The sequence below is a fragment of the Xiphophorus hellerii genome, chromosome 4 (genome assembly GCF_003331165.1).
Source record: "Xiphophorus hellerii strain 12219 chromosome 4, Xiphophorus_hellerii-4.1, whole genome shotgun sequence".
NCBI lineage: Eukaryota > Metazoa > Chordata > Actinopteri > Cyprinodontiformes > Poeciliidae > Xiphophorus > Xiphophorus hellerii.
In genome coordinates, this window is record NC_045675.1 from 33,097,311 (window position 1) to 33,342,880 (window position 245,570).

Below are 245,570 nucleotides of genomic sequence, written 5' to 3' on the forward strand. Positions count from 1 at the left end.
TGTTTTAGATGGACCTCTGCTCCAGCACACCTGGTCCAAATGACGCTGTTACCTTCTCAGCATCAAGTCCTGCTGAAAATGGTTAGTGACACTTTAAAGTCAGGCAGCAAAACTATGTAGGACTTTGTGCCATGAGGCCCAGGCTTCAGAAACCCTCATCCAACTGATGTGACATCCAGAAATATTTTCAATACAAATAAATAAAAACTAAAATATTATAGGCAAATAGGTACAGAAAGATTTTGAGAAAACCCCACTGGATTCTAAACTATGACAAACTGACATTTTTGTCAACAAAAACATTATTCACAAAAAACCTTGAGCTGATTAAAGTTGTGCAATAGTTGTGCTGAACAAACAGCAAATTTTCTTCAGTGGCTTTGATTTGAGTTTCTTAATTTAAAACTAAACTTCTAAATTAAAAAAGAAGTTTGAAAAAAATTAGGGGAATTGAAAACAAATGGATGCCACACTTTCCAGATTTCTATTTGTAGACACTTGATAACCCATGCATCCTCACACTAAACTTCAATAAAAATACATTAAAGTTTGTGTTGACAGACAAAATGTAGAGATGTTCAACAGGAATGAAGGACTATGAAAGGCGAGGTCATAACCACTTCATTAACCAAGACTGAACATTTCTGCATATTTATCATAATTGAAGGAGATTTATCACATCAAAGGAGTTATCTAGATTTTTATTATCAGAGTCAAAAAAAACATTTTTTTTGCAGAAATTCAAACCTTGTCCTGTCTTTGCCACTGAGGTCAGTTTCAGTTTACAAGGCAAACCAATAATAAAGGCATTTGAGATTCACACAAGTTTTTCATATTTGTGTTGCCATTTCTGAGAAAAAGCCAACATTTTTACTTACAGAAAACCTATAGGCCATTTTCATGATTCACTAAGCAAGAAATTTAAGATATATTGGAAAACTACTATAATGTTAAAAAATTTCATTAAAAATAAATATCTGGCCATATTTTGTTGGCCAAAATGAACTTAATGTACATTCATGTACTTTAAGAGTACATTAAGTTACTATGAATGGAATATGAATTCTAAAAGCATGACACTGACACCTAGTGGAATCAAGCCGTCTTGTGATTCTAGAACAAACAGGCAGACATCTTTCATATTTAAACAGAATTTCAAAACTTTATAACCTTTTGAAAAAAGTGCCTTTAGAAAAGGCTAATCCATGGATATCACAAAAATCTTAAGAACTTTTAATGTAAAACATGTAGCAGCATTTTAGATATACATATATATGGATATATATGTATATGCATATACATATATATCCATATATATATATATATGCATATATAAAACAAAAGAAAAATAGAAATCTGACATTTTGATAGGGAGAAAAAAAACTGCAAAGTGTGAGGAAAAAAAAAATTAAATACAATCAATGTTGTAGCTTTTAAAGCCTGGTTGGTTCACTTGTCCTTTGAGGTAGCCAAGCTACTGGTCCCAAAGACACGGCCGCTGGTCACATTTCAGCCGACAACACCAGAGAAGGATACTAAAGAAGAACATGCCATTTCTTGCACACAAACATTTCCCATCATGCAAAGCCCACTTCATAGCAGCACATAGGACCAAATATGACCCTAGAAATAGTTATTGGGCAAATGAGACGAAAAATGGCAAAAATATATATAGTAGAAAAAAACAATTATGCACACACCAATCACTGTTAAAACACATGCACACAATCAAGTAAAGAATCTGTAAAATGTCACTTCTATATTGTCCCTGCATAGGAAATGAGCATAGGAACCTAACAGATTGCCTCACATCGTCCTACTCCCATTTCTGCTTGCAGACTGAAGGAAGGGTTGAGTCAGTGACTTTGCTGCAGGTCAGGGAGCTTCTATCTCATCTTTAACTGAAGCCAGCCTCTCTACAGAAGCACTGAGTACCTCCTGTGTCCTTCTAAACAGCATAGCTTGGCAATCTGTCTGTCGTTCAGTTTCAGGTTGAAGTGTTTTCTACTCTGGAAGGTGTGTCTGGAGGGGAGGCGTGTACATCCATGGTCTGACTGTGGGTCCCGAAGCCTCGGCTCCGTTCAGCTCGTCGGTTTTTTCACTGCTCAGAGGCGGAGTCAGGACGCCAGAGGGAACGGGACAGCTGCTGGGATCCTTCAGGTCCACACTGTGGTAGGACTGGGCCTTGGCCTGCACACAACCACAACACACTGGAATAAAACACTAATAATAAGATCTCAATCTGTACCCAGCACAGTTTGTGTGTGGAGAAGCTACAGCTGTCAATTGATTAAACAAATGTAATCTGATAAGTCACACTATTGCTGCGATTAATCACTATGTCTAACTTTGTAACCTTGAAATGTAAATATGTATAAAGTTGTTATTCTTATAGAAATGGTGACCTGGCCAAGCCCCTCCTCCTGCTGCACTCCAATTAAAATTAAAGCAAATATTAAAGCTATTTTTTTGTAGCAGAAAACAGGCAATTTATTCTCCCATTTCTCATCAGCATTACTCCACCACACATGTATACAAGTAGCAGCAGACTTGTTCAGGGGACAACTGACAGATAAAAAATGTCCAATTCATTTTTTGACAAAAAAAATCTCTCTTTCCAAATTATGTTTTAGGCAAAAAGAAAATCATTTTTTGACAAAATATGACTAAGGACATTAATGTAGGAAGGTGATATACTTTATTTTCTAGTTCTTGGGTGCCTCAGCCCCTTCTGATGTCACCCAGGGCAACTGCCCAAACAGCCCATATCAAACACCACCACTGCATGTTTTCAGAAACTGTAATCTGAATTATGTAATATTGATGTGTGAAAATTTTCTGATTATTTGCTTATGTTGACAGACCTAGCAGAAACATAAAATTGTGTAAAGATATACATCTTCTCTCCCTGGATGCAAATGCAAATAGACATCTGGTTTGTACCAGAATTGAAAATAATAATTACCAGCAATGAAAGAAATGACGAGTGGCTCTGGATGTTGTGCATGTCGTCTGCAGTGATCCCAGTGAAGGTTTTCATTGGTGAGCCACCAGCCTCTCGCAGCACCATGGCAAACGGGACCATCCACCTCACACACTCCTCTAACTCCACCCTCTTGAGAGCTGCATAAAAGGTGAGGAACGAAACTCATTATTATAGCAAAATGAAAATAAGCAAAAATACAATATCTGGAAAACCACATGTCTAGTTGCTCATGTAGATTGGCTTAATTATGTACTTTATACGTAAAGGTACAACTAGAGTCTTAACACAAAATATACAAATAAATATCAATATTTTTGTACTTCTGTTAAATCCCATTTAAGCCAGTTGATCTAAAAACACTCTGATGCTGCTGACATTTAGAGTTGACCCAAAACATAAATAAACTTAGCAGCTGCTTAAGAAACCCAGACCTTATATTCGAATGCCAACATTTGAATTTAAACCATAGATCCAGAATTAGAACGTTTGTTTATCGAGAATGACAATGTTGTTAAATTTGATTTAATGGTTTCAGATATAAGTTAAAATATTTTAAATTGTTCAATATTTAAATTTAAGATTTTAAGGAGCTGGAAAGTACAAAGAACAATCTTGATACTTAGATTGTTTTGTTACCATAGATACAATCTAAAGCTATGAGTTTCATCTCTGAGTTTGAGCTCTGTTTGTTCACAAATACATCTTAGTAAATTATAATTATCACTGGTTGCTTTTAAGCTCGGATAATTTAACCCCTCTCTCCCACATTCCACTAAATCTGTATTGAAACGCCCTTAGCGTGGCTGATGTGCTTAGCAGGAAGAGGGGCCCCTAAATCAAATTCTGCTCAAGGCCCCATGCAACCTTGGGCCGGCCCTGCATGACGAGCTAGAGTCGCTACACTTCACATTGAGACAAACAGGGAGATTTAATTTATGTGGCACTACTAGGGAGCAGCTCCATAGAGAGATATGGGGCTCCAGTAAGGAGCAAGTTTTCCATTTAGTAACCTGAGTTTTTAATAAGCTCCACAGCTGATTGTTTTGTTTGTCTGGGCTCATCATGACAAGGTTTTCTGATCTCCGCTCTTGTCTGCCGGCTGGCCCTATAGCGTTTTTTGTGATTGTTGCGGCCTAAAATTACTGATGTTGTGACAACTTTTTCAAAAAGTTGTTTGTAAACCTTGAAATTTCTTTAGCTTTATTTTGGGCAAAATATGGTCTTACAAAAAAGTTTAAATTGGTGCACATAACCTTCCTAAAAATGAAAAGATTTTAACAATTTAATATTTAAAGTGCAAATAACATTTTGAAGGACCTTCTTGAAATAGAACCCTTAATGCAAATAAAATGATTTTTATATAACAGAACAGTATTTGTGTCACTGCCAAAACATTTGGCCCAAGATAAAGACGCCTTGAAATCCCAACTGAGGCTCCACATATTCAGCTAATCAATGACAAACCTCAACATGTTTTTAATTAAACTTCACCTCTCAACATGTTAGAAAGTCATGTTCTCCTCACCTGAGACATTTTCCACTAGCTCCAGTGAGGAAAAGTGAAACAGTGCAGACGCAGCAAGGATGCCATTGGAAAACTCGAGGCACTTTACATCAAGCATACACAGATCCAGCAACTGAAAGGAAATGAGAGGACATGACGAAGCAGAACTATTACATTTTCAGGCCAAGTAACATAAACAGTTATTGTAAACACTTATTAAATATATTTTACAATGGCTTCTACATTTTTGACCCTCCAAGTGTCAGCTTGTAGTTGATAGGTTTTGGAGAAAATCTGGTTTCTTTTGTTTCCAGACACTGATAAAGCCTCAACCTACAGACATCAAAGTCACATAGAAACACACCTGAGCGATCTGTGTGAAGGTCTCCTGAGGATATCTGGGGATCAGCAGCTCCTCAGTGTCCTTCAGGTAGGCCACCTGCATGTAGACGTTGAGCCAGGAGATGGGCGTCTGTGGACTGAGACTCCAGTTCAACTCCTGTGGGTGAAGAGAAGCAACACATTTGAAACATCACTTCCTGCTAGAAAGCTACCTAATATCAAAAGCTGGATGACGTGGCTGCAATATGAATCATGATATAAAGGTTTCATATCAGTCTATAGACAATTTATAGATTAGTTTTTTTGTTTTAAATATCTGAAATGCTGCCAAACTGGTGGTGAGACATTTCCTGTTTTATCCAGTTTTTATTCCAGGCTGTAGTTTATTTTTAAGCAGTTCTGAGGCCTGGTGGCAAAACCTGAAACTGCTGCTGCGCAAGTTACTCAACAGGTTGTTGCTAGAAAACAAAAGAGTGAGTGAGTTAGTTGATGCCACCAACTTAGCTTAGCTAGCTGTGGGAGGTTAAGCAGCTAAGGCCTTTTCTCTGCCTACGTCACCCAGAATGCTGTGCGGTTTTGGATCAGAGTTCAATGAAAATTTTAGAACTCGTCAGATGTATTGTCTATTGATGTTGATTACGTGTCTATTCTCAATATATATTGTTATTGATTTATTAGCCAGTCCTACTTATATCTGGGATACACAATAGCACAAATGTAATGTTACTGAAATATCAATGCATGTAAAAATCACAAAGAACTGCTAGCTAACATTAGCCAATTATTAAAGTACCATGTATTCAAAATCTGTACTACAAATATATTTGGTGACTCTTGTTTTTTATGCACCATTACATTTTTAAAGAAGGTAGTAAAGCCATTATCCACATGATTTACATGTGGATAATGTCGGTCATGTCTGAAAAAATCCCATTGCAGAAAGATAACACTATTAAGTATCTGATTGTTATTGTACTTTAATGCTTCAGTTTTGATTAATTACAGGGAGAAAAAATCCTACAAATATTAATCATTTAAATCATACTGTGGAATGTAAACCCATATGCTATTTGAACAATAGTGTTAAAATTAGTAAATTATCAGATCCAGGTGAATAGAGCCGAATGATCTGTGACTTGCACAATGCTCCTCCCTCCTTGTTGTGAATCGCCCAAAGTTTGATATATTATTACTCATTTCACAAAGTGAAAATATTGTTCTTCAGATTTGCTACACCAAATGTTGTTTTGATGATTGTGGCTTACACATTATGAAAACCACAAGTTCAAGCAAAGAGATCATCAACCTGTGGTTCTGCTGGGTGTAACGGAAACCAAGGGTGCTTTGACAGCAGCCTTCAGTTCATCTGCATTGTTGGGTCTGGTGTCTCGTCTTCCTCTTGACTCTATAGTGTCTCTGAGTGGGATCGGATCAGGTCAGGTCAGTTTGTCGGTCTCATCAAGAACAGCAACACCATGGTGAGTGAAGCAGCTTTTGGTGCTTTTTGCTAGTGTGAGCAGGTGCCAAATCTTGGTGAAAAATTAAATCAACATGATCAGCATAAGGAAGCATGAAGGGCTTTAAAACTTCCTGGTGGTGTCTGACTGGCCCAGACTGAGACCTGCTGCAGGCTCAGGAAAACTTTGCAGGTGTTTTGAGTCAACTAGCAGAGTAAGGCGTGACACCATGAAGTTCCAATATTTAACTTTTCACCATTTCCAAATCTTCTGAAACATTGATATTTTTATTCATTATCTGTAAGCCATAAATGGCAAAATTATGAGACATTGAGCCTTGAAATTTCACTGTGTATTAATTTAATATATAAATTTCACTTTTTGAAATGGGTGACAAGAAGTACAACTTTTTCCACTTTGTTATTTAGTGGAGAAAAGAAATACCATGTCAACCATTTTTTAGATTTTTATGGCTCTGGTGGTCTTTGAGAGTGGTCAGACAGGAAGGTGGGTCATGAGAGAGGGAGAAGATGTGTGGCAAAGGTCATCAGGCTGGGATTTGAACCTGTGACGGCTGCATCAAGGACTAAGGCCTCCATACATGGGTTGTGCTTTTCCCCTGCGCCATCACCTCACCCCCATGTTAAGCATTTTTAAACATAGCTGGTACGATTGTTTGTACCAACAGCAATCTGCTCAATAAATGCTGTGTTCCAGTTAGCTGGTTTGATCTCATAGCCGAGGTAACAGCGTTCCAGTTAACATAGTCGGAGTCGAACAAGTCAGGATTTCAACATGGTGACGCCCAATTAGCCACTGGTTGCACTATCACTTATGAACATTGTTTTAAGACTAAGCTTTACTTTCAATAAGCAAACAACACTTTTAACACGTACAACATAACATTTATCACATGTTAAACCAGCATAAATTAATAGCTACACCTTAAAAGTTCTAACTACAAAAACTTGAAAGGGATTTAACTGATGCAAACTTCTGTGATCTGTTGCTTTTGGAGCAACAGTAGAAGAGAAGAGAACAGCAACAACTTTGGATAGAAAAACATTTTTAAATGGCTGTGTAAATTATAAATCAGTGATCATTTCAGAATGTATCGTAATGAACTGTATTATAATAACTTCATAGTCAGAGGAAGTTTGTAACATTTGCAGATATTTCACAAAACCAGAGAGAGGCGTTGCAAAGGAGCAGAAACCACACAGACACACAGTAGTACCTCGTCTGCTAACAACCTGTTGGCCCCAAAACTGTGGCTGTGTTTTCATTTCTTTTTGTTTCCAGACATAAATGAGTTCAAACTAAAATATTTCTTTCAATGACAGATTTAAGTCCTCTTAACATAAAGAGGACAACATAAAGCCCCCAGAGAAACATCCTGGATCCTGGGAAAGATTCCTGCATGGAAATGTCCACAAATTTATTTTAGGGCTAATTACACACATTCACAAGGGTTGCCAATAGATTCATCCACATGTGTATTTTCTAAAGTTTCAGAACTAACCAATGGTGGATCTTTTTCATCCATTTATCTCTGCATCTATTTATCTACAGTTACTTTATGGACCTTCATGTGTGCCCTATGAAGCTAATTTCTAAGATGGTCTTTCCTTTTCCAAGACCTAGAATACAAAGCTATAGAATACAAGCAACTATGTCAATAAATACCAACTGTAAATTTTCACAGTTTAAGAAAAATTGTGAATGCTATTGAATTGTATTCAATTTTTTATCTATGGGAAAGACGTGCTGCTAACTTTACCTGTTGACATGCAGAACATTTTACGGGAGATCTTGGAGTTAAGTGTTGCTTACCTTCATGATAATTATTTCCATATTGAGAATCTCATCTTCTGTGCAGGCTTCGTCTGTAACGTAGGCAAACTGGTGGACTTTTGGTGGATACATCTCCTGGAAAAACAAAAACCATGAGATGAGAACTGCATCAGCAAAAGCCACCATAATGATGGAAAACCCATCAGAGATTAACAGAGTAACAGATCTAACCTCCATTTTGGCAGCAATGAAAAGACACGTAATGCCAATGAGTTGCAGTGTGGATTTGAAGAGGTTCCTCTGTGTGGCCATGAAGCGATCAAAGTAATCCTGAGCGAGGTGATACGTCTCTCTGTGCAGTTTGTACACCTCGCTTACCTAAAATCCATTCAAAAAGAGGAAATAGAAGTTGAAGGGTTTTCTGCAAAGCACTTAGTGAACATACACATTTAAAACTGAAAGAACTTTACAATTTGTTTGCATTAATAAGGACCACTACATAAATCTTAATTAAGCTTCTATCTGAATTTTGTAAACATCTGAGCCAGCTGCCTTAGACATTTGTCACACAATGCTCTCAGCTGCTATATCTAGGGCTGGGTGATAAAACAACCACCATGTCTATGCAACAGACATTTGATCAATATCAATAGAAAATACATCTGACAGAACACTGATCAGCAGGTTGCACAGTTGGTAGCACTGTTGCCCAGGGTCTTTCTGCATGTTCTCCCTGTGCATGCGTGAGTTCTCTCTGGGTACTTCAGAGGAATTGCTTAACCAAAATACAGGTATACTTAACAGGAAATAATAGTTATTGATATCAACTGATATGAAATGCTTATGTCACAATGCGATTTTCAGTCATCTTGCCCAGCACTAGGTAGACCTCCAGGGTCTTGCCACCTTACTGACCTCCATAAGCCAGTCCAAGAGGATGGCCCTCATCATGGGCTCCAGATGCGGATGCTTCTCCAGCATGTGGGTGTCTTTGGAGTAGGTCCTGTCCTTCTTCAGCATGTTGCTCCACACCACATCCTTACTGGCCCAGCTGAGAAATACAGAAGAATTAACTCAAAAGCCACCCACCGGAAAAACTGGAGGAAACAACTGGAAAATAAATGCTGTGAAAGAAAACATGACCTAGACCTGATTCCTTCAGACGCTAAAAACAAAGTAAAACTGTTAACATATTTTTCTAGGTCAACCATAATCAGCCAGATGTGCTGCCTTTTAACGAAGCATTAAAAACAGACTTTGCTTTGTGTACTGAAGCCAGCAGCTGTTAGAAACTCCAAGTTTTAAGTTCCCATTTTAAAATGCCCCAGCCACCCTGACTTTATTAGGTAGATATAGAAAATAGATGGATGGCTTTTAGAAGCTCTCCCCTGGATGTGCCCAGATGGGGCTCCCAAAGCTCAGAACAATCAACCACTTAACAGAACTCACCACAGCATGGGGAGCGGAGTGCAGTGAACTGGTGTTACGAAGATGTTGTGAAAGTTGTAGTGAAAGAGGCCCGCACTGGTCAGGGAGCCCTGCTGCTCCTGCTCCTGAGGGGGAGTGGAGGTCCAGCTGTGAGGACTTCTGCAATCCACCTCAAGACTGCAGCTCACCTGCTAGGAAGACAAGATACAAGCAAAACAACACAATGTGTTCTACAGTTAGGATTGACTTTCCTGAGGGACGATCACAGACAAAAGGAGCTCAGATCAACTGTAGCTGGGCGTTTATCATATCATTTATGATTTATTGCAAACAATTTATGATTTTGTTTCTTATGAGTCTTAAATTATTTTCTATTTTTTCTGTTTGTTCCATGAAAGCATCAATAAATATTAGTAAATTTTTTAAAAATGGGTCGAGCGCTGTTTTTGTGTGGAAATCAATCAAACATCTTGAAGTCGCTTCCTGCAGAAGCTCATTTCAAATGAAAATGTTTTTCAGGACCATTATAGCCACACTGTTACCTAAACATGAAGTATTAAATAGTTTCATTTGTATCATTATAGCAATATTACCAAAAAAATATTGTGATAAGATATAAATAAGATAATATTAAAACCACAAATGCAATATTTGTTTGTTCTTGCAATACCATATAGGCTTACTGCAGCAAATGATCACCTCTGATAGAAATATGGTACAGAAGATGCACAATTATTTATTCATTTGAATTGCCTAGTCAAAGTTCAGATCCACATCAAACTGAAGAAATTCTAAACTTCCAGCTGCATCATTTCTAAAAGATGTTCTCACAGAAGCTGATTAGAAATGCACACCACACTTTTCATATTTTCATTTGTGAGACGAATTTGAAATTCATAAATTGTTTTCTTTCCACTTCACAATTATGTATCACTTATGTTGGTCTGACAATTCCTGAGCGCACACAAAGAATCATGTGGCAAAATGTAAAACATATTACGTTTGATTAACTTCCTAAAATGATCGTTTGTGTGGAATTTTTTTTTTCCATATTATTCCCAGCTTTTCATTTAAAGACAAACAAACCTTCTCATCTCCAAGTACTGAGCCTGAACTCTGGGCTAACAGTCCTTCCTATCAGGCCAGTTGATGGAAAGAAAAGCTGCCAGTTTAAACTTCCTCTCAGAGCATTTTGAAGGCGGCCAGAAAAATAAACTTACCTCAGACTCAGTGTGCTTTTTCTTTGTCATCACGTCTACCTCTTCATCCGGGTCTGGCAAAAACTACAAATCCAAGACAAAAAGAATGTATGAACAGAATTCAACCGAGGCTCAGATTACACAGCAAATACAGACAACTGTACAAACACTCATGAGCATCAATGACCAATTAGGAGTGGCTTAATAATTTATTTCAACTACAACTTTCAACAACTTTCCAGGGAGAAATAACTATATCTCTGTCTTTAATTTCTTAAACCAAGTTAGGTGGATCACCTCACATAAGCTTTTCTCTGATCCCTACAAGGTGAGAACTGCATATCCCACCACAAATATAGACATACACACCAAGGAAGACTTGGTTAAATGTCTCTTGAGCATACTGGAAATCACATGGTTCTTTTCAGTCATCAAGAAGCTTCTTGCTGAATTCTGGAAATATGTGAGCACTCCTGTCTTAAACCTCCCTGCTTGCCTGGAACAGATCCAACGTTCATAAACAGGGTTAAGGTCCAGGCCAGTACAGAAGTTTAATGTTGCCCTACTTTATCCATTACCAACCCATCAAAAACCAGTTCTGAGATCTGTTTGAAATCATTGATCTGGTGAGGCATTTAAATGTGTCCCAGTTTGCAGCAACACAAGCAGGGAAAACAAAAGAGTAACACATCATGATGCTTCTACCACCATGACTGTTCCAGTGCTGTTACGCCTCAATTTAACTCCTTCAAATATCAGTCTTCCCTCCGGGAAGTTGAGGTGTGATCACAGTTATTAATGCAAATTCCCTCATTCGTAAATTTTCACCAGTCATCTGAACTTTTTCACAAATCTGACCGATCACCTAAATGTTTTCTTCATTTCCTTTTCAGACTAATCACTGCAACGCAGCTACATTTCTGCAAATCTCCTGAACCTCCTAATTTAACTTCCTGTTTCACAATGTCACTGAAAGCCGAACCAGCAAGATGGAGGCATGTGTGATGCTAAACCTTTTTTTTATTTTTGCAAAAACCATCTTGAAACTTTTTGTAGTATTTGCTTATGCTGTGTAAACCGTTTATGTCAACTTGACTGACCAATACGGATTTCTTCTTTTGCACTTTGACATCTCAGGACATGATTTGATTTGAATTAAGTGGAAATCAATACCTTCCATTTAGTGAAAATACTTTAAAACATTATTTTCACTTGAATAACTGTTCAAATCCTCTTTCTTGTAAAGGTTGTGTGCAGCAATTTAAATTTTTTAAATTTAAATTTTAAATAAGTTTTATTTAAGTTTTAAATAAAACCATGCTATGGCAAAAATAAAGCTTACACAAAACTTGCTACTTTTTGAAAATGGTGCTGCAACATCAGTAATGTTAGGCAGCGACAATCACAAAAAAAAAAATTAACAGCTTCATGCTGGAGGTACTGAAACATATTTGTCATTGCGGTCAATAGCTCTATATTCATCTTCTCCTGAAGTCATTTGATTTATCCTTGTGGTAAGTTGCACATTTCAGCTGAGCATGAAGGTATCAATTTCACATAAAAAATACTTTCCTGCCACTCTCTTAGTTCATGTTGATGTTAAACTGGCCTTAGAGTTCATGGCAGGTTTGAGCTTTTGTGATTTTCATAAATTTCCTGGCCATCCCTGATCTGAAATGGGAACACATCCATCCTAGTAGAGTTGTACCAGTCTACAGTTGATCCTGGAATGGCACCCAAAGACTTGCTGAGTCTCCTAAATTTAAATTTCCTCCCTCTTACATCTTGATAGAACTCCCACAGACTCATTGTAGTTCCATCCAGCTAGTGACAGTAAACAGAATCCATCACCCAAGAGGAGAGCTGAAGTTAATCGATCAATTATAATAACTTAAACCAAAATTCAAAAGACATTCTTCTAGAATCAGCAACTTAGCATTTCATGTTAACCAATACATTTTAATCTGTATATATGGTCTTTGTATTGATTAGGAATAATCCAAAACTGTTTTCAAATGTGTGAATCCAATTCTTTAAAAAATTAAATATTTTTTATGTTGGATCAATATACACAAATCTCCCAGTTAATGAGGTTCATATGCCTGGTGTTGAAGAAAACTTCTGAATGAACTGTAGATCTTAAGAATAAACTGAATAGTGATCAAGAACAAGCAGTATCAAAAGCAATAAAACAGAGTAACATCTACTGCTAACTGCCTAAAGGAAGCAGAACCAATGGACATTTGTGAGATCAGTGTGAAAACAAAACTTCATTAAAAAAAGAGTTGGAACTAAAGGTAGACTCCGCAGTAAAGACAGACAGGCTCTGAATGCTCCTTACAATAGCAACATCTGCCTTCCTCTTTCTCGTTCGTACTGTATTCTCTTTGGGAGCTCCGACTGCGGCAGACTTCGGTTCCTTCTCTTCCCTGTAAAATAAACACACAAGGAAACGGGACCTTAACTCTCATGTGTCAATGTAACATCGTGGAGCAAGCCTGCATTAACAGGCTGTTGTGGTCCAAATAAAGTCCTGTGACAACAGGCCACAGATTAGCCGGATGGCTAAGGCTCTGTAACTTTCTGTCGTCACACTCTGACACAGGTTCCGAACTCATTCATAAACTCAATGTCAGACTTACTGTTGTCCCCGCATTATCCTTTAAAGGGCCGCTCAAACGTTCAGAGCAAACCTAAGGCAGAAAACAAGTCAGGTTAGGAGATTTTTTAAAAAGAAAACTACACATTCATAAATCCCCAACCCCCACGCTGAGCTCCCTCCTTCCGACAAAGCCAAACCGAGCCAGGCGCGGGTAAACTGGTACAGTACGCAGAGCTAAGGCTCTGCTAAAACAGGCCCAACAAGCAAATCTGAGCATGAAGTCATTTTGTGACAAACTCCAGATGATACAGTGTTTGTAAAGCTTCACGTCGTCGCCTATTTTAAGGTAAACTCCACTTCTTGCACCCCGCTAACTTTGGACAGCTGCTTTTCACATAATGGCCGAACAACCAGTACATGAACAGACACGCTTGAGAGCTTGTTTAACAAATCGAATAAACAAACAAACAAACAAACAATATTAAGCCTGAAGTTAACAACAGCAACACCCCGACTTTCTAATGGTTATTAGAAACAGCGTGTGTTCCAACTTGTTGCAGTTTGGGCAAGTCAGCTGAGTTTTCAGAAGTGTGAGCTAAAGCTGTTTTAACTCGCTGGAGTGATGGTTGCTTTTGAAGCAGCTCACCTCAGGTCTCTGGCCTTGAAGTTCACTCTCCTCAGTGTCAGTTACTAAATATGAGCGCGTGGCTGCTGCTCGGACTTCTGGCCGCTTTGTTCGGTAGTCTGAGCTGAGCTCGCGCCTTGCACAGAACAGATGAGTCGACGCCGTGACGTCAGTCAGGAGTTCATTTAAATTGGCGCTAAACCTCCACCCCAAGCCGCTCTTTACGTGACTATTTTCACTCTTCTCATCTCCGTGTGGTGCATTTGAAATGCCTGGCCTTTACATCATCCCGATGGTATTTTTAAACTTTGTTAAAAGAAGCAAAAATGTAAGCTTGCAGCGAAGTCAGTTAACAGAAGGCGTGACTGCTGCGGTGACAGCTGCAGGGGCGGTGTTTTCGCAGCAGGAAGTATCCAGATACCGCGTGGCTTGCTTGTCAGATGTAAACAAACCCCCGGTCTTTTAGATTAATCCAATAAATGTGGACAAAATCGTAAAATATTTGTAACACTTAAGCGTATTTTCTTTCTGTGAATGTCTTACATTGTTGTCACACACGGTCATGCAGATGGCAGCGGCAATTTAACCATAAACTGCCAGAAATACCGACCGAGAGATGTTCGCCGCTCTATTTGTTTTGTCATACGTCACTGACGCCGCCATATTAGAGAGGGTGAATTGTAATAAACAGAACAGTTACTGCACTAGGCTCATTTATATTTGATTTCATGACCCTTAGCAGTTGGACTTTGGCAATACATTTTATGCAGTCCTCACCAAGTCTCTTGCTAAATTTTACCTGAATATAAACTGCGACAGTTCTGGTTTCTGGAACAGATTGGGCTTTTGAGCATAGTCCACCACATTTTAGAAGGTTTAAGGTTAAGGCCTTTACAAAAGCTTAGTGTTTTTGCCAGTTTTATATGTCCTTGGTATCAATGTCCTATTGGTGGATCACTTGTGTTCAAATTTCAATCATTTAGTTGTTGATCTGTGTTGCAGGTACCACTGGAAGTGAAGCAGTGCCACAGCTTATTGAAGAATTTTGCAGCAGCAAAACCAATTTTATTATATTTTACTGATAAAGCAAACATTTAGATGTTAATCCAAACAGTAAAATCTAGACTTACTTCATCATTTTGACTACATTGATAGTTACTAGTAGTACATTTAAGTCTTTTCAATGGGCTACTGACATTTTATCAGTAGACAGTATTGAAGACAATATAATTATTTGTTTAAGCTTTTATCTCCCTTATGGCTTGGACTATCAAAACTGTATATAAACCGTTCAATAATTATTCATTAATTTCATAATGAGAAATAAATTGGAAACAAATATGGAATAGATTTATTAATTTAAAAATAAATTAATTAATTAATAAATCTATTCCATAAAGTGTGTCAAAAATGTATGAAAGATACATTTAAATACAGTATTACACACATAAATGTAAAATCTTTGATTACAACTTTAAGTAAATATATAATTAAATAATAAAGTACAGTATTCTGGATTTATTTTCTTTTTTCATGGTTTCCATTCTGCAGAGCTTGTGGAAGTGTTAATGCATTATATCACACCATCAGATAACCAGTTGTAGGCTCTTTGAACAAATTTATTTCATAACTTTTTTTCAGCCTGTCATTGATTTTTGTCTTTGAACCTTGCTCAGTCACATGCGCCTCATTCCAGTGAAAGGGAAAACTAACTTTGTTTAGTCTCTGCAGCCTTGTGGCTCCACACAAACTACAAAATGAAGTTTCAGAGCCTTTTTGGATCCTTAAAATCTGTTGTCATTGGTATGATTCATGTTAAAGCCTTGCCAGGTAGCTTAACATTTTTATAATCTTTGTTCTCTAATGTTTTACTGCTCACTTTTTTATTGTTCATGGACCTCCTGCTGCTGAATGACTCTGGAAAGATTTTACGTATTTACTCTTAAACTCCCAACAAATTGGCATTGCATATTATGAAGTGTTTTGCAATTATCACATTTTATATTGTGTTGAAGGGATTAGCAAACAATAGTAATTCATTTTAAACTGGTCCTTGTTCCTTATTCCAGGTACTCCTCTGGGTTGTTTAAATATGTTGCAGATTGTCAAAGAAGCATGCGGTGAGGCAGAGGTCTACCTTGAAGCAGGCATTGTAAGTTTCTACACATCACATTTGCATAGCTGAAATCTTCCCTTCTAAATGAGAGAGGAACTCATAAATATCTCATCCAGGACGGTTTGATCATTGAAAACATGCACGATGTCCCCTACTCGTTCAACTTGGGCCCTGAAGTGTGCGCCTGTATGACTGCGGTCTGCTCTGCTGTCAGACATGTCTGCCCCACTCTGCCCCTTGGAGTCCAGATCCTATCTTCTGCCAACCAGCAAGCGTTAGCTGTAGCTTTGGCTTCAGGTTCAGCTTTTCATCAGCTAATCAGAAAATTTCCCAGTTCATGCTGGGTGTTTTTACTCTTGAGTTCAGAACGGCATGATTTTTTTTTTTGTTCAAATCAACTCTTCAACCGCTTTGATGTGTGTATGTTTTTCAGGTCTGGATTTCATCAGAGCAGAGGGTTTTGTCTTTTCTCATGTGGCAGACGAGGGTCTTCTGAATGCCTGTGCCGGGGACCTTTTGAGATATCGCAAGCAGATTGGAGCTGATGGGGTTCAGATCTTCACCGACATCAAGAAGAAACACAGGTGAAGTGACCATCTGTTCAGTTAAATCCCTGAACTGTCGCCCCCAAAACGCTCACATGTTAGTCAGCGGGCCCATAAGGACACCGGTAAAGCTGCAGTATGTAAGTTTTATAAACAATATGTTTTTTATATATTTGTTGTAATATCAGTACATCATGACAGTATAAGATAAGACAGATAATCTGTGAAAAAAATCAAGGTCCTCTGCTTTCTTCCTGTGCACATATTGCTAGCTTTCTAAAATGCACCGCTCTGGGTCAGAAACAACGAATGAGACCCAGGAGGAGGGTCATAACATTGTTAATCACTCTCCTGTATATGCTGCTCACACCCTTCCCCATTTTCTCTGCTATGCTACACCTGCTTCAGCACAGGTGTTCAGGCTAGTTAGCATGGCCAGCGATGACAGTAGATAAACAGTTTTCCTGGAATGATAAGTCATTTCTCCATTATTAGTACATCGAGCAACACATACATGAGGATGATTGACAGCACAACGCCCTCCTCCTGTCTCTGATTGGTTGTTTTTGACCCAAAGCGGTGCATTTTTACAGATGACAGTAGGAGCATAGGGAACACATAAGATCAAAACATAGTGACCGTTTTAACAAATATGTAAAAAAAAAATTTAAAAAGAACAAATAAAACCTCATTACTTATAAAAGTTACAAATACATAAGGAAACTGGTTAAATTGTAAGTAGGGTTATAAAAGACATACACCCCTTGCAAATGCTTCTAAATGTGAAACAATTGTATTCACCCCTTTCCCCACCTCTTAATTAGATACCCTCCAGTTAAATCTAATGCAATCTACTGCCTTAAGAAGTCACCCAATTAGTTAATAGTGTTGACTTTTTGCTTTAAAATAAATGTTTGCTTTAATAACACACAAGAGGCAGGCCAATGTAACACACTTCCATCTCACTCTTTGTGAAAGACAACAACAACATGCCACTAAGCATCCTGGGAAGTAGTTCCCACTCCTACCTTTTTCTTCTTTCAGTTTTTTTAAAGTGTTCACTCAAAAACTCGCATTTACTCAACTCTTGGAGACATGACAAAATGAATAAAAACTTCACACAACTGAAGTTAATCAGTTAGTCAGAAGTAAAAACTCACATTTAAGTTCAAAATGTAAACATTGTAAGATTTCTTTGCCTTAGATAGTAAAAGCAGTGGATATAAACAACTAAATGTGTCTCAAATGTTTGAGACAGGCTTACTTTAATTGAGTGTGTTAGAATAAGCATGACCAGTCAAGTTATATCCACTGATCATTTAATCAAATACAATTTACAGTGTATACTTTACCTACATTAAAACAGCTTGAGTAGGTGTCAGTACAATAATTACTAATCCTAATATCTCATGAGTTGTCTAGTTCTGTGGGTCAGAAGTGAGTTATTGCTGTTTGTTGCTCAGCTTGCTGCCTGTGTGTCTGCAGCTCTCATGCTCTGACAGCTGATGTGACTATAAAGGAGACGGCCCGAGCTGCCGAGTTCTTCCTCTCAGACGGAGTCATCATCACTGGGGCAGCGACCGGCGATCAGGCTGACCCATGTGAGCTCACAGGTACTGGTGCACTTTGGTCAGCTGGAAGCTTCTGCAATGTGAAGTCAGTATGGAGCAGCATTGTTTCACACTCAGTCACTGCCTTGAAAAGAAACGCAGAACAAAACAAATAAGTATGTTTCTACACTGACTGGTCATTTCACTGATTATTTAGATTGAACAAAAAGAAGGCGCATCGCCTTCTGAATTCTTTTCACAAATAAAGAAGAAGATGTTGCGTTTTTTATGGAACAACAGGAAGTCCAGACTCCGTTTATCTTTACTGTACCTCCCTTATGACCGAGGAGGCTTGAAGTGCCCAAATTTTCACTGGTATTACTATGCTGTGCAGTTGAGGTCTATGATGTTTTATTACAGTAATCATTCTCCACATTGGACTGACATGGAGACTCAGGATTTGAAATTGACTCTGCCTTCATATTTATATTCAAATTCAATATCAAAGCTTCTGAAACATACTAAAAATCCATTTCTTAAGAATATGATAAGAGTATGGAGAGATGTAAGAAAAATTTTAAATGAACCAAACTGTTTATCGCTGTTCAGTCCAGTGTGGGGTAACCAATTTTTTGTACCTGGTAGAGCTGATTTAATATTTAAAGTATGGAAAGACAAAGGACTCCAAATGATTCAGAATCTTTATGTACCAGACTCAGACATACTAATGAGCTTCCAGGATCTGCAACATAAATTTTACCTAGATAGGAAACATTTCTTTAAATATCTCCAACTCAGAAACTTCATAAGAACGAGTCAAAATAATGAGTTGACAAAACCTGCCAAGTCAACTTTAGAAAAAATGTTAACAAAGGACAGTTTGAAGAAAGGTATCATATCAGATTTTTATCACTCAATAATGTTACATATATCAGAAGGATCTCATGATAGACTTAAGGCTTGGAGAGAAGACTTACTGCTAGAGATATCTGAGGAAGATTGGCAAACAGCATGTAAACTGGCCCACACCAGTTCTATCAACACATCTCTTAAAATGATTCAATTCAAATGGTTAATGCGGGTTTATATAACACCAGTGGACCTTAATAGGTATAACAGGGAGATTCCTGATGTATGTCCAAAATGCACAGAGGACAGAGGAACTCTGGTTCACTGCATGTGGTATTGTAGGATAATTACACTGTTTTGGAAAGAGGTAAAAGATGTAATTGAGAAAATAATTTCCAAACAAATAATTCTTGAGCCAAAGCTGTTTGTGTTTGGACTGTACCCTGAAAAACATAATTATACTAAAAATGAACGGACATTTATAAACTTAAGTTTGCTTAATGCGAAAAGATGTATATCAATGTGTTGGAAAAAGACTCATGGACCGACCATAAACCAATGGCTGCAGCAGATGTTATCTGCCCTCCCTCTGGAAAAAATTACGTATATATTAAAGGGAAAACAAGATTTGTTTGAGTTCATCTGGAATCCCTTCATTAGGCATGTCAAGGAGCGGAACATCTCGGAAGACGGTACAAGTGACTGAGGAACATGGTAACTGCAGTTCCCAAAGACAATTCTTTTTGAGGACATATACTGTTAAAATCTCAATTTAAAGACGATATGTAAAATATGTGATGGGTTGAATTGGAACCAGGATTGTGAGAGACATTTTGTTGTACTTTTTTGTTTGTATTTTATTTTGACTTGAACAGTAATACTACTATTGTTGTTGCCACAATTTGCATACTGATCAAGTTGTTTGTTTAAACCACTAAAATTCTAATAAAGATATTTTGGAAAAAAAAGAAAAAAAAAGAAGGCGCATCAGACTGTAACTCGTTTCAGATGCCGTTAGATGATGTGAGCAGCAGAGGGCACTGTTGCAGTGAAGAGTTGACATTTTACCAAGATGGGGAACAATAGTTGACGTTGAAAGTAACAATGCATATTCTTTTACTTTGCTTTAATTTATGGCACACACCATGTAAAAGTATTTTTCTAATCTAATAGTTCAGTCTTATCTCAAACACACTCTCTGTTTATATGTTTTTTTTAATCATAATCAGGTAAAATAAAAAAATATTGATCTAGTTATAGTAATCTGTGTTATGGTGGCATGTTGGAAAAATTTCCGCTTAACATCTAGTCAAGTCTCCCTCATCATGTGTCCAGTGCCTGTGGGAGCAGAGAATTCAGCTTAGAGCAATTTAAACATCAGTACTGAGTACCTGTGTATCGTTTTTGTTTGTTTTTTTGCCCAAAGAAAGGAATGTTTTTTGTCCCACTTTTCTATTTTAAAGATTCCCATGAGAGTGTAATGTGAGAGTCTTCACCCAGAAACACCACCGGGTCTAATTTTATCACAGTGTCCAACTAATACTGTCAAAACTCAGCCAGACGCTGACCAGTCACATAGCTGAGGGTCTCATGAGTCCTGAAATACAGAACAGGACACACACTTGCTGCTCTTTTCCTCACACCCACACACACACACGATTTGTCTGTGAACTGAGCAGGCTCAGACAGAAAGATGCCGGTCGTGTCGGCGTGGAGTTCAGCCTTCACCCTGTCCAAAGTTCACTTGGGCTGATCTGCCCTCACTTATCTCACGTTTCATGAAGGCAACTCTCCTTCTGCTTCATCACTTTGGAAAACAGGAGCAACTTCAACCCGAGGCAACATCAGTTTCTTTCCCCTGTACTTCAAATAATGTTATTTTTAGCTATCCAGTAAGTTTTTTTTTTTTAGCTTTTTTGTTGTATTTTTCTATTTTTTCTATAAAAAGTTGGAACTTAATGGTAAATACAATATTTTAGACAATAAGAACTCTTTCATGTAACCTTTTATTCTTCTAGATGAGTATTTAAGTCACCACATTTCAAAATGTGAGAACCTTAAATATACCAGGAAGAGTTCCTGGTGTCATTTTGGTCACTCTTTTTCACTCCCAAACATTTTCCGCATGTCCACTCTGCAGGACAGGATGTTTTTTGATCTGTGGAAGCTGATAAGACAAAGGCTGGAAAGTTCTCTAAAACCGTGTGAAACTAGACAGAGGTCACAGTTAATTTATGAATGAATCTAAGCAGAATTCTCCTGCTGTGTTTTGCCTTTGCAGAGGTCTCCCAGTCTGTGAAAATCCCAGTGCTCATCGGTTCTGGAGTGACATACGACAACGTTGAAAACTTCCTGGATGCCCGTGGAATGATCATTGGATCTCATTTTAAACTTGGTGGCCACTGGGCCAATGCAATTGATCCAGATAGAGTCAAGAGGTTCATGGCAAAAATGCATCACCTGCGAAAGCCACAGAGGTAGTTCTCACCATCACTAAGCTGCTGATAAAATAAAGATAACTGTGTTTATTTTAAAGTCTAAAAACAAAAGTGAAAGTGCTTTTCTATCATTTGAAAATGAAATGATTTTAATAACCTAAGCTAAATAAACTAATTTGTTTCATGTAGCTTTTGTGACTCTAAACAAAATTTGTTATTCTGGACCAAAGGGAAAACCGGCTGTTTGGGCTGTGGAGGTCGTTGACCCCTCTTCTAGATGTTTATGTGCTTCCTAAGTGACTGTTGGAAAACTACAAACGGGTTTTCATGTTTTTTCAAAGCATAGACAATCAGATTGGTAAGACAACAATTGTACTGTCGTTAATAGACCATCAGATAAAAAGTATAAAAATATTTATTTATTTTTATGTTGTTTTTCTTTACATGAATACTGTACAGGTCAATACACTTAGAAAATGAACACACTATCAAAGAACAAGCCACTGCAATGCATAATAAATCTTAAATGTTTCATTTCTGAACAAACTTTCTACAGATTTCACCTTTTCATGTTTGGAACATTGTCACAAGCTCCAATCGTTAATTATACAAATAACTTCTCAAACACACACATAACACACTTGTCCATAATCAAGACAGTTGACATTTTTACAGCTTTATGAAAAAGTAACTTTCTAAAGATCCATTCCAACTACATGTGCTGAGGCTGAGGTCACTAGTTAATAGACCTGATGGCAGCAGTTCACAGCTCCTTACAGCAAACTCTCATGGCTTCATCTTTGAGGCAGAGGACCTTAAATGTCTTCCTATGCAGTTATGAGGTGAATGCAGAGTGGATTCATGACAGAGAACCTGAGTAATTCAGAGCCATACTGAGCTGATGATTGGAGGTCAGGGCATCTCATGCATCCTGTCTAGGTAGATCCCTGCATGTCAGTAGTTGTAGAGGCGAGGGGAAGGACGCCTTATGTTGCCATATCCTTTGTCCTTTGGTGAGAACTGTGTCTTAGTCATGTTGTGCCTGTGGAGGGCGCTGCGACTCAGCTTCTTTCTCTGGGCCTGGCTCCTGGCTCTCTGCATGGCCTGCAGCTGGAGGCCACATGGCAGGGGATTCCCCCAGGCGGCCAGATGCCAGGAGATGTGCCGCCTCACAGCCAGGGGCCTGAATAAGCACAAGATGTTAGAGGATCATGAGTGAAGGTTGGACTGTTATGATGTTTTCCCTGCATTTTCTTAAAACCTGCTGACTTTGAAAGTATGAGACTTCGACATGAACATGTGTAGGAACCCTCGGGTTTGGTTTAAAGATCTCTGATTGATTCATCCATTACCCATCAACAGCCATTGGTGGAAGACTTGGTTCGCACACACTGATTGGCTGAGAGATAAAGCATCCTATCTAAGTGACATAAAGTTACCTAGAGGTTTCCTCTTCATCATCATCTGAGGCTAGCTCCTCCTCCTCCTCCTCCTCTACTCCCTGCATCCTTATCTGGTAGACAGACATGCTGGGATGCTCTATCAGAAGGTTCTCCAGAGGGTCCGCATCAGGGGCCGGCAGGGGTCCGCTTCCTGTTTCCAGATAAAACAACCTCCCATTATCACTAGGAACCATGACAACCTGAAGCGTAAACTTGTTGTTATTGTTATGAATCATGGTTTTGTCTCTCACCTGGGATGTTAACAATGACCCATTCCTCCTCTTCAAACTCCAGGAGCTCCTCGTTGGCGCCACCTACTGCTTCAGACTCCTCTCCAGCATTCCCAAGCAGATGAGAAAGAATCTTCCCGATCATTCTCTAAGTCTCGTTTACAGCCTGGAACGTAAAAACGGAAAGAGCAGTCATGAGAACAAACACCTTACAGGTTCAGGTCTCCGTACAGGAAGTTTGTTTGTTAGGAATAAAAACCGCTTATCACCTCATCTATGGAATCTGGGTCTCTGTTGGTGAGAAACAGCGCCCTCCACAGGCTGTTCCTACACACCAGCAGCTCACTCTTTACAGCAGCTGCTCCTATTACACTTTATCAGCTGACTGGGTGGTTACATCAGTGTAATGTTGGGGAACAGATTCCTTTTAGAAGCTCATCAGCTGAGTGCCGACCAAGACGGAATTACCAACTAGAGCGACTAGAGCAAAAATAATCCGCACACTCTTCTATTTCTAAGGATGAAAGAATCAGTTCATCATTAGGTTATCTGGGCCAGATGAACTCCTAAAATATGTTTTTAAATAAGCATCTGTGCTTGATCCAAATATGAATCAAGCACAGATGCACTTTTTACACACTAATCAACTAAAATGAGCTGAATAAATGAGGGCATCGTGTTAAAGTTTAGGTAACATTTATGTTTGTCAGTCTTAAGTTGAAAATGCAACACTGTGTGTCCAGATTTTGGCACTACTTTAAAGAAAACGTTAAAGCATTAATCACAACACTGACTGGAATAGCATAAAATCAACATTATTCATAGTGGCCCACAGCAGCATGGATTATTAAACAACTAACTAAAAATAACAGCATGTGCTCCAAGGAAACAAAACAGAAACACTCTTGCCTTGTACACCAAACTTAACCTTGTCCAAAGTCATTTGGACAACCTTCATTTTACATGTTCTTGTTAATTTATGGTTGTTTTGCAGCAGACAGGATGGGATGTCTGCAAAAGTTCACACAATCAGAGTATGACTTCAAAGTTTAGGTAACTCAGTGTCTGGCCGGAACCAATCAGTTCAGAACATGAAAACTTCTCTTTATCCCTGAAAACATAACAAGAACGTTTACACAGAACAGGTTCATTTTCCCCTTCACACATTCATGCACCACTTCATCTCTTCCCACCTCCAGTCCTCACCTGTACACAAAATGTTTACAAGTGTAGCGCTGTCAATCACGCACTTGTATACGCTTCTCCTGTGAGCAGCGCGTACAGGAGGGTGACTAACAGTACAGAGACCCTCCTCCTGGCTCTGGTTGGTTGTTTCTGACTGAGCTCTGCAGATGGCAGTAGGACCACAGAGGAAAGGCAGACATTTCTTTTGGCAGTTCTAAATAATCATGCTCTTTGTAAAAGCTACATACCGCAGCTTTAAAGCTCAAATCTCTCGTAAATTAATATAATTTACAAGAAAATTATCAGAAAATTTACATTACATTTTATTTGTTTGATTTTATTCTCATTTTTGTACAGACTATTTGATTCTAATAAAATCTGACAGATTTTCAAATTCTGAACCTCAAATCCAACCTGAAGGACATTCTATTATTTATTAGAATATGGAAAAACACATTAAATTGTCTCTTATTACATCTGGTATGAAACGTTCCCCTTAGAGGTCAAGAACTGAAGCAAAGCGGGTACAAGACGTCCAACACCCGAACTTATTGCACAATGCGCACATATTTATATGACGCGCTCCACGTCATCCAGGCAATGATAGTCAAGGCAAGTTTATTTATAAAACACCATTCATACACAGGACAGTACAAAGAGATTCAGATCAACTGAAGCTTTAGTTTATGAAAATAAATGAATAAATGTGCAAATATGAACCAATGCAATACATCAGTTCTTGTACTTTCTTACTGCCAAAACACTCTGATCAATACTGTACACTGCCTGACAGCATCAGTTAGTATGACGGGAAAAAAGAACCACACAAAGAAGAAAGAACGACGAGAAACCTCAGTTATCAGCCGGAAACAGATGTTAAGGTAAAACATCTACTTTCTAGTTCAGAGTAATCAGCCCCTCACCCACCCTCATCTCTGACTCTGAGCTGTAATACAAAGTGTGAGCGATTAGAGTCAGTCCGTCGGTAAAGCAAATAAACTTACATCAAAGTTCAAATGTTCACTCACAAACTCTGAGTCATATCTCCCACTTACTTGTTTAGAAAGTTGACGTTTCTCCAGTACGGTGAAGATGTCGTTGCCTTGTTTTCTTCTGAGTCTGTTGTGATAAAAAAAAAAAAAATTGTTTATCTGCGAGGAGTGAGAGAAGAGGGGCAGCGGGGAGGGGGCGGGGGGAGGGCGGTCGTATTGTGCTGCCTCGTCACCGCGTCTGAGCCAATGAGGAGCGACTGTGCTGTTTCAAATTTGTTCGTCATATAGGAACCTAACATGAACTCATGAAGGGTTTCCAAAAAATATGGTGAAACACAGAAGAATGTTCATCGTAAAAATGTAAGATTATCTAAAAATTAAAAAAAGCAATAAAAGCTTTTAATAAGGCAGATGCTGGTTATTACAGGGTTCGCATCATTTGCCCCGATACACTCAGGAAAATGGCGGGGGCATTGTTGGCGGTGGTTGGACACTTCAGGCGACGGCGTGCTGATATGGGGCCGACCCATGTTTTCTTTGGCGAACGAAGAAAATATTTAGCTTAACAATTACTGCATCTATAACGAATAGTTGTTGTTATTGCTGCTGTATGGCTATTTTATCTACGTTTGGTGGAAATATTTGTAAAGTAAATATTTCATCTTGAATATAGAACGCAGGTAGAAACAAAAACAATCTCCCTTAAAGTGGAACACACTTTGTGAGTACTTAGTTGAATTTTTGGCAATTTCGCACCGATCGTTTTCGTGCAGTTGTTCCAATTGACAATTTATAAGTTTGATTTGAGAGTTTCCATTGTTAAACCAATAATTCATAAAAACTCATTTTGACAGCCAACAACTGAAAATAATCTGTCAGAAATTGTTTATGTTTATTCAGTTGTTTGTTTACAGACACGAAGAAAATAAAGGAATTTATGAAATGAGATTTCAAATTCCTAACAGACAAACTGACCTGTTGCTTTTTGTTTCAGTCACATTTCAGCAGGGCCTCCAGGATACGCCTCAAGTTAAACGGTGGACATAAAGTCACTTGTCGGGTTACAAATGGTGCGCACCCACTGTGACGTACAGGAAGTGACAGACCAATCAGGACATCGAAAGATCAACCACACGTTCTGAGTCGGAGAGGGGGAGCGGGCCGCACCTTGTGTGTTTGTCTCTCTGGAGACAGAAGCGCTCGCTGTTGGGCTAAGCTAAAGGTAAGAAACCAGCTGAAGAGGAGGAGCAGAGGAGCAGCAGAGGAACAACAGAGGAACAGCAGAGGAACAACAGAGGAGCAGCAGAGGAACAACAGAGGAGCAGCAGAGGAACAGCAGAGGAACAACAGAGGAACAGCAGAGGAACAGCAGAGGAACAGCAGAGGAACAGCAAAGGAACAGCAGAGGAGCAGCAGAGGAACAGCAAAGGAACAGCAGAGGAACAACAGAGGAACAGCAGAGGAACAGCAGAGGAACAACAGAGGAACAACAGAGGAGCAGCAGAGGAACAGCAGAGGAACAACAGAGGAACAGCAGAGGAACAGCAGAGGAACAACAGAGGAACAACAGAGGAGCAGCAGAGGAACAGCAGAGGAACAACAGAGGAACAGCAGAGGAACAGCCTCTTCAGCCGGTTGGTCCCTTTGTTTTAGAGCCGCTCGGGCTCAGTTTCAGTCTGGAACACAATGAAACTCTAATGTCGGTGTAAACAGAAAAAACCCTAATATTAGTTCATACATACCGGCATAAAATAAAAATGTTAAAAGATGAAGTGTCATTCTATGCGTTTTTTATGCTTTTTAATTTTAAATACGCGTTAATGTGTCTGTGTTTTTATTATTTTTATATTTAAAGTCAGTGTCATGTTAAAATGAAACCAAAAGTTTTTGCAGATTGTTGCTCGGGAAACTGATACCCACCTCTATGTTCCTCTTTTTCGCCTGCTCTTGCTGTGTTTGTTGTTATGACTGAAGTAAAGTAAATGATATTCAGTTTTCATATTTTTTTTCTGCCTAGTTTCAGACCACTGTTCTACCACCGCTGTGCTTCAACGCAGGGATGGCGCCTCGTATGGATGACGTCATGCGCCTGTGCTGTGAAATCTCGGCTCATGACCAGATCAAAGTGGCGGTGAAAAGCTCCGCCAAAGGAGCGGCGGTGGCGGGGGGCACGGCGTTCGTCGGCGGGCTGCTCGGTGGACCCGCGGGGATTGCTGTCGGTAAGGACCAAAACAGGAGTCATCTTTTAAAAAAAAAAATTAAAAATTAAAATTCACCCCTTTTGAATAGTATAAAAATAGTATAGGAGTGATTTTCCTGCCTTGAAGAGTCTGGCAGATTTGCTGTAGAAAAATTGTAAAATGGAACATTTTACCTATAAGGCATGATGGGCCTTATCTGGTTCAGACAGCCAACTGGACAGGCCACAAAGGGACAGCGATGATAACATTGCTGCCTGGACAACACACTGCATCAATTTGCCATTAAAACACAATAGTGATAACAAACAAATGAAATCTTTAGAATATGTAAACTTAAACCATTCAAAATTCGTGGGCTTCTTAGAAGTGTGATAAAATTACTTGGCTGCTGCTAGTGATCCCTTAGCAAGAAGTCGTTCATTCAAGTGTACAGAGTATGCTTATTATATGCTAAAAATGTGACTGTGTACTTAAAGTTAATATTTTTCTAAACTATATTTTACATACTTAAAAATAGAATAGAAGCATAAAAGCAATTTTGTTTCTATGGAGATTTCTATATTTGCTTCTGAGCTTGTGCACTTACCTTTGACCTTTTCCTGATGTGGAAGGACCTCAGTTCTCTGCTGGAGACACAATTTGTTTATATTTCATAAGCAAATACAAACTGTTCCCTCTATCATTTTTGACAAAGAAGGACTTCATCCTGGAGAGACTGTTGTTCACATTTCACTTTCATTTTCATTCAGTTAAAAGAGATTGAACTCAAGTATTTACACTAAATAACCAAACAACAGTTGGCCTGGCCAAAAGTGTGCTACTTTTGGCAGAGGTGTTTCTTGCAATTTTAATAGTTTTAATTGTTATAATACTATAAGTATACCTGGAAGTTCACTTAGCATATTACTTGTAGCTTATTATTTACGTGCTAAGATGTACCTGTTAATGTACTGAAGTTAACCCACACTGTGTGTACAGTACACTGTGATGTATTAATAAAATTACAAGACAGGATCTTGAGAAACTTTAAAATACTGTACAGTGTATTGCACATACATATTGAAATGATTAAATATGTGCATTTCAAAACAAAGAACCTCTAGAAATCAAGCTTTTGTAGATGGAAAGAAAATGAGAGGAAAATGTACCTGGAAAAATGTAAACAAAGAATCCTTCTTTGTCAAAAATGAGAGAGGAAACAGTTTGCATGTGTGGAATGAAATAATTATTCACACTGTTATTACTTTTATTAATCAGTTTATTCATTCATTTATTATATTTTATCATATGTGTTTTACTTACTTAAAGTTGACGTGTTCTTCTGCTCAGAGCTTCACCTGCAGCTTCCGTTTTCCCGTCAGCCAACCACATTTCTTCTAAGCCGACTTGAGGTGTTAACTCTGCATTTGTGTGTGTTTCTCCTCAACTCATTTCTTATAAAAAAAAGTATAAAAAGTAACATTCTGTGTGATGTAATCAGAGTTTTGTCAGAACTTTGTCAGAGTCTTGTCTGGGTTTTGTCTGAATTCTCTCCACCTGCAGTGTGCTCAAACTAAAGCTGTGTTTTTGTTCTGTCCTTGAAGTCTGGTTCCAGGTTAGTTTTTTCCGCACTTGAAAATGTAAACAAATTGTTTCTCCAACTTCTCAAAAACAGGTCAAAGGAACGCGAACATCTTCAGAACCAAAACTGCATATCTCAGTAGCAACAAAAACACGTTTTATGGCTTCTGTTCCACATGAGATATGATTAAGTTTAACAGGAGTAATACCTCAAATTAAACGTGTAATGGAAAACATCTTTATTGTGCCATATTAAATGTAAACATGGGTCAATTAATCTCTTATTCTGTACTTGCATAAATATACTAAGTGCTAGAATTCTGTAGCAGAAAAAAGTCAAAAGTATACATACAGCTTTCAAGTCTCAACTTAATGGTCTTCATCCATAAAGACTGAAAATAAAAATGATTTAAAACGGTACAAAATATTTCAGTGTTCATCCAAACCCAATCAGAGATGCAGACAGGAAATGTGTGACTCAGCGCTGTTATGTCAAAACTTTGTTTTATTTCAATCAAACAAGCAATCAATGAATTTTCTCTATAAAGCATCCTTCATGTTGGAGGCAGCTTCCTGGAAACATAATAAATGGTATTTCTGACCTGGGTTTCAAGCATCCAGTCTGCAGGTGCAAATACCAGAGTTGTGAAGTAAACTGAACCTGGTGGGATGCTTCCTTTTTCTCCCCTCTTTGTAAGAGGGCTGGTGGACATTAAAAGTCTTCTCTTCCCTGGACTAGTCAGGGGAGTCATTGCTCATATTCTTTGCCTAATTTCTTAATAAAATAATAATCAAAATGCATTTTGATTTGTTCTTGATTGACTCAGTATTTCACCTTAGGTAAGACTTATTTATTTCCTTTACACCGTAAAGAAGGAAGTCACATGACTAGACAAACGGTTAGCTGTCCATGGTTCCAAAGCCAAAATGGATTTTTTATATACCTATTTTGAAGAACTAAAAACATTAGTGTTTGTTTGCATATTAGTGTTACTAACAGTGTAACCAACCCTCTGTGTGTCTGTGAGGTGCGGCGGTGGGGGGTCTGCTGGGCAGCTGGCTAACCAGCGGTCAGTTCAGGCCTCTGCCTCAGATCCTGATGGAGCTGCCGCCCAATCAGAGGGAGCATCTCTGCCAGGACATCAACAGCATTCTGGGCAGCTTGGACTGGACGGACGCGGCCCAGCTCATCGCCCTGGTGATGGGCAACGAAACCCTGCAGCAGCAGGTCACTGCTGCCTTGATCAACTACGTCTCAAAGGAGCTCAGAGCCGAGGTGCAGTACGGGGACTGAGCTGTGGCTCAACACGGACCTCAGGGATTCCCGGTTCAGATGCTTGTGTTGTCAGGGAGACACTGGGAACAATCATGTTTTCTGTGCAAACTTCATTCCTAATGTTTTACATCTTGTTGATTTAATCCCACACTTTCCCTATTTCAAACTATGCTGTCTTTTGTTTATTTGAAGGGTCAATACGTTTTTATTATTTCAGTTAAAGGTCACCTTCATTTTTAAAAAGAAAAAGTTAAAATGAATGAACAAATCAGCGAAGTGATCATCGATCTCAGGCTGATAACTGAAGAACTAAACAAGAATTCACAGCATTCACTCCAAAGTTGGAAAGTAAAGACTGTCATGATCAAGCTTCTTTTATCTAAATAATAAAATGTATAAGCAGTTTAGGCTCAAATTATTCAAACCACAAGTGAATCTAAGCTTACAGTGATGTCATGTGCCTTCTGGCTGGAAGTCATGTGAATGTTATGGATCGGCCCAGTCAGTCCTGAGCAGGAAGGTTAGGGTGATGGTAAAGAGGCCTTCCAACCTCAAAGACCTGGAAGGCATCAGAAATAAATAATGAAATAGAAAAAACATCATGCTTGATTTTTTTATTGATTATTGAGAAGGGTAGAAATTATTTTTGATGTGCCATTTTTGCTGAAACTAAATAAAACTTGTTTTTTAAAACTGATGCACATTTTTAAGTTTGATGTTGTTTCATTTCTTCTTGGACATAAACTTGTTGGCATAAATCATTTCTTTCCTTTGGACAGATCAGTCTTCATTCACTAGAGGGCAGTAGAATACGGGATATGCGTTGAATTTGTTTTCAAAACTTTATTTGGTAAAAACTTCAGATTCACACAATGCAATGAAATTTTAAACATAAGAGCAAATCCTGACTTTTTTTTCTAGAAACAGCCCTTTTTTGTCAGGCACAAAAGATGGTGACAGAATTCTATTGATAAGGCACAAAATAAAGCTCAAAGTAAAACAGCACTCTTATGAAATTTAATAATCACATAGTTTGGCATTGTTCTGTAGGCCTCAGGTGAACGTATGCAACTGTTAGCCAACCTGAAAGTTAAAAAAGAAGTTGCCTCCATGGACTCAGCTGGACTCCTGCTGACATCAATATGGAAATGATTAGTTCTTGATTTTTACTTTAAATTGAAAATTATTCAGTTGTCAGACAGACTGGTAGGTTTTATTCAACCACACTGATTTGATTGGATTGATTTTAACCCAGTCATCAGGCGTTATCAGAGAAACTCATTTCTCTGATATTTAATCAACATCAGAGACATTCTGACCTCAGAGCTCTGAAAGACACACTCATGGCCAAAAACAAAAGAGGTGTTCAGTCAGATGATATTAATGAAAAAGCTAATGTCCTGGAATCCATGACACAAGTTCACATTTGTAGTATTTGTATTAAAGCTCATCAAGCAGAAGAAACATCCATACATTCAGTCTGGAAAACAAACGCTCTGTAGATGTGCAAAACTGGTAGAGGCTTGGAATTGCAGCAAAACACAAGTATTGACTCAAGGAAACTGAATACAAATGTACATCACACTTCAGATATTGTTGCATGAAATCCTAACATTAAAGTATTGTGTTTTTGGGGGCACATGTAGAACAATCAAGTAGCTATGTTACCTTCAGTTGTTAAAAAAATACATATCAAATATGACTTAAAGGAAAATTGGCTTCATAATTTAATGCTTTGAAATTGGGCCTCTGTCTCTTTGAAACCTCTGCCTTCAGGAAGTCATCACAACATGGCTGCTCTATTAACTCTTTAACAACATTATTACCTCAGTGTTTAACTAAGAAGAAGGTCATATAATGAGCTCAGGCTGAGCTCCTTATATCAGCTTCTCAGCAGATGCACAGTTGAACCAGGTGTTTGCTAATTTTTGCTGGCTAGTTTGAAGGAGCTGAGTAGAGCAGTAGTGGCAGAGGGCTGCTCAGTGAGGAAGCTTGTAAATGTCAGCTCTGAGGAGGAGCTGGACCGCTAGGTCCACCCACACGTTTTGAACAGCTGAATGGTTGCCATGGAGATGAAAGGATTTCTCAAACATGCATGAAAGAATCAAGACAACACTCCAGGTGTGTTTATGGTGAGGGAATAACATTACAACATGATGTGAAGCTTAAGAAAAGTAAATTTACATAATACTGCCCCTTTAAATAAGGTCTGTGTGGGAATGACAAAATGTAGTGGCAATACACTAAAAGGCCCTCCAGTAACAGACTGGCACTGTGTGTGTGTGTTTACATGTGTGGGCGTGTGTGTGTGTGGAGGATGTGATCTGGCTCTATCAGAATCAGGTCAGCCTGATCTGCAGTATTAAAATGGACCTAATGTTCCACTTGGTGTTCTGTAGAACGAAGAAGAAACGGAAAAACGGGATCAGTGTCAAACTGGATCACAGTGCTTCTGGAAACCTTTAACATAACCAAACAAACATCACTGTAGAAAGTATTTTCTCTCAGTTTACTGACTACAATGCAACTCTACACATGAAACCTACCCAGAGTTCAAAGCTTCAGCTAATCTCCAAACCAGTGGAGTGAATCACTGAAACCAAAGCCTGAAACATACAACTTGTGGATTTGTAACTCAAGACAGCCGGACACCCGCTGCAACATGTCTGAATCTAATTCAGGGTGCAGCAGGGGCTTATGGGTAACGGCAACACTTTCCTTCCATCACCAACACTTAAACGACGACACGCTGATTAAATTCACAATACACGTGGAGCTGAAATGCTGCAAATAAACAGCAAAACTGATCAGACATTATTTGCTTAATAAATCACCAATTTATGAATAATATGGCATTAAAACTCCAATTCACAGCATAAAACAAACAATGTTCACGTTGGAAACAACAGAATCAGAGAGTATGTGAAAACGTTTAAGGCTGCAGGTGGACAAGCAGCAGTGCTTCACATTACTCAGAGGTCAGAGGTCACTGGTCTCCCTGGTTCTCTAACGTCCAGCTGTTTTCAGCACATTTCTTACAGCATCAAGTCAAAACGTGACAGTGAGCCCATCACGTCTGGCTTCAGGCTTTGGGTTCGTGGATCAGAACCACCACACAACGTCTGGAGGCTGATGTCAAGAGACGTCAGTAAGTCTGACTGCTCTTCTCTAAGGTTAACGTCACTTTCTAATCCAGCCATGAGCAAAAGGCAGCAGCGACATGTAAACAGTGCAGCTCTGGGATTCCAGTTTAGCTGAGTGGTGGAAAAAAGTGGAGCTAAAAATGAGATATGGCATAAAATTACTAGGGGGAATTTTCCAGCAGAGCTGCAGTTAAGAGTTATTTTAATTAAAAAAGGTGTAAAAATAGGCATTCTTTAAGCAAATATAAAAACACACAAGCAAACAGTGACTAATAGAGAAATATTTCTAGATGGACATTAAAAAGAAATGCTTTAGGACAAAATAAAAAGAATGTGGCAGTGCTTTAAAGGCTGTTCACACCAACAACCAGCTCCAGTGATTCCACTGAAAACTGTTATTTCAACATCAGAAAAGGCATAAAGACATCCAACAATGTTGATTGATTTAAAACACAGCTAGAAAAGTCTAATATACGGCAGTGACATAACTGTTACAGTGTGCTGTTGACGGTCCACCTTTCTAATCGACCTTTCATGACCAGCAGAGTTCCTGTTCTTGGTGTGAGCAAACATTTATAGAATAAAAATAGAGCTGAGGTTTTTTTAAAAGCTGGCTCCATTGAACGTTTAAAGGCAGTCAGGAGAAAACTCTGATAAAACCCGTCAGAACGGACCAACAACCTGAAGCTACTTTGAGTTAGCAGCAGCTTAAACGCCATATCTCTGGTACGCGTGTTGCTACATACGGTGTGTAGAGGTGCAAAGCTCAGACCACAGACATTAAAATAATCTAGCTGCAGTGTTGCTTGTCTATGTTGTTAAAAAAAACACGTCAGTATATGTGCAAAACACAAACACTAACAATTATCTACATCAGGTAAAACACTGACTGCTCAAAACTTCTCAATAGAACCCATCTTCAAAAAAATCAGAATTATCCCTTTAGAAACAGACCATTGTATCGTCTGTGAAGTATTTCTCAAAAGTGACCTGGGAGTTCTCTATTTAGACATAAACATGTTATTTCAATCACAGTCCCTGTAAGATGATTCTAGAAAACAGCAGTGGGCGTTAGGAAACAAAACCCACACATACAAAAAATGTTTTTTTTATAAATAAGAAGGATTGTTCCTCCTGAGATGACATGTAACAAACAGCTGAAGTGTTGGCATTCTCTGTGAGCGACTTGTGTAATAAATGTTTTTAAGCCAACAAGTGCAGAATGATTGTGTGAAACACTCCCAGACCAACGACCCGGACTCTCGGTACCGGCGGCTCAGGCTGCCAGTCCAACCCATGAGCCTCATCACAGTGTGAGGACAGACACGACGCAGCTTTAAAGCAATGAGGCATTACTAGAGTTATGTGCAAAAAAGACTTTTCCCTCTCACTAGGATATAAAGCATGTAAATAAAACAAAAAAAATGTACACTGTACAATACATCTTTTTTTGATTTGAAGTGAGAGTAAGAAAGTGTAAAAATGCAGGCCCTGTGTGGAGGCTAAAACTGTTCAGACAGCAGCTCAACCAGCCGCTGAGATACAGACTCCTTACTGGTCCGCAAGGTGAGGCGGTACATCTGGAAGAAACAGAAACGAATCAGCCAGTTAGCATCTGTATGATGGTCCCAATGGGAATGTTCATTCAGTTCAAATCTGCTGATTTCTGTAGCATCTATTTGCTACAAATGTCATGAGAAGGCACTTTATGAGATAATCAGATCCAATTCAATGGACATGATGACACCTGTCAGTCAATCCAACCGCGTCTTGATCCCAGCTTCACCCAGAGCATTTAGAGTGCAGGGTCAAGTTTATTTAAAAAATCCAAACAGAGTTTGGAAAAATTGAAAAGATGGAGAAATGGCAGCAGCTGAACACTACGACATGTAACCACAAGTAAATCTACAGATTTTTGTCATCATTACATTTTATACTTAAATCAAAACCTAATGCATCATGCTGGGTCCAGAACAATAAATGTGAGCTGTGGCAAATAGGAACAGTTTCTTTTCAAAGCAGTAACTTTTCAGACAGGTGGTACAAATATCCACACACAGCCTGTTACACTGTTATGTGTGGAAGCCGGTCACAGCAGGTCCCACACTGTACTGACAACACATGTGAGTTCAGAGTCATCTTGTCATCCCTTGTACTATTCACATTTTGACATGTTACAACCCCAAACATCAAAGCAATTTAAAGGGATTGTGTGTGACTGACCAACAAGGTAGTGCACAATTATAAAACATGGAATTTTGTTCATTTGTAAACCATGTGTCATTTTCTTTCCAATTCAATTCTGTCACCTTCTGGAAAACAATAAAACACATTGTGCAAAGCACAGCCTTTATTTCAGTGCATGTGTGTGTTTACCTGTGCTTGTGTGTTGGGCTCCAGCCTGAGCAGGCAGCCCACCTGAGTGGTCTTAGTGTGGATGATTCCAGCTCCAACGAAGTTCGCCGGATTAGGATCCACACCGTCCAACAGAGCTACACCGAAACCCAACAGCTGGAGGAGTGAAAGCAACAGAACACAGAGAAGTAAGTTAACAAGATTCATAAAAACACCAAAGGAACAACAGCAACATAAAGCTAAAGTCAGATTACATGTTTATTGAGTCGTGGCTAACACTGAGCTCAGTCACAGATGGTCCTAAATGTTCACACTGACACAAGTGTTCACTGATTACCTTGGCTTTGGAAACATCTGTGTCCATCTGGTTTTTGGCTTTGAAGATTTTCTGTACCTCTTGTTGAGGACTGATGACACCAAACACAAAAAAATATCAACTTCGAAATAAAGACAGAGACAGATAGAAAGAACCATCAAGTACAAGAGCTGTTATATGAACCTTTTCCGACATACAACTTTTCACATTAATCTGATGTCAACTGATACTTCTGACTTTAAAACTAACTAGTTGAAACTACTTTAATTAAAGTAAAGTCAGGCTTACGCTCCAAGCTGCTTCCAGCGCTGGAAGAAGTCTTGGGACGTCATCTCCGTGGGCTGGAAGAACTTATTCAGCATCACAGGGAGTTTGACTGCGATGTTCTGCAGTGTTCCACCATATCTGCACATACAGCATGAAGTTTGCATGTAAGTAGCTCAATAACAGAGTCAAGACATAAAACAACAGATCTGTACCGTCTTACCAACCTGAACTGAATGTTGAGGACAGGAGCATCTGAGAAATCAGACACACACTCGATGTTGAGGATCTGCTGGACCTGAGCTCCAGCCTCAATAAGCGGGTCTACTGGCTTTTCCTGGACATTCAGCTGTAAAGCTGCTAGTCAAGGATTCCACAGATATTCAAGGAACGAACAGCAGGAACGAACAGCTCAAAGATTCACTAAAAACAAAGAAAAACATCCACCCAGCTGGATTTAACAAAGCAAACCGCTACGTTCCTCCCATTAGATAATCACTGAATCTAACTGAAATAGAGTCACTGTTGTTAAAAACAACAAGACAAACAGCAGGTCCTGTTTCAGACAAGCATCCAGCACAGAAACCATCTCAGGAGATTACTGGTCCCTTGGCTGGGCAGCTGTGGAGCAGAGCAGAGGATATGAGGGCCGAGGACGTCGTTACTGCTCACTGATGTGGAGAAGCTCAGGAACTGTGTGGAGGTCTTGTTGCCATAGAACACATACATGCGACCTGCAGGGAGACAGAAAGTAAAACATTTCATTCACTCTCCTCCAAACACATTTCAATCTTTCACATAAACTTGTAATCTTAAACGAGAGTTTAACAGAGACATGAACAGTGCAGAGGCTCACCCAGGTTCTGCCGGTACTCAGACTTCAGCCCAATCTGGAGAAGCTGGTTCTCGTAGATAATACCATTGTTTTTGCACACAAACCTAAAATATTAACAATTAGCAAATTGTTAATATTTGTAACAGTGCTCAGTTATTTATATGGTAAGTTGTCTTCTGTCAAAGATAAATCTAATGGTCCATATGGAAGAGCTGGGCATTTATTGTATTGCTTCTCATTTATCCTGGTAGATGACTTTGATTTATCGTTGTCACAATAAATTCCAACTAAATAATGATTTAAGAAAACCAAACTGTCCTAATTGTTAGGATTGTCAATTTAACTATTTTCTTCACTGTATCAATAAATATTAATAAGTTTGAAAATATGATTGAAGAGGCAGTATTATGTTTTTCAGTCACATAATACTGCCGACAATCAGGTAACTATGTAACCTTCAGTCGTTATGATGTACATATCAAATATGACTTAAAAGAAATTTGGCTTTTTAAATTAACATCTTGAAATTGGGCCTCTGTTTCTTTAAAAACTCCTGCTCTTTCTGAAACTCCACTACAGGAAGTCATCACAACATGGCTCCATTAACACACTGACAATGTTTTCACCAGCAATGCACTGAGAAGTAGCTCTTACAATGAGCCCAGCAGATGTGCAGTTCCACCTGGTGTTTGCTAATTGCTGCTGGCTAGTCTGAAGGAGCTGAGTGAGGGAGTCATGCGGGAGGACTACTCTATGAGGCTGAAGCTTGGAAACTGCAGCTCTGAGGAGAAGCAGCACCTTGGAGGCGGGGCTAGGTCCACCCAGGCGTTTTGCCCAGCTGAATGGTTGCCATGGAGATTAAAGGATTTCTCAAACATGCATGAAAGAATCAAGACAACACTGTGGATATGTTTATGCTGAGGGAATTTACATCATGATGTGAAGCTACTAAAGTCCAGTTGACATAATACTGCCCCTTTAAATAAGCCTCCTGTGTGCAGCGTAATGATACAAGTCACTTCTTCATGTGACTGAAGAGGTGTATTACAATTTGGAATGTTTGTCAAAAGAAGTCATTGTATTAGTAGGGCTCTGATTGTTGTGCCATGTATTCACAGTCAATGAGTTACCTAAAAAAAAAACGTAATAAATAGTTCTTATTGTCATGTTTAGCCCAGCGATACAGTAAGATAACTCTTCTGCTTTGATCATTAACTAAAACAAGAACACTGACGGTTCACATTGTGTTTTCATTAGATGAGCTGTGGTTAGTGTCACCTGGGAAAGTGTTCGTCTGAGCCCTCTGTGGGTGCAGCGCTGCTGAAGTCAGAGAAGACGTCCACCAGCAGGCTGGCTCCTGAGGACGGGGCTGAGTTCACACTCAGGTCGTCAGTGAAGGTGTGGCTGGGAACCTGCAGGACAAACACCGTCTGATCACTGATCACACACTCTGATAAACACCCAGTAGATTCAGATTTTCTTTTTAATGTTTGTGCTCCCATCAGTTCAGAGGCTGTAGTGATTTGAACATGACTCTGGATCAGTTTGACACAGCTGTAGTTAGGAGCTCACATTTACTGTGCAAATGTCTCTCATAGTGTCCTTCAGCAGACGTTAGAGAGGCTTTTGTAAAACTATTTCAAACCGTTTCCAAATCAGTTTCTGGGGCATCTTTAAAAGTGTTTTTTTTTTCCAAGATGTATTAGCTGCATGCAGTCACATTCAGTAAATTACAACAGGTGTTCCACTGAGGCTCGTTAGTCAGACCTTTAGGAAAAAAACAACCTTCGGTCAGGACTGGACAACAGATCAAAAACAATGCATATCGCAACAGACACATCATTAATATCAATAGATAATACATCTGATAGAATTTTCAATAATTTCACTGAACTCCGATTCAGAACCACACAGCATTCTGGGAGATGTAGGCAGAGGAAAGACTTTAGCTGCTCAGTCTCTCACGGCCAGATAAGAAAGTCCCTCTGTCTCTCTGACTGTGTCTTCCTCTTTCCCCTTTCCAAGACACGTCTCCCTGAATCAATAAAGTATTGTCTATTGTTCTGTTCTATTCTAGTTTTCCACCATACATTTTTTCTTTGTACATGTGACCTTACTGTATTTCCAGTTATCAGATTTTTCCATTTTGAAGAACCCACACATGCACAGAGAGAACATGCAACTTCATGCATAAAGAGCCCAGGCTGGAATTCAAACCCAGGACCTTCTTGTTGCTAGGCAACAAAGGACAACTGCTCCTCCGTGCAGATGGCAGCACTGGGACAAAATGCAAACTGCACTGAAAATGTAAACATGTCATGTACCATGGTTCTGGTGGGGAGCATGGTGGCGCTAGAGGAGGGGTGGGGTCTGTCTGTGGAAATGAGCTCTTCCAACAGAAACTGAGGAGGCTGAGGCACAGAAAAGAAGAGGAGAGGAGCAGAATAACGGGAAGGTAGAGACTGAGAAAACAGAGGAGAACGGTGGAAACCCAGGAGGAGGACAGGACAAAAACCCCGTGGATTCAGATGAAGCGTCTACATTCTTCTGATTTAGTCATGATGCTACCTTGCTGGCCACTTCGGCGTCCTCGGCGTGTTCGGTGCTGCCGTTGACATTCTTTCGGGAATCGTCCATGTCGGGCAATTTGCTGGAGCCCTTCTTCTTCTTCAGCTTGGCCAGGATGGAAGACTCTCTCTCTGGGAACGGAGGCATTTCTTCTAACACGGTGGCCTGGGGGCAGAGAGAAAACCACGCTAAAGCTACAGGAACTGGAAAACAAGTGCTCTGCCTGCAACCTGAGGAAACTTTGGAAACTTCATGTTTCTTTGGAAACTTAAAAGCTTTTCAGCAAAACTGAGTTCCATTAAACCAAGAATTAAAACCCACCTTTTACAAATGACTTTTGATTAGTAGTAAATGGAACATTGATCTTATGTGTATTTGCTTGATGATTTTGATGATGGCATTTGACAACATGTCATTTTTGTTGCTTGTTTCAGAACTGATGACTGTATGATGTTTTTATGATGTAAAGCACTCTGAACGGCTTTGTTGCTGAGATGCTCTACACACTTAAAGCTGACCTGACTTCATTTTCCTGAAGAGGACTGTGAGCAACAGATGTCCTCACGATGTGCTCAGGTTGTGGCATGCTGACAAACTTCTACCAAAGATTGGAGTTTGAAACTGAATCAAAAAATATGCATCAATAAAGTCTCAGTATAAGAGTGTTCACATGAATTAAACTAGTTTATTTCAGCTATATTTTTAAAAATATGTATTTTTGTCTCTTTTTTATTACTGAATTCAACATGTGAGCCTAATTGTACCAGATAAATGTCACAAGTGGGAAAAGTTATAAAATGATTCATTGTCTAATTTTTTCAGACATCCGTGATATTTTAACAGGGTTTTGTTCACATTGCAGAGAAACTGAATTAAATTCACACTATGCTGCTGAAGCCCTAATAAAACAGAGAAACATCCACCCTCACTGTACAATCCTGAGTGTCTGCATTGGACCCAGGCTCTGCTTAAAGCTTCAGGCCCATTCAAAGTCCGGTTAGCTGAATGATGTGCTGACCAGTATGTCGGTGCTGGCGATGCAGCTGAGCCTCAGGTACTCCACTGCCCTCTGCTGGAGCTCCACGTCGGCGTTGCGAAGCTGGCTGTCTGAGCGGAGGACATCTTGGATTGTGCCTTTCACCTCCGGGAACAAGTTGATGAACTTGATGTAAGCGGAGAGCAGCAGGGCCCGGGTCGGCACCGAGCACAGGTGGAACTTGGAGTGAAGCAGGTTGAACTGGACCAGAGGGCTGCAGAGGAACAGGTCATAAGGAGCTGAACCTTCAAAGATTACAAACGTCTGGTCAGAAGCATTGTCAGTTTTCAGCACCTGGAGCGAGGGTCACCAGCAATCAGGTTTCCGAACTCTCCCAGAATGTAACCACCCACTTTCACCAGATTCTCATGGCAGGCTGGAGCCTGAAGGGCCTGCACACATTCACATGGAGAGGAACAACAGCTTCTGTCAGGTAAGAAAAACCACACACTAACCCAAACTGCGTATTCAACTGAAGATCCAACGTTGGTCTAATCAGATCTAGGCCTGTCACGATAGCAAATTTTGCTCAACGATTAATTGTCTCAAAAATTATTGCGATAAACGATAATATTGTTTGAAGACCTTTTTACACTGATTTAATGGAAATGACATAATAATGCATGTGATTTCTTGCCAAAGATAGATACACTTTATTTTCAAAAGAACACTTAACACTGGAACTGATAAACAAAATAAACAAAACAACCAAAAACAAAAATAAAATGGATTCTCAGTCTCCATTAACAAAAAACTCACTTGAAAAAAAAACTAAACAACATAAAGCCAAAGTGGAAATAAATACTGCATTCAAGCAAAAGACTGCAGATTATGAAATCTGTATATTATGTTGCCCTTCAGTAATCATTAGATTTAAATAGAGAAAATGGGCACATCGACTACCTGATGCAATAGTTCACACTACATGATTTTTTGCTGCTATTTTTCCCCTTACAACAATCTTAGAACGTTGGTCTTTCTAAGATTGTGTGGTGTGTTACGGTAGATCGTCGTTGCCGCTCTGATCTAAATCAGGGGTTTTCACCGACTGGGAGCTTAACGCAACCTGTTGAATGTGACAGGCAGCCAATCAGAAAGCGTGGATTCTCCTCTGCGCTTTCTGAGGGGAATCCCAAACAGCTGACACAGCGCAACCCGAAGTCCAGCGGACATTGGAGATGATATGTGGAAACAACATTAATGTTTATTCAACATGCAAAGAATATAGAAATGACAAGAGGAGGAGTTGGAGCGAAATTGCTACCGCAGTTGATAAACCCGGTAACTTTTCAGCTGTTCTTCGTTAACGTGACGTAAATAGATTCTAATGATTTTCATTCAGTCAGGACTAACATTAGCCACATGCATTGCAGGTAGATTGTAGTAAAACATTGATTAATGCCTGGTTTTAAAATTAGTTCACTGGACTTGTAGCCATTATTTTGTGCCCATTGTTGGACACCACACGGCAGGAACGAACCTGATCGAACCGTTATATCTGGGATTTCTGTAGGCTAATGTGTGGTCTGTCAGGTTTTGAAAATGGGCCGACAATCGGCCGACAGCTCGTGTGCGCTGGGCATTATACTAAGTAAAATGAGGAAGGAGGGTCAGTGGAGAGCACCGGAGTTGAGCCTTTTTTCATTCGGTGTCATTAACAGAAAGAGAAAAAGGCTGGAAGAGACGATAATGCCGATAATTAAAATGACGTCGATAGTTTTAATTTATCGTACGATTAATTGATTTACCGTTTATCGCGACATGCCTAATCAGATCTAATAAAACCTGAATTCAGCAAGCACTCTGTTCTGTTGGACAGCGATTTTTACCTTTATGCAGTTTGTTCACTTCTTAAGTGTTTGGTGCCAATCTACCTTTAAAATGGTGGATTCAATTCATTTTAAGAAGAAATGCACAAATCAGCCAGATGTTGCTGACATAGCTATATGATTGGTGATGAACAGGTAAAATAATAAAAAATCTGATTTTATTTTAATTAATTTGGTTAGTCAGCCCTCAGATGTTTGACTATTTTGTTGCTTTACAAATCAATCGTGGTCAGCAAAAATTTGCTTTTTTGTCAAAAAAAAAATCAAAAACTTCTTTAATGTCACAGTGAAAACTATTGTCATCAAAATAATGACAAAAATATTTTACATCCCTATGCTATTAAGTATTAAAACAGTATCAAATAACCTAATGGCATAATCTTTCTTTTATTATAACATTAGAAGTCTTGGTCTGATTTAACTTCAGACCAAGACTTACTTCAGTTTGCAAACTTCTGGTTTCAACTGTACTTATGATAATACATATGACTATTCTAACAATGATGATATTGATTATTATTAATCCACACTTTACTGACGTTTTCTTTTGGCTTCTGGCTGAATCCAGAAAGTATTCAAAGCGCTTCACTTTTTCCAGGTTTAGTTATGATACAGTCTTGTTCCAAATTATACTTAATTAATCTCTTTCCTCAAGCTTTTAGTGGAAATATTGAATCAATAATTCAGATTATATTATTAGACACCTACTATTAAGTAAAACAGGATTTGATAATACAATTTTTAAATAATGTTTATATGTAGATTTTTTCCCCCCTTCATATCTGGGAGCGCCCCCTATGGACCACCCTCCTCTGGAGGACGCATAGAAAAACACAAGTGAAGTGAATGTTATTAGTGACGACATGAATCAGTTCCCACCTCAAACACGGTCTTGGCAGCGTAGCCTTGGACGTCGTCCCGGTTGATGACGATCTGGATGACGCGGTACCACACCTCCTCGCTCACGTAGTCGCCGGCGATGCGGATCAGGTTGAGGATGGTGTCCACGTACCAGGTGTAGTCCACCGCATACTTCTCGGCCAGGATGGCCACCTTCAGCACCTGTGGGTGACAGCGCAGTGGCTGAGGAGAACATCTTACGCCGAGACTCAAAGCTGAGCATGTGTGTGTTGACGACCTACAATCTCCTCTCTGATTGAGTAGTCTGCCGTCTCCAAGTAGCTCAGCATCTCCGCTACAATCTGCTTGGAGTTGCTGCGGTCACACATGGCGTAGAGAAGGTCGACGGCCCGCTGGCGCACGCTCACATCTCTCTCAGTCTGCACAGACACACCAAGCAGAGACTTCAACCGGACGGTATGACTATCATATGACTTTAAGAAAGAAACAGGATTGGCCAGTAAATTAAAAGGAGCAGTATTGTGTGTTTTCCAGGCACATAGTGCTGTTTTATAGAACAATTAAGTAACCATTTTACCTTCAGTTGTCAAATACGCCTTAAAAAAATTTACTTCATAATTTAAAGCCTGGAAATTGGGCCTCTGTCTCTTTAAGAAACTCCTCCTCTTTCTGAAACTCCGCAGGATGTCATAACAACATGGCTCCTCTATTAACCCTTTAACAACACTTTTACCAGTGTTGAACTGAGATGTAGTTCCTGCAATGAGCTCAGCAAATCCACAGATCCACCAGCTGTTTGCTAATTGCTGCTGGCTAGTCTGAAGGAGCTGAGTGGGGGAAAGTCGCTCTGTGAGGCGGAAGCTCAGAAAGTTGGAAACTGCTGCTCTGAAGAGGAGCTGCGCCTTGAAGGTGGCGCTGGTTCACCTGGGTGTATTTCACAGCAGAATGGTTGCCATGGAGATTAAAGGATTTTCAAACATGGATGAAAGAATAAAGGCAACACTCCATGTATGTTTTTGATGAGGGAACAACAATATAACATAATGTAAAGCTCAAAAAAGTTGAAACACCACCATCTCCAAAACCAACTGCAATAAACAGAACTTTGAAAACTGTTGTGTTCTCTCTTTACTGTCTTTGCAGACAAATCGAAGGTTCTTCCAGTCATTACTGCAGCTGAAGGTCTGAGAATTCAAAAAGTCTACCAGTATAAATATTTAGGCCTTTTAATTAATGATTCTTTGTCTTCTACTTTTCATATTCAACAGCTGGTGAAGAAACTGAGATTAAAATTGGGACTTTAAATCAGGATCAGATCTTATCTATCTGGTTGATGCTACTTTTATGTCTGTGTTGGACTATGGAGACATTTTATCCATGCATACTTCTCTTATGTCTTTCTTCATTGGATACAGTTCGTCATGGAGCCTTAAGATTTCTGACATGTTTTCAAGGTTTTATCCATCATTGCACATTATATAACTGGGTTGGATGAACAGACCTGACCACTCGACTCCTCCATTATAAGACCACACTAGGACTTCTACATTCATACTTGTTGAGAAACAGAGAAAGTCCACCAGAGAATACTCTCTTCATTGTGAGAACTTTTTTTTACTTTCGGTGCCTAAAGTCAGAACTGAACTTACATCCATGTTCTTGGAACCAGTTGCAGTACTACATGAACTTAAAGGTGATGTTGTCACTAAATGTTTTTAAGGTTGTTCTTACTGATTTTGAGAATAACTCATCTATCTATAAATGTGTTTTTGTTGTTTTTCTAAGGTTTTATCAGCTCTAGTAGTCTTTATTTGAGAGTAGTCAGACAGGAAAGCAGGTTGTGAGAGAAAAGGAAGACGTACGGCAAAGGTCATCAGGTCAGGACTGGAACCTGAGGACTCCATATGTAGGTCACATGCTCTACCCCTTCATTGTTCATAACTCTCTAGACTTGAGTAAATACTGTACATTAGAGTTCATTTTCATTCCAAACATGTTTAAAGACCACAGTATTGATCCACATTGATATAATGGCACTTTATCATTTCAACCACTTCTTATTACTGTCCATATTAATTATTTATAATGCCCAATAGTCCATGATCTCCAATCATTCAGTAATTGGAATCTTAGTCTCATGTTTCATCCAGATTATTGCAGAGCTTCTAAGTAGAGTTCATTTGGCTTGTTAAATGATTTACTTATTCTGTTAGCTTGATGGATTCATATTGATTCTGTCTCACTGTACAGTAAACAAGGAGTAAATACAGGTATATAAGAAAAAATGTAAATATTGTGAAAATGTTCAGTATTTCAGAAAGTAAATCTCATACATCATGTAGATTCACTGCACATGGAGCCTTTCTTTCTTGTAATTCTGATGATTATGACTTTCAAATAATAGAAAACCAAAATGGAGTGGTACAGAAAATTAGAATATTAGATAAATTTAAAAAACTGAGCTTCTGAAAAGTATATTCATTTCTATGGACTCAATACTCGGTCGTTCTTTTTGTTGCATGAATTACTGCATGAATGCAGCGTGGAACATTCCTGCTTTCCATCCCTAACAGGCATGGAGATGTCCACAGTGATGGGGTGGTCACATTTCCTACCAGAGGTCCAGAAACTCACCTTTAGGGCATTGATGACAGTTTCGATGTGCGTCTTCACGGCTTCGTGGGAGAACTCGGAGCTGGCCAGCGTGCACATGCTCTCCAAGGCCAGATAACGGAGGTTAGTTTCTCTGTGCTGCAGGAACTGGCCCAGCTGGTTGCAGGCTCGTACCAACAGATTGGGTTCACTGAGGGAAAACGCACAACAACAACAGGAAGTACTCAGATCCCCATTCACTGAGTTCACAATCCGACACTAATATACAACATGCTAATATACACTTTGCTCTTATTGCAGCAAAGTGCAATACAAGCACCGGGTGAGTCTGATACATTGTAGGGCTTAGGATAGAGCATAACGGAGTGGCATGGGGTTCTATCTGTCCAGGTGTAATACTCTCACTCATCTATAGTTAGACCAGCAACATTTGTACTATATTGTGGCGTCACTGACTTGCAGGATTCAGTAATCAACATGTAGAGACAGCACTGTTAAACATCTCAGTTCTTCCTAGGTAACTGAGCTGGTTAAGAAGCAGAAAGTGACCAACCTGTCATGGTGGATGATGAGGGCAATGGCTTCAAACAGAACAGCGTTTTTTGCATTGGAATGCTGCACCTTCTTGGACTTGGGCGGCTCCTGGGCTTTATTAAGGATGGTCTCCAGACACTCGGTCAGACGACTTCGCAGTGATGTGTCCTCTGCAACAGCCAGTCGCATTGCTTTCCTCTTAAAGATACACTTAATAGCACACACAAGTGATTTCCAATTCCAACATGTCTGACTGCTTTATGTGGGGCTGATTACCACAAGAACTCCAATGGAAATGTAATGTTCTTAGGCAAGTTACCACGCATGCATAGTGACTGTTAGGTTATTTTTAACAAAACGTAAGTTTTATCCCAATAATTCATTGATTTATGGTAGCCTACCAGGAGGAGGGTAGCACTGCAGCAAGCGCAGCAGTTTGACAGACAACCAAGGCGCAGCAACAAAGTAGTATGTATAGTCCTGCAGGTCGATGGATGCAGAGGTCACAATCTGTGAGACAGGAAGTTGGAGATGGTGAAGTTAGGCCTAAGATGGAGCAGAGCGCCATGACGGCCATCAGAGCCGTACCCACCCTACTGAGCCTGGCCACAGCCAGGGACACGGACGTCTTAAAGTCGTCTGGACTCTTCTGGGCCAGGGTGGTGATGAGGCTGGTGGCTGCTGTGACTACTCCCTGAGAACAGGAACACACACACACCAACACACTACTTTGTGATACAGATGGAGACTGTTTCTTTACACTTTTACTTTTTCTTACAACGGAAAAAAACTGGACACCTCAAAAAGTATATGTCTTTTAATAACACATTCTGCTTTCACAGTAAATATGAATACATCAGTGAATGATGGAGGCAGGGCCACTGTAGAAAAGAAACAAAAATATAGTGGCCACAAAGAAGTACATTTATGCCAAAAAAAGTCTCTCCAGATGAATTTTACATATTGTCACATTCTTACTATAATGGTATAAGTCATTTCATCCAAAAGGGATTTTTATGCCTGATACATTTATGGGAAAGAAAGAGATGGTGATTTTTTTTTTAACCAAAATCTCTTTGGCACTTAGGTCATTATATTAGAAAGGTGACAATGTTTATGAGAAAAAAGTGGATATTTTCTGATGCTAAAAGGCATAACTTTTTAAAAACAAACAGATAATTTTCCATAATTAAAGGCATAAATTTGCAATACTAAATCTAAGATGTGGTCAGACACTTGCGACAAAACAACCAAAAGTTCCTTAAAGTTTAATTGGTAAATACTGTAAAGCGTTTTTAGGTGCAACGGCGATAGTTAGGTTTATGTTTATCTTTATCTAATATATAATTTAAGTTCAGAGTGCAATGTAAAGTAATGCTCTTATTGTGAAGGAGCTAAAGGAAGTAATGTCCCAGTTCATCAGCTGCATTGACAAACTGAAACACTCAGACTGACTCTAGCCAAAGGCTTTGTAATGTCGCTACATGCAGACCCTCGACTACACAGCTGCTGGTCCAAGACCTCTGACCGGCTTGTAACCAAGGTAACCAGGTAATCAGGATATTCCACAGCCTGCTTACGTTTGGCTGAATGTTAATCAACTTTAGTCATCAGAGAGCAAGTGGCTGACGTAAGGAGAAGTTTTGTTCCAGCATGTCGTGCAGACAGATACACATCTTCATAAAACCTTGTGTCTGGGACAATGTGTGTGTTTCACTTTCAAACCTGTCCAGACTTTTAAATAGCATAGGCCCTAAACACAGCTGTAGTGATGTTCTGATTCTGAAGCAGTAAACTAGCACAGGTCTTACCAGGTGCTGATCATTGAGCAGGTGGACGACCCGTGCTGTCCACTCCCCCATAGGCACCAGGTCAGGAGAAGTCCTGTTGAGCCGCAGCAGACACAGCGCAGCGCTCTGCTTCACGCTGTCCATGGTGTCCCTGGAAACACAAATCATCTCTTCAACATGCCTTCATACTAACATGGAGACAAGCACTGGAAAAGCTTATTTAGTCTGATACATGATCTCCTCCAACAACTACTAACACCAACGTGGCAACCAACAACCTTCCAGGAAGAAAACCAGGGAGAAGAAGTGTGTCTATGTGTCCTGCTGATTTGTAATCTTAATTTAACATTAAACATATTTAGGTGGGATTAAGGTCAAGCGCTCAACACATAGGAAGCAATGTCGCTCACTCTCCATTAATTTCCTATGGAACTTGTGTAGGACTAAAACAATTAATTAGTTTAATCCTGATGAACTGGTCACTGAAATAATCATCAACTAACTTAGTAATCGATTAATCGCTGACTGGCTTATACAGAAACAGATGCAACTCTGATAAAAACCCTCTTTGTAAATATTATGTTTTATCCAAAACTCCTCAAGTTGCAGTTTAAGCTGCACCTGGCTCAAGTTCTCTAAATCATCAGAATAATTTTTTACTAAAATAATCGTTAGTAGCAGCCCACTGTGATGAAGTAAAAGTCGCTTACCCCTCCAGCCAAGTGACTGGTGAAACTCCTGGACATGAAATTTCAATCTTGTACATGCAAACGTGAACTAAGGCTAAGAACGCAACACAAAAGTTCAAAAATGTCCAACTTGTGTCGCTGTGTCGGGCTCACCGGGTGTCCAGTCCATCTCTCTGTGTGATACACACTGCTACTGTTCTATAACACATGGTATTTTGCATCTAGGTCAAAATGTTTGATTTTGGTTTTTGTCTGATTAGAGCATCTGCTTCCAAATATTTACCTTATCTAACACATGACTTGAGGCAAACTGCAAACAGGATTTCTACAGGCCTGTGGAGAGCAGGAGAACCGGTGCCTTCACCAGGTTATCACGCCACTGGAGCGGCAGACAGACTGAACAGAGTTAACTGACAAACTACAAGTCTTAGACATCTCCTAAACTTTCTGCCAGAGCTGTCTGCTGTGAGATTTGTCTTTTAGAATGTTGTAACGTGAATCAGCCAGAAAACTCTTTCTAGCATCAAACCAGAAAAAGCAAGTGTGAAAGACTAGAATATTAATATCAGTTTTTGTGTATGAATGAATCATTTTGTACGAACCCTGCCACCAAGATTCTGGGAATCTCCGAAGCAAAAGCCTCGGCCATCTCTCTGCTCCCCACGTTAGCGATGCAGTGCAGGGCTAGGTTCATGAAGGTCGAGTTGCGGCTGGCGAGGTCGTTCTTGATGGCGTTGTTGATCAGACGGATGAGGTCACTGTTGGAGTTCACCAGCACGGAGATGAACAAGTAACCCTGAAAAAGCAGAAAGTAGCACCAGATGACAGATACCCGAATGAGTCAAAACATTCTGAAAATCCTCTTCGTCTTCATTTGTCCTGATTGTGGTTCCTAAACCAACCGGACCCGCCACGGCAGATGGTGGGTTGATGCTGCTTAGTAGTTCAATCAGAGCTGAAACAGCAACAAGCATTCTACTGATGTAGGAAGAAAACATCTTAGGTTCATCTTGAAGGACTTTTGCACTGCTGGACCTCTGAAGATGTTCTATGATGTTCTTTAACATTATTAGTGAATTATCTCACTATCACAGCTCTTTTCTAACCATTACAAATCAAGTGTTCAATACATGTGAGGATGTGCTGCAGAATCAAATAGATATTTTTTTAAATCAGCACCATGGACTGGGTCCTGGTCCAATAGCACCGCCAGAGGATGTGCTTCGATTTTGACATGTTATAATGTTTGCTCCAGTCAGACTGAGCTGTGAGGTGAAAACAAACAATTAAAAGAAAGAAATACTTACAATTTGCTTTTCGGTGTATTTGTTGGAGCTAAGCAGGTTGACAGCCTCCATGTGTCCAAAGTCGATATCATGGCCCAGAAGGAAGATGAAGAGCAGTTTGCACACATATTTCTTTTTACTGTAGCCGTCCAAAGCCTTGTCTCCTACCATAGCAACACAGAAAACATAAACTGATGTAAAGTGCCTTTGAAAAGTTAAATATTTCATTTTTGGATTGATCAATTATTAATTAACAATGTATGAGAACATCATTATATTTCAAAAACAGCGATAAACCCTGGTGGCTCAGGATATCAAAGCTTCAGCCTAAACCTAAGCTAACACAATCTTTTAACAGCAGAGTGAATCCCTTCAGCTTGGAGCAGACTGTTGTACGACTTCCTGTTCCTCAGGGTTAGAGTGCTCCAACTGCTCACTTACCTTTAAATTTGGAACGGATGTTGGCTAGCTCTTTGTTTATCCTCTTCACTTCTGCCTCCTTACTTTTACCTGCAAACAAAGAGCTTCCGTCAACCATAAACGTTTTTTAACGTTTTTAAAAAATGAGACAGACTTCTTGTCTGCTCAGAATCTAATCTGAGTAAAATCTCTAGTTATAGATGAACCATATGTCTGAGGTGGATTATTGCTCATATTGGTTTTAAAAAACAAATTGCTTACAAATACTGTTAAAAATCAACCTTAATTTAATTCTTTAACTGTTTAATAATAAAAGTAATGAAAATAACAATAATGAATGTAATAAAAGGTGCAGGGTAGAGCCGCTGTTTGCACTGAGCCTTCTAGTTTTGATCCCCAGACTGCGGTCTTTCTGCGGTGTAGAATCTGGATGTGTGTGCTCTCTGGGTACTAATGTTTCCTCCCACTCTTCAAAAACAGGACTGTTAGGTCACTCTAAATTTCTCAGTTTTATGCTTTTGATGAGTCGGTCCAGCTCTGTCTGTCATGGAACGTGATCTAGGAAATCTTAGTTAAGGGCAGCCATAGTAGACACTGGCTAATCTAACCTGCAAGGACAACTTAAAATATCAGGTTTGAAATCATTTTGTTATTGCTTGGAAACAACAGTGAAATCTTGTTGAACTGCAGAAGTGTGTGACACCAATGTGTCTCTCTCATGCAAAGAGAGACAATGCCTCTTAAATAATTAACAACAGATCATGACAGGAAGGCTTCTTAATATTGTTTTCGCACTTAGTAAGGATAATACTGCCATGCCATATTTTCCTAACTCTGAGCAGCCTGAGCAGCAAATCTATTTTACATTTTTTTTATCAAATATTTATTTTTCAATGGATACACTTGATAAAAAGTAATTATCTGATTTGGGGCACTTTTATAGTTTGAAGTTTGTAAAAACTAAATACTGAAAGATAAGCAAGACATTTTTATAGTTCTTTTCAGTTGGGTTTTATTTATACCTGTGTGTAAACTCAAGAATTTAACAGCATTGGTGGATTTTTAGTAAAGCAGTGACTCAACTCTGCAACATTTAAATATGTTTACCATATCATTCATAATAATAATAATAAAGTTTTACTTTGCTAAACACTTTATTGTTAGACCAGTTCAAAAATTGGTCTATTGGACAGGCCAGACTTGAAGCAAATCACCATGGTAACTAATGCGTTTTTGCTGTTGTGAAACCAAATTCAGGAGCAGCTTGGCTTAATTAACTGTTTATGTTTTAGGAAACAGCTCATGATCTGGAGGTCTTTTTTATTCAATCTACCACCAGAAAGAATTTAGAATTTTGTATTTATTTTGTTACTAGATGTGGATGCAACTTTTAACTACAATTTTTGAATGACAACATCTTTCCAAAAAAGAAAAAAAAAAATCAACTATGTTTGTGTTAGACACTACCTGTAAAAGCTCTGACCCGACCCCAGTCGGAGTGTATAATCTCCGTCTTTAAATTGTCCAGTTTTATTTGCTTGTTAAGAATCAGCTCCAGGCAGCGGGTTGGTCCACGCCCTATTAGCCACTTGGAGCTAACAGCTAACACTGCTGAGTAACGTACAAATACACAGCCTTCTATCTCAACGCGTAGTTTGCGTGTACAAACACTTGTTGAAATGACCTCGAAAAGAAGACACCGAGCTGGCAGTGTCCACCTCAGTTACACTGGCTACTTTACATTAGCTTAATTCCGCAAAGGTTCAAAACAAACTTACAGTTCCTGATGTCTGAAATGAACACAGCCAAACCACGCATTCCATCCCCTTTAGAGACCGCGGGCATTTTGTTCACTCCGTTTTAATGCGAACTATTTCTGCGACTAAGAAGGATACCGCAGTTATGAGGAGCAACTTTGTTAAAGTTGTTGTGCTACACAGTTAGCACTACAAGCCCTGAATAACAGGAACCAGACTGACTGCGGCTGCGTTCCATTTAGCGCAGGCTACACCCCGCAGGGCTTCATTCCATACAAGTAGTTTGTGACACTGTAGCTGCTACTATGCTACAAAGAGGTAAGTTTGACTGTGAGAATTTCCGGAAGAGCACAGGATACTTGTTTTTAAAATCTTCCTAATAATTTATCATTAAGGTTTAAGCTAGACAAACTTTCTTGTTATAACAATACATAAAACTTGTAACAAGAGTTTCTTGCTTTAGCGAGATGAGATCTAAATCTTGTTAAAACACCAGCGGGTCTTTGCTTAAATGACAAAAAATGCATCAGTAAAAAAGCAACACCTCACGAGATGCTAGAGTATCACCTAGAAAAAGGGTGTGAAGTTAGAGTCATAGGGAATCCCTTCATGTCTCTTTAAGAAATAATAAACTGTCAAAGAAATGTCATATCATCAGCTAAATAGAGCCCATCTATGAGTGTTTCAAACTCATTCTAAATCTGTTCTCAGAAGGTCTTGGAGGTTTAGAGAACATGAGTAAACATCGAGCATCGTAAAGACAAAGGCGACAGGTCAGGAAGTTGTGAAGAACTTTGGATCAGAGTTGCATCATAATACAATTCTCCAAGTCCTTGGCATCTCATAGAACAGTGTGGAATCCATCATCCAACATGCAAACTATATTCACAACTGACAACCTACCGACATGTTCATCATTCCAAACTAGCAGGCCAGACTCAGAGAGCAGTAAGCAAACAAACAAACAACTTGTTTAGTGCAACAGCTGTTCTCAGGGTTATGCTAGAGACAAGCAAGATTGATCTAATTTAGAAAGTGAGAATTTCCAAAATTCTCACATTGAAAACCTTCATAATAATTTACGGAGGTAAACTGAGTAGAGATCTCATTCAGCTCTCCATCCATTGTGCAATTTGTTTGTTTTTATTTCAAAAATATGATAAAATCCATCTATAATGTTTCCCTGATCTTCACTACTCAAACCTTTCAGAAGAAGAAGAATTTCAAAACCAAGAGAGAAATGCATTTAGTTTCCAGAACACTTGAAAGGATCAACTGTCGGTAGATCTCTATTGAGCAAGATTCTCTCTGTGGTCGCTAAATCTTATACATGGAAAATATTTTATAGTAAAATATTGTTGTGTAGTAAAATCTTGACTACACAACAATAGCAAATATTTGGACGTACCATTTTGATCTTCCAAATTGTGTCAATTAGATATGCCATGAAACACAATAGGGTACTTTTTTTCCATAAGGCTAATTAACTGCAGCATCTGTTATCCACATGAATGATTTCAACATGACTGAGTGAGGTAGAAAGAGCAAAGCTTAATACAATAAACATATAAAACCAACATGTGGTTACAGAATGACCTGAAGAATTACAGAGACAATACAGGAAAAGAAAGCACAACCACACAAAGGCATGAGCTTTCTAATTGTATCAGCAGAGACTAGATGGAGCACACAGCTTTTAATTAAGCTTCTTTAAATATGTTGCACCGGTCTGATTCCCCACCCAGAGAAACCTGGCAGTTAACTAGCCAGCAGTCCTGCGTCAGTCATTTTCATCCTGGGTTGTTAGTGAGGATCAGATCCGGCTGGAATTGTATTTAGATGTACAAGGTCTCATGGAGAATCTTTTAAACACAGCCAGCTGTCTCAGGCAAATTTTAAAAAATGAGACAGACTTCTTGTCTGCTCAGAATCTAATCTGAGTAAAATCTCTGATTATGTGGCGTGCTGTGGTGGCGCAGGGGGTTAGCGTGCCCCATGTTTGGAGGCCTTGGTCCTCGACGCGGACGTCGCGGGTTCGACTCCCGGTCCCGACGACCTTTGCCGCATGTCTTCCCCTCTCCTCACCCTCCTTCCTGTCTGCCTACTGTCTAAAAAAAAAATACGAGCCACTAGCGCCGCAAAAACTCTTCGGAGAAAAAAATTAAAAAAAAAAAAAAAAAATCTCTGATTATAGATGAACCATAGTGAGGTGGATATGTGCTCATATTGGAATATGTTAGGGAGAAAGGACTTTTTTGTTTACTCATGTATTAATAAAAAGGACCTTATAAAAGTCATTAGTGACATTAGAAATTTATTCCTTTCACTTGTGAAATATTGCAAAAATTAGAAATATCTTGTCAATGAGTGATGCTGAAAAACTTCCATGTATTTGTTACTTCAGGGCTTCACTGCTTTCATTCTTTACTATCAGGAAATCCTCAAAATGTATAAATAAATGCCTTCAACTGATCTAAAAACTTGCAGCAAGAGTTCGGTTGAAAATAAAAAGTAAAATCCATTGAGTTGCTGTTCTAGTGAACAGCAGCGGCCCAGCGCCTGGGAAAGCTTTCTGCTTGGACTGGAGCAAGCGGTATGGGTTCAGGGTGGCAGCTCTTCTCTGCTCATTCTTTAGTGCGGTGGAAGGAAAACCGCTTTGTCAGCATCATCAGATACTGTCTCTTCTTGGGGAATGTACAATTCTTTAAAATTCTCTTTCTGCAGGAGCTCAGTGGAGCTAAGCAGGTCCAGGCTTATCGATGGAATGACCAGTTACACAAATAGTAGACTTTTTATGATGGTCAATTTGTGAAATTCTGTCCTGGGAACTGCAGGAAAGAATTTAATGCTATGCATTCTGGAGTTGAGAGTTTTTACTAGTCTCTTTTGTTTTGTATGTCATTCAGTCATTGTTTTCCTGTGATGGATGGGCTCCACACAATCCAGCCAAATCAATATATACATATATTTTACATTAAAGCTCATAAAATACAAACTACCCATCAGGGTTTGAGATGAACTTATCTGTATGTATGCAAAATGCAGACACCAATCTGATAGTGCCACATAATGAAGGAGGGGGAGGGGGTGGGGGGGACTGCCAACTTCAGAAAGGGTTCTAACAATGAGAAGTAACAATAGTGTTTCCTGACAGCAGACAGTGTGGTGTCCAGCTGGCCGTGTTAATCATGACTTGTTCTAATTTTCTTCCTGTTCAAACTGAACCTCTCTCTCTTTTTCCTGACCCTCCCCACCCTGCAGCTTCATAAATACAGCCCACATTCTGTTTGTTCTGACTGAGCAGCCACTCACCCAGACTGCAGGTGATCCAGAAGGTCTCTGGTTTGCCTCTCTGCCTAGTTAAAAGAACTTCACACAATTTTTCTAAGACGTTATAAAATGTCTACTGATACAGCGGAAGCAACAAAAGCCAAGATGCCAGATAAACTGGAGCCAACTAAAGGAAAGTCACATGATTCTGACAAGAAGGTCGACAATAAGGCGAGTATCTCAAAAATATGAATGTACAGTCTATGTGTTTTGCTTCTTGGAAAAAATTCACACTGAATAAGAAAGTAGAAGTTTATTGTCACTTTGAGTTTATTTTGACCAGGTTTTCTAAATAATTCAGAAATTATAATGTTTTAAGAAAAGCTTTCAATTTAACTTGAGTGAAACCTAAAATGATCTGTTTTGCCAATATTTCCTGTATCATTTTTATCTTAATAAGTCATCTTTGAATTTATTATTCAAAGATCATTTTCGTTTAGTTTAGCATCTGATTAAGTGATTTATAGAAACTTAACATATTTTCCACAAAAGCAGAAACCAGATCCCAGAAAATGAGCTAGTAATATTAAAGTTTTTTTGGATCTAGTGGCCTTTATTTGAAAGTACTAGGACAGGAAAGTAGGTAATGAGAGACTGAAGACATGCAGCAAAGGTCATCAGGCTGGGATTCGAACCTGTGATGAGGACTAAGGCCTCCTTATGTGGGTGGTGCTTTTCCCCTGCGCCTCCGAAGCAGCCTGAATATTAGGGTATTTTTTAATGATCACTAAAAGTTTAAAATACTGTTGCTTGTTAATCAATCAATAAATCAATCAATCAAGTTTGTTTGTATAGCCTATCTCAGCAACAAGGCAGTTCAAAGAGCTTTACATCATAAAAACACAAAAATCAACAGTTGAAACATTACAAGTGCCGTCATTACACATCAAGATGTTGGTCAATGTTTCACTTATTATGGTTCTAAAGCAGCTCGCAACAGAAGGGTTTTTAGTCTAGATTTAAATGGACTCAGGGTTTTGGCTCTCTTGCAGTTTTCTAGAAGTTTACTCCAGATTTGTGGTGCATAGAAGCTGAATGCTGATCTCCATGTTTGGTTCTGGTTCTGGATGCAGAGCAGAACCGGAACCAGAAGACCTGGCAGGTTCTGGAAGGTTGCTCTGGCAGCAGCAGATCTTTAATGTTTTTTGGTTCTTTATAAACTACCAGCAGTATTTTAAAGTCTATTCCCTGGAGGACTGTAGAACTGGTGATGTGCCTAAGAATTTAATTTAATAATATAATAATTATTATTTATTATTTTTTGGCAATTTGTTTCATAATATTAAGGTTCAATTATAGATATGTTAACTGTAAAATCTTCTCCCTAATGTGTTGCTTTTCTGTTAATCATAAAAGTTTGGTATTTTATTTGTGATCAGCTGTCGACAGCAAAGTTATTATTGTCATGACAGTTTGACTGTCAACAATTCAAACCTTTGCATAAGAAAATTGTCTACACTGAATATGACAAACTATCTTGATATATTATATTGTTATTACTATAGCATAATTAGCATCAATAGTACCATTATTATTGTTGTTAATACTATTAGCGTTACAATTGGGAATATTGTAAGCATATTATATTACTAAAATTCTTATAAATATTAAGAGATCATAACAGTGACGTAGCTGGAGAAGGAATGGATTTTATTAGTTTTTCCTTCAGCCAACTTCTTTTATCATTTATCATTTATTGCATAACTGTTATAAAACACAACAATGCTAGCTCTGGTCATAAAACTAGCATAAAGCTCTTGATTAACATATCTAATGAAACAAGACTAGTTTATATTGAAACATTGTTGAACTAGAATTAAATCTGTAAAGCTGACGACAATCTAAAATGTATTCCCACATCCAAAAACCAAGGTAACACTGAATGGAAGTGATGGACAGCAGGACAACCTCATGACTGGACAGCCAAGCAACTCCAGAAACAAAGCAGCAACTATTATATTCACACTGAAGAATGAAGTGGGGGGGCTGATCAGAGCTCTGAAACTTTTCCAGGTATTATTTAATATGCATGCTTTAAAAGATAAAACTTTTTCTGTCATCTAACAAAATTTGTATTTCAATTCATAGTGTAAAATTATGGAACAAGTTAAATGAGGAGTTAAAACAAAGTTAAAATTTAATACAATTTAAAAGAAAATATAAGGAGGTTATTTTCAAAAGATATAAATATGGGTGATCGTTATCACTAATGTGTATATGTAAATTGAGGCTAAAGCATATGAGCGTGTGTGGTTATGGATGTATATATTTAGACATATGTGTGTTTGGTGAGTACATGGCAAAAAGAAAAAAGAAAAAACCCAGATAAAACGGAAAATTAATTAACCTATGTTTTATTTATTATTTAATAATGAGGGTCCATATGAAAACATGGTATGAGTTTATGGAGTAGGAGTTCATAAGTTTCTTCCTTCTTCCTACTCCTTTTTGAACATGTTAAGATTATTGTGGTTCAAAAAACGTGTCTTTTGCATTCTTTGTTCATGTCTGTTATTTTATACTGCTATCATGTTCGAAATAAATAAATAAGCTAAAATAAAAATGGCTTGATTATCGAGGACAACTTTCCAAGCGCTCTGACCGTGTTGTTGCAGGAAAAACACGTCCATCTGGTTCATATTGAGTCTCGCAAGTCCAAACGGAGAGATTCAGACTTTGAGATCTTCATAAACTGTGATTCAGAGCATGAACAACTGAAGGAGCTGACCGAGCTGCTGAGGACACACACCGACATAGTGGAAATGACTCCGTCTAGAAGCTCTTCTTTACTACATGATGGTAAGACATGCTCAGAATTAATCATGAGCATGTAAGTAACATGCAGTAAATTCCCGATTTTCCATCAGGTTTGGAAAGTGTTCCCTGGTTTCCTACAAGGATTTCGGATTTGGACCTGTGCGCCAACAGGGTTTTAATGTACGGCTCTGAATTAGATGCAGATCACCCGGTATGTTTACCCTCTGTGTTGTTTTTTCCTCATTTTCTGTCTGTTGTCTAAACCATGAAAACAGATAAATGGCTGTTTTTAAAAAAAAACCAAAACAAAACAAATTCAGACACAACATTGTTATTATAGGGATTTAAAGACCAAATTTACCGTAAAAGGAGGAAGTATTTTGCTGATTTGGCTATGAACTTCAAACAGTAAGTGACGTTTTCTTTTGGTTTCCTGCATCATTGATAGTGAGTAGTTGAATAAAAGAAATAAGAAGCCATATTGCGAAATTTCTGTATATTAAAATGTGTGTTTTTAATCTGTCATGCCTGATTATATGCGACAGTGGTGATCAGATTCCTCGTATCAACTACACGGCAGAGGAGGTGCGGACCTGGGGCGTGGTGTTTCAGGAGCTTAACAAGCTGTATCCCAGCCATGCCTGCAAGGAGTATCTGAAGAATCTTCCTCTGCTGACCAGATACTGTAAATACAGTGAGAACAACATCCCTCAGTTGGAGGATGTGTCACGCTTCCTCATGGGTGAGTGTTAAAGCTGTGCCAGGGCTGCAAAAACAAGGTACCAACATAAATAAAGTGATTTCTTTTACTTTCTTTTTCTCAAAGTGTAAGAGTTAGAGATATACTGTATATACACCTCACAGGGACTGACTGCATATATGTTTCTTAATTTGAATAGTATTGAAGAATTCATCTTTCTGGCACCCATATATATATACATATATACAGTATATATATATATACTGTATATATATGTATATATTGTATATATTTATTAAAAGGTGACTTTTAAAATCAGCTGCATTGACACAACTATTTTTTTAACAATGTTTTCCTGATAATCTTTTGTTATGTATATAATGAAAATATGTTTACATAAAGTGAAGAGATAAATAATAAAATAAAATAAAACATATAGACAAAAAAAGTGGTGGTAGGGAGTCATCACTCAATCAGGGAGCAGAGACCGAAGAGAGAATTTATCTGAGTTGCCTTTCACTGAATATCTAATCTTCAGTTTTAGAAGAGACATGGTCTCACTGAGCCACTGACTGCTAGAGGGCGCTTTAGTAGATTCCCAGTGAAAAAGCTGCTGCCAGTAAGGAAGTAAATGCTGAAATGTCTAAGTGATTAAGCAGTGAACCGCTTATAGGCAAATGGGAAGTCAAATATAGTGACATGGGGGGGGGTGTATCATGGTATCAAAATAGTTCTGCCAAAACGAGTAATGAACAAGAGTAAAATGTGTGTTAAATTACAGGAGGGTGCATGTATGATGACATTAGTCATGATTCAGTGACAGAGTTGTGACAGGAGAGTTTTGGGGAAATTAACTCTGAAGAAAACTGAAAGCTCATTCAGTTTAAATGATTTTGTCTGTGATTCAGACAAAATCACACTGAATTTGTCTGAATATTTTTTAAGTACATTATACCACTAAAAGTAACTACCAAACGTAGTTATCAAATTCCTTGTAAAAATCATTAAAACACTTCAGCCCTTTATTATCCCATGCCAAAAAGGTTGGATCTGTGAACCCAGCTTGAAACAGATGATTCTTCCATAAAGGAGCTAATGTAGATGCTAAGTTAAATTTAAAGTGCCTCCTAAATTGATACCAAATTTTTAATACAGAGCAAAATACTTGGTTATTTGTAAAGTCAGAGGGGTTGGATGGAAGTGAGAAGAGCATTTAGAGAGGAAGAGGAACATGACTGCGTCTCTAGCTTGTCATAGTGACATTTTAACAAATATATAAAAAATATATTTTTATTATTGGTGTCAACTGACTCCAATAATAGTCAGTTGACACCAACTGACTATTATTGCAATTAATTGCATTTTTAATTGGCAATTAAAAATGCCAATTGATTAATGTTAATCAAATTAATCACACTATTGGTGATATTAATCACCATTTATTGTGTGATTAATATCACACATTAAATGGCCAAAAGATGGGTGTCCCATACTGCATTGTGAAGGGCAAGGCCAGACTGGGAAGACTGGTGCACAGGAAAACGTGTACTTCAATGACTCCAGGATGGAATCAATGACTCAATCCTGGAGTCATTGATTCCAGGATTAAGAATTTCATTGTGAATTCTCACATTCCAGGAAGTAGCATAATTTTTTTTCTTAATTTTTTCATTGTCTGTATTTTGAGATCATTGCTATTTTTTTGCAATATGGAATAAAATTTTTTAGTTTGATTTCGTTTCCTTCCAATAATATTTCTCCATGCTAACATATTCATTAACTAACAGTATGCTATATGAACTTGCTTGTATAAACAAGTTCTCTTCTGTTTTTCATGTCCTCCTGTATTTAGTAAGTCTGTTTGTGTTTCTGTCTTTTTCTGTGTGTTTCTGTATATTTCTGTATTTGTGTGTACGGTGTAAACAGAGCGCTCAGGTTTCAGCATCCGGCCGGTAGCAGGCTACCTCTCTCCAAGAGATTTCCTAGCAGGGCTCGCTTTCAGGGTGTTCCACTGCACTCAGTATGTCCGTCATGGCTCAGAGCCTTTGTACACACCTGAACCGTGAGTAGACACACACACACACACACACACACACACTGAGTTTTTAACTCCTATCTCATCTGTTGTGGTTCAAAATGTTTGTTGGTCCATGTTTCATACAGGGACACATGCCATGAGGTGTTGGGCCACGTTCCTCTCCTGGCAGAGCCCAGCTTCGCTCAGTTCTCCCAAGAGCTTGGTTTAGCATCGCTTGGCGCTTCAGATGAAGACGTGCAGAAACTTGCCACAGTGAGAATACAAACTGTGTTTCCAGCCCATTTCTTGTGACTTTAAGGACTTGTACAGATGTTCTACCCATTTTAGTGCGATGTTACATTTGCATGTTCTGTTCTCTGGTGTTGTAGTGTTATTTCTTCACGGTGGAGTTCGGCCTGTGTAAGCAGGATGGAGGCCTGAGAGCCTATGGAGCTGGACTCCTCTCCTCAGCTAGTGAACTCAAGGTGACTTTTAAAATCAGCTGCATTGACACAACAATTTTTTTAACAATGTTTTCCTGATTAAATGTTCCTAGCAAATATTTCTGTAGAGTTAGTACATGAATCTGTCTGGTCTCAGCATGCTCTGTCTGGGGAGGCCAACATCCGCCCGTTCGATCCCGTGGTAACCTGCAACCAGGAGTGCATGATAACCACATTCCAAGATGTTTACTTTGTGGCTGAAAGTTTCGAAGAAGCCAAGAACAAAATGAGGCAAGTAAAGAAAAACTAACATACCTGTAAGGTAGAAGGAAAACACTTTTTTAAAACAAATAAATATATCAGGACCTGTCCAGGGTGACCCTGCCTCTCTCCCGGAACATTAGCGAACATGATGGGCATCAGCATCCCTCCAGACCCCACTAGGGACAAGGGTGTTAGAGAATGAATGGATGGATGGATAAATATATCAGAGTGTGCCTTGTGTTTTATATTTAGCAGTAATTACAACTGGAAGTTCTTTTGGGCTTTTTTTATCCACCTGCTTTGAACTGACATGATGTTAGTGGTGTTGATTTAGGACCCAAATCAAGAAAGGCAGAGGCATGGAGTAAATGAATAATATTTAATTTAATTTAATATTACTGATTACTATTTCTGAAGGCAGTTGGTTGCTCTGACTTTAACTTTGATTTATCAGAGATATTTGTATATGTATGTGTGTGTGTGGTCTGCGTGCGTGGGCGTGTAGGCGTGTGTGTGTGTGTGGGTGTGTGTGTGTGTGTGTGGAATCACACACACACACAAGGAATCGGGTAAAATATGTCTGTCATTCAGTCATAACTCTCCTTAGAAAACTGTCTCATCTATAAACTCTTTCTGCAGTTTGGCTCAAGGCACCTTATATCTCCATAAACAAAGGTTATCATAGTCATATGATATATTCCAAGCTTAACAAAAAAATAACCAGTTAACAAACACAAAGACCCCTGTGGTTTACATTCATGTTGTTTTAACTGCAGCTGCAACTTCTTGAGAAATTCCTGGTTCACTTGGTTACAGCTGTCAGAAAATATTTCCTCTTTTCGAAACTAAAGTTTTATTTTCAGTTCCCTCCAGATGATTTGTGTACAAACATACATGAATCACCTGCTTTACCTTCCAAGGTCGCTCCAGAAAAACTCATTCTTACAGTCCTTACCGCCCAAACTGATCCCTACAGAAAAATATACATGTATTCATATTTTTTCACTTAAAAACCCTAAATATTTCAGTCCTGTTTGTTATATTTTGCTAAATGTTTGGAATAATAGTGCTCTCCACTTAAAAAAGTGTAATTTGTCAATGTGTATCTGTTTGGCTTTTATGTAACGTTTAAACTGTGAAGTTGTAATTAGAAGTAATGTGAACGTTTTTGATCTTTATCTAAGCAATTTGTTGTTTTTTGCAAAATCTCCTGGGTGTCAGAAAGATGAATTCTTCAATAATATTCAAATCAAGAAACATATATGCAGTCAGTCCCTGTGAGATGTGAGGCAAAAGCCTGAATAAAATTATTACATAAGTAAACATATCATCTGAAGTACTGTGCTGATAAAGAGAATCTTATAAACCAGTAATTCAGTCACATATCTTAATTTTTCACTGCTGGGCCGCACAGACCTAACGCGGCATGCATAGTGTGAGAGCTGGCGCAGGATTTCTTCTCATCAAATCAACATGAAAAATCACCAATGTTTCATGTGAAATGAGTCCTGATCCAAGACTGACACAGAGGGTCACTATTTGATTACAATTAGGGCTGCACCGCTTGTAGTTTTCTTAGTGACTGCCAATTACCAATCTTTAAAAAGCCTGACCTGCCCGTTACAATTCCGGCCAAAATGTATTGTAATGATTTATTTTTTATCTGAAATGATGTTAAATATAGCAGGGAAGCTGCTGAGTTAGCATCAATGAGGTCATTATTGTTAACTGCAGATGTGCAGACATGACCTGGTTGGTAGGTCTGTCAGTCAAACCTCTCACAGCAGAGTAATAGAGGATAGTGGCTGATTTTTAGACCTTTGCTGAGGAAGATAAGCTCAGTGGATAAGATTGATTTCACATGAAAGATCACTGATCTACCAAACTTAAGAAAATCAGGGCTGAATTATCAGCTGGCCGGATAATAGGCGCACCGCTAATAACAACATATCTGTTCTTCACACATTACACTGTATGAATAATCAGAAGTTTCATTTCGGCACTGAAGAACACATTGGGTGATAAATGTTGACGTTCTAAGAATTGGAAATGGTTGAACTCAGTGCTGCTGAGTGGAGCCATGAGGCAGGGAGAGACCTGGAGCTCAGCCTGGGACTACCTCCAAGCTGCTGCTGCTGCAAACAGCTTAAACCACCAGATCAATTAAGAGAGATGCTATAAAGCTCAATTGACCTCTTTACATCAGAGAGAGTTCTATTGCCTTCTACTGTTGTTCACTAGAAAGTTATCAGCTCTGGATTTGGCACAATGAAATGTGCTGCCCGTTTTTTCTCTTTCGTCAAAAGAATAAATGCTTATCTGTAAACACATGTGACTTCAGTGAATAAACTTGGCCAACATGGGAGTTCCTGGTGGGAACATGGGTGTGGATATGCACGCTGGGCCTAGAGCAGGGACTGTTCAAAGTGTGCTCACCAGGGAGCGCTTGTTGAGCTGTACTTAAAAACAGCCACCAGAAAATACAGACAACCTGAAACTGGAAAACCTGACAGCATTATTGAAAGGTGCTTGACTGTGATAAAATTGATGCTTGCAAATTGTAGCTTGTGAACTATAGCTTTGGATGATTAATAAATATTTTATGGCTATCTTTGTCTCTTTAATAGCCAGAAAGGTTTGTTGTGTACTAAACCTCAGTGGATGATCTGTTGAGCTGGTTTCTTTAGGCTACCAGCAGTTCAGAAGTTTGTCTGTTGGTTAAGAGAAACACATACAAACTTTTGGATGAAAACTTGTGTGATCAGTTCTTTGGCCTGCACACTTCTGATCAGGTTTACCCATAAAGTCAGCTCTGGCTGTGCTGCTGCCTTGACTGTTGTCTAACCAGCAAAAACCAAACAGACTCCCATTATAAGAACTTCTGATCCAGGCATAACATTTCTGAAGTGGCATTTTTATTAGATGCTAGGAATATTTCTGAGATGAGTTTTACAATGATCAAAAGGCAACCAGGTCTGATTAACTTATTAAAAAATGATACTTTTCAAATCTTTCATGTTTTCCTTTCTGTTTCAGATGATATCACGTCTTAATCTCTGATCATAAACCGCTGTGCTTTGCTTGCAGGGAGTTTGCCAAAACCCTTAAGCGTCCATTCACAGTGAACTACAACCCCTACACTCAGAGTGTGGACCTTCTGAGGGATACCTCCAACATCAACAATATGGTGAAAGATATCCGGCATGAGCTGGACATTGTTGAAGATGCCTTGCGTCGTCTCGGCAAACTCCAGAGAGACTGAAGAGTCAAAATTGCAAATTAGCAGTCTCCAAACTATTTAAATGTGGTTGTTGGTTGTGCTCTGTCTCTTTTTTTTTGCTTGTGGACATGATGCTGCATATGCTAAAATAATCAATTGATGTTTTATTAAGTTATGATATGAGATGTAAAAGGTGAAAATGTCTGTAGTTTCACATTGAAGAAATTTGACTGTTGAGCTTGTAAGCCTTCTGTTCAGCAGAAGGCGTACAAGTACCACCCTAAGGACAAACAGTTTGAAACAGTGAAGCAGGACTTAAAATCAGTTTGTTGTTATAAAATGTGCTACATTAGAAGTTCATGTAACAATTTCAAAGTTCAAGTTAAAAATGAATGGGAAAAAGTTGGAAAACTTTTCAAAACAGACCCGTGGCATAAAAAATCCAGTGGGAAAGTTGTAAACAGGAGGTTTCTAATCCTGAAATCCAAAATGACTGCACTGAAAATATCTGTTTCGCACAAAATACAAACAACCCTACTTTAGTGAACATGTTGCTGCAGTGTTTAAAATAACAAAATAGAAGAAAATTCATTGCTCACCACCTGCATTGCTACTAGTAGAGGATTCCTTGGAATTGGAATTGCAATTAAGTTGGACTTGGTGTCATTCTCAGATTAAAGCGCTGACTTGAAGACCGCATAACTTGCACTTGTTCCTAATTTACCTAGAAACAGTTTTATGTAGTCGGTCACTAATTTCTCTCATTTTTGTTGCAGTTTGGAATATGATTAAATAGAGATCACATCCTTCCATTATGGCTTAAGAAGCTGTTATCTTAGCTAAGTTAGCTTAGCTAAGTTTATTTGGTAGCATTAAATATTAAACAGGGACACAAAAGGTCATAACTTTCCTAGAAAGTATCGGGAAGCTGGGGTTTGGGTTCTGTGTGGATGTTTCGTTCAGATCCTACAGGCGTCCACCAGAGGGAGCCAGGAGGTTTCTGCTCCTTGGATGGTGGACCTGAGGAGCTAATTACTCACACCTGCAAGGCATCTGCTTCATCAGCCAGAGCATAAGAGGAGCCAGTTGCCGGTTCTCTGGTGCCTGAGTGTTAGCGCTACATGGTACTCTATACTGCCCAGTGCTTGTTCTCTCTGTGTTCCCTGAGCTTTTTGGATTTTTGTAACAAACCCTATGATCTCATTTAAAGGTGTTCTCAGCAGTGTTCTGGATTCTGCTCCCTGTGCTGTGTTGGTTTCTCCTTGGGTTCTCAAGACTCTCAGAACATCTCTGGCTCAAATCCCATGACTGGCAACGTCCCGCTCCTCTTCCTCCAAGTCTGTGCTGCATGACCTGTCCGCCCTCCAATGGTATTACCATCCAGTAACCTCCACCAGACCGCTCCATGGATCCCCGGCTCCCACTATTGCACAACTCCAGGTCAACACCCATACAAGCACTCGAACCCTGGAACCCAATCACTTAACCCCCCTCTTGGCAGACTCCTCTCCACCAGTAAGAGCACCAGTCAATAACACGTTTATCATCAGTGACTGTTACTCACCATTCATCTACTGTTTCCAGTGTTCCCATTCACCAGGCTCCCAGACAAATATGCACATTCATTGTTCATTGATTGTTCAATAAATTTGACCTTTTTCAACTGCCTCCTGGGAGTGTTCTGCATGTGGGCCAAAAGCATAACGAAACCATGACAGAACACTCAGGCTCTCAATTGGACCTAGCAGACACTCTGTCGGGAGGACTCTTTCTGAACGGCACTCCCTCATCCAATCACGTGATGCCGCTCTAAGATATCTCTGTGATCAACAGGATATCACCAATAACATCTGGATCATTTAGCTCAACTATTGCAGGAAAAATCTCCAACCGGCTCCCGCTTGTGCTCCTCCGGTTCTCTCCAACCCCCATTACGTCAGCTCACCAGCTCCAGATAAATAAACTGTCTAGGTTGGATGAACTGAAAATTCTTAACTCACCTCTGTGGCTATTCATCTAGACAACCGGTTAAGAGAACACAGTTGAGACAAATCTAAAAGAAATCCCACTTCCAGGACTAACTATTCACCTGTCCCTCCAGCTCCTGGTCAGTCTCTCTCTTTCTGATCTTCTGACTATCCTGAACCCATGCAGATCGTCAGGACCAGACTAAACCCTTAGGAATGTCAAAAATATTAACTCTAATCAGTGTCTCTATTATGGTTCTGCAGATATTGCCATCTGCCCTCTTCGGCCTAATCGGTCCACCAGTCGATTCAGGGAGGCTGGCAGACCAATCTCGAAGATTTGTGTCCTTGTCTAAAGATTAATGAACAATCAATGAATAATGAATGCATATCTTTTTGTCATGGCAAAAGCCATGACAAAAAGTTCCACCAGACCTCCTTTTGGGCTCTGTGGTTTTTAGCAGATGGGCTTTTAGCGTTCTCCTTGTTTCAGTAGGAGTTTGTGATTGGTTTACAAGCAGCACAAAATAACTGCTACAGTTTAATTCAGAATCCAAGAAATCCCTTTAATACTGGAACTAATCGCATCACAAAGCTGTTGCACTCTGCATCCTTTTGCTCTTAATTGGACTTCAGTGTTGGTCACAATAATTAAAACATTGCTACTTTAGCTTAGCATGTGCTCTGCCAGTAAACACAACACAGCGTTATTACTTCAGAAAACCTTTATTAGAAAATACAGCTACATGGACTGAATTAATTTATATTGACGTATATAACGGGTAAAAAGAGGAAATGAAATCTGAATGTCATGCAGTTATATTTATTTTGTGTAAAGGAATTAAATGTACAGATTATAATGCAGTTTATTGTCAAATTATGCTGATTTCTCCATCCGTCCGTCCGTCATGCCCAGGTTATTGATTATTGTTCATAAAAAACACTGCGCTTAACTCCATACTTTATTGGTGCATTGCAGCCCCTGGGCAGGGCACTTAACCTCGAGTTGCTTACCTGTCTGCACTTTGGTGTATAAATGTGAGTGGTCAATATAACTGGAGAGGTGCTATATAAATTTGATCCATTTACCATTTTATATATATGGCCATATATATAGATATATATTGTGTACATACTTTCACTGCAGCAACGATTTCTCAACAGCCTTTGGGTTTTTCCCTTAGGAAACAAAGGCTCCCTGTGTTCCTAATGGAAAACAACAGGTTTTCCTTTTAAAACAATTAAATACGCATCAGTTCTGCTGCATGTTTTTCTAAATAATAATCCATGAAGACAGAAGTCTCTGTCACTTAGAAGCTAATCGATCATATTCCCATGTTAAGTCATAGACTCTCACTCATCTCCTTACTGAAGATAACATGCGTATATGTTCCTTTATCTATTTATATTTCGTATGACTAAAACCTGGCAAAGATCAGACATTACTGAAGCTTTAATGTTAGTACATTTATTTTTATCTGGGTCAGCATGAACAATCTTTTTCTGGCGTCTTAGACAAAACAGATTCATCCAATCCCACTTGTCCAGTTGTGGCTACCCACTGTCCCACTCACCACTGCCTGCCTTTCTGACATGAGGGATCATGTTAAAACTTGTGGTTCACTTTAGGGATTGAGAATGATGAATTGTTGTAATTTATTGTTCTATAATTATTACTATAATATATATTATTACTATAATTATTTCTACAGTTTGTCTGCAAACTTTTAAACATTTGTATCTTGACTTTAATCACTAGCTCAGTTGATGTTAGTGGGTCAGTTTTGTTGGGTTATGTTCTTTTTAATACTGAAGAACAGAAGGTCTAAATTAATGGTTTGTGTGGTTCTGCTATCATTTAAATAAGAATGGTAATATTAAACAATGACACATATAATTATCACTCTTAGGTATATACAGTATATATACAGTACAGACCAAAAGTTTGGACACACTTTCCCATTGAATTCAATGAGAAGGTGTGTCCAAACTTTTGGTCTGAACTGAGTACAGACCAAAAGTTTGGACACACCTTTTAATTGAATGAGTTTCCTTTATTTTCATGACTATTGACATTATAGATTCACACTGAAGGCATCAAAACTATGAATAACATGTGGAAATATGCACTAAACAAAAAAGTGTAAAACAACTGAAAATACCCCTTATATTCTAGTTTCTTCAAAGTAGCAACCTTTTGCTGTAATTACTGCTTTGCACACACTCTGCATTTTCTTGATGAGCTTCAAGAGGTCGTCACCTGAAATGGTTTTCACTTCATAGCTGTGCCCTGTCAGGTTAATAAGTGGGATTTCTTGCCTTATAAATAGTCATGAAAATAAAGAAAACCCATTGAATTAGAAGGTGTGTCCAAACTTTTGGTCTGTACTGTATATATATACAAAGTTTGTAATATCTATCTATCTATCTATCTATCTATCTATCTATCTATCTATCTATCTATCTATCTATCTATCTATCTATCTATCTATCTATCTATCTATCTATCTAGATATTACAAACTTTGTGTATATTACCTAATATGAAATAGCTTTCAATAAATATGCAATTTCACCTTGGAGATCAATAAAGTATATTCTATTCTATATAACGTAGGCGGCTAAAGGTGAACTTACCTCTTTTAGCAATTTATTGTCACACATGCCACTTTTTTGCATGCTTTTTAAAAATATATATTATATATTAAATATATATTATTGCCCCAACGTAGTATCCAGTTATTTGCATACAAAAAAAGGACACATAACTGTGGTGTTCCAGACAAAGAAATGATGGAACCTCCATGATTAAGATTGTTAGACACTTTTGGTCTGATTATGCTCCTATGTGTTGGAGGCGGTTTGGTTGTATAATCTGAAGGTAAACGAAATATAACAATTCGCCATTGGTGGCGCTCTTGCTGTGCACAAGAGAGGTGAGTGGAACCTGTGAAGAAGAAGAGATGTCCTGGTTCGAAAATAAACGTTGCCATGTGCTACTTCCAGTTATCTGCTTGAACAGTATTTTATTTGACCTAGTGTATCATACACAACAATAACCATTTTCTTTTCTCACATTCTGAAGTTAAATCAGTTTAAACCTTTCCTGGTTTAGGTCAGTTAGGATTGCTGCAATTATTTCTGTTTACTACATGCAACATGAGACAGGTAATAAGAGACAGAAATAATGAGAGAGATCATTTTTTTAAATTCAGAAGTTTACATACATTCCCTCTCTTTGCAAGAATGAAGCTTGAGGTTTTCTGGGAAGGCTGCCTACGAGATTTAGAAGTGTTTATTATGGGAATATCTGACCATACTTCCAGAAGCATTGTGAGGTCAGACACTGGTGTTGAACTGGAAGGCCAGCCTCACAATCTCTGCTCTAATTCATCCCAGAGTGGTGATAAAATGCTTGGAATCTCTCCATAATGGAATCTCATTCCATGTAGACCTTTTCACTCTGCCCTCAAGTTCATCTTAATGCTATACATTTTGAAGTTCAGGGGCTTTTTACTCGGCAGACATGTGGATGACCTCTGTACCAAATATGCTTCAGCATCAGCTGATCCTGTTTTGTGATTTCACAAGACCACTTTGTGCCTGAATTGCTGTCACTTCAGTCTCTTCCACTTTATTTAGCATCCCAGTCAGTTTTTGCATATAGATTTCGAGATCCCTCTCAGTCTGACTCCTTCTGTGACTCAATTTGTTGCACATAGAACATAGAGCTCTCTGCACAGAGAGAGGATATCACAAATTGAACAAAACATTTAAACTAGAACTCAAAATGTTAAATGATTTCTCAGATTGGTAAAAGATAGTTTTTCCACCTGAAGCCCCTTTGAAAGTTAAGCAGGCGCAAGTAGTACTATCTCTCACACGTTTAGTAGATATCTGCAACCTAAGTGCAGTACACATCTAGCCATGTGCAAACACTTTTGGCACCTTTGGAACGCCATAGATAATGTAATCAAAGAGATTAGGATTGATACAAAACAAATATTGCTCTCTTTAAATGGGCTTCTCTCCGCAGCGTCTCAGCGTCCTTTGCTATGATTGGGGTGGACTTTTCCAGCCACAGTAAACGGATTACAGGGAGGCGAGGCCGAGCCTGTGAAGGAGGGAGGAGGAGCTGGGTGTTGCCTCTCCTCCCTCCACAAGCTCTGGAAGTCAAGTCTGGGGTTCCCAGTTGAGCTCGAGCCCGTTATTTGCCCGCACTTCCACGTTTCTGCTACTCGGCTGCCAGTTACCTGCATTATCGGACCACCATGGGAGTCGAAGGCTGCACCAAATTCATGAAATACCTGCTGTTTTTCTTAAATTTCATCTTCTGGGTAGGTAAAACCTGCTTAACAGACACGTTGTTGCGCAGGGCCGTCGCGTCTGCTTTGCCAGGTTTGTTTAGGCTGCGAGTCCGTTAGAGATAAAAATCGACGCTGGTCCATATTTCAATGTGCCTCTACGGCTCGCCATTTTTTTTTATTCAAAGCTACGCGTTTTTATTTTGCACGTTTATTGATTTATCTGTGTTTCAATTCTAGGCCAGCGTTGTTTATTTAGTCTAAGCGCATTCCATTGGTTGGTTTGATGAACCTAACGGGGCATTTTCATCAGGACTGCGGGACAGCGTTTATCAGGCAGGACTGGGATGGGGGAGAATAAGGGGCGTGGGGGGCTTCACCCCTGATTTTCTATCAGTTCTAAGTAGTCTCCAGTAAATGTCGTCTGCAGATCCGCAGTACGAGCACAAACCCCCATATTTTGTTTCATTTGCTCCCTTGTGAAAGTTTAAAACCTTTTCCGGCCCACTATGTAAGATTTGCAGGTTTTCTGGGGTTTAGATCCTGTTGGTTCTGGAGAAAAGCTTTGTTTGGATTCCATCCTCCACCCAACTTGTGTGTGTGTGTGTGTGTGTGTGTAGGCGTGTGTGCGCGCGAAGGGGAATGACATGGTGGTTTCCATTTGGTGAGTCAAAACTCTGTGCTGGGTAAATGAATCATGGAAACATCTGAGGGTAGTTCTTTTTTTCACCCGTGTCTTAACTCCCTATGAGTTTGTACTTAAACATCGCCATTTTGAGCTTAGTTTTGAACTTTGCTTTCCCTTTTATTCTCTTAATTGTATTCAGTGGCTCAGTCTAAAATTTGGACACCTGATTGTGAAAATAGCTATTGTTAAGAAAATAACCTATTGCACATGAAGTCAATTTCTGGCATTAGGTCAAGACACTTTTTAAGAACACAAAAAATACAAGCAGTTTAGACTTGTTAGTTTTTCAGTTCAGTCAAGCATCTCTCTGTAAACAGTGCAGATAGTGGTGCGGAAGAATTACTGCATTCATATTTAACCAGGACAAAGTCTTGATATGGAAGGCAACTCAGTTTACAGTAAACACAAATAATAGGATGAGGTTTATTTTTTATGAATAATTTTTACATTACCAACCTATTACATATTTTAGGTGCTATAGTTATAGCCTGGTAAATGGTAAACAAATCAAACAGATATATGACAGGCGGATGAGGGGTTTACCATTTTTCACCTGACATACAGAATTGGGAGCATTACCATCACTTTATGGAGCTTGCCAACTTGGATCAAACAACATTGAGAGCTTCTGAGGTGTCTACAGAACATCATCTGTGTCTCGTGAACGTTGCTCATTTCTTCAAACAGCAGTTAGCAACAGAAACTGCCTGTAACACACACCACAACGTTGCTTTCTCATACTGAATTTTGAAGTGCCAGTTCTGTCCAAATCGAATATTTACGTACCAGTACACTATGTTTACACAGCAGGTAAATGAAACCCAAATCAGATTTTTCTCACCCATATCGCTCATATCCAACGTTTTCACGGCAGTCTGAAAGGCCCAATTCCGATCTTTTAACCTCTCAAAAATAAAAACAAATCCGATCGGTGCCACTTCCATATGAATCCGATAGTTCTTAAAGCATCTGCAGTCTGTACGGTCATTTTATGTGACTCTTGCGTCATTGTTATGATGCATGTGTCATAATTCTGCACCAGTTCTTGTTCTTTCTTTTTATTAGCTTCCATTGAGTTATGATGCTGTGACGATACTGCCGGCTTCCATTGCTGAATAAACTTTAAAATTGATCCATCAACGACTCCATACACTGTTAACTTCTGTAAGAAGTGCGCTGTTGTGTGACATCAACGTTCTTTCTCTGTGCAGGCGGGTTGCTTTAGTGTCGTAAACTATTCACACAGAAATCTGATTGCGGTCGCATTTATATATTAGATCACAAAAAAACCCCTGAAAATTAGCAAAATATTGGAATTGAGCGTCACCACCTGCTCTGTGAACAAAGCGGAACTGGTCTACATATGCAATAAATTGTATCCATATCGGTCTATTGCTTTACAGTAAATATTTTTTAGAATGCACAAGGAGCTAATGAATGCGAGTGAAAGTGTCTTATAAATTCTAGCTACGGACTAACATGAGATCGTCACCTTTACCTAGACTAAAAACACAACTGTTTTCACCTATCATAACATTAACACAGCTATTGAAAGGAGACATCTGATTTGATCTAATTGGTTTTGAAAACCAGCAACAGTTAATACTGTAACTGTAATTTTTAAATAGAGTCTCAATACTTGAGACTGATATGTTTCCACCTATCGGTTTTGTTTTCTGCAACTGGAAATATTTCCAAAAGCCAAGTTTCTAAAGAGAGCTCATTATCTGAAGTTCAAATGCTTAGCGCATTGCTCCAACACAGAAATATTAATGTTTAATATGATAACTACACATGAGATTTTGTTGAGATTTCCATAGCCAAATGAAGCCTCACACCTTCAGCTACATATTTAGAATAGGAATCACATGCAACCCTCCAGTTCAGCGCGGCAGTGCGACAACACCTGACGTACATCCAAGTAACAAAGAACTCTGAAAAGTTACAGGAAGAAGTCTGAGTCTGACAACAAACGCTTCTTAGACTTTCCGACGTCATTGGAAAGTCTTTTTCTTTGAAATTCTTCTGACGTAATATGTAAAAAAGGATCATTTTATGCTTAGATGGAACTTAATGTGCATCTGTTATTCTTTACAAAAAACTGAATTGATAAGAGCGTAAAGTAAAGTGATTTTATAGGGCATGGTGGTGCTTAGTTGGACTGAGGGTTTGTGTGGTCTTGTAGGAGACTTGCGGGAACAGCAAACAGGATCCCAACCCCCAGCATGCTCAACATTCTAGATCCCACTTCTGCAGCTGGCAGAAATAGACCGTGGTGGGGGAGTCGGTGGGGAAACATAGGCTCTGCTTTCCGACAATTATAGAAATGTAAAGAAATGACCTTTTTGTTTCCGTTTTCACTGCTCCTCATTCAACAAAGTTTTCTTTCTTGAATTCTCATATGTGAGAACACTAAAAAGTATTTCTCCTTTTTCTGCTACAACGTATTTGAACACAGTCTTAGTATTCATGGATTCTATGGAAACACACGCCGCCATATCTAGACCACATCTGTCCTGTGGTGTTTTCAGTGTTAAACAACAATTCCCTGCAGCATAAAAGGCGTGGCTGAGGAAGAAGAGACTCTGGGTAGTGGACTGGCCTGCCTGCAGTTGAGTTGTGTCTCCTCTGGGGAATGTGAGGAGAATGTTTGAAATCACAAACAGACTCGGACAAAAGGAAACCTAAATGATCTGGTATCCCTGAGCATTCAGTGATTATTTAGTGGGAAAATATATTTATTGGAGCTCTTTAGATGCAAATAGAGGGAAAGATTTTTTTCACACATTTGGAGTTATACATTGCATAAAAACAATACTTTTCCTTTTTATATTTAAAAATACAACTGCAGGGGAATAGCACTGAAGAAAAAAACATTGTTCATGTGTTTAGATCATTAAACGTAGATTTACATCTTCCTTTTTAGGTGCAATCAACTGGTAAAATGGCCTTAGTGTTAACTGTGCCAATAACTGCAAAAGTATTCTACAGTCAGATCTAATTACAGAATTGTCAACTGTTCAGCTCAGTGTAAGTTCAGAAACCAAATGGCCGTTGGTTCAGTGGATTCAGGCGAGTCTTCAGGATCACATAAATCTTGTCCCAGGATCTCGTAGGGACTCTTGCATCTGTTGGTGTCAAAGGTGCTGAATTATGAAGGCTGAATAAGTTTGATGTGTTTGGAAAATGTATCAGGAAGAGGTTCTTTCTGTCCCAAATATTTGAGTCATAAAGTCGCAAAGTGGTTTATGAAAAGGAATCCATGACCAGGAAGCACATTCATGTTGAAAACTCTTCTTTTTAGATATTTTGGAACGCTTTCATACTGCTGCCAAAGCATGTTTGTTTCATTTATTTTGATCTGGCACATCCTAGCTTTAGTTCGCCATGTTATCCAAACACACCTTTCTTTTCCTGGTTAAAAGTTATTTATTCATTTCTCTCCAGTTTACTGAAAAATAAAAAGAATGTGGAGCTACAAGCTCCTAAGTTGCATTTTGCAACTTGGGAAGCAAAAAGTGGCATAAAATATATTCTTGTCACAAGAGGTTCTTCTGTGTGCGTATTGGGTTTCTATAAGACTGCCAGCACTTCTTTTATTGTCAGAGACAGTTAACTACATGTTACTCTAGCTTCAATCTCACACTAAAAGTTCACATAAAGCCAGGAAAGCTTTATTTCAGGCTGCCCACCTTTTATATTCAGGACAAGAAAGCGTTTTCTCTGGGATGTCTTAAACAGCAGGTATGGTCATTGTAACCTCAAATGAGAATGACCTTGATGTGATCCCTGCTCTTTCAAATGTTCAACTGGGAGCCAGCATGATGGTCAGAGTTTGGACATGATCTGGTTAGGTTCAGATGGTTCAAAAATGTTGCTTCTGGTTAATGCTAGCATGCCAGCAGATGTTTTCCCACCTGATAATCTGGTAAAACCGGTTAGGTTAGAACATTTGTTACATTTTCAGCTGCTGTGGTCGGCTTTCACACTGCACTGTGTGAGATGAACCAAACCTTTTGAAACAACACAAAAACCTCTGAAGACTTTGAGCTCAACTTCCTTCTTCATGAGGTGTAAATAATAATGGACTGGCGTCAGATTTTGGCAGCTCTAGCATTTCACTTTTCTCTTTGGTAAAAGACCACGAGCCATTTCTACCCCTACCACTAGATTCATGCGTTTATTTTGGTCATACTGCACCAGAGTACACTTCAACCGAATCCAGACCCATTTTTTTGTAGGCGGCTCAGAGTTTGCTTCAATGATCGGCATCAGAGTACGATTACGCATTCACGCCCCCAAATAAACCGGACTTTCTAGGCAGACGGACTGGAGTTTGATTAAAGTGGACTAAACAGGGCTGGTGTGAAGGCACTTTCATTTCCTTAAAAAAATGTTAAGAAATGAAAACTATGTGCAAAGTAATCTAAGAAAAAACAAATGCCTGCACATTTGCAGGCATTTGAAGAAATGTCTGCAACTGCAATTTATGCAAAATTGCTAAGAAATATATGAGATGTTAAGTCTGACTTTTACATGCTGAACCAGTACTTCTCAAATAGTGTGTGTAGAGCAAAAGGCAGGAGGACTTCTGAGTGTTAAGAGCTCTGCTTCAGCTGTGATGAAATGGACTGTGTTTTAAAATTTTATTTTATTTTATGATATATAAATTTTAAAATAAATGTAAATAAATAAATTGTACTTATCCACCAAAAAAAAAAAATCCAGACCCTTCAAAAATGTCCACCAAAGGAGAGTCTAGCAACAATTTACTGTTAGTTTAGAACAAAGACAGTAATCCCTTACATGCTAGTCCTCAGCTGAAGAGCAGCAGCCTCTTCAGCTGATCCGTTTAGTTTTTTGTGATGTTTCTTTCTAGTAACCATCAGTACGTCTGCTACAGCACATTACAACAAAGTAGAGAGAATCACAGCGCTGCGGCTGGGCTTCTGAGAATACATAAACTGTGGTGAAATCCCTTTTTATCTTTGAACAGAGTGATTTTAGCAATCATCTACAACAGCAGTAAGATATTGTGCTGCTTTCTTGTGTTGAAAGTCGTCTATGAGGACCGGAGGAATGAAAGCAAATGCCTCGACTTCCAAAGCGGTCGCTCAAACACACCATTAAAAGATCATGGCCCAGCCCTGAGTCGAACTGTGGTAGCTGTTTCTCTGAGGGGTGTGTGTGTGTGTGTGTTGAACTTTCGCAGTAACACTGTTTATTTGGTTGCTAGGCAGTAACTTGCAGGAGCCCTGGAATGGACCTGACTAACAGAGATGGAGGACAGGGAGGGGATTTCTGTTTTGGTTGAACTCTATTCTCAGAAGCAGCAGTTGGCTCACCTAAAAAAAAAAAAGGAGCGATTCTGCTCTACGCTTTTCTCATCCAAGAGAAAGTCACGAATAGGATTCCAATGCACAGATTTTTTTCCCCATTATATAATTAACAAATCAGCATTTCCGTGGTGACAGGAGAACACACTTTGCTACGCCATTATATGCAAAGCAGCACAGGAACCTAATGCCTAAATAAATTTAGTTCAGAAAGAGCTTCCTAAGGGGAACAGGTACATGAGGCTGGGTGCTTCACTGATGCTCAGAAATAAACAGAGGCCTGTTGCTCTGTAGTGACCAATGACAGCATGGCGCTAAAACGAACAACATTCTGCCAGCAGCATTTTAAAGACAGGAATATTTGATCAAATCAGACATCTGGATTTAAAAACTTTCTTCTTGCTGTTTTCTTTCAAATAAAAGTTTATGTGTTGCTGTCTAAAAGACAAAATCTGAGAGTTCTGGTGCAGTTTTGGTCAAATCCTAGCTGTTAGGTTAATGTAGTTTCAATCTTAGCATGCACCCACTCAGCACGCCGTTGTCACTTTACATTAAAGTGGAGATTCCTATGACACTTTGATGGCTTGTTGCGAAATACAATGTATAACTATCCACATATTTCCTTGTCATTTCCTTTAATTAGGACACATTGGACAATATTTTGAATTGACCTTTAAGATGCTTAGGTTTTGTCTGATTGGACTGTTTTTTGGGGGCTGGGGGTTGACTCAACATCAAGATCTTTGTCTTCGTTTTGTTAAATTCTGTACATTTCAGTAATGTCAAGGTTGTCCAGAAATGTTCCTAACCTGAAGTCCCCTGACTGAATCTCACTAAGATGTTTGTGTTGTATGTTGTAGCTTGCTGGAGGTGTGATCCTGGGCGTGGCCCTTTGGTTGAGACATGACCAAACGATCAGCAACCTGATGTCACTTGAAGTGGACGGAGCCCATGCCCCCACCTCCTTCTACACCTGTACGTATCCCATCTTCATGTCTGACCTGTTCTGTTCCTGTTCCTGTCCTCACAACAGGCTGCGCTCACCAAACACTGCTGTAGGTTTCAGTGCATTGCAGTAGAGATTATAGGAGAGCCTTTGATTCATTAAACCGTACTGACCAGTGCCAGTGTCCAGAAATCCAGGTGTTGAAGAGTATAGTGGCTTACAGACCATGCCTCTATTTATTCTAGGGATGTACTGATGCAATATTAATATCTGTATCAGTCCCGATATTATAAAAAATTCTAGATCAGGTATTGGTGACAATATGCCTGATCCATATGGGCAGATCTATTCAGTCTAATTCCATGTTCTGTGCTCTCAGTGACATCATGCTTTATTTTTGTTACATTGTATTTAGAATTCCTAATTGCACTTTCTGAACCATTTGAAAGACAGTTTGTTGCATTTAATTTTTATTGTTTAACCAAATCAGCTGAATGTTTCTTTATTATTTTTACATTGGTTGTAATACTGCTTAATGCACTGACTGAACTTAAAGTTGTGTTTTTTTTTACATGTGACTAAATTTATTTTAAGTCACACATGTATTTAAGTGTGTCATACTAGTGCAGAGTTATCAAATAAATTTGTGATTCAGTACATTTATATCTGTGTTTAAAAAAAAAGAAACATTTTAAGTCAGTTCAAATGTTGAATTGCCTGTATTTCTGTATCAGATTGGTATCAACCAATATTAACCCTCAGATATCAGTATTGGTATCGGAAGTGAAAAAGTGGATTGGTGCTTCCCTAACTTCTCATAGGTTCCTGGGCAGCACCCACAGAATTTGCTACATGAATTAGAGCTGCAGTTGGTGAACTTTTACAAAAAATATGTTCTTCACATATTTGTTAAAGTTGTAGTTGTGTTCTGACAGTATAACAAGAACCAGATAATCAGTGAAAAAATCCAGCTCCTCTGCCTCCTCCCTGTGGCGCTGCTAAAATAAGTAACTGATATTGCAAATACACTGCTCTGTCAGAAACAACCAATCAGAGCCAGGAGAAGGGTCTTAACACTCTTCATCATGCTCATGTATGGAATAAAAGGACTGAATTTATATAACACCTTTCCAGTCATACCAACCATTTAAAGAGCTTTACACTATAGAACCACATTCACCCATGTGTTCTCACATTTCTACACTGATAAGATCTGTAGGAAACTTAGTGCCTTACCAAGGGCTGCATCAACATATGAGAGAAGAATAGAACCTACAACCTCCTGACTTCAAGATGACTATTCTGCCCACCGAGCAATAAGCATCCAAACCCCAAACAGAAAATGTGTTGAGGCCGAAAGCCTGGAAAGAATGATGGTTTCTCCTGAGTCACTCCGGTTAAAACCCTGGATGTAGGACTGGGGCGTAGTTTGACAGTGTTGAGGAGAATGTTTTCCTGGCCCTCTCTTACCACTCAGTACCAGTTTGTTCTGGTTTCCATGTCCTTGCCTTTTGCATCCCACCACTTAGTGGCTTCAGATTCCCATCTTACTTCCAGAACTGTATTAAAGTAAAATGCATCTTAAGCTAATTTCTCGACCATGAGGCTCAGAGTTTAGTGGCCTCTCTCTCTCACTAGATTTGCCTTCTTAGCTTAAGGTGTGGCCAGGAAGTGGAACTTTAATGCACTGTGGACAAATGAGACATTGTGAGATGCAATGACACAAACATGAAGCTGATTTTTAAAGGAATGTTTCCAGCATCATGTGGAGCTAAGGCTTCAGAGATCTGATCTGGCTGAGTGTATCTTCCACGGCCTCGCCCACATCATCAGCTACTTGTGACCAGGACTAACAGTGAACCTGCTGCAAGTCACATGAATCTGTTTGGAGTTCAGCTCGCCCAAATTAAGTTAGCCTGCCTGCCATTTCCTCCCATCTCCATCAGCATCTGTGAGTCAGTGCCTAGAGATGAGGAAGAGAAAAGAGATGAAAGTTAGAAAGGAATATTTAGGATGATGGGTTTGTGAAAAGAAATGTTGCTGTTCAGTCTGCGTGTTTGGCTGTTCTTTAAGGTGGCATAGCTGTGGCTGTTTGTAAGAGCCACAGCTATGCCACTTTGTGATTTTCCCTCAGTGATTACATCCTGCCCATTACATAAAGCCTGGAACTCTTTCCTAAGACAAGGAGAAAAAAAGTCATCAGCATAGGAAAAAAAATTCTCACTCTCTTTCTCTTCCACTCCTCCCCTTGCCCCTTTCCCCACCAGTGCCCCCCCCCCCCCCCCCCCCTCTCTTTTCACAGAGTTCCCTTTTCTTTTCACCACCCTATTTCTCTACGCTGTAGCTCCACCCACATCTCCCCGTCTGGTTGTGGTTAGTGTTAAAGTCGCTTTATGTCTCTTCATTTTTCCTTAATCCCTCCCACCTTCTCTTTTTCCTCCATCTGTTTTTCTCCTTTTGTCTCTCAGAACCCCCACACACTGAAAAAACCCTCAACATAAACCAAACATGACGACCCCTCCCCCTGAACTAATAAATATACACATACTTTCATAACTTGCGCTTTGAGTGCTTTCATGAACAGCAGAACTGCACCAAGCAGCACTTACATAACCAGAAGTTTGCTCAACTTGTTAATAACTGGAACTAAGGTTTAAATCTGATTTGGGACATTCCTCAGCATTCATTACCACATTCCTATTTAGTCATTTTCCTGCTAAATTACATGCGTTTCCTCATCAGCTGATAAAAGCACTTTCATACAAGTTGCATAATCCCTTTAGGCTTTGTGTCACAAAGAGTATCTGACACCAGAATTATGTTTGGGATTAAATACATTTTTCTTTGTTTTTAAATCTGACTTTGTACCTAAGATGACCTGATCATAGGTGCCTGAACAATGGAGCAAGTTGAGCAGGAACAACACAGTTTTTTAAAGGGGGAGTGCAAACTTCTGTTTTTCTCCACTATTTTTTGAACCAAGGAAATCTGATCAGTCCTGTGATGTTAGGCAGATTTACAAAGTCTTTGTTAATTCTGGTTTTAAACTACCAATCAAAAAATAATTCTTAGACATTTTTTTTCTCCTCCTTCATATCAGAGTTGATTTAATCCAGCTTTCCCCCATTGATTCAGTGGGTTGAGTTAGGTCATCGTGTTGCTGGGCAACCCAGTGGTCCAAGGGTTTACACAGTTATTTTGGTCTAGTTTGATATAACTGTCTTTCATTATTCATGTTTTAGGGTGGACACCACACAAAACAAATCAATGAAATCAAGAAATTTGTATGTCCACAAACCAAACAATGGTTCCATAAATCATAAGTTGAAATTCAAGAAATTTGTGATAGGTGAAGAATAATTGAGTTCAAGTTTGTCTTTAGCTTTTTAGATTTAGAGTTGATCAAAGAGAAAAGAGAAGTATGTTGAAATTCCTGGTCCGCCAATTATTGTTTTAAACCATTGTGAAATTGTAGATGATGATGTCAAGCCCTCCACACTTGTGCAAACCTGTAGAGATTTTGTTAGATGTGTAAAACGCCTGAGAACTCAGGGTGTGCCCAGAGAAAGACAAGATGAAATAAAACAAGGATTGACTAATCAGCTTCATATGGAAAATGTTGATAATTCTGCTGCTGTCAGCCCTGTTGAGTGACAATAGTAGAACTTCAGGATGTTGCCAAAACATGACTCCGTTTGACTCACTTCCGCAGTGACTGAGAAAGTTATTACCACTACCAATGCACAAGTTGAATTAAACTTCCTGTCTTCTCCCAAATTATACAGGTCCTAAGAAACCAACATGAGTCAGCAAAACATGTGCAAGGAAGTCCCACAGACACGTCCAGTCTGGAGAAAATGTACATTACCGTAGCAGCTTATAGGAATACCAGAAATAGCTGTACGACATTTGTCACTGAACTGTTAATGTTTAATATCACCCCTTTTTTAAGTACTAAAAAAGGGGTGTGGTTTTAATTATTTATTGTCAATCAGGCAGCGCACAATGAGCTGTGTATCCCTGGTCTGTAGACAAGGTTTTATATGTGGTCTTAAAAAGTCTTAAGCTTAGTGATCCCAATTTTTGGCCTTAATAAGTGCTACGTACGTCAAGGTCTCCCATACTTGGTCATAAATTAGATGTGTGTTAAACTTGTATTTGTCATGCATTTTTCAGCCTGCTACCTTGTTCTATTATCCACTATCAAGATGTGCTGTGTCTACTGATTGGCCAGTTTCTGCCCACCCTCCTGTTCTGTTGTGATTTAGCAATTTTCCAATAATTATTGGTCAGTTGAATGAAAATCATCCCATACTGTAATTTACATTAAGATCAAGTTTGAGACAGTCTTTGAAAGTGTGAGATTCAGTGTGATTATTTCCCACTGACGGCCTCACTGTGACCTTAAATCCCCTGAAATTATGGAACATACTAAACATGCATTATTTGAAATCTAGGAGGCATGTGTGACAGAGGCCAGATCTCAAATGTTCCATTTTTGTTGCTAACTGCTGTAATAACTCACTTGCCAAGCCTTCGTGCTTGCTTGTAAAATTGCTAAGCTACATCTACTGTAAGTTTTCCAGGCAGCAATAACAAGCTAGCTCCAGAGAAGTGGAGTTTCCTTTCTGCCCTAATGTGAAGCATGCATCTTTTCTTTTTTTTTTTTTTTTTTTTGCTTTTTCCAAACATCTGAGACGATTCTTATTCGTGAGGCGCTTCTGGTTTAATTTAGTTGTTTTTTTGTTTTTTTATGTAATACCTGACCCTGCTTCACTAAATGACCGCAGGCCACTTTTCTGGCCTTACTGTATTGCTACAGTTCTGCTTTGTGCTATTAGCAAAACAACAGTCGATCTGATTCATTCAACACATGGATGAGAGCTGTGCCATGTTTCCTTCTTCAACTTTTCTGTGCTGTAATGACATCTCAAATGACTGCTATAATAAGTGCAGTATCAAGTTGTAGCTACACTTACTCAGACTTTGAGTTCACACTAGGCATGCAAACATTATGCAAACTGAACTGAATAATGTCTTTCTGCTGTAGATGTCCACACCTTTTGCCTACTACTGTACCAAAGATACTAAGGCTCACAGAAAGTATTGAAAGGACACCTGAGACTGGAAGAAATAAATATTAACTGCAACTTGCAGGAATGAACTCTCTGTCAAACTAATAGATATGATTCTTGGATTGGATAGGCATTTCCTTTCTGACATGTCTGTCTGCTAATGTCCCTAATCTCTGGGACATATTGGAGAATTTATGAGGATTGTTTTCTTTAATGGCAACCGAATAATGTGCATCGCCTACAGTACAGTTTGGAAGCTGTGACTATACAACAACTTGCTAATACTCTGGGATGGATTGAAAGACTCTGTCTGCTTACAGACCACACGTTTGATGTTTCAGGAGAACATTTAACAAGCAAGTTAATAAAGTTTCAGCCAACACAGGTGCCTAAAAAAGTCTTTACAAAGAATTGAACCATCCATGAATCATTACCAAAGTGATACTGCACAGAAAACTTGCTAAGTTCTGTGTTCGGGGTGCTAGGGCAGTTATTCAGGGGCCTTCCTTGTTTTTGAGTTGAAAATGTTTAAAATTGATAGGAAATTTCAAAATATCACTTGGTAATTATGTTTTATTAGAAGATACTTAGTGTTGCATAAAACAAGTGAAAGAGATTAAGGCCTGACGAATTCAAACATAACATGAAATCCTGATTGAAAGAAGTGGAGATCATATGTAAGGGTGGAGCAGGATGTGGAGGAGTTATGACTCTGAGCCATCAGACAATGTATGACACGGCATTGTTGGAGAAAAGAACTTTCTAAAAACACAGATGGAACCAGTGTACTTGGTGTCCGTCATTATAGTTTTTCATAGTTGTGCTGTCTTATTGTTAAGAAGCTATAGCAAAACAGGGAAAAAGAAACTGCTCCAAGGAAAACTTGCATTGTATTTGTGCACAATAGTTGGATGGCTTAGCTGTAACCACTAATACACCCTACTCCTACTGTAGCACTAATGCCAAATTAATCTTCTATTGTTCCGTTTTTTTAGATTTCTTTGTCAGCTGTACATTGAATTGTCTGTTTGGGACAATTGACCTAAAACCTAAAATTAGCATGAAATAAAACATGTCAGCATTGTCATCATTGGAAACTGCCTTTATTAGTACTCAAGAGAAATTTTAGTGTCAACAGCAACAAAAAAGTTCATCAATTTTATTGTAGAGCAACAATAGATTTGGTGTGGTTATAAATAACATACATTGCTGAGGGCAATTATAATTTTTCATTCTACCTTTATTTAACAATTTTGTGAAACAGACAATAGAATAAAATGAAAAAAAATTTGTTAGAGGACTGCAGTCTTATGAACCTTCAGACCAGGTAACAGGCTTTTCAGTCTTTAAATTTACTGTCAGTTTAGATCTCAAGTGGAATTTATTTGACGGCATCTATTGTTTCATTTAGCTTTCTCAATGTATGAGAATTTTAATCCACTTTATGTACAGCAACAGAGAGAAATCACCAGTTTTTCCACTCGTAATGCCTGATGAATAGTTGCACCTAAAGAATACAATGGAAGACAATCTGGGGAAAAAAGCATTCAAATGGATGGAATTTTTGATGGCTGAATGCCAAATGAAGGTGGTATTTGCCAAACAGTAAGTGCTATGTCAATCTGAACGGCCGCAGTATAAAAGATGGACAGAGCACTTGCAAACCTATTGATTTAGAAATCACGTGTACTTGTCCAGCTCAGTGAGTGAAGAGGATGTGGGAGAAAGATAGGACATATACAAAGCATGGCACCAGTTAGTGGTCTGGAATTAAATTATGACTGAGCTGACAGGCAAGAGTGATAGTGTAGGATAGATGCCGTCCTCTCAGCCTGGAACAAGCGTTAGAGTGTTTCCAACATGGCTGAAGAGTTGTTACTGTGGGGCATTAGGAGGCTGTGGACTCTGACAGTCTAAGCATTTAGTCATTGGTAACTTTATCAATAATTAAGCCAATCATTGATTAGATTTATGGGGAAACATTTACCATACAGCATTTGGGAAATACAATAACAATCAAATATTTACGTACACTTTATGAAAACACAAATCACTTTTAGTTTTGATCAGGCAGACTATGTGACAATAAATCTGCACTGTACAAAATCCCAGGAAGTGATGCAATATGCCTTGCCCAATCAAGTATAAAAATAAACATAAATCAAGTAAATATAAAAAAAATAGTATTAACTGCTAATATGCAGGAATACTCAAAACATGTTCATACCTTTAAATTATGTACTGTTTTTAGTCATAATTTCAAACTTCAAACATAATTTTACTTCCTTTCTTGATTTATTTGGTGACTTTCTTCTATTTTTGCCTTTTTGTCTTTTCCTACATTGATAAGTATTCATACTGCCTGAATTTTACATTATTTTTAAATGACAAACAAATGTCTTTTAAGCACTATAATTGTATGTGGTAGAGCAACACAAAGTAATCCATAATTATATAGGAAGAAAAATATTTCCTTACTTTTAATATATTTTACAAACTGAAATCTGAAGTGGGCTGGCATACATTTGTAATCTGCCCCTTGTCTGTGCTGTCCTTAAATAAAATCCTGTACAGCCAAGTTAGTTAGTTTCATAAACCATCTAGTAAAGAGACCACTTATGTGGAACTTATTCTCAAATATAAATTCAGTTTCTGTTTTGTGTGTGTTTGCGTGTGGGTGTGTGTGTGTGTGTGAAAAAGCTGCAAAATCCACAAGCATTATGTTAGAATCTGTCAACAGGATAACTATTAGTCCAAATATGAGATGTTGGGAAAAGAATGCCATAAGAACTCCTGTTTACAGTTTGCCACAAACCATGTGGCAGCTGATATTTTTTTTCATTTTCTTTTGCCTACTTGATGTTTAAAATTAAACAAGCAGCATTCACTCCTCCTGGATTAGCATGTTATGACAGTTTCTTGCATTATGTTGTTGACCTTCAATTCAATTTCATTTTTAATAATTTGTCAATGTTGTGAAGTGCAGATAGTACATGTGCAATCTGATAAAATGTAATAATGACGATAGTAATAGTTCACCCATTGAAAATGCTTAGATGGACGGAGGGGGAAGAAGGAGTCAATGATGGTCAGCAGTCTTACAGCCTGAGGGTACAGCCTGTTGACCATCCTGGTGGATCTGACCTGTATGTTTGGAACAGGTGAAGTGCTGGGTGGTACTGGCATCTCAAGATTTTGTGTGTTTTGTGTAAATAACGGGATGTGTAGACAAATATCTCTGGGAGGTTAGCCTCAGTTATTTTACCAGTCATTCTCACCATCCTGTGGATTGCTTACTGTTAAAGATTAGTGCGTCTGAAGAACCACACTAACAGTTTGTAGGTTACCACACTTTGAATAGCAAAGTTGTAAAAGTTAATAATAAATCTTTTAGGAAGTTTGGCTCTCTTTAGCTTCCACAGATAGAAGGGTCACAGCTGGACCCGCCATAATGGTGATGTAGTTTTATCAATCCAGGTCCAGACAGCTCCAGAAACCCAAAGGTGGAGATTCTTTCTACCACCTAGTTGTTATTGTAGAGTGGTGAATGGATAGACAGGCAAAAATGTCCAATTATGTCATTTGTCTTTTTGTTGTTAAAAAATAAGTTTCTGTGAGACCGATCACCTTGTTTTCTGCAAACCAGATGATGTGATTGGATGAGTGGGAGGCAGAGCAGTCGTGTGTGTAGAGTAGTGGACTGAACACACAACCTTGATGAACCCCTATATTGGTGCATGGTGGTGGAGGTATGCTCTCTTACTTTCACACACTGGGAGTGGTTGGTTAAAGTCTAATTAAAGTTAAAGTTTTATGTCCAGTTATATAGTAGACTGTTTATCCCAGCTCCAATAGGAGTTTTGTTTGGTAAGATTGTGTTAAATGCCAAACTAAAGTCAATGAACATAAATAAATAACCCTCATCAGAATATGGATTCTAAATTATTGAATAGGGCTGGGCAGCAAAACGTGGATTTTCAAAATGCTGAATTCAGATTCATGCTACATTTGTGAAATATTTTGGAAGCACAAATCAATTTGTATTGAACTTCATAAATACACCCTTTTTTGTATCATTATTATTATTGCTCAAACAAATTGAGCAAAGGACCATCTTTGGTTAAGGCTAGGAAACCTTTACCCTCAGACCTAGGGTAGCATTATTCTAGAACATAACGTAGTCTTTGTCTGTTCCTCACAGGCAGATAAGGAAATGTTCCATTCCAACAAGTAACAAACACACCTCTGATGAGATGAAGATTCTGTACATTTGACCCAGTAAAGGTTTTGATCTTTTTTTTTTCCGTATCATTCATCTTGCTGCTGTAGGAGACACCGGCAAGATGATGTCACTATTTATGAGACCCTTACTTTCATAGATAGTGGGTTTCACAATCTATATGTGACACATTCTTGAAATTCTGCTGATATATTGAGAGAAAAAGCTGAGTGCTTTTCAAATGTCATTTTTTTACGTTTTCTATTTTTTATATATGTACTGCATATATAAAAAATATACAGTATGTAATACATGTATTTATATCAGGACGTTCTGACTGTGTCAGCTCAGTGTGGCGCATCACTCAGGAAAACCATTTAAAGGAGAGAGTTACCTCTTAAATACCAAGCAAACACATTTTTTCCATTCTGCTAGTCGTCCATCTAATCTTCCAAGTCAAATAAACTGCCCAGATCAGAACAAAGACACAAAAGTCAGTAGTTAGATTGCGAGGGGGAAAAAACTGAACTCCAGAGCCAGTTTAATATCCTTATAAACCAATTTGTGTTGCTTTATGGAGAAGGAATAAAAAAGGGAACAACATGGGTGCAAATAAGGAGTATGACTCACTTTTTCCTGCTGACAGAAAATCCGAGTGCTGCCCCCTGTTGTACGTCAAGTAGTACTGCCTAGATTTAACTTAGCAAAGTTTTTTTGTTCAGAGCCATGTTGGAACAGCGTCAATTCACTGTGTTTTTTTTATCCGTCTGTCCAGGTGTCCACATTCTGATTGCAGTGGGCACTGTGATGATGGTGGTCGGTTTCCTTGGCTGCTACGGCGCCATTCAGGAGTCCCAGTGTTTATTGGGAACTGTGAGTTGGTTTTATCCTGCAGTCAGTAAGTGTTCCAGCCTCATAAAGTGCCTTCTAATTGTTTTCTTTCTCTTTCCTCTCTACTGCAGTTTTTCGTCTGCCTGGTCATCCTGTTCGCCTGTGAAGTTGCTGCTGGGATCTGGGGTTACATGAACAAAGACACTGTAAGTGGAAACAGAAGTGGAGATCAAAGTCATGTGTCATGCAAAAGTATTCACACCCAGAACTTTAGCACATTTCATTACAGGAAAACCACAAAATGTTTTATTTTTTTCTTAGGATTTCACATGACAGACTAAAACAAAGTTTAACTTTATCGAGCAGGGGGAAGGAAAATGATTTTTATTATTTTTTTTAATTGTTCACAAAATATATTGGAAAAGTGTATCCCGTATATTTTTAGCCCCTCTTTGTTGTGCTTTGTAGAATACAAAGTAAAATGTGACCCATGGCAGATGGCTTCTAATACTGAGCCAGGTTCTGGTTCTGCTGGAAGTTTCTTCCTGTTAGCAGGAAGTTTTTCCTCCCTCCTGTTGCTACATGCAAGCTCAGTATAAGGTGTTTCTATAAAGTCAATGACAATACAATCTGCTGGGTTTCCTTAGAACAATTTTTAACTAATGTATGATTGGACTAAAATGACGTTTTTGTAAAGTGCTTTGAGGCGCTACATAAATAAACTGAATAGAGCAGTTAAAACAACGTCTTGTTTGGGAAATGTTTCTACCATCTTTGCACATATGGATGCTGAAATTCGCCCTTAATTCTCTTCGATTTTACTCAAACGCAGAAAAATTATATGTAGACAGTATCAGAAAAGTTTTAAAATTGAATTAAATTCTAGAATTTGACTGGGCCTCTAATGGTTTGATTTGAACCATTCAGCTGTCCCACTGGAAGATAAACATCCATGGCCATTATCAATCTTCTGCAGCCTCTAATAGGATTTTTTCTAGGATAGCCCATTATTTGGCTTCATTATTAAGTGAATGGTTTGGCATGAGTCGCTTTTAGAATGGAAACAAAGTAGCTTTAATTTTAGCCAGTTTATTCTCATAATATGCAGATCTAACTCAACATCCAATTGAGCTGCAGAAGAGAAACTGGACTATAATGAGTTAGTTGCCCAAATTATGAGGTAATCAATAAGAAATCCACTTCAGTAATCCAGACCGGGCTTAAAAACTATGGATAGAAAGCATGGATTACCATGGATAGAAACATTTATACAGTTTGTAACTCTAGTTGGGACTTGGCTCTTTGCCTTGTTCCCTCTTCTGGTGCAGCAGCCACCAGAAGAGGACAAAGGTGAGAAGCAGAACTCAGATAGGCCTTTACCTGCATTTGTGCTACAAATGTGCGCAAAACTTTGTCAATATTTGGCTAATGTTGAAACAGTTTTAGATCTTTCCATTAACAAATAAAGCTATTTAAAACCACATGTGAATAAGTTTGTTGACACATTAGTTACTAAAAACATGCCAGGCCGTCATCCTCCAACTACTTCCTGTCTTCTTCTTTGTGGTTTGCGCCAGTTGTAACGTCCGGTTGTTGATTATGTGACTTTTGTGAAGCAAAAAAACTGTTTTCATAGCAGCTTTGGGAAACAAACAAATTTTGATATGGCCAAAAACCCACCTCATCCCAGCGCCAAGGATGAGGTTGGGAAACTTTTTCCTTGACAAAAAAGTTTTTGAAATAGGCAAATTTATGTTCAAAATCTCAAATTGCACAATTATTGGACCTGCAGTAGAAAAGCAGTTAGTGTGAGGAAGTTTGAGGGAGAACAGCTGGTTTAAAGTAATGAAACGGAAACTTTAAAAGCCTCCAAGTTTCACATAGTAATAATCCAACAAGGGAAACCATTCCTGGCTGCTGTATGGCTGGTGAAGACTATGGTAGATGAAAACATGGAGTATCTCAGCCCTACATTTAGATTCTGACATGATGCCTTTACATTGATTGTAGGTAATACCAGAACTTTCACTGCATAACCAGCTGCTGCTTTCTGTTTGTCACTTCTCTTATTCAGTCAGAGCTCCAAACCACCTGCTGCCTGTCATCACCTTTTGGTTCTAATGTGGGTGAAACTGCTGTTATAAAATCTGGTTTCTTTTCCAGGTTTCAGAGGAAATGAAGAACTTCTATGACTCTGTCTATGACATGGCCATGTCAGACACCCTTACTGACCCAAATAAAAAGTCGGCTGTTGGACAGGTGCTCAAGGTCTTCCATGAGACGGTACGACCATTTTAGACTGAAAACTAAAGCAGCAGAAATGAACTGCGTAAAACCGCCTCTTGGAACAAAATCAAGTCAAACTTTGGTGCCTTTTAATTTTGTCATCTGTGTGATGTTTTTATGTTTCAGCTTCAATGCTGCGGTAAGGACAAGGTGACCTCAGTTTTCTCAGTGATAACAAGTAAAGTCGGCTTTCAGGACGTCTGCTCCAGCCAATATGCCTTAGTTGTAAGTGATGTCACCTACGTTAGCATTTTCCTTTTCACTCTCAGCCAGAACCAGGCTTTTGTGTTCATTTCCAAGGCTTCGCTAGACCTCTTTATGTTCATACACCCAGTGTAGAAGTTTATATTAGGCTCATTTTGTAGTTAAGTACAAATTATTAAATGTAATTCCAGCTCTACATGCTAATTCACCAATTTGTAGGTACATTTAGTGGCCATGATTTTTTGGTTGTTTTTTTTTACCAGAAACAAACTTTTCTACACCAGTGAATTTAACCTTTTCATGTCAGTTTATCTCTTATTCTAGTGCAGCATTGTGGAAAATTCTAGAGTTAAATAGCCTTTACATAAAATTGACTTTATCGAGCTTTACATTATGTTGTGATGACAACCCCACATTAGAAACATACCCAGAGAGTTGCCTTGATTATATCATGCATGTTTGAGAAATCCTTTAATCTCCATGGCAACCATTGAGCTGTGCCAAACACCTGGGTGAACCTAGCGCTGCTTTCAAGGGGCAGCTCCTCCATGGAGCTGCAGTTTCTAAGCTTCTGACCTTCCACCTGAAAGAGCAATCCTTCCCCATGACTCTCCCACTCAGCTCCTTCAGACTAGCCAGCAGCAATTAGCAAACACCTGAGGGAACTGTGCATCTACTGTGCTCATCATAAAAGCTACTTCTTAGTACAACACTTACTAGAGTTAATAGAGCAGCCATGTTGTGATGACTTCCTGAAGGTGGGGTTTTAGAAAGAGCAGGAGTTTTTAAAGAGACAGAGGCCCAATTTCAAAGCATTAAATTGAAATCTAATGCCTTGAAATTTCTTTAAAGTTGTATTTGATATTTAATATTTTTGTAACTATTGAAGGTAACGTAGTTACCTGATTGTGTTATAAAATGTCTCTATATGCCTGGAAAATACCTAAGACTGCTCCTTTAAAATGTTCACAACCTACATATAATGTTATTTATTAGTAAACTGTTTTCTCATTACACCATTTCTATTAAATGTGGTTCTGATCCTAGTTTGGGTCAATTTACTCCTTTAAAGTATCACTATTAAACCAAAGAAACTCTGAGCAACCTCCTGCTGGCAGATGTTATTTATTGGAGTCATAAAACCACATTTCCTTTCAGTGGACTATAACCACATTAAGAACATCATCTTAAATCACTGGTCATCAAATTGGTATGAAACGTCCCGCTGGCAGTTGCAGACTGGAGGCGCTGACTCTTCATCTGAATGTGGAACGGTGGAGGACAGCTTTGGCTAATGTTGGAAAGTAATTAGTAACAAAAAAGCAACCTGTCACTAACTTAATCACTGAAACATGACATCCATCCAACTCATCAGATGATGCCTAACTTTAAAGGTTTTTCTTTAGCTCATTTCACAGCCTGATCTTTATAATATCATGTTGCAGTGATTCCTCTTCTCAGTGAAATGCTGCCTTAAAATCAGAATTGAAATGGGGAGAAAACACGTTTCAGTGTTATTCCAGTTTTAAAGGTAGTGACTAATTCTCAGTTTAAAATAAATATTTTTGGATTATTTAACATGTTGTCAAAATGATCCATGACCTGTTGAGTCTCTTGGGCTAATTTGTTGTAACTTCCTATTACCCTTAAAGTTGTTTGTTATATGTAAAAACTTATAATTGCTTCAAAAATTGTGTATCCTTATGATATTTTTCACACATTGAGGTTGCCATTTTCTCATCTTTGCAATGCATGCCTGGCTGATGGTCTGGGTGGTAGTGGAACTGAGCTTAAACATGAGAAGTCAAAGCTAGCGCTCTGTCAGGGAGGCCCATAAAACGTCTGAATGGACAAATGCTAATTTTAGACAAACATTTGAAATATCCCAAACATAAAAGAAGGAAAATGTGAATCAGTCGTTTCCTTCTACTGGTTTCGAGCAAATCAACCAGGCCACGCCAAACACCATTTTGTCAGACGTATATTCTACACAGTTATAATAAACAGGAAATAGACGTTGCTAATTAGCTTGGAACACACATCTCAGCGATCCTCTCCTCCCATCCCAGCCTGCAGTGCCTCTCACCAGCCACACAGCTGCATTCCTCCCCTCTCAGCTGGAGGTTTGGGCTTTGAAAATTTCTGAGTTCCATACCTCTGGTAAACAGTCATACTTATTGCAAAAAAAAAATTTCAATAAAAAATTAATTAGTGAGTCTGTGCCTGGTGGGAATGTTCACTGTGTTAGAACTTGGTCAGCAAATGTGTTTCCATCTTCACATGTAGGCACTAACTATTATTTTGAATAATTTTTATAACCGTTATTTTGAATTTTGCCGTTTCCACTAACTTTCCCTAATGCATTGCTTCAAAATGCACATATAAGACATATGGCTGATGGAAACACGGCTTAAGTTTTTTAACCCACTATTCTCATATAGTTGGGTTAATGATTTGATCCTGATGCTAACCGTAAACAGCTGCAGCTCCTGCAGCGGCGCTCTCTTTGGGGTTGGGATTGCCAAGCAGTGGCAGCACAAACACCAGCATCATCTGATCCTCTTCCTCCTCCTCCGTTTCATCCTCCTCATCTTCATTTCCCGTTTGACATCCATGCGTTGTCTTCTATTCGATGCATTAAAAGAGAAGAGCTCAAAGTTACTCATTACTCAGACATTGCAGTCCTGGGTGGGTGGAGCTGGCATCTGGTCTACATTTTCTACCCAGGATGCATTGCAGCATAAACAACACAGTAGTCAAACTTCTAAGACTAAACAGCCCATGATATTTTTACTGTTGTTTTTCCGTCTGAAATAAATGTCTCTCAAAGTTTGAGTAAACCTTTCCAAAATACCTGAGGGTGCTCAATGCTTCGCAATGTTCAGCCCAATCAAAAGCACTACATATGAAAACGTTGTTTTGTTGGCAAGGCAAATATGTTACTTTATATGTTATTTTTTTACTGTAAATAACCTATTTCATCTAAAAAATGAAGTTAATCAGAAACAAGGTTCTGGGCAAGCTGTGTCTGCTCCTGATGCAGAGCAGGAAGAGAAAAAAAAAAGCTTTCTGAAAAACCACATACTGAAAAAAAGAACAGAAATAAAAAGTGCCAACCACAAAACCTGTTATAAGATGAAGTTTGATAATTGAAAACTACCATTTCCTCTTCTTTCACTGTGGTATACATAGCTCTGCAGAGTTCATTTGTTCGCTCCAGTTGTGAGTTAAAATTTTTGTAAAGCTGCTTCTTCTTTTCTTAATAATTATAATGCATCAGTTAATGTGTGACACAGTGAAACAGGAAGTAGACAGGAAGTCACAGAACCAAAATGACTATCATGAGTGAAGCAGAGGACAGAGAGGAGCTTTGCCACATAACGCAGCAGAGCAGCGCGGTGGCTCTGTGGTTCATTTGAGGCCAGGCATTGAGGGTTAAAACAGCTCTGAATGTGGTGGAGTGGAGCCACATGAGAAGGGATGTCAAAATAATCGATATCTCGATATAATTGATACGAGTAAAATGCATTATTCGCATCAAAATGAAATTAAAACGGATCCATTCTGGCCCAAGTAGCCGCATTTCCTCTGAGATCAGCCACAGGAGACACTGCCCCTCCCCAAAGATCTGCTGTAATCTGAAAAATATTCTATAAAATTACGACAGACAGACATTGTACAGGGCTGCTGCTGAATACTTCTGAATGTTGCTTACACTGTAAAGCACATGTTTTGCATGCTTCAGATCAACACAATTTGTTCTATTATAGAAGGATCCTTTATCTGTCCCTCAACAGTAAAAACTATTTGTATCAACAGCAAAGTAACAGGCAAGTAGAAGCCCACAGAGGCATACGAAAGATAAACAGTGAATAAAATAATTGCCCAACTGACTCAAAGGTACATACTTCTATAGAGGCTATTAGAAAACAATAGAAATCTCCTTTATTGAGAAATTCAGCTGCACCAGCTGTAAGCTAAAGGTAAACGGAAGCATGCAGATTAACTCATGAAAAAAAATATTTTTATACAAATAAGAGACTGTACATTAAATAGTGTACAGTTATTATCATTATTTAACATTAACACTTGTCTATTGCTTTACTAAACATGGAAATGACATTTTACCTGAAATATTTTCCAGCCTGAATTCTCCCCTACCCACTGAGTTTATCATGAAATTTAGTAATATTGTAATTATTAATTTTTCCCCTTAACTATAAAGAAAACTTTGCCTTAAAGTAATGTAGCATCTAGTGTTTTTCTTAATATCAAGTTGATTTGACTGTTGTCCCAAATTGAATGTTAAAAAAATCATGTACTGTAAATAAAAGCTTCAGTCTGAGTCCAAAACACAGGACTGGAATTCTAACTGTGTCTTTGTTTTCAGGACTGCCACGGGAAAATCAACGCACTCTTTTCAGAGAAGATTCATCTGGTGGGAATCGCTGCGCTGGTGGTTGCTGTCATAATGGTGAGATCCTGAAGATGTTTCTGCTGAGCTGAGTTATTATGATGTTATTAGTCTTTACATTGATCACTAATTTAACATTCAACTAAAATACAAAACGTAGATGTAGAATTTTTTCATCATATACATAATTGCACAGGATATTCAGTGTATAATAGAAGTCAGATTCTAATCATATTAAGGTCTAGCATTTTCTTAAAGAAATAAAGCGCAGAACCAAAATACATCACTGTGATGGTGGCATATCTCCATGGTAGCATGTCTATTCATATGCTACAAAACTAACACACATGTTAATTTGTTTTAAATCCAAGCAACACAAAGGATGGTTAGACTGACAATCTGGTAGGCTAAGATGTTTCAGATGGAATATAGTCGCACTCTGCTGGCCAAATAAACAGCCTATTATATCCCCAAAAATTGAATGATTGAGAATTATTCTCTTTCTGCAATTCCTGTATATGACCTAACATACAGGAATTAGATCCTAGTAGAATGAACTTTTAACTCTATTATTTGAGGCTCTTACACATAATTTACTGATTTATTATCAACTTGATTGTTGTTTTAATTTCTTTACACTCTGATAACGTCAGTGTTAATTCCTTCAGTTGACTATCATTGCTTACACACATGTGCACACACTCACTAATATCCATTTTTTAACACACAGTACTTTGTTTTTTTCTTTTTCACTAATGTAATGTGCAGTTGCTGTAACGTCTACTGTGATGTAAAGTAAATTAATACTTTGTTTAAAAACAAAAAGAGAGACGCTAAGTCAAGTATGGGTTAATTGTAACCTCATATTACCGTATAATATTCAAGAGAAATATTATAGTTGCATGTTTTTTTTTTCATATTGTTCAATTATCAAGAGCTATTATTATTCAGGAAGATTATTCTTTTTATTTTAAATATTAAATAAGATTTTATGAAAAAATCTTGAAAAGGTTATTATTTGTCAATTAATTCTAACTTTGATTATCTAACACCTAGGCCTGTCGCGATAAACGATAAATCAATTAATCGTACGATAAATTAAAACTATAGACGTCATTTTAATTATCGGCATTATCGTCTCTTCCAGCCTTTTTCTCTTTCTGTTGATGACACTGAATGAAAAAAGGCTCAACTCCGGTGCTCTCCACTGACCCTCCTTCCTCATATCCTCAGTGTAAAGCCCAGCAGCCCATTTTCAAAACCTGACAGACCAAACATTAGCCGACAGAAATCCTAGATATAACGGTTCGATCAGGTTCGTTCCTGCCGTGTGGTGTCCAACAATGGGAACAAAATAATGGCTATAAGTTCAGTTAACTAATTTTAAAACCAGGCATTAATCAATGCTTTACTACAATCTACCTGCAATGCATGTAGCTAGTGTCAGTCCTGACTGAATGAAAATCATTATAATCTATTTACGTCACGTTAACGAAGAACCGCTGAAAAGTTACCGGGTTTATCAACTGCGGTAGCAATTTCGCTCCAACTCCTCCCCTTGTCATTTCTATATTCTTGGCATGTTGAATAAACATTAATGTTGTTCGGGTTGCATCGTGTCAGCTGTTTGGGATTCCCCGACGTAATTTCCCCTCAGAAAGCACGGAGGGAATCCGTGCTTTCTGATTGGCTACCTGTCACATTCAACATACTATTGTTCCCCCAGTCGGGGAAAACCCCTGATTTAGATCAAGGCCAGGATGATCTACCACACACCACACACTACAGGATGATTGGTTACGAAATTGCAAGTGACAATCTTAGAACGACCGATGTTCTACGATTGTCTTAAGGGGAAAATCAGGGCAAAAAAAACCTGTAGTGTGAAATATTGCATCAGGTAGTCGATGTGCCCATTTTCTCTATTTAAATCTAATTATTACTGAAGGGCAACATAATATACAGACTTCATAATCTGCACTCTTTTAGTTGAATGCAGTATATTTATTTGCACTTTAGCTTTATGTTGTTTAGTTTTTATTTAAGTACATTTTTTGTTATGGAGACTGAGAATCCATTTTATTTTTGTTTTTGATTGTTTTGTTTATTTTGTTTATCATTTACAGTGTTAAATATTCTTTTGAAAATAAAGTGTATCTATCTTTGGCAGGAAATCGTATGCATTATTACGTCATTTCCATTAAATCAGTGTAAAAAGGTCTTCAAACAATATTATCGTTTATCGCAATTATTTTTGAGACAATTAATCGCTCAGCAAAATTTGTTATCGTGACAGGCCTACTAACACATTGTAACGTTTTACATTGCCTGTTGAGTTCTTATATCAGATATGTGCCAGGACATTTCCTACTGCTTAGTTTAGAATGAGCACCTGGAAAACAGATGAGAGATGATAGTAAACATGTTGGTTTGTTGTCACTGAGTGTGATGTCTCTGTTTCTCCTGGCAGATCTTTGAGATGATCTTCAGCATGGTGTTGTGCTGCGGGATCCGCAACAGCCCCGTGTATTAAAGCAGCTGAGTGGATAGAAGAACCACATCAGTCACAGCCTGTTTTTCTTTTCTTTTTTACATCAAATTATCTCATATGATGCTTGCTGGATTTAGTCAGCTCTTTAAAATGCTGCCCTAAAAAAAAAAAAATAATAAAAAATTCATTACACTGTTCCATGTTTTTTTTTATTCACAGATGCTGTCATATACAAGCAGCCCTATCCTTTTATAATTTGTAGTGTGTTTTTATGCAATCATTCATTGGTTCCAATCACCGGTCAAGGTGCTGTAGTTCTTTGGAGTTTTTTTTTTAAGTTTGTTTCGTGTGTATTGGTTTTTACTTCAGTCCTGCCTATGAACATGCTCATACATTCTCTGTATTATGGGTTTATTTGACTGTTTTCTGTATAAACTGTATATAAATATATGTTAACAGTGCTTTATGTCTGCCTGAGCATAGATATGGTATTACACAAGGTGTCTATCCAGTAGTTTCTCTTTACTAACCTCTGCTTGATTGTCTCGCTTTAGACTGTGTGTTACTAACACTACAGCGGTCGGCCTTATCGACAGACGAAGCTCACCCCACGTCCATGTTAATATGGTATGTCTGCATGAAACTAGTTCATTTCAAACGCTGTTGGGAACACCAGTCACCAGTGTTGCCTGCAAGTATTTACTAATCTTAGGGGAAAAAAAAGTTCTTTCACTTAAACTAAACGTTTAGATCTTTATTTACCCTCATCAGCTGCCGTAGTGAATTTAAAAGTGAGTACGACGACAAGACCGAGAAACAACAGAAGTTATGCTTGTAGGTTTATCACAATTCTGACTACATTTGTGGTTTTTGCATATTGGCCATCCGTCTCCATTTACATGGTGACGTCCTCCTCTGACCTCTGAGTGTTGATGTTTGCCATCCATGTACCAACACTTTTTAGTAGAGGCCCAGATGGAGCAGAGGCAGCAGATCTGTTTGGGGTCCAAATTTACTCTACAATATGCAGCTGTTGCTCACCCCCCCCCCCCCCCCCCCCCCCCCCCCCCCCCCCCCCCACACACACACACACACGCCAATGCACATCAGCACTGCCTGGAAATACTTCACTGCATCTTTCTAACCCCCTATGTAGTCTTAGCCTATATAAACCATGCCTTGTAAACTGAGAAACAGTGGAAGTGTGTAATACACCTTTAATGTATCCTAGTAGAGAAGGTTGTAGAGAACAATGTATGCCTTTTTTCTCTTTGTATCGTGATATCTTTGTCTGGTATGTCAAACAAAGTCTGGTGAGGGGGAGAGAGGTGTTCAGTGGCAGGGTCAGCTTTTCCCCCAGATTATTAAAATAAAGTAAAAAGAATAAAGTACAGCATTTATTTGGCTCTTAATGAGGACACACTGCATTTCTCCAAGTTGATATACTTCCTATTTGGCAAAGAACGCTCACTGCCAAAAGTCTGGCCCTCTTTTTGCCCTTGTGGACTTTGTTTTGCCCGGATTTAAAGGGATTAAATGTATTTTCCAAGTAAGTCATTTGCTGGTCTGGTCTTTGTTTTGAAGCATGCTGCTCTGTGATATAGAGAGTCTTTATCAGTCTTTATCAGTGAGTGATACATGAACCTGTAGATAGAATAGAACTCATTTGACAAAAAAAATAAAAATTAATTATCATGATCACAGATTTAAAAAGTTTTACTGAATTAATGCTTCTTTTTTTTTTAACAAACTGTTTTAAAAACCCATGTGTGTCACCCAACTTGGCCCGGGATTATAATTAACACCACGGTTCAAACCATGGAGCGGTCAGTTAGTCCATATTAAGATGAGTATTTTTGATGTATTACATGACCGTATGTGATGAGGCAGATAATCTGTGAAAAGATTGATGTCCTCCATGAGCTACTATTGCCATCTGAAGAAATGCAGCAAAAACAACCAACCAGAGCCAAGATAAGAGTTTTGACACTGTCAATCAACCTCATGTACTCGATGCTCAATGTGCTAATAACTTACCGTTACAGGAAAACTGTTTATTCAGTTGCCTGTGGTCATGCTAACAAGCATTAGCATTCAGGACAGGTTATGCCAGCTGCAGCATTTTAGAGAGAACAGGAGGCGTGCAAGAGAGGGAAAAGCAGCGCCACACGGATGGTGATTGACAGCACTAAGACCCTCCTCCTGGTTTTGATTGGTTTCTAGTTTCTTGATGTTTTTTTTGTTTCTTTTTTTCACAGATTTGTTTTACACCACACTCATAACATGGTGACGGTTTCAACAAATATGTAAAAAAAAAAAAAGAGAGAATAAAATTTACATACTGAAGCTTTACGAATCTTTTACTGTGTGACATAATAAAACCTTTGGTTCACCACTGCGCCCAAGGTTTATTCACTTTTTGAATAAATTTTAAGTTTTCACTTTTCCTTGTTTTGATATTTGGGAATTTTTTTTCTGCTTATTCGAGAAAAAAGTCTGGTCCTCCAGAGCAGCAGCCTCTACATTCTCTGCTTCATCACACTTGAATCATTTCATTGGGTCATCAGGGTTCTGCAGAACTTGACCTGCCCAGGAGGAAATCAGTCACTTGATTCAGATGTGAACACAAACAGTTTCAAACATTGCCATTAGGGGGTGCAATACACAAAGAATTTATTTTTACAGACGGCAGACAGCGTGTGTGAACACACAGCTTGTGTGTTCATGTTCCTCATTCTGTGTTTGGGTGCTTTTATTTGGGACAGCAGTCTGGTTATCTTTACAAACAGTCAGAGAGTTTCTCAAAATATGATCAGAAAAAGTCATGAAAAAGTCAGAACATTTGTTCTGCAGTGTAGACTATAAGCAACACAAACAAATGACAGCATGAGTGGCTTTGTCCGGTTTTTCACCATGTGGTTGACAGGAAATGCTAAGATTTCACAAACGGAGCCCTCCTACGTTCAGCAGGAAAACCTCCCTGCATTCCTTAGATGACCAGGAGCTGCAAGACGGATGAGACTGAGTGAGGGCAGCAGAAGAACAAGTCAAAGTTCAGTGAAACACAGTTCAGTAAGAAAATCAAAAGAGGGGAAAAAGTGTTCCATCACAAACAGAAAACTTCTTCCCGTTAGTGTTTTGACCTATGAACCCATGATGAGTTCAGTGTTCAGCCATATCAGTGATGAACAATGAGACATAGAGGAGAGTCTTCTCTGATTCATGTAGACCACATTTAGAGTTTAGGTGACTTAAAGAAAAGGTCAAACCTTCTATCTCATGACTCTCCTCTACGTTGTCCATCTAATATAATATGTGACTAATATCACAGTCAATACGTGGCTGTTTTGCTACAGCGCAACAGCAGTTGTAGTAAATATGTTTCTTTAACCAGATTATATATTTCCCAGGTCTGAAGTCTGATGATAACTGACGATATAATGTTAAGTGATTTTAGTTTGCACCTCCATCCAGGAGGGCACAGATGTCAAACTCAAGGCCCACGGGCCAAATCTGGTCCACCACAGCTATTTCTGTGGCCCTCTAAGCCTCAAAGGGCCACAGAAATACAACTTCAAGATAACTGTCGTGAACTTAAATATTATTTGATCAGTCAAATTAAATCGGTTTTAATTTGTTTAGCCCTATGGGGCCAAATTACATCAAAATATTATTAAGGAGTACAGATTGAATGCAGAGAAAGCTGTGATATTAACAATTTGTTAATGAACAGTTTAATTCATATATTCTGCCACAACAAGCCGTTTGAGCACCTTCATGATCTTCATTTGGTCCAGAATGAAAACAAGTTTGAGACCCTGCAGTAGGGGAACAGTTTGGAACAGTTTTTAGATCAATTTTGGGACAGTTTAGGAAAGTTTGAGATAGTTTTGGGACATTGGTACAGTTTTCGGGTGGTACAGTTTTGGACAGTTTAGGACTGTTTGGGGCAGTTTGAGGACAATTTTAGGACCGTTTTGGACAGTTTTGGACAGTTTTGGAACAGTTCAGGACAAGGTGAAAAAATTTAAGACATTTTTGGAACAGTTTAGGAGAGCTGGGGAAAGTTATTTTATGGAACCTAAATGGCGAGGATTTGAAGATGATTAGATTGAAATGCTTAGAATGATTCAAACGGCAGTAAAGATAATGAAAAATCCTCTAGAAAATCCTAGAAGTTGCTTTTAAAGGGTCACAGAATGTCAGGCTGCTTGGAAGGAAAGTGTGGATTCCTGTTTTGAACACTGTTTGAAATGTACAATGAGGATCTGTATGCTGCTTTTAGTCCACATCACACCACCAAAGCTCCTGCCTATATGTCTCATACATAAACTTTTCCTTTTTCTTTTAAAAATGAAGATCAAAACATTCTGTGGAGCTTCAGTGTTGCATCCTGTGTCATGAATGCCTTTGAAGCTGCACACCCTAAAAACATTTTGAGGTAGTCATGTTGCACACATAAACTCAAATCAGAGAAGAACCAGAAGACAAGCAAGCTTTCAATGTTGAAACTCCATTCTTATTTAAATTCATTTCATAAGAAGCATAAAAATGGGCAGAGGACTATTTTTTCCTATGTAGATTTCTTTATTGTAAGGATTTACATGCTGGAAGATGCTCAGAAACAATCAGAAATACACTGAGCCAAATTAAAATGAAGAGATTGACCATAATCCGTGGACATTGTGACAGATATTGGTACAGTTACAAACAGGATCCCTGCAGAAAAAGCTGAAAAGCAGCTTTTCAGCTTTTTCTGTTTGAGATGCTACCAATAAGATATCAGACAATGAGCGGATTACACTGATCAAGTTTATGTAAACTTTATAAATATTGTGATATTAAAGGAGTAAAAAGTACTTTGTTCTGTTCTTGTGTGAGTTTCTGAGTCACATGTTTAACCAAGTTCTACCTGAGAACCAGATGATGGACAATTTTGCATAAAATGTTGCATCAGTTTATGCAACATTTCTAAACCCCTAAATCCCAAAGTGAAAACTGAAACAGCTTCTGAGGTACATACCACATTGTGAAACTCTTATCACCAAAAACCGCAAGATAATGGTTCCACCATGTGGGGATGAGCGTCTGCCTTTACTGATAGAAACCAAAGTTCATTCTGCTGTTTTCACCATTTGACCCAACTCTGATAGAGTCAGCCCAAGACAGAGTAAACATCCTTTAGGTCACCAACTTTGGATTCACCAGCCAAAAGTTGATTTGTTTGGATTGCCTCAGCGCTCCTCTCTCTCTCTCTACGTCTCTGTGCTGCTGCTTTATCTTGACACAGAGTTTCTTGCTGTCTGTCTGTGTGATTAACAGTCGACAGTATTGGACCCAGATGCTCTGAATTCCACTCCTCCTTCCTAATGAAAACCGTTCCTGCTCACTCAGCAGTGAAAAGGACAAACACAATGCTGTGCTACATTTTAACTGGTCAATTTAGTTTTTCCCATGCAAATGACTGTTGTTTGTTGAACCTGTGCAGTTGAAAAGATAATCTGTTATCAATAATCTCCAATTCGTATGCATTATTAGAGTGTAAGACTGTCTGTGCTCATCTTCTCAAAGGAGCTAATAATTCCACAGCTGTTTTCACACATGCACTTTACAGGTTTCTACTGATGCTCTTTAGAGGAACAACAGAGAAATGCAGAGTCTGTAGACTGATCACAAGACCATTGACAGTCCAGCCAATACCTGGCCAAGCACCGAAACTGACAGCCAATCACAGAGGCCGCTGAAAGATGTGGAGAGATCCAGAGCTCAGGTCGACAGGACAACTGTTGGGTATGAACTACATGTCTGACCTCAGTGGAGGAGAGGCGAGAGGAAAGCTGCTGTTTGCAGTTTGTCGCAGCGCCGATGTGGTCACATGAGAGCGAAGCAGAACTTTTTGGTCCACATTTAGAAACGGGATCTGGAGCTTCCCTTCATCTAACTAACCGTAAAAGATGTTCTGCCAAGTGCTTTAAAGCATCACGCCACATGGACACTTATTTTAATATCATTAGTGCCAGTTGGAGACATGCCATCTTCTTGCAAATCCAAACATTTGTTTACCAGTCATTGGTGCAAATCCCGCCTTTCTCTGTTGGAGGAATTCCTCCACACTCTGTCACTGAGGCCATTCAGGAGGCCTCAGTGTTTCCCACTATGCTGCACATCGTCTGAATTTCATTTGAAACAAACGCTCAGTTGCTCACTGATCTGCAGCATCTGCTGTCATGTTGCTACAACATTTTGGTCTGCACTGTTATGTTGCCGTTTTTCCAGAAACTTTGCTCGTCTTCATTCCATTTGCCTCGCAATAAAAAGTCAAACCACACATCAAAATTTATGTGCAAATATTGAACACAAATCAGAATGTCTTCACGCTCCTGTCATGAGATTTTCAGTGATCCTCTGTTGCTCAAAAAATGAATGAAAAACACATTTTTAATAAAGTCGTTTTTATTTTTTTATTTTTTATTTTGCTTGTGTACAAACCTGCTTTGAGTAAAATCATTTTTTTGTTTTGTTTTTTGTGACTAGATATGCTTCAGGTAGTTGGTGACCTCAGGGGGTTTCCTGGGTTTTTCCTCAGGTGTGAGAAGTGTTTTCCCCTACATATTTCTACTGATTTTGCTTTTTTGTGAAAACTATTTTTAATTAAAGATAAATCAACCTTAGGTAATATAGAAGACAGCTTTTAAATGTTTTCATTCTGGCCTTGTGCAATATTGAGCTGAATGAATATGATGATTATCGCAAATAAACTGCACTGAACTGTGATAACCTCATTTATTGAGTCAGTCTAACATGCCACACCCAGGGCTGATTATGGAGAGATCATCTTTAGAGTCAAGACATGACTTAAGGTGAACGTGTCTGGCTATATGAAGTAGGCTACAAATCTCAAAAAGCAAAACATCTGGGACAAAACCAACAGTATGTCAGAAAAAGATATACATCAAATCAAGTCAAGTTTACCTGTAGCACATTTCAGCAACAGGGTGATTCAGAGCTTTACACTATAAAAACATAACACAGCAACCTATTATGAAATAAGCAAAAAACAATAAATTTTGTAATATTCCATCATCAAAATGATCAAATATACACCAAATATATTTTTCAATGTTCCACTTAATAGGAATCAAAGTAGCTGAGCTTTTATATTTTATTTAAAGGAACTCAGTGTTTCAGCTGTTTTGCAGTTTTCTGGAAGTTTGTTTCAAATTTGTGGTGCATAGAAGCTGAATGCTGCTTCTACATGTTTGGTTCTGGTTCTGGAACCAAACATGGAGAACCTGTCTCCAAACAGGAGACAGAACCATTCAGAGTTCTGCATGGTTCTCCCCTCTGTGGTGGATGTTTACACCACCCTGCTGCCCTCAGGGAGGCGCTAAAGGGGCATCAAAACAAAAGCAGACTCAAAAACAGTTAACACCCTGAACACTCACATGCACTAATTATGGTTATATACAGTAAGTATGTGTGCATATACATCTAGCTGATTAATATTGTAAATAAAGTAAATATCACTTGTCTTCTCTTGCTTTATATTGTACATATTTCATACATTGTTCGTACAGTTGGAGTTGACTTTTAATCTCATTTTACATGAGACAAACAATAAATTCAATTCAGAATATTGGTATCTGTATTGGAAGTGGAAGCAGTGGATCGGTGCATCCTTAATCGCGGTCCAGACAGTTTTCACATTGGACCAGATTGGTTCTGACAACTTTTCCCAATAAATGAAATAGTTTGTATTCACTCAGGTTGTTTTAGTCTGATAGAAAACTGTATTAAATATTCTGAAACATTTAAATGTGACAAAGAAATTAAAACAAACTGTCCACACACACATATGGGGGTGTGTGGGGGGGGGGGGGGGGGGGGGGGGGGGGGGGGGGGGGGGGGGGGGGGAGGTCCTGGAGTACGGTCAGTAACTGCAGTGTGTGAACATACATGATCATTCCTGTTTTGTGTCATTGTGCCTGTGATAGGTTGCTGACCTCTGGTGGGTGGAGTTATCATCTCTTTCCCAAAGCTCCCACCCCTCCCCCGCAGCCCTAAGGAGGATTAAAAGGGCACATAAATTAGTGAGCAAGAGAAGAAAATTATACATATTCACCACTGAGTTTACAAAGAAGAAGAGGTTGTGACCTCTGGGAGGGAACAGGACTGTAAATGAAACTCTCTCCTCATTACACCCAAACCCTGAGTGTGGGGTTTGTGTGTAAACCTCTTGGCTTTGGCTCCCGACTCAGAGACAGGCTGCAGAAATTCCTCCCAGAGGCCTCTCTGCTCCTGACATATTAGCTCTCCTCCAGTGCAGCTTCCCAGACCTCCCCTCCTCCTCCTCTCATGTCAGCTTTGGGTGCAGTTATTTCCACATTCCTGGACCCTGAAACAATCGGTCAGCAAACAGGAAAAGTGTGTTGATTTCACAATCATCCGCCGCTCTCATTCATCATTATCTGACATGTAAGCAACAAAAAAGAGGAAAAAGAGTAGGATGAAGTTGAGACAATGGAGAATGGCATTCGAATGTCTCCTCATATTTAAGGGAATATGAAAAAGTGCTTCGGAAATGTTCATGTACTCATCTTTTCTCATCACTTTGACCTGAAGTCAAGCACTTTTTTAACATGAGTAGAGCTGTGAGCTAAGCTGGTTTGCTAAACCACTCCTGATTTGACACTCCACCCAAGCCTCCTCTCTTGGCTCCAAATGTTGTTTAAAATTGGCCAAGAATCTCTCTGTTTCTTAATTTTCCAACCACTTGCATCACATGCATTAGAGATCATAACGTTATGACTTACAGATGCATTACGTAACCAGATAGAGCTGAAAATCAAGTGTGAAGCATTAATAGCATTCAGTCACCATTGAGATTAACTGTTGAAATGTGAGACGTCTTCAAAACTACAGAAAACAGTTTTCCATGCAGGAGTCCAGCCTGGCCAAAACAAACCAGCTGGAACCGCCATGCTGGTCTCCAAACGGGACGTTATTTATGGTTTACTAGTTAAGGGAAAGAAAAGAGCTGTAACATGAAAACTGGACTTCCCACTTCAGTGGGCCTGGAATGCAACATGATTTGAAGTGAATGTTGAGGGAGATAAAAATGAAGAGTCTGGGTTTTCTCTCCTCTGGATAAGCTGCACATGTTTCGTAAGATCACAAGCACCAATAAATCTGGTCCAGTTTTTGGGAGATTAGTAATCGGCTGATACTTACATGTGAAGCCGATCTTATCCACTGATCTTATCCACTGATCTTATCCACTGATCTTATCCACTGATCTTATCCACTGATCTTATCCACTGATCTTATCTATCTTCAATGGTCTAAAATCCCAACCCTCTTCTGCTCTGCTGTGAGAGAGTTTTGTCTGAGAGGCCGACACCACCAGGTCATGTCTGCACGTACCTTGTCAACCCACCGTTGCCGACTAAGCGACTTTCTTGCTGTATTTAGCATCATTTCAGACAAAAAAAGCCAGTATTGGCTAAACTTGGAGTTGGCAGGTCAGGGCTCTTAAAGGTGATCAGCCAGACAGCTGCAATCTGTGCAAACCTCATTATTTATGTACAATTTGATTTCTTGCTTGTTTATCAGTGACATCAGACATTCAGATGCTTCAAGCTTCACTTCTGGTCATGAGACATGGGTCGTGATAAAAAGGAATGAGATACAAGCTGCTGGTCAGCCTTCTTGAGACGAGGTGAGCGTTCCCATCACCTGACTTCAGATCAGGGTCATTTCTGTCAGACTAAATAACCTGAAAAAATGAACAACCTTTATGTTGTGTTGGATGTTGAAGGTGGACCCAAGAACACTGGGTCGAGGTGTCAAGTGGATTTGGAGGTTTAATAAAACTAAAGAGCAAAAAAGAAAATCATTGGGAATGCAGGGAGCCAGAGTAGAACAAAAAACCTTAAAGAAGCCAGAAACAGAAAACCAGCAAAGAGTGACTGAGAATGAGTAAGATGTATACTGGGGAGCTTGATTATGGAACAAGGAACAGATGATAATTAGAAACAAGTTGCAGGTGTGAGGAGAGAGAGACAGAGAATAACTAAGGAAAATAATAAAACTAAAGTCACTAAAGGACTGAGCTATGGTAAAACTGAGACAAAGCTGATCTAGTCAAAGTACAGAAACTAAGAAACACAGAAATAATGTGGAACTATAATCAATAAATCAAACCCTCAAACAACTAAATACAACCCAGGACCTGACAAAGCAGGCAATACCAAACTTTCCATTAAGGCTAAATTTTGGTTTTATTTTATTTCTTTCTATTGGCCCGATGTATTATTCTAATTTTAAATGTCATATTTTCATTAACTCTAAGTGGAAAATCATAGTAATTAACAGAAACAAAGGCTTTCAGGTCTATCTGTGTATAATTACCTACATAATGTGATTCATTTAGTGAAAATGGTTCTTGAAATAAATGGACATTTCAATAATATTCTTCCTTATTGAATGGGCCTGTATGTGCCCTCAGTCCTCGGTCGTGGCTCCTTTTGCCTGACAGCTGTAGGTGACGCTGGATGGTGCAGACAGCCGCAGGGTGCTGAAATGCTTCAATGGCCTTTTCCTTCACAGTCCTGTAGCTTGTGCGCCTTTTTCTGCCACACTTTTTCCTTCTACTCAACTTTCAAACGTATAGGGTTTACTATTTTATTTGTCGAGAATAATGCATTTTACTATTAAACAATAACACAAGCCATCTGTGTCGGGTTGTCTCTGACAGCAGGTGGATTTGTCCCGGACCTCCTCCCCCGCAGCTCCCGCCTCCAGATGTTGGGGCTGCTGGCTGCGCTGCTCTCCATTTCGGACTCTCCCTCTGACGCTGACGGGACTCGGGACCGTTGGAATATTTACTCCCGCTGCTTTTCTCAACACTCTGCCCGGGTGAGGTTGTTTAAGTCCACGTTGTGAGTGGGTATGACCGCTGTGATGGCGGACGGCTGTTTTCTGACCGCGCTGCAACCGAACTCCTCGTGTACCGCCTACGTGCTGCCCTCGGACGGGCAGTCCGCGGACCCGCTGGCCAAAGTCCGGAGGGTCCAGGAGCAGGTCCGCATGCGACTGGCCGAGAGGAAATCCTCCTCGCTGCCCAGGCTGAGCAACTCACAGTTTGGGCCAGCAACAGGTGAGAGCAGGCTGCTGGAGTAGTTCCCGTCCCAGTGAGGGGAACCGGTCCGTTACTTGTGTAGAACTGGGGTTTGGTGGAACCTGCGTCCATCAGACGCTCTGGAGTCCTTCTAGAATGGAATGGAGAGATCACTTATTCAAACAATAAAAATGAAAATAAAACTCAGCAAAATACAAGAAAAATCAGGAAAAGTATGGGAAATACAAAACCAAACTTTCTTTTTTTATTGGTTCAGTATAATCTATAATAAGAGTTTTGATTAATTATTATTTCCATAAATTTCAGTTAATGTTAAAAAAGTACAGCTGGCATTATCTGAAAAGTTACTTTTTAAAATATTTTCTCCACTGTTCCACAAGAACAATAAGTATCAGTAAATTTGAAAATATGATCCAACATATTGTAAGCGTGTGGAGTTTAGTGATATAAATCAGTAAGTCAGAGGCGAAGCTTGTTTCAGATGGGAATGTTTGTCCAGAGCAGGATTTGAATGCTGTGCCATACAGTCACAGTCAGACAGTTACATGAAAAAGACATAATAAATACTTTTTCCATCATCACTTTTATTGTTATCACAATATCTTCCAAGTCAACACCGCCCACTCCTATTCAGAATCCAGCTATGATACAGAAAGTTAAGTAACACAGTTACTACTAAAAGGAATAGAATAGGGACACACACACATATAATATTAATATATGTAACTATCGGGTTTGGATCAGAGTTATTCTCTGTTTTCTGGGGGACTGATCCAGTGCTGTGGTTTGTTGGCCGCCGGCCCGTTGTGGTGGGCTACATCTTATCTCCCGACACTGCATTGCAAAATGTTGCTAATCTGCATTCAGCACACGCAGGCCAGCGGTAGCTAGGGAATTTTATTTGGTCTAAATTGAAAACAGATTCTATCCAAATGTTGCAGGGAAAAATCCTGACTGAAACCTTTACATGCTCCCTCCCTTTGCTTTGTCGCTCTGCTCGTTTTTTTTTCCTGCCACATTGTGTATTCTGCAGTGACTGCTGATCCACACCACTTAAACCACTGAAATGTTCTTAAGCACAGCAGCACAAAATGTTAAGATGGAGACCCAGGAGAAAAGAGAAAGCAAAACTGCATGTCATTTATTTGTATCTTGCAGGAAAAATAAAATCTTCTGGTTTTCTTATTGTGGGAACAGTTTCAGGTGAACGTAAGACAGAATTAGAGCATTTCATCAGTTCTACAAAATAGCCAAAGAGGACAGGATTCAGGAGTTGTTGAGTTTTCACTTGAGAAAGTTTCTGCTCAGAGTTTCTCAAGGAGCACTAAACACAAAGAAGAAAACTTAAAGCTGAACTTGTCACCTGGGTTACATGGACTTGGACTTGAAAACTTGGCTTTTATTGGACAATCTGTGTTCCAAGTAACAATACAGTCTTTGTCGAGTCCCAGTAACATCTCAACAAAGAGACTACACAGTGTTGGTTGGAGATTTGATTCAGCCAAGATCAGCCATTTACATGAAACTGATGATGTGGAATCCTGCAGATTCCTCTGTTCAGTTCAGAGTTGAGTGTTTACTGACGTTTAGAAAATACCAAATATGTTCTGAGCTTTGAAATTCCAGTTCTATGTTTTCTATGTGACTTTTGTGTAAATGAGACCAAACTTATAAAAATCACATCAGATGACGTTATATATTTGTTGACCTTTGGAACACCAGGGGTTTTATTTCCTGTGTTTGTCCCTTCTTGTGGAAAGTCTAATAATGACTGCATACATTTCCAAAGATCTACCTTTTTCCATAAATGTTAAAGTTGTTGTGTCCTTGGTAGAGACACTTTGCCTGTTGGTGCCTGACAGCCTCTCTCTCCTCTGTCAGTCTGCCCAGTGCAGCTATGGCTGTGGCACATCAGTGTGTGAGTGTGTGTGGGAGTGACTGGATATAGCATAGAGCGTTTGGGGTCATCCGGACTTGATAAAGCGCTTCACAACTACAGGCCATTTACCGTTGAACCTCACCAGGGTCTTTTCTGAAGAAAACTAGAAATCAGGAAGGACAAAATGTCTCCACACTTTCCTGGGTCTGATAAAGCAGATGTTGACGGAACTGTGTGGATGTTTTTTTACTAAAATTCCTTCCTCTGATCACCAACAGTGACATTTATACGACATGAACTCGCGTATCAAAATGAAATGCAGTGCCAGGGGAGAGAAGAACTAATCCCAGCTGAATGTTGTGCTGTCCCCGTTACTTCCTGCCCCCATGTTACTGTCTGTGCTGTTTGACATTAACTAAGACAAAAGATTATGTTTTATTAAAACTGACAGTGAATAAATTAAATAAATCAATTAATCAATAAAAAATGGGGCAAAGTTTAATTGAGAATTGAACTGTTAAAGAGGTGGGTTGGAATGACATGGTGAATTCAAAAGAACAAGCCTCTTCTCAAGACAAAGTTAGGAACTAAGCTAGTGGAAAATGTAAATTATAAATAATTGTCTTTTCTAGACAAACTATTTACAGATAAGAATGTCCTGTACATTTAATCCTTGTCTTGTACAAATAATTCAATTAAAATCAGGACAGCATGATATTCTGATTATCATGTTCTTACAGCTCCTCATCAGATTAAAAAAAAAAAAAACAGAAAAGAAAAGTAAATATAAAAATATATAATAAGAATCAATGAAGTCATTTATAATTCAGAATTTTGATTTTTTATTTTTATCGAAAATATTTTCATTTTAAATTAGGCTTTGGCTTGTGAACTGTTTGATGAACACAGACTGATTGTTGTTCTTAGTTTAATCTTAAACTAATCTGGAATATTTTAAGCTAATGTGGCCTCATTTCCAAATTCTGCAATTCAAACATCAGTCTTTAAACATACCTATTCATATGTATATGTATGCATAAGAAGGTAGTGATACAGTAATGTCACTGCCCGTAGGACAGTGACATTACTATGTGCTATTCTAAGAGTTATTTCAGGTTTATTCTTACACATTTTGGTTCTGAGTTATTCAGAACATCTGAAAACTTATGTTAAAAGCTAATTTCTCAAATTCCACAGAATAAACCTGATCTGTGACATCATCACATTATTGGTTCTATTTTTATTTGTTCAATTATACTGTTTTACTTTTTGTTAGCTTTAATTAAATATTAAAGGCTATAAATAACTTCATAGCTTCCATTTTCTGCTAAAATGTAAATAAAAAATGAGAATTTTTTTTTGAATAAAAAATGAGAATTTTTTTTTTGGTCCAAAAGTGGCATCCTAAAACTTTGTCTTGAAACCATTTTTTGGAGACACCCGCGTCATTTCCTATCAGAATTAGTTTTTGTTTGAATAAAAATATATTTAGATCTAAATCTGCCAGGGGTATGAATAACTTTGGGCTAAATGGTTGCCATGGCATTAAAGCCAACAGAGTAAAGAGTTTGGACGGCAGTAACCCACAGCTACAGTGTAATAAATAATGTAGTTGGAGAGATAATCCTATTTCAGCCTCAGCGCCCTGATCCCCAGACGCAGCTGTACCAGGCTGCATGCTGGCTTTGCTGATGGCTGCTTTCCCAGTCCAGACTGGGAGGTTGGGAAAGAAAAGGACCATCAAGTCCTGAACAAGTGTACAAACAACAACAAAAAAACTGGGTCATATTTGTCAGTACAAATGTTTTATTTTAACTGTAAACAAAAAATACACCCTGATTCTATCGGACGCATGGTCTGGTGTACTGCGTTCTGAAATTGTTCTAACTAACCTCAGATGCACAAGGCGACAGTGCTGCCAACTGCACCACTGTGCAGCCCTGCTATCGAGTATCTTGTTCTTTTGCATGAAACAAAAATGAAGTCAAAATGGAAAACAAAGTGTGGTTGATGAAAAATGTCATTAAGTATGTCAGACCATAAAATATTAAGGGGGTGTGCTTCATTCTGACTGTATTTGATCATATTTTGATCCTTCATCTGTTTGCCTTGCAACAAATTGGCAATAAGTTGTTTTGAGCAAGGCTGCTGAAGGAATATCCCATAAGGCATTGGAATATTCTAACCACTTCAGGTGACAGAATACAGGCTGCAGGTCAACTCAGATTCAAATTTCTGTTACTGATAAATAAAGAAATAAGCCAGGATTAAAATTTTGGCCTTTCATTGTGTGTGAAACATCCATGTTCCTGTAGGCTAAAACGATTTGGCCGATGAAGCAGCTTCCTTCTCCTTGGATGTCTCCAGAGATCTAGTAGATTGATGGTGTGATGTTCTAGATCTCGAACCCCAGAGCAGCTGAACTCACTGCTCAGGCTTCTGCTGCACTTAAAAAAGCAAATATGATTATTTTGGATTGATAATATTGCTGCAGTCTTTACCAGTAATAGTGCATCCTGTCCAAGTTGCCATGGGAATAAACAGTTCTTTCCTGCCCAGAACAATGCTGTCCTAACGGAGATGTTTACAGAACAAAAGGCTGCTGAGACCTTTAAAGGGAGGCAGAAAGATCAATAAAATCCATATATTTACTGTGGATTTTGGTGGAGGTTTTGTGTTTTAAACTTTTTTTAAAATTTACATTTCTTTTACATATTTGTTAAATCTATCACCATTTTGTGACAGTATAACATGAGGCAGATAACTTCCAGCAGCCCCTCCCTGAACTATTAATGCCATCTGAAGAAATGCAAAAACAACCAATCAGAGCCAGGAGGCGGGTCTTAGTGCTGTCAGTGACTCTTGTGTACGCGCTGTTCAATGTGCTGAGGGCAGAGACACAACTTAACAGTTCCATGAAAACTGTTTGTCCGCCAAAAACGGTGGTCATGGTGACAGCATTCAGCTGTCAGGAAGAAGCCAAAGCAGAGCAGAGATCAGCGGGTGGAGGGGTGAGCAGCATGTACACAAGGAGGATTGACAGCAATAAAACCCTCCTCCTGGCTCTGATGGTTGTTTCTGACTAAGAGGTGTGTTTCTGTAGTCAGCACTGGGACAAGATTTGTTCACAAATTGATTTTTTTCAATCAATCAAAAATATATTTTTCACATTTTCTATCTCGTGCTATACTGTCACAACATGGTGACAGTTTTAACAAAAATGTTTAAAAAAAAACATATTTTAGGCTTGCATGCCTGCATCCTTCCATCAGTAATCAGAATATTTTATGGTTTGGTAAATTCAGTAGAGCATTTCCACCACCAGCTGGACTCTCACTGGACCGACCCCACTGCCTAATGTGGGATCACAGAAGTGTGATGACAAATATGATGCTCATGCTTGTTGCTAGCAGTGATGCTTTCCTGTCTCGTAATCAGTGGACTGTGTTGTGTGACACAGTAGCTCCACCCTGAGTAGCTCCACCCTAACTGTACCGTATCGTCTATAGAGACCTACAACTGAACAGGACTCAGAAATGTTGCAGCAATGGTCAGTTTTCCAGGAGGACTTCAATGCTGGAGAGCAATTAAAGAACCTTGACATTAATCTGTGAAACCACAGGTCACTGAGGTCAGGCAGCTCCTTCACTGTGAATTCATCATAATTCACTGCTGACCTAAAGTCATTTTTACTTGTTTTTAAAGATAAATAATCCTCCAGTAACACCTCAGCAGACAACATCAGTAAAGCATTTTACTACATGTGTAGTATAGGAAAAAAAAGGAAAGCAGAGGAATAGACAAAGATGAAGCTCATTCTGCAGTGAGAACGCCGCCCTGACTGAACTCTAGTGACCACCTTTGTTTGCTGAACATTCCTTTCTAATCTCCTCTTGACAACATGCTGTCAGGATCTATTTTAGACCTTCGTCTTGTTCCACCAGTAGTCTTCATTCATGCCTTAATTAGAAAACATGACAGGAAGACAGGGAGAATGTAAAATGTTATAGCAGTTATTTGAGTTTTCTTCTCATGCAAAAGAAGATGGTTTTACTTTATTGGTGGTTAAAAAGATTTAGATGTAAAACTCCAAGTTCCTTTAATTCTTAGGTATGAGAAATCCAAACTATTTGCACAGAACTACACCAGTACGAAACATCTATTATAATATAAACCAACACAGTTTAGAAACTGCGATGTTAGGAAAATCATGAGTGCCACTGGTTTTCAAAGTTCTGCTCTTGACACCATGATGACCTGCTGGTTGGGTTAGACTGAATAAAACTTAAAGTAAAAACATTACTTCTTCACACACAAGCTATATAAGTTAAATGATACTCTATATAGACATCTGTATAGGTATAAATATATACAAGAGGTGGTCTCGACATCTAAATTGCTTTAAAAGAGATTTTTAAATAAATTAAGAAACCACACACACTCAAATAGTTAAAATTAAACACAAGCAAATAAAATAAGGAACAAATGATCAGATAATCATTACTGAGTCATTTAAAGGTCTGCCCTGCTTAACTCTCAGAGCTTTAGTTTGGTGAGCTCCTATCTGTTAAAGTAAGAGTGAGTTTAACTGAAAGTGCCGCCTGAGGCCTTCAGAAAGTAACGAGTTCAGTAAGCACTCAACAAAAGTTGAAATCAGCCATTCTACTGTAAGTTTCCTACAAGTGAAAATATTTCAAAACAGCAACCAACCTGCCCAGGTCTGGACGTTCAAGCTGCTTCAGCTCTAGTGCAGAACACAAGATGCTAAAAGAAATTTTTAAAACCTTTGAGGTTCGTATCAGAACCTACAGCTGGTACCTGCCTCTGCTAATGTGGAAGTTCATACCTGTACAATCACAGAGACAAGCACAAGTTTACATGTGAAAGCAGACCAACGTCTGCCAGAGAGAAAAGCTGGACTTTGAGATAACGTTATTCGGACAGATGAGTGAAAAGTGGAATGATTTTTAGGCTGGAGCAGATGTTTGGCATAAACCAAACACAGCATTCCAGGAAAAGATCTTCATACTACCTGTGGACGTGTGAACTCACCATCATAAAATCCACCATGGATTCTACCTGGTATCAGAGGGATCATCTGTACAAAACTGGACCCTGAACATACCAGGACTGGGGCTGAGAATGAGTAAATTAAAGACCTAGAATGGAGTCAGTTCCCTCAGACATCGCTCAGGCGAAATGGAGAAATATGACAAACTTTCCTCAGACCAACATAGGCTGGAATCTCTGAAGTCATTACAACCAAAGGTGATAGCACTAGCTAATAGGCCAGGGTAACTTTTTCCTCAAGTAGAAAATACATTTATGTTTGCTGTCATTGGCTTAATAAATCAAACATGTTGAATCATATGTATTTGCCTGTAAATAATTCCCTCTACTTCCTAGATATAATTAGTACAAAACATTAGACATTGATATAAGTGAGATATTTAATGGGTTGTACTAATTTAGTGTGCATTCATACTAAACAGGCTGGAATTCCAGTTCGTCTGTCCAGGATGTCCGGTTTGTTTGGGGAGCACAGAAGTGAACTCTGGTCTGGGTTCGGTTGAAGTGAACTGTGGTGTGGTTTGAATGAATGTGAACGCCAAGTGGACTGGAGAACGCACCAAAGTAGGAAGCGAACTAAAACACAGTGAATTCTGCGTAATACAACCAAAACAAATACATAAGTCTACACCGTGTTCCAAATTATTATGCAAATTAGATTTAAGTGTCATAAAGATTAAATTTTTTGTTGTGCTATTAAATTTATAGATGGTAATTAATTTCAGAGAGCTGGGTTGATTAGTTTGTCTGATGAGCTCAATTAAAGGAAATCTACTTAAGAAGGATGTTCCACATTATTAAACAGGCCACAGGTTTCAAGCAATATGGGAAAGAGAAAGGATCTCTTCTGATGAAAATCATCAGATAGTGTGGTGCCGTATGACAAGATATGAAAACATTAGATATTTAACGAAAACTGAAGCGAAGCGTTATCGTACTGTGAAGAGATTTGTGGCTGATTCAGAACAAAGATGGGTTTGTACAGATAAAGGCAAAATGAGGAAGGTTTCTGTTAGACAAATTCATCAGATTAAGAGAGCAGCTGTTAAAATGCCCTTACAAAGCAACAAACAGTTATTTGAAGCTGCTGGAACCTCAAGGTGGAGGATCCTCCAGAGGCTTGCGGTGCATGAACCTACTATTGGGCCCCCTAACCAGAGCTCACAAGCAGAAACGGTCACAGTGGGCCCGGCGTACATGAAGATTCATTTTTAAACAGACTTGTTCACTGATGACTGCTGTGCAACCCTGGATGGTCCAGATGGACGCAGTAGTGGATTGGTGGTGGATGGCCACCACGACTGTGACATCAGCAAGGAGGTGGTGGAGTCATTTTCTGGGCCGAAATCATGGGGAGAGAGAGAGAGAGCTGGTCGGCCCCTTCAGAGTCCCTGAAGGTGGGAAAATGACCTCAGCAAAGTATATGGACTTTCTGACTGATCACTTTCTTTCATGGTTCAACAAGAAGAGCCGAACCTTCTGTAGCAAAATCATCTTCATGCATGACAATGAATGCTGCAAGGAATACCACTGTGTCTTTGGCTGCTATGGACATAAAAGGGAAGAAACTCTTGGTGTGGTCACCATCCTCCTCTGACTTCAAACACTTACAACCACTAATCTCTGACGCCGCATGTTTACTTTTAGTAAAGAAGGAAGTTGCCCTCAGTGTTTTCTTCAGAGGTTTTTGTGCCGTTTCCTTCTGTGGTTCTCGGTGCAGCGCCACCACAGGCGAGGAGGGGAACAGGTTGCTCAACGTGTTAGTTTGGTTTGACAGAGTCCAGTGTGAAATCGAACTGCAGCAGCTGGAAATGCTGCAACTGCAACTGCACATGCTGCAGTTTTGGGTCCCTTTGTCACATTGTTGCAGAAAAAATCCTGATAGATGGAAAAGAGGTGAATGCTGTCCTTAAATGCTTAATAATGACTGACATCCAAAAGCCACACTGCATTATTTAAACATCACAAACAGGACAACAAGCTAGAAGAAAGTTAGATTGTATTTTGTTGAACTTTTCTTAAAAATAGATCTCTAGTTTTTTTTCTCTTTATGTAAAATGATTTGACTGCACTTTCTTGTTGAGTCCCTCAGAACATGTGTGTGATTTGTGTCATTAACTTGTTTGTGTTGTTATTCATATTTCTGCTCACACTGTATTTCTGTGTTGGTGGTATCAGTTAGTTGTGATGTGGTGATGCTGATGTTCAGGCATGCAGCCTAGGGCCTCACCCAGCAGTATTTCCTCCCTCCTTCCTTCCAGCCTGCAGTATTTGTATTTTCTGTGTGGGGGGGTGGGCGTGTGTGTGGGGGGGTGTGTGCCTTGTTGTCTTTCCACAGTTAACTCTCTCCTTTGTGTGGTTCTTCATGTGGTTGCAGTGAGCTGTATGGAAAAGCATTATGCTTTCGGTGTCCAGGGTAACATTAAAATGAGAGCTGGAATTGCTCCATGCACTTCTGTTTACATGATGTCATCTTCCACACACACCGGGTCACGCTGAACATGCTGTCTGTGTGGCACAGTCGGTAACACCAACACGTTGAATCCTAAGAGCTTATACTGGATGCTTCGCCAATCCAAAGATGTTTTGTGTGTAAAGATGACTTACTCAGTTTATTCTTCCATGGACATTCCTGTTATCCTTGGAAAGTGAAGTTCAGGCGTGCTGCTGAGTGTCTTGTTGTGAAGTCATGCTCTTGTTCTCCCTCCTGTACCCAGTAGAGCTCTATGGTCATTATTCTTGAGTGAATTGTTCAGCTGGTGTCTGGCTGGGTTATTCAGGTACAAAACACTGGAATGAAATGACTTAATTGCCTCCTGCTTGTCTAGATCAGTTCTCCAGAGCCTTGCTAATGATCTAATTATTCTATTCAGGTGTGGTGCAGCAGAGGCACATCTAAAAGTTGCAGGGCAGTGGCCCTCGAGGACTGGAGTCTGACATTCCTGGTCTAGTTGAATGATTCCTCTCTGGTTCTTTCTGATCCTCCTCTTGCAGTCTCCCTCATGTTTGCTGTTGTGTTTTGTGTCTTTGCCATTTTCCTGTAGCATCTTCAGTTTTTGTATGTTTTCTTTTTTTCTTTTTCATTTTATTAAATATGCATTCCCTCACCACACCGAATTCCTATGCTTGTCAAAAACATAAATAACAGTAACAGAGGCAGTTTTGGCCCGGGGCACATCTGCTGGCTACCATGAGCATTTGAGGAACAATATCTGTCATTTGCATTCAGATTTTATTTCTGCAGCCTATCTACATGTCTAGTCAGTGTTTAGTTTGTGTTTTGTACTGAAAGCAAATAAAATATTGCTGTGCCATGCGTCTTGTGCTTGTATTTCCTTTCAGCTTTAGAAAAGCCTGATGGAGGATTTGGACAGTGTCTAACTTTCTAGGTGTTCCTCCTTAAAAGCTGTGACAGAGCTCCAGATAGTTGCAGTTGACACTGAATGAAACTTAATTAATTGTTCTGTGATAAGAATGTTAAATTATTACTTCTTTTCCTGATGTCTCACATCTCATATGCGGCAATTCATATTTCAAATACTCCAATTATAATTATTTCATTTAATTCAGAAATGTAGAAAAAAAGAAGTAAATAATCAGCATCGTTCTGTGGATGTGAGCAGATGGACTCATTTAATAGAATATAGAATAGAATAGAACAGAAGTACTTTATTCATCCCAGCAGGGAAATTACTTTGCAGTTACAGCATAGAGACAAGACACAATAACAACTACCACTGAGTAGTAGATGTAGATAAAATAAAAATAAAAAATAAGATATAAAATACTATAAATTGTAAAAATATAAAATGCTGTTAATATAAAAAGCAGCTTAAGAGCAGTCCTTGCAAGATTCAAAAAATGTAGATATGTATATGTAAATATATGTACAGCAAGTGTGCCACAGTGCAGTTGTGCAAAATCGGACTGATTAGTGCAGAACAATGATTTAGCTTTTATTGTACAGTGAGATGGCATGTGGCAGGAAGGATTTCCTGTATCTGTCCCTACGACAGCGGAGCTGGAGCAGTCTATGTGAGAAGGTGCTCCGCTGTCTGTCCACTATGTGGTGGAGAGGGTGCTGTTTATTGTCCATAATAGACAGAACCTTCTTCAGTGTCCTCCTCTCCACCACAGTTTCCAGGGACTCCAGCCTTAGTCCCAGTACAGAGCCAGCTTTCCTGATGATTTCCTTTCCACACATCTCTCCCACTGTTCTGCTCGAGTTTGGACTCAAGCTTCCTCCTGTAGTTGTCCTTGCATGTTCTCAGTGTCTCTCTGAGTTCACGCTGGACTCTCCTCTGCTCCTCCTTATCTCCAGACCTGAAAGCCATCTTCTTTTTGTTTAGAAGTGCCTTTAGGTCACTGGTAATCCAGGGTTTGTTGTTGGAGAAGCAGCGCACGGTCTGGGCTGGCATGACAGTGTCCTCACAGAATCTGATGTATTCCGTGATGCAGTCAGACATGTTGTCGATGTCCTCCCCATGAGGCCCACAGAGCACATCCCAGTCTGTCGACCCAAAGCAGTCCTGCAGTGCCTCAGCTGCCTCCTGTGTCCACCTCCTCACCGTCCTGATGCTCACAGGCTGCCTACTCACTCGAGGGACATACTTGGGAGTCATCCTTACCAAAATGTGGTCTGACCTGCCAAGGGGGGGCAGGGCTGTGGCGCTGTATGCATCTTTGGCATTAGCATACAGGAGATCCAGCATTTTGTTTTCCCTGGTGGGACAGTCAACATACTGCTGGAAGTTGTGTAGAGTTTTGTCCAATGAGGCATGGTTAAAGTCAGTTCAGTAGCATCTTGCTTTCTGACAGGATTGGCTGATGGAATCGTTGTAAACAATGCCTCAGTGTTCCTACCGATGTATGATGCTATGTTTTAATGTGATATATTTCAAATAAATAACATGTGTTTTGCTCTTTCCTTTCTGTAGACTACATTCTTCCTGAAGTAAAAAGTCTTCCCCAGGCTCATGGCTTCAGTTCCAGGTCCATGATCACCACACCCACTCGTCCCATGGCTGTGAGTACGAAGCTTCACATACCAACATGATACAAACAATAAGTCTACAGGAATATTTATTAATAACAATTCTAAATTATGCATTTAACATGCAACTATTTTAAAATACCTTGAAAGAAATTAAGGTATGAGATTATGTCACACTATGAATACAAACTTGAATGAATTCTTCTGGGATTTAATGTGACACTCCAGCACAAAGTCATGCATAACTGGAAGTAGTTTTTAAAACGCTCTTCATGTCTGTTTGTTCACTAAAACTAAAACTTGATTGTTCGGCTGCAGATGCTTCCTTTGCTACAAATGATCAAGTGTTCACTAAAGGAATGCTGGTATTGAGTATTAGGCAGAAGAAACTTCACTGGAAATAAATGATTTATTTGCATCTTTTAATGTTTTTCTACTGTATTAAAAAGTTTAAATGGCTAAATGAAAAATTTGCGGAATGTTCCTTTGTCCAAATAATCAATTACTAAGAATAAGGATCCAGTCATCTTGTGGTTTATTCAGATGCAACTTTGCAAAACTGACTTGTTGCCATTTTTAAGAGGCTTTTCTCTATCAGCCCTCTCAGATAAGTCAAACTTGTTGGGTGTTTTTCTAACAGACACTCTGAGGTTTAACAGTGAAACAGTCAGCATAGTGATTAGGATTAGGACTGATGTTCAGACTGGAGCTGAATCACACGCAGACATGCGGTCATTCCAGTGCAGTGATGCTGACCAACACAAATCCCTGCAAACCATCAGAAGATAGTACGTTCCCTCAAGCCATAGATTCCCACAGAGTTGTATCTTAACTGTTTTCATTTTCTGCACACACTTTTCCTCCCACACACTTAAAAAAAAAGCACAATGAGCGTAGGAGTTTCCTTCTGTTTCCAATAGGGTCAGGAGAAGCATGGAAGCTGCAATCTGCACATCTGGGAACAAAGACTAAATCTAAACAGGATGCCTGACTACGCATTTAACTGACCCGTGTAACAATACAGATGCCACAGTCAACTTCCTGCTGATCAGCAACCAGTCTGTAATGAAAACTAACCATGCTGGTGTGTAGTCCACTACTATAAAAACTTGCTGAGTTTTCATCAAAAATATCAATCAATCAAGTTGATTTGTGGAGCAGAAGCAGTTCAAAGTGCTTTACATCATGAAAACACACAACATAAACACATCATGCAGTCAACAATTGTGAAACTAGTAAAAGACATTGCATCTTGTTAATTGTTTAAATCATCGATACACATGGAGTATGTTGATCAGTGCTCCATTAATTAATTAATTATGAAATAAAATGAGACATACGGCGCCGTTCAACCCTCAAAGGATTTTCTTTTACATGAAAAACGCTTCTATGGTTCAAAAACAAATAAACAGCTGGGTTTTTATCACCGATTTAAAGGAACTCAGTGATTCAGCAGTTTTGCAATTTTTTGGAAGTTTGTTACAGTTTTGTGGAGTGTAGAGACTGAATGCTGCTTCTCCATGTTTGGTTCTGGATGCAGAGCAAAACCAGAACCAGAAGTCCTGAGAGGTCTGGAAGGTTGATGCAACAACAGCAGATCTATAATTTATTTTGGTTCTAAGCCGTTCGGTGATGTCTATTCTCTCAGTGGAAGGACTGTAGAACTGGGTAATGTTCTCTATCTTACTGGTTTTAGTCAGAACTCCAGCAGCAGCGTTCTGGATCAGCTGCAGCTGGAGGATTGATGTTTTAGGCAGACCTGAGAAGACACTTTTTCAGGAATCAATGTGAATAACGGTAAACACATAGATTAGTTTCTCTAGATCTTGCTGAGACATCAGTCCTTTAATCCTGGAAATGTTCTTCAGGTGATAGAAGACTGATTTTGTAACTGTATTCATGTGTCTTTGAAGGTTCAGGTTTCATCACTACATCCAGGTTTCTGATCTCTAGTTTCCAACTGTAATAACTGAAGCTGTGCGTTGAGTCTAGATCGTTCCTCTTTAGGTCCAAATATAATAACTTCAGTTTTATTTCTTTTCTGCTGGAGAAAGTTATGACACATTCACACATTTATCTGTTCAGTGATTGGATGGTTCAGTCACCTGGTGACATCATAATATAGAACAGTGTGTCATCTGTGTAGTTTTGATAACAAATCTTATTTCCTGTTCCTGTGAGAAAAGTCTCTTAAGATCTGCTTTTCCCTGACCAACCACCTTGCAGGTGTCTGCAGTGTCGTCTCAGGCCTCTGGGATGTCCAGCAGCTCTCAGGTCAGGCATAAAGAAAGCGCCTCCATCCAGACCACCTTCCACACCTCTCACATGCAAAGTCGAAGCCAACGCTCCAAGTCCCTGTGCCAGGACGACCACAGAGCGCTACCCATGGCCCGTCCGCTCCACCCAGAGCCTTCCTCTGTGCCCTTCAGCGTTCCTCCACCCGGGAGCTTGAGGCGGTCCCTGAGTGGGGTCCTGGCCCAGGAGAGAGGGCCCTGGCAGGATGAGGAGCTGCCTTACCAGTACACCTATAAAGGTCCATCTCATCGCATCATCAACAGAATCACCAACAGACAGCAGTACTACCAGCAGCACAGCTCTGCGTTGGGGCCAGAGGCCTGGCTGGGGAACGGCCGGGGCTTCACCAGTGCAGGGGACAGCATGACAGGGCAGTGGCAGCATCATGCCTCCAGGACCAACCACGCCACGGCCCAGTACGCCCAGCTGCACCGGGCCGCCTCGCTGCGCTCTCTGAGGAGCGTCGGCAAGGGAGCAGATATCATGGATGCCGCCTCCATACACAGCAACGATCCTCTGGCAGAGTGAGAACACTTAGTTCATTTTTTTATCTGTCTGCTTCTGATTCACGAACAAATGTGTCTGTTTATAAAAACTTTCCGCACAAGATTGCTTGTCACATATCAGTCAGAAGAAGATCGTATCAGTCAGAATACTGATCGTATCTGACTGATCAGATCTGATCAGTCAGAACCAGGCCTGGTTCCTGCACAACAACTCTGTCAGACTGAAGTGGCTGAGAAAGGAAACAAAATAGCTCTAAAAAGTCTTAATGATTTGACATGTCCAACACTTGCCCAAAGCACGTCGTCATGACAGCATTTAAATACCAATAAACAAAAATAAATCATAAATGTTGACATGATTTTATACCAACTTTAAGTTCAATCTTACATTCAGTCACGTAGTTTTTCAACACTTTCCCAAGAAGGTTGTTTAGATGATTATTTAGATTATTTAAACAGGTGATAATAATAAAGACTGAGTCTGTGAGGGACAGACAGGGACAGAGGACAGGTCTCCTGTTTATCTATAGATGTGGAAGAAAATCATTGACTGTAGAGGACATTTAGTACAAAGTGCAAAACATCACAGCCAAGTGAAATATTTACTGTCCCACATTTCTAACCAGATTAACTACATTAGGTCTGCAGAGATCCTCTCTAACTGTCTGAACTGCTGCTGGCTTATTAAAACAGTTTCATATGAAATGAATCTGCATTATTATAGTCTTTTTCTCTTGTGTGTGTGTGTGTGTGTGCGTGTGCGTGCGTGTGTGTGTGTAGGATGCAGAGCATTGACATGCCCACAGCTGTCAGATATCTTTCCGAATCAAATACTTCTCTGCAAGTTTTGGGAGCTGCTTATATACAACACCAATGTTACCATAGCAACGATGCCAAGAACCAGGTACTTTAAGTTTGATGGTTTGTGGTTATATTTGTTGCCCATTTATGTTTGTTAATGTAACAGGGGTTAACTGGCTATGCAGGCTATATATTCTTGATTTTTATTTGTAAAAACATTTGACAGACATGTAGAAATGTTCTTCCATTTCATTACTTTGTGTTGGTCAAGCCTAATAATGTACGTTAGAGAGTTTAGTTTTAAAATTGTTCAGTTTTCCGATTTTTCTGGAGGTTTCTTAGAAAACATTAAAAATGATTTATATTCCAACTAGTTCACACTGAATATATACACAGTTAGTAGAGTGTGGTTCCCTGGGCTAAAGCATCTTTTGGTTCCCTGCACACACAGTTTTTTTCCTCATGCAAATAATATTAGACTAGCAGGTAGCTCTAATAATAAGTGGACATGAACTGATAGATGGTCAGACGTCTCTGCATTTTTCCCTAAAAGACACACCCTCACACACACACTGTATGTTTTGTTTTCTTGTTATTCCCAAGAGTCCAGTTTTCCCAAAAACTGCTGCATAAACATTAAATTACTCTGAGAGTGTTATTGTTACTCTGTGGACTTAATCAGAATTAGAACAAAAGGTCAAATATTTTTTTCTGATAGGTTTGTGTACAGGAGGGGATGTCAGTCATTTCCAAACTCAAAGTTTAGTTTTGATAGATTTGATAAAAGCGCAAAGTGTGTAAGAGGTTCTCTGTGTGTGTCCGAGGTCCGCGCTCTGGGTGGTGTTCCAGCGCTGGTGCAGCTTTTCTCCAGTGACCATTTAGAGGTGCAGCGCTACGCTACAGCGGCTACACGTAATCTCATATATGAGAATGCTGACAACAAGGCCGCCTTGATAGAGGCAGGAGGACTGATGGCTCTGGTCAACGTCCTGAGCCAACATGACGAGGAGCTGTGGAAGACCATTACAGGTAGGAATGTAACGTCCCAATATCGGAGGAAGCTTGTTATGTCAGCAAATATGCACCACAGTATAAGTCTGTGTTAAAAAAAGAAATGTATTTGTGTGTGTGTGTGTCACTAGTCATTCCGGTCTTTTCTGTGTTAGGTGTCCTTTGGAATCTGTCCTCCAGAGACAACCTGAAGGACAGGCTGGCTGTGGAAGCGCTGCCACTTCTAACTGAGAAAATTCTGGTTCCACTTTGCAAGAGCATCCCTCTGAACCCGTCTGAGAGAGAGATCTTCAACAATACCACTGGCTGCCTCAGGTGAGAACCGGACCAAGACCCCCGGTTAAACTGGAGCGACATGACAGACAAACACAAAGTGACTGACAGGAAGTTGGTGATGTTGCAGGTCCAACTAGACTGCAGGAGTCTGAAACACAGAGTCTGCAGCCCAGTGTTAACAACAACACTGCTGATATTAGCACATATTAATTCTAGAGCAAAACCTCCCCTCATGTTAATCTCCTAAGTGATAAAAAAAAAGTGTTGAGTGAAGATATGAACCAGGATAAAATGAAACTGTACAACAGATTAATCAAATTAATGATACAAAATAATCCACTACTTTATTATCTCTCTGTTAGCTACCTTTGAGCTTTTTTACAATTTTTTTTTGTCTTTTCGACTTTAAGCTGCATATCTAAACCATGAGATCATCCGGGGGCCAGCAGCCAGCAGGGCGAGTGTCTAATTCCAACTACTGTAGAAATCCAAAATAATTGTTCTGTGTCTGTGTGTTGTTCTTTTTTTGTCACACTCACTATTTTTAGAGTTGATGGATTTCTTTGAGCTGTTGTGTCAAATAAGAAAAGGAGTGGAAATACCTAAACTACTCTTATGTAAGCTATTATTTTGACTTCTTCATTTACTTCTGCACACTGCCTCAAACATGAAATAAGTCCTTGTTTGCTAATTCTACTGGGAATTTTCACTAGAAATGTTGTTACTTTGAAAATGATAAACCACAAAGATTTGTTGAGGGTTTTTTTTTTTTTTTACTGGAACAAAAAACATGTTAAAAACTAAATTTCAGTTAATCAATCACATTTTAGTGTGGCATCTCTCTCCAGATGGCAATGGTAGCTCAGGGAGGAGGTGGAGGAGAGCGACGTTTTCACAGATTATCTTCCTCATAACAAACTGTCAAAACATTTGAACAAATACTGTATGTAAAAAATATATTCTTTATAAAAGTTACATACTGTAGCTTTAAAGTGTCAGATTTATATAACTTTAAATATTAATCCATGCATAGATGGAATTGCTCTCTGAACCTGCATCCTCTGTTTTGCTTTTACAAAGCAGTCACTGAGACAGCGCCACCTTTCTGCAGACAGCTTCCTCAGTGGAGGAGTTTTTAGTCATTTGGCGGTTTTTATAATTATTTAGTAACTAACCGTACAAATGCACATAATTCATCACCATGTCAGATTCATGTTGCCTGCGGATACAAAAAGCAGGTCATGGAAGAGCACTAGTTGAAGCTAAATGTCAATATTACTGTCTGAGCGCAGTTCTGCATAAAACCTGCCCACAAACTTCTGACCAATCACAGTCGCCTCTCAGAGCTCTGTACAGAGGGAACAGAACCTCAGCCAGGCTGCAGCCTGCTTCCTATATTTGCTGCAAGTCAATAACTTGATGGAATCTGCTGGGTTTCCTTAGACAGAATTTTTTTTAACTACTTAGAATAACTAATTGCGTACACTTTACTGTTTGATAACTAAGATCAATTAGAATGTATGGATGTGATTGAATTATAATGATTGTTTTTTGTAAAGAGAGGGCTTTTGTTATGAATTGGCGTCATATAAATAAACTGAATGGAATTAAATTTAATATTTGCGGTATTCCCAAAGTGATCAATGTTCATTTTACAAAGCTTGCACACGGTGAAGCTCCTGTCAGGCTCGTTCTTCCCAGGTATCGATAAAAACCAAAATGAGTCCAAATGTTTGCCGTTTGAATCTCTCTTTGATTTTTGTAATTTCCTCTGATGTAAGTCACCACATTCTGATGTCACTGCGCATTTTAAATCAACAATAGATAACTGTATGTGAATTGATTTTTTTGGCCCACCTCTAGTTATTAGACATACCTTTATGCTTAGAAAATTGAGTCCAGAACTGAGATAAAACAGGTTGAATTTTATAATAACCAGATCAAAGTCACCTCTGCAGTGACATGTTTCCTGCCGGGTATAAATGTGTCTGTTTGTGTGTTTACCTCGTGTCTGTATGTTTAGGAACTTGAGCTCAGTAAATGAGAGAACGAGACGGAAGATGAGAAGCATGCAGGGTCTGGTGGACTCTCTGGTGTGCTACATTCAGCTGGAGGAAAGCGGAGATGATAAGGTAACCCTGATCTCACTAACACGCTGTAAATAATGCAGTAGTACACACAAAGAGGTCTGATTTCAGAACCACTGGACATCGTTACTGCAGACTGACTAAAATACCAGCAGCTCTGAGCAGATAAAAACCCAACAGACATAGAATGATGGCCTCTGATAGGCCTGATTATTAACAAAGATGGTGTCATTACAGAGGCGGTGGCCATTATTTGAGATTCTACTGGTTTTCACTAACCCAGTGGTAGTAATTCTGCCAGTCTTGGCCAGGTTTTTCTTGCACAAGAGATTTTTAATCTTAATGGAATATTTTTGGCTAATAATAATAATAATACTATGGTGTATTAGAACCGGGCCACAGACCAATGAACATAGCCGGGTAAATTATGTCTTACAAGGTCTGTCAGTTACCATGGAACCAGGATGCATGGCTCCTAGCTCCACACATTTTGCATCCTATTAAGGAAATAGAATTAAAAAAATGGAAGACGTGTTAAGATTTAAACTACATTTAAAGGAAAAATTCATGAACCGCTGACAATTTATCTGTTTTTATCATGTGACTTCTAATTCATGGAGAGTGTGTCCTCTTTAGGCATAGGGGGCGCTGCGCTCTCTGTGTCAAAAGTCAGAATCTTATAAACATCTTTTCACCTGCATATCACTGAGATCCACTGGTTTGATGGGTTTTTCAGAATAACACAACAGAAAACGTTTGATTGTATTGCTTGTTTCCCTTTCCAGGGCACACATCCTCCAGGCTGTGTGTTTAGGCTCAGCTCCCTCATGACTTTCCCACCTCATTACATTGTGTTCCTCCTACTCTGAGTCAGAGTATGGGGAATGCACTGGTCCTTGTATGCTCCTGTGTGGGCTGACCATGACTCTTAATTTGTGTCACTAAGTTGAACTAAGGTGACACAAAAATCAGACCATAAACACACACCTCCAAGTTATTTTTTCATTGATCTTTTGGTTATAACTACGGCAAGCACAAAAGGACAATAAGCACAGAGAGCAGCCAATATAAAGCAGCGTTTTTGAACCCTGACCCTGCCCTGCATGTTTTAGATGTTTCCCTGCTTCAAGCACACATGAGTTCAATTTATTATAATTATCAGGCTTTTGTTGAACTGCAGTCACCTGAATCAGACTCTCAAATCAGGAAACATCTGAAACATGCAGTGCAGTGTGCCTCAAGGAGCAGGGCTGGAAAACGCTGATATAGAGCAACACAACACTCATCTGAAAGTGATTCAGAACAAATGGGAAAAAAATAGAGACTCACACATGATAATAATAACCCACCTTTGATGTTGTTCTGCTCTGGAGGGTGAATGACAAAGATCTTGACAAAGAATGTGTTGATATTTTTGCTTATTTTTTGGGCTTTTTTTATTGCAACATATTAGAGTTGAGTGGTTGTTTTTTAAAGTTGATTTAGTGTTTTAAAACTGTGTTGAGCATTTATTTCCTTAGAGTCAATAAAAAAAATGTTGCTTTGCTTTCATCAAATCAGTGAATTTGACAATAAATAAAATATTTGTCCTGGTCTCTCGGTGCGCGTCTCACTGAAGACTTGCTAATGGATCTGATCTGATGTGAAGGGGCCAGAAAAGGGAGTAAAGACCTGCAGCAAAGGAACCAGGAATGGGAACTGAACTCAGGGCAACAGTCTAGGGTTTCTAGCCTCTGTCTATAGCCACTGCATCATGTGACGCCCCATAACACAATAAACATGTGTTTATTGTTGGTAAATTAGAAGTTATGTGTCGTTGGGGTTTTACTTCACAGTGATCCTGCTGTAATTTCTGGAGTTTTTCCTATTTTCTCATCCCTTTCAGAAACTAATGGTTCCTGTTTATGGAAAAGTTCTCTGTTATTCCAACACAACTCATGTCTGTGGTGTTTTACTATCCTCATTTCTAAAAGTGGTTCCAGATATCAGCTGAAACATCTGATGTCACTTTAAATATCAACTACTGTGTCACTTAGTGTGTGTTTGTTGCTCTAGAGCAGGGGTCTCAAACTCCAGGCCTCGAGGGCCGCAGTCCTGCAGTTTTTAGATGTGCCACAAGTACAAAACACTGGAATGAAATAACTTAATGACCTCCTCCTTGTGTAGATCAGTTCTCCAGAGCCTTAATGACCTAATTATTCTGTTCAGATGTGGTGCAGCAGAGGCACATCTAAAAGTTGCAGGACTGTGGCCCTCGAGGACTGGAGTTTGAGACCCCTGCTCTAGAGCCTCTACATATAGATCCTTTAGTCTCAAAAAGCCATGTGTTCCACAGCTTCAAATGAAAAGAAGTTGCACATAAAATAATTATGCTTTGAAGTCAAAGCATTATATGAACCATTACTAAAAATTAAAAGAGCAGTGGTCTAGTCTGAAGTTGAATCTTGTGTTTTCTTCCTGTTTAGGGTTTGGAAAACTCCTTGTGTGTGATGAGGAATCTGTCGTACCAGCTGTACGCGGAGCTTCCTCCGTCAGTCTGCCTCCACCTGGAGGGTCCATCCAGAGCTTCAGCCTCCAGAACTGATGAGGTGATTGGCTGCTTCACTGTGCAGAGCAAAAAGAACACCGAGGTGAGGTCCTTGTCACCAGATGCTAACACTTCTAAGATTTTTACAGAGGGGCATTTCTTGCCCACTCAGGGTGTGAGGACCAGGGCAGAGTGGTTCCAACGGGCCCACTGGCAATCGTGTGCTCTGTGGATGAAGATTGTCCAAAGTGACTTAATGAAGCTTTCTTTACAGCTTCAACACAGGAATCCAATTCCAAGACTGTCACACCCCAAGGACTCTGAGTGGCTGTGGCACCCAAAGGGCGTGGCCCTCTACAAGCAGGTCCTGCAGAACACTGAAGGCAGCTCAGCTGCAGTGGAAGCTGCTGTTGGAGCCCTGCAGAACATCACATCTGGAGAAGGACGGGTAGGCTCCCAATGACAAACAACAATTCTATTCACTTTATGTCTATAGCGCCAATTCACAGCAAATGTCGTCTGTAGGAGCTTTAGAAAAAAATGCCATTTCAATTCAATCACACACAGATTCCGACTGATGCTGGTTATCAAGCAGCACATTTGGCTCAGCTAATTATTTAAATTAGTTTAATGAGTTTTCTAACTAAGAATGCATTAAGTCATTAGCTGCTATTCCATTAGCTATAAAAGTGCGCAAAGTGACATCACAAATATTCAGTAAATTCTCTTAATGGAAACAGCAAATTTGAAAAAAAAAAAAAAAAAGAAAAGAAATTGCGATAGAATGAGGTGGTTTTTCAGCCATATCCAAAAAAATTTATTTGACAAAAATCTATTGATGCTTTCTTTGCATTACATAAGTCACATGATCAATAGCTGGATGTTGTAGTGGGAGGACGACTTATTGTTTTTTCAGACATTCTTCATCTGGCTCCACCAGAGCTCTCACAGCATCACAATTCATTAATAATTGTTATTCCAATATGTTGAATCCATAAAATCACTGACTACATTTTCCCAAAATGCCACATATGTAGCTGCTCCCAAGTAGGCGGGGCTTGTCACGCCAACACCTGAAAAAGATGCCAATGTCTCCTCTGATTGGCTGATTGATAAGTTCAAGCACCATGACTGAATTATGAATGTGTCTCATGTAACAGTTTACATCTGTTGCCATGATTTATAATATCTTATTGTGGGAAAAAGTTCAGTCATGTGGTTTTAATTAAATTTCTTGCTTAGTGGAAACTCTGCAGTTGTGAAATTGTGTTTTTTTGACATCAGCTGAATATAGACAAAGATTTACACATTTGCAATGGAAACAACTACTGACTTGCAGCATTCGCTCCTCCTGGACGCAGCAGCAGCAGACAAGTCCTTGACTTTACAGCAGTCTCTCATACCAAGTGTCCAAATAAAGAACGTGAACATTTATATCCCAAAATAATCTCACTTAAATATTTACTTCTTGAACTGGTTTGATTCTTTTCATATAAAATGTCTTTGGAGGAGAAATGAAGCATAAATGGAGCAGGTTGGAGGAGTGAAGTGTTGTGTGTGTGGATGTGTGTGTGTGTTGTCAGTGGCCAGCAGTGCTGTGCGGCGTGGTGAGTGAGCAGGAGAGGATGCTCCCCATGCTGCTGGATCTGCTGGACAGCAGCAGTGAGATGCTCCTCAGGCCGCTGACCGGCCTCCTCAGGAACCTGACCAGGCACGCTGCAGACAAAGGCCACATGGGTGAGGGGCCGGCAATGAGAAATGACACTCTATCAAAAAAAGCATCTTTATGTTGCATATCATTTCTCAAAATAAACATAAAACTCCTTGACTGTCTCTTCTGTTGGCAGCTAAGATCATGGTGAGCGCTCTGGTGTCCAGGCTGCCTGCTGACGGCCTGGAGAAGACCCCGTCCAGTGAGGTGGTGGTCAACATGTGCGGGGCCCTGAACCACCTGGTCACCTGCAGTTCTTTAGCTGCCCGAGATATCGCCTACTTCAACGGTCTTCCTAAGCTGATGGGCATAAAAACGTCACATGATAACAGGTAGGACTGACAGCTGCTGCAGGTCAAGGTCAAAGGTCAGCTGTAGTTAATTCCTCCAATTCTAACAGGATCTTTCCTCATCAGCTGCGTCTGTTTTCTGTTTATAAGCTGTTGCTCATCGTACGGCCACTGACCCCACAGAGAGCTATCTTAATAGAATTTATCATGTCATTTCTAAATGTTTACTGCTGACGGTCTGACCTGGGTGTCCCCCTCCTCACTGCCTCACTGTGACCCGCCTACCGTCTCTGTTTAGCTCTGGGAGTCTCCGGGCTGCCAGGGCGGCCTCCACCGTGCTCTGCAACATGTTCCAGTACAACAAGCTGCACAAAGATTACAAACTGGTGAGTCCAACATCAGCCCTGTTTGGGGAGTACAGTGTTGACTCTCAGCTCCGTTGTGAAAATTACTCCAGTTTGTCCTGTTTCAGCTATAAACAAAAGCAGAAGGAGTTTAATCTGGTCTACTAAAAGAGTTAGTGTCTTGATGGTTTGGGTGGAGTGGCAGCCACAGATTTTCCACCCCGTCATTAAGACACTCATTGGAGGTAGAAAGCACCAATAAAAGTTGCAGTTCTAAGCTGACTCAGTGCAACAGTCCATCAGGTTTAGTTAGTTCACCGCTTTATATTCCTGACTCACTACAGTATAAATTGTTTTTTTTTTCAGTTTTATCACAATTTTTTCTCAACTTCTTTTTCTGGTGTTTTTCTGATCTACTACTGATATAATCTTATCAATTTATCAGTTTTATTTGTATATTAACTTTTTTCAGTCTGAAGTGAAACAAATTTTGGGAAAAATGTTTCTGTGTCTTTTGATCTTAATGTTTGGTTTAAAGTGTAATTATGAAGGCATATGGATGTGTTTCTTGTTTGTGTATAATTCTATGCTTTTTATTCTTTTTTGATGGAGTGGTTTGGGTGGGAATTAGTTTAATTTAGTTAGTGAAGCACTTTGTTATCAGGCAGATGAGTTTGTGTTTCTCTTGTCTGACATAGTTTTTCTCTGCTGCTACATTATTGGAGCTGAACTTCAGGCCAAACTGAGCTGATGTGTGTGTGTGGGGGGGCGTGTCTGTGTGTGTGTGGGCGTTGGCCAGTTGCTTCCACCATATGGTTTTCTGCTTCATGTCTGCTCATATCGGTTTCTCTTGTTTTCTGCTTGACCTCAGCTTCCCATTGGTCCATCTTGTTCCTCCCTTCTCTTGTTGTGAAGGCTTCTGGACACTGCAATGCACTAGCAAACATTTCTGTGGACTATTTGGTTACTAAATGGTTACTTTTGTTCTGGCAAATGTCTGATTGGCTCAAGTTGGAGATCAGGATTGAGCCATCTCAGCTGAAAACAGGACATTCCCCAGTTTTTTTTTTCTAAAATCAGGAGATTTATGAACAAAATACAAATATCCTTCATAATCATCCCTAATTTCAACATTCCTGTTATGATGTCCCAGCAGTATTTGTGTGCTTTAGACTCAGCAGGAGTAGAGAATCCATCTCAGGGTCAGCTGACTGCCAGTAATCAGAGCTTACTGGCAGTCAGTAAGCTCTGATTTTCTCCTGTATAATCAGCTCACCAACAAACTAACACACAATCGCTCCAAACTGAACTTTACACAGCAAACAAAACCTACATGAGCTGAGCTGAATGTTCCCTCATGTGGCTTCTGACTCACATAAACAAAACGATTTAAAGGCTAGATGTAAAATGACTCTATTCCAACCATGATGTGGAATCTGTTGGATGACTGGTGGATTTTCTGGATGGTGAAATAATGTTTTTTTTTAGTTTTATCTTCTTTCTTTGGTGTTGTTTTTTATATAACAGCCTGAGTGTTCAGCAAACATTTGGTAACAGTAATCTCTGCAACATTTAGGAGGAACTCTGTGGCTCCATCAGATTTATTATTTTAAGCATTTGCTGTATTTCTTTGTGTTCGACAGAGAGGATTTACCCGACAGAACTTCGTCGATCCCAGCTTCTAGTCTCTGTTTCCTCCCAGTGTGAATTCTGCAGTGAAGAGAAGGAGGCGAACGGACCGACCAGAACCAAACACAGGAGCTGTTATTCCTCCGTTTGGAACCGTTTGACTGATTTATGGATGCGTTGTGTTTTTCACAGTAACATGAAGCTGGTTAATTTTAGACTGATTCTGACATGACATATGGTTTATCCCTGACAGAATAGATTCAGACTTAATGTTGTAAAAACATACAGACTGCAGCGATCTGTTAGTGTGTATCAAGTTTCCCTTTTAACTGTTGGTGTTGCATACACACTATAATCCTAATTCTGATTCATCTCATTTCTGAAATGTTTCTTATTGTTGAGGCGACTGAAAGCTTTACACATCGTCACACTTCTCTTTGGAAGCTGAAGTTCTGCTCAAGCTCCCATCAGAGAAGAAGAAACCTGCTAGATGCAGTAGTTTTTAAAAGGTTTATCGAGACTATTTATGAATATTTTGCCCCTTTTTGAGGAGTACATTTTTGTCTTTTTTGAAGTATGATAACAAAGATCTGCAGCTGGATTTGGCATGTATGTAGGTAGATATGTTTAAATTGGATATTTAACATGGAATTGCTCCAGAACTCTGATGACTTGTATGTGTTGAACACTTTATTTAGTGTCTCTCAGTCCATCCTGCACATTCTGTTTTTACCGGTTTGGGTAAAAACACACACCAATACACGCTCACACACACATGCTGTTTTTCTACAAAGCAGTTCATGTAGTAACTCTAATATCTGAATTAAGTTGTGAGTTACAGACACAAACGTTCTTATGTAAGAGAAAATGTGCTTAAAGTGTAAAATGCAGTAGTTATGTGATTCCAAAGCAAAGCTGTGTAAAACTTCATACTTGCACTGTTTCCTCATAGCAGTGTGGAAAAATGAGGTAAGAGCCAATGAGGTTCCTCCCTTTGGATTCCCGTCTCAAAGAGGAATGCTGAGGAGACGTAACATCCTTCAGACCGTCATGTCATTCTCAGTCTCACCTCTGAGGGTCACGGTTTAATTTAGTTTGGGATTTTAGCTCCTGATGTCAATAACGGTTAGATAATATAAATGAATAACGTTTTTAATGAAACATATTGAAGTTAACAATCATGGTTAGACCAGTGCTTCTCAAAGGATTTAATAACAAGATGAAGTTCCACCAAGTTGACAGAAATTCTTAAACACAACAGAACTTGGACTATTTTCTGTTTTTTTGTGTTTTGTCATTACAAACTTAAACTACATGATTGGTTCATGGAGTCAGTGTATTTATGGATTCTGTTTTTCCTCATAAGTGGAAGTTTTGAAGTTTTACAGTTGAAAATTGCATTAACAGAATAGAGGTTTCTAATTCTGACCTCAAGATCCAACATGGCTGCCTTGTATAAAACCTACTAACATCTGCAGAAAAAAAGAAATGTTTATTTGTGTTATGATGCCCCCTTTTGTGAATATGTTACTAAAGTTTGAAAGTACAAATCACATAGAAATGTTGGCTACTAATGATACTGTTACTCAGCATTTTTAGAAAACTCGTTCCTAAGAAAACCCTGGGCTCGTTGCTGGTAAGGAAGTCTACAAAGTAACAGTAACTGGTTTTCCATTTGGGTTTTGGACTCTGTGATGGTTGGTGCTTGTTAGCTCTACATTACAGTTCATGTGTTTGCATTTACTACACTTCCTCTGAGTCATGTAGCCCTGTGGGCTTAGATTACAGGGACAACTGATCAGTTCTGATCAATAGTTACATTAGCCACCAATATTCCAGTAAAAGCTACTACTCCAGAGTAAGAATGAAAAAGTCAATCCACAAGCAGAAAAAAAACAGCTGCAGGCTCTGATTTGGAAACATTGAAATGAATCGCTACTGTACATCATGTAACTGATAGTAAAAACAAGTTTCACTTTTAGTATTCAGTGTTTTTAGGTAGTTCTGTCTAACATTAAATGTGTTGACGCTTCCAACTTCTATGTAACTTTGTCACAATTCAAACTTTTTGTGTTATCACTAATAATACAGCAAAGAAACGTGTGAATGTGTCGCTACCTGTACTATGAGTGAGTGGTTCATTTTTCATACAACTCTCTCTGTGCTGAATAAACAAGCTGAAAAGTAGAATAACACAAAGTGCTTTTAAATAGTTGAATTATTAATCCTGTTTGACATCAACTCACCTGATATGATTGTAGCTGTTTTCTGTCACCTGTTCAGGATGTCAGCTGTTCCTGTTAACCTGGTTTGATCATGTAGCAATTTCCAATGTAATAAAGTTTAGAAACAGTAAAAAAAATAAAATAAAATTTTATCTACATTTGAAATAATTAGAATAATAATTTTAATAAAGTCTGAGGAATTGTTTATGGGCTTTTTACTGCTTTTATCTGTGTTGTTTGAATAGAGGTGGCTTACTAATTTATCTGAGTTTTATTTTTGTTTGAAACCCATTTGACCTGCTTACCCTTAAACCTCTGCACATGCATTTTTTTTGTTTTCAGTACCAGAAACTCTCAGTAATTATGTTTTTTTGTGAATATTAGAAAAAAAAACCAACAAAAGGATTTCCTTAAAATGGCAGAAACCTGTTCTTCTTTTCAAAAACAAATCAATGCTCTTCCAAGATAACATATAAGGGAATCAAATGGAAAAAAGAGAACAGAGGCTTTATGAGAAGTTTTTAAATCTTAATGCAAGCCTTAGTTGAATTCCTTTCCACTCTCATCATAGCATCAGACTCCTGTTGTCCAGGAGGATCCTCTGACCCTTGGATGATCCACATGATGCTCAGAGACTCACTGACCTCAAGGAGGGACTGAATCATGAGCAGCATTCTGAGGAGACCCCGGCTGCCCACAGCCTTCAGCATCTACAGTAAACTGGAGTAGCTTGATTTGCAACATTTAATTTCCCTTTGATATTTTTAAAGTATCTTTAAATTGTATTGAATTTGAAAAGCAACAATTATTGGAGAGCATGTTTTAGCAGAAACTCTGGAGTTTGATCAATGAGCTACTTATCTGTGCAGAGGCTGTTACTATGGTGATGTATTCAGAATTGAATTCCATTCTCCCTCCGGAACAAAAAACCCCCAGAGATTTCCTGAACACTGCTACTATTTTTTAGAAAACCTGTTTCCAAAAAGCCCTCAGCTCATTGCAGGTGTTTTTCTCCAAAAAGTGGATAATTTATTTTAGAGTGAAGGAAGTGATGCAATATTGATCCAGTTTCTGAATTTCACTGCAGCCTTCTTCCAGCCTAACTACATGGAGATTCCTAGATTTAGTATAAACATCTCCCATTCATTCATTCATTCATCAGTATTTGAATATATCCACATATTGTCATTTATTTGTCAGCTGAAAACGGAGAGACTATACAGCTAACCTGAGAAGAGCCTGAGAGCAGGGCTCAGTTATGTGGAGGACGTGTTTAATTGCTGGACACAGACCAAAGAAGAGATGACTCCTACATTTACCTTCTTGACTGTTTTATTTACTTGCTTGTTTAGACAGAAACCTTGAAATGAAAATATGCAGCAGTTTGGTTCACTGCACATCTATCTTACACAGTAAGGTTTTATCTGCTTTTTCCTACAATAAGTGCAACAATGAAACTAGTTTAGGAATGAACAAGCTAAATGTTTCACAGTGCATCACTCAGCAGTAAATGACTGACATTCAATAACACATTTAGTTACATTTCAAAATAAAACCAAACCTGTTGCAACAATATTCTTGAACAAATATCTCACATTATTTTGAGTTACAACAGCAGGCACAGATTATTAAAGAGCATAGATTCATTTTTTTCCATTTCAGCACCTTTCAATGGAAGCAGATCAGAGGTCAGGTAAGGTCACACTTCAGTTGATTTGGGACGTTCAAGTTTCCTGTCTCTGAAAAGAAAGCAGAAAAAAACATACAGAATAAAATTTAAAACTGGATGAATTGCTTTCATGCATGTGAAATTTTGTATTAATTAGTTTTTTTCTTTATTTAAAACAAAAACTCGATTCACTTAAAAACAACACAGATACCACAAATAAGAAGGAATAGTCATGGCAAATGAATTTTATCAAGTCTGCAGCTTTAGATTTTTGCTGATAGGAGACACTGTGTTACAAGCATATTATAGTCAAGGTATAAATAATTACATTTTCCTATTTTTAAAAGTTTTTGCGTGTGAAACTTTTCAGCTTTGGCTTAATGTTTGTGTTCGTTCTGAACCAAACAAACTGGAGCAGCGCATACAGAAACCCCACCCATCCCATCATCACTCATAAACTAGAACCTCGATACCTGAAAATCTTTGCTCGAAGCAGAGACTGACCTCCAACCCACAGACAGCTGTCTCCCAGTTCCCTTTGGATTTGGGGTAGATCTCTCCGGATGATGTAAGCCGCAAACATTATGGCTTTTATTCAGGCCATTGAACGCCACCACTCATCAAATGCCATCACTCATAAAAACTTGAATTCAATGACCTGAATAAATGTTATTTTTGACGTTCAGAAGGTAGTCTACAGAAGCATGGTGTTGACAGGATTTGGTCATATTTTACAGCGCCCTAAGCCATAAACCAGCGTATTTTGCGTGACTTTTTAACCAGACACATGGTAAAAATGGTGATTTGTGGCACTAGAGGCTTTTGATAGAAGAGGTCTGGCTTTTATTCTCGATATGTAGGTTGGTGCAGTATTTTGTGAAAATACGCTCTCATAAAGGAATCATATAAATGCTTTTACAGGCAAACCTGCTCTGCAAGAGCACCTTCCAATTCATCCAGTTTGAGTGAAAGGTGGCGCCAGAGATCCCTGCAGAAACTCTGCGGTGGACGACCAGGCAGCATAACACACATTGACCAGGCGCATCCTCATGCCTCAATTCATTATCTATAAACCTAGCTTAAGAGAGAACCGAAAGTAGAAATGGAAACAGCTCACGATGTGAACTGCCGTTATTTAGATTGGCTAATAAAATGAATTTGATAACAGAAGGGAAACACTGGTGTCTGTATTATAACAGTAGTACTTGTCTGGTAATGTGTCTTGAGAACATATTAATTATGAATTGACATCACAGCAATACACTGAACTGGAGCCAGCAGGTAGAAGTGAATTACATCACATTTTGATTGCAAAGGTACAACACAGGCTAGAGTGGCGTCATGTAATCCGACTTCACTGAACTCTAGTCAACCACACCAAACTCAAACAATGTGTGTTATAATGTTGGAGCGGAAAAAACTACATTAACAACAACATGGACTTTTCACAAGAGGGTGAGTTCAAAACGCGTTTTAGTGAGTTTTTCCTTTTAAGATGACTTATGTTTATTCCATTTGACTCACCGTAATTCACTCTTGAATCGATCCATTTTATCATTCAAGCGACTATTCTTAACCTTGACAGGTTTTTCTGGGACGAACCAGGCTGCGATAAACTTGCAGACCACCACTACGTGCTGCGGGTAGAAAACACATGCAAGATAAAATGAGGTAAGACAATCAAATTCAGTTCTTTTACTAGTTTTAATTTGAAAAAATGTTTGCAATATACCAAACCTCAAAGAGAATGATGAACGCAAAGCGTATAGCCAGGACAAGCCAAAACTGAGAGGTCAGAGAGTAGTCTTGATTCCTGTAGTCTCTGTAACTGTAAACAACAGTTGGACCTGGTTGACCCATCTATGAAGGAACACTATGTGTGAACACAAACCAGTCATTTAGTTCTCTCACCTGCACTGAGTGACGTTAGCATAATCGTTTGTTTTCAGCATATATTCATCTTTGATGTTGGTCTTCATGAAAGCTACAGACAGAGTGTCATTAATGTAGCCTTGCATACAGCTGCAAAAAAGAAAAACACCATGAGGACAGAACATAACCCAGCACTAACATGATGCCAGAGCTTTAAGCTGGAGACATGACTGACTGCGTCGAGTCGATGCCTTTGGCACATGGGCCGTAATGGTAATGGTAAACCAGACGAGGAATAAAGTCAGATGAGATGCCAATGACCAAGGCATTAACGATCACAGCAAATACACCAACAACTTCCAACACTTTCGTCCATATTCCTGCAGACAGAAAAATAATCCGCAAACGCAACAGTTACATATAAACTCCTGTTTCTGTGTTGTATCTATTGCACTAAGTGGCAGAAAGTGCTCTTTTTGGGGCTCTTTTCTAAAGATAGGCTGTCTGAGTTTAAAGCAACATAAAAGACCATGAAATGCTTGTTTTCCATGACTTACCAATGTCACTGGTCTTCCTGGGAATAAGGCGCCGCTCATAGCGGACCATTTTGATGGCATCCAGGCGAATCTCAATGATGTTATTCAGAAGGGCCAGAAGGGGCGCCAGAGGGAATGCAGCCACAAATGTGGTGGTGAAGCTGAACTGGATCACTGAGGAGCACAGAGAGCAGTGGGCAACATGCAAACAAAACAGCAACCTCCAGTTCTAAAAGCTGAAAACAAAAACCACGCCACGTCAAATGTGGTTTATTTAGTTTATTCCATGTGTGACATTGAGCAGCATTTAATGTTAAGCTAATTTCTAACTGCATTAAACTGCAGCATGAGAGAAATAAGTGAAAAACCCCCTCGTGATTCTTTCTCCCCTCATTTTCATTTTTATTTGTAGTTACAGTGACATAAACCTACCCATTTCCAGGAACTCATTAAACAGGCTGAAGGCGTCCGTGTTACCCAGGTGATAGTTTCTCAGCCAGTCTCGTTTTTTGCAAATATCACATGCGTCAACAAGACCCTGTTTATTACGACAAAACTTCCTGTAGCATTTGCCACACTGTCTCTTCAGCCGCCTTGCAGTTTTTTTCCTCAGAAAGCTCATGGCCCAGCTGCAAGAGAATTAGATCCACTATTGGTTCCTGTAGGTCACCTGAATGCAACGTGCAAAGTCAAAACAAAACGTCCCACTTACGGCACAAGGAGCTCCAAGACGTTGTTGAGAGTCTGTTTGAGCAGCATGATCACTGCCATTTGGATAAAGAGGTCTGTTAAACAACCACTCGGATGGCACTGCAAGACAAACAACACATCAGGGTTTACTCTTTACCGTGTTGTTGCAGTATGACAGCTCTACAGAAACCATGAAGTGATCTCACCTCTTCCAGTCTAAACCCAGCTAGACGCACATAGTTTGTAGGATGGCCGTTTATCCTGACACAAAGCAAGAAAACTTTTATTATACCCACTTGTTGGTAAACTGGAACCATTTGGTTTATTCAAAACATATCACTGTGTTTTGATCAGAATCAAGTCATACAGTCAAGAAATAATTATAAAAATATTTGCAGTGTTCTAAAGCATGTAAAGAGAAACTACAAGGGGAGTACAAAGCTATGTGTTGTGTTTTGAACTTGCATGGTATTCCAGCTTTTACATACCTGCCCAGGAAAAAAGCCACATAGAAGAGAGAGGAGAAGAGGGTGAAGAACTGAAAGGTAAACATTTTAACTGTGAAGCTTCTCTCTTTGGCAGCAAGTGAGTTCAGCTTCTCTGAGTAATGCAGACAGAAGAAAGCATTCAGAAACAGACGATCTGGTTTAAAACTCAATGAAAGAAATGCTCCATCCTGACCAGGACTCATATGCTCTCACCTAGATCGCATAGTTTTAGGGACACCCATCTGTTCACCTGCACACAAAATTACACGATTAACATGAGAGATGGTAGAATAATACTTTTGTTGAGTATGATCAGGACAACGCACAAGAACAAATAAATGATTTTTTTAAGCTTTTAAAACAAATGTACTCCTGTTTTGTACATTTATTAACAGACTTTCATGCTTGTTGCCTCCTGTCAATTTTAGAAAGATAAAAACAATGGAAGCATTGTAGTTTCAGGGATTTCTTTTTCTGGTTTTATTGATATTAAGTTTAAAGCATCTCAGCTAACCATGAAACATATACATTCACCAGCCACTTTTTTAAATACACCTGTCCAACTGCTCATTAACACAAATGTTGAATCAGCCAATCAGATGGCTGCAGATCAATGCTTTTAGGGATGTAGACATGGCCAAGATCTGCTGCAGTTCAAACCGAGCACCAGAATGGAGAAGAAAGGAGATTGAAGTGACTTTGAACGTGGTGTGGTTGTTGGTGCCAGACGGGCTGGTCTGAGTAGTTCAGAAACTGCTGCTCTACTGAGATTTTCACGCACAACAATCTGTAGGGATTAAAAAGAACGGCCTGAAAAAGAGAAAATACTAGTGAGCAGCAGTTCCGTGGGCGCAAATGCCTTGTTGATGCCAGAGGTCAGAGGAGAATGGCCAGACTGGTTCGATCTGATAGAACGGCAACAGTAACTCAAATAACCTAAGTGGTATGCAGAAGAGCATCTCTGAATGCACAACACATCAAACCTTGAGGCCAATGAGCTACAGCAGCAGAAGACCAAGCCAGGTGCCATTCTTGTCAGCTAAGGACAGGAAACTGAGGCTACAATTAACACAGGCTCTTCAAAATGGGACAATAGAACATTGGAAAAACGTTGCCTAGTTTGATGAGTCTTGATTTTTGCTGCAACATTCGGATGGTAGGATCAGAATTGGGCGTCAACAACATGTAAACATGGATCCATCCTGCCTTGTATCAATGGCTCAGGATGGTGATGGTGGTGGTTCAGTGGTGTGGGAGATATTTTCCTGGCACATTTTGGGTCTATTAGTACCAACTGAGCAACGTGTCAATGCTGCAGCTTGCGCCACAGCCTACCCACCATGTCGTACAGCACGAATCATCTCAGACTGGTTTCTTGAACACGACAATAAGTTCACTGAACTTGAATGGCCTCCACAGTCACCAGATCTCAATCCAACAGAGCACCTTTGGGTTGTGGTGGAATGGGAGATTCCCATCCTGGATGTGCAGCCGACAAGTCTGCACCAACTGCTTGATGCTATCATGTCCATATGGACCAGAATCTGAGGAATGTTTCCTGTACCTTGTTGAATCTATGCCACAAAGGATTAAGGCAGTTCTGAACGTAAAAGGGGTCCAACCCGGTACTAGCAAGGTGTAATAATAAAGTGGTCTGTGAGTGTATATAACTCAGTAGGAAATATTGAAGGTTATTTCCCCACTCATTTTATTAAAAGTGAGTGGGGAATTAATGCTAAAAGACACTAAAAGGGGCCTTACATGTGTACGCTGCACTACAATTTAGAGTAATTTTATATTATTTGTGCTTTTTTGTTTATGCAATTCATTGTTGTGTGAAGTTGCATATTTTAGTCACAAGATGGCAGTGTTAGAAGGCTGAAAAGCTTTTCTCAAGATTTGATAACATTAACTTGCCTCAGGCTCTGTATGTTACTCCAGAAGCAAGTCAGACACAGGAGAAAAACATAAATAATTACCAATCTTAAAATCGCTTTTTGTTTTTTTTCTTTTTTGGTAAAGTACCTTGAAACAACTTCTGTTGTGAACTGGTGCTATATAACGGAACCCCGGTGGGACATGGAGGATTTTTTTTCTTTTGCGTTACCTCACAAAACTTTCTGCTATTATATAAGCATATATCTTCAAAAGGTTTTTTCACATGTTAATATCTCGTTGTGAAATATCTGAAGTCTTACATCTTTTTCTTTAGGATAGAAATGCACCACAAACCTAAGATATAAATGGAAACTTTCCATAAGAAGGAAAGAAATAGGAAATACATCCAATCTATATGACTTATTTTTGAGTTGGCAAGGTAATAAGTCATTTTTTGCATCTCTTTTGTGTTGGTATACTCTGAGTGGCTTAAAGGGTCGTTTTCATGTACAGTTCCATCTCAGCCGCACACAAACAGACATAAACATGCAGTGAATAAATACATTTTCAATCAATATTTTGCACCAAACAGTTAATAATACACACCTTTTCACCAAGACTCTTTAAATGTGTATATATTACAAATTTTTAAATGACATTTGTGACTGTACACAAACTAGACCAACAAATATTACAGTAGGTATATTGCGAGGGAACGCAAAACGTATTGCGAGGTAACACAAAAGAAAACATGTTCTTCATGTCTCCTAGAGGGCGCCGTACTATATAAATAAACTAAATTGAATCGAATTTTTTCTTGTCCATTTCTTATTGCTGAGTCATGAACACTGACCGAAGTTGAGGCAGGTGAGGCCAGCAGCGCTTTAGTTGTTGTTCTGGGGTTTTCTGTGACCTCCTGGTGAGTCCAGTTCTGGTTAATTTTATAGAATTATGAGAGGCTGGCCACTCAAGCAAAAGGTTCACCTCTGACCTTTCGTCATCTATTTGTTAATAAAGGCTTTTTTACTGTGTTTTAATTGAATCAAAAAGCATTTGAAGTGACTTTGTAACCCTATCCAGACTGATCAAAGTCTGTTTTTTATCTATTCCTGCATGTTTTTCAGTAAGGACATGATGTGTTACTTTTAAAATCAGAATCTGAATAAACATACCCGGTTCATGATCTGAATGGTGAAATAGTGCAGCACTGCTCCCAGCAGCATAGCTAACATGCTGGCTTTTTCTTCTAGAAAATCTGACTCGCTTCTCGAAAACCAGGAGGCAGTCATCACTCGAAACACCACAAGAGCGTGGGTAATACCGATGATCACCATCAGCTGCAACACACACACACACAAACAATTAATGGAATCACAAACACATGTAGCCTTTTCCCTTCAAACAGGTATAACACTGTATCTCTCAAAACTGCTCTTTGAGTGTTGATAATGAATGAAAATAAGGTAATCAAAAAATATAAATGATTCATCAGTATAAGCATTATTCATGCACATCATTAATGACTTCTCCCAAAAAAAACGATTTTTATTACAAAGAACTGCAAGTTAGAGATGAGTAAGGATGAGTTAAACAGGCATATTTGATTTAAATGAAAGCTTTTCTCACAGTATCCTTTTTCAAGAACTCTAATCTTTGTGGTTTTTCATTTATTCATTCACTTCTGTACCCAGCATGAAGGATTTTAAAACTCTCAGTGGTACATGGTTGTCTCCAAAACAATCTTTCTCCAAACATGAATGTTTAGGATGTAATCATCAATCACAAAATCTAGACCAGCGTGTGTGTCAGATTATTGTCCACATGTTGCTGCTACAGGAGCGCGCTCTCTCTTTCTCTCTTTCTCTCTCTTTCTTTCGACAGGCAGATCATCAAATCAACTCCGTCATGTCAAATCCTGTTTTCTCAGACAAACTTTGTTCATGGTTTATTTATTACTGTCCTTTTCTTCAATCTTAATATGCTTTCAGCAAATGTTGTAGTATTAATGACTATGATGTAACAACTAATTCAAAATTCAAAGAAATTCAATTCAAAAATACTTTATTGATCCCAAAGGGAAATTAAATATTGCTCTAACTCATTTCATTATTAACTGATTGCTGTGAATGTTTTGGTTGGGTTGTGGATAAGTGGGGTTGGAGTTCATTGATGAATGTTTCCAAATACAAATTTTCAAACCAATTGAGTTTGAATTCAGTTTACAAAGTAATGTTTAGATAAATAATTCAACGCTAAAATTATACTGGGCATGTTTGAGATATTTTGTTTTATTGAGGAGTTATTGCTGTTATCAGAATAAGTATCACTATCTCAATTGGTATAGTAAAGAAAGCTTTACTGCTTAATTTTACTGTACTAACTTAAATTCCTTTTTCTGAATATCTATAGATCTATCTGTCTTGTGAAGTGCTGTTTGTTGAGGCAGGTGGAGCCACACAAAAAAGGTGACCAGAACTGAAATGAAACCTTCAAACCCAATAGTCACATGTAATGACTGGCTTTAAAGGAATTTACCGTCTTCAGTTAGAACAAAAACAGAAACCTGCGACATTAACATGTCAAGTTTAAACAGCTAGCTGTACACTTATTTTGATTTATGCTTTGGAACATAAATGGAATAAACAAAATTTGATTTCAAATTGTTGATCTCAACCACTGCTCTGTTTGGTTCTGCAGTTTTCACTTTCTGAGGCCACAGAAGTGAACATTTGTGCAACTATAATAAAGCTCCACCCCAAGAATTCCAGAACAACCAGGACTGGTTCCTGGGAAAAACTTTGAATTCTGACTAATGTGTTGCTCCAGGAGTTGAAAAAGTTTTTATTGGCCAGAAACATCTTGGCTGTCAAGAAAACCCTTCATTAACCATAAGATAAAAGAAATGAGCTATTTAGAGTTAAAAAGCAAATAAAGTTATAAAATAGAGCTCACCAGAAAGGAGGTGAAAAACAGCAAGCAAAGAATCTAGCCTTTTCCAAAATATTTTATATAAATGTATATTTTTTAATGAATTTGGAAAGCCAGTAATTTAATTTGAAACTAAGCAATCACTTGCTTTTTATTTGATTCCCAAAGGAGAAAATATTTAAATTATTTTTAACTTGCTGTAAAACAGTTGTTAGTGATGCCTTGAATGAGCAGCAAACATGAACAGTAGCTGTGAAACTGAGCTGTCACTGTTCTGTGTCAATTTCCTCCCACTGACGTTTCAACCTTTAGACACATTTCTGACACCAACGCCTCCTACACCAGAATCACATGACAGATGCTTTGAGTTTCAGTGCTCTGTGACAACACTGCACCATGGCAGTGTTGTCATCAGTCCAGGTTATACATTGACACATTGTAAAGACCATTTTCCTAACACATATTACGTTGTGGGAACCCACTGCTCTCTGTGGGGACCGCAGCCTGGAGATGAGAAGTACTGTTTTTGTGGTAGGAGTTAAGTTTAGGACTAAAGTGTGGATTGAGTTTATTTTAGAGTTAGTCTATAGAAAAGATGCATCTATAGATAGAGAAACATGCGTGTGTGTGGGCGTGTGGGGGGGTGTGTCTGTGTGTGTGTGTGTGGGCGTGTGTGTGGGGGTGTGTCTTACCATGGCTGTAAATAAGATGAGAACCAGAGTGCTTTGAAAGTATGAGTGTTTGAACTCTTTGACCTCACAGTTTATGTCATTGACTATTTCCATGATCAGTTCTTCCTGTTGATACACAGACAAAAAGAAACACACTTGAAATTTCATAGAAGATTTTGGTTTGATTCAACACAAAAAGAGACTTCCACTGTAAAAACAGGTTCTGTAGTATGCTAATCATTTTTCACATGACTTGAGAACAAGGTTGAGAAGTACCAGAGTTGTTTGTTTAGCCTGGTAAATGCAGCCCCTTTATTCCACGATATGCTTCGTCCAGAGGGTCTGGACTCTCAGCTATTGAGAAATAATTGCTTCCTGAAGTTGTGGACTTCAGTCGTGGACTCTGTTGAAGTTTGAAATGACTGGATCTGATTTTATCCAATCGCTAATGTTTGGCCGCAACATATGCACCAGCTCGACCGTGAAGGAAGCTGGGCTACAACGCTAATCTGAAATTGCGTGGGCTGTAAACGACCACCCTCCACTGCTAAGAGTAACGTGCCGAGGCAAACAACATCTTTGCCAGTAGTGACATGTTTTCAACATTCCTCTTGCTCTAACTAATTGCTCAATATATGGAAGTGTGGCAAAAACGGACTAAACGGCTTGGTTCACCTCAGCCACTGCAATTGCTAAAACTACGGGCAAACTACAATTCTAAAACAATGCAGGAAATCAATTTCTTAGAAATCAACTTAGATTAAGGACAGTCAGAGTATCAGTTGACTCCTGTGTGCTGATTGACTAAGTTGAAATTCTACCAGAAAAATAAAGCTCAATTGGAGAAAGCCCAGACGGAGCACTGAAGGGAGATAAGAAGGAGGGGAATTGCGTAGGGGCCAGTTGATTTGTAGAATAGAATAGAATAGAATAGACTTTATTGATCTCCAAGGGGAAATTGCTTATATGCTGACAGCTACTCCATCCAAAGTGTTAAATATTGGTAAATACAAATATAACCATGCGCAATATAAAATTTATAAGTGTAATATTGTAAGTGATTTAAATATAACTAAATATAAAATAAATATATACATAAATAAAATAATAAGAATGCACATTGAAATACATCAATCTATAAGTAAATTAGTCCAGAGAAAACTTAGTATTAAAGGTCTGTCAGAATATCAGTTGACCAGTAAAATCTTGAGGTTAGTTATTCCCAAATTTGACCCAACTGTGATGAAGGACTATTTATTTTGCCTCTGAAGTCACAGCTCAGATCTGTGAATGATTTCATAATTTAGCTGAGTGCGTTCTAGTTGCATGTTAGAGAACTGCAACTAGTTCTCTCCGTATTATACCTTCAAACACCACAAAGGGACATGGTCATTAACAGATACTCTACAGAATTATGTGGGCAATATCTAAAGGTTTATGTAACAGAAATGTACCACATATTTTACACCAGCAACTTGTAGTATTTTTAACGAGAAACATTCAACTTTGGGAACTCTGACTTCCAAACATAAACAGAACACATCATGAGTTTCCAGTATTAAACACCAGCCAAAATGATGGAATTAAACTGGAGAAACATAGAGCTTGAAGTAGATGAATCAGTGATCTCCATTATGATAGTTATCAAAACCATCATCAGAATAACATAAGAGAATAGAATAGGACAAATCTCGGTTCTGTTGTGTTCATGATTTAGGTTTTTTCTATCTGAATGGTGTATTCAGATAGATATCGCTCAGGGAAAAGTCCCATCAATTATTACCTAAAGACTAATAACAAACACACTAAAGGGCATCATACTGTTGGGACTGATGTTGAAGAAAAGAGAAAAGCTGTACCTCTTCTTCACACCAGTCATAGACCTTCCATTTTGAGGCATATCTGGCTCTGTGTCTCTGCCAAAACTCCAGGAAAGCTGTGGCTGAAACAAAGAAGGAAAGTGTCAAAATCACCCAGAACACCAGCAAAGCAGCAAGAGTGATTAAATCAGAGACTTACCCCAGACTGCCATGAACATAGCAAATGCAACAGTTCCCTCATTGTCAAACAAATGGCTAACCTGTGTAGGGAAGAAGAAGAAAAAAAAACACAAACATGACTTTTTTTATTTCTAACACAAACTGACCAGTATGCTTTAACATTTGCATGTGCAGTTCTGATTAGGTCCACATTATTAAATGATGTAACCAGTTAAGTTCAAACTGGATTTGTTTGGATAGCATCATGATAAACTAAGAACAAGTAAGAAAAATTAAGTTCAACTTCAGTGTACATCAACACTGCTCTGCACTTCCTGTTTGGGTCAGAAGACAAACTATTTCTTGTGCCTCATTAACTAGAACTACATTACTTCTTTTGGGAGGGATGGGAGGGGGGCCAGGTTAGTTAGGCCAGTTAGGATTATAAAAATTATTTCAACTTCCAAAATATAATTATAACGATATATTGCTTTTTTACTGTCTTCAAATTCAGTGATTTATTTACATCTTATTTTGTAGTAAATGTCATGGTTCTGTGATGGTCACTCCAAAGTGTCAACTTTACAGTCCTTAAAGTACATTGTAATCAATATGGAGTTATGGAGTTTGGTCACTAGGATCCAAACTTAGCTGCCTAGCGAATGTCTTGACATAGAAAGAATGTTATATTACATTCTTTCCTCAATCTCTACTGCAGCGCAACATCCACACATCATGATGCTGCCGCCTCCATGCTTCACAGTTTGGATAGTGTTCTTAGCCTTTTATGGTCCATTTGCATATAGCTGCTGTTGGACAGAAATGTTCTCAAAAAATTTGACTTTTCAGGAAATGGAAAAAAACACATTGCTTTATAAGGTCAATTCATTCCACATTTCCCTTTTGGTCGAAGTTACATATTCGTTTCGATACTGTCCAGCAGAAATGCACCAGTCATCTCAAAAAACAAAAATTTATGAAAATTAAGACAAATCAAGCAACTCTTTTTCCAATATGTTGCCTATATCCTGATCCTGATTTATAAATCTCTACTCGGCTTGGCTCCAGCATACTTAAGCTCTCTCTTACATAGATCAGTTATTTCCCATTCTTTACGCTCTAATAACATTTTTCTTTTGCATGTTCCACGTGTTCGAACTGAAAAGGGGAAGCAAGCATTCAGTGTGATGCTCCTACAACCTGGAATCAGCTCCAGTCTGAACTCAAGATGTCAAAATTGATTTCATTGGATTTATTTCGAGCGGTTCTTAAAAACAGACAACGAGATTCTATTAAACAGTGTCACTGCTTTTAAATTGTTTTCTATTGTTTTACACTTGTGCATGCATATGTATTAATTAGTTTTATTTTGTAACCAGATTGCTATGTATTGCAGACTTCTGTCCAGGTCCCTTTTGAAAATGAGATCTAGATCTCAACGGGGTTTACCTGGTTAAATAAAGGAAATAAATATATATATATTTTTTTTTTATTTTTATTTTTTTTGATTTTCCATAAAAAAACAAGACACTGTTATGTCTGAACACATTCACTAATTTATTATTTAGTTCTTCCAAAATGTACTAGTTTCTTTGCTGGCATTTCTGCCATTTCTTAACTGATGACCAGTAATTTGTCATGCTCACCTTAGCATAAGTGCATGTTTCTGAGAGCTGCCGTGGCTCACACACCCTGTCACAGCTAGGACACATGGTGACATTAGAGTCACACACCTCCTTACTTTGGACAAGCACACACACAAAGATTGAAGCATTAATATAATAAACATTTATTAAATATTTTTTAGGTAAAGTTTGTTTTAAGTGGAACTCTTCAAAAGCTGCTCTGTGAAATGTATATAGTTTAGAGCAGAAGTGTAATTCTATGCATATACCTGACTTACATTAGAGGGCTGGTGTTGAAAAAGGCCAGACCATAAAGGAAGATGACTGCACCTAGAGCAGCAGCTGGAATCAGCAGTATGGTGTACCAGTTCAACCACAGGTAGTACAGCGCCACCTTCTCCCCAAAGTAACATCTGCATCAACAGAGCAAACATGATCAAGGCACTTTGAACTAATCACATTTAGAGGCTCGGGAAACCATTAGAGGTGTTTTGAGTTAATAAGCTGATTAGGGGTTATACACCATGAGTATACAAATATTAACTGTTTTCACAATAGTTCAGTCTTCTGAGTTCCCGCTATTGTCTTTTTCTTTCTTCGTTTTTTTTTTAGTATTAACCTAAAAACTCTAGTTTATTCAGCTCTTGGGAAGTAGGACCAAATTAAGAAAAAGTTAACACAACTCACTACTGTAAGTTTATCTTATACAATCTCACACATTTAGGTTCAAACTCTAAAACTCACTAAATTTATTTGACTTAAAGAGTAGAACATAGTAGATATAACTAAATGTGACTTAAATGTTTTACAGTGTAAGGTAATTTCTTGCTTGTTAGTAACAAGCATGTTTAATAAAACAGATGTGGTCATCAATAGTTATTCTTGACTTAGTCTAAAAACAGATGTAGACCTCTGAATACAAACAGATCCTATTAAATGGCATTTCTAAAGCAAAAATGCAGATTGATTGAACTAAAGATGTTATTTTTAGTCGTATTTTACAGTTAATTGGTTAAATGAGTTTTAATGACTGTAGTGTGCTTTGATATGTGTATGTATGGGTATAACTGGACGCTCTTGAACATGAGACCTAATTTCAGCAAGATTTACCTATACAAATAAAAAATAAATAAAACAAAATCTGTTCAATGTTTCTAGACAATAACATTTAAAATGTAATGTTACATGAATTAATGAACTCTTGAGAATGCAAAGAATCTCTTTAAAGATTTTTGTAATTTTTAGATAAAATAAAAATTTAATTTACAATTTAGAGATTTTTATCTATTATCATCTGTTGTTTTAGTAATACCTGCAGCTTAGACTTTTAAAGCATCCAATACCCAATAGAAAGTGTCTGACTGAGCCTCCTAAGGACAGACTTAACTTTCAGTTTTCTGTGGAATAAATATTGTTAACAGTTTCAAAATAATGAGCCACAAAAACATATGAAAAGTTCTGAATAGTTTCAGTCACATGGCAGTTGTGAACAAGAGGAAGAAACTGACTTGATTTCATCGAATGGTTGTGGTGTAAAGAGAGCCGACCATCGAGCCCACTTCGCTCGCAGATTCTTCTGCTCCTTTTTCTGAGACATGACATGTAAAAATACATAAATTAAAAACATCAAGAAAGTCCTATTCACTACAGAAACACTACTTCAAAGAAAGAAGGATGAGTAAAATAGTAAGTGAATGAAAGCTGAAGGGTTTGCAGTCACTCCATTTCATCACATACTTGCATTAGTTTTACTAAACCAAATTAGAAAACAAGCAGTTAGTCAAAAGTTTGCTCACCTCATGAAGACAGAACATAGTTTCAAACACACCCTCCAATGTCAGCTTCTCCAGGTTCTCTGAAAATATTAACAATGTGAAACAATGTGAAAAGCTTTCCAATGTGTTGGTACACAAAACTCTGTATTATTAATGTATTACACATACGCATAAACTTCTACATCTCAATCCATTCATCCATGAACATAAAACAGAGGGAAAAAAGTATAGCCATTTTTAAAGCCACTCACCTTTTGTGCTGATGCATGTGTTATTGAGAATGAAATGTACAATTCGGATTCTGGGCAACACAGAAAGGAAAAGAGCTCAGTACTAACAAAAGCAGGTTCTTTGAGCATTACTAGCAGCAAGGAAACTTTTACACCATTTATACACAAGATAATTTAAAGTCTTTTAAACAAATAAGAAAGACGGGCAATAATAATAAGAAACAAAAAATGTAAAACATACAGCGAAATGTAAGCATTACATAAAGCATAAGAAAAAATATACATGCTTAGGGAGTAACTAAACCCCAAATCAACTATTCCTTGCAGATAAATGTTGTAAGTCCGTAAGTGTGCTATGTTTATGATTTTGTGCAAATTGTGACATTTTCGTGAAAATCTTTTCAATTCTGTAATATTTTGGCCTGAAACGGTCTTAGTGCTGCTCTCTTTGGGTTGAACGGCAGCTACTACAGTTGAATTCCTCTTGGTTACTGCTGTCCAGCTTGGTTGATGTCTACATCACGGCTCCATGTTCAGGTACAAAACAGTCTCCCTCACTGCAGTTAGAATTGCAAATGAATTGCAAATGTGGTGAGCATCAATACTGTTTTTCAGATTTGCACATGAGTGAGTCATTAGAAATACGGAGTGGATTGGGTCTCCTCTGCTCTGACGGCAGGCGGTTTGGTGCAGGATGGGAGTGTGAGGCCGACAGTAAGGCTTTGGTAGGAAGGGGCTCACAGCAGTATTTTCTCTCTCAAACAGGACAGTTAATACAGAGAGATTGATGCTTCACCTGTTGTCCCCATAAAAAGTCTCCAACAACAACAAAAATCACTAGATTTCTCTCTAGTCGCTTTTTAAAGATTGCTAGGCGCTAAATACAGCAGCAAAGTTGATACGTTGGCAAAGGTGTTTTCCTTAGTCCTGACCACACCCTTGTTTATGCCTTTCCGCTCAGTGTTTCAGTTAACATCTTTTAACGTGACACTGTTTTTTTGGAAACTCTGGAACTGCAGGATGAAAGTTCAGTCTTTTTGTTTTTAGACTTATAAAATCAAGTCTATCTTGTATGAAATTGTCCAAAGGACAGAGATTGCAAACAACACATTGGATGCAGATGTATCTAGTTTTTTTTTTTATTTGTGCAGGTTGGCATATTGTGCATATTGACATTTTTGGTTTTAGTGAGGTAGGACCAGTGTTCTCCAAGCCTCAGTCTGATCTCATGAAGTGCCTTACACCAGTGTTTCCAAAGTTGGTCCTGGAGGGCCAACATCCTGTATGGTCTAGTTCTCTACCTGGTTCAACACATATGGATTAAATGATGACTGAGCAGAAGACCTGATCGGAACATTGACATGTTAAGAACTGAGGAGGAAGTTACAAACACCAGGCAGAGAACTAGGACATGCAGGATGCCTGCCCTCAAGGATCGACTTTGGGCACACTGCCTTAGACACCAGTCTGTGTTTTAATTGTGATGGTGTAACACTGGCACTCTTGAGCATGTCTGGATGGAACCCTCATTTATTAGGGTTCTGCACAAGCTACAGATGCCTTGAAATGTAAAGGATTTATATTCGCCAAGTAATGAAAAAACACTTGGTACCATGTGATCATCAGACCTGGCTCTGATCATCAATACATTCTTGACCTTGGGTATTTGAGGTATGACATGATTCCATACTCATTCCGGGAAATGTCTTCAATTCCCGTTCTGTTAAGGCCACATTTTCTTTTCTTTATTGGAATGCATGAATGCAATAACTGGTTCTTCAGTTATTTTATGTCTCTCAACATTTTGATTGACGACAGTGATCACAGGTTCTTCATCATCTCAACTCCACTGTCACTACTACTACCATTGGCCAGTAAAGTATAAAAACTTTACTTCTTAATTGCAATAATTGACTTTTTTCCTTACAAAATCTTGAAGTTAAGAACTAAAATATAAGTCAATGTTTTTAGGTGCTAAAAACATTTAGCGCCTAAATGTTTAGGTGCTAAACATTGCTTAAATGCAAGCCAAAATGCTTCCTTAAAGTGGTACATATTGTAGATCTATAGTCAGCGTAATGATATCAATACCTGTCAAAATATTGCCACTGATGAATGACGTCCACTTTAGTGGACAGGTGATCAGTTACAAAGCTGTTATTTTTAAAATACTTCAGTAGTATTAGTCCTTAGGGGTTACTTGATGTCACAATATTTTTTTACCTGCAAGAGTTTTCTACAGTAGAAAGAGGGAGTGGATATTCCTGAGTTGGTCTGCATGCTTTACCATCTATCTGCCATATTGGATTTAACAAAAACTTTCTTGCATGTGGGTTGGATGGTAGTTGTCAGTGTATTATATGATCCCCTAGTGTCCACTTTAGTGGTCTGTGTGCATTTATAACATAAAACCCCATCTATACACAATAAAATGGCTTCTATATTCCTGTCCACAGAAGTGACCGCTATGCATGAAAGAATAAAGTCAACAATCAGTTCCTTTGACTTGGAGGTTTTCAAACAGAGATTGTTGGTGATGTACCAGGAAGACAGTCGCTCCACCTTCACTCTGTATGTGATCTCATCTCCTCTCCTCCAAAAATGAGCCCCACCATCATGTTATCATAAGATCTGTAAATATTGGTTATCGACCATTTTCAATGGATTCTTATTTTGGACCATCAAATAGTCAAAAGAAAAAAAATTATTAAAAAGCAAGAGTCCCAACTTCAAAGGTTTTTTTATAGAAATTGATTTAGACAGAAATATGAGAACTTCTTTTTTGCCACATGTTCAAAAATCTGCTGCTTTCAAAAGAGACACTTTTTTTTCTGAGTTGTGTGGCAACCACAGCAGAGCACAAATTAAAGTTCCACTCAACCCACAGCATTGCTCACGTTTCTCAGATGTGAGACATCATTCCTGGAATTTGTCAATTCTTTCTGTTTCCTTAGAACCCTTTCAAATTTAGATTCGGCAAACAGGTAAATCATGTTTTCTGTTTCAGTCGTCTTGGGATGGGTTCAGGAGATAAATTGACCATTTGCCAAAAAAGACATAAGCAGACAAAACAGAAATCTAATGTTATTTCCAGCTATTTTGCAAACACAGCAGATGATGAGGAACAGTCTTTGTAAGAGCAAATCATGACAGAGATGTGAAGTTTTCAGTAATATGGTAAAAAAAAATGCTAAATAGCCAACATTTGCATAGCATTTGATCAAGTTTGAAGATATTTATTCTGAGTAACTTTGTTACTGGAAATTAACAGTTAAGAAATAAACATTTTCTGCTTTGACTTGTAGTTTTTTAGTGACAATTATATCATGCTTAACTATAATCATAGGTGTTTGCTCAAAGCTGACAAAGCCGTTTCCTAGAACTACCAACACAAGTTTTATAAATAGGTGTGTTGTATAAAAGTGGAAGTGTGTGAATGTGTGTTGAACACACCTGTTAGCCTGGGTAATTGAATTCTCATCTTTACACCAGCTGCAGGCGTCAGAGACTTTGATCAGGTACTGATAGTCCTCAAATATCTCGTCGGGAGCACGCAGGCCCAGAAATATTTTGTCTTCATGGTCAATGCTCTGCCAGACAACATAAAAATGCATATTGGTGGATTTTTTTCCCTTCATGGCATCAAGATCAGCATCTTGATGTTCGTATCATAATAAACTCACTGTGATTGCAATGTTTTTCTTTTTTAGCTCTTCCAGAAACTCTTCTTGCTTGTGGAACTTCTGTGTGTGAGGCTCCTGCTTGATGGCCACCAGTAAGAAGTCAAATGTAGTGTGGACAAACTGTTCAAACACAAACCATTACAACCCCCATATACAACACAGAGAAACATGACATCTTCATTTTGAAACACTGATGACAAAGAGAACAGCAAAAACACAGTGTAAAAGCATGTACAGAGAGAAAAATTAAAGAAATATTCAATAATAGTTCAAATAGGAAAATGCTTAATTATAGTCATAGAAAAAAATGCATTATGAACAGAGTTCATATGAATATTAAAGCAGGAGTAAGCAACTTAAAAATGTTTTTTTATATATATATTTGTTAAAACTGCTTCCAAATTTGTAATGACAGTATAATATGATACAGATAATCTGAAAATAATGAGCTACTCTGACTTCTCCCTGTGGTCCTTTTGCCATCCTAAGATAGACACCGATAGGTCAGAAACAACCAATCAGAGCCAGAAGGAGGGTCTTAGCGCTGTCAGTCATCCTCATGTACATGCTGCTCTTCATGATCTTTGTAGTTCACTAATGTTTTCTAACAAGGCTAATTTTGGGATGACACACTTGACAACTGAATTTACTTATTATGTGACTTCTGAAAGAAGTTGGTTGGACTAGATTTTATTGAATGGTACTGAAGTAAAGGGGACACAATGCAGATTCCATACTTTTTAGAATTTTATTTGTGAAAAACTTTCCAAACTGCATCACTTTCAGTCTACTCCCCAATTGTGTGCATTTCTGTACATAAAATAGGACTCAGGTCCTGAGCTGATGCAGAAGAAGCTGTTCTGTCTGCTGGGGCCTGACCTGCTCAGCCAACACCATGAATGAACCCAAAGATCAGAGCACACTCAACGCCTTCCATGTATCAAACAGTAAAGTCAGATCAAAGTCAAGGTTTAGAAAAGCAGTCGGTGAAGACTTTGACACTTCCTATCTAAATGATGATTGTTATCTGCTAGTAAACATGCACACTCGTCCACTGAGTCATTTGGGATCTGTCCAAGTTAATCTGCTTTGGTTTTATTAGAACCAAGCTGAAGAACATTAAACTGGTGTTATGATGTTTGCTGCCAGGACAAACGTTTCACCTCAGTATCAATATCAGATCCAGTCAGAATTTGTCAGCCAAATGGGAGCTGAGCAGCATAACCATGTTATCCTGCATGCTGACAGCAGATTAAGCTACCTTTGTTAATAAGTGTGGTAATACAGGCTTATCAGTTCAGAACAGTCACAGAGTTTTTTTATGTGAGCATTTATCTTCTGTGTTTGCATGTTGTACATGAGGCTAATCTACAGTTAGCCTGTTAGCTTAGGCAAAGTTCTGCTGAAGTTGAGTCTTACCAAAGAAGGAAGAAAAGCCTCATCGCTCTGGTCATCATCCTCTCTCTCCTGTAGCTCCATCTTGTCCTTTAAGAGAGACAAACGCCTTTAATTTTTACCTCATCAATAAAACAGCTAATGGAGCTATATTCTGGCTTTGTTGTGCTGCATTAATGGATCATAAAACATAAAAGATACATTTAAATTCTGCTTTTTCCCAGTTTTCTTAATTAAGGCCATTAAATTAATTTAGTTCTCTTCAGTTCCACATGATTGATGGCAGCATTTCTTACAGTTGAGCATAACTCGCATTACAAGTTTGGGGGTTTTAGAACCTTTTGTGAAACTATGGAAAAACATGTACATCATACAAATGTTAAAAACTACAAAAGACTAAACTTACAAATGGACAATAACAGTATATTGGCTGATAAAGTTTATGGTGGAATTGGGTTAATTGTGATTCAGTATGTAGAAAAGCCATGTTGCAATTAAAAGGTGTAGGGTTCAATTCTTGCCATATGTCAATGTGCCCCAGACCAAAGCACTTAACTCTGTGGATTTATTGGTGCATTATTTGTCAGAAACTATAATGTGCAGGACCCCAAATCTCAGTGACACACAAACAATAAATACAAAGTTTTCTCAAATCTGGTTTCTAGTAATATTAAATTGAGTTTTCTTGTGGTTGAAATGTATAAAAATATTGTTTGTTTGTTTTGTTTTTTTCAGACATTTGGCTACGTCTGGACTAGGTCTAAAACAGCTAAACAAGGATGTCAGAGCAGATGATGTGCATCAGTTGGTTGGGGTTGGGAAACACACCCTGCCTTGGTTTCCACCATGCAAGTAAACAACAGCATGGAGAACTACTGTATGTTATTCTGGTTGGATGAATCACATTTTCTTATAAGGACATAAGAATGGGTTGATCCATGTAAGTGACCTGGGGGAGCCCAGTAAGAAGTGTTCTGACCTCATGACATTATGCTGACATCATTTTTATAAGATTTAACCTGTCAAAAGAGTGGTGATTATAAAGCACTTTTCTTATGGCTGTGCATCTCTGTTCTTAAAAAAACATTTTATATATATAAAAAATAAAAATAAAGACAGATTTTACAAACAGTATACTCAAAGGTGCTGATTTCCTCTACACATTTCCTTATCTGCATTATTAAAATGCTTTGGATGAGCATGATATAGGTTTTATTATTTTCTTATGTAGAGGCATTCTGTGCAAAGTACTTATTATTATTAACTGGAATCTTACAAATTAGATGTCGCCATGGGTCAGCAAGACTGTGTGGTTGTGTGACAGAGCTGCAGCAGGGTGCAGGTTCAGGCTCGTCTGAAACCTTCCCTCTGTGCTGACTAACTCCTGCTTTTCACCAGAGGTTTTGTTTTCCACCTGTTCACCGTCACATCGTTTCTACACCTTCACACCGTTCGTAGAGCCGGTATGGCAACAGAAAATGTACGTTTTTATACTGGATAAGTAAGAGTGGCCTTTCCACATGGGTGTGACTCTGATCCAGAGCAGATTGTGAAGCCTCTGTCACAGCTGCAGACATCTCAGAATTGAAGCTTTTTCTTTTCTTTCTTTTTTGATAATTTTTGATAATTCAAAACTAAATCAGTCTGCTTTAGGAAAAAAGGAAACAATAACAAGTAGTGAGAATCTGAGTGCAACTAATTTTAGCTAAAAAAAATGAAAAATGAAAACTATAAACTATAAACAAGCTATGTGTCTTCAGCAAAGACACATATAAGAGATAATTTCAGAAAGATATCAAACATGCTGTGATTATAGGACTGAGTGCTGATGGTGATATAATTTTAAAAGCAAAAATTATCTCACAAGTACATCACAATTTTGTCTCTTTAAACAAAAAAACATCTGAAAACATTTCTTTTTTAACTTTACTGGGACAAGAGTATCGATACATTAAAAGCAGGTAATATTACAAGGGCCTCTTGAAATGAACACATAGAGAACAGGACATTTTCTCAAATTCTATATTTGTTAAAATGTTCAGATTGACTTTATGATCTCTGGCTGGTTAAAAACATGCTTTATTTAAATCCAACAATATAAAACCCACCTAACTTAAACAGGTTGATGTTTCTAAACACTGCAAACTAAGTCCTAGTTAGTTTAAAGAACAGTTGCAGAAAACCCGGACTGTAAATCACCTCGGTTACTTTAACATGAGTTACTTACAGCTCACTCTTTGGACAGGAGGCAGGGGTGTGTGTGCCGTTGAACAAAAAGAAAGGTTGAATCTCATGGGAATCTGTTTACCTCGGTATTCTTGAAGTACATCCTGTAACTTATTTAATTTGAAGCTCAGCAGGTAAAACCGTTCTCCAGCATCATCAGCAGCCGTAGTTTCCGTTCCATGAACGTCCTTCCATGACCAACACACATCCCGACAGCGGGGAAAAGAGAAACAGCCTGGAAAGTCTCTAGGCTGTTTCTCCCCCTCACTTCCGCATACCTATAGCCAGGTAACTGCAGCTCCCTGAGCGCGTGCGAGGTGTGGAGGTGGGTCGTTCCTTACGTGCAAGAGAGATAAGGTCACGTTCAGCTGAAAGCGGAACTGTAACGTCGTGATGTTTTGATAGAGGCCGGGATTCAAAACAAATGACCCGAGAGGAATTTTAGGAGTTTCAGAAATAAGTTAGGCACAGTCATACCTGAATGAACATAGTAACAAGTGGGTGAACCGGTTCTCTGATTTGGTTTCCTTAACATTTGATTTTGACACATTGTCGTCACCTTAGTTGACAACAAATGAATAAAGTATGTTTTTCTGAAACCCAGTAATCTCTTTCATTTTTGATTTAATAATTGAGATGCTGGAGCAGTGTTGTATAGTAACGAAGTAAAAACACTTCACTACTTTACTTAAGTATATTTTGGAGTACTTCATACTTTCCTCGAGTATGAAAATTTTTTGATAACTTTCACTTTTACTTCACTATATTTCCGAACTTAATCGCATACTTTTACTCCGATACATTTTCAATGTGTGGTTTAGTTACTCGTTACAAAAAAGCGAGAGAGAGAAACGCAAGTGTTTTGACCCCACCTACTGATTAGCAAGTAGCAAGTAGGCTACCGAACAAATCCGTAGCCTACTTGCCTGGGCTTGTTCATCACCACCAATAGGATACACCTGTTTCGCTTCTCCCATTAAACACAAAGCAAGTCTCGCAATCAGCAGCAGCCACATGGAGGAGGAGACGGAGACCACAACGACTGCAACTACGTCGGACACGGTTCCATGGGAACCACCAGCTGGTGATGAGAGCCCATGGCCTTATTTAAACACAATATACTCTTTCGTGGGTGTTAAAGATTCGTCGTACCGCATGCAGTTTATGTTATTCCTACCCGAAGATGTGGAAATTCTATCTTACAAAAACTCCCCGTCCAACTTGAAGAAACACATCGAGGTAACGTCTTATGAAATGGTTATAATCCTCCTGTTTCAGTAACTATAGCTTGGTCACTAGGCACTACTGTATTGTGAAATCTTGACCATAAATGAACTTTGTTTGGCATTGTTTCAGTTCCACACGTGGTGTATTTAGCTTAGGCCTAATGTTGACTGTAGCAGGCTACCTAGACTCCTCTGTTCAAGGGGGGACAGAAGCCATAACGATAGCGATTTAGACTAAATTTAACGAATATAGGAAAGGAATGCAAGTTCAAAACCAGGTTTACAGAGATGCCAATAAGCTGCATTTCCCTCCCAATTCTTTTTTCTTTTGCATAATGACCAGTTGTGTGCACCACCTACTGACTGTAGCATTGACTGATTCACTGATTTGTGAAGTAGAGTAATCGTAACAGCTCTTTTTCTTCATGTTGGCCGCATTTTCTGTACTATTTATTTTTCTCATTTTCAGCACTGACCTTACTTGAAGGGAAAACTTAAGGCTTACAAAAACGTTGTATTTTCTGTCCTGGAGGGTATACTAAGAAGCTGGTTCAGTTGTAAAGCAGGTTAAGTTAACCTTGTGCTATAGGTAAAGCACTTAATTTTCTTAACTAAATGATGCCTGCAGGTATATCTATTAGCAGGTTTAATTTTGCCTGCACTTGGTTGGGTACATTATTTTAAGTGTATTTGACAAGTTTACCAAAATATAAAAAATGTCATTCAAACTGCATTTGCCTTGTTTTACTTTTTACTTGTACTTTTCATTACATTACTTGAGTACATCCATTTTTACAGTAATTTCCATACTTAGGCTAAGTACAAGAAGTTTCAGATACTTTAAGACTTTAACTCAAGTAACATTTCAGTCAGTGACTTGGACTTTTACCAAAGTCATATTTTGGAGAGGTACCTATACTTTTACTTGACTCTGAGATTTCAGTACTTTATACAACACTGTGCTGGAGTGCCTCACTAGTCCCGAGTGTCACTGCTGCTTAGTGGATTGTAAAACTGTACTTACACTGAACTAAATTAAAAGTCTGAAATTGAAAGCTATTTTACTGTTTTTCAACGGTAGCTTTTTTGCTACAGTTTTATTGCTACATAAAAACAAGATACTACAAAAACAAACTCAATCCAATTAAGTCTGTGAGGGTTCAGGAAATTGCTAAAGGGCAATTCCACCTAATTGAGTATCTTTAATCTGTTCTAGTCTAAAAACTTCAATACTTAGACTCTACAAACTAGATTATTCCACACTAAAAGTTGAATATGTGAAATCCAATTAGTAATTTATTAAATCTTTATTTAACATTAATTATACTTCCAACTAAATGTTTTCTCAGAGTCAGAGAACTTCAGTTTCTCAGTAATGTGTACATATATTAATGCCTGATGTGAGGTTGGATTACAGTAAATTCTACCAAGGCAACACATGCATTGAAAGTCTCTTCAATGCTAGTGCAAGCTTATCCATGGTAATGAACAGCAGAGAAAGTAGGCAATCCAGCGGGTCCCCTGCATGCTAGCCACTACCATGTTCAAGTGAGCAGTCTCCTCATAAAATACCAGTGCTGGCCCATCAGTTACCGGTTAAGTTTAACTTGGAGTTTGTTTTTTTAAATCATAGCATAATTAATAACTATCCAAGTTGGTAATTTTCTATAATCAGAAAAATTACAAGGAAAAGATTTAAAAGGAACTATAAATTAAATAAGAAGCCAGAAAGACAGAACACTACATAAGCTTAGGTTCTTTATCACAACACAGCAGGTTGCATCCCTTTATGTAGACTAATATAGCTTTATGAATAGTTACAGTATAAAACAAATATGTCACTTTAAAAGCTCTTTCAGCAAATGTTTACACTGAGGCAGATCCTGGACTGTCAAGAGCAGAATATCCCTCCCTTTTACAGCTTCTGCAATAAATTCAACAAATAAGGAAAAGGGAAGTGATATGAGTCCCAGTGATATGCAAACATTAGACAGAAACTGATACATTGTGGACCACAGCTGTTATTCTGACACTTACCTCCTCTTCACCCTATAGATGATGTAACTACTTTATTATTGAAACCTTTGTCTGGATTTTCACATGAAAATGTTAACTTTTCTCATAGATATTAAAAAATGAATAGGGGCATTAAAACACACAAGTAAGGAAAACTTGAACAAAGTCCCCTTCTATAGGAGATTCTTTGTAACAGTAGAATAAAAATAAATTACCACAATAAGTTTCTTACACACTATTTTTCTCAACTTTGTTGCCCAGATTGCAGATAGTAAATATTTACCCTCCTTTGTGGATGTTTTTCCAGCTGCCCTGAAAACTGCAGTGATCAAACCACTTTTGAATAAACCTAACGTAGACTGATCAATAACTACAAGACCAAACCCATTCTAAAAGATCTGGCATAGAATAAAATGGCTTCTCTTGTGCCATCCAGTCACCTTTTAGACTACATGAAGCACTGAGACTTTGCTTTAGAATCAGCAGTGATTGGTCTAGAACCTCGTTTTTGGTATCATTCCATCTCAGTGCTGAATTTGAAACAACCTTGTATCTCTAGAAATTAGAATATATTGTTTTTTTTGTTTGTTTCAGTCATTTTGTCACTCATTTCAGAAAGTGTTCCATTATTCATACATTGAAATGTTTAAAGGCTTTATTTCTTGTCATTTTGATGAATATAACTCATACATAACAAAAACCCCTAATTGAAAATAATATAACATTACATAACGTTTAAATAAAAAAGGACATTTTAAATAGAAATATCAGGCTGTCAGGCTATATTTGTTCAGTTTGTTGGGCCTGCAACAACCAAATTAGAGACACGTACATCACTCCTTTGTTTTTTTTAGAAGTACCTGTTATATTCATTAAACTAAAAAAAAAAGAGAATTTCCATGAATCTTGTTTGAGTAAAGAACAACAGGTATTAAATATATTTTTAATTAAGCCCACATTTCTGTAAGAAAATGTTTTTAGTCTAACTTTTAAATGTGTTTTCATTAGCCATAAACAAAATAAAACATCATTAACAGGAATAAAAGCTGGAAAACAGTTTGTGTATACTTGATCTATCTAATGTGCTTCACCTACAGATGTATTTACTGAATTAAATGAACTTTTAAATCTTATTGAAAAGTCAGTAACACAAAACTGACTCAATCATAACATGTTTCATCATATCAGCCTCAGTGGATGACTGGGGGATGAAGAACTATGACACTGATGCCGCCATCTTCTGCAAGTTCGTCTCCTGATCCATTTTAAAATTCATCTTGTATTCATCCTCACTGATGCTGTACAGCCAGGTATGTCTGTCTTCACACTCACATCTGTATCTCTGCAAGCGTTTTTGGTGGAGTATCAGGTGAACATTTAAAAGGCAGGTGATGAGAGCAGCACACCCTGAGTGTGAGGTATCTGTCTGCCCCAGGAGAGGGAGTTCATTAAACAAATGCCTTGTAACACCAGTAATAACCAAACCTGTTTTGCCACTATTGCTGCAGGAAGAATAAGAGAACTCACTTACGACATTGTAATACTGAGGTAACCTGTCTGAGAAGGACTGTTAGCATAACTTCATCTTGTAAAACTAAGACTCTAGTTTTGAAGTAAAAAATGAAGTAGTTCTTGAGTTGCCTAGTTGCACTGATGATAAGCTGATAACTCTCAGTTAACTGAGCACTGAAGAAGCCTCTCAAACATTTTCACTGGAAGCATTCTGGGCAATCTGCGGGAGAAAAGCTCAAAGATGTGAATGATTTGTAAAACCTGTGAGACAACATGGCTGTAAACTACGTCTGGCAGCAGTTCTGGTGTTGATACCTGATTCCTAACATTCCATTTGAGAATTGAGTTGTTGTACACTAAACAGATTTTCTTTTTAAAACACAGCTTGGGGTGTATGGAACTTTTATTCTACTTTGAAAAAAACAAAAAGAACATTTTTAATCTTTTTTCTAAGTACTAGGACTGGGACAAGGACAGGTCAAATCTGGTATAATTACTCTACACCACTTACAGAAGCTTAAAACAATGAAGTTTCTTAATGCTTTACTTCATTTGGAAAAACAAGAAATGAGTATTCTTAGTTTTCCTCTAAATAATGCAAAATCATCTCATGAATCCATCATGCGTGTCCCACCCAAAAAAATGAATGGATGAAATGGAAGTTCTGTGCAGAAGGAATACTGCTGTCTGACAGGTCAGAAATCATTTAGTATTGCATCCATTCAGAAGTCAGTCTTCTTTTTCTCCAGAATTTCTTCTGTAGTTCTTTGCTGTGGTCTTCCTGAAGGAGGAGAAGTTAACTTTGGACTCACCTAACTTCTTCTCCTCTTCCAGAACAACAGGTTCACCCATGCTTTTCTCTTTATTTTTCTTTCCTTGTTTTGATTTTTCTGTCGTATCTCCAACCTCCGCTCTTTCTCTGCCTTCATTATCTTCATCCTCATCAGCCAGGTGACTCAGCTGTAACTCCTTCTCCTTTTCCTGCAGATCAGGTGGCAGCTGCACAGCCACCTGCTCTTTCGAGAGCCGCTTTGGTCTGGAGAAGAGCATCCTCTCCTGGACGTCACAGCGAGGATCACTTTTTGTCTCCTGATGCAGACCAGACAGGAACTGGTGAGCTGCTCTCCTGTTATCTTGATCGCTGCTCTCCGCTACATCCTCCAGGCTGTAGCGTGTCCATCGCTCGGGGTGCACCAGATAGTCTGGGACTCCTCTCTTCTTCTGTGGTATGGGAGAAGTGGAAGGAGGGTGGCTCGTCTTCCTGCTTTCTGCTGAGTTCCCTTGGTTCCGCGGAGTGACAGAGCGCTTCTCTACACTGTCCAGGCAGTCAAAGATGCTGCGGCTGCGGAATGAGAAGCCTGAACTCGCTCCGCTCAGGCTGAAAGAACTCTGCGCTGCGGGAGCAGAAGGTGAAACAGAGGTCATCACCTCCCCGTCTTCATCGCTGTGATCCAGCTCTGGGTCAAACGGAGCCTCTCTTGGTGCTTCTTCAGGCTCAGATTCATCGCTGGCTGAAAGCTCTAACACATCATCATCATCATCATCATCCTTGTGGTCTCTGATGTTTCTGTGATCAGACATCTTCATAGCATCACTGAGACCTGACTGAACAAAAAACCTGATGGGGACAGTAGAAAAAGTTAAAACAGTTGATAAATAAAAACAGAAATAAAAACATGTACTGTACTTCTTCATCAGTGGTCCATTTTATGTCAACACCAAACTATTATGGGAAAAACATAGAACACCAAACATAGAACAAATATTAATTTCTAATCTCTCTAAGATAGGTAGTTTCATAACGTTAATTTTTAAATATAGAATTTTCTTATTAGTCCACAAATTAGTTGTTCTTAAAAGCAGTTTAGTTCTAACATATTTGTGTAAATGAAACGCTAAGAGGCAAAGAGATTAATCAGCAGAACCTACAGGCTAAGTTCTTCTCTCAACTCTGAAATGTCAGATTGTTCCTTACAGTTAATACAGAGTTGGCCCCACACATATCATTGCTACACTGTTTAATAATCACAGAGTCCGTATGCTGGACCAAAATAAACAACCGCCGTGTATACAGCTACAGCTTCAATTCAATGCATTGTGCGGGGAATACAGCTAGCATACTAATGCTAACACATTTAGCGTCTTATTCCCACCGTTTGGACTCACAAAATCCAAACCTTGATTCTTACAAGACCATAAAAATGACTTTGCAACATTTTACCTGACTGCTGGCTGTAAGATCAGTAGTCAGAGAAAAAGCTAACATTCACAGTCAGTGCGCTACATCAAACCAGGAAGAAAAATGTATCCACCGGAAACACGTGACTTCAAACTTTTGACACCATTGGAGATTAACTTCCGGGTGTATTTTTAATGTTATAAAACATTTTAATAGTGTTATGTTCTTCTTAGTATAACCAATAAAACTTATATATTTTTCTTTTTTGGGTCTGTGTTCCGTTTTTTTAAATGGAGAAGAAATGTTTAATCATAAGAGAGCATTGTGCGCATGCTCAGTGTTATGAGTTACGATTGGCTCAGGCTCCTGATTGGCAGAGAGAACGCTGACCGGGATATTTTGAAAGCAGCAGGGTGGATTCTACTGGTAGTCTAGTGTTTGTAAATCAGAAAAGATTTGAACACCTTTAAGAACTGTATTAGACGGGTTTTTAGCGCATCCATGGAGCAGGAAAACCAGGAAATGGCGTGTATAGTCAGTGACATGTCGGACATGGTGGTGGTTGATTTGCACTCTGCCGTTAAAGCTGAAGAAACAGAGGAAGGTCTTCCTGGAGCGGGGCGCAGCCTGTTGGATATAACCCAAGGTCTGTGGAAAGCTGTCACTGTTTCTTTCAGACACTGAAGTGGTTAAAATCACTTGGGTACAAGCCTCTGCTGTAAAGATGACTAAAGGAGTGCCAAGCTAATAGCAGCTAAATAGATTCGGTCATGTTACCTGGCATCATGACTGAGTCAACGTAACTTATCGTGTCTTGACGGTTAAATTAGTATTTGTGTGTTTATATGTTTGTATCTTTGAGACTTTACCTGATTTACTTGGCATTATACTGACTGACTATAAGGACATTAAACTCAAAATGCCTCTGTCACAAGATCAAACTGTACTGCTGCTCCCTGTGGCCCTGGTGCTTTATGTTGTACTCAGAATCTGTCTCCAATAAGAATCAGAAAACGGCTGTGTCCACCCGTTTAAAAAAAAGTATTAGTGGGTTGTCACAGAGAGCAGATGAATTATTTTTCACACATTGAAAATCCATTGGAGGAAATTGGATTAATAGTAAAACTAGAGAGACTCATAGTGTTGCTTTTGTACCATGTCCTACAGGGAGTTCATTAGGTGTTTTTTTGTGTGTGTACTTCTGTAGGAAGACAACAACTCACTGATATTCCCATCCTTATTTAAACTCTGTCTACCTTGAAATGGCAGCATTTATTAGCTCCTGGTTATGCTTTCCTCCACATTAAAGGTTAGAGATTACTGTAGATTAGATAGAGCTTTTTTTAATCCCTCATTGAGGTTCTTATGGGGAGTTCAGTTTCCAACAGCAGGAAACTGACATAAAAATACAGCTTTGACAAGAAATGTATGAAAAATAAAAAGTACAATAAAAATATAGAAAAGGAAGATAAATAAAACAAAGGGAAGATATGAAATCTAGCAGTAGCAATTGCTACTGCTAGATTTTGTGCACAGGTTATTGCATGTCATGTGATCTATTGTGCATTCAGTAATGTTGACTGTCAGGTTGTTTCTGTCCTCCTGTACCTCTTCTGCCCCCCCCCCGATCCCACCCCCATGCCATTTAGGACTAAGGAGTTTCTGAGTCTGTTTGTTCTGGATTTGGGGAGGAGCAACCTGTCCAGGCTGCTCTGGTTGTTTGTGATTACAAGCAGTTCAGCTGTCCTCTCCTCTAACACTGTAGGGGATTGTAAGAGTGACTATATTTGAGCTTTTTATAATGTTATTCCTTCATCAAAAATGAACTTGGATTGCCGCTTTTATTCTTTCATACATGTTTGAGAAATCCTCTAAATTCCCCTGGTAGCCATTTAGAGGTGCCTAATCGTTTGCCCTCACAAGGCACCGCCTGTTTCCACAAAGCTCCTCCGTGGAGCTGCAGTCTCCAAGCCCAGTTTCTGCCTCACAGAGCGCCCACTCCCACATTTCCCCACTCTGCTCCTCCAGACTAGCAGCAGCAGCAATTAGCAAACACATGGTGGAACTGCACATCTTCTGAGCTCATTATATTAGCTACAAAGCTCCTAAGATCAGCTGTAAACATCTCATTTGAGGAGCATTGTCGTAATGATGAGCTGAATGGCAGTGTTGGAAAGAGTAGGAGTTTCTTAAAGAGATAGAGGTCAATTTCAAGCCAGCAAATTGCAAAGTCTAATTTCTTTAAGTCATATTGATATGGGTGGGAAATATAGACTTAGAATTTTATTGCAATATTTTGTGGTAGCATAGGGATGATCATAAAGATTAAAGATGAATCGATATGGATGGTTGATTGATGTTTAGTATGACTTTTGAGATAAGGGGTAGACAATTTTTTTTTTTCAAACTACACTTCATTCAAAACCTTTGCATGTATACATGTGACATGCTCATTTTAAGTTGTAAATAAATTAAATAAACAAATTAATTAAATAAAAATGAAATTAATGTGATTCACCCTCCACAGCCCTGAGTCTAAACGGGGACAGTGATGACGACAGTGGCACAGATCATTTCAGCAGTGAGAAGTCGGGGACTCAGCTGCAGAGATGTGAGCAGCACGGAGGAGGAAGCTCCGGTCTGCCCGACACCTTCCAGACCGACGGTCTGCTGTTCTATGAGAGGTTTAAGGCGTATCAGGACTACATGCTGGGTAACTCTGCCACCACCACAGTCTGGCTGCCATGTTTCTGGGAATATTCACATGTTTGTTGGTGTCCAGGAGACTGTAAGCCCTCAGAGGTGAAGGCCTTCACAGCAGACTACCTGGACAAGGCGCTGGAGCCGTGTGACTGGTTGGCTTTGTGGAGCACTGCCATCTTTGATGTGGTGGTGGAGGTAGGAGCAGCTCGTTTAGACAGCTTCACCTCCATCACATTTGTTGCTAACAGTCATGTTGGTGGGATTCTGTTGGCGAGTTCAGGTGCAAGATCTGGACCTGAATGACCTCAAGGCGTGTGTGAAGCTGGTGCTGCCTCTGCAGTGTGAAACCAGAAGCTGTGAGATCACAGAGGAATCCTTTAATTCTCTGCTGGAGGCGACTCAGCACAAAGTCCCCCTGCTGGAGCTGCAGGTGCTCTACAATGAGTCGGGGGACTTTGACCAGACGGCGCTCACTCTTGAGCACTTGAGGTAGAGTGCTCTGAATTGGACCTGGCTGATGTGCTGCAGAACAATACTAAGAGTCTTCTCGTGTCTGCAGGTTTTTCTACAAACACATCTGGAGGCAGTGGGATGAAGAAGATGAGAACGATGACTTTGACTACTTTGTTCGTTGTGTGGAGCCTCGTCTCAGACTGTAAGCAGAACTTGAACTTCTGGAATGTGAAGGTTGATGCTCAAACTGGACAATATGACTGAAAAACATATCGTGATATAAGCATTCCATATCAGTCAAAAAGGATAATTAGTTTTCTGTTTTAAATATCTGAAATATACGACCAAACTGGTGATGTGACCTTTCCTGTTTTAGCCACAGTTTTCACTTTTATGAGGCATCATGGCAAAACAAGAAACTGCTACTGTGTATGTTGATCAACAGGTTGTTGCTAGGTGAGTGAGTTAGTTAGTTAGTTAGTTAGTTAGTTAGTTGATGCCACCAACTTTGCTTAGCTGGTCATTCCTAGCCTTTCTTCTGCCCAGAGTGCTGTGTGGTTTTGGATTGGAGTTCAGTGAAATTATGAAAAATTCTATCAGACATATTATCTGTTGATATTGATCACATGTATATATTGTTATTGATTTATTGTCCAGCTCTAGTTGATGCTGATGTCCTCTTGCAGCTACTATGACATCCTGGAAGACAGAGTCCCAGCTGGCCTGGTGGCAGAGTACCATTCCCTGCTGCAGAGCTGCTCCCAGTGCTTCCAGCAGTTTTCAGAGCTGCGTGGTGGACTTAGCGCCGACTCAGACTCAGAGATAGACAATGTGTCCATGGTGGAGGGCCTGAAGCTCTACGACCAGCTGGAAACATTTAAACGCAAACTGCAGATCATTGAAAACCCCCTGTTGAGGTGTGTCCTTCGCTGTCCCTGTCTGTCCCTCTCCCTCTCTCGTTGTACACAACATACCCCTGACCTCCCTCTGCACCTGCCCAGGTATGTGCTGGCCTACAAAGGCAGCTCCAGACAGCAGTGTGTGCAGAGTCGTGGGCTTAGAGCATCCTGTGTGAAGGTGGTTCACGTGGTAACGGGCAGCTGCAACACCATCCAGCTGCAGTCTCTCCTCACTGCACGCCTCCTGCCGCTCAGCTCCTCTGACGACACAGAGATCCAGGTGAGAGCACACACATGCTGCCAGCTCAGCAGGGTCAGTTGCTCTGCCTGAAACACAGGAAGTTTAGGAAGTTGACCCAGCTCACTTCTGATTTTACCATTTAAATCAACTTCTTCACTCATTCTGCTGTAGATTAGCTGTGGTTGGGATTAGGGCTGCAGCTAACAATTATTTTAGTAGTTGATGATTTTAATGATTAATCAGATTTTTAAAAAATTCTCATTCTGCAGATTTTTTAATTTAACCACTTACGTCTTTTTTATACATTAGGAATACAGTAACCCCTTAAATGTCACTCGAAAACACTTACCTGCTAGTCAATAGGTCCATGAAGATAATAGTGTCCTTATGACATGTAAGGAATTTTAAAAGTTGCAGTTAAATAACTAATTTAATTAATTTTAAATAAGACGGAAAACATTTCATTGCCTAAAATGCCATAGCAGCTTTTCTTTAGAGAACACTCGATCATTTGCAGTAAAGGAAGCAACTGCAGCTAAAAACCCTTCTAACATCACCATGAGAAAAGCTCCGTCCTTTCTGCTGGACTGGACATCAGTACAGTGTGGCTGATCTGGTGAGAGTTTTTGGGTTAGCAGATTAATAATTATATCACAAAAGATGCTTAACAGATTTTTTTTCAGATGCTAAAACTGACACTTAATGAGTTCTGGCTTAAGGTTTGAAGAAGATTTGGCTTAATTACAGAGTATCCTCTTTCTTTAGTAAATGGCTTTTTTTAAGAGGATGATTTCTGTAGTCAATTCATCATCACTAGTCTGATGAATCATTTTAGCCCTTTCTGAGGTCATTATATTGATGAGTTGGTCTCATGGTTTAGCTTTTGAGCAGATCAGCCCACTTTTGAATGTAGAATGCTTTGTTGACATATTCGTTTTTGGCCAACAAAAAGGCCAAAGCAAAGCCCATATCATCAACCCTCCATCTCTGTGCTAAACAGTTTCTGCTGATATCCTCTCACACACACATACACACGCCCACACACACACAAGGGCAGTCTGTCCGCTTTGGGAGGATGAACCGTATGATCTCTGCAGTTCCATAGAGATCCAGTGTCAGCCGTGGATTCCTGTCATCAGGGTGACATGGTCATCATTCTTCCAGGAACTTACAGAGTCAGCAGCTCCATCTTCATACCAGACTCCATCACTGTTGAAGGTAAGAAAACATTGTGTGGTTGGAAACACATTTTTTGGACGATTGTACCCTTAAGAGGAAGCAGCTCCATGTTGGTGTGAACACTGATGTTCTGAGAAATGCTGTTAGGAATTCTGAGAATAATGTCAAATAAATAATAAAGCTTGATTATCGCTTAGAATAGAGTTAGACTGAATAGATCTGTCCTTATGGATTGGGCACATTTTCAACAATACCTGATTTAGAATTTTTTAATATTGGGATTGATACAGATATTGATATTGGATTGGTTCATTTCTACTTGGCATATTGTTTTAGAACCCACAGTGTTCTCGCTGACCTGCTGCTGTGTTTGTTGGTCCTCATGTGGCTGTCTGTTCAATAATGTTCTGTTCAATAATAATAAAGCAACACATGTGTGTTTGTTAGACACACCTGGGCGTTTAAAAATTAGAGGTGATTTCTGAAGACAGTTGGTTTCACAGGATATTATTTATTGGCATCAGTGTAAAGGGGTTGGAGGATGTAAATGAACTGTATCTTTCAGTTTGCTTCCACTGTGTTGTTGGAATGTGGCCAAATGTGAAGAGGTTCCAGTGGTTGACAGTAGATGTGTTGGTGAACTTGCTGCAGGAAAACCGCTGCCAGTGTCTCCTGAGACATGTTAAACATTCAGAGGACTGTTGGGTGTTAACTGATCTCTTGGTTTGTGTACCAGGCTTTGGATACCCTGATGAAGTTGTGATTGAAAACCAACACAAAGGCGACTCATTTGTGGAGTCCACAGGAGCCGATGTCAGAGTGTCCAACATCAAGTTCATCCAGCATGATGCTGTTGAAGGCATTCTGTGTGAGTTGGTCATTTTCAAAATACTACTTCATTCAGTCCAGTTTGTTTAAGATTATAGATTATAGACTTGGAACTTCAGTGCAAAATTTGTCAATACAGTTTTCATGAAAATTGCTACAATGCAAACAATGACCACAATGTGATTGGAACAGAATCTTTGTTTTAGAAGTACAACTAAATTGGTGTCAATGTTTTCTGTAAATTTATTGTACAGCAGTACAAATTGTTGTTTGAAAACATTCAAATCCAGAAATCCACTTAGCATTCAGAACAGGAATAAACTCCTAACCAGTTTGAAGTCCTTTCTGAGGAAACTATTTTCCTCAGCCATTACCTCACACTACCAGTCTAACCAGTCTACTGAAAGGCAAATACCACACTTTTCCTTTGCTTACAAGTGAAATATGACAGAGCATGTTTCAGTAACTCTTATAAAGTTGATGCTGTTTTATAGCTATAGTGGATGAACAATGAGCTACATAAGTTCAAACAGATGAGTTGCTACTCCAGCAGATGGCCTGATTAATTTACCAGCTAATAGATATTAGCTAATCCACCTAACATTAGCTGGTTATTGTTCCAGTGTAAATGGTAGCACTGAAAATGTAAAATATGTAATATCCTGCATATCAGTATTGTACTGCAATTAGCCTGATTGATCATTTTCTGCAGAACAAACATCAAAACTAAAAAGTGGATTTTCCAGCAGCAGTAATCTGTCGTGTCATTTACCTGGACCCCTGTGTTGTTTAAAGTCCTGAATCTTCTTGTCGATTGATGACCAGGTGTACGTCAGGGCACTCTGAACATGGAGAACTGCGTGCTGCAGTGTGACACTACCGGCGTGATTGTGCAGACATCTGCCCGCTTCACCATGAACATGTGTGACCTGTACGGCTCCAAGGTTTGGACAGCACACACCGATCACACAGGAAGCCCCTCTGGTCCTGCTTGTCTTTGTTAAACAGACGGCTTCCATGTCACAGACTCTGTCTTTTGCTGTTTGATGATTGGCTGATCTTGATGATGTCAGTCATGTGTCTGTTCAGGGGGCAGGTGTGGAGATTTATCCTGGCAGCATTTCCAGTCTGGTCAGTAATAGCATCCATCACTGTAAGGACGGAGTCCTGATCAAGGTGAGGCGTCACGACTCCCACCGACTTTCAGCCTAAAAGAAAAAACTTTCTTATACAAACAAAATCCTGCAACCTGTTGAGATGTGCTGTTAATAGTTTTTGCAGATGGTGTTGACCAAAGTGTGTGTGGGGGTGTGTATGTGTGTTTACTCATAAATGAATAATTTAAACTAGAACACAGAAAAACCCCCACAAATACCATGGACCTGAGTGAAGTTTCCCCCTCACCTCCTTCAAATCAGACAAAATTGGTGTCAAAACGTTTGTGCAGCAAAATTTTTCGTTTATGTTGCTTTGGCTTTGAAGATATTAATGAAAGTTTAAAGGTCATCTTGATTTTGTAAAAGTGGGGGCCTGGTTGACCTTTCATGACCTCTGGAAACATTTCTTGATATCTTTAAAATGATAGAGGCACAAGCGAAAATCTTTGCTGCACAAACGTTTGACATCGATTTACCTGGTTTGAAGAAGGGGGGTGGAGGGCTTCACTGAGGAATGCCATGGTTCTATATTTCTCACATATTCTTTCAGAGATTAGGATTAATCATTTTCCTTCAGCGTTTATTGACAATAGAGCTGCGACTAATGATTATTTTAGTAATATATTATTCTATCGATTAATAGGATTTTTTTTTTTTTTTACCATTTAAGCCTTTTATGCAGTATTAGAAATGCATTAAAATATGCAACTAAACAAATCTACTTTTATTTTAAAAAATAATAAAAAAATACATATTTCCTAAAATGCAGCAGCAGCATTCATTTAGTGAACATTTCATTATTTGTAGCAAAGGATGCATCTGCAGCTAAAGCTAAAATCCTTCTAACCTTGCACCTCTAACAAGTGTAAGGTTTATATTTTTATTGATTAACTCATTAATGAATAGCAAAAGGTGCCACGTGAGGAGTCCTGAGTACAACAGTTATTTCAGTTTTAGGTCATGTAACTTTTCTGCATTTTTCCAGAAGGTGGCGCTTTTTCACACGATCTCTTATTTCTGAGGCATTTGGTATTCTACGTCAGACTGATAGGTTTTCTTTCTGTAACACTGAATCTCTGCTTTCCAATATAAATGTTTCTTTTCAAAAGTATGATCCATATAATGTGTGTGTGTGTGTGTGTGTGCGTGGACATGCAGGACTTTGCCAATGAGCTGGATGGGATGCCATCCATCACCATGGAAAACAATATCATCCACAACAATGAGGACTACGGTGTGATACTGGTTAAACCGGGTACTGGAGAGGAGCAGAGGGTCCAGTCCTGTGAGGGTGAAGGTCAGCAGCTCTCATTGTGCTCGTTGGTTGTCTTGGTAGAATCAGTAGTTAGCTCATCTATAGTTCTTCTGTTTATCTCCAGAAGACCCAGCGGTGCAAAGCGCTGACGACCAGCAGCAGGAGGCTCTTCCAGAGCCGTCAGCAGCAAAGTCAGACTCTGCTGCCTCCCAGCTGGAGTCAGCGGGAACCAACAGCAGTGACGGTGATGCTGCTGCTGCCGCCGGCAGGAAGTGGCAGTTCGGTCGTCAGCTGAGTAGAAGCAAGGAAGTGTCCTGCAGCCGAGCGGTCCAGGATCTGATGGAGCACCAGATCTTTGTTTCTGTTCAGGGGAATCAGTTCAAATGGAATAGAAAGGGCGACTTTGGAATCTTTTTCTACTGACTTTCACTCTGGCTGATTAATTCTAGGAAGTTCATCTGCTTTTTAATTCTCATTCCCATTTATTGGCGTTACTGTCTTGATTACAGATTTCAAAAGATCACTGGCAAAATGTTTTGTAGGAGGTGTTGCATTCTGTTTGTAACACTACAATGTGTTCTCAGTACTAATCTAGTTTGACTTTGCACAAATCTTTTTATCTAAATTATTCCTTTCAGGCTCCTCACTGCTTTTATCTGCTGATAAAGCGTTATGGATTATTATATTCAAATCAACTTGTCATGTTGATGGTAGTTATGGTGTTTTGACCTTTAATAAAAAAAAATCTTTTTAGAAATGGAACTTTTTGTGGTAAGGATCTCTGTTCTGACGACTTCTGAAACTTTTATGGTGAAAGTGATTTTTATAATTTGGGAAGTTTCAGAATTCAGGGTGACAAAAAAAACAGGTTATTGGATGAAGAGCTGATTTATACTGAAGATTTATCCTTATATGTGTCGAAACTAATTCTTTAAAGAAAAAGCATATTGAAGAATGCCGCGAAAGAAAAAGCTCTTAGAATATTTTTTGTTTTAAAGTTCAAAACTATTCACATTGTTTGAACATATACACACTTTAACACCATAAGCCCACAAAGGTCAGTGTATTTTATTGGGATTTTATGTTGTTCAGTTTAAGTAAATAATACAATAGAATGATGCTGGAAGGTGAGAAAGAGAGAATGAACACTTTGGCTTGAAGGTTCGGTTTCCTGTCCATTCTGAGCAACAGCATCTCTAAAGCATAATGCTGCCTTCACTATTTTATTTATATTTTTACAGTGGTGCGGGCTTCACAGTGATGTACAGAGTAATGATTGGCATGTGGGCCAGAAGAATATTTAGGACTGAAGTTCATGTCAAATATTTTCTGAGTAAAAGAAACCTTGATTATAGACATTTTACTTTGAAAGGCGAACATATTTTCTAGCTTACATATACCTTCCTCTCACGCTTTGAGGTCAGACTCTTTGGAGGATGAGTAAAATGTCTGACTTAAAAAATATGTGATCAACTGACTTTTTCTCTTATGGTTCTATGTCACAGAACAACACAGGACATACAACCACACATCTCTCTAAAGGAGAATTTAGAGAGATCAAGCTGTCATGTTTTTGTTGGTTTGTACCCAAAGAGATCCCACACACACAGGAAGAACATGCAGAAACACCCCAGCTGGGATTTGAACCCAGGACCTTCTTGCTGCAAGGCAACAGTGCTACCAACTGCACCACTGTGCAGCCTGAGATGGAGTTTACATTAAGAAATATCAGATGTAGTTGATGTTCATTTCATGGAGCTGTCATAAATATTCTCACTATTCATGTAAAAAAAGAAAATGTAACAGAATTGCAAAAGTTTTCTATTATAGAACTGAAAAATAGAATTAGGTTTTGGTTACACAAATTTAGACCAATACATGAAAAAAAAAATATTTTTAGACAAAGAAGAAAGACAAGATTACAGGCAGCAAATAGTTAGCTGAAACTATTATAAAAAAAAACCTGAAATTGGTTTTCAAAATATTTTTCATTTTTTCATACACGTTGACATGCAGCTTTACTGAGATTCACAATCATGATGAAAACATGTTTTCATGCTCCAATCAGAGCATGAGACGGTCTGTTGTTCTGCTGGACAGAACAAGCAATTTAAAAACAAAGTAAAATGTATTTGATTATGCTAAACATTACTTAAGCTGAAATGATATGCATTAAGTAATTTGTACATTTTAAGATAAAATCACTTCAAGTGTGTGTAATGCAGGTATAGTACAGGGTTACAGCAGCATTAGCAAAGAAACGTCTTCACTGTCACAGAACAATTTATCTTTACGACAAAGTTTGGGTTTTAGTCTCATGTATTTTTATAGCACCAGTATTTAAACCCAAAACTACCACACAAACCCATGTATTAAACACAGTACATAACATCAACCAGGACCTCTTGGTCAGGTGGATCAAGTATTTCTGTTGCCGTTTAAATTAAACATAAATGCAGCTTGGAGCAAAAGCACCTAAAGTTACAGTTTCTAAAGTTTTCCAAATTTCTTAAATTCCAAGATTTCTTTGTCCATAACAATGTAGAATCTGTGCTTTATATTGTAGTTTAATATTGGAAACTCAAACAGTAATCTATAATCCAAAATTTTAAAAAAAAGAATCAAAGATATGATCAAATATAATGTGCAATTCATCTTAAAGAAAAGCGTCTCTCCTGATGCAGTGGGAAGGATTTACGTCTGGCACAGATCCTCTTCGCTCCACAACTGTAAGAACCCAATTTGACTTGAAGATATCCATTGAACCAGCTGCTGTGGAGGTGATGTATTCTCCCTCGTCCCCCCGTCAGCGGGGGGCTTCAGAGCAGAGGAGCTATCCAGTTAGCACGAGGGTTAACCCTTCAGGCATCGGCTGGTTTTGCTGTAAAAATACAACAAAATTAACAAACTTGATGCTACCGCAACAAATCTGTACTCCAAACTGAACTAACTGAAGGAATTGAAAGACATTGATGTTTAATTTGCAGCATCTCTTCGGTCCATAACAGCAGAGTTTACATCACCTCTGTTAAAGCAGGATTCACGGTAACAGGATCGGTAAATTGGTGGTCTCAGAGTTAGTGGGCAGTTGTCGCCATGACGACCGGTGTCTTTATGCATGCACTGGACCACTCGTGACTGTACACCCTTTCCACACGTGGATGAGCACTGAAATAGCCAGAGAGTCATCCATTATGTTACGTTCATTTTATGGTTCTCTGTTGTTGAAATGAGAAGCTTACATAGAACAAATTAAAATTAGATGTTGCTTCAACATTTCTACACAACGTTCTTTTCTCATGATGCATCTGTTTTATGAAATGCAACAGCCCCATAACACGATGCAGCCACCCCCATGCATTTCAGTTCAGATGTTCTCAGGCTTACTTGTGCTCCCGGATTTCCTCAGTTCCACTTTAGTTCTATCAAACAAAACATGTCTCCAAATATGAAGGTCTCTGTGGACATTTGCAAACTGCATTCTGTCTTTCATGTGTTTCATTTGCAGTAATGGCCTCCTGCTCTCTGGCCTTTCAGCCGTGTTGCTGCATAACATGTTTCTCTGTGGATAACGTCTCTGTCTCACCGGCTTCAGCAGCATCTTCACAAGCTTCTGTTCTGGGGTCAGTTATGAATCCCACACCAAAGCAGGTTCATCACTAGGACCCAGACGTCTACTCCTTCCTGAACGCTACAATGGCTGGACTTTCCCATCACGACTAGAACTGAACAGGTGAACTCCACACCTGTGAGCAGCTGGATGACCACGGCACGTTTAAATGTTTACTGCACCATAGAGAAATAAATATCTAACAGCCATAAAAACAAAGTGGTTCAGAGTAATAGTGATGCAAGTTCAGACATTTAACTTGGAAAATCTGCTTAAGAAAATCTAAGGCAAAGCAAGGAATAAAGATTGGTTTTAAGTTGCCAGGGTTCAACAAGGATACCACAGATCTTTGTTGATAAAAAGGCCAAATGTTGCTCATGAGAAGTGATTAATACCAGTGTTTACAGATCCAGTTGCTTATCATTATCTCAACGTTAACCATACACTAAATATGTTTACTAACATTCATACCTTGGACCAGTCTCCAAACCTCCATTCAAAGCATTCTACGTCTTCCTCACAGGGTTCTTGTTGACTGGGCTTGGAATCAGGCTCACATCCTCCGTCTGGGCTTCTACACCGCACTGTCCGCGTGCGAAAACCCCGACCGCAGGCTGATGAACACTGGAAAACGGCAAGGAAAATATTATCAAAGCATAAAGAACATACACCATTTTTATATTCATGAAGTTCCAACAACAATATACTAAACTCTGTGACACTGGACCAGCATTCAGCCTTCAGGAGGCATTTCTACTCAGAGACAAAGTGACCTTCCTCTAATAGGTTCACAGTTAGTCTGCTCAGGCCTTCCAAATCCACCCTGGACGGCTATGAACTGTTTAAACATAGATTATTTAGCATTTTTAACAAATAATGAACTTAGCACATTAAACCTACTGTAACAATCTAGTCTAAATTCTGCACTAAGTAGCACCAAAGAGTTCCTCATTTCCCACAGTAGAGTGTTGGACTACCTGTGACCAGTCTGAGGCCTCCCATTCTGGAAGGCAGAAGTTGCCCTCACAGTCCTGTTGCCCCACAGGTTTGCCCCCGTGGCAGTCCCGGTCCTTGGTGTGGATGAGTGAGCCGTTTAGTGAGGGGTAAACACAAGACACCTGTCTCTGCTGGAGACCATTACCACAGGAGACGGAGCAGGGCCCCCACTCACCTGCCACCCACCTGTGGAGAATATCTCAGCTTTTATTCTTCACATTTTGAGTAACTCAGTCTATAACACATGTGATGTAACTTCACATCAAATTCTATCTCAGGTTTTCTATGCAATCTCACTAATCTTGTAAATGCAGGAAAACACCAGTGACTAACAGGCTCAGTTTAAAACTGAATGATGTTCCTGTTGTTGACTAAACAAGGCAACTCTAAGCAAACTGGTTTTCATCTTTGGTTTAAAGAAACTCAGTGTTTTCTAGAAGTTTGCTCCAGATTAGAGGAGCAGAAAAACTGAATTCAACTCAATTTATTTCTATAGCATCACTTCACCACAAACACAGTCTCAACTCAAGGCACTTAAAAAAATGTAATTTATTCAGACATACATTCAGTTAATCCTATTTATCATCAAGCGCAGTTTATTGTTTATTGTTTCTATGGAAACCCAGCTGTTTGAGTCAACCACTGACTTCTAATAATTTCATTAATAATAAATTATTAATTATAATTATTAATAATTGCATCAAATGACAAATATTGATTTTCCATACAGTTGAAAAGATAAGTAAATGTAGAAAACAGAATCACTTCAGAATGTAAATATCTCTACTGTAAATGTTTGGCTACAGATGTTTAAAACTTAGTCCAGGGTTTGCACAAAGTTAATCCTGGAGGGCCGGCATCCTGCATGTTTCAGTTCTCTCTCTGGTGGTAGAAACAACCTTTTCAGCATGTCAGTGTTCTTCTTAGGGCTTCTAACGAGCCATCATTTGATCAGGTGGCTAAACCAGGGAGAGAACTAAAACATGCAGGATGCCGGCCCTCCAGGACCCACTTTGGGCACCACTGATCTAGAATGTCTTGATGTGCATGTGTGTGTGTTTGTGTGTGGGAGGCTGACCTGTACTGGCAGGGCAGACTGTTGCAGCGCTGCACCTTGGCCTGGGGCCGGGTCTCAGGCTGACAGTAGTTATTACTGACAACCTCCATGCTGTTATTGACTGTCCTCATACAGGAGACCGCTGTGCTCCTCTCACCTGCATGAAACACAACCATGGGTCAGTCCTCCACTGGTTCTGTAGTCTACAAAGTACCAGGGAAGGTGTGTCTGGCCCAAAACGATAATACTGAGTATAGGATTGAATCACTAACAAATTATGACAAACGAAATGGAATACTGAAAAACAACTTTAGAATATTTGACTTATTAAAAAAACAAAAAAAACAAAAACAAATGGCTATGGATAACAATGATATCCCCACTCAGCACAGCATCTGATTCCTGATATCAGGTCTGAAGATGATAACCAGACCCAGACAAACTCTCCACTTAAGCAAAGAGACATTAACAAAACTACAGATGTGTCCAAGCCTCACTTCAAGCTAGACAAAAGAATATGTGATTTCAGGATCTTCACTGTATGACGACGAAGGGAGTATATGTGAGAAAAAAGAAAAGTGAGAGAGCAAGACAGAGTGAGGAAAACTGAGAGAACAGATATGAACAAGCAGTTTGGTTTCAGCTCCTTGTTTGAACTCTGCTTTGGATGCAGTCACTGCAAACATGACTGTAGGAAAGCTGCAGTGTGAAACTTTTATTAAAAAAATGTTTTTTTACATATTTGTTACAAATGAAGCCTAGGCGCAAATTCAAACTGGAAGACTCTTTTATCCCCACCGGGACCCGTTAATTGAAGCGACCTGCCCACAATCGTCGACCTATCAACGCCGGACCAAGCCACGTTACGTCCAATCATCGACCAAGTCCCAGCTGATAAGGACCTTCATCCATCGTGTCCTTCGCTCTCCAGCCGAGCTCAACCCACCACCACCCCTTCTCCTCCATTCGTCCGGTCCTGAGGCCCGCACCCTTCTTCAACCTCCACCACCAGCGCCGGGCCCTGGGGGATGACGTTCCTAACAGCATCGGGGATGCTCATCTGAAGCCTATCGCTAACGCTGCGATAACCTTTATCCCCAGCCGGGGCCCGAGCGCCAAAGACTTTAAATCCTGTTTGTCAATAAACTCTTCTAATTGTCTTCTTATCTCCGTCTGAGTCTCTCCAGATTGAATTATCATTATGTTGTGACAGACAGATAATTTATGGGGGAAAAAATGAGCTCCTCTGTCTTCTCCCAGTGTTCCCAATACAACCAGTCAGAGCCAGGATGCGGGTCTTAGCGCTGTCAATCACTCTCATGTTCACCATCTGCCCCTTGTTTTCTTCTACAGCTGGTTCGCCACAACATAACCTGACATCAAATGCTAAGGCTAGTTAGCATAGCCACCTAAGACAGTGAATAAACTTTCCTGGAACAGTAAGTTGTTTCTCCTCCATTGGCACAGTGAGCAGCATTGCCTGACAGCTCTAAACCCCGCCTCCTGGCTCTGATTGGTTGTTTTTGGTCGGCATTTCTTCAGACAGCAATAGTAGCTCAGGGAGGAGGAGGAGCTCGAGCTTTTCACTGATTATCTGTCTCATATTATACAGTCACAACATGCTTAGTTTTAACATATATGTAAAAAAAAAACCCCATTTCTGTAAAGGTTATATACATAATGCAGCAAAAAACAATAATAATCACACAGACCAACCTTTCAGAGGGAAGCAATTTTCAATCAATTATTTAACTGATCTATTTCAGCCCAGAAACTTTGCTGAGGACCTGATCTACAAAGATTCAAATAAGGAATACTAAATTGCACAAGCAAAAAAAAATAAATAAAAAGAAAAAAACACCAAAAAAACGTTCGTATTGCAACTGTGAAAGAACTTGAAGGGGAATGAATATGTTGGCATGGCGGTGTGAATAGTGTTGAACTCTTACCTCCTCCACACTGAACTGAACAATTCTGCCAGGTACTGTGAGCCCAGACATAGAGGTACTCTGGTTCTGTCTGTTTCTCACTGCTCCGGTCCTGGCTCGTGTTCACAGGTATGGTGTACTCATAGTGGATCCCATAGCTCTGATCGTGAAAGAGCAGGACCTACGATCACAACAAAAGTTACTGAAGAAAGCTCAGCAAGCCTTAAAGGGCCAGTGACATTTATTCTCCTCACACTGTCCTTTGTTGCTAACCTTGGAGCCTATTTCACTCATGGATATGATTTTTTATCTTTATAATACTGATTTATCTCCTGTCAATTTATTTCAGCCAACTGTTGATCAATAGTAAGATACATCCATTGATCATCTATACCCGCTTATCCCTAGGAAAAACAACTGTACACACCCATACCTAATGCTCAGCTCACCTATGACTCTCTCTATCAGTCATGTTTTTTGACTGAGGGAGGGAGAACCCACTCTTACCCACCTTTAAACTTAAGTTTCATATTTATTGAGAGAGTATTGCTTCCACAAATCTTCTTTGACTAAATATAAACACCAAGTACATTTTTGTCTCTAGGCATATGTAACCCACCCACTCACCAGCCCACCTTACCATTAGGTGTAAGGGAGTTTTAGTCGGCCCTTTGGCAGAAATTTTCTCCCACAGTCCTCTTCTAACATATCGCACCATGGTCCCAGCCAGCTCAAAGTCTCCCGGAAGTTCAATCTTCCAGTCGCTGTTGATGGATCTCTTGCTGGAGTCCTTAAGAGCTATAGGAAAATTACAGATTGAGTTTTCTGAAAAACATATATTTCACATTTACACAGAAAGAAAACTGTATTTGTCATTCGTTCCATCCATAAGACAAGGGAAAAGATGTTTTACCTATCTGTTTAAGTACAGATTTACAAGATGTATTTGTGGTGAGTGAACCAAGACAATGATTACCCAGAAAGCTCTGTAAAGGTTTGTCCTCCATGACTTTGATCCTCCACGCTCCTGCGGGAATCACCACAGCCTCAACGTAGCCTGACAGAAACACACAAGCAAAAGGAGAAAAATAAATTAACTGAAGTGAACTATTGTATAGTTTAAACACAGATATTGATTTGTTAAAGTAGTTTTGTGAAAGGAAGAAAATGGTCATCTCTTTACACTTTTGCCACCTGCTGCTCAGTATAAGGGACTGCTGCAAAGTCTGAAGCTGCATTTCCATTAACCATAAAACTGTGCAAATTGAAATTACAAAAAATAAATTTGCTTCATGGAAACACACCAATTAAAAAAAAATCATGTTTTAGCTAAAAGGTTTTTGTGATAGTATGAGATGGTTTTTCAGCCATATCAAAATAGATGTCAGGTGTGTGAAATGCAATTTGTCAAAATGAGAGCTGGCTTTTTAAATTAAAAAAAAGGTCAAAGATGGAAAATAATGTGTGAAGTTGACCCTGCTCTAAACGCATGATAGAAATCTGATACTAAAACTGACACACTTACCCATTCCCTTGGTATAGTTGAAGTCTCCTTTCACAATTTTACAGGAGTCCCCATGTCCATTGCAAACACCACATGCATCTTCCTTTGCTGAGGAGCCGATGATGCCGTCACAGCCAATTTTCTGTTCATAGGGGGTAAAACCCAACAGTCAAAAAGGAGAAGTTAGAGGCTCCACTAGTTCATGTGTGAATAACCAGAGACAACGTATTTGCGGCTAAACCGTATTCACACAGTCCTCACAAAGTATTAACAGTTGTCATATTTTAGGGTTAATTTAAGACATAATTATATAAGTTAGCATTATCTCTGTTTTTCCAAGCCCTCCTCTCCCCCAACATGTTTTGGGCTCTGACCCGACTGGGTTTAGTTTTAGTCACATCTGTTAGTTCAAGACCTAAACGTTCCACTGAACACTGCCACTAAAAGTCAGTTTATTCCTGGTACAGGTGGCTATGACTGACTGAGTGCAGCTTCAGGGAAGATAGTGAAATCTCCAGTAGAAAGGTTCTAGTGCCTAACTGTTGTATTTAGCTAAATTACTGGTTTGTAATTTAGCTAAAAATCTGTTTGTGATCTCACTTATAATCACAGAAAGTTTAACTTGTGGCTTCAAGTAGTGTGGGTTGAACATGCACATACAATGACACTGGATAATTACTCCAACCGTTTGAAACTCTAGCACATTATTCATCATGGGATAAGAGAATACATTGGATACCTTACCCATGTCCTCATCAGCAGCACAAACTAGAGCCGTCATGTTGATGCGTACCTTACAGCTCCCTTTAATGCAGAGATCTGACTCATAAGGTCCACAGGAAGTGCCATCAATAACTTTGTCAGCCATCAGGGCCGGGACATCATGACCCACTGGGCTGCAGAACAACATACATGGCTTATCTGCTCATCCACACACACAGACACACACAGCTCGATTTTAGCAGGAGAAATGAAAGATGAACATACAAATAATAATGTTAAACTACATTACTGTGAACAGCTATAAAAAGATAACTACAGTAGATGAAAACTGAAAAGTCTCTGTTATGCTACATATTCTTGTTTTTTTTTTTGGTCTAAGCTTAAACTTCAGTAGATCAGGACTTTATAAAAAAAGATTTAAATACATTCTTAAAACCTCTGAAAGAAAACGCCTTAAACGATAAACCCTTTCTTCCCACAGTGCACAGTATCCATGATGTAGCAGATTACCTGATGAGGTGAGACGTGTTTGTTTGTTTGTTTGTGTGTTTGTTTCTCACCATCATTAATGAATGCAGTCAGCAGTCTGCCCTTTCTTTTACTGGCATGTTGGTCATAGGAAAGACACTGCAGGTCTCTGAAACTCGGGGCCCCTTTGGGGCACGGCTGACCTTGACACGCCTTGTGCTCCACACTGGCTTCTGGACAGTGCCGTCCATCTGGACCGGGACTAGAGACAGAAGAAGTCAAAGTTATCAGTTATAGTTAGTTGCTGTCTCCATCCTTTTAATCTCCTGCTGTATTTGGTTTTTTAATACTGGGAATAACACCAGGTTTTAGTTTGTTTGTCTCTTGTCAGTTGGTGACTGCAATATAATGTATAGAAGTGCACACAGAAACATACGGCGGGTTGTCACACTTCCTCTGTCTGAACTGGACCCCAGTACCACAGGTCCGACTGCACATGCTCCACTGGCTCCAGGGACTCCAGTCTCCATCCACATGTTGGGGGATGGGAGCCTTACTGACACATTGTCCCCCTCTGCACCACTATCAAGGAAACATTCATATTTCACTGTACTGTACTGAAGTCAGAACTCTCAGAACATTGCACATCCTCTGAGAAAAGGTTCTGTGTTTGAAAAAAAAAGAAATGGTGAGAGGAACATTTTGTTGATTTCTGAGGATCTTACCTTGTCTGTTCCACACTCTGTTCCTTCCAGAGGGGGATCGAGTTTTGTCTTACATGAAGGATCTCCATCTACTAAACACCACAGGCCAGCACACATAAGATGCTGGAAAACCATCAGAGACAGAGGAGACAGCGGGGATGTTGTGTTAGAGCCAGCGGAGTCACAAATTGGCAGACATTGCTTCTGATTCATTTTTATTTCATTCTCAATGTCAATTTTTAAAGGGGCAATATTATATGTTTTCCAGGCGCATAGTGACATTTTATAAAACAATGAAGTAACTACCTTCAGTTGTTATGAAAATGCTACATATATCAAAAATGATTTAAAAGACAATGAATATGATGCCTTAAAATTGGACCTCTGTCTCTTTAAGAAGCTCCTCTTTCCAACACTCTGCCTTCAACATTTCATTAAGCCATATACAACCGTTCAGCAGACTCTCAGTTCCACCAGGTGTTTGCTAATTGCTGCTGCCACTAGTTTGGAGGAGCTCGGCTGGGGAGTGAAGCTCCAAGGCGGCGCTATGAGCGTAGGCGGAGCTTTGTGAGAGCAAACGCTAAGGCACCCTGAATGGTTGCCGCGGGAGATTCAAGGATTCCTCTGACATTCTTGAATGAATCAAAACAACACTGCATGAATGTGTTTGATAAGGGAATAATGTGATATATAAAGCTCAAAAAGTCCATTTGAACCTAAATGACCCCATCTGGGTCACACAAAACTGGGGCGGGGGAGTGGCTGGCTCTTGCTGCAAGGCATTAGTGTTACTAAGAGACCACCACACAGATCCCACCCTCACACACATATGTTTATTGCTAAATGTCAACTGACATACAGTTACAAATGATGGAAGAATCAGTTGCATGTTGTACCTCCATGTCAGGGCAGGAAGTGGAATTGTTTCCGAACAGGATCTGGCATTGCTCGTCCGGACTGTAGTGCATCCCTGGAAGCTTGGAAGACAGGCGCATCCTGTAGCGGCTCCTAGGGTCTGTGTAGTGTAAGCACATGCTGGCTCCAGATCTGTTTCAGTGAAAACAATACTCATATGAGGAACGGAGTCCAAAATATGTTTGCAAATCTATCCTTGTTTTATTTTGAGTGGTGGTTGTGAGTGGTGCACTAGTCTGTAAGGTCCTGAAGCAAACAATCACTAGTGAGAGACACTTTCTGACCTGAGGAAGTTCTGCAGGTCGCTGCGGCTGCAGGAGGACCATGACAGGTTGTTTGGGTTTCTGCCTTTCACCCATTCACCAGACATGATATGGGAGTGGCTGGTGCAGTTAGCATGGTCGTCATCATGGCTCATCCCCATGCTGAGGGAAATCATCAATGCATCACCATGTGGTTAAAGAGGAACAATCCCAAATACCTGAAATTCTCTTTCTATGAGATAGATCTTTAATACAATATACGCCCGACTTACCTTTCTGTCTATTTACTTCAGACTAAATTTTTACCATTCATATGACCCCCAGTGTTATTCAGTTGTATTTTTTCACAATTTTTTTCTTTTTCTGTTTTTATCCAGTTTGCCTTTTTCTTAAAAGCCCAGCAGTCTTCTTTCTAATTTCCCTCTAATTGAATTTATTCACTGTGACACTTCAGAATGTGTCGGCATCACTTTAACAGATGTGGGCTTTGCAATGAAACCAGCTTTTGTGTCTGTATGTAAAACATACATTTGAACCACATAACAAAATAACTTTGACTTTCTCCTAAACCCCACAGAGGCAGTGAGACCAGGCTCAGTTTTTCTATTTTGATGTTTTTCTTCATAAATAATGACCTGGTGGAAAATCTTGTGGGTTCTCCGTTCATGCATTACTTTCAGTTTATTTTTAAAATAACCTGGAAGGAGATCTACTTTTTTACTGACTGGGTGACCTTGAAAAATATTGAAATGTTTGTAAAATATAGCTAACAAACGTCATGATTTGTCTTGTAACACATGAAAAAAATGTGTGAAACTCCATGTTAAACTGAAAGCTGTTTCCCTAAACGGCCTTTCCTTCTGATGTCTCCATGCAGAAACACACTTCACACAGATTATATACAGTACTATCACACATTGATTTCAACTTTGGGATATAATCACAAACTCTGTAAAACATGCCGTGTTCAGAAAGAGACATTGAAAAGGTATTTTATTCTTTACTTCCAACATACTGAGCTCATATGTTTCTCCTGAGGTTCATCTTTTATTACGCCACAGCAGTATCACATTTTGTCAGCAATGCTACAAACAAATAACAAAGAGACTTTTCATTGGGAAAGCATGGCATGAATCTGAGCACCACCTACTTGTGACCGAGCTCATGAGCAATGGTGAAGGCCAGATTTAGTCCATTGTCCTCTGCTAATACACACTTCCTCTTTGCACTACAAGCACCACCCAGGTAAGCCATACCTGAAACACAAAGGAATTATCAAGTGTGAAAGCATCTTAGTCAACACGTTGCAGGGTCATAACGTCGGATCATTTATTATAAACATTTTTATTGAGCTGATCGCAAAATGATCAACCATAGACAGAATGCAAATGATTACACCACATTCTGGAAAGCTGTCCTTACTTTGTGAAATAGTTAGGACACCCTATGAGAGTCTGTGTATTTTTCTGACATACGTATATGGGTCTATAAGTATTTAACACTGATTCGTACAATATCGACAAATTCAAGAAATATAAATAACAAAAACAGAAGAAAGTATCTTTTAAAGTTTTCGGAAAAATTTACACAAAAAAAATATGAATATTTGAATTTGGAGTGGGGATGCCGGCTGCTGCTGCTGCCTCCTCTGGGTGGAGGCTTCATGGTGAGTCTCTGCAGCAGCAGAGCCAGCAGAGGAGCTTCAGCCACACAATAATAATAACCACACACAGAATGAGTTTATTGTGTGTGTTTCATTTTATTTAATCTTTGTGTTCAATTTTAGTTTAGACACTGAATATACTTAGTGACTATGTGATTAATATTTCTCTTGTAAATTGTTCTTACTGAACAAGAAAAGAGACATAAATTTGCTTCAGTGCATTTTATTTACTGGAAATGGCGTTGGAATTTTCTTTATTTTAAGAATCCCATATGAGAACTGACCTTGAGAGAAGAGGAGGTAAAACATACTCACCGACTGTATCACAGGGTTCATCTTTATGAACACAGAAATCAGTCCTGAGAGACCAAACAAAGAAATTACAACACTGAGTTATTAAAAACAACGAGGCAGGATTTCAGACAAAGTAAACAAGGATTTGTGAAAAGTTGTAAAGTTATAAATTGCTTTATACTAATAGTGTTGATAAATGTCAGTACTCAACTTCTGCTAGAGGCAGAATGGTTCAGGAACAAGATAATCAAAATGCCCTTTAAAAATGCCTGAATATTTTTAGCTGAGCTGTTGTGCAATTTTAATTAAACAGAAATCATATTTAAAATAAATTGATAAAATGACATCCTGCTTTTCTTCTAAATAACCTTTTTGCCCTACATTATAAGTCATCAGCACAGAGAACCAGTTTCTTCCATCAGTTTATCTAACATCTTTCAATCAGTGTCTCACATGTTGCTGGCTCAACAGACGGTTGCAAAAAATAAAATAAAATCATGTTTTGAGAACATTTGTAAATTGTACTATGATTAATTTAGTGCTACTGTTGATTATCAAATTGAAATTCACTTGTTAAAGTCCCATCACTATTTTTCATACTTCCTGTATCAACACTAGTTGCAGCCATCGGCCATTACCAGAATCAACAACATCAGCAAGTTTTTGAAAAGCTGCGGTTTCAAAACCACAAACGTTTCCCATGATTCCTAGAGCTTGATCATTTAAACAAGTTTCCAGTGTGCTGCCCCTCCACCATGTTGCTGAGCACTGGCAGTCAGCTGGCTGAAAAGGAGCTACCACTCTTCTCTCCCACATGAAGATTTTTTTATTATTATTACAATCAAAGCCATCCATTGCATAAGAACTAAAGAGTTCATCCTCAACCCTTTTAGCACTGACTGAAAAACAACAGCTGGAATGTTCAAACCATCTGGAGGTTTGATCTTCAGTTTATGAGAATCTACCAGGTGTGTTGAACAAATGAAAACATTGCCAACAGTTGGTGTCTGTCTCTGTTTCTGGCTGCTGCATCAAGACTTAATACAACAAAAAGGAGACTTCTAATATGCAATAGTGTCAGGATTTGGATTAAATTTAGTGAAGTAAGATCTATCTTTTGGAGTAGGTGCAGACTGCATACCTGGTGACCAGAACAGCCGTGTCGTACTGTCCACCTGTAATGTGGTTGGTACCGAGGTACCGAGGGACTGAGAACTCCTGATGCTGCCATTGACAGAAGCTCTCCAAAGACCTCTGTCCATGGTGGCTTATCTTTAGCTTTTCCTGATGACATGACAGGTACAGTGATGCAATCTTATTTATTCCTGACATAGTCATAGTATGCAGCTTCAAAGAAAAACAGAAAACTGGAAGCAATAAAATTAGAAGCTAAAATTATTATTACCACTTACCCCCTTGTAGTGTTATTCTACAAATGTCCACAACCATGATCACACACCAAAGTACTACGGACGTTAAAATTGTAAAAGGAGATGGAAGCGAAACTTACCGGTCTGATGTGAAGCAAAACCAGTTTATTGACTCTTATGTTGACTGTAACTCCCAGACTCTTGTGCTGGAACATGTTGTCAACCTGATCACAGTGAGGGAGAAAGGTGAATGGTTTACTTCTTTAGCAGCTGTGCTGTAAGGCTGAACATGTTTGAACATTATTTGATGTCATTTCCATCATCAGGAAAGCTGATTTTCTGGTAGGAGGATAAACCACTTTTCTCAGTTTATAGTAAAAATCATTGTGCTTTCTGTCTAACCTGATGTTAAATATGTATTGGATCAACCTTTTGACTGAAATGTCATAACTTTCCTTTAAATATTCTGATTTGACTCAAAGTCCTTCCTGGAATTCTCACCATATTCATGATAGTAAGCAGGAATCTTTGTGCCACTTCAGCACCGTGGTACTGCACCATGTTGAGGTCTGCCACTACCACGGTCTCCAAAGTGTATGTTTTGTGTAAGTTCATGGTGTTCCTCTTGGTGCGACCTTCTTCACCCAGTTTCGGTTTCTTCTTCTTTTTCTGCCCTGCAACAAGCAGGGAGAAAAACAAAGATTAGACACAATATCTGAGACAAAAACTGCTCACCAAAACATCCGAAGCACAGAGTCTGGGATATGTTTTCAATCAATGACAAACTTTTAGGTTGCAATCATGTTGAGATTTCTTCAGATGCAGACAACCCTGTCCTGATTCTTGGCCATCCTCATGTGTATGGACCTTATTTATGGAATGGTTTACAGTCACGTAGAACATCAGGCATTGTTCTACAAGCATTCATCACTATGTAGGGAGCATAAAATTGTTGAAAATGTTTTGGTATGCTGAAGAATCTAGAGTTCCTTTCACTGGAAGTAAGGAGCCGAGCCCAAATTATGAAGTCAGCCTGACACCATGATTCCCTCTGGGCCAAACGTCACATTTAGCAAAATGCATTCAGGCAGCTGCCTTGGAAAATCCAGACCTGTCCATTGGAAAACTTGATGGAGAAGCTTGACTCCTTAATCCAGATCAAATGTCCCAGCAGCTTTTAGTCTCAGTGGTGACATGCTTTACACCACGCCGATGCTTTCTATTGAACTTGGTGATACAAGGCTTGGATGCAGATGGAAACCATGGAAACCAGCTTCATAAGCTGGTTCCAACTTCTGTGGCCTACACTGTTCTGTAGGCCACAGACTGTAAAAACACAAAATCTTACCAAGTATTTTTGGTCTAATTTCTACCACAAATTTCTTAGTAAACTTCAAATAAGACAAACTAAATGTACAAGTAACTTTTTAGCAAGACAGAGGCTTGTTTTAAGTAAACAATTTCTTAATATTAATGAAAATGTACTTGTTCCATTGGCAGATTATTTCACTTATAACAAGACATTTTTCCCATGTTAAAAGTTAATTTATTTGTCAATTTAATTAGTACTTTTCCATCAATTATTTACTTAAAACAAGTCTCTGCAACACCAGATCTGAACCTAATGAAAGTGAGGTGACACCCACTGTTCCTTAGCTCCTCTGTTCAGTTTAGACCATTTGTTTTACGGTTTGGAAAAGTTATTCCGATGTGATATTGGTTTGTTCATTCTTTTCCTCCCCAGTCTTCTGAGAGGAATTGGGGTGAAGGAGGAGGAAAGAAGGAAAAAAATGGAATGCTAATGTAGCTGTATAGATCAATATAACAAATTGAATAAATGATTGTATAAGACTATAGCACCTTTTGTGAACAGATGAGATGCACATTCTTCATGTTGTTCCTTAAAAAAAATTGAATGGATAAAAAACAAGCCTCTGCATCTTCCTGAAAAGTTATTTTTAATTTAGTTTGTCTTATTTGAAGTTTACTGAGATATTTGCACTAGAAATTAGAATAAAAATACTTGGTAAGATTTTGTCTTTTTGCAGTGCATTTTGAAGGTCTGCAGCCACTAATTCTGTAAAATGTCATTAACCTCTAACCTCACATCTACTTAAGCCATGAGTGATTTTATGTGGACTCATATTAACTGGCTGAGTTAATACGACCAACAGTTGACTGAGAAACTTTTAGTTGTTATGAAATTTCACAACTGGACCTGTTGCCAAGGTAGACTCATGTCAACGCACCATTCAATGAGATGGAAAGTTTGGAGGAGGCAGTTGGCATGCCTTGGGACTGTATTTTATACATCTGTGGATGTATAAAAAAATAATGATTTGAATGAGTAAGCAAGCACTTTTGGTGATATGCTGTATGTTGAAAATCAGATCAAGCATACCATAATCCAAAAAGCTCTCCATTTGGGATTCTTCTTGTTAGTAATCATTATAAAGACAGAAGGCAGACATTTTTAAAGAAAACATGTTTTCTTTAAACATTCAAAGTTAAAAAGAAAATACAGACTGTGTCTCATTGTCCTGCTGTTTTTCCATTAATATACAGCTCTGTAACGGCTCAAGAAAAATACAGATGAAAATAATTCACTTCCTGAGTGTTATAGACTTTTAAGTTGATTTCTATTTGTATTCTAACACGACAACATTTGTTTTTTGTTGTTGCAAAAATGCGATAAAGATTATCGCTATTGCTGTTAAGTAACAGACAAGGACATACCAGCCGGCATCATGGAGCTGTAAGAGAGAGACAGGAGGAGAAAGAAATGAAAATGGAGCGATGAGAGAAGGAGGACAAGCAGGAGAGTAGAGCAGGACCCAGTAAAACAGTGCCAGGTGAATGTGCAGTGTGTGGGACTGGGTTAGCATGGCGCCTTTCAGGATTTCATTAACCTCTTAAAGTCAGAGGTGTGTGGTCCAAACCTTTGCTTTGTGACATCTGAAAACAATCTAAAGCAGATAGGCTCAAACTCCAGTCCTGAGGTTTGGTGACCTTTAAACGTTTCTCTGCTTCAACAAACCTGGCTCCAGTATGAACTCATTAGCAGAGATCTCAATAGAGCCTGACTGCATGCTAGTGAGGCAGTTTTTCCATTTATTTCCAGTGTGTAGGACAATGGTCATGCCTAAAAGTTGCAGGATTCTGGCTCTCCAGGGATGCAGCTGATCTAAAAAATTATTAATGTCCCTTCCTGATGTAATAGGATGATGTATTCCCAATATTTGATTTGATTTTTATAAACTGCTTATTTGATACATTTTTGACTGGTTGTTGGTGGCTATGGAGTCAGATGAAATGCTTGTGTGAACCCAGCTCCTGGGCTGAACGTCAGCCCCAGTCGGCTCCTGCAGCGTCTGGGTGTCTCTTACCTTCTGCAGTCCCACAGTGGATGGGCTGGCCGGCACACTGACCAGGGGAGCTCTTCGGTGAGCACCGGTGTCGGACCAGCTGGTGCTTAATTCCGGAGAAAGACTGCGATGGATCATATTCACCCACAGGCTGGATGAACAGGCTGTCCTCCCCAATCTGAATTAGCCCAGTCTGTGCAGAAACATGCATCAAGTGAAAGGTCTGCAATGAGGAGATGCTTCTGAGGAAAAATGCCCTGGAGCTGTCGGTGCACCTTCTTGTTTCTGTCCTTTAATGTAGCAATATTTGAAAATATTTTTTTTTTTTTCAAAGAAAGTGGAGTAGTTGTTAGCACATTTGCCTCACAGCAAGGAGGTCCTGGATTCAGATCCCAGTGAGGTTCTCCTCTGGGTACTCCAGCTTCCTCCCACCATCACAACACATGCATGTTAGTCTAAATGCCCACTGGGTGTCAGAATACGCTGGTCTGGTCCTGTGATGCCCTGATGGAGTGAACACTTGTTAACGGTGTACCCCACCTGGCCTCTCAGCAACCCAGCAAGGGTTAACTGTACAGTTTGCTAAACGGGTAGGGAAAAAATGACACGTATTCATAGTTTGTGCATTTAGATCTCAACAAAGTTGTAAGTTGAGCTTTAAGATGCAAAATGAAGAAAAAAAAGAAACAGGAGCAAGAAACAGGCTGGGTGTTTAGCATTTACACTGTAACGGGCTTCTCATCAGCTGATTAAAAGTTTAAGATTATTACCAATGGGAAAAAAAATACAAACCAGAGCTAAAACATCTTTAGTGGGACCTCCATGTCATTGAAAGTGATTTTGAAAATTAAAACTTTCTTTCATCTGACAAATTTCCCGTCCTTCTTCCTCCAGTACAAAATTTGTAGCTCGCAAAAAGCAGACATGATCCTGATTCAACCAGAACGCTTCTCCACAACACATTGACTGCAACTAGAAATTATGTCCATAAATGTTATATTGCAAAAATGACTGTTTTCCCATCTCATCAGGAATAAATTGTTGCAGAAAGCCTCGCTCGTACATTTCAATAATTCTGCTATGCTCATAGATAGAAAGTCTTTCTACATCTGCCATCAGGAGGTCGTCATGACAATGTGAATGACTAACACAAAATGACCTGAGACAGATTTCTGGATTGATTTGACCTTTTTAAGAATATATTCTTAAACTTTTAATCAGCTGATGAACACTGAGTTTTTCAATAATTTGCTTATCCAGTCTCTGGTTCGTTTGAGTGAGAGATTACACACAAACCCACACGTCTGCTGTGACATCCAATCCAACAAACACCTGATTTCCAGTGAAGGCTGGAAATCCACAATTACATTAAAATAATCAATCTAGATATGACCGAACCAGCAGCTTTTCTGTTTTGACTCCATCGTTGTTAAATGAAGACATTGAGGAGTTCTCTGTGTGGCCCTGCTCACTTTAGGTTAGATTTATGACAAGTTAATCCCACAATTCTCTAAACCCAGAGTTTTAGATTCATAGTTAGACTTTTTTATGAAATGAGACAGACAATCTTAAAAGATAGTAAAACTTAGCTGGGATGCTCCAAACGTTAATATTTCATCCAGAGGAAACATGTTGGTCAAATAATAGATTACTTTAAACCCAAACCTGACAGAGGTATTAAAAATTGGATGTTCAACTACATGCATATAGAGAGAAACATATACTCATTAAAGGTTAGCCTGTAACCACATTGTCTGATTTCAGATGGAATTCATTGATTAATTTGAACATCATGACACCTTATCAGCTATCTGAAAACAAAAGATAGATTTACCAAACCGCCACAGGTGCTTAGTGATGCCAGAGAGTCTGTATGGTTGATGATAAAGCCAGAGTAAAAACAAAGCTGCTTCATGGACAGATGTCTGACTACTACACTTTGGTTCCTGAGCCTCTCCTCTATTACAAAATCTCTTGAAAGAATTTTGCGCTCTCGTCTTAAATTAAGATACAGACTCCTTCCAAAAGCCGACAGCGACACAATAATGTTCTCTGCCTCAGAATGTTCTTTACTCGAGAAATCCAAGGGCCACTGATGATGGTGCTGCAGCCTGTAGGCCGGATCCTCAGACAGATGCGTCTCCTGGCTGGACAGCAGCCTTGGAATCACCTCAGCTGTTTCCACATCAGTTTGAGCTGTGGGCAGAAATAACGTCCAGTTAAACACTGCAGCTACGTGTAGGCCAGCTGGTAGCTTTGCCTCAGGATGCCCAGCTGAGGATTATCTCAGATAGGCATTCTGTAACAAGTAGTCATTAAATTCATATTTAGCATTTAAATACGTGGAAGTCTTCTCCTTTTCTCTTCACTTTAACCCTCCACGCCCTCACCTGCCTCATGCTTTGGTTTTTCAACTGTCCTCCTTTGATCAGGTTCTAAATGACCTTCCAGCCATTTGCAGCAAACAGTGATATGTGATAAATTCAATAATGAAAAAAAAAATTATATACATAAACCCTTTCTTAAAAAACAGAATGTGGTGCTGTCAAAGTTAATATGTTAATTGCATGTAAAGTCAAATTCCTTTTAAAGTGGTAAATTTCTTTTGTGTAATTAACGTTCTTTATATGAGTCCTAGTTTTCTTTGTTACATTTTATGCATTATTCTTTGTTTCCTTTCTGAAGTCTGTCTTTGTCAATTTTACTCCATGACAGGAAAAACTCTATTATCTTGTGTGAGAATATATGTACAGGAGTTCTTCTGGCAATTATTTTTTTACAGAATCTTGATAATATTTTTCATATTCAGTGATCTTTCACACTCAGCAGCAGAGCAATATTCACAGTATTTTTGGCCCACTGGATGACAGAGTCTCCAGCAATGTGAAGAGGTCAAATGAATCTAAGATGATCTGCAACATGACCGTCATTTAAATCAGTGGTCCCCAACCACCGGGACCAATTGGTACCGGGCCTCGCAAGAAATAATGAACTACTTCCGGATCTTTTATTTTGAAAATCCTAAACCGGATTTTACTGGTTACGTCTTGCGCGTCAAAATTGAGCCAACTTGCAGCAGAATGAGTAACAAAACAACATCGGAGTACTGCGCGTGCACTCCCCCCCACCCCCCTCCCTTCGAACAACAGCATCGTATGTGCACCCCCCCCCCCCCACCCCCACCCCAAATTGCGAAGGGCTGACCGGTCCATGCTACTAAAAAGGTTGTTGACCACTGATTTAAATCATTCAATTTAATGAAGTTATGTCCAAACTTTTGACAGGTTATGTACAATGGCTTCCTTCTACACAAACATCTGACTTTTCGGTTTTATTTTAAAAATGTGCTTAATTTATTGAGCCGAGAAAATAATTTAAAAAAAAAAACTGTCCAACATTTTTTTTTATGTTTTTAATATAGAAGACAATGTTGTGCTGCATGGCAAAAATAAAAAAAAGTGTTGGTTCTTCCCCCTTCATATTCATACCATAATCTAGGGGACAGAGCCCCGTGAGTCTTCAAGCCTATTAACGTCCCTGCCTGACAGGGGGGAAAAAGCTAGCTCGGATCCCAATGACGTTCTGGCCGGCATCTTCAGAAATTTGTACAGCCTAAATACACACACACACGCACGCGCGCGCGCGCACACACACACCGGTGTGTGGCCGAAAGGTCCGAACACGAATAAGAGCGATTTGTTCAGCCATACACAACAAAACGGTCCGGGCCGACGGTAGAGAGCTCTGTGTGTTCTCAAACAAAAACCGGTGCTTCGCAAAAAAAAAAAAAAAAAAAATCTTCAGCTCGATGTTTCCAGTAAAACTAAAGACTTCTGCAAAGTGTGGCTTTTTGTTAGACTGCAGATCAGATCAGCGTTTGGACAAACGGGACAACCGAGAGAAAATCACTTTGTTTTACAGCAGATTGACTTTTTCACACATAAAAAAAAAAAACGGGTCAAAACTTACCCGTCAGTCCGATGCAGAGCAGACAGAGGAGCAGAGGGGGGACATGGCTGTAGCGCATGATAACAACTCACAAAACGGGACTGATAGGTTTTTACTGTCCGGCTTTACTAACCGCTCACCGTAACCATCCAACGGGATAAGTTTTCCTGCGCTGAGGAAAACGGTTTAGTAAGCAGACTGGACCCGCCTCCAGCCAGGGAGCAGCCCCGGTGCTGCCTCCTCTCCAAACACTGCTCACTTTAAACCTACAGTGGGTGTGAAAAATAAATGTGCTAAACTGGCCTAAGTTAAATCTCAGCATACCTGATGCTGGAGTAATCATCAGTAATCTGAAGCTGGCTAATGATTGTTTAAAGGGGCAGTGTTATGTGTTTTCCAGGCACCTGGAAACGTTACCTTCAGTTGTTGTAACAACGCTATATTATAAAATATGAAAGAAATTTGACTTTGTAGTTTAATGCCTTGACATTGGGCCTCTAAAACTCCTGCTATTTCTGAAAGTCCACCTTCAGGAAGTCAACATGGCTCCTCTATTAAGCCTTTAACAACGTTTTTACAAGCATTTAACTGAGAAGTAGCATATACAGGTGTCTGCTAATTGCTGCTGGCTAGTCTGAAGGAGCGGAATGGGGGTTTACAGGGTGGGGCTGCTCTGTGAGGATGAAGCCTGGAAACTGCAGCTCTGAGGACGAGCTGTCTTCAACCCATTCTCACTCCCAACTCGTCATATATTGACGCATGGGACGGTCCGTCCTCGGTCACATGTTGACGCGCAGGGTACCCCTTTCCCATCAATATGTGACGCGAGGTGTTTTACCCTATGCCTTACCGTAATTTTGCCCTAAACCTAACCAAATCGTTGGGTTTTGAAGGTTCGGCAGCGGTTACGAGAACCCTTCGCGTCAAAAATCCACTTAAAACATGTGACCTTCCCAAATTGTCAACATGTGACGCTGAAGGACCCTGCCCAAGTCGTCAACTTTTGGTACCCCCTTCGCGTCAATATGTGACGCATGGTCAGAAATCGTCCCAACTCGTCAATATATGAGGAGTCGGGAGGAATGTGTTGGTGTCTTAAAGGTCGCACTCAGTCCACCCAGGCATTTTACACAGCTGAATGGTTGCCATGGAGATTAAAAGATTTCTCAAACATGCATGAAAAAAATCAAGGCAACACTCTAGGTATGTTTATGATGGGGGAATGACATTATAACATGATGTAAAGTTCCAAAAAGTTGATTTTACATAATACTGTCCCATTAAGTGGAACCTGCTGGTTGGGAACAACTAGTTCCAGTCACTCCAGTTTGACGCTCTGAAGCTGACAGAAATTCTAGACTGCTAGCTTCTGTTACCAGTCTTCTAGACCAGGGGTGGGCAATCCTGGTCCTCGAGGGCCGGTGTCCTGCAACTCTTAGATGTCTCCCTGGTCCAACACACCTGAATCCAACAGCTGAATCACCTCCTAAGTGCAGTCAAGTTCTCCAGAGTCCTGCTAACGACCTCATTATTTGACTCAGGTGTGTTGAAGTAGAGATGCATCTAAAAGTTGCAGGACACCGGCCCTCGAGGACCAGGAGTGCCCACCCCTGTTCTAGACTGTTGTCTTTTTCATTGCTGGCCTTATGAGCTTTCTTCTCCTTCTTCCTTTATTTCTGTTTCTTGCCCTCCTCCCGCAGCCCCTCCGCTGACCCTAATTGGGATGTTTTTTCTTTGTATTTTTTTCAATTCTAAAAAAAAAATGATGTTCTTTTTTCCCCTGAAACTTGTCATTCATGCTTTTCTCCTTTAATGGTGTTTGAAAATACTTTTACTAGATACTTATTCTTTTTGCCCATATGGTGGCACTGTTGTCATTTCTATAAGAAACTGTGATTATACTTCTTAGTTTGACATCAAACTAAAGTGATGAAGCAAAACTGTGAAATAATGTATATAGTTAAATATTCTGAGTGTGATTGGTTATTCTTGTGTTCCAACCATGTTTTAGTTCCACATAAAATGAGGAATAATGCCAGTAAAAGATTTAGCCTGAAAGTATGTCAATGTCAACAAGGCTGCTTAAAATGTTGTCTGATGATTTGTCATTTTAAAATTAATTATTTTTAGTAGTTTATTTTCTTGTTTCACTTTAAAAAAACAGTATGATAGATGAGACTGTGATGGACTGGTGACCTGTCCAGGGTGACCCCGCCTCTCGCCCGTTGACCTCTGGAGATAGGCACCAGCGCCCCTCACTACACCACTAGGGATAAGCGTGTCAGATGATTGATGGATGACAGAGAGAAAACCACAGCTGTTACTTCACATGAACCACCGAAACAACCCATTATACAGGCACCTTTTGATTGTAGGTTTTAAAATGTAATTATTTCATTTTTAAACAGTTATTGTAAAATGTGACCATTTCTACTGAATGCAGAATATATTCTACAGAATATTTTGCTCTTTGCCATTTTGTACATTTGCAGTTTTGGTGGTTTCATATCTAATTTTATGTGCTGACAATCCAGAATCCACTGGCTTAACCAGGGTTCAGAACCACAGTCAGTAGAAATGAGATATAAAGTCTTCATGAGAGCATAGTGTTAAATTCTTGAACATATTTGACACCCAGAAAAACAAACTGATGCACAATGATGAAGCACATGTGTACTAAACAGAATTAGGAAGATCAAATGGGACATAAACAGGCAAACTGACCTGCTCCACATTAGTATCAGCATCACAAAACTCATGGAAATGTTCCAGTTATATTGCAGGTCAGCTGGTTATGTATTCATGAGTTATGAAACTTAACCAAAATAAAAACAAACAGAACACAAGGGGAAAAAGTCTCTGTTTCCCACATTGCTCATTATACCACTTGAGAAGTAAGGTTTTTTTTATTTTACTTCAGTATCTGTAAAAATGACAAACATACAATCAACTGTGATTTGTTTTTCCATCAGCTCTACTCTTTTTGTCACATCTCCATGTTTACTGGTTACACTGAGCCAGCTCATGACATAGTCTTGATAAGCAGGTCTTCTCTGGCGGAGACAAACCGAAGCATCCGTTCTTCTCACTGGCTGCATCTCTTGACAGTCCATTGAAGGGCTTGAGTTGTTGAACATCTCCATCCTCTGTTAGGCTGCTCTCTTGTTCTTCCTCCTCATTGTCACTTCTCTCATCTCTTGTTAGCTTTAACACAGAAAAGTTTAAGGAAAAAAATAATTAAACTTTCAAAGTTAGAAATACTGTTCCTCAAGGTGTGAGACCAACAGCTAAAGTTAAATAAGGGAAACAGTTTACCTGAAGAAAACATGGCCTCAGATTTACTGAAGGGAAGTACAACGATTCTATGGGTATGTTTTTTTGCTTAAACAAATAGGGAAAACCTACACTTATAATGAACTTATGATATACCATGGTTAAGTATAGGTTCAAAGTCAGTCAAACACCAAGCCTGAAAAAACGTTCTTGTAGAACTAGATCTAGGAATCTCCTGGCACTTCATGACTGCATTCTGTAAGGATTCATAAAGCCACTATTATATTATAAATAGATTACCGGTACTTATAATTTATTTATAAGTAGACACAGAAAACTCATCCATTGAGTTTTATTATTGCACCAATAATAAAAAAAGATTAAATTTTAGTAACACAAAACAAGAAAAAATTAAATAAATGAATCACGGGCTCGTAAATAAACCATCTTTGGTGAACATAATATGCTACCATTCTATCATTTCGGTGTAATATCTTCACAGTAGGATGTTATTTTGAAAGGGTGGTGTCTATTACATGAGCCTTGGTTTTCCACAACTCTTGATGGTTACAAATCATAATCATACTTGATGGTTAAACTGCAAAGATTTTTGTATTCCCCCCACCCCAAGTTAAATGGAAGGTCTGTCATTTCCAGTGCCAGTGCAATGGTCAATGGACAGTGGCAGAGGACATTTTTACCTTCGCTTCTAGATGAAACCCTGCAGTATTGTTCTTCTGTTACACAACCTGCATATGATGTGGCTTTTGTCCAAATCCTTTAGGTCTGAGGTGCTGTGCAGTAGGCTTTGATAACTGTTGACCATATGGAGTCCAAAGCTGCATTTATGCACTTCTGTGTTCCATCAACCATATCAACACAGATAACGTTTGAGTTGACGCAATCCACTAACACACACACACACACACAGTCTCACAGAAACTGTGAACAACAACTTACTGTTCCAAACAGAAACTTCCTGATCATGCGGAAGATGAGGTAGGCCCAAAATATGTGGAGGAAGAGAAGGACCACAAGCATCACATTGAAGAAGTAGTAGCCAAAAAAGGCTGGGTAGTGATGAACCGGGTAGACCCAGGTACAGTGGATCAACCTGAAGAACAACAACTACTGGTGTGAGTGTTTTCCCCCAGTGTGAACAGTTAGAAAACAGAATACATGAATCGGATCAGCATTAATCACTTATTCATCCTGTACTATTATTCACTTCTTAACATTCTTATGATATTTTTGGCGAGTCTGTAAGGTCTATAAGGCCGCTCTGAGCATTTTATTCATCTAGTTTTGGTTTGACGTGTTTTTGTATGGGCCTTTGAGTTGTGTTGTTATGTTTGTGTATAAAGAATCATAAGAATCATTTACTTTTTTTTTATTTGAAAAAAAGTAAACTTTTAAACATATAAAGCATAAAATAATACCAATCACGATATACGTTCTGCACATGAACATATATTTTGATTTGAACAAATCAAATTGATTTGCTCAAATCAAAAAATCAGAAATATCTATTATTCTACGTAATCTTGCAAACATGTGGCTGTGCATCATGTTTTGTAGTTGTACATCGGAACACTTGGAAAAGCTTACCAAAACGGAAAGATGATCAGTCGTGTTACCATAAACACAATGGCAAACACAACAAAAAGACCATGGCTGGTTTTCTCCCATTTTGCATAGTTGAATAATTTGGCAGACTGGAAAAAAATTAAAAAAACAAACAAACAAAACATGAGTTTTTAAGCAATTAATACCAAAACATGTCTCATGTGTTAATGAACAGCAATGAACTATTCATTGCCTAGAGCAGTCTTTCTCAAACTATGGTTCCAGACCACTGGTGGTCTGCGGCCGCCCCTTAGTGGTTACTGCGTGCTACTGCACGTAAACGACCGTTTCCTTGCCGTGACGTGAGCTCAACGTGTGACGCTACAGCTAGCTTACCATAGGATTGTGTTAAAAGTAATAATGGAAAACTGACTTAAAACCATTTTGCAGTTTCAAACATTTTGTTTGTTCAAAACATACGATTTTGAACATCTTATGTTTAATGTCTTATGTTAAAGATGTTCTTATATTGAACATCTTCAACATTTTATTGCTTCAACATAAAAGCAATGAAATGCTTGTATAGGTGTTGGAATATGTTCAACACGTTTGTTGAATATAAAATGTTTATCATGTTGTTCTTATGATTTTGTTCAACATAAGAACAAAATTGTCCACAAAATCAAGCACATTTTGTACTGAGTGAAGAATCTTTATAATTCACTTCCTAAAAAATATAAACGAATGAACTGCTGACAAAAAACGTCACAAATTGTTGACTTTTTCCCTTTTAGTATAATTAGTCAGAAGTATTTACTTCACATTTATATAATTACAATAATAAACCTTTACTGTGTGAAAGAAAATTGACAGTTATAAAAATGTTGATCACCTTTTTGAACTGCATAACAAAAAAACACATGATAACAAAAATCAACTAAATTGAGTTGATTTGATAAATTGTTTCGTCATGCAAAATAGATTTTAGATTTCAAATTCAAGTAAGCTGCTTAATTGTGGGGCTTTTGTTAGGGCGGATCATTTTTGACTGTAGGACAAGGGGAGTAAACAGAATGCTAAGATCTTGCAATGGTCAAGAGACTAATATTTCCATTTCAGGTTGAATCATATTTTAAGTTTTATGGGGGGGCAGTTTCAGGTTAGGTGGTCCTTGACGTTTGTTAAATAGATTAAGTGGTCCTTGACCTGAAAAAGTTTGAGAAACACTGATCTAAAGGAACCAATATTGAAAGACTGGCATGCAATACTGACATCATGAGACGGTGAGCATGGTGTTATGTGCTTCTTCCTCTGATGCATTCATTTTGTGTGGTAGTTTTTAATTAGTTTCTCATTTTGGCAGGTATATAATTTGAAAATTCTGATTCCTTCTTTCTGTTTCGGTGCTGTTTTCCTAAAGCCTCTTTCAGACCATCTTTTGGTCCTGTAACCTAGTAAATTCACCTTCATTTGCCAAGTATATGCACACAAACAAGGGATTTAATTTCAGTTTGGTCTGAATGTAAAAACATGTAAATCTATATACATCAATTTTGTAAGACACACAAATTTTCTTTTTTTTCAAACAGTTAAGAGAAGGAGGTCAAATTGGTGTAACTGTTTGATCTCCAGCCATGAAGAATTGAAACTACAAAAGGCTGGTTTGGGAACTATTCATCCCACAATGCACTGCATAAACCCACTTTAGCTTGAGCTACCAGAACAGGGAGGGGTTTCAGGAAGGAAACTCTGTGATGTCATGAAAGCTTAGATCAGGGTCCAAGACAAACTATATCCCTCGACAGCAAAGATACATAGGATTCTGTTAGTGAATCCAGAACCTACGCCTAAGTAAACTGGTACCGTGCAAAGATTTCAAAGTGTATTAATACAGCATGTTATGACTAAAATCTCTGGCTTAACTATAATTGTGTCCGAATTTCTGATTCATATTTCTCACTGACCTCCAGTAAAATATCAGAAGCATCATGGACCAGCATGACCAGGGTTCCTACTCGGATGAAATTTGCACACCAGGAAAATGACAGAAGGACCAGAGTGGCCAAATGGTGGATGATCTGCTCCTTGAAGTCCTGAATTACAAACAACAAAATGATATCCTTCATTTAACACAAAAATACACAGAGGAAAGGATATCAACCAATAATAGAAATAAAGGTTCTCAGCAGAGTGCAGAGAACATTTTTAATTTTCTGCCTACGGAAGCTTTCGTTTCATCCAGTACAGTATTTTCATGTCTAAATTTTAAAGCTTTCTAACTTTCAGAAAATTTTAACTTTCAGTATTTAACATGAAATTACACATAATTTACATAGAACTCTGAAACTGAGAAACATGATTGACGTTTTGATCTTTCAGGTGCATGACTCGCCTTTCTCTTGACATCAAAAGCAACGCTGCAGAGAAGACAGCCATAAAAGCTCATCTCCAGGATGTAATACCAGTACTGAGAATCCAGCATGGACTGTGGACAGACATGGACAAAATGAAACAACAGGACACACTTATACATACAAAAGAACTATTCCTTATAACTGTGCTCTCCATTTCAACTCCATTCAGTATAACTTCTCATCTTCGAGGGGTGGGGCTCGGAGGGAGTTGCCTGTCTGCAGCAGACAGTGTGTGAGAGGTCACCATCAGAGGGAAACACAGAGACACAGAACAACTAACAGACACTCAAACCAAGAAACCATTTAACCTAACAGTCATGTTTGTAGAAGAAGTGAGAGAACACAGAGAGAACCCGCTCCATGGATGGTTAGAACATACACTGCCTGGCCAAAAAAAAAAGTCGCCACCAAAAAATGGTCACACTCTCTAATATTTTGTTGGACCGCCTTTAGCTTTGATTACAGCCCGCATTCGCGGTGGCATTGTTTCAATAAGCTTCTGCAGTGTCACAAGATTTATTTCCATCCAGTGTTGCATTAATCTTTCACCAAGATCTTGTATTGATGATGGGAGAGTCTGACCACTACACAAAGCCTTCTCCAGCACATCCCAAAGATTCTCAATGGGGTTAAGGTCTGGACTCTGTGGTGGTCAATCCATGTGTGAAAAAGATGTCTCATGCTCCCTGAACCACTCTTTCACAATGTGAGCCCGATGAATCCTGGCATTGTCATCTTGGAATATGCCCGTTCCATTTGGGAAGACAAAATCCATTGATGGAATAACCTGGTCATTCAGTATATTCAGGTAGTCAGCTGACCTCATTCTTTGGGCACACAATGTTGCTGAACCTAGACCTGACCAACTGCAGCAACCCCAGATCATAGCACTGCCCCCACAGGCTTGTACAGTAGGCACTAGGCATGATGGGTGCATCACTTCACCTGCCTCTCTTCTTACCCTGATGCGCCCATCACTCTGGAACAGGGTAAATCTGGACTCATCAGACCACATGACCCTCTTCCATACTCCTGAGTTTAAGTAATCGCCGATCACGATCATTCAGGATTTTTTTCCGACCACATTTCTTCCTGGAAGACGATGGTTCCCCACCATCCTTCCAGTTTTTAATGATGTGTTGGACAGTTCTTAACCCAATTCTAGTAGTTTCTGCAATCTCCTTAGATCACAGGTGTCAAACTCCAGTCCTCGAGGGCCGCTGTCCTACAGCTTTTAGATGTGCCACAGGTACAAAACACTGGAATGAAATGGCTTAATTACCTCCTCCTTGTGTAGATCAGTTCTCCCAGCCTTGCTAATGACCTAATTATTCTATTCAGGTGTGGTGCAGCAGAGGCACATCTAAAAGTTGGAGGACACCGGCCCTTGAGGACTGGAGTTTGACACCCCTGCCTTAGATGTTTTCTCTGCTTGATGCATGCCAATGATTTACCCTTCTTAAACAGACTAACGTCTTTTCCACGACCACAGGATGTGTCTTTTGCCATGGTTGTTTAAGAAATGAGGAGTTACTCATTGCATCAGCTGGGGTTAAATAACTTGTTGCCAGCTGAAAGATAATCGCCTATGCAGTACTTATCCAATCGGAGGCTTGTACCTATTTGCCTAGTTAAATCCAGGTGGCGACTTTTTTTTTGGCCAGGCTGTGTATAATCGACATGCAGAAAGAGCACAGGCTGGGATTCAAACCTGCAACCTTGCTGCTGCTACCAACTTTTTATAAATTGGTCACCATATATGAAAGAATTACAGATGCTAACATGATAACATCAATCTGGGTTTCATATTTGCTTAATTAAATTGTTGTAAATTGTAATGTAAATGTCAAAGTTTTGGTTGTTATCTGTAAAGAAAAATGTAATTAAATAAACAAACCTGCTTTGGATAACCTGTCCATACTTGTCTAGAGTCATACAGCCACTCTTTCTGTAAAATATCGACACAAAGAAAATCATAATTGGTCAGTTAATGAAAATCTAATTGGCAGAAGCTACTGAAACTGAGATATCTTTTAAAAGGGCAGTATTGTGTATTTTGCAGCCACATAGTGCAAGACTGAAACTGTTACCTTCAGTTGTTATAAAAATGCTGAATTTAGCAAATATGACTAAAAAGAAATTTAACTGTGTAATTTAACACTTTGAAATTGGGCCACTGTCTCTTTAAAAACTCTGCCTTCAGAAAGTTATCACCACATTTCTCGTCTGTTAACACTTTACCAACGTTTTAACCAGCTGAGAAGTAATTTGTATGATGAGCTCAGCAGATGTGCAGTTCCACCAGGTGTTTGCTAATTGCTGCTGGCTAGTCTGAAGGAGCTGAGTGGGGGAGAAGCGGGAAGGTCTGTTCTGTAAAGGCGGAAGCTCAAAATCTTGGAAGCTGCAGCTCTGAGGAGGAGCTGCGCCTCGAAGGTGGCATTAGGGCCAAACGGGTGTTTTGCACAACTGAGTGGTTGCCATGGAGATTAACGTATTTATGCATGCATTAAAGAGTCAAAGCAACACTCTAGGTATGTTTATGATGAAGGGTATCGGTATCAGGGTTGCTCAAAAAAGTCATTTTACATAATACTGCCCCTTTAATGCGTTTCATACTTACATCATAAAGTGCTGCGATTCCTCCTATAAATGCAGACAGGTAAAAGACAAACCTCCAACTGCAGCAGCAGAAGAAACATTGCATGCACACAAATTACATAGCACATTTATGAGTATTTAATAAAATAATATCACAAACACAACTGCACACTTACACAATCAAAGATGACACCACAGCCGTGAGGTAACTCCCATGTGGCTATTTGAACTCTGTTTTCTTGCTAATCGGCTTAGACAGAACAATGAACTGTTGAAGTGACTCAAATGTGTGCATCTCATGTATTTGAGAAGTTCATTTATTTAAGAATCAGATAGCAAAGTGTTTCTATTAAATAAATCCAGGTGGTATGGGATGAAGAACATTAATTTCTCTTCACTTCATTTTGGTGATTATTTCAAAACCCAAGATACATTTACTAATTAGAATATTGCATCAGAACAACAAAAAGTATTCTTTTAATTGCAGAGTTCTGAAAAGTAGGGCCATGTATTGTTGTACAGTGTCTGCACTCAGTGCTCGGTCTGGGCTCCTTTTGCTAAATCAATGCAATGTGGATGGAATCTTCCTGAGGTTCTGCTGAGGAGTTCATGAAGGCCAAGTAGTTTTGCTCGTGGCCTTCAGCTTGCTGCATTGTTGTTTCTGGTGTCCCTCATCTTCCTCTTGTCCTGGTCGACTGCTGCGCTCACACACTGAATCAGCAGATTACATTTCCCCTCTTCCTCCAAACCCTGGGAGCTTGATTTCAAACTGAACTAACATCTGAGACGCGCCACGAGAAATCCAGGAACAAGTCGCCAGAGCAGAAACACAGAAAAATAATAATAAACACAGATTTCTGAGAAAATAATGATTTTCATAAAGTTTTGTGGTTGAATAGTACATCATACATTTTTTCAGTAACTTACATTTTAGGTTGTTGCAGCAGATTTTATTGTATTAAATCTCCAGACAACATCCAATTTCAGCTTATAGACTCAATTTGTATTATTTAATCAAAAGTGCTCAGTCTGTGCGATTCTCAAAAAGGAAAAAGTGCAAATGATGTGGACCTTATGAAATTATCAGTTAAGTTTAAAGTTTAGACAACTTTTAAACCAGGCAATATAGTTTGGTCTAAACATTGATGAAATATTATAAATATAAATTGTAGCTCCATGAGGCGTTTATTTTATGGCCATCAACAACTTTAACATGGGAATCAGATATTTTGCTCACTGGGCATGTCACAATGTTAGCTTTATTTAGTCATTAACATTTATTTATATTTATTTAGCCGACTAATATTACCTGGCCTCTCTGAATTTCTTCAGGACTCCAGGATGGTCCTGCCTCCGTCTTCTTCTGAACCAGCGTTCAATTTGCCTGACAGGCAAACTGCTTTTCTTAGACAGCCCATTAATATCAGCCTGGAATTAAACACACAAGCTGAATAAATATGTTTAAAGGTAAAATGTTCTCAATCATTTCTGTGTTAACATCTTGTATTTGGGAATCTAAAATATCTCAAAAATAGTTTAGTTTGAGTCTACCGGAGTCTGGACCCATTTTAAGGGATTTTCTGTGACACAATTGATCTTATTCACAAATGTGTATTTGCATAGCTGCACCACAGCTCTTAAAAAAGTTCCAGCCTGTGGAAGCCCAGGGGCCTTAAGAACCCAGCTATAGGAAAGCTGTTGTACTGTAAACCTTCAGTGTTATGAACAAAGCAACAAGGTTTCATTAGGACACCAGTTGCCAGACTGGTCTTCTTCCAGTTCAAAGTAAGGAATTCAGTCACCAACCCCACAGCCACCATGTTTATAGGCAAAACAATGACATGAGAGGGACTGCATCTCCATAGACAACGCCGGATCTATTCCAAGCAACCAGTAGGCATGAGGTGGGTGTTCATGTGAATGACTCAATCATTCACAAGTAGCTTTGCAAGCTAACCTAATTTGTAAGAGGAAACTGGAGTACCCAGAAAAAAACAACACATTCACAAGGACATAATGCAAACTCACCAAGCCCTTCATCCTCACAGAGTTAGTCAAAATGAATTTCCATGTTAAAGTTTTGTTGGTCTTAAACATTAACGAACTTGCTGCTCTTCTCTTTTAAACATAACTCTTTCTGTTACTGGCTGGTACATTTTTAATTTACTGTTTTACCTGAAGTGGATTTCTACTATGAGTGCTGTAGTAGTTCTCCAGGATGGGGTTGTGTTCTACTTTCAGATGGACTCGATGTCTGATTCCTGCAGAGACTGCGAGTGGTGTTGCTATCCACCTGCATCACATGAAACACACATTCAGAAGGAGCCGTGCCAGTGGAGAAGGATGTAGAAATACTCCTGGTTCAGTTTCAGTTTTTAACTGTGTCTCTCCTGAGAGAAACGGAGCAATTGCTGTTATTATTTTCATGTACTTGATTTCCTTTCCATTGAAAATACTTTCCGGATCTGGATGTATTTCTGTTGTGTTGTTTCTGTCATATGAAGCCTGAGCCAATGGTGTCAGATGGCTTTTGTTAAAAGGAGACATTCCTTTTCACCGTCCCGACATGCTTGATCAGTAGAGTGACTGCTTCAGAGACAATAACTTAGCATAATTAGTTTTCTTTAGATAGGCAATTTTCCCATTGATTGGCATTGTAATTAAACTAGGTGGGTTGTATGGTAAAATATTTTTTAGAAACTTGACTACAATAAGTTAAAGTGTGTGATCATAACATGACAAAGTGTGAAAAGATAAATAGGAATGAATTTCTTGGCAAAGTGTTGTACTGTACTTTATTTACACATGCATGCTTATTTTCTAAGAATCTACAGTAAGTTCTGAGATTTTAGCCCTGATCAACATTCAGCAGAGCCTCGATGGATGACAAAACAAAACGCACCTCACTGCTTTCACTGGAGGAATGCAAATCATTTGTTTTTGTTTACGCAGACATTTGAATCTCGTTGACAGTTGTTTTCCAGCCATTCACAGTAAAACTGATTGCTGCCAGATTTTATAAGGCCAACCCTGATTGGCTATGGCACCCGATAAGGCCCAAAATAAAACATGGAAAACTACATGTGCCATTAAATCAAAACTAAATATAAACAACCAACAGTGTCAATCAAGTGGAAATTCACTTTAAGTAATTTACACAATTCACTGAATTATTTACATAATGTAAAATAATTTACACAATTTATTTTAAACAATTTACAATCTGTTACACTTTGCTTTATACAGCTTATCTATTTTTTTTAAAGTCCAACACCAAATCCTCAAGAACACCAAGATAATGTCTGTTCTTTACTCAAGGTGGGAAAAACAAGGACAAAGTTCTTTTTGGCCACTGTACAAGAACTTAAGTACATTAGCTCTTTGGAAGTTTATATCCCTCCCACTCTACCACATCTCATACCCACATTTTATATTTCTCAGAAACCACACAAGAAAAAAGTTCTGCCCGCATAATATGTCAAAAACAGTTGAATGAAAAGAATGATTCCGTTCTGTTATTGCAAACTTCGTTTTTAAGACGGTGTATTGTTAATAAATGCATAGAGTCCTTTTGTTAGTCTTTTAAAACTATATTTAATTCTTGTTCATTATTTGTAGAAAAAATGCATACTATACGTAACACATATTGTAACTGCATGTGAACTCTTACCTTTCAAACAGGTATCTGACCAGTAAAAAGCTGAAGGCGTAGGGGACTGTGACATAGAGATGGGAGGCTTTTGCATAGACCCGACCATCCTTGTCTTCCAAGTCGGCCCAGGACAGCTCAGCTGGCAGCCACAGTTTGTCCCACCAGAACCACTGGTACAGAGTGTCCAACATCTCCTTTCTAAGCAGGCAAAGCAAACAGGGTGTGAAGATGAGACAACAAACAAAAGAACAGTTTCATTAGAAAATGTTATCAGTTGTATCCAAGTTCCCTGTGTACACACTATCTCACTCCTGAGGTGAACATAGACTCTGCTACTAAACTAACATGGCGTTTTTGGAAGGAAACCTGGAGAAAACACACGTGCACAGGGTCCAGTCATTTCTTATTGTGTTTTATTTATTCCTGTGGTCTAAGTGGAATAGTAAAAATAAAGTTCCAGAGAGAACCTCCACCAAGCAGTGTGCATTTAAAGATGTGACAATTTCCCTGTTCAAACAGCCATATTTCCTAAACAAATATTGACCTATTCATCGCTCTCTTGGTTTTAAAATCCACGCCTTTTTAACAATCGTCCCTCCCTGTCAGACTCATTCACCCACAGAGAGAGAGAGAGAGCAGGCGGGCAAAATAAACAAGGCAAATGCTGACAAAGCCCGAGTTGAAAGTAACCTGAAACAGGTGCAGATGATAAGGGCGAGCTGATGCTAACCTGGTACCACTCAGGGGTCTCAAACTCCAGGCCTCGAGGGCCGCAGTCCTGCAGTTTTTAGATGTGCCACAGGTACAAAACACTGGAATGAAATGGCTTGATTACCTCCTCCTTGTGTAGATCAGTTCTCCAGAGCCTTGCTAATGACCTAATTATTCTATTCAGGTGTGGTGCAGCAGAGGCACATCTAAAAGTTGCAGGACTGTGGCCCTCCAGGACTGGAGTTTGACACCCCTGATAGGATCCCAACAAAAATATCAGGAATGTCAGTTTTCCCTTGCTGCTGTTTTTTGATTAACACTCAGTGTAGCATGTTCATGGATAATAATTAAACTTCCTGCATTTTCTTCATCAATGTCAACAGGATTTCCAACACTAAGACATTATTACTACAACAAAGAAATAATCAACTCAACGTATCAGGAAGTAGGGATTATTTCTGTAGGTTGCTGGTTTGTCTCTATCATTGTGTCCTTGGGCAAGACGCTTCACCTGCTGATGGTGGTCAGAGGGCTTGGTGGTGCTGAATCAGTGGCAGTGTGAATATCAGCCATTGACCATAATTTATTAGTTTTTCTGCTAAGTCTAGTTAACCATAAACCTCTGTGTTTTATTTTTTTCTTAAAAATGTCAAATGTTTATGGATTAAGAGCCTACTGATTTTTTTCCAAGTTATGGTTTATGAGCTGCTCCAATTCTTTGAGCTTCCTGGCCTCCTTGTCATCACGCTAATCTTTTGCTCCCTTCACAGAAAGATACAAATCCAAAACAGTAGTATTACTTTGAGCAAGAGAAAACACATTGGTGAAGCAACCTTCAACCTAAATCTGCCAGGAGTGTGAAGGAATTTGGACTTAAAATGTCAGGTTTGAAGGCAACAGATTGCACTGGAGTTTATTTGGGGTACCGGAATAAAGGGGGCTAAACATAAATGCAGACCACACCCTTCAGATTTTTCTGTCTTAGAGGTGATAATAATAATTAATAATAAATAAATAAGAATAAGAATAATAAACTTTACTTAAATAACAGACAGTGCACTGCTCAAACGTAAATGTCAGAATCCAATGTGCTGTACCATGTTATAGCATAAGCTAATTCTCACCTGCAGGACCTTGGCAGGTTACAAATAGAAATATAATACAATAACGCAACAAAGTTGAACACAACAGCTTATGTTCTCACCACACACGCCCACATATATAAAAACACACACACACACTCATAAATATATAAATTACTGCAATGTTAATGGAGACCAGAGCCAGGCAACCCATATTACTGACTTTCCTTTGAGCTGACAAACAAAGCTGAGCACACAGTGAGGGAGTGTGTCACCGCTCCGGCTGATTCATAACAAACCACTGATCCTGAAAATGAGCAGGAAGAAGCTGAAGCTTGCTTCATGCCATTCATTTGTGACTCCTTTTATTTTTCACTTGGTTCAAACTGTAGTTCATACACAATTGAAGCATAAGATATTTTTGTTGTATAATAGTATTATTGTGTATTTCTGTTTAAACCACACCTGTTATGAATGAAGCCAAAAATAATGAAGCTCAATAATTCCACTGTATCACAGCCGATATTATCTCCAGTGAATCAGGAGGAACTCCTGTCAGGAGTGATTTCAGCTCTGAGCTCATAGGATTAACCCAGACATCGACATCCTGTTCGTCTCAAACAAAAAGGTTTTATTTATCCAAAGTGACTAATCACAAGCTTTTTACAGCATTAGGACAAAGGTTACAAACCTTTGGGACAGATAAATGAACCTTCAGGGCTCAATGTTTCTACACCCAGAGCTACACATACTTAAAAAGTGAAAAAAAGCCAAAACAGTGAGTGACGGTCAGATTAAATATCACATATCAAGGTCAAAGTAAAACAGACTTACCTATCCACTGACTGCCATCAAACACAGAAGGTAAGGGCAGTTGTTTCCACTCCAGGTGGCTGTCTGTGTTTGCTGTGAGAAATGAAGGCTGGCAGGACAGCCCTTTATACCACCCCTCCCCAACACACACACGCACACACACACACGCACGCAGATTCCCAGCAACTAGTCTCTGTACTATCGTTTTTTAAGTAACGCCCAATACAGCTACAATTACCTGCGAAGGTCTTTTTCTCCCCTCCAGGAAGTAAAGGCAGGCTGACAAACAGCATCAGGTGTTTTACTGCCCTGAGGAGATCTTAATGTTCCTTTACAAAGTTTCTGATATGGCACAAAATAACAGGTTCCCTCAGAGGAGAGCCATGTAAAGAATAGAAGCAAACAAGATCTGAATTAAATTAGATTTTACTTTAGATACAGACATTTACAGGATTGTATTATTAGATTTTTTATTTCTAAAATGACACAAATTGATAGGCAGTTTGCTAATTGTGCTCATAATGTTGAATATCCCAGAACTGAGTCAGGACCCTCCAGACACGGCCGTTAAAGCATCTTGCATTCAGACAAAGCTCTTTTTTCCCAGTTTCTCTAACTTTATCTACACTTTGTTCAGACATGTTCTTATGCAAAACACCTAAAAAAAGGGTGTTGTGCTTACAAAGGTGTTCAGATAGTAAATGTACTTTAACATTCAAGACATGCATACGTTTCTTTAATCAGTCTATTTTGTGCATCAGTCACTGAGATACAACTATTGTTTTCTATTTTCACTCCATTAAAAACCAACTTTGGGGATTTTCTCATTAAAATCCATTAAAGACATTGATATTAAGCTAACAGAGGTTTTCAGACAGAAGTAAACTGGAACATTCAGCCAGGCATCCGTTTCTTAAACCTGTCCATTTTGTGCTTCTCTCTGTAACATAAAGTTCTTTTTCCCCCAACTTTTTCTAACTCGATTTAAATACTCCTAACAGACATGTTGTTGTTCAAAGCAACTAAAAACAATGTATTTGAGCTTACAACAGTGATCAAAGACACATTAAGCTAGGCATCCTTTTTTAAGAGTCCATTTTATACATTTCTCCCTGAGTTAAAGCTCTTTTTTTCTCAGTTTGTTCTAAATCTTGGTAGGCGTGTTCTTGTTAAAAAATGCCCAGAATAACTCTATTTGAGCCGACAAAGGCAGTTAGACAGCAAATAACCTGGAACATTCAAGCTAGGTACATTATTATTTTGTGTATTTCTCACTGAGGTAAGGTAAGGTAATTTTATTTATTTAGCACATTATCAGCAGCAAGGCAATACAAAGTGCTTTACATAAATTAAAAAGGAAATACAAATAAAATAACCAACTAAAGCAAAAAGCAAAAGAAGAAAAAAAATCTAATAATGTTGATCCAAAGTATATAAAATAGATATTCCTATTCAGGGCTGCTAGATAAGTATTAATAAGTATCCTCTGGTCCAATTCATTTTCTGGGTTGGAAGAATAGGGTTTCTGGGTTTCTAGACAAGCGTAAGTAAGTATCCTCTGGACTTTCTAAGTATGCTCAAATTTGTAAAAGTAAATGTTCCTGTTCTGGAAGTAGTTTTTTCTTGATTCTATGTTCGTTCTAATTCCTCTTCTGGGTTGCTAGATAACTATAAGTAAGTATTCTCTGCACTTTCTAAGTATGTTCTAAATTTGTAAAAGTAAGGAGTACTCCACAGTTTCTAAGTAATAATAAGAATTTTTTTTTCTGGATTCTAATTTCATTTTAATTCTTTTTCTGGGTTACAATAATAGGAGACTCTCTGCATAATAACCTAAGAAAGTAATTCAAAATGTATGGTATTGGTCCAAATAGTGTACACTCAACAATTTCTAAAATTACTAATAAATTAGAGTAATCTAAAAAGTAAAGTATTGGTCTAAATAGTGAGTCTCTGGATTCTAAGTTTGTTCTAATTCTTTTTCTGGGTTAAATGGTTAGTACTCCACAGTTTCTAACAAATAATGAATAAACCAGACAGACAGACAGACAAGGGCAAGGACCGACACATCCAGGGAAGATAGCACAAGTAGCAACATTCAAGACCTGGCCAGCAAAGGCAGGCAGTGACCTCAGGGTAATGTATCTGTAAACAATGAGAAGAGTCTGCGGTTGGACCATGGATTTCGTACAGCCTGCTCTCCCATGTGAAAACAGTTTCTGAGAGAAGTGGTATTATCTCAGAACATGTCCTTGAGTCCTGCCATACGGTCATTTGGAAGGAGATAGGAAGGAGCGACTTGTTTACATAAACTCCAGGAGATTTAAGATAGCCAGCCAGTCAGCCAAGACTGGCAGACACAGGGAGACAGATTCAGAATAAACAAACTGTCTGTAGAACAGGCAGACTTAAAATTTCTATCAGTCCCAAAGTCTCACCCGGTACATTTCCAACCATCCAAATTAGAGTGGTCGTTCCCATCGGGCCGAAAACTAACAACTTCTCCAAGATCGATTCCATCCCGCTAGTGAGTTTTAGCATCCAAAGTTTGCCTGCGAAAGAATCGCATCCAACTCGCGCCTCTGTCTCACAGCATCAGTCTGAGTGTTTGGCTCAGTCCGTCACAAATTTGTCGATATGCCAGGCACCGGCGAGCTCCAAACAGCAGAAACCCTGTTATGAGTCCAAATAAATCCAGGTACATACACAGCGATGAATCTCGCTGTGTATGTCCAGTCAGGACCCTGCTCCAAACAAGCCTTACTTGTTCAGTGTTTTTCTAAATGTGCCATTATTTTTGTTCAGTACAACATGAGCTGGATTCTGCTGTGTGTCAATCTGCCTTACATTTAGACCAGATTGTTTCTACGTTCTCATGCCTGTAATAAAATGACTTCAGTCTTATACAGTGCTTTGTGAGACGCTTTACATGAAATCAGTCATTTTCCATTCACACACTGATAGTAGGAAGTTACTGGATGGTAAACACAGCTGCAGCCCATCGTTGTAGCCCTGCAGTGACAGGGTGGTCCTTTCTTTCTCATGACTCTCAAATTAAAATCATAGAAGTGACACGCCTCAAGTTAAAAACATCTTACTCTGGAAGGCTAATGAAGTTTTCAAAAATAGTTTATTTTTCATTCAAACAGCTTATGAAAGTGGTGACCTCTGATAACAGTTCTCTACTTGTGCTAGAAGCTTGAGGAGCGATGAAGGGTTGTACGGGAAGAGTTGTTTAGTCTGCAGCCTCGTCACCACCTGTCTGAGTTCTGACAGGCAGGAGACGACTCTGTCCAACACGTCACACGTCTCTTCCTCCAACACAGCTGCTGCAGTCGGACACACTTTCTCACTTTGTATCATTGATAAACTGGGTTTGGTTTTCAGCTTGGAACTCCTGTCAGTCGTCAGTGCAGCTGTGGTTTCAGACTGTTTGTTCCCATCAGGGGTTTCTTCACTGGACTCGTCAGAACTGTCATACTCTACAAGCCGAAGCCCAGAGCCCGAACTGGAGCCTTCCAGTGGTGGGACAGAACCTCCAGGCTGAAGGCCTTCACCAAGCTCACACCCATGAGCATCAGCAAGACGTTTCACATTTCTGTGTCCGCACGCCGCAGCAAAGCCTTGCCAGTCTCCTCTGAGGTACTTCAGGTAGCGAACGAAATATTCCAGGAAGCAGGTTTCCGAGGAGATGAGGAAGTCGAGGAGGATGCTGTGGTCAAAGGAGAGGCTCTGCAGCAGCAGCACAAAGTGGCAGTGAGGGTTGCATCCAGATGCACAGGCTGCCTCCAGCACTGAATAACTGTCCCAGCCTGAACACCGTCTGGAAAACATGAGTCCCCGTGGTAGTTAGTCCTCCCTGCCTGAAGGAGCGCTCACGTGTAAAGAATCAGCACTTTCTTTACAGTTTTTCTGTTAAAGATGGGCAACTTTAACATTTTTGAATTGCAACTAAGCCCAAAATTATTCATACCCCTGGCAGTGAATGGAAGTATTTTTTTAAGGCAGACAGCTACAGATTAGGGTGATGGTACAGAGGCCTTCCAAAGACTTGGACTTCATCAAAGAAATATGGATGTCATTTTTGGATTCAGTGGTTGTAAATAGTCCTAATCCAATTCAAAACTTCCAAAAGAATATTTTTTATAGCCCAGTGTTAAGAACATAAATTTTGACAAGCCTTTGTTTAAATAAACTAAATCTATAAGTTACTCTTTTACATTTGTAGGTATAAAAAATGCATTGTTTCTCTGAGTTCTGAGGGATGCTGAACTCATTTCCTGTCAGAAACAAACTTCTTGATTGAGTGAAAATAGTTGGAAGTCTAACTCGACCAGGACTGTGAATAATTCTGGACTTCAATCTGCATCATGTAGTCAGAAAGCAATTAAACATGTAAATGACACACTCAGCTAATATCTGTTTTACCTGTAGCTGAGGAATATGGACAGAGATGCACTGGCTGCCTCCATTAGGTCATCATCCTGTTCTCCAAACAGCAGGCTGATCCAGCTGCAAGAGTGACTGACTTCAGTCTGAGAGACGTCCAGCCTCCTCAACCAGGACCACAGACTCTGTAGATATGAGTCAACCTCTGAGGTTCTGTCCACACCTGCATGGGGCACAGAAATACCATTATGCTTCCCAAAGTGTACACATGATTTTAGACTCCGGTTGTTATATCGCTGAAATTCAGCAAGATCTGGAGAAGTACAGATCAGACTTTTCCTGACCAAAACTGATTTATGGTTTTCTTAAAAAGGTCTGAACTTCCAATTCCAACATTTTATTCTAAGGTCTGTACCAAATTAAAAAACAAAAAATCTGCAGTAGGTTCTGAGTTACAGTCTTTAAATACAAAAGGAATTAAAGGGATTAAAAGATTATCCTCAATTGAAAGCATAACTTAAACTCAATTAAAAATACTTTATTAATCCCAGAGGGAAATTAAATGTAATAAAAAAGAGCTCCTCCTCCTCCTCCTCCCGGTGTTCCTACTGCCATCTGCAGGAATACACCGCTCAGTCAGAAACAACCAATCAGAGTCAGGAGGAGGGTCTTAGTGCTGTGAACCAATGCTTGTGTACACGCTGCTCACACCCTCCCCTTGCTCTCAGCTATACTAAAACATATTGCTGACATCAGAGTGTTCAGCACAGCCACCAATGACGGAGAAGCAGTTTTTCTGGAACAGTAAGTTGTTTCTCCACCATTGTCACATTTAGCAGCAAGTACATGACGTTGATTGACACTGCTAAAACCCTCCTCCAGGCTCTGATTGGTTGTTTCTGCAGATGGCAGTAGGAGCACAGGGAGGAGATCAATCTTTTCGCTGATTATCTGTCTCATGACATAGTGAGAATTTTATCAAATATGTAAAAAACAAACAAAACAGGTTTATAAAAGTTACAAGCTGCAGCTGTAACCAAGCATGCATGTATTTGGAGGGTGAGCAAAGGGAATCCATGCATGCACCTGGAGAACATACGAGCACCATGCAGAACTTAGCTGTAGTCCAGCAGTGCTAAGATCACCACTGACCAGACCCACAACATGAAGTCACAAAGCTGAACTCTGACCTGCAGCCGCAGCTGTCTGGAGGTGAAGCTCTATAGACTTGAGAAGAACTAGACTGACTGCCCTCAGCATGGTGCCGTCCGGTTTCAGGCCTTCCTTTTCTCGCCCTCCGAAGAACACAGCCCGTTCCACCTGCAGGCTCTGCAGCCAGTCGGCAGCCACTGCTTGTAAGACGCACTGAGTCAGCACACAGCGGTCAGCATGCAAATCTCTGTGCTCCCGTACGGACAGAGCCGCTCCCTCCAGGGACCAGTCCTCTCCCAGCTTCTGAAGCAGAACTCTCTTGAGCAGAAGCAGGATTCGCTTTTTCACAAAGTAGTCAGAGCAGCAGCTGACGGTCAGCAGGAGCGCTGCAGACTGGACTGCAGGTATCCTCTGGCTTCTCAGGCTGAGCCCAGCTCCACAAACCAAACCCGATGCAGTCAGAACCTCCAGCAGGTCCAACAGCAGGCAGAACGTCATCCTCCATGAGCCGCCGAAGACAACCTCCGTCCTCTCTTCAGGAAGCAGCTTAGAACACAAAGTAGTCAGGCTGCAGTCAAACGCCGCCAAGACCTCTGCAAGGAGCACTGATGGAGGAACAGACAGACGTTAGACGCAAAAACAGAGACTCAGTGGTTAGCATAGGGGTGAACAACGTGCAGCACAGAATAAATACTGCAGGACTTATTCTGAGATATCCACAAGGGAACCAAGTGATCCTGAAGACTGAAGCAGGATGTACAGAAACCAACAGGAAGTACCTTGATTTGACTCTTTGAGGAGCTTTTTGACGACTTCAGTGAGAGACCAAAGGCAGGCATCAAGTTCAGGACCAGCAGGAGAGCTGCTGAAAGCCTGCACACACTGCTTCTGCCAAACAGGACTCACTGCACCCTGGAGAGGTCACATATAGGGGGTTTTATGAAAAAAATAAATAAATCATCGCTCAGCAGAATGTACCAGTATTAATTGTTTGTGTAGCTGGATCACAAACCAGGTTGGAGGTTTAGGAGAAGAAACAGGAGCAGGAAACAAAGTGGAGGAATCAATTTATTGAAAACTCCATTAAACTCAATTCAATCTAAATTAAATATACTTTATTTATCCCAGAAGAAAATCAAAAGCTGTGATGAAGAACTGTGGGAGTTAATGCAGCTCAGCAGTCCGGCCACATTCAGAGACAAAACGTCTCTGTGGGAGTCACAGCCATATTTAAAAAAAAAAAAAAAGATTTATGCACAAATTTAACAGGTGGTCTTTAATAACTGGCCAGCAGATGAAGTCTGAATGCAGCTCTCATTTCTTTTTCTGTGTTTCAAGGCTCTGCTTACACAAAATGAAAATACGTCATTTTTCCCACAGTCTTATGATTTTTGTGATCTGAACTATATTTGACTTTAAAATTAACAGATTAAAATGTGTAATGGTCTTTGAGTCCAGACAATGTGGCAGTTTTAGTCTTTAACCTGTATTATGAACTTGTTAGATTATTATTATTATTATGCTCCACAGACCAGCAGAAGAGTATGACAGCATTGAGGCGTTGTAGATAGAAAAATGAGTACATTTCCACTAAAAGGAAAAGAAAATTTTAGTTTAATCTCAGACAATTTCTAAAAAAAAAAATTGAAACTTTTTCAAAGGTCAAAATTTCTGACATCAATCTCAAAACTTCTGAGTATTTTGGGGAGAAATTTACTCCCTTATACATTGGCCCATTTACAGCGAGGTGGAAGAGAGACGGCACCTACATTCAGAAGTCTGTTACGATGTTCCACCAGAACATAAATTGTTTCATTATTTGACAAGAATCAGCTCAGCACTGCAGGATTCCTGAAGGTAAGAAAGTTCTGGAAAAGTCGCTTCCTTTTTTGAACTACTCACTGATGTGCTGATGAGGTAGAGAACACACACAGATGCAGACTTTGCAGCCAGATGTGAGATCACCTGATCCTCAGACTGGAAGTGGAGCACCTGAGGAGCAAAGCGGGTTCTTCATGATGACGTCTTCTCGTGTTTGTCTGTGGTTTCACCCAGCAGGTTACTTACAAGCTGAGACATGAGGTCCATGCGGTCAAACAGCAGGCTGAGGATGTCCCTCCAGGGGCCCCGGACAGCTCCGTGCAGGCTGTGAGCGGACACCCCGCAGCAGATCTTCCTCAGCAGAGTCAAACTGAAGACGATCAGCTCCCACGCGGCTTCAGCGCCTTCCTGCGTGTCCCTTTCGGGCACCTGTCCACAAACGCCAGAAAAGAGCAGCCTCGCAACCTCAGCACCGCTTAGTTTAGGACATGCTCCTCCGAGAAGAGCGCGGTAGCAGTGGGACAGCTCTCTGATGGAGGACGGCCCGGGACTCTGCGGGAGATCCATCCTTCAGCTCAGAGAAAAATGGGATCATAGCTACATCTGATCAAGTCCATTTAGTTTCTCTTTTCCCTCACTGATGGGTTTCTTCTTTTTCTTCTTCTTCTTGTTTGTTCTTCTTTGATGTTTATTGGCGGTTGGCAAACAACGAAATTGTTGCACTACCGCCACCGGCTGGTAGTAATCAGCTGTGTTCATTTGAGATAACGAAATATTATAACTAACTTTTTTGAGTTATTTTTAAATAGATCTACTAAATCTAGTAGAGCTTAAATTGCATTTAAATTTGAATCAAGTATTGTCTTTCTCCTTAGTAGTTTTGATATTGTTTCATCACAGTATTCAAACTTCCCCCTGCAATGTTTCCCCAAAATAAAGCGTGCCATTCAGCCTGGTACTTAGCCCAAATCTTTCTTCCATTGCTTTTGCCTTTTCTCATTCATTTCCTGTTTTATTAAAACCAACAATTCCACGTGGTTCCAGTGGCCCCCTTTGCATTAGTGTTGTTGTTGTTGTTGTTATCCCAAAAGAAGCATTTTTTTAAAAAATTGCGGTTCGCAAACAACTGGATGAATTACAGCCACCTTGAGAATTTTAATATGGGTCAGAATCTATTTTCTACCGCTGTAATCTTTAAAAAAACAATTAAATACACCTGACAATCCCCTCCCCCATTAGACTCACTTGCCTCCAAAAATTCCTTAATTATTTTTGAAATAATTCCCCTCATTTTCTCTTCTTATTTAGACTCTATACTAATAAATTTCGCATGTATTTATTTGGTAGGAAAACATTCTGTGCTGTTTCTTGTCTACAATAATCACAATCACTTTTATCATGTTTATTGGAGATTTTAGCTGTAGCTTCTGTTCAGCACAAAACGACCAAATCTAATTTTATCTCTTTTCCTAAACTCTTCCACTCTCTTTTGAATATTACAACAGCGAACCTTGATTTCTTCATTCTCTTGATCTTGCCATTTTTTCTTTACATACAACTTAACTATATTTTTAACTTCTCTTTTGCTCATTTTTACATTCATATCAACACTTTTTGCAGGATTTTAGCAAGTTTTTCAACTAACTTGTGTCCTTTTATTCAATTATGTGCAGGGAACCATAACTGAGCCCTACAGCACCTACTGTATCTTAATCATGAACACTGATTGAATTATTCAATGCCCAGTCTAGATCCTACATTAATGATAATGTATTCCTGCATCAAGAAGTCATTTTCATGTTCAAGTTATATTGTTTCTCATTCTTCATTCCAAACAATTCCACTAAAATTTATGTGTCAAAGAAAAGTTTGCGTGCAACAGTTTAAAATAGTGCATCTTTGAATTAGAGTAAAGAGTAATTATCTTATCATTGGAAAGTTGTATAAATTCCACCTTCCTTTCTCTCCACATGCAGATGTATGTGTGTGAGGATTTAAGCATCTATAATGTCAACAGGACCAACGTCTGGCTGCATTCAAACGCAATCAGCAAAATATTTTACTTTAAAAATGTCAGCATTGCCACCTGTGCTTCTGAGGACAAGCATATGAGAAAAAACAAGAGGGAGAAACATTCCATCTATGCAACACAGACAAAAAAAAATAACACTAAGAGAATTCAATCCTCCACCTCACTCTGTCTGCTGTCAATGCTCTTTAAAGCTCTGTTTAAATGCTTAGAGAAGGATGACCATCATATTGGCCTGATGGAAGACCATCAAGACTCCATTATGACTTGATGGAACAAAAGATGCTTTGATCTTCCTCCTTCTCTTTCTGGTCCTCTTCTGCATCCATGAAGCCTCCTTTTCAACGCCTCTGGGACTTAGGGTTGTAGTTTTGGTTATTTGAGGGGTTTTTTTTATGGTAACCAGTTGCTCCCAGTTGTAAAAAAAAAAAAACAATACCTTATTGCCACAGTAACACATCATAATTGTCCAAAAGTAAAAAAAAAAAAAAAGTGAGAGCAAAACTCCTTCGAGCTGCAGAGCATCGAGAACCAGAAGAATAATTGTTCAAATGTGAAATGATTCAACCACGAACATGACAAAACAAAATAATTTTTCCTTATATTGTTCTGATTTCTATCTTATTTGTTGCATTGGGAGCATTTTACCTTTTCCAAACCACTTCCCTGTAAGGATAACTTTTTATATCCCGCCACCTTTTGTTCATTTTGTTCAAATTGAGCTGCATGTGCTCTTATTGTGAAGAAGAGGAAGAAGAAGACGGAAGTTTGGTTGTTTTTCCCGGTGAGGTCACACTGTTGTCACAGAGACTTAGTAGTTGAAGCGATTTTGACAGCAAAATGAACTTTGACGGAACTTCCAGGTGTTGTTGGTGAAGTTTTCCTGAACCCTGAGCTGAGCTGTTTGCTGTGGAATCTGAGCGGAAGGGAGCAGAAATATGCAGCTTTGACAACTCCAGTCTTCCCTGGAGCTGATTGATTGGCTAAACGGCTGCTTAGCGTCTGCACAGTAAGTCTTTGTTTTATCGAAGCAGCGGTACCATTTTTGGCTGTAAATGTTCAGTATCAACTTTATTATCGACAAATCCACTGCACTGCTGCGTATTAGTCCCTGGCTCGGTTCCTGAAGGCATAGAAAAGCTAACGAGCTAACGCTGGGGAGTTAGTTAGCCTGCTGGCTAACTAGCATCAGCTAGCAGCCTGGTAAAAATAACATCCCTAAATTGGGCTTTTGTTCGAGGAGTTTGGGAAATATTACTTCTCTAAAGTTCAGACTGAATATTCTTTACATTTGGACTCTTATTAGCTGGCTTTTCATGCTACAATTATGTACAGTTTAATGTTAATTCTTTTTAAAAACATTGCTACTTTGTTGTTCTCATTGTTAATTTCCCAGTCTGCTCCATTAACCATTTAAGTTGCTAAACATTTGTTGTTCCAAAGATGAGCTACACCGTTTTAAACTGGAAAACAAATAATCAGTTTAAACAGAAGATTTAGTTTGAAATGTAACTGTTCTGCTTCATTTTTTATTCCAAAGGCGTATTTGATCATTTACAACATGTGAACACTTCTTAATTTATCCGTATATTTGTCCTTCATAATTCACTCTATTTTTATTTATTTATTTATTTATTTATTTTTGGTTCAGTCTTGTGTGTTATTAGTACCCTGCAGGATGAGTATTTATCATGTGCTGTGCAGTCTTTTCACATTGCAGCCTGTTCAACTCAAAGTCACAAGGTTTAAAGGTTAAAACGCTACACTAGAGAATGTATGGAAGAGGATTAGGGCCACTGGAAATGAAAAAAAATATTCTAACCTTTTTTCTTGGCAGAATTGAGTTTAATTCTGGCTCTAATCCTAGAAACAGGGCATCTCTTCAAGAAGGCGGTTTCTTTTACAATGTGAAGTCAACAGACCAATAAAATGCACTTATGTCTCGCCTGCTTGCAAGATATTTAAGACATTCAGCATGTTATTTTAATTTTAAAGGAATGCTAGGAAGACATAAAAAAAGACAAATGTAAAAGTACCATGGAATAAATTATGCTCTGCATTATTACGGTTGTGAGAATAAAATAAAAAATATTGTGGAGAACAGAAGTGAGTCGGTGGGTGTGTAACATTCAGGGCAGCTCAATTATGAAGAAAATAAAGTCACAATTAAAACTAGCATAGTTACTCTTAAGTTTGGAAACACACTACTAACTGGTGTTAATTCTAATTATTAAAATAAAAAATTTTTAATTCTACTTTTGTACAATGTGGCTTTTCATTTTTACATAATGTCTAACCATATACAACAGCAAATTGTCAGCTTTAGATTGATATTTAATCAATCTAAACGGAAACAGAGGAAAAAGTGTTTTGGTATCTTTGATACCGATGGCTGGTCACACCGTCCTGTTAGCTGAAGTGACCAGTTCGGTCTTCATTCATTCAATTTAAAGGTTGGAAAACCTTTTGTGTTGAAGTTCTACTCTGGAGTTTCTTCTATTTCCTTTATCGAGAGAGATTTAGTGTGGTTAAGATTAACCACAAGTATTTAAGATTTTTTTTCATTGAAATAGCTTTTGGATCGTTTGGCATACAAATCAGAATTGAAGCAAAAATTTGGTAGCACAGCTCTAGAAGCTTGCACCTTTTTGTGGATTTATCCTGGAAAATGTGTTAGAAAAGCCAGGGAGTTTTACTTAGTCATGTTGTTCTACATATAAAAATAAATCTGAACACTCCCAGTGCTAACGTGAAGAAATTAGAGATTAGAAGAAGAGGTGAAATAAGATTTGCTCTTCATGTTGTGATTTATCTGTCTTGATTTTGCAGCAAAACATCTGCAGGTGCAGCAGCAATATGACTAAGAGAAGCCCATCTCTTCAGCTGGTTAAAAGGTACGTTTTGATTTTAATCATGTTAAGTAAACCCTGAGAAATATGAGATGAAATTCATTAAGCCTGTTTTGAAAATTAACATTAACTTGATTCATTCTCTATTCCTTAGAAACAGTTTGTTATATTGTCTTCTGTAATGGAAACTGAGATATTGTCGCTTTTCTAAAATAATGGTCAAAAAATGACATTAAGCCAATTATTTTAGGGATATAATAATATTGTGTATATACATACAGATTTGACCATAATGTAAAGTTACTCTATGCAATGGATTAAACTGAACTCGAAATTTATTGTAAGGTCACTGCAGTTGAAAATTTGAATGGATTTAGCAAATGGTGATTATTATTATTATTATTATTATTATTATTATGACATTTTAAAAAACTAAAAAGTAATAAAAAAAACTATGGGGAAATACTTTTTTCAATGAAATAAAAAATCAATTAATAATATCTTGTAGCAAAATATAATGTTGTCATAATTCATATCATCTAAGTATGTTCAAAGGGTTGTTGTGGATGGTGATGGGGTGGGAAGTCAGTGTAAGATTAGTTTTACATTTAGGACCTACTGGTTCTCAAAAATGAAACCAAAATGGAAAGCAGTTGATGAAAAACTAAGTACACTATTGATACTTTTGAATTAAAAGTGAAAGTAGCTTCCAGTCGCTGCTACTTCAATGCATACCTCAGAATCAGCGTGTGTGAGCAACTCAGTAAAAGATAGACAGACTACTTCTCTGGTCAGTCCAGGTGTTTAACTGGACTGAGGGAGGCAAGACATCATGTATCTTAGAGAAGATTTTGTTCCTGTAAGTCAGTCTGGCCACTTCCAAGCTTTATGAAATTCATTATTTGATAGCAAGAAAGTTGGTTGACAAGTCTAAAACAACCCAGACAAATATCCATCCAGCACTATGTCACAGATCTGCCAAAAAGCAGGTGGTCGAGGTGAGTCTTACTGAGGAACATTAAAAAGTTCAAATGTCTCTTAGCAAGACAAAAACCTCAAGTTCACTTCAGATAATAACCCCAGTCCCTTTGAGAACCACAATGCATTTCTTAGTTTTTCCAAAGTGAACAGATAAAAATACCTGTTGTAAAATGTGACAGGATGCTGAACCATCACTGCAGAGGGAACCCTGACCTCCATGAGGAGCTGCAGATCCAGGCTGCAGTGGCAGCGGGGGACATATGCACCGTCAGGAGGATGCTGGAGCAGGGCTACTCACCTAAGATACGGGACGCCAACGGATGGACGCTGCTGCACTTCTCTGCTGCCAAAGGAAAGGAGCGATGCGTCCGAGTCTTTCTGGAGCATGGAGGTTAGAAGCTGACGCTTTTGTTTTTATTAGTTTTTGTTATCTTGATCAGTCCCAGAGCAGCTCCTTGAAATTTTAATAGAAACATGAATTTTATATTTATCCTGAAAGGAAACTGACTTCTGCACTTGACCCTGTTTGTTAAAATGAAACAAATGGTATAAATCGCCAGAGAAAATGCAACCATTCACTAACATCATCATTCCAGACACACAAATCACTGCAGGTCTACACACATGAATAATTGAGAGACGGGGATGATGAAAAGTCATTAGAATGCCTAGAGATAAGTAGTCCGTATAGACTGTGTACCTACTGGATTCCAGGCGGCTGCAACCCTCAGCAGTCAGGAGCTGGAAGAATGAAGGCTAATATCTATTAGAATATGTATTATGTAAATCATTTTTCTGCTTGTTGTGAAATACAAAAATATCATGAACAATACTAAACATCCTGAACTGTAGTTTAGATGTTTAATCTAAGCCAAAATTATAATCTTGGTGGTAGAGCTCAGGTTTCTGTGGTGCGTTTCAAAAAGCCTACAATACAACCTCATCTATAAAGGAGAATACACGAAATAAAGTCGTGTTAATCTACTTATTATAGTCTAAATGGAAGAAGAGGTAGTTCACCTTGGTGAGGAAAGACAGTAAGATGCAGAAGTTAATTAGACTAACTAATTCACACACGGCCCCAAACTGCTCTGCTCCTATTAATCACACATCCCAGAAGAACTGGCTTGACTCACCCTGCAGTAACAACAAATGACAAAATGGAGCTAAAAGATGTTAAACAACATCTAAAAAGACTAGAAGTTACACTTCCATTAACCTCCTCTGCTGACACTGCTAAACTACAGGTGGACTAAAATTCTAAAACAACGCAGTTTGCTGGTTGGCCTGGTAGAAATTCTACTGGAGGAAACCAAGTTAATGGGAGAAAGTCCAGACTGTCTATGAAGTGAGATTTGAATTAAGCAGCTAGGCCTGTCACGATAGCAAATTTTGCTCAACGATTAATTGTCTCAAAAATTATTGCGATAAACGATAATATTGTTTGAAGACCTTTTTACACTGATTTAATGGAAATGACATAATAATGCATGTGATTTCCTGCCAAAGATAGATACACATTATTTTCAAAAGAACATTTAACACTGAAACTGATAAACAAAATAAACAAAACAACCAAAAACTAAACTAAAATGGATTCTCAGTCTCCATTAACAAAAAACTCACTTGAAAAAAAAACTAAACAACATAAAGCCAAAGTGGAAATAAATACTGCATTCAAGCAAAAGAGTGCAGATTATGAAATCTGTATATTATGTTGCCCTTCAGTAATCATTAGATTTAAATAGAGAAAATGGGCACATCGACTACGTGATGCAATATTTCACACTACATGATTTTTTGCTCTTATTTTTCCCCTTACAACAATCTTAGAACGTTGGTCTTTCTAAGATTGTGTGGTGTGTTACGGTAGATCGTTGCCGCTCTGATCTAAATCAGGGGTTTTCCCCGACTGGGAGCTTAACACAGCCTGTTGAATGTGACAGGCAGCCAATCAGAAAGCTGGATTCTCCTCAGTGTTTTCTGAGGGGAATCCCAAACAGCTGACACAGCGCAACCCGAAGTCCAGCGGACATTGGAGATGATATGTGGAAACAACATTAATGTTTATTCAACATGCAAAGAATATAGAAATGACAAGGGGAGGAGTTGGAGCGAAATTGCTACCGCAGTTGATAAACCTGGTAACTTTTCAGCTGTTCTTCGTTAACGTGACGTAAATAGGTTCTAATGATTTTCATTCAGTCAGGACTGACACTAGCCACATGCATTGCAGGTAGATTGTAGTAAAGCATTGATTAATGCCTGGTTTTAAAATTAGTTAACTGGACTTGTAGCCATTATTTTGTGCCCATTGTTGGACACCACATGGCAGGAACGAACCTGATCGAACCGTTATATCTAGGATTTCTGTAGGCTAATGTTTGGGTCTGTCAGGTATTGAAAATGGGCCGACAATCGGCCGACAGCTCTAAGATCGTGTCGTGTGCGCTGGGCTTTACACTAAGGAAATGAGGAAGGAGGGTCAGTGGAGAGCACCGGAGTTGAGCCTTATTTCATTTAGTGTCATTAACAGAAAGAGAAAAAGGCCGGAAGAGACGATAATGCCGATAATTAAAATGACGTCGATAGTTTTAATTTATCGTACGATTAATTGATTTACCGTTTATGGCGACAGGCCTATAAGCAGCATTGCTTAGGAAATCAATGGCCAGGCAACCTTGGAGGGTGAGCTGGCAACAAGAAGCCTCTGGTGTTAGCCCCAAAATACGTAGTTAATAGAAAATAATGGAAGTGTATATTCTAACATATTTGATACCTGTTACTGAAAATAATTAGTAATGGAGTGCTAGAAAATCCTCTTTCTTTCACCTCACAGCTAAAAGCAGGTAATGATGCAGTTCATTTGTTTCCATTCTGCTTTGTACAGCGGACCCCACAGTGAAGGACTTCATTGGTGGCTTCACAGCCCTTCACTATGCAGCCATGCATGGCAGGGCTCGCATTGCCCGACTGATGCTGGAGTCCGAGTATCGTGGTGACATCATCAACGCTAAAAGCAACGATGGCTGGACACCGCTCCACGTGGCAGCCCATTACGGCCGTGACTCGTTCGTACGCCTCCTGCTGGAGTTCAGGGCCGAGGTGGATCCACTTAGTGACAAAGGCACCACGCCGCTGCAGCTGGCCATCATCCGCGAGCGCTCCAGCTGCGTACGGATCCTGCTGGACCACAGCGCCAACATCGATATTCAGAACGGTTTCCTGTTGCGCTACGCCGTCATCAAAGGAAACCATTCCTACTGCCGTATGTTCCTGCAGAGGGGGGCAGACACAAACCTTGGTCGCCTTGAAGATGGACAGACCCCCCTGCATCTGTCAGCCCTTAGGGACGATGCGCTGTGTGCTCAGATGCTCTACACATATGGGGCTAACACCAACACCAGGAACTACGAAGGCCAGACCCCCGTAGCTGTGTCTGTTAGCATGTCTGGAATTAGCCGGCCTTGTCTGGATTTCCTGCAGGAGGTCACCAGTAAGTGTCACACTAACACTCCAACACTTGGCATCTACGTATATAGGAAACTCAAATGGTTGGATAGAGTCTCACAGCTGCACTGAAGAGATGCTGGAAGCAGTGGTTTAGTGATCCAGTTCACCCAGTACTGTTCAGCCCTGCTCTTAAGTATTTGCAAACAAATTAACCAACAAATTATATTGAATAATATAAGTCAATATAATTTAATTATGTTAAATTAAATAATATTGAATATAATTATAAAATATTATATAATTAGAGTATTATAATATATAATATAATATTTAATTATATTCAATATCATTAGATTATAATTATATAATTATCATTAATATAATTGATATAATTATATTAATAATAATATCAATTATATTAACATGATGGTAAAACCCAAAGGTTTGAAAAACCTTTGGGTTATATTAATAATTTAATATTATTAATATAACCCAAAGGTTTGAAAAACCTTTGGGTTTTACCATCATGTTTTTTCTGACTGGAAGTTATTTTAACATTTTGGAGTCCTGACCTGACTTTTGTAGAGAATCTGTGGAGGGATCTACAGATTAGGGTGATGGCAGTGAGACCTTCCAACCTCAAATACTTGGAGCTCATCACCAAAGATAAGTAGTTAAGACACCAGAGGACAAGTGCAAAAAGCTGGTCAGCAATTATAAGAAGAGTTTGTTTTTCAATCGGTTATGCAAATAAAGATTTGTATTGTTGACAAAGAATTTTTAATTAATTTGAAATTGAGACTTCATATGCATCAACATTTACATTTTACTCAAACTAAGGGAAAAAAAGATCAGGAGAATCATGGACTCCATGGACGTATTAACATGTTTTTGCTCCCTTTTAAAAATAAGACGGAAGAGCAAAAATACCTATAAATTAAATTTTGGTATGTAAGGATTTAAGTTTATAATGTGAATTTTATGAGCAGTTAGTACCTTACCTACACTAAACAACTCTGAACATCTGTGTTTTAGATGAGCACAGATTTGTAAAATTAATTTCTAAGGCTGAAGTGAACAGCCAATCAGAGCCCAAGATCAGGAAGTCTGATTGTGTGTAGTAGCCGTCAGTAGGACAGAAACAACCGCTACACAACAGGATGAGTTTAGGGACAGGTCTGTATGATTATAGAAATAATCAAATCTTGATCATTTTTGGTTAATTTTATAATCTGTTATTAAAATGATTCAATGTGGTTAGAAGAACAAAGTTTTTAGAGAACAGTCAGAAACCTTGAATCCACCTTGAAATTTCCCTCACACCTTCTCATTAATTATTCCTGTAAAATTTAGCAAAATATAATAAAAAATGAACCCAAATAAATTTAGCAATGTCTCTAGAACAAATGAACCATAAACAAATGGAAAAAAACATTGGAATATAAAAAACTAATTACAAGACATTTGATGAATACTTGTTGGAACTGATTCCCTCCTTGTAGTATAACTAGTGAAAGACTCTTCACATTTCTCTAAACTTCTAGTTGCATTCAATAATATAGTTATTTTCTGTATGTAGATTTTCTCTGGTTGTGTTGCTGGATGGTGTAATGTTTTTGTATAATTTGAAGCTGAAGATTAATATTGAATAATTAATTGCACAGCCTGATTAAGTACATATGGTCAGAGAAACTCTTTAAAGGAAACATTTGGTTTGTGTAAAAATCCATAAAATAGTGTTTACCTAAATAACATTTGTTCTTGAATACTAATATTTTAGAGATGCTAAAACCTGGGTTCAGCCTTTGATGTGTGTCTTTTGCTGGCATTTCGTAATAATGCAGGTAAAATCCGTCTTCAGATCATCCATACTGTCCATTTTTAGTGTAAAAAAACTACGGAGGTTTTCAGTGGCAGTGGAGGGAGATGTTTGAAAAAGCATTGAGGGGCTTTCTGTTCCAGAGCAGCAGATCACCTGCAGCGTTATGATTGAGACCTAACAATGCCTGCATTCCTCTGCTGCTGCCTCAACTTTGATATCAAAGGTAACAAAAAGCTGTGTGCTGTTTGAGACTGGACCGGGCCTTTGAGGGACTCTGGACGTTCAGCTGGATCATATATCTACAGGCTTACTGATTACACCTCGGCTTCTGACATGAAAGGGACCATGCACCATCCGGTGACAGGCGCTCTGTTCTCCTCAGCCACTGCACATGCCAGCCTCTCTCTCATGTTGGCTTTTTTGTCCAGAAAAAAAACTTGTACTGTATATTTACATTTATTTATACAGTTAAACTCATAATTATTCATACACGTGAAAGATCAACCAAGAATTCTGTCTGATTGGACATAAGACACACAATTCTCAAAAGATAATAAAACTATGGAAGTTGATACTCGTTTTACATTTTATTAGAAACTGGCATGTCACCTAAATTTATAACCTTCTCAATAGTCAGTCAAAAAGTATATGAAGCAATTAAAACCTTCATATGATTGCGGGTCAGCTTTGTGTTTGTGTTTCCTCTGGTATTTTGATGTATTTTTAGTGATGAGCTTCAGGTGTGAGGGTGGGAGGCCTCCTTACCATCACCCTAATCTTTAGCTTCTTTACAGATTCTGTTAGACTGAAATCAGGACAGGTCGAGCCACTTCAAAACGTGTCATGAAGAGGCATTTCATGACACGTTATGTCACAAAAGTTGCCTGCTCAGAAGACAACTTGTGGGTAAAATGAAAACTTTTAAGCTGAAATCTACCATGGGTATGAACAATTTTGAGCTCAACTGTATGTATAGATTTTCTGTGTCTATTTTTGAAGCATGATATATTTTTCTATAGTGGCATCTGACATTTAAACTGCCATTTGCTACATAGTTGAATCCACTGGCAGGTCTCCCAGATGGACCAGCATCAGTCTACCAGTACACATTTATCAGAGCTGCTTGATTTTAGGAAATAATTTGATGGCGTCTTTACGTTCATTAAGTACTGAACTAATTAGGTAGTATTTCAAATGTAAATGGGTATTGAACGAGACGTTTCTGACGTTCCCTGAAACACCTCTTCCCACTCTGGAACCTGCTTCCAGAGTGTCACCAGAAGGTGGTGGTGCAGGTCACGTTGCTCAGAAAAAACAGTGGCGCTCTGTAGAAACACCCACCAAAAAGAAAAAGACCTACAGACAGACATCTAAGCAGTCCCTCCTACAGGCAGGTCTGATATCCAGGACTACATCAAATATCTGTGAAAATGAGTGAAAACTACTGGAAATTTCTGCAGATTAGTCAAACTGTGTGTTTTGGGGAGGGGAGTGGAGGGCTCACAGTGTGAAACATTACAAGCTTAACAATTGTTTCCATTTATGTGTTTAAGTAACTAACTCTAACAAGTTCACTTTTTGCGCCAGTGCAGCCTTGAGCTCTTTGGTAATTGTTTCTTTTCCATTTTCAGGGCAACCTCGGAGTCTCCAGGACCTGTGTCGAATAAAAATCCGTCACTGTATTGGCCTTCAAAGTTTGAAATTCTTGGAGGATCTTCCAATTGCAAAAGTTATGAAAGACTATTTAAAACATAAGTTTGACAGTTTGTGAAGGAGCATGGGACAAGCAGACAGACGGTGACTGGCTCTCTGTCAGACTATGCAAGCATTATGATTCTGCTCTAGAAGAAGGATCCTCTGCTTTGTTCTGTACGTTCTGAAGATTTAGTCCTATCAGATTTTCTTTCTTTATCAATGCTCTATTAAGCCTTATTTAAACTTCTTGCAGTTGCTGACAATTTTTAGTAGGCACTTTTTTTTTTTAGGAGACTGAAACTTACTTGACTGCATATGGCATTATTCCCATAGTAATAACATTTACCTTTTATACATATGTTATCCCATTGGTGAGAGTTTTGAAAAATTAAAGCATGGGCATGTGGATTTTGTATAATTTTTTTTTTTAAATAAAAATATGGAAGGTAACTTTTTGTATTCAACTGAGACATTGACAGAAGATAACCAGTCAGAATGGCCAAAACTCTGAACTGGAACCAGTATTGACACGGTGCAGCAGGAGTCAAATCTGAAACCTGCTTAGAGTGTGTGGAGGACTCTGCAGCAGGAGCAGCAAGCTTCATATCCACCACAAAAGGCTACAAGGCTATGTAGTAATTATCAATTAAAGGTGTGAATGATTCTGACAGTAATTTTTACAATCCAAAGCATTTAAATGCTTGCAGTTTAAATCGGTACCACCACATCTTTTCTGGCAGATTTGTGGGGTGTTTTTTGTTTTGTTTTTATCACCCTGAATCTCATTTGAAGAACAGTTAGAGGAAACCGTGTAGTCTAAAGTTTCCTCAGGATTTAGATCCTTTTTTTTTTGTGGGGTTATGCGTGGAGGTAAGTCGTGATTATATTTTACCTCTAGTAGATAACGCCCTGTATCCATATGGATTAGGAGAATTAAGTTTGGCTCAAAATATCTGGTTGGGGTTTTAAGTGAAGACTAACTTATTTTTTGGACATAACATTTGGACAGTTGCTCTGGACACACAGACTTCACAAGTAGCTTTTGTGTCTATTTTTCTTCAAGTGCTTCACATCAGAAGCCTGTTGTTCCAGACCTTTCATGGTCTGTGGTAAATAACCATACTCCTGCAGACATGACTGGTTTAAACAGATCTTATAAACTCTGTTTACTTGTTTTAAAATAGCAGCGGTCATCTTCAGTCCAGATCCTGTTCTGACCAGCTGTCAGCTGAACACCCATCCAGACAGAAAAGGTAAAAGAAATTATTTTTAGATTGTATACAATTTATAACCACTGCAAAACAATTCAAAGTCTGCCTTTTAGAGTTCAGTTGAGGTCATTTTGAGCTGAAACATTTATGACTGGATGTGAGGATGTTTTTTTAAAAAATATTTTCTTATGCTTAAAAAATGTACTTCATTTTTATTTTTGAGGTGAGTTCAAACAGAAATGTGGATATTACATTGAAAGGTTTGCAGTAAAACAGAATAACAAACTGAACCCTGATGGCTGATCAATGTGGAGATATTGATCCACTCGATCGGTTTCTGAATTCCTCTGAGGTGTCATTAGTGGCAGATTAAGTGGAATTTGAAAAGCTCTGAATGTATTCAGTGTATTCGCATATTTAGCTGAAGACACTTCATCTACCTTTTTTATGAACTACAATACAAATCAGTTTTATTTTCAGACATTGGTGAAAGAGTGTAATGTGTTAATTTTTTTATTTTTTAAACTTACGATATGACGGCTCCAGTGAACCTGCTATGTCCATTTCTGTGCCATGGTGGAAGCACTGTGGAGCCTTCACCGTTACTCTCTAAAGCAGTTGTGTTTTCAGGAAAACTGGCCTTCACAGCTACTGTCAGTGTAAATATGTTACGGCCTATTTATGTAAAATCTGTTCAAGCAATAATCTGGTGTTCCCGACATTTACATTTTGGAAAGTCTTGTAACTTCTTTGGTGTGAATTAAGTATTTTATGTGTGTGAGTTCATTAAAGTTTCATTTTGAATATGTCGTCTGTAATATGTATACTTTTTTTGCCTGTGAAGTGTAAAAAGCATACACCCTCTTTTGCAGTAGCTTATTAAGCAATTAAAAAATAACTCTGGGTGTGTTTTCTATCTTTGCCATCACGATGCCTACATTTCTGATATTTTCATGTTCTGTATTGCATGATGTTATAGGTTTTACATGAGGCTGTATCTCTGTTGTTTCTGATAAAACTTCTTATAGAGATGACCAGCAGTACTGTATGATGTGACTTTAATTACATTTTTCAGATGCAGATACGGCCTTCTTCACATGTCAATAAATGTTTTTTACTTTTCTTTGCAAGTAAAAGAAATGACAATATCACCAAAAAGTAAATTTAAGTTGTTCGGTTAGTGAAGCTTGTATAACTCCATTGCTAATAGTAACGTGCAAGTTAAGTGACGTTTATTATAGCACATTTCAGCAACAAGGCAAGCAAAGTGCTTTACACTAAACATAAAACATAATAGTAGCCAATTATGAAACAAGCAATAAATATTACATTACAAAATCATCAAGCAAATACACATTAAATATGTTGATCAATGTTCCATTTACTGGTAATCAAAGGTAACTAAACAGCTGGGTTTATATGCTGGTTTTAAAAGAACTTGGTATTTCGGCTATTTTGCAGTTTTCTAGAAGCTTGTTCCAGATTTGTGGTGCATAGAAGCTGAATGCTGCTTCTCCGTGTTTGGTTCTTGTTCTGGGGATGCAGAGCAGAACCAGCATAGATATTAAATAGGAGGGACCCCGGGACTGAACCTTGGGGTTCCCCACATGTGACAGTCCGATGAGACATTATATATCTAAGTCTCTGTTCTTTGATAAGATTTAAACCATTCAACTGCTGTACCAGAGAGACCAACCCAGTTCTCTTTAGAAACATGTCCTGGTTCACAGTGTCAAATACTGTGCTGAGGTCCAACAGAACCAGCACTGTGCTATATTAGGTGTCACACCAGGTAGAGAAAGACACTTTACCTGCTAAATGCTAATGCCAAATACAGACAACCTCCACTCTGTCCCTCTGCCTGGCCACTTTGATCACAGCCTCTTACAACTGCTTCCTGAATACACACCCAGAGTGTGTGAGCCTCCAGTGAGAGTCTACAGGACTACTTCTAGATCACAGACTGGGCACCATGGAGATGACAATGACAGACTGACTCACTGCTGATTACATTAACTTGTGTGTCTAGAACACTATACCTTTAAACTCTATCCCAGTTTAAAGAACTCATAGTTCCATGTTTTTTTCCAAAAAAAGCACTTTGTTCCCATTAGTGGTTGGTAAAGTAACTAGAATCATACTGTATGTTCCAGTTATAAAAGTGTGTTATTCTATGTTGCAAAATGAGACCAGGATAAAGTAGTTGAGCTGAATGTTAGAGAAACACTGATTACAACAACCAGAAAGAGCTTCTTTGTTCATTTTTCTACAACCTGACTGTCTTGGTGTTCATAACAGAGGGGTTTGTTTTCTATGTCCCCTTCCTTTATATCCGCTGAATTTAAAGTACAGACAGTGTGTTTTGAAAATAAAACAGGGAAAAAAGAAAGTGGTTCTTTGTTTAATCAAAATTCAACTCAAGGCAGCTGAATGTCACACCGCTGACCCTGGTCAATGTCTCCTGGTCTCAGTGAAAACATAAAGAGTCCCTTGAGAAAGGCGAATGGAAACGAGCCAGCAGTTTCCCTGGAATGCCATCTCATTTCCTGGAGGACAAACGTGTTTCATTTAACTCAAATTAATAATATATAAGCCTGAGAAGTGAAGTACAGCACAGTAACCATGGTGAGCCTGGAGATGAGCAACAATATGACTAAGGTGAATATTATGGAATATTATGGAATTTTATGTCACCCATCAACACAAAGTTAAAGGAAAATATGAAGAATTATTATTAGAAAAGTTCTGAAAAAAGTCCTAATTCTTGGAGTGGCTATGTGTTTTCTCTGTATTTTCAGTGCAGTAGTTTACTTTACTTTAATGTGGCCGCATTCTTCAAACTGAACTCATATTTATTGCAACTCAGATGGTGAAGAGAAATCACTCCAATACTAATCATAAACTTTTTTTTTCCAAAACCAACAAACCTGTCCTCTTCTCCCCACTGAGGTAAACAACCTGCTCTACTGAAGATCATTAATGTCCTTCAGCTTTGTTTAATAAGCCTTGAAAACATCTCAACTTCTTGTTTTTTGTTTCCTGCCAGACAGTCTTTAATAAGGTTAACAAGCTTGTTAAGCAACAATTAGCAAGACAAGTGTGTTAGAGTAGTGCCATTAGCAGTGGAGCACAGGCCTCGTATAACAAGACCAAACTAGCAGAGTCAGTCTGATAATGCTGGTGAGAAAAAATATCATCAGAGCCACTCTTGGACGGACACGCCCACACGCACACAGAGCACAAGTATTTCTTCTCTTGGTACATTTCTGAGAAAAGTGGCCAAATTATTGTAATAGATAATCCAAAGGCATCAAGAACTATCTGGAGTGGAGATGTGGGACAGAGAAACCTCACCATTTAATCCAACCAATCATAGTAAATTTGTTTCCATGTCACTGAACTTGTTTTCACTGTAATCATCTGGCTGAGTGTCATGTCACAGAGAGGGACCTGGTTTAAACGAAAAGATGAATAAATCAATAACAGAGAGAAGCAGCTTTGTGACCTGATCTCTTGCTCACAATAAATGATTGTGCACTTAATCATCATTCGTCCTGTCCATTTTCAATTGACTACCCAAAGGGAAAATAAAGTGATTAGTTTTTTTTGTTTTTTTTTGTTTTTGAATTGGATATAAAGAAAAGACAAACTTTCTTCTGAAAGGAAAGAAAACACACACACATGCGCACATACACACACGTACAGAAACACCAAGACAATTTCAAGTGGCTAATCCTCAAGTCCTCCTGGGCTTTCAGATTCAAATGGGCCGAGTAAGCAGCTATTTAAAGGTCATGTGAAGCAGCAATGTCCCAAATGTGGATCCAGTTAGAAAGACAGACACTTTAGTTTCCTTTTCCGTTCTCGTCTTTGTTCGCGTTGAGAGCTCTTGGTGCTCTATTTCTTCCTCTCTTTTACTGAAACGTAATTGCTGTTATCACCAGTCAGATTAAATGGTTTTGTCATGAAGAGACCACTCAGGCTTTTCTGATGGAATTCACGTAAGAGAAATGTTTTATTTCTGTAACTGACTTGTTGAGGCTAAGACATAGAACAATAGTTCTCATTTCTGCAACTTTAGCCAATGGAAATTCATTCATTTTGATTTGAATAAAACAAAATGAAGACATTTTGCTTCTCATGGTGCAATAGTTTAGTCCCAGTAAGTTTATTTATTTATTGTTCTTGTGGTTTTCTGTGGGAGGAGGAGAAGGGAGACAGTCAGAGGAATGGTGATCAATATAGTGGACAAAGTTAGGAAGTTGTTATGGTCTTACGGTTGCTGAGGCAGGTCAGTATCCTGGAGGAGGTAAGAATCACAACTCAGCTGTGATTATCAGATGTTTCAGTTCATGGAAGGATGTTCTTTTCTGTTTTTAAATGGTAAATGGTGAAAGGTTGATCACTTGGAGGGTGGACAGGTGGGTGAGCAGCTCCTAGGAGAAGCAACCAGGAAGGAGGAAACGGAGCAGTGTGAGCTCCAAGCAGACGACTGGAGGAAGAACTAACCATCTGGCATCACTCTGCTGGAGTCCACTCCTTTTGAAGCTCCCTCTGCCAGTCACATCCTGGAGAAACGAAGACAACAAACAGCCTGACAGTCACAATGTCAGGCTGTTGTGATAAAGATGAAAGAATGTTCACATGTTGGCCAGTCAAGACTCAGACCCAAATCTAACTGAGAATCTGAGGCAGAACTTCATGTTGACTCAAACTCTATCCAGTCGGACTGAGTCTGAGTTTTTGAGTCATGCCATCAAAGACATGAACCTGTAACTGCTGTCAAAAGTGACTCTTCAGAGTATCGGCTTGGTGTGTGTGCGTGTGTATTTGTTTCTGTTACATATAGAGGACTACTTTCCCCATTTTAACCAAGGGAGGTTATTTCTGGAGCGAGTGGAGCTGGCCTCCTGGTCCTCACTGTTTTTGCTCTTTACCTATGCTCTACTAGTTAGAATTAGAGGTATGGAGTGAGTTAATTTGGTTAACGTTAGGCCTAGGGTAGGAATTGAGGTTATAATGTGACAAAAGAAGGTTAAAAAAATCTGGGCAAATGAATACTTTTGTAAGGTACTAACCCCAAACTGCATGGTGCATGTCCAGAAGAAAGAATCAGTTACTTTAATGTTGCTTAAAATTTTGAAACACATTGTTCATAGTTTCCTTCTATTCTGTTTGTTTTTCTCTCAACCATATTTTTGCTAAACAGCAGGATCCAATATTCTGCCTGACTTTGTTGTTTTGTTCGTTGGGGTTCATTCTGTAACAAGTGGAGGAGAAACATGTTCTCATCAGGACCTGAAAGGAGGCTTTGTCTCCCTCTGAACACCTGGACTGGTTTATCTTAGTGGTTCCCTCCCTCTCCTCCTCTCACACTGCCTCAGTCTGTCCATCTTTTTCAATCTGAACCACTCCCTCCATCCCCATGCAGATCTCCCTAAACTTTAACTGCAAACAAGCACTTTAATGTACAACTCTGTGATTCCTATGGTGCTTAACTGGTTCTATACTTCCTGCTTTACTTCATTGCAGTTGAGTAAATGAATGACACTTTTGTAGGTTCTCATGGCCTTTATAGAACAGTACATGGACAGGAAACAGGAGGAGAAGACATGCAGCGAAGGCCAGAGACTGGGAACGGACCCCGGGTTGAGAACCACAGCCTGAGCACATGGTGCCGCTCAGTGCCACACTAAACATATTTAATATATTTCACTTTTTTCTGAGTTTTACCTGTACCATTTACAAAAGTTGTAAATAGCTAGCTTAGAAACCGACCCACTTCCTCCCTCTGGCTGTGTGGATCAAATTGCCGACTTTGCCTGAATCACGAAACATTTTTTATATCACTGTCATAAACAGTGTTTCCCCTTCAACGAGAAAGAGCAGCATTACAAACTGGTTCCCTATTAGTCCTTTGTAGACCAGATGGGAACCAATGTTTTCCATACATTCAGCCATGATGGTGAAGGCATTTCTCCATGGTTACTAATGGTTAGATGGACCTTCTCCATAATGCAATATTTGAAATCATCTTTCTAGTCATATTTACTTATTTACTTACATGAACCTTAATCGTTTTACCTATATAAACATTAATCTTGCCTTGTAAAAAGTTTACAAATTACAAATTGTAGTTACAAATTACAATTACACCAAGGGCTGACAGTCATTATGACTGTCGACTGCTATCCATCGCCACTGTATCTTTTGGTTTTGGTTGTTTTGATGTCCATCGTGGCGGAGTGGGCGGAGCTCTGAACAGCATGAGGTCACGTGCAAAAGGTCAACACAGGCTAGCTGAATATGGCGGTTCTGAGACAGCTCATGTGATTTGAGCTGTCTTGACTTGACTTTATTGACTTGACTTAAAGTCAAGTCAAGTTTATTTGTATGACACATTTGCTGAAATTTGCTATGCAAAACATGATGTATGCTTTATATCATAAAAACATCACACAGTAAGCAATTGTGAAACAAGCAAGAAACATTACATTTTGTCAAATGCAATCATCCAAATAATAAATGCACATCAAATATGTCAATCAATCTTCCATTTACTACTAATCAAAGGTGACTCCAAACAGGATTTTTAGCCTTTAAAGAAACTCAGTGTTTCAGCTGTTTGGCAGTTTTTTTCTTTTTTCTTGGAAGTTTGTTCCAGATGCACCACAAATGTAGAAGGGTTGATGGGTTGATGGGTTGATGGATTGATGGGTTGAAGGGTTGATGGGTTGATGGGTTGAAGGGTTGATGGGTTGAAGGGTTGATGGGTTGAAGGGTTGATGGGTTGATGGGTTGATGGGTTGAAGGGTTGATGGGTTGATGGGTTGATGGATTGATGGGTTGATGGGTTGAAGGGTTGATGGATTGAAGGGTTGATGGGTTGATGGGTTGATGGGTTGAAGGGTTGATGGGTTGATGGGTTGATGGATTGATGGGTTGATGGGTTGATGGGTTGAAGGGTTGATGGGTTGATGGGTTGAAGGGTTGATGGGTTGAAGGGTTGATGGGTTGAAGGGTTGATGGATTGATGGGTTGATGGGTTGATGGGTTGAAGGGTTGATGGGTTGAAGGGTTGATGGGTTGATGGGTTGATGGATTGATGGGTTGATGGGTTGATGGGTTGAAGGGTTGATGGGTTGATGGGTTGATGGGTTGAAGGGTTGATGGGTTGAAGGGTTGATGGGTTGATGGGTTGAAGGGTTGATGGGTTGATGGGTTGAAGGGTTGATGGGTTGATGGGTTGAAGGGTTGATGGGTTGATGGGGCGTTATGAAGCGTTTCAACACATTGCTGAACTGATACTGTGTTGATGCTGTGTCACTGAATACTGACATCTGCTGGACCTTAAAAATCCCTACAAGCAATATAGTTGACACGATCAACTGACACTGATTTGATGACCTACTCTATACACTTACAATTTAAGTCATTGTATTTTATATTGTATCATTTCATGTCTTCATTTAAATGTAAAATATTTTTAGATACAGTCAATAAATAATGTGAACATGTATCATAACGTGATATGATACACATCACGGGTGAACCGGATGTGAATGAGGATGCTTGTGGACTAAACTTATTTTTTATTCTTTTATAAATTTTTATTTTAAAAAGTTATGTTTTTTCAATGTTTTGAAATTAAGTTTTGACACAGCTGTAGAAACACTCGCTCACACGGCACAGATGAGGCTGAAGTGCAAAGAAATTGTAAGGACTACAATTTCTTAACTATATTATTTTTATTTAGCAATATTATTCCACAAATCCATAATGTCTCATCAGTTTGTATGACTTCTCAAACTGAATAAAATGAAAACATATGATCTAAATTGCTCAATAATTTCATTTCAAAGACTAAAATACATATTTTTAATGTAAATTTAGCATGTATTAATTATTTCAAGTATCATAATAATAAAAATAATTAATCAATTTTACTTGCTTTTGTGTTTAGCGAGTATAATGCATTGGTTTCATTGCTTTAAAAAAGGAAAACTACTAGAGGGCATTCTTTCTTTTTGCTATTAATCGTTTGGATATAATTATTTCATTCGCTCCTCCATACATGAGTCTAAGGTTTTGCTCACCCATATTCTCACACACAAACCTGAATTTATTTCTCTGTCCTTTCTCCCCTGTCTTTTTTTTTTTTGGCTTGTCCAATCAGTTAAGTCCATTTGTGTGCATCATTATGGAGTTGCTGAGGTGAAAAATGGGCTTTCAAAACCTTGTTGTTCTAATTAAACACCGGCAGAAAGGAAAGGTGATGAAGAGGAAACAATGGCCGACTGTATGTGAGTGCAAGTATTTGCTAGCCTTTGTTCACCCTGATGGGTTCCTGCAGAGCCAGGTGCAAAATGAAGCAGAGTTCTGGAAAACACTGCTACTTTTGCTTTGTTGTTAATTACTGCAGATGGAGTTAATTTCACATTTTAAACCATAATGGACTTTTCTCTCAGTATTCTCTGATTTGACAAGGAAACAGTCAGCAGTGAATTTCTTGGTCTAGGCTTCTGAATAAGAAATGAAGGCCCACCATCGCAGTTTCACTCTCAGATCAAAAAGACAAAAATAGATTCCAAAAATAATGTTTTACCTTATTGTTTGAAGTGACTATATATAACTCTGCCTGGTTGTTGTCAGTGTAGAGAAGTATCAGAGTGACTGGAAAGAGCTGCTGTGTTTCGGTTTAGATTCTCTTCATTTCTTCATATGGTTTATACCAGGGGCCCTCAACTCTAAGCCTGAAGGGCTAGAGGGCCAGTGTCCTACAACCTTTAGGTGTGTCCCTTCCTGGTCCAACACAGCTGAATCAAATGGCTGATTTTCCTCCTCAGTGAGCAGTCCAATTCTCCAGAGTTCTGCTCATGACACAAGTGTTTTAACTGAGGTGCGTTGAAGCAGAGACACATTTAAAACCTGCAGGACTCCGACCCAAAAGGCCTGGACTGGAGGATCCCTGGTTCATACCGATGCATCAGAACATAGATATTTAAGGAAAACATTGCAAAACTGGGGCAACAGTGGTGATGGTAAGGAGTTTGTTCTGCTTTTTCA

General features: G+C 39.0%; 15 protein-coding genes and 1 long non-coding RNA gene across 33 annotated transcripts; 7 read left to right on the forward strand and 9 right to left on the reverse strand.

The window, feature by feature from the left end:
- Positions 1 to 1,324: 1,324 nt before the first annotated feature.
- Positions 1,325 to 14,407, reverse strand: ccne1 (cyclin E1). 2 transcript variants are annotated; one of them, XM_032559894.1, is made up of 12 exons: positions 13,959 to 14,407; positions 13,353 to 13,403; positions 13,052 to 13,139; positions 10,732 to 10,794; positions 9,533 to 9,699; positions 8,999 to 9,134; positions 8,315 to 8,461; positions 8,123 to 8,218; positions 4,855 to 4,989; positions 4,512 to 4,623; positions 2,966 to 3,123; positions 1,325 to 2,190 (listed from the first exon to the last, which is right to left on the reverse strand). In XM_032559894.1, exons 2-12 carry the CDS (start codon positions 13,364 to 13,366, stop codon positions 2,005 to 2,007), a joined length of 1,302 nt encoding a protein of 433 aa, XP_032415785.1. In that variant the 5' UTR covers positions 13,367 to 13,403; positions 13,959 to 14,407; the 3' UTR covers positions 1,325 to 2,004. The 2 variants fall into 2 exon arrangements, with proteins under 2 accessions (XP_032415785.1, XP_032415784.1); XM_032559893.1 differs by having other exon boundaries at positions 9,533 to 9,702; positions 13,959 to 14,405.
- On the forward strand, positions 5,979 to 22,042 carry LOC116718190 (uncharacterized protein F13E9.13, mitochondrial). 3 transcript variants are annotated; one of them, XM_032559897.1, is made up of 6 exons: positions 5,979 to 6,310; positions 16,039 to 16,089; positions 16,170 to 16,350; positions 16,487 to 16,637; positions 18,084 to 18,211; positions 21,279 to 22,042. In XM_032559897.1, the coding sequence occupies exons 1-6, from the start codon at positions 6,308 to 6,310 to the stop codon at positions 21,476 to 21,478; spliced, it is 714 nt and encodes a 237-aa protein (XP_032415788.1). In that variant the 5' UTR covers positions 5,979 to 6,307; the 3' UTR covers positions 21,479 to 22,042. The 3 variants fall into 3 exon arrangements, with proteins under 3 accessions (XP_032415788.1, XP_032415786.1, XP_032415787.1); XM_032559895.1 differs by lacking the exon at positions 5,979 to 6,310 and adding an exon at positions 15,472 to 15,767 and having other exon boundaries at positions 16,007 to 16,089; XM_032559896.1 differs by lacking the exon at positions 5,979 to 6,310 and adding an exon at positions 15,473 to 15,767.
- On the reverse strand, positions 21,833 to 26,370 carry LOC116718191 (tumor protein p53-inducible nuclear protein 2). 3 transcript variants are annotated; one of them, XM_032559898.1, is made up of 5 exons: positions 26,260 to 26,370; positions 25,348 to 25,411; positions 23,129 to 23,273; positions 22,875 to 23,028; positions 21,833 to 22,618 (listed from the first exon to the last, which is right to left on the reverse strand). In XM_032559898.1, exons 3-5 carry the CDS (start codon positions 23,250 to 23,252, stop codon positions 22,390 to 22,392), a joined length of 507 nt encoding a protein of 168 aa, XP_032415789.1. In that variant the 5' UTR covers positions 23,253 to 23,273; positions 25,348 to 25,411; positions 26,260 to 26,370; the 3' UTR covers positions 21,833 to 22,389. The 3 variants fall into 3 exon arrangements, with proteins under 3 accessions (XP_032415789.1, XP_032415791.1, XP_032415790.1); XM_032559900.1 differs by lacking the exon at positions 26,260 to 26,370 and having other exon boundaries at positions 25,321 to 25,463; XM_032559899.1 differs by lacking the exon at positions 26,260 to 26,370 and having other exon boundaries at positions 25,297 to 25,463.
- Positions 26,371 to 26,410: 40 nt separating this feature from the next.
- LOC116718192 (protein C19orf12 homolog) lies at positions 26,411 to 31,018 on the forward strand. 6 transcript variants are annotated; one of them, XM_032559902.1, is made up of 4 exons: positions 26,453 to 26,548; positions 26,898 to 26,918; positions 27,302 to 27,503; positions 30,074 to 31,018. In XM_032559902.1, the coding sequence occupies exons 3-4, from the start codon at positions 27,344 to 27,346 to the stop codon at positions 30,337 to 30,339; spliced, it is 426 nt and encodes a 141-aa protein (XP_032415793.1). In that variant the 5' UTR covers positions 26,453 to 26,548; positions 26,898 to 26,918; positions 27,302 to 27,343; the 3' UTR covers positions 30,340 to 31,018. The 6 variants fall into 6 exon arrangements, with proteins under 6 accessions (XP_032415795.1, XP_032415794.1, XP_032415793.1 ...); XM_032559905.1 differs by having other exon boundaries at positions 27,342 to 27,503; XM_032559904.1 differs by lacking the exon at positions 26,898 to 26,918 and having other exon boundaries at positions 26,411 to 26,506; positions 27,342 to 27,503.
- A 126-nt stretch (positions 31,019 to 31,144) lies between these two features.
- On the reverse strand, positions 31,145 to 52,861 carry LOC116718188 (AP-2 complex subunit alpha-2). 4 transcript variants are annotated; one of them, XM_032559889.1, is made up of 23 exons: positions 52,639 to 52,861; positions 50,882 to 50,950; positions 50,462 to 50,604; positions 49,757 to 49,950; positions 48,487 to 48,616; positions 47,268 to 47,369; positions 47,077 to 47,185; positions 46,695 to 46,845; positions 46,163 to 46,331; positions 43,810 to 43,947; positions 43,547 to 43,729; positions 41,133 to 41,230; positions 40,821 to 41,052; positions 39,803 to 39,967; positions 39,559 to 39,645; positions 38,513 to 38,646; positions 37,256 to 37,338; positions 37,048 to 37,133; positions 36,627 to 36,754; positions 36,424 to 36,540; positions 36,157 to 36,226; positions 35,841 to 35,975; positions 31,145 to 35,044 (listed from the first exon to the last, which is right to left on the reverse strand). In XM_032559889.1, the coding sequence occupies exons 1-23, from the start codon at positions 52,703 to 52,705 to the stop codon at positions 34,967 to 34,969; spliced, it is 2,868 nt and encodes a 955-aa protein (XP_032415780.1). In that variant the 5' UTR covers positions 52,706 to 52,861; the 3' UTR covers positions 31,145 to 34,966. The 4 variants fall into 4 exon arrangements, with proteins under 4 accessions (XP_032415780.1, XP_032415779.1, XP_032415781.1 ...); XM_032559888.1 differs by having other exon boundaries at positions 36,627 to 36,750; positions 37,044 to 37,133; XM_032559890.1 differs by lacking the exon at positions 39,559 to 39,645 and having other exon boundaries at positions 36,627 to 36,750; positions 37,044 to 37,133; positions 38,513 to 38,664; positions 52,639 to 52,860.
- Positions 52,862 to 55,896: 3,035 nt separating this feature from the next.
- LOC116718124 (tryptophan 5-hydroxylase 1-like) lies at positions 55,897 to 66,047 on the forward strand. Its single transcript, XM_032559806.1, has 11 exons — positions 55,897 to 56,118; positions 57,820 to 57,960; positions 58,563 to 58,746; positions 58,815 to 58,915; positions 59,045 to 59,112; positions 59,250 to 59,446; positions 61,331 to 61,466; positions 61,568 to 61,694; positions 61,811 to 61,906; positions 62,022 to 62,155; positions 65,216 to 66,047. The coding sequence occupies exons 1-11, from the start codon at positions 56,017 to 56,019 to the stop codon at positions 65,388 to 65,390; spliced, it is 1,461 nt and encodes a 486-aa protein (XP_032415697.1). The 5' UTR covers positions 55,897 to 56,016; the 3' UTR covers positions 65,391 to 66,047.
- Positions 66,048 to 71,417: 5,370 nt separating this feature from the next.
- On the forward strand, positions 71,418 to 98,899 carry cd81a (CD81 molecule a). Its single transcript, XM_032560461.1, has 8 exons — positions 71,418 to 71,651; positions 78,503 to 78,617; positions 88,658 to 88,755; positions 88,845 to 88,919; positions 90,877 to 90,996; positions 91,126 to 91,224; positions 95,594 to 95,677; positions 98,088 to 98,899. Exons 1-8 carry the CDS (start codon positions 71,586 to 71,588, stop codon positions 98,148 to 98,150), a joined length of 720 nt encoding a protein of 239 aa, XP_032416352.1. The 5' UTR covers positions 71,418 to 71,585; the 3' UTR covers positions 98,151 to 98,899.
- Positions 98,900 to 100,335: 1,436 nt separating this feature from the next.
- Positions 100,336 to 105,978, reverse strand: LOC116718476 (uncharacterized). The gene is made up of 2 exons (XR_004338936.1): positions 103,132 to 105,978; positions 100,336 to 101,112 (listed from the first exon to the last, which is right to left on the reverse strand). It is a non-coding gene; the product is annotated as an uncharacterized LOC116718476 (long non-coding RNA).
- Positions 105,979 to 108,718: 2,740 nt separating this feature from the next.
- Positions 108,719 to 137,097, forward strand: pkp3b (plakophilin 3b). Its single transcript, XM_032560456.1, has 13 exons — positions 108,719 to 109,266; positions 121,135 to 121,223; positions 123,417 to 124,009; positions 124,772 to 124,895; positions 125,617 to 125,821; positions 125,959 to 126,118; positions 128,103 to 128,211; positions 130,632 to 130,796; positions 130,968 to 131,141; positions 132,277 to 132,430; positions 132,541 to 132,736; positions 132,993 to 133,080; positions 134,682 to 137,097. The coding sequence occupies exons 1-13, from the start codon at positions 109,059 to 109,061 to the stop codon at positions 134,721 to 134,723; spliced, it is 2,307 nt and encodes a 768-aa protein (XP_032416347.1). The 5' UTR covers positions 108,719 to 109,058; the 3' UTR covers positions 134,724 to 137,097.
- Positions 137,098 to 138,206: 1,109 nt separating this feature from the next.
- LOC116718472 (anoctamin-9-like) lies at positions 138,207 to 160,815 on the reverse strand. 2 transcript variants are annotated; one of them, XM_032560453.1, is made up of 24 exons: positions 160,620 to 160,815; positions 158,336 to 158,401; positions 156,917 to 157,036; positions 156,687 to 156,823; positions 153,255 to 153,304; positions 153,025 to 153,083; positions 152,737 to 152,816; positions 151,507 to 151,641; positions 151,250 to 151,343; positions 149,644 to 149,704; positions 149,484 to 149,566; positions 147,646 to 147,750; positions 145,198 to 145,362; positions 142,361 to 142,397; positions 142,148 to 142,259; positions 141,866 to 141,920; positions 141,682 to 141,779; positions 141,402 to 141,598; positions 140,991 to 141,143; positions 140,669 to 140,813; positions 140,473 to 140,583; positions 140,299 to 140,389; positions 140,086 to 140,198; positions 138,207 to 138,631 (listed from the first exon to the last, which is right to left on the reverse strand). In XM_032560453.1, exons 1-24 carry the CDS (start codon positions 160,638 to 160,640, stop codon positions 138,592 to 138,594), a joined length of 2,328 nt encoding a protein of 775 aa, XP_032416344.1. In that variant the 5' UTR covers positions 160,641 to 160,815; the 3' UTR covers positions 138,207 to 138,591. The 2 variants fall into 2 exon arrangements, with proteins under 2 accessions (XP_032416344.1, XP_032416345.1); XM_032560454.1 differs by having other exon boundaries at positions 160,539 to 160,815.
- A 3,808-nt stretch (positions 160,816 to 164,623) lies between these two features.
- On the reverse strand, positions 164,624 to 167,611 carry tssc4 (tumor suppressing subtransferable candidate 4). Of its 3 annotated transcripts, none has more exons than XM_032560457.1 (2): positions 167,513 to 167,611; positions 164,624 to 166,896 (listed from the first exon to the last, which is right to left on the reverse strand). In XM_032560457.1, the coding sequence occupies exons 1-2, from the start codon at positions 167,555 to 167,557 to the stop codon at positions 166,021 to 166,023; spliced, it is 921 nt and encodes a 306-aa protein (XP_032416348.1). In that variant the 5' UTR covers positions 167,558 to 167,611; the 3' UTR covers positions 164,624 to 166,020. The 3 variants fall into 3 exon arrangements, with proteins under 3 accessions (XP_032416348.1, XP_032416349.1, XP_032416350.1); XM_032560458.1 differs by having other exon boundaries at positions 164,624 to 166,909; positions 167,513 to 167,606; XM_032560459.1 differs by having other exon boundaries at positions 164,624 to 166,892; positions 167,513 to 167,603.
- Positions 167,612 to 167,835: 224 nt separating this feature from the next.
- Positions 167,836 to 176,947, forward strand: shcbp1 (SHC SH2-domain binding protein 1). Of its 2 annotated transcripts, none has more exons than XM_032561349.1 (13): positions 167,836 to 168,116; positions 169,998 to 170,183; positions 170,253 to 170,368; positions 170,454 to 170,662; positions 170,733 to 170,828; positions 171,313 to 171,543; positions 171,628 to 171,805; positions 172,864 to 172,984; positions 173,682 to 173,813; positions 174,599 to 174,717; positions 174,863 to 174,949; positions 176,089 to 176,227; positions 176,313 to 176,947. In XM_032561349.1, the coding sequence occupies exons 1-13, from the start codon at positions 167,972 to 167,974 to the stop codon at positions 176,606 to 176,608; spliced, it is 2,055 nt and encodes a 684-aa protein (XP_032417240.1). In that variant the 5' UTR covers positions 167,836 to 167,971; the 3' UTR covers positions 176,609 to 176,947. The 2 variants fall into 2 exon arrangements, with proteins under 2 accessions (XP_032417240.1, XP_032417239.1); XM_032561348.1 differs by having other exon boundaries at positions 167,837 to 168,116; positions 176,310 to 176,947.
- Positions 176,948 to 177,235: 288 nt separating this feature from the next.
- adamts17 (ADAM metallopeptidase with thrombospondin type 1 motif, 17) lies at positions 177,236 to 199,208 on the reverse strand. Its single transcript, XM_032561347.1, has 23 exons — positions 199,015 to 199,208; positions 196,880 to 197,241; positions 195,067 to 195,238; positions 192,182 to 192,354; positions 191,821 to 191,904; positions 191,452 to 191,594; positions 190,332 to 190,375; positions 189,504 to 189,609; positions 188,375 to 188,515; positions 188,072 to 188,222; positions 187,197 to 187,298; positions 186,908 to 187,053; positions 186,564 to 186,733; positions 186,074 to 186,201; positions 185,302 to 185,422; positions 184,753 to 184,833; positions 184,417 to 184,574; positions 183,798 to 183,957; positions 181,870 to 182,005; positions 180,773 to 180,977; positions 180,267 to 180,419; positions 179,209 to 179,353; positions 177,236 to 179,066 (listed from the first exon to the last, which is right to left on the reverse strand). Exons 1-23 carry the CDS (start codon positions 199,070 to 199,072, stop codon positions 179,047 to 179,049), a joined length of 3,159 nt encoding a protein of 1,052 aa, XP_032417238.1. The 5' UTR covers positions 199,073 to 199,208; the 3' UTR covers positions 177,236 to 179,046.
- A 2,381-nt stretch (positions 199,209 to 201,589) lies between these two features.
- cers3a (ceramide synthase 3a) lies at positions 201,590 to 215,257 on the reverse strand. The gene is made up of 11 exons (XM_032561129.1): positions 215,124 to 215,257; positions 212,515 to 212,694; positions 211,020 to 211,137; positions 210,154 to 210,272; positions 208,867 to 208,924; positions 208,144 to 208,194; positions 206,225 to 206,317; positions 205,797 to 205,925; positions 203,875 to 203,981; positions 203,227 to 203,380; positions 201,590 to 202,197 (listed from the first exon to the last, which is right to left on the reverse strand). The coding sequence occupies exons 2-11, from the start codon at positions 212,685 to 212,687 to the stop codon at positions 201,994 to 201,996; spliced, it is 1,206 nt and encodes a 401-aa protein (XP_032417020.1). The 5' UTR covers positions 212,688 to 212,694; positions 215,124 to 215,257; the 3' UTR covers positions 201,590 to 201,993.
- A 2,956-nt stretch (positions 215,258 to 218,213) lies between these two features.
- Positions 218,214 to 223,216, reverse strand: lins1 (lines homolog 1). Its single transcript, XM_032561128.1, has 6 exons — positions 222,711 to 223,216; positions 222,546 to 222,635; positions 221,423 to 221,555; positions 220,682 to 221,248; positions 219,531 to 219,714; positions 218,214 to 218,925 (listed from the first exon to the last, which is right to left on the reverse strand). Exons 1-6 carry the CDS (start codon positions 223,029 to 223,031, stop codon positions 218,253 to 218,255), a joined length of 1,968 nt encoding a protein of 655 aa, XP_032417019.1. The 5' UTR covers positions 223,032 to 223,216; the 3' UTR covers positions 218,214 to 218,252.
- A 2,044-nt stretch (positions 223,217 to 225,260) lies between these two features.
- On the forward strand, positions 225,261 to 237,407 carry asb7 (ankyrin repeat and SOCS box containing 7). The gene is made up of 5 exons (XM_032561368.1): positions 225,261 to 225,502; positions 227,323 to 227,387; positions 228,503 to 228,714; positions 231,214 to 231,819; positions 235,230 to 237,407. The coding sequence occupies exons 2-5, from the start codon at positions 227,350 to 227,352 to the stop codon at positions 235,367 to 235,369; spliced, it is 996 nt and encodes a 331-aa protein (XP_032417259.1). The 5' UTR covers positions 225,261 to 225,502; positions 227,323 to 227,349; the 3' UTR covers positions 235,370 to 237,407.
- The last annotated feature ends 8,163 nt before the right edge of the window (positions 237,408 to 245,570 follow it).

Excerpts from the sequence above, each read along its gene's own strand:
- ccne1 (XM_032559893.1), bottom strand. Across the intron at positions 4,990-8,122 it reads TGGAAATAATTATCATGAAG|GAGTTGAACTGGAGTCTCAG; the intron begins GTAAGCAACACT and ends CTTCACCCACAG. Across the intron at positions 2,191-2,965 it reads CGTCATTTCTTTCATTGCTG|GCCAAGGCCCAGTCCTACCA; the intron begins GTAATTATTATT and ends GGTTGTGTGCAG.
- LOC116718190 (XM_032559895.1), top strand. The coding sequence starts at position 15,695 with ATGAAGTTTCAGAGCCTTTTTGGATCCTTAAAATCTGTTGTCATTGGT. Across the intron at positions 16,090-16,169 it reads TCTACCTTGAAGCAGGCATT|GACGGTTTGATCATTGAAAA; the intron begins GTAAGTTTCTAC and ends TATCTCATCCAG. Across the intron at positions 16,638-18,083 it reads GACATCAAGAAGAAACACAG|CTCTCATGCTCTGACAGCTG; the intron begins GTGAAGTGACCA and ends GTGTGTCTGCAG.
- LOC116718191 (XM_032559898.1), bottom strand. The coding sequence starts at position 23,252 with ATGATCGGGAAGATTCTTTCTCATCTGCTTGGGAATGCTGGAGAGGAG. Across the intron at positions 23,029-23,128 it reads GGTCATTGTTAACATCCCAG|GAAGCGGACCCCTGCCGGCC; the intron begins GTGAGAGACAAA and ends ATCTGGAAACAG. Across the intron at positions 22,619-22,874 it reads GATGAAGAGGAAACCTCTAG|GCCCCTGGCTGTGAGGCGGC; the intron begins GTAACTTTATGT and ends GTGCTTATTCAG.
- LOC116718192 (XM_032559904.1), top strand. The coding sequence starts at position 27,344 with ATGGCGCCTCGTATGGATGACGTCATGCGCCTGTGCTGTGAAATCTCG. Across the intron at positions 27,504-30,073 it reads ACCCGCGGGGATTGCTGTCG|GTGCGGCGGTGGGGGGTCTG; the intron begins GTAAGGACCAAA and ends TGTGTCTGTGAG.
- LOC116718188 (XM_032559889.1), bottom strand. The coding sequence starts at position 52,705 with ATGCCCGCGGTCTCTAAAGGGGATGGAATGCGTGGTTTGGCTGTGTTC. Across the intron at positions 49,951-50,461 it reads AATACACCGAAAAGCAAATT|GGTTACTTGTTCATCTCCGT; the intron begins GTAAGTATTTCT and ends CTGCTTTTTCAG. Across the intron at positions 36,541-36,626 it reads GTCCTCAACATTCAGTTCAG|ATATGGTGGAACACTGCAGA; the intron begins GTTGGTAAGACG and ends CTGTATGTGCAG.
- LOC116718124 (XM_032559806.1), top strand. The coding sequence starts at position 56,017 with ATGTCTACTGATACAGCGGAAGCAACAAAAGCCAAGATGCCAGATAAA. Across the intron at positions 59,113-59,249 it reads TTGGCTATGAACTTCAAACA|TGGTGATCAGATTCCTCGTA; the intron begins GTAAGTGACGTT and ends TATATGCGACAG. Across the intron at positions 62,156-65,215 it reads GAAGCCAAGAACAAAATGAG|GGAGTTTGCCAAAACCCTTA; the intron begins GCAAGTAAAGAA and ends CTTTGCTTGCAG.
- cd81a (XM_032560461.1), top strand. The coding sequence starts at position 71,586 with ATGGGAGTCGAAGGCTGCACCAAATTCATGAAATACCTGCTGTTTTTC. Across the intron at positions 71,652-78,502 it reads TCTTAAATTTCATCTTCTGG|CTTGCTGGAGGTGTGATCCT; the intron begins GTAGGTAAAACC and ends TGTATGTTGTAG. Across the intron at positions 88,756-88,844 it reads CCCAGTGTTTATTGGGAACT|TTTTTCGTCTGCCTGGTCAT; the intron begins GTGAGTTGGTTT and ends TCTCTACTGCAG.
- pkp3b (XM_032560456.1), top strand. The coding sequence starts at position 109,059 with ATGACCGCTGTGATGGCGGACGGCTGTTTTCTGACCGCGCTGCAACCG. Across the intron at positions 109,267-121,134 it reads ACAGTTTGGGCCAGCAACAG|ACTACATTCTTCCTGAAGTA; the intron begins GTGAGAGCAGGC and ends TCCTTTCTGTAG. Across the intron at positions 132,737-132,992 it reads AAAACGTCACATGATAACAG|CTCTGGGAGTCTCCGGGCTG; the intron begins GTAGGACTGACA and ends GTCTCTGTTTAG.
- LOC116718472 (XM_032560453.1), bottom strand. The coding sequence starts at position 160,640 with ATGTACTTCAAGAATACCGAG. Across the intron at positions 151,642-152,736 it reads CAACCATTCGATGAAATCAA|ATGTTACTTTGGGGAGAAGG; the intron begins GTCAGTTTCTTC and ends CTGTTGATGCAG. Across the intron at positions 147,751-149,483 it reads ATGACTGGTGTGAAGAAGAG|GAAGAACTGATCATGGAAAT; the intron begins GTACAGCTTTTC and ends GTGTATCAACAG.
- tssc4 (XM_032560457.1), bottom strand. The coding sequence starts at position 167,557 with ATGTTAGCTTTTTCTCTGACTACTGATCTTACAGCCAGCAGTCAG. Across the intron at positions 166,897-167,512 it reads ATCTTACAGCCAGCAGTCAG|TCAGGTCTCAGTGATGCTAT; the intron begins GTAAAATGTTGC and ends TTTTTTGTTCAG.
- shcbp1 (XM_032561348.1), top strand. The coding sequence starts at position 167,972 with ATGGAGCAGGAAAACCAGGAAATGGCGTGTATAGTCAGTGACATGTCG. Across the intron at positions 171,544-171,627 it reads ATTGAAAACCCCCTGTTGAG|GTATGTGCTGGCCTACAAAG; the intron begins GTGTGTCCTTCG and ends GCACCTGCCCAG. Across the intron at positions 173,814-174,598 it reads TGCTGTTGAAGGCATTCTGT|GTGTACGTCAGGGCACTCTG; the intron begins GTGAGTTGGTCA and ends ATTGATGACCAG.
- adamts17 (XM_032561347.1), bottom strand. The coding sequence starts at position 199,072 with ATGCGCTACAGCCATGTCCCCCCTCTGCTCCTCTGTCTGCTCTGCATC. Across the intron at positions 187,054-187,196 it reads CAGAGTGTGGAACAGACAAG|TGGTGCAGAGGGGGACAATG; the intron begins GTAAGATCCTCA and ends TTTCCTTGATAG. Across the intron at positions 186,734-186,907 it reads AGGAAGTGTGACAACCCGCC|TCCCGGTCCAGATGGACGGC; the intron begins GTATGTTTCTGT and ends TTCTGTCTCTAG.
- cers3a (XM_032561129.1), bottom strand. The coding sequence starts at position 212,687 with ATGTTGGACACTCTGTACCAGTGGTTCTGGTGGGACAAACTGTGGCTG. Across the intron at positions 211,138-212,514 it reads GTCAGATACCTGTTTGAAAG|GTGGATAGCAACACCACTCG; the intron begins GTAAGAGTTCAC and ends CATGTGATGCAG. Across the intron at positions 208,925-210,153 it reads AAGAAATTCAGAGAGGCCAG|TTGGAGGTTTGTCTTTTACC; the intron begins GTAATATTAGTC and ends CTGCTGCTGCAG.
- lins1 (XM_032561128.1), bottom strand. The coding sequence starts at position 223,031 with ATGGATCTCCCGCAGAGTCCCGGGCCGTCCTCCATCAGAGAGCTGTCC. Across the intron at positions 221,249-221,422 it reads CCTCAAAGAGTCAAATCAAG|TGCTCCTTGCAGAGGTCTTG; the intron begins GTACTTCCTGTT and ends TTCCTCCATCAG. Across the intron at positions 218,926-219,530 it reads TCCATATTCCTCAGCTACAG|ACGGTGTTCAGGCTGGGACA; the intron begins GTAAAACAGATA and ends CATGTTTTCCAG.
- asb7 (XM_032561368.1), top strand. The coding sequence starts at position 227,350 with ATGACTAAGAGAAGCCCATCTCTTCAGCTGGTTAAAAG. Across the intron at positions 228,715-231,213 it reads AGTCTTTCTGGAGCATGGAG|CGGACCCCACAGTGAAGGAC; the intron begins GTTAGAAGCTGA and ends TGCTTTGTACAG. Across the intron at positions 231,820-235,229 it reads TTTCCTGCAGGAGGTCACCA|GGCAACCTCGGAGTCTCCAG; the intron begins GTAAGTGTCACA and ends TTCCATTTTCAG.